The sequence below is a fragment of the Diadema antillarum genome, unplaced genomic scaffold (assembly GCF_040938485.1).
Source record: "Diadema antillarum isolate AM-2024a unplaced genomic scaffold, OU_Dant_1.0 seq00001580_RagTag, whole genome shotgun sequence".
In the NCBI taxonomy this organism is placed as follows: Eukaryota; Metazoa; Echinodermata; class Echinoidea; order Diadematoida; family Diadematidae; genus Diadema; species Diadema antillarum.
Window position 1 is genome coordinate 292,919 of NW_027272299.1, and position 232,217 is coordinate 525,135.

At 38.9% G+C, this 232,217-nt stretch overlaps 3 protein-coding genes across 3 annotated transcripts; 2 read left to right on the forward strand and 1 right to left on the reverse strand.

Annotated features, from left to right (window-relative positions):
- Window positions 1-53,991: 53,991 nt before the first annotated feature.
- Window positions 53,992-94,194, forward strand: LOC139710863 (thrombospondin type-1 domain-containing protein 7A-like). The gene is made up of 22 exons (XM_071622786.1): window positions 53,992-54,151; window positions 71,131-71,336; window positions 71,884-72,088; window positions 72,665-72,896; window positions 73,738-73,853; window positions 76,499-76,729; window positions 77,745-77,939; window positions 78,647-78,901; window positions 79,580-79,761; window positions 81,212-81,360; window positions 82,286-82,442; window positions 83,129-83,410; window positions 84,275-84,392; window positions 85,286-85,431; window positions 86,067-86,222; window positions 87,227-87,329; window positions 88,121-88,210; window positions 88,857-88,952; window positions 89,943-90,066; window positions 92,130-92,446; window positions 93,528-93,612; window positions 94,089-94,194. Exons 1-22 carry the CDS (start codon window positions 53,992-53,994, stop codon window positions 94,192-94,194), a joined length of 3,711 nt encoding a protein of 1,236 aa, XP_071478887.1.
- A 7,929-nt stretch (window positions 94,195-102,123) lies between these two features.
- LOC139710852 (unconventional myosin-Ia-like) lies at window positions 102,124-199,122 on the reverse strand. Its single transcript, XM_071622774.1, has 26 exons — window positions 198,908-199,122; window positions 178,720-178,984; window positions 166,981-167,096; window positions 162,320-162,414; window positions 160,449-160,553; window positions 147,764-147,810; window positions 143,511-143,574; window positions 142,241-142,339; window positions 136,013-136,119; window positions 132,225-132,372; window positions 129,171-129,379; window positions 128,289-128,354; window positions 127,404-127,571; window positions 120,617-120,811; window positions 119,772-119,942; window positions 118,623-118,688; window positions 117,758-117,825; window positions 116,890-117,106; window positions 116,182-116,331; window positions 114,896-115,051; window positions 114,099-114,173; window positions 113,239-113,477; window positions 111,034-111,169; window positions 110,154-110,306; window positions 108,002-108,129; window positions 102,124-107,600 (listed from the first exon to the last, which is right to left on the reverse strand). The coding sequence occupies exons 2-26, from the start codon at window positions 178,873-178,875 to the stop codon at window positions 107,480-107,482; spliced, it is 3,255 nt and encodes a 1,084-aa protein (XP_071478875.1). The 5' UTR covers window positions 178,876-178,984; window positions 198,908-199,122; the 3' UTR covers window positions 102,124-107,479.
- Window positions 199,123-208,297: 9,175 nt separating this feature from the next.
- LOC139710860 (lymphoid-specific helicase-like) lies at window positions 208,298-226,313 on the forward strand. Its single transcript, XM_071622783.1, has 19 exons — window positions 208,298-208,385; window positions 211,314-211,390; window positions 211,772-211,998; window positions 212,560-212,769; window positions 213,110-213,173; window positions 213,597-213,712; window positions 214,331-214,420; window positions 215,157-215,306; window positions 216,768-216,950; window positions 217,453-217,667; window positions 218,445-218,570; window positions 219,174-219,276; window positions 219,950-220,111; window positions 220,783-220,949; window positions 221,623-221,872; window positions 222,366-222,485; window positions 223,698-223,814; window positions 224,911-225,070; window positions 225,726-226,313. Exons 2-19 carry the CDS (start codon window positions 211,318-211,320, stop codon window positions 226,085-226,087), a joined length of 2,895 nt encoding a protein of 964 aa, XP_071478884.1. The 5' UTR covers window positions 208,298-208,385; window positions 211,314-211,317; the 3' UTR covers window positions 226,088-226,313.
- Window positions 226,314-232,217: the final 5,904 nt, after the last annotated feature.

Here is a 232,217-nt window from a genome sequence, read left to right on the forward strand (position 1 = left end):
GTTGCTGGAAGCAGAGTAAAGAAAAAAAAAACTTGAACCATGAGTCATGAGGTATTAAATTTAATTTGGTGTTGTTGTTGTTCCGCATAGATGCAATGGCTACATGAAACAAATATTGTGTTGGTTGTGCACATACATTGTTTATATGATTATACACATATCGTCGGCGTTTTCACGAACCGACGCTATTTCGTTTTTGAGCGAAAATGCAGTTCTGAGAAAATCGCGTTTAAAGATCTCACAAGTTTTAGACAACGTTTTCAATGACTTTTCCTGTCTTGTGTGTGAAAATTTTGACAGGGTGATGAGAGTGGAAGTTGTTCTTCCTATCCATAGTGTAATTTTAGTGTGAATTCAAAAAATTTACGATATTTCTGTCTTCAAACTCACTGCGTCGGTTCGTAAATCCATCGTTTCTTGCGCGCACCATAGGTTATGTACTTAAGCGCGGGTCTCACGAACCGACGTAAGTTGTATTACGCCGGTTCGTGAGACCCGCGCTGTAGGGCCTGTACAATAGGTAACGTGCAATACGCGTGTATTTACGAACCGTCGCTATTTCATTTTCGTATGTGTTTACATACAAATACTATTAGGGCTATACCTGCTTATCAACAATAACCTTATTAATTGAAATTAATTGTCATGTAGTGATTGTTGTGATGATTACAATACATTTAGTGATAATTAAGATGATAATACAAGCCAGTTTCTCTTAATTGTTCTAAAAAGAGCCTGTTGTCATTGTTTTCATCTTCATTTAGTACACGCATGTATTGTTATTATAGCTGTGGTTGATCGTTCCAAAGATTTCTTTGCCCCCCCTTTTTTTGTGGATATATTATTATTTAACACTTTTGCATTTGGACATCTATCATTTGGTAATACATGTATTCGGTATACTGTGTTTCATATTTTTTTTACTTTTTACTGTTTTTTTTTTTTTTACTTAATTAACTTACTTTTTCATTTTTTCACATTATTTTTAATTCAAATTCAGTTCACTTCTTTCATAATAATTATGAATATTTGTTCTAAGATGAAGGATACCGCTAAATCTTGGGAAAAAGACGTGCCAGTCAGTAATAATTACTTGTATTTACTCATCTTTCATACTCATGCATGCACTCTGTTATTTCTTTCTCTGAAATAATATATTAATTTCTTTATTTCTTATCATTCCACATATTTGTGACATTTACTTTGTCACAATTTTTATCAGTGTCATTATTGTCATTTGGCTCGCATGCGAATTCACTCATAATTCCTCATTTTCCATCTTTCTCTTTCCTGCTCAACAGATTCTATGATAGCTGCACCTGATCATATAAAAACATAAACTCATCCTGCATGCACTCTTCGAAACTGATAACTCCTAAAAATACATGAATATCAACACTATCAGAATTTCAAGCTTCATTTTAAATATATAATAATGGTCATGTTTTATTATGCCTTTTGCAGCAATATATTGAAGAGGAACATTATGTAATCGAAAAAACATAGGTCCTCAATAAAATATCAAATTTGAATTATTCAGAGATGAGTAATGACAATGGGAAGGATAACAATTGTGGAAGAGCTCCATAAATCAATACATATCTAATGGCAAATGGAGATGGAATCAAGATTCAAGAATATGTGTAATTCAAGTTCATTATTATATCAGTTCTTGTGTGTTCACAAAAAGAGGAACACAGTTCGAACATGCACACCAAATCTTACATCGTACATTTACATCTATAGAGTGCGGACGGAACATATACAAGAGAAAGAATAACATTCTCAAATTAATATATCAAGCATAACTACATGTATGTATATGACCACACAAAGATGTTGCTGCATATGCATGAAGCTTGAGAGTGCTGCAACACCCATATGCTCAGATAAAAACTTGATGTGTATCATACAAAAGAGAAGAGGTACTGCATGTACATGTAGTTACACTATTCACAGGACAGTAGAGAAAAAGCACGAGAGAGGGAAATGGGTGTCTAAAATAGGTCGATGTAAGGAGTGCCAAGCCAATTAAGTCTCTAATAGAAGTCATATATATATAAGGAAATAAATTAATCACAACATAAATGATCATGCTCATGTTAACCTTAATTAGCATCTAAAAATGTGTGTAGAAAGCCCATAATATCAGCCTTTCGCCCCGAAGGCTTGTTACATATGAGAAAAGAGAAATTTTGGCCGACCCCCCCCCCCTCCCTGTGAATCCTTAATCCACCAGTACTATAAACACATTCTGAGAATGTGTTTTAGTACATGTACTAGCAAATTCACAAGAGGGGTGGGAAAATTCAGCCAAAATTGTGTGTGGCTAAAATAATTAAAAAGAAAGGTCATCAGCAAAACTACGGGGTGGATGCAGACGAATTTTCATGTGATGACTAAAAAAAATGCAGCTAAAGGAAAAAAAAAAAGACGGCGGAGAGGGGCCAAGGCTAATTTGACTCCCCTCCCCCCCCCCCCACCAAAAAACAAACAAACAAACAAACACCACTGTTTTACAGTACCTTTAAAAGGACTCTTAATTTTTTGTTTGTTAAAAACAAACGTCTCGAAGTAAAGAATTCCATATTATAGGCGAAATGTAGACCGATACAGTGTATAAAGTGTACATCCCAAGCTATTAAAGAAAAAAAAAACAGATTATGAATATCATTTAAAGTAAGAATTTCAGTGTGTTTAATCATCTTTAGTTGAGTTGCAAATGACATGTACATATTTAATAAGAGCAATAAACTTCGAAGCGCCCCCAAGCCCTTCTATACTTAATTATTCATGTGTAAAGGTAGCGCCAGGGCACTCCGGTGGTCTAGTGGTTATGACGCTGGTCTAGTAATCCAGAGGTCGTGGGTTCGAATCCTGCTTGGGCTGCCTGTGATTTTTTTTTTTTTTCACAGCAGCCTACAAACTGCACACTGCAGTTGCGTGCGTTACTACGGATGGAGACAAATGAATAATCTATTATTTTAATATACGATGTTTGACATCCTTATTGCAATCACTTTCTTTAATTGTAAATTTAGAGACATAATGAATTATTATTAAAAGAAATCAAATTTCTGTATTTTGTTGTGAGTTTGCATGGGAACATACACGTATCATAATTTACAATTTTAGTTAGATAAAGAACATCTTACATTTAAACAGAACTGTCTAGTGATGGTTGAATAATTATGTCAATTTGTTATAAGTCCTATCATTTACATGGAGTGCATGTTCCCATGTTTATAAGAATCATACGTGACACATTCAAAGTGGGTTGAAGACAACAAAATAATAAATAAAAGAATAAAGGAGAATAGAACTTAATCTGATTACAGCATCATCTAAATATTGCCAATGTGCACTTAGAAATCTATCAAGATTTATCACAAGGTTATGATTACCACACAAAACCTTCAAGATTTATTATCATGAAATACATACCAATGAACACTTAAAAAAATCTAACATTCCATATCCACATGAAGCTTTCCTTGATATAAATGTCTATCTGTAGTGTTATTAAAGTGTAGCAAAATTGTAATTACGACATCACAGAATGGAATGCATTGTTTTCACCTTCAATCTTAGGATCTCCTTTCATGTTTCCACTTTACAATCACATTTCACTGTAGATATACCGTCCTTATGTTGTCGCCCTTCATCCCAATTTCTCCCTTCTATCCTATCTGTAGATTGTCTTCTTTCCTAAGCCATTGTATTCACATTCCTTGATGATCAGCACGATGCTGTACTTTTTTCTTCTTCTCTGAAACAGTCCAGCTCTTCGCTACTGCATGGCATCAGTCATCTGAAAGAAAAGACAGAAATTAAGAACTTTCGATTAAAATCAAACATCATGATACAAGATACAACTTTCATTTTGAGAAAAAGAAATCAGCCAACTAAACTGTAGTTGAAATTATTTTGCTCTATTTATATTAAACATAAAACAAAACGGTATACAGGATCAAAGAATGTCAAAAAAATACTGCTGTTTTTGATGCATATTCAAATTGTCTCGCCTTTTACATATTTTAATGATGCAAGATCTTATGTCTAGCACTTAGTAAGTCTCATGTAGAATTTAAATTATTATTCACATGAATAAATCTGCATGTCCTTGTAAACAAGGCATTGCTTTGAAAAAGCTGAATATTACTAATTGCATTTGGGAAAGAGTCTACGACAATCAAACTTGTTTATTATCAGAGACTTTAACATCTTAATTAGACCTAGACTCTACATTACCATTGTATTCACATCCGTTGGTGATGTACACGACCCTGTACTTTTCCTTTTCTTTTCTGAGACAGTCCAGTTCTTCGCTACTACATGGCACCAGTCATCTGAAAGAAAAGAAAGAAATTAAGAACTTTTGATTAAAATCAAACATCATGGCACAAGATACAACTTTAATTTTGAGAAGAAAAAAAAATCAGCCAACAAAACTGAAGATGAAATTATTTTGCTTTATTTATATTAAACATAAAACAAAATGGTAGGCCTATGCAGGATCAAAGAATGTCAAAAAATGCTGCTGTTCGTATTTGATGCATATTCAAATTGTCTCTTCATTTACACATTTTACTGATGCAAGATATTATGTTTAGCACTTGGTATGTCTCATATAGAAATTGAATTATCATTCACATGAATATAAATCTACATGTATTTGTAAACAAGGCATTGCATTGAAATAGCTGAATATTACTACATGTACCTGCATTTGGGAAACAGTCTATGACAATCAAACCTGTTTCTTATCAGAGACTGTAACATCTTAATTAGACCTAGACTCTACATTATCATTCAGCTTTTAAAGGTATTAACCATTCACCTATAAAACACTGGCATTGTCATGTGCATCATATTTCTTTGATACTGCACATATTTTCATGAAGTCTGCACAAGAATGCAAATGAAACACGTCTGCTGTTTGGTATTTATGAAAAAAAAAATCACTAACCCGGAAGTCCTTGGCCTTAGGAATAACACGTGGCGAGTTAGTAGGAATTGACGTTAAAATAGAATAAGAATAGATCTACTAAATAGGCCTTTGCCTCATGAATGTCTGGTCTAATTATAGACTAAGTGAAGTCTAGACCTTTCACTTTTAAGTTACCAGTGGTTCACAAAATTTATATTATAGATCTAGACTACATCTAGATCTAGACATCTAACAGGAACGGCGCAGTGTTTTCAAAAGTGTGGGGGCCCACTTCCGGGTTTCATGAGCTAACAAAGTGATGACACCTTATGTATTCCTTTGTATGGTGCACAAAAAGTGTGGGGGCCCGAGCCCCCACGGCCCCCACGGCTGCGCCGGCCCTGTCTAATACTATTAGATCTTGGCAACTTTTGTCTTTGTGACACGAAATTAACACGTCACGGATGATATTGCGGCGATATCCAACAGGATGACAGTACCACTATTACTAACTCAGTAAGTTGACATAGATAACTAACATCAACTTGTTAACGTACGTTAGAGATGTCACCATATACAATAACCGGTGACACTGACACTACTGACAGATCTAACGACAACGTTTAGACTAACGTTAAAGAGTTAGACTCGCCATCTCAGTAAGTCGGCCAAAGACAAAGTCAATACAGGGCTAAGTCAGTGTTACTGTTATGTTAGGCCTAACAAATGTTAACGGTTACTCGGTTAGGTTAGGTTTACCAGGACTCAAGAGTCCTGGTTAAATCAGTCGAGGGACATTTCTTAGAAGTCCTTCGATTCCAAGAATAAAAAGGGTGAAAGAACAAAGGGAAAAAAGGAAAGAAGAAAGGACAAAAGATTATGTACCGGGTATGGATGCTGTGGAAATCGACAGCGCTACTGTATCACTATCAATCACGCGTGAATATGTAAACGCCATTTGGTTGGGCCGCATTCACAAGTTTTAGGGGAAAAAAGCCCCACCGCTGTGCTTCAAAGGTACTCCACTCGAACTAACGTTAGACATAATGTCACATATCTACACACAGTACGGTACTAGGGCTGAATTCACAAGTATACTATAACACTGCACTGTACAGGAAAGCCACCTAACCTGTAGAGTACTACTCGTAGTGTTTATGTAGTATCACTAGACCACATACTGTCATAGATGACATCTACACCAACGCTGCACACTGGCACTGGTCCGACGGTCCCTGACCAGGAAAAATTACTGTTGGACACTGACCAGTAACTTTTTCAGGAATGGACCAGTAAAAATTGGGGGAAAAATGGGTGGACTCTACCTACTATTACCACTAGTCTAGATGTAGATCTAGAGCTAGACTATAGACTCTGTGTTAATTTGACTTGGTCTTAGACTTCAGCTGATCTTAGTAACTGGCATTACAAGTAAAGTCTTAACTTAGACTTAATAGACCTAGTTAAACTTGAAAGTTAAAGTCTAACATGTCTAACTTTATTCTTTACTCTTCCTTTGAGTTTTACTTTTAGACTTTTTACTTGTTTTTTTAGTTTAGTAGGCCTACTTTGTCAATCTCATGATTTCATTTTCAACTCAAGTCAAGGCATAGCCATGAGTGTCTTCGAGACTTTGACATCTTGCATGTCTTGCACACAGACGTTACGACTACGTCTACAGTACTCAGTAGTCTCAGAAGTAACGACATAAGTTGAAAAGAAACTATAAATAACATGATTTGGGATCTAATTTGAAATTGGATGGCGTTTACAGACTAGGCTTCATAAGCATCACGCGATTGAATACATGGGACTACACTCTACCGCAATTAATGGTTATGGTAGTCCAACTGAAACTGTTATTTTGAGCATGATTTTAATAGGATTATAGCTTACCATTCACTTCACTCGTGGAAAGTGGGCTGGCTTAGGTCGTCATTCATCTTTCAGATGGTTTGGTTCTCACTCTGAGATCTGGATTAGGGCCAAAACCTAATTCTAGGCCAGTAAGTTGAACAAAGCTCAAAATAATGCAACTGCGACGGTTCGTAAAACCCGCATTGCTCTTCACCCTAGCAATTCGGGTTTCACGAACCGGCGTATCTTTGCTGCGTCGGTTCGTGAAACCCCTTTTTCTCAATTTCTCGATATTTCGAGTACCGTCGTTTTTTTCTTTCTTTGATAAAATTAAGAATAATTAATTTTGTGATCTAAAATTTTGGGATTTGGTAGAGTTTTGAAAGCACTTTCATTTGGTACCAATATCTCGATTTTGAAAATTTTGACCAAAATCGAAATAGCGTCGGTTCGTGAAAACGCCGACGATATGTGTGTTATTGTAGAACTTCTGACATACTACATGTAGAAGCACTCATGTAGATAAGATCTTGCGGTATTGAAGAGTGCCATACACTTTTTCATTTTTTTACACAGCATGTTCTGTGCATTTAAGTAGGCTTTATTAAGAAAGATATAAGGGGCATGATTTTTTTTTATCCAAACTGCAAAATAAAGATATTCCACACGATTTGCCATTTTGCAGGATTTCACTGGTAAACTAGAGCACACCCATATCAAGCAAACAGTTTATCACAAATAGACTAAGATGATAAAATCCACATATAACTCTACTGGAGGCTTGTACAAAAAAAAAAAGAAAAAAAAAAGAGAAAGATGAGAGTCAATGTGCTGTGAATATAAAAACGTATATGAATAGCATCGATTGCAAAGAAGAAAATGATGTCTTGGTCCAATTAGATCCCCAAGAATAGAAGTAAAAACCCGTCAGTTGCAGAAAGAAGAAATTGCTGGCATTCCGAGTTATTGCATTTATACTTCCCCCCTTTTGTGGTAAATTGTTTAGAAAAAAATAAAATTACTTCTCCATGTCAGCGCTCTCAGCCGACCCCCAAAAAGCAGGATGGAAACTGTCTCATTTGCACTTTCTGCATGATCATGCCCCGATCTTCATGAAATTTACACCCCTCGGAATAATTAGGACATCTCCATATTTTACCTATCACCGTCACATCAATAATGGATTTTGCTTCTCCCTGGATGCCAAAAAAAAGAGGAGGACCGATAAGTGGTCCCTGAGGGGTGTGCTCATACCGATGAGCTCAAAATGACAGCTGAATGGAGGAGGGAAGAGAGAGAGAGAGAATGAATGACAGAGATAGACAGAATGAGAGAAGAAGAGTCATTCAAGAGAAAGGGAGATGGTTGAGTGGAATTTTTAGGACCAGTGGTTGAATTTTTGATTTTTGACTTGGGGAATCCCTTGGACGAGAGGATGTGATCATTTGACAAGTTTGGTGTCTTGGAGGGGATGGCTTGTGAGTGCCGTCAAAAGGCTTAGGCCACACTTTAGGGAGCGTACAGTGACTTCTCCTATTAGCGAGCTCAGTATCTCTCTCTCCCTCTCTCTCTCTCACAGACACACAGACACACACATATACATATACAGTTACTCGATCCCTCCCTCTCTTTCTCTTTCCTTTCTATCTTTCTTTCTATCTCTCTCTCTTTCCTTCTCTCTTTCTGTCTGTCCCATATCATAGCCAAGGAAAGATATATGATGACGATCACTATCTTTATTGAATCTTTGGAATATCATATCAGATCCATGGATGGAGACTGAGACACACTTACAAGGGGACAAAGTTTGCTCAGCTCTGCAGTTAGATCATTTTTGATTTGTAGGATGAACCGGTTGTCTGTGATCTGAGCGCAAGGTGACAAAATATTAATGTACTGACCCTTAGAGAACCTACACTCTTTGCATTGGTCAAGCAGGGAATGGAAGATGGAAGATCGGCTGGGGTTGCTGAGGGAGCTGGTGCATCATTAGTACTTCTGGTGCCTGCGGTCACTGCAGACTCATCAATCTTGCCGCTTGACCAGTCAACGGAGAAGTGAATCATTAGTTACGTTCAGACGGCAGGCCCTAACCTCGAGGTTAGGAAACCTCGAGGTTTCGCTCTTGCCCCCTAACTACGACGTGTGTCCACACGACGAATCTTAACCTCGAGGTTACGAAACTTCGAGGTTAAGCTTCTGCCCCCCGTAACTACGAGTGGGTCCTACTCGATGTTAAAACCACAAAACCGGAAGTTTCAGCACACACTGCTAACAAGGCGCCTATTTATTCTTTAGTCGAACCCTGTCGGACTCGCTTACGGGTACTCTTTTTCTCTGTCATGGTATGCAGAGATAGCACTGCACTGATGACTTTATGCCTTTATGAAGATATTCGTCGAAAACATTTTTTTAGCGTCGGAGAAGAATATAGAATACAGTTTGATAGCGAGTAAATGTTAATTCGACGTGTTCAGTTTCAGAGATCAAGCGCATGGGAAGAAAAGATGATGTTGTTGTGTCATGCGTCATAGGTTTTTCACGTGTGGTGTATTTGTGGTGTACGTTTGGGAGGTTGACCCGGAAGCAGAGGGAAATTGTGGGGGCCGGAGTTTACGGCGAGGTCACTCTTAACTTCGAGTTCGTTGTGTTTTGTGTCCACACGGTGCTTAACTACGAGTGGGGACCCCCCGCGGCTCGTGGTTAGAGCGCTAACCATAAGATTTCTCGTGGCTCGAAACTTCGAGCAAACCTCGAGGTTTGCTAACTACGAGTGCGTCTTCACGGTCCCTAACTACAAGCTCTAACCTCGAAGTTTCCTAACTTCGAGGTTAAGGGCTCCCGTCTGAACGTAACTATTGGTCACTCAAAATGCTCGTAAAATGAAGAAAAAAAAGAGAGGTTTCTCTGTTCATTGTTTAAGAAGAAGCAAGAACACAAACTGTAATATAATCCAAGTGTGCCAAGTTACTCATGCTAAATATTCTTTACTCTTTAATGGGTGGTTTGTCACAATATACATTTAAGTCGGTGGTTGGATTTGGGAAACATGGCTTTCTCAACAAGAAATGACTTCCGAGAGTAATACTGAGTCATCCAGCGATGTTGTAACATATGCATTTGTTGTGAGGAATACCGGTATTTTTACCAAAAGAAGAAGTTAATCCGTAATGTCATCAACATATATTTGCACACGCATTTCACACCCATGAACAACTTGCACAAATCTCTAACTCTGGGCTTGCAAGGGGTACGAGTGGAGTTAGATTGCCCTTTTTCAATTGCTTCATTTATGCAAACATTTCAGTGCTGTTTAGTAGCCGTAAAATGCAGAAAAATTAGAATTTTCATCACAATGCTGCATTGAAGCACGATGTTAACATCAACAGAAGTATCTTCCCTCAGGTTGAAATGCTATGCCCTTTATTCATTCCATCACCCTAAATGAAGTTGATTGGTGATGATTATTCTAACAAAATTAAATTTAAAAAAAAAGATGTACAGTGAAAATGCATTCAACATGTGTCCTGTATGCTTAGAAGAACATGGGTCATTCAATTAGAACATGGCTGCCATACTTCAGAATATAAAATAACCTGCTCTTATAGTCACATAGAAATGTGGTGTACTGGTATAGTCTCTGTCAAACCTGGATACATCAAAGTAAACCCCCTTGTGTTTTTTTTTTTTCAATTACCTACTGGCTATATTTAATCGTTGTAAAGAAGGATTTACAAGAGTTTCTGTCCATTCACAAGTTTAGTTTTGCTACTGGAAGAAAATATGCAAAATCCATGCCACAAAGATAGCTTTGTTGTCTGCAAGAGCAAGCTAATGAGGCAGAGATTTGTCTCTTCTTCTCAGGAGGGAATACCTGCAGCGTTAGAGATGTAATGCAGTAAGGGAACATGGCACAGGGTTTCCAATCGTGTATAGCTGCTCGCGCGAGTGACATCCACTCGAAAGACGACACCGTCGGATGTGATCATCACTCCGCAATTAGCTCTGCATCTCTCACACAGTGTTCGTTTATTGTAAAATCTGGAAAAACAGGCAGCTCCTGGCCCTCCGGTCTATATCAATCACGCGCTGGGTTCTGCCGCGACATCAATCTCGTGCGTGCCTCCCAGATACGGGACCCGGTCCTGGGGTAGCAGATCTCGCAGCCATATAAGAGCAACATGGAAGCCGCCTCAACTGGATGTTGCAGAGATGCCCTGGCTACATGTTTAGGAATAACTTTAAAATGAGTCTCGGAAATTTGCCTCGTATCTTTTCTCTTAAACTCTTCAGACTTGGCAGAGATCGCAGACATTTAAGACTCTGTTATGTTTAACAGCCACCTGCTGTATTAATGTCAGTGTGGAGTATGTGTACCACGTACCACCAGAGGGCGTTGTCACCAAAATGCCATTTTTGCTCTCGACAATCTGTCGCGGTCGAGCTGTTTTTGCGGGTCCCTCCGATGCTTGTTCAAACGCCGAGCCCGCCCCGTATTACCCCAGTTATCGGCGCTTAGTGGCAAAATAACACGGGTCACATGGCCACATTCCCCGGGACATGTTCCAGTGAGTCTGTCTCACCTTATTAGAGCTCGCTACACACGTCATGCTCTCACCTCGATCCGGGCTAAGTGGACCAGATTGGATAAATCAATTAGATTCCCGTCCATGACATTACACCCAGCGATACCCTCTGATATCCTAAGACCAGACGATAAGTGTGATTCTTCTTCTTCTTTTTTTCATGTTTTTAAAGTTAAGATGCAGGGCACTGCTCTATGATGAGACTAAAGAAGATGGGGAAGAGATGAAAGAGAGAAGAGGGAGAAAGACAGATAGTCAGACAGATGGAGAAAAAAGAGATGGACACTTTTGCCAAGTTAAGAGTGAGCTCTTGCAATTAAGTAATCATTTTGGGCATTGGTTAAGAGCTCACTTACACTACAAAATGAGGCTTCTTATGTGACATCATATGCCTGTCTCCAGTGCATTGTCTTCCATATGTTGATATGCTTCTATGCATGCTTGCCTGATAAAAACAAAATGGAGATTAAGACATACACTGCACTCATCCTCGCACAGACTCTCTCTCTCTAAACTATTAGACACCTGTTGAGGTACAGTATGTCCATTTGAAAGCAGATACACATACACAGAGACACAGAATCTTCTACCTGTCATTGTCTCATACTTTCATATACGTGTGGTTACTCCCTCCCCTCTTAAAATCTCGACTCTGAAAGTTAGACAACTTCCTCAGGTGTTACTGATGCTGAAGTCCCTTATGAAGGTCAAGGTTTGGTGATACAAGCACTTTTGATAGGGTTTTATCCCATGCCTCTTACCTTACACTAGGCCTGTCTTCATCAGATGGAAGTTAGCTCAATGTCAAATTGACCTGATATTTTGGCAGTGAAGCTGCAAATAGCATGCTATTGATTTGGAAAATTTCCTCAAAAGTTTTGGTCAATCAGTCTTTGGACACTTGTGATGTTCTGGTGTGAGAAAGGAGCCCAGCGGATGTGCCGATTGGGGAAATTAAGGACAATAAGGATTAATCTCACATTTTGGTTTAGAGATTTGCATCTTTTAAGCCCCATTGAATAATTCCATGCTAGATGTGACGTTTAAGTAGAGTAGAACATGTTTGACTTTTCCTTGATTCTTGTGGGCATTGGAGCTCTGTGGCCCACTAATTCACCCAAAACGCTCTGTCCTGTCCCGACCGAAATTGTGGAAAAAAAGACTTCTCCCTTCCCCCCCGTGTGCATTTTCCCTTTGTGGTCTCCCTGGATGTAATGTCGTGTGACCTATTTTGCGTGACTGAAACCTGATCCGAGCACGAGGTGACATCACCGAGCCGGTGGAGACTGGAACCACATCTCCACCTCGCAGCTCGGGAGTGTTTGCTGTGCGAAACACTCGATTTGGTGATTGCTTACCAGCTCAAATGTTCCATAATCTCATTGCTGGCACATTAAGTCTACATCTGCCAGTTCTTTGAATTTTGATGAGGAACATTACATGAAAAACACCTTCCCTCATTCTAAGATGCATTCTAGTGCAAAGAAAAAAAGGCAATTACATTATAATCGGTTAGCCACCTTATATTGTCAAGCTGAAGGTGACGATTGACATCGTTGAAGTCTGCAGTATCCAGCATCAGAATGGAGTAAGCGTAAGTCATTACATTTGAAATAAGATAATAATTCAATTGATCTCATCGTCACCTGAGGCAGTAAACACATAAATTGAATAATAATCATGATAGACTTGTTCCTCAAGATGTGGTGAAAGAGGAATATAAATGGAGAATATTGAATTGACACCTACTTCAAAATTTTCTGTTGCTGTTGCATCTTTTCAAGGGATTACTGCATCTCATGTGTGGCCTGACTAACAAAGTAACGATTAATGGATGCTCGTTGGAATCTGGGCTAATTCTGTTTTTGTCGAGAAGCAGATGATCGATATGCATATTGGCCCGTGTACAACTTCACCGCTTTTGTTTTTCCTCGCCATAGCCATCTGTGAAGAGCGCGACGTCTTCAAGGTAATGCGCAGCAATTGGCAGCTCAGCAAACATAGGCATCTCACCGCGGCATGCATGGGCACACGTCGAACCACGATGTGACCAGAATATGTTATAGAGAGAGAGAGGGTGTGGGGGGGGGGGGGGGGAAGGAAGAGGGAGGGGGAAAAGAGATGGAAAGTGATGGAAAGATATATATATAGAGCGAGAGATGGAAGAAGAAAGAGAAAGGCTAAAGGATAGGCAGACTGGCTTAAAGGAGATAGAGGAGAAAAGAAAAGAGACTGACAGAGGGGAAAGGAGTAAGAAAGATAACAAGAAAGGAATAAACAAACTGATTTGGAGGAGAGAGAGAGAGAAGGAAAAAGGAACGAGAAAGAGGAGAAAATGATAAAAAAGGACTGTTGCAGAAGAGACAGGGAGGTAGGATAGGATGGGGGGAGAGAGAGAGAGAAAAGGAACAAGTAAGAAAAAGGGATAAACAGACCAATTGGGAGGAGACAGGGGAGTGAGAAAAAAACAAAAAGAAGGAAGGAAGAGAAAGAGATAAACTGACTTGGAAGAGACAGGAGGAGAGAGAGAGAGAGGGGGGGGGGAGAGAATGTGATAAAGATTCAGACAGGTTCAGAGATGATCTCAACAATAGAAAGAGAGAGAGATGGAGAGAGAAAGAAAAAGGAATAAATAGACTGAGTCAGAGGAGAAGAAGGGGAGAGGAAGAGAAAGAATGCAATAAAGATTCAGACAGATGCAGAGTTGACCTCAATAATAGAGTGAAGGAAAAAAGGAGAGAGAGAATGAACAAAAATAACCAGAAGAGATGAGACAGAGAGTGAACTCTGTGGGAGGAAAGACAGATGGTGAGTAACAAGTCCTATCTTGTGTGATGGTATCTAGCAATGGAAGTTGATATGCCCAGCAATTCCATGTTAGACAGCAGGGTGTAAAACTAAGATGAAACTGATTCATGTAAGGGAAGGGGCGACTTCATAGAATTACATTGATAGTAAAAACACACCAGGGCTTCATTTTTCATAGGGGGCAAATTTAGAAGTGGCTTAATCATGAAAGATGCAGTTACCACGGCAGCAGCTTTACAACCACCAATCAGCCATAGGCATTTTTTTTTTGGTCATTGTCATAGTAACTAGAACCTTGCCTTTCCATTAAATTGCAAAGCCTGCCACTGACTATGCCCCAAATCCATGAGATACAGTTGTACAAATTATTTATAATAACAATTGATAATTGGTTTGATGATAACAAAAACAAAAACACCTTTATTTTGTTAATGATATATTTTTTCATATCAAATTCATGTAAAAAATTGCATTCATAAAGATGTAAGCCAAAAAAAAGTTCAGTTGAAATTATGAGGGCATTTAACATGAGGATAAGATCAAGACTGCATTCTCTCCAGTGCTGACACCAAGTATTGATTACAGTAATCATAGCTATACAGACAACAACAAATTTTTAAAAAACCCACCATTTTCCTTGTATTCTCCATTGTTAATGTTTTCTCACTGCATTCAGGGTCAATAAGATCTGCGGGAGCTAACAGTATGCAAATAAGATATCAGTGGTTAATTGAAAGATGGGGCTTATTAATCAAAACCTAGCAGTAACATTTAATCAGCATGAAGCTTTGTCTCCCAAACCGCGGCCTCACACTCGCTCAGGCTCAAGGCGGCAACGGTAGTGGCGGCAGCGCAGACCTCTCGACAAAAAATTGCGCAAGTGGCTCCCACTTGCACAGGCTCGATTTTCATTTGCGTTCATCCAGCCCGGCCTGTGTAAACACACCCGGTCCATGGTCGGTTAAGCCGAGCGTGTGCCGATTTTGTGTCGCGTGTGCCATGCCCCAGCGCGCTTTTGTGCGCCAGACTGTGATGTGACACAAAGGGAAACATTCCAAGTACAATTACGAGGAGCTCAGTATATCTCCCCCCCCCCCCCCCCCCCCGGCCGCAGCCCTTTCATCCTCTTCTCTTTGCCAGAGGCATTTTTCCTAATCATATTCCCTGCAGGACTTCTAGCTATGAAATGGAGTATTAAAGAAAGAAAAGGGGAAATAAAATGTGCTTTCCAATTCACTTCATTGAACTAATTCATTTTTTCCCTCAAGTTTAAACTAATTTGATATGATTAATTCAAGCAAATGGTAAAAAATTTACAGTGTGCAGATATTGATCTGTTGGATGAGATTACACATTTTGTATGGAAGTGAACACCCTTCTCTGAACCCCTGGATTCCAAGATATGATAGCTTCCCCCATCGACTTGATGCATGGCACATACACACTGCTAAAAGGAAAGTGGTGTCTGTTTTTTGATATCAGTCTATTGTGACATTTTAATATGGTAATACAATTTTTGTGATCGAAGTATATTGGGGAAATTATGGGGCATGACATCAATGACCTATACATCACTTTCTGCATAAATTATATTGCAAATTCTATAGAGTGATGAGGGTGTCCAATGAATAGCAGTTTCCCATCATTGGCATTTTTTTTTTCCAACCTCGGCCTGAAGGCTGTATCTGGAATCTGGATACCGTGTCGTCCCACTTTTGGGGGGCAAATTTGCCATCGTTTTAGCAGCCATTAATCAAGTGTTCTTTGAATTTCGCTGTGATTTCTCCCAATAGCTTCGAGCGCCTTTTATAAATTGGAATTTAGATGGAGGGATCCATTCATCAGGGCATTTTTTTTTTATCATCAAGAATAAGATGTTTTGATACAGTGCCTACACATGGGGCTCTGTTATGCGAAGACGTTTAAAGGGAAATTCCGCATCAGTTAACCCATTTCTTCCGGGAACCTGATGTGTGTGTATACCAGGTTCCTGTAGTGTCAACTCATATACGGGAACCTGGTATACCAGCAAAATAAACACCAGAGTATCTGCATTCTTGGCCTAAATTCATACTTATGGGTATTAGGATATACTGAGTTGAAAAATTAATTTACTTTAAAAAGAACAGAATTTCTTCTATCAATATATCTGTTCATTTTCTGACTCAGAATTGTGTGTGTTTTTTGTGTGTGCATAATTTACCTTTTCCCACATGATAGCAAGCTCATTTTGCTTCAAAATTTGTAGGAAGACATATATAGCAATCAAGGCTGAGCTCACTAGAGTTTGACTTTCGCTGACTCAATTTACATGCTCTTATAGTGTTTAACAAAAGATTTTGTAAGCCCTGCATATATTCTCTTCAAACCTCGTGTGTGATTGATATTTTGCATTGTTCAGTGGCACATGCAGATTACCAACCTGTCTGTTCTTTGTTGACGGGCAAAAAAGAATCTTCTTTGGGGGCATTGAAGGTTCTCAGAAAAATTGTGGAAGGAACAGGTTAAAAGTTAGTCCGAAAAGAAAGAGTAAAATCTTGCTTGCACATGAGTGAAAATTTGATCAAAATTGGGTGAAAATTAGGGAAGTTGTAAAACTATTTAATTATTACACAAAAAGTTAAAACCTGATTCCCCATCTCAAACAAAAACTATACCATCCCTTTAAAGATGTCATCTTAGAAAAGAAGTCAACTAGATTCTGAGGAGAATCATTTTTTTTTTCAAAACTTTATAAAACTTTAGACTGTGCTTTTATTTTTAAGGGGGTGCCACTTCTTCTCCCCCTAGATAATTCTTGCATGCAGTGTAGTGTGAAAATCCTTCATGTTTGAGGATTTTGGTGAGCAAAGACCCAAATCCCCTCATTGGGCAAACATCGGGTCTGGCAGAATCGATGGGGTCCAGCCGTGCTAATTCTTGTGGCGTTGTGTCCAGCATGCACCCTCAAAAATCTGGCGGTGGGACTTCTTAATCCAGCGTTTTATCCATCACCCCAGTGTAGAGGGCAGCTGAGCTGTTTGCTCTGGTGATGAAGATGGATTTGAAGTGCCATGATTGACACGTTTGTAACTGGTCGGCAAATTAACGCCTTGTCGGCAGGGATACTGAAGAGTGTGCATGAAGTGACTGAAGTTAGACGGCAGTGCACGTCAGCTGGGGATTATCTCTCGAGTTGCCAAATGGCAGAACATGCCTAGGGGGAAGAAATTAAACACAGTAACCGAAGTTCCAACACGAGTCTGAAATACGAGATACAGGGGAGAACATGAACTAATACAAGATCCGTTTCCGCGCAGTCGCGTTAACTTTTCTCCACGCTTCGCAGCGGGAGAAAATATTGCGGGGAAAGACGAAGGAAGGACTCGAATAAATTTCTTTCTGGAGAGAAAGTTGTGCTTGTGTCCTATGTATAAATCAGTTGAGCGAGGAACGAATGGTGGTGAAACACGCAGCAGAGGTGATTTGTTACTAGCAATCTAAGGGAAGGAGTGAAAAGCGATCGTAACACTTGAATTATGTGGGACTTTAGTAATCAACTAATTGCATTCTTTAATACGATGCCGGAGAAGGATACTGTCTTCTCATCGCAGACTGTAAATTTCAGTCCTTCTTTATTCCTTTCTCTTTTTCTTTGGTTTCTTTGTTGTTGTTATTGTCGGCAGTACAGTCACTGTCAGACCTCAAAGGGAGCTGTCAGGCGGAGTGTAATGTGACACCGAGGGCACCAAATAATCCTGGCTCCACGTGTTGCCTCTATTAATCCCGCAATCTTCTCACCAGTGGTCAACACTTGGAGATCTTCCTTTTCTTTTGGCATATCCAAAATCAGAGATGGCTCATAGGGTGAAAAAAAAAATAGAAGAAGAATGAAATCAACAGTTCCCTTTTCAATCATAGGTTTTAACCTACAGCCAAGTTGAGTATTTACACTATTCAACTCGGCGCTGAAAGAGTGTAACCATTTTTTTTTTTGGGGGGGGGGTAAAATGTGTCAATACAGACTGTAAGATGCAGAGGCAAAGAACAGAAAAAAAAGAGAAAAATGATTAATCAAAGTTATGAATGATCTGCTACAGAGCTTTAAACAATTCAGGAGGATATCATTGAGAAAAGCTTGTTTGATATGTTTGTTAACTAATCATGCGCACACTAAACCAGAAAATATTTCAGAACCTAGCAATAATTAGCCTACTGGTAGTCAATTCACTACCAGCTATATGTACAGCAACACCAATTTAGCACCATAATGCAATTGCTCATGTGATAGATCATCTCATGATAAAGATTTAGCTAAAAGAAGACATCTAGTCGTGAAAACAGCAATAATATTTTTAAGCTGTTCTAACAAATCCTGGAAAAAAAGTGCATTTTTTCTTACAAGACTCGAAAAAAGAGAAGAAATGCATTTCAAGATAAATGCTGTGTGCATTATTCACCAAAGCACAAAACATCTGCTTTTAAAAATAGGGAGCTTACAAGATTGTTACTATTTTCTTAATGGGTGTCCTGTTTGTTTCTGTATGAAAATTTCAAGTGCTGTGTCCAAATTGTGTCGCTAAATCCCACGAGGTTTTCAATTTTAACCTGTCAGGGACATCTTGAGTTTGGACACTGTCAGCAGGGGAGTTCAACGTCGATTCCCTGGAACGTCGTGCAGTTTTATGCCCTTCTTGAACTCAATAGCCGGGCTTTTGAGTGTGACGCGTTCGAATTTAAGCGGCCTGTTGACAAGACGAAGAGCGGTGTTTGAAATCACTCGACATGACATCCAGATTCTGAGAGAGAATCGCAGACGTTGTCAAGATGCATAGCAAGGTTCTGTGAAGCCCAAGCTGTAACTCCTTCCCCCCCCCCCCCACCCAAACCATTAGAACTTTCTAGGGTAGCAGAGTAGAAATGATTTGTGCATGCATGTGTGCGTGTGAGTGTGTGGTGCACTTAAACTAGATTTGTGGCCAGCTGGATTTGAGGAAACAACCTTTTCTGCATCATTACTGTTGTTTGTCAGATGTTGAAGGATGGCACTGATTCCTGACGACGTGACATTTTTGGGGGCAGATTTTGGGCAACTCACCCCGTCTCTTGCTAGTCATGCTAGGAAAGTTGAATTCAAATCCATCCCTGACATCTTTTTTTATTTTCTTGGCAGAAAAGTGTACCTGTAGAAGCAATTTCCCTGCTTCTTGGTACATCGCATCCTTTCATAAAATGGAATTACTTAGAGGGACACATGTCAACATCAACTTTGAGTTTCATCCGCAGTCATCAAAAATAAGACAAAAATAGCTTCATCCAGGATCTGTAACACATAATGGGAACAAACGAACTTAATAAGAGTTTTTCCTTGAAGATATCTCTCTTTAACTTTTTTTTTTTTTGCATTCTGACCTGGCCATGCTGTAAATATGGTTAAGATGAACACAAATATCTCCTGTTCCTTCTTTAACCTGTTGAAGACTAGATGCAAGTAAACTCAGGCAGGTGTCTCTGGGAAATGTGTATTATAGCAAAGTCAGCTCATCCTCAATGGGTTAAGAGCTCTTTTAATACTGAAATGCAAAGAGCTAAATGAGAGCAGAGACTCAGCAATCAACCTCTATTTCTGACACATATAATGCCTCAACATTTTCCAAAAGAGGGCTGCCATTTCTTATGTTATCTTTTTTCATATGCAGATTTGAAACCAGAATGAATCTTACATGCTATACTTCTGCAGTTTATTCTTTAACCTATTTTTTTGAGACAAATTGCATTGTGAAGCAATTTTCATCAATCCAAAGTTTCAGGTATGATTCATAGCTATGAGCAAATACATCTATTTTTTATGAAGGGGGGAAAGTGAGTCTTGAATAATTGTCCCAATTCCTTCTCAATGTAGATTTCTCAGCTTGTCACTTTAGGGACTTTTTCCACCCCCCCCCAAAAAAAAAGAATATATGAACTATTTTCTAATTTTTCTCACTCCTTCTCATATCATCGGATAATTAGGAAAATGAAACTCGTCAAAAAAATGCCAGAGCACAGGTTCTTGCCGATGAAGCATATGTGTGCCTGTTTTTTGGTAGATTGTTGGAAGAAAAAAGGGGAGAAGAGGGAAGGCGAAAATAAGAGAGTGATTTATAGCAAGTGTTTCATCAGCATCTGGAAACAATGGATGGAAGGAAAAGGAAATATGACCACAGACTCATCCTGGGGGACACACAGGACCTGTGATTGTCAGGGATTCCCTGCTCCCATCCCCACGGAATGGTTTGGCGCTCAGTAACAAGAGCCCTTTTAATCATGCCCAATGGCATCAAAGGCCGTGGGAGATATACCTGTGACCCCCTCTCCTTGGGCCATTTTCCCCTGATTTCGTAATGTACTGTACTTCTGCGAGTTCATCCACGGGATATCCTTTTCCTCCCCACACTCGCCTATCCATGCTCATTGTGTCAGTGGATGTTATAGATGATGCTCGCATGGTCTTATATACCTTGTGCTTCTTTGCTCCCCACTAGGGAATGTTCGGTTCGACGGAAAGGCTTCTCACACGACAAAACAAAAGAAGGGGATCTGCATATTGATCGGAAGTTGCATTTTTCGAGCCGCAAGAGGTTACTCTTAAGTGGGCCAGCAAACACATCTTAATTTGGGTGCAAGCCAAAGAAATTACACTGGGCGGAAGAAAAAAAAAAGAAGAAGGAGAAGAATGCTGTGTTCCAAATCCATGACATTAAGGTTTCTGCATAACGTCGTGAATGAATGTTGACGCACCCGGTCGTGGAGGTTATGAACTATTTACACGTATGAATCGTGTGCGCACATTCCTCCCTCTCGTCTCTTCCCCCACTCCCCGGCCGGTCGTATAGCTAGGTGGGCATCCACGACCGCACATTGGATCAGAGTGCAGAGGCACAAAGAGTCCGGTCCCTAATGACCAACAGGATTGGGTTTCTAACACATTGTGCTTCGTAAGTGGTTGCACTCGACATAGAATATGATCACTTCCTGCCGAGCTTGTATGTATGCAAGTTTTGCTGGATATGATTGGCCGTAGCCAGATAATGAAAGGAAGAAAGAGGAATAGAGGGAGAGATGGAGTGTGAGAGAGGGAGAGATAGATAGATTGATAGAGAGAGAGAGAGAGAGAGGGGGGGGGGAGGTCTGAAATCATATTGTTTTGGTTACACACATTGATCTCAAAGGACATATTCTTCACAGGAGGTGGAAGGCAGGCTTACCATATGTCACTGCCAAATGGCTGTAACTCCAACTTTTCAAAAAATGGACTTCTACTCCACAAGAACTCTTCCTACAGACTGCGAAAATATGATACCATCATCCCCTTTCCTATTGAAGATAATATGTATGTCATCATAAATTCTTCCTTTAACTACTCAAAGCAAATACAGCACATAAGAGTGAGTAAATAGATAAAAGAAAAGAGAAATGGAACTAAAGGATGGGTGTATAAAGGAGTGCACTTTTTTTTTTGGGGGGGGAAGATATTTCATGTTTGACAGACTAGTGCAGTCAGAAACAGTAGGAGAGACCAGGGACCAATTGTTTCAAAATTTTTACCTGAGAAAACTTGGGTTACAGAGTGTTTTCTGTGTTTTAAAGTCAATAGTATACTGACCAGAGTTTTCAGTTTTTACTATAGTTTTTCTCAGGTCAAAACTGTTATGCAACAGGCCACAGGCATCATCATCCACATTTCAAAAGAATTGGGATTTTTTTTTTTAAATGCAAAAAAAAAGTAATGATTCTGAACCCATCTCAATGACAGGACAGAAAAAAATCTTTGTTGTATTCATATGAAAGGATAATGAGCAAATGATCTCTTAATACAGTGAAGACTAATATCTGCCAGAATACATAATAGAATGAAGCCAAAGTTTGAAAATCAGGTCATTTCACTGATACTTTAAAGAAGTAGAGAGAGTTGAGAAAGTCATCTGGGATAGAAATTCAGAAAAAATGTTTGTTTGTTTGGTTTGGTTTTTTTTTTTGGGGGGGGGGAGGGAAGAGGTTGGGGTTGCATGTATTGCATGTATGAACAAGTATGATGGTAATATAGTTTAATGAGACACTCAGAAAGAGATACAGAAAGAAAGAGATAGACAGAGAGAGCATAGACAGACAGACAGACAGACAGATGGATAGATGAATAGATTGATAGATAGGTATATAGATAGGTATTGTAAAACACGATATATTCGCAGCATGAAATTTTCGCAAATTGGAGCTGACGACCTTTTCGCGGCATGAAATTTTCACAAATTGCCACTGGCATTCAATGCATATACACTGTAGTGTAGGTAAGAACTTTTGCGTGCATTTTAATTTTGCGAATCTGGGCTCTCGCGAAATTCGTGAAATTAGAATGCACGCAAACATTCCTCATTTTACAGTAGATAGATAGAGTGAGAGAGGGAGAGAATGAGAAATGAAAGGGATACTCAGAGACAGATATAGAAAAAAATAGATAGACAGAAGGATAGATAGATAGCTAGAATTAGAGAGTGAGAGAGAAAGAGAGAATGAGAAGTGAAAGGGATACTCAGAGACAGATATAGAAAAAAATAGATAGACAGAAGGATAGATAGATAGCTAGAATTAGAGAGTGAGAGAGAAAGAGAGAATGAGAAGTGAAAGGGATACTCAGAGACAGATATAGAAAAAAATAGATAGACAGAAGGATAGATAGATAGCTAGAATTAGAGAGTGAGAGAGAAAGAGGGAATGAGAAGTGAAAGGGATACTCAGAGACAGATATAGAAAAAAATAGATAGACAGAAGGATAGATAGATAGCTAGAATTAGAGGGTGAGAGAGAAAGAGAGAATGAGAAATGAAAGGGATACTCAGAGACAGATATAGAAAAAATAGATAGACAGAAGGATAGATAGATAGCTAGAATTAGAGAGTGAGAGAGAAAGAGAGAATGAGAAGTGAAAGGGATACTCAGAGACAGATATAGAAAAAAATAGATAGACAGAAGGATAGATAGATAGCTAGAATTAGAGAGTGAGAGAGAAAGAGGGAATGAGAAGTGAAAGGGATACTCAGAGACAGATATAGAAAAAAATAGACAGAAGGATAGATAGATAGCTAGAATTAGAGGGTGAGAGAGAAAAAGAGAATGAGAAATGAAAGGGATACTCAGAGACAGATATAGAGAAAAGGAGATGGACAGAGAAGACTAGATAAATAGAAAGATAGACGGATAGACAGAAAGATAGATAGATAGATAAAAAAGAAAGATGGATAGATAGAAAGGTAGATGGATAGACAGAAAGATGAATAGATTGATAGATAGAAAGAAAGATAGATAGATAGAATGATAGATAGATAGATAGATAGATAGATAGAGATTGAGAGAGAGAAAGAGAGAAGGAGAGAATGAGAAATGAGAGGAGGAATACAAATGTGTGGGTGAATTTGTGCACTTTAAGACTGCATCACTCTGCTGTGTTTGCATCACCTGTGTGCTCGAAACTGGGCTAATAACCTCCTCCTCATCCACTGTCTGGAAGATTCAGTTTCGTACCACCAGAGGGGTTGAAGGGGGGGGGGGGGGGGGAGGAGATGGAGAGGGGCGAGGGGGAGAGAGAGAGAGCGGGAGAAAGAAAGTGAGGGTTAAAGTGATGCGGCAAAGAGGGGGAGACAATGGGTGGAAAGAATGAGATGCTATAAAATCTCTTTTTTTTCAAGTTGAGTAGACACCTGCCCAGCTAGATCAATAAACTAGAAGAGACAACGGCGAATGGCCAGGTACGAGAGCTAACAATGCATATACCTTTCACCCTCAATTGTTTGATTTCAACATTGCCAAAAACTTTCTTTGATATCATAGATTCAATCACGCGACCGGTGAAACTGAGATTTATTTTCTACTGGCTGCCCTGATATATCCTGAACACTGTTACCTTCAATATTACCGTTCAAAAAAAAATTAAACCCACGTGAAAAAAAAAAAGCTTGTACAAGAAGGGAATTCTGCAAGAGAAAACTTGTCATTACCTGTAGACACAAAATGAATTCATGTCAAGATTTGAATATCAGATTCAGATTAATGTTTTTTTTTTTTTGGGGGGGGGGGGGGGAGAGCAGTGTAGTTGGCAATGATTCTATAAGAAAATGTGCTCAAGTAGACTGACTTTTCTCTTTGCTTTATCGACTGGAACATACCCCTCCATTGCAAGTTGAAGTTGGCCTTAATCTTAACTGTGGATTTTTTTTTTTCACTTTGTTTTTTGCAATGGTCCTGGCACATGATGATCATGGTTTTTTAGGAGGTGGTGCTGTATTTGTTTTAGTTTACCATTAAAGGAAAACTTGGCAAACTTCTGCTGTATTGTATTCCTTGCTGTGAGGAAACAAATCAGAGTATAACTCCTTCCCTTCTTCCCCCCCCCCTCCTCTTAAAAACACAAACCCTGGAAAACAAGACGGTAAAGAATATCCAACAGGTTTCCGCTATATATCTCATCTCGCTCGGATCGGTCCGCTTTCATCCCCCTTCTGAAACTGAATCCCGAGACAAGAGTTTTATGATGCTGTGTATGATTGATTTCAGCCGACACCCGGTATGATATCAGCCCATCAGGAATTTGTCCTACTTTAAATTGAGATGAGCAAGATATTCATTACTGACCCCCCATAAAGAAAGAAAGAGATAGAAATAGAGAGAAGAGGGAAAGAGAAAAAAAGAAAGATAGCAATTTATCCAGTTGGTGTTAATCTGCTGAAGGGCCACTCAAGATCTACACCTTTAAACGAGCCAGCAGATATCGAGATGTTCTCTCCCTCTTGCCCCCCCCCCCCCCCCAACTCTGCTGAAGCTATTTTTGTGTCCGATAAGGCTAATTTCTCAGGTAACCTGACTAATGCAGATGACATCCTATGTGGCTGTTCGTGATTAGTTCGTCGCTGGCTCAAATTGCAGAGGTGTCTCCGGGGAGCATGTACCAACTACAAATCGTGGTATGATAAACATGGCGCCGGCATCGTAAAAGTCAAACCCCCCTCTCTATCTCTCAATTTTTCTCTTCTATCTCTTTCTCTCTCGTGGTCCACCCATCTCCCTCTCCCTCACATAACCATTTGCTTTAGTCTGGGCAATCAAGACGCTTTGTTTGATGTGTAAGACGCTGGAGATTTAGTTTCACTGACCGCACGACATTGTCCTTCTGAAAGAGTAAAATGCATTCCGCTGAAAGATGCCATATGAAATGATGACACAAGGAGCCATGCGTGTCTTTCGCGTACGCCTTCCTCCGCCGCATCCAGGAAATGAAAATACCGTCATTGCCCAGACCTGTGATGAGTCGACTCATTGATGGCGAGTCGGAATCATGGGCTTGCCGCTCCCACCTCGCCTGACCCGAGACTACCGACTGTTAACAACTCAATGGTGATGGGACCTCTTAACGGCCGATAACGTCAACAGCGTGTAATTGACCGAAGATACACAATCTCATTTGATCATGCAGATGGACATAGTAGCCCCACTTTAGCATTCTCCATCAATTTCTGTATAAATCTTTTATGTGGACAGCTTGTGGTCCTTTTTAAAATGAAAACATGGGTCAAACGTCCTCATACTCTGGTAAGAGTATGATTGTATTCAACAGTTTTACATGAAAATCATCAGTCATGTTGTATACTGACTCAAAATTTGCATTGACATGATGTATAGACAACTCCTCTTCCCACATCTACCTAGTTTGTACCAATGTTCAAGGGAATGTTATCATCTGTCTCTCGCTCTTGCATTTCATTCAAATCTTATTGCAGAGTTTGTTTGTTTTTTTTTAATCATATTTTGCATCAAAAAATGAACAACTTGTAATAATTTCATTGTAGATTCTGTGAAATGTAGTGACTTACAGCATGCACATATAGCTTTTTTTAGTTATAATGGCAAAGCATGGGTCAAATTACAAACTGGGAAGTACTCATCCTACTTTGATGAACAGCTTTGTGTAATTTAGGACAGGTCAGGTTTCTACAGTGACTTTAGATGCATCCACTTCTTTCAATTTGCACCATTTGAAAATCATACTATCACCATCATTATGTCCATGGGCAAAATCCATGTGCCAGTATGCTGTTTCTCTGATTCGGAGTTTGAGAAGAAGAAAAAAAAAAACAACTTGATATGCTTTGGTCACATGACCTGTATCATATTGATCATGAATATAACCTAACCATGCTCCCAGCTTAGATACCACATTGATAAACACGAGAAATAGTTCATGTTGTAAATCCTGCTTTTTGCTGATTTGAATTATTTCAGTATCATTTTTATTAGCAAGTCTTTGTCAAAACTTCATTCATAACATCATTTCAGACCATGCATTTTTGTTTTTATTTGTGTTGGTTTTTTTTAAAGTAGGAAAAGTGGTTAAACAAGGCCTTTGAACAGGTGACAAGCTGAGTTCTCCAAGTTTTGCTTTGATAATAAACCATGCATCACATGATTTCTAACCTTGAAACACCAGTGGTATTTCTGCCTTGAGTACCACATGCCCCCTGGACGGAATTTCCTTAGTTTTGTTTGGGGTTTTTGTTTTATTTCAAGGTTATCTCTCCGCTGAACCATGTAATGTTGTCTTGGATCTATAAATGTCAGACAACATGAAGCCTTTTGTCCATTGCTTTGTGGGAGCCAGTGGCCAGTGGCTAATCCAGTTACTCCCGCCAGGGGAACGTGTGACCTTTTGTCGACACGAGGACTCCTGTCGGCTCATTAGCCCATGTTTGCCGAAGAAGTCGTCGTCTGTGTTCCTTCTCCTACCCTTCTTCCCCCCTTCTCTCACTCCGGGTGTGTTGCTTTGGTGATGGGATGGCGATGTTTTTCTGCGAGACAAGGGATTGCGACCAATCAACGGCCGGCCTTTTTTTCTTTCTTTCTTTCTTTTTTTGACTGAGGGGTATATGTTGAGGGCGGTGTTGATTAGGTCGGGATGAGAGGCTTGGTTTGGAAACCCCCAATTGCTTGCTGGGCCAGATTTGGATTTCTCTTAAGGGGGCTGCACCGTGCTGTCAAGCGACGCCACCCTGGTCAAACAGGCTCCAAGGAGTATACAAAAACAAAGAGGGGAATTAGCACGGTACGTTTTCACCAAGCGACGACAGCTTCGGTGCAAACGTTGGGAAAGCATATAGTGAGGGTGACGATCGGTGTCAAAGATTTGTTTTGGAGGGTATCTCCATAGACCATTCTCATCACTGAATGAATTATATGAGAAATTGCTGAAATTGATTACTCCGATGCAATTACTCACCTCCCGAAGAGGGACATCTCGTTTGATTGGTGGAAGTTGTCCCTGACGCGCGGTTTCTCAGCATGTCTTTACCGTTCTAATGTCAATTAGCCGGGTATTTCATCTTTAATACCTAGTGTCGTACGTTTTCAAAAGCTGAACATTTAAGAGATCAATGTTCATGTGGCCCTCCAAGTTGCTTTCGGTTGGAAGCCCTGATAGTTTGTCGGGCATGGTTCTTGACCCTGTTTCTCTGATTACACGGCCCAGGGATGTTTTAAGAACATTCTAATTCAAGCCTTCATTCGGCATCAAAACCCAACTCCCTCCCCCCCCCCTTTTCCTCGCGGTAGAAGACTCGATGGCAGCGTAAGATCACATGTTGATTGTGGCGGTGGTGAAACACATGACCCAAATAGAACAAGTCTCTTGAGAGTGATGGGAGATTTGTGCATTCCTTCACAAGCATTAAAAGGAGGAAGACAAGAAGGAAAATGAAGGTGAAGAAAAAAGAAAGGACAACAAAAAGATATATGCATGGGACCGTGTAGACTCTACAGCTGTGGTTGTTACACCTGCTGCAGTGATTAACCTCTGAACATTTGAGTCTGTTTGTGCTCATGGAGTATGCCTGCTTTTGGTTTGTTATTTGATTGGTTTTTGTGTTTGCTTTTTTGTGTGTGTGTGTGTGTGTTTGCTTGTTTGTTTGTTTTTACTGGGGGGCAATAGCAGACAGATGCTGATCTTATTTTTTTCTCCAAACCAGTATGAGAATTGCATTTTTTCCCATTTATATTTGTACCTACAATGTATACCAAGAGCCAAACTTGTGTGTTTTGGGGCCACATTCTTTCAAAGGATTTTTGCATGAGATACTTTTTTACAAATTGCCCTGTGGGCAAAGAAATCTGTTGATGCCACTGATCTTTTTTTTTTTCTAAGTGACATGCTTGAAGTGACAAATTCTATGAAATTTAATGAAAAGCTGAGTTGCCAATATTAATCACCTTCGTTGAAATTTGTTCCTCTTCTTGCCAGATGTATGTGTCTGGTTGAATTTGCGAATTGATTTCATGAGTGTCGCTGTTGGTAAATTGCCCCTGATTGAATAATACTTTGTGACCACTTCGACTCTTTGACTCTAAAATCAGCCATATATAGGGCTTAGGGGGCTTATATTCTGTGACAGTGCTATGAACATGGTTTTCTATAGACTTTACTTACATATCTGGGCACTAATTTCTGATCCACACACTGAAAAAAAACAACAAAGTCATGCGTGTCTTGACATACTCTTTTCCCCAGGCACTTAGCTGAATTTGCCAAGCTTTTTTATTCTTTCAACCAGCTTCCAATAATCCATCCAAACCTGTCTGAGTTGGAGATTAGCCATCCAACTCAGACATAGTAATGTGCCTCAGTCTAGCAGGAGGGCCATGCTAACAGAACAGGGATTATCGGGATTAGCTAATCTCTATATTCAGTGATAGTTGATTTTCAGACATCTGTGCTAGTCGGCGACCATAGCTTGGTGAGGGTTAGAGATGTCTTCAATCTGTTTTGCAATTTTTCCCCTGGAGAATGATCCAGGATGAATCACGACACGAGTGAATGTCTTTCATAGACATCCTTTCACAAGCCAAAAATGGCTTAATAGTTCCACATCTTAGGTAGATGTAGGTTTGTTTGTGTGTGTGTGTGTGTGTGTGTGTATTCCCTGCACCTGTTTGAAACTGTGTATAGTATTCTGTATATGAATTTGCAATTTTAAGAAGTAACTGTGTGACTGCAAAGATGCTGAGGACTTTTTGAATTCATAGCTGTCTTTATGTAAATATACATACATGGAGACGAGGGCATTGGAAATAGAATGAAACAGGATAGCACATACATTACTATCAATGTGAGAGTATCTAATGTGAACAATATCCAATATTAGGTCCTTATCTTGGAAAAAAAAAATCTGTACGTGGCTTAATGAAGTGGCTTCAATTTCTAAGATGGTTACCTTCCAGGTGAATGAAGTCACAATATGGAAACACACATTTCACAACATGCCATATACATGAGTATCACACTTCTTGAGTTTTTTGCTTTGACTGTTAAAGCTTGAGCACTATCTTTACAATTTGCCATGCATGGGTTGGTCCAAACCCATCAAAATTCCACAATTATGAGCTGTGCTCAAGACGAATCAGGCAGCACTGAGATCAACCCAAAGTGTTCTTAATCCAAGGCTGTCGCAGCTGCAAATTTTTTCTTTGAATAGTTGTTATGGATGCAATATCCTTTTTTGTGTTGGACAGGAAATTTCCTGTGGGGTGGAAATTGAAGCCTTGCGTAACCGTGGCTGACAGCTTAATCCAATTTACACGTTTGTCAGAGGGAATAGAAGCCTCATCTGTATCAGGCTCGGACTGGGAGTCCAGTGAGATTGGAAACAAGACCATATGAATTATAAGTAAGCATAAGGAGACAGACAGATAAACAGGCACAGTTATGAATTTTGAGAGATAGATGGATAGAAAAACAGATATATAAGATGGGTCATAGATAACAGAGAGCTGGAAGTAGGGAAGCATATAGACGTACAGACAGACAGCCTGACTAACGAAGCATCAATAAAGCAATAAAGATTATGTTAAGCCAATGATCTGTGCCCCCCAACTAGCAGACGGATTCCTCTAAGCCTCATTAGGCGGTGATCATTAAGTGTTTGACCTTTTCTTTCGATGGAGTCAAAATGAGCCACCGCTGATAATAAAGAGATGGAAAAACAAGAGCAGCGAGAGAGTAAAGAAACAGATCCGAGATGAATATTTCGTGTGAACAAGCTATCGCCGACCACTGATCAATAATAGGTGGGTAAGCATTCTTTAATGAATCCATGAAACCACACATTCCAATTATTACCTGTGACATCGCCGCCGAACATTGATCTAACATGCAGGAAACGTTACGTAACTTGTCTTAAGTAGTCAAGACTGACTATAGAAAACCACAATACAAAATAGAAGTGTGTGTGTGACAAAGTGGCTCTGTGCTTCATTTATTTGATAATTGTGATTGAATTCTTCTTTTGTTGGACTATTCGTATCATTCATTGCATTAGAACCAAATTAGTTGTTTTTTTTCTGTAATATAGTGAAATAATAAGATCATCAATTTTTTTTCAAACGTTAGTATTCACTTGATAAAGTAGAAATTCAATTTGAATGGCTTTGGTAAATTTACGTATTGCATATTTGCGAGAATGTAAGAATGGACATAATTATGATTACATACTCAGTCACGTTAAATGATTTTAAGCACTTCATTATCACCAAGTAACTGTGGAGGTGTTGGTTATGATAATGGTATTTCATCTAGAGAAAATAGCAAGAAAGTGACATATTTGCATGCCTTATTTTTCTCCCCAGGATCACATACAAAATAGTTTTAAAATGTTCACGCTGCCAAATACTATCCATTGCTTCTACAGGAGCACCATATATTGTTGATGTTGTAGTAGAGCAGCAGCCCATTTTGTTCCATTGCTATCATCCTGACACTCTCAAAGGCAGGATCCACTTTTTAATGAGCGAATAGAGAAAGGTTATAGCTATTTGCTTTCCCATGTTATGCTGTTCTGTTTGTGTGACTTTTTCTGTAATGAATTTCAATGTCTTACTTTTATTCTCCAAAGCTTGGTCAGTGTGGTATGTTCCATAAGTGGATTGTCTTCTATGGCTTTGCTGCTGGCCCAGCTTCAAGGAAGCTTCACCTGTTAGGATGACGATTTGATTCCCAACTGACCCATATGAAGTGTTTGTCACTTCAATACATACTGCTATTAAAGATGGCATGAATGCCTACTACTAATTGGTTTGTAGCTTGTTGTTTTTTTTAACTTGAATCCACTTTTTTATCAAATTGTGTATGCATATGTATGGCATCTTGGGACTTGTTAGATGATTTCATAATTGGTTGAGTTCACTATCAGGAGTCAGAGTGAAGGAAACTGACAGTTAAAAACAAAAAGAGAGTTAGTTTCTCTGCATGTAAGTAGGTCATATCAAGAGAGTATGAGGAGAGATGGGGAGAGATAGAGAATTTATTTCTGTGCATACATATAGTTAAAGTCAAGAGAATGAAAGAGAGAGATATGGATAGAGAGAGAGAATTGCTTTCAGTGCATGTAAATAGTTAGAAAACAAGAGAGAGAAAGAGAGAAAAAGAGGCGATGATGTTAAGGTTATTGTCCCTCCTCTTCACATGCACACAGTGTGGTCTTTCAGCTCAGTGCAATATGTGTGCTGGCAGAGAACTCCACCAGTACTACCAGTGATCTAGTTTGCACACAGTCCCAGTGACATTTCTGGTGTGGCGGTTCTATGAGGGTTAAGGGAGGGAAGGTGATGGGGGGGGGGGTGAAAGAAGGGTGATGGGGGAATAGAAGAAGGGTGGTGGGGAATGGAAGAAGGGTGATATGGGATGGAAGAAGGGTGATATGGGATGGAAGAAGGGTGATGGGGATGGAAGAAGGGTGATTGGAGGATGGAAGAAGGGTGGTGGGGAATGGAAGAAGGGTGATGGGGAATGGAAGAAGGGTGATGAGGGGATGGAAGAAGGGTGATATGGGATGGAAGAAGGGTGATGGGGATGGAAGAAGGGTGATGAGGGGATGGAAGAAGGGTGATGGGGAATAGAAGAAGGGTGATGGGGGAATAGAAGAAGGGTGATGGGGAATGGAAGAAGGGTGATATGGGATGGAAGAAGGGTGATATGGGATGGAAGAAGGGTGATGGGGATGGAAGAAGGGTAATGGGAGGATGGAAGAATGGTGGTGGGGAATGGAAGAAGGGTGATGGGGAATGGAAGAAGGGTGATGAGGGGATGGAAGAAGGGTGATATGGGATGGAAGAAGGGTGATGGGGATGGAAGAAGGGTGATGAGGGGATGGAAGAAGGGTGATGGGGATGGAAGAAGGGTGATGGGGAATGGAAGAAGGGTGATGGGGAATGGAAGAAGGGTGATGGGGAATGGAAGAAGGGTGATGGGGGATGGAAGAAGGTGATGGGGAATGGAAGAAGGGTGATGGGGAATGGAAGAAGGGTGATGGGGGATGGAAGAAGGGTGATGAGGGGATGGAAGAAGGGTGATGAGGGGATGGAAGAAGGGTGATGGGGGAATGGAAGATGGGTGGTGATGAATGGAAGAAGGATGATGGGGGATGAAAGAAGGGTGATGGGGGATGGAAGAAGGGTGATGAGGGATGGAAGAAGGGTGATGGGGAATGGAAGAAGGGTGATATGGGATGGAAGAAGGGTGATGGGGAATGAAAGAAGGATGATGGGGGATGGAAGAAGGGTGATGGGGAATGGAAGAAGGGTGATGAGGGGATGGAAGAAGGGTGATATGGGGATGGAAGAAGGGTGATGGGGATGGAAGAAGGGTGATGGGGGATGGAAGAAGGGTGATGGGGGGATGGAAGAACGGTGATGAGGGGATGGAAGAAGGGTGATATGGGATGGAAGAAGGGTGATGGGGATGGAAGAAGGGTAATGAGGGGATGGAAGAAGGGTGATGGGGGATGGAAGAAGGGTAATGGGGAATGGAAGAAGGGTGATGGGGAAATGGAAGAAGGGTAATGGGGGGATGGAAGAAGGGTGATATGGGATGGAAGAAGGGTGATGGGGAATGAAAGAAGGGTGATGAGGGGATGGAAGAAGGGTGATATGGGATGGAAGAAGGGTGATGGGGAATGAAAGATGGGTGATGGGAATGGAAGAAGGGTGATGGGGAATGGAAGAATGGTGATGAGGGGATGGAAGAAGGGTGATATGGGATGGAAGAAGGGTGATGGGAATGGAAGAAGGGTGATGGGGAATGGAAGAAGGGTGGTGGGGAATGGAAGAAGGGTGATATGGGATTGAAGGAGGGCAAAGAAAACCATTGTTTGCATGACTAATAGCTCCTGAGTGGTGGGGCCCAAAGTTCTGGCTAATCTAGCACTCATGTTGCATACTGTACTGCTTCATTCATCAACTAGCATTTCCATTACTTGGCCAGATACCTCAGGAAAAAAAAAAGAAAAATGGGAAGTCCCATTTATACAAGAAAGTGCAGTCAGAGGTTGCAGACATGTTTGCTCTGGTCATTCTTTTTCATTTTTTAACTGAAAAGTCACCAGATATCAAGATTCTTATCGAGGACGATATAAGTTGCCATAAGTTGTTTTTTATATGTCTCTACTTACAAGTGTTCTTGAAGAGTTCTTCGTCATCCTAGAACTGTGTAGATTTTTGAGGGGCAATGGATGTACAGTAATAGGTTTAAGAGATATCAAAGCTATCCTGTGTTTGAAAGGTCATAAATGTGTGTTCTTTTGAAACTTGCAGTTAACATATCTGCATGAACTAGAGAGAGTTTTGCATCAATGATTGCACACATATTGTGCCTTACCACCCCCAATTCACAAGTTCAATGTAAAACTTTGAAAGCTGCATCCCGAGCTTTTAATGTACAGCTTTGTCCTCCAAAGCTTTTGACAAGCAGTGCAAATTTTGCCCCTAAAACCATTGTTTATTTGTCAAATTGACCAGTTGGCATGGCAACTGTCCAGCTCTGAGACAGAGTGGTAATTAGTGCTGAGTACCCACCGGGTATTCTCAAACAGGTTTGAAATCCCCACTCCTTCTTTTTATTGTGCGTGTGTGTGTGTGTGTGTGTGTATGTGTGATCAGAAATTAATTTGCTAAATGCACTTTTGAGTGAGCCATTGATACTGGGAATTGTGGCTTTGAGTCTAATGGTAATGGGGTTGACTGTCGTTGTCGAGCAGGGCAGCCTAGGTACAATATAATGAATGATGTGAAATACAGTAGCTGGAGATGGAAGTTTAGGGATGGAAAATGAGGTGGGAGTGGGGGCGCTTGCTTAATTGACGGAACTTGATGGCAAAAAGGAGGATACTAGTAAAGAGAGACAGATAGACAAACAGACAGACACACTCACACACACACACACACCCACACACACTAACACAGACACGTGCATAAACTGTGTCAGTCAGAGGAAAATGATTGATTTGTATAAGTCATGATCGATGGTTAAATTTGATCAGTACAGATTGAAGTATTTTCGTGTAGTTGTTAGCTCTTCCACCCTTCTCTCCCCCTTCCCTCTGAGGTACCCACATATAGTACAAACATAGTCTATTGAGTGAGTATTTTTTTTTTTTTTTGCAGAATATATAAATATGTTTGTATATATTATGCCTCTTCTTGTATGGATCATGGGCATGAAAGCGTTATTACTCTTTGCTTCCTACGTGTATGTATCTTTCGACAAAATGCATGTCCAATTTCACACATTACTTGGTATATTCTGTTGAAAAAAAAAAGAAAATAAAATTGAGTTGAATTGAAATAAATATGTTGTTGATAATATATTTCCCCAAGGGATGATTGGAATGAAGTTCACCACCCACATTGCGGAGAATAGCAGATAGATTTACTCTTGAACTTAACTCACAGGACTAGTGACTTCTCAGTAAGGTGCTATAAAGGGATAGTGATTTAATCTTGGCTAAAAGTGTTGTAGGCCCTATACATTGTTTCACAACATCAGCCACAGAGACAATGCAGAAAAGGCTAAAGGAAGGTAGGAGCAATTTAGAACCACAGCACGACCAGCTGCAATCAGATATTCCGCGATTCCTCTCGGTGAAAACATTCAGTTTCTATTAACGGAGGAAGCGGAAATAACCGAGAAAGATACGCTGCATATGATGGTGGCATTTTGAATCACAATCAAGAATTCTCAGCATGGATTGGGTCTCCCCCTCTCCACATCCACAGCCAGAGAGAAGAAGCGATCAGTCTGTGAGAAACCAAAAAGAAGAGAAGAGTTTTTCACAAAATGCTCTGCCACTCGTGCTAACCACAAATCCTCAAGGCAAGGCCGTGTCTCTCAAAGCTCAAAGATTACCCCCCTCTCCCCCCACCCAACCCACCAGCTGACGACGACGAACACTGGTCGATGACGTCAACTCTGATGTCACAGCCGTGGCCCGGCATCCATTCAGCAAACCAATCAAAAAGATGAGCTAGCTGTGCTGCTACAGCCAGCTCACCAAGGAGCGGGGGAAGGGTGCATAAACACAGGGGTGCAAATTTTTTTCTTGCGCCACCTTCAACATTAATCTGTTGTCAAGAGTACTTTGGTATGCTTTGGTCTATGTCACAACAAGTGATGGTTGAATGTGTTCTACCTGTGTTTTTTTGTTTGTTTGTTTGTTGTTGTTGTTTTCGTTTTTAGGGTTCCAGCTACATGCACATAATAGCTTTTAGGAGTCCTGGCCTTTTGTGTTAGGTTTGCTTCTCTGTTATGACTTGTATATTGATTTTGCTAAATAGATAAATAAATAAATGAATAAATAAATAAATAAATAAATAAATAAATGAAGGAGTGAATGAATGAATGAGTAAATGAATGAATTAATGAATGAATAAAGAAAAGATGCATTGATCAGAGGAAGTATCAGCCACATACTGGTAGTCACCACAGCTTATCTGTAATCAGAGTGATTCTTGATTTCATTCATTTTTTTATTTTGAAGAAATGACAAGTGGAAGATGGAATTAGAGGAAAATTTTCTTCTTTGTATGAAACCAGTTTGTTGAGTAACTCCCAAAGCGTAACTGTGAATTTTCTTTATACATGCATTATCAAAGTGTGGAATCACATGCAAATATAATGGAGCTGTCAATGATAGTGTGACATACTAGTAAGTTAATAATATATAGAAGAACAGATAGATATATAGATAGATATAGATTGATAGATAGATACATGTAGATAGATACAGGTGTTGGGAGGTGGAGTGAGAGGGATCGAGTGAGTGAATAATATGTAGAAAAATAGATAGATAGATAGATAGACAGATAAATAGATAGATAGATAGATGGACGGATAGATGGATGGGGATAGAGCATTTCTTTCATCATACTTTACTCATCATTTTTAGTCAGTTGCCTTCATTATGACCCGATGACAGAATGAATAATCAATTGAACATAGAGACTAAAATGATGTCGATGAGGGAAGAGGAGTGGTGCTCATGTTCTTAGTAGCATGCTACATGAAGTTGACTGCATTTCTTCTCTTGAATGGAATTCTTTCTCTCTCTCTCCTGCACTTTTAATGGATTCTGTATTACACGTGTCACGTGCATGCTGCAACTCCCTTGTTGTGCGCAGAAGTGGCATACCGAGAGATGCAAGAAACCCACCAGCCATAGGATCAAGTCCCTTCTAATTACCGGCCACCCCACCGAAAAGAAAAGAGAAATTAAAATCCCCAGCCGGCAGGAAGTCTGAAAGATCCTTACGCTACTTTGGGCACAAGAGGGCCGGTTCTTCCGCTGCCATCCATAACTGATGATTCCTTTAGTCCCACCTATGCATTTCTGATGCTGGGGATCATGCATTATTGATTGCCCACTGCTCCTCCAGTCACAGGTAATGATTTGTAGGGTATCTCCATTTGGAGTCAAGGGAACTTCTCCCCCCAAGCAGGGATGAAGGCGTTGGATCTAGTACTGTGGCAGCTTTTCGAAAATCATTTTTGTTAATATATATTGAAGTCCTCCATGGCTGTACTTGCTTGTTCTTTAATTTCCACATGATGCAGATTACATTTTTTGAAAGAAGTCTTCATCACCTCTCTGAAATGTCAAGGGGCACATTTCTTGGGTAGCACTTGTTTGTCATTTGCCACTGCAACTGTTCCTCTAAAATGTAACCTTAAAAAAAAACTCTACTTAGAGCCATCATACTTTACAATGTTCTTGAATATCATATGTCTTTCACACTCAACTTTATAACACACATACACATGTACCGACATTGCACAACACACACACTCACACACACACAAACTAAAATGGAGGTTATACATCCCCTTTGGTTCCCATCTTTCAAAGTATGGGCCTGTGGCATCATCTTTATTTAATGTAATGGATGTCAGAAAATTGGCTGATCCAGAGCAAGCTCATCCGTGCATTTTGTAAACAGTGGTCTCCTTGTGCTATCTTACTTTTGTGCTGATGTGCTCTAGGGTTCCCGTATATCCTCTGTTTTTTGTTGGTAGGGTTGATGTATAAGAACACCCACGATATCCATACTTGTGAAATGGCATGTTGCCAGTGCTAAGAAGTATCATTATAAAATCATTTGAGCCATGGCGAGGGATCACTAGACCGTGCCCATCCAAGTAAGCTCTTGTCGTGGGGAATCTGTGGTCGTGTTCACGCTCCAGGGGGTTAAACATGACACCCATTATGTCTTGTTTGGAAGACTTGTGGGGGGGGGGTGCTATCTTTGTCTAGCTCTCCGATTGTCCTAGATATGCTGATAGTGTACCCCCCCCCCCCACACACACACACACACATATCATCCCAACTAGCAACCACACACCAACTATATGCTGGCTTTCAGATATATACAAGCATGTCATATCAAACGCTATGAAAACTAGAATTAGCTCTTAGAGGGGTGGTTTCGCATTACCTTCACAGAGAAAGAGAAACATTGAGAATGACCCAGTTAGCATGGAAGGCAGTCAACTTTTTTTGAAGATGATATTGTCAGATGAGAAGCATAACAGTGCTACATATGTTACCAAAGGCTTTGCACGTCAGTGTTGACACCTTCAACCACTTTGTGGCGACAATGTCTCGAGATAAGCCCAAGTGAATTATTGCAGTTTGGACAGATGAGAGCAGAAATATGGGAGATTAAAAAAAAATTTGAAGGGATCAAGAGATAAGATTATCTGTGGAAAGTACCCCTCCCCCTCCAATAAAGCATGACACTATAATGTCAGTCAAGCTGGAGAATTTACCTGTCACAAAGGATCTTTAGTGTTCTATTTCAGCTCTTCGTAGAAAATAAGAATTGAAGAAAGAAGGTAAGAATGTGCAAATCTGTGGAATCCAGCTCTAGATTCATTTGAAATTCCATAAAGAACAAGATACTCTTCCGAGAATGTTTGACCTACATGAACATAGCAAAAGTAACTTTATGAGAGTGGTATAGGTTTGGATTTCAGTTAAAGTTACATATCTGTCTGCTTTATGCAATTAGATATTTAATCTACATCATTTTCATGGGGAAAGTTAAAGGCTGCAGTACATATCCAGCCATTTTTAAGCTCGTAATAATCATAGATAAAGCCTTCTCATTATGTAACATGATTATCTTTGGATTTATCAATCATCTTAAGTAAATGTCAGAAGTGTATGTGACAAGAAACATAATAGAGGCAGAAACCAAAAGTTTCACAAGAAGAAAAAAAAAAGGTGCAGTACCTGAATCCTACACTAATGGTATGGAAATGATATTCATTTATCAGTGAAGAAGATCAATCATTTTGCTGAAATGGATAGCAAAGTTAACACATTATACAGAGATATTGGCTGTTAACACTCGTCAATCCTTATAGAGAGGGAGGAGAGGAAGACGTCGGGAAGTCTTTAGACAAGACTCGAAATCATTCCAGATTGAGCCAACAAAGAGGCGGATCCTCCAAACCTCGCTTGTCTCCCTGACGACAGAGCGGCGGGATGATGTGCACGGAGCAACCTGGAAAAAGTAGGTTATGTATGATCTGGGTTAAGAGAATGGCAAGGAGAGTCCCATTATATCTCCTATGAAAAGAGCGAGAGATAGCGAAAAAAAAAGAAGAAGAAAGAAAAAAATCATCCTCCGGCAATATGTACACCAGTGCGGATTGCCGTATGAGGGTTGATCAATAGAGGGAGTTGTATTTCTCCGGATTTTTTCAGAGGGGAAGGACACCGTGGGAGAAAGGTCAGCGTGGGGTATTATGAGCTCCCGGTCCTGCGAATGGTTCATCATTTTGTTTGGGTTCATTTGCCTCCATTAAAAAGGGGGAGGAGGGATGCAAGTTTTTGGTATGTATGGAGGGACAAAAACAAGGTGGAACTATATCTACAAGGAGAGGGGCAGAAAGCTCGGACAGAAATATAAAGACAGATATCACGGTTAAGACATAAATGAATGGAGGGATTGTAGACCTCAAACTGTGAAGGACAGTGCATTTGTCTTTTAAAAAGGACGAAATTACTCCTAAGGACATCACCAAATAAAAAACAAGTAAACAAACAACATCGCTGCCACGTTTGTCTCATATTTCACGATATTCCTGGAGAAGTCATAAGTAAGGTTCACAGGCTGTTCCTAAACTTAAAGTTTCGGCCAAAAACTTAACTCTCGATTATTAGCTTATAGTTAAGCACTGTGTGTACGCACTCGGAAATTAGCAATCTTAAAGTTTAGTCAATGATTAGAACCACAAGAGATCTTAGGGTTTATGCTCTCTCCACGAGCCACGGGGGTCCCCACTCATAGTTTCACTCTGTGTGGACACAACAATCAACGAGCTTGTGAGTTAGCATGAACCTTGCTTCTCGTTTGCGTCCAGGTCAATCTCCAGCTACGATATTTTGTATGGGCATAAGGTCATCTAGCAAAGACTCTGCACTTCCAGTGTAATCTTTGAGTGGGATTTGCTCAAGTTTAGGTGCGCATGTGAACCAGCGTCGTGAATTCATGAGTGGAGCTAATCCTCAACAGTTAAGTTTTTGACCTAAACTTCAAGTTTGGCAACTGCGTGTGAATGTAACTATTGTATTGTACATATTTGGTAAACTTGGATGTGTTTTAAAATCAGGTTTTGGCTGGATTCTTGGTGCATAGGCTTATTTGCAGTGTGACTGCATGGTCAAGCGCTAAAACAACATTGAGGAGATACAGGTCATCTTGACCTCCTGATGTTTACTTTAGCCTCGGTACATGCACATGTGTACATGTGCACATGTACATATTCTATAGCATGTAAGCATATCAGAAACATTGCCTGTTTGATTGGCAGTCGGGCCATGGAGATTGTGATACAACTGACGTGTGCCAAGGTCACTTGCGGTCAGGGGTCACTCCGGAGCTCAGCCCATTTCAGCTGATTGAACAATCTGTAGCTTATAAGCCCTGTCAGAAACTTGCCTCGAGACTCGATCTATGAACGGGCTATTTTGCAAGTCCGAAACCGCTCTGCTTCTCACGTATCAAGATGGACAGACAGTGTTTCTGTGGAAAAACCCAGAAGCAGCATGCGAGAAAGGCCCTATGTCGTGTCGTATAGCAGAGAGGGGAGAGCTAGCTTGTGCAAACATTTGAACAGGATGATAGACATCAAAGAAAGTATAGACCAGACAGATTTTTTTTTTTTTTTTTTTTTTTGCTGGTTTCCAATTTAATGTTTGAAGTCTGAGTCATCATTCAAAATTCTCTCACAAAGCCATGCTCGCTAACTGGTCACTTAAGTCTTTCATTTGTGTGTGTATGTGTGTGTGTGTGTGAGAATTTCTTGACATGTTTATATATGCATACATATATAATTATTTATATGTATGTATTTATATATACCATACATATACATAAATGTATATATTTATGTTTATGTAACATATATGTAAATAGATAAATAAATAAATACTACATTATGAGCACAGGTTCTCTTGCGGTTAAAAAAATAATTAAATGCTAATATTTCAATAGATTCAATAGAAGAGCAGAAAATTAGACCTCTCTCATAAGACATTTTCAACAATGGTTATGATGTAATGATTCACAACTACCATGGCAACAAATAGGGAAGGAGCAGTCAGCTGTTAGCATTATAAATATTGCTATGGTAATGGCCATATCTTTGTCCTAGTAATGTCTGGATATTTCTAAGACAAAGATGTTGAACTACTTTTGCCACTTTATCCACTGTTGATTTAATGGGTCATGCAACAAATGTCAAATCTCAGAATCTATCAATAAAATCACAGCATTTGCTTGTTCTGATGGACTTCAAAAATTTACATGAATGTGGAAATCATTTTACATTGTGATCTTCAAATTACACTTGAATATATCTAGTGGATGACAGAGTATTGTCAGAGGCCCAGTGACACTCAAGCTTAGATATAAACATAAATTGCTTTGTGGACAAGATACCAAAGTTTTTGTTTGTAGTCTTTAGAGTGCCAGATTTTTGACAGGCTTTTGTAGTGTTGCTGTGTAAAGCTTGTCTGTTTAGTTTAAGGCATTATTTACCATTTGGAGATTAAACAAAAACCCAGCGTTAGTGCTTCAAAATAGCTTTAAAATGTGAGTTAAGGATAGAAACAACCGATGTAATGTTAAGTATTGTTGAATATACAAAATGTGAACGATAGTTATATTGAAAATGTTTCTAGACTTAACCAACTACAGTTATGGTTTAGTGAGAAAAATAGGGATATCTCTTTATATTTTAGGCTTAATTGCAAAATTTTGACATGGTAGGATGTTTTTCATACAACTGACCTCCACATATGCATCAAATATGATATCTAGGACTTTTTTTAAATCACTGCTCCCAGTGGTAAACAGTACCTTTAATTATTACACAAAAATGGAGATTGTATTCACAGAGCATCATTGACCATTCTAAGCTAATCCATTACAGTTGCTCCCTGTTGAAACAAATGCATAATAAATTCCATTTGGGCCTAGCATAGTTCTTTGTCTGACACACAAAGCTAAATGATTAATTGGGTTTTTTTGTCATTTATTTCATTTCTTTCATATCATATTCATGATGATCCAGTGCCACCTCTTCCATGAGAAAAGCAATCTTTAGATATTGATGATAGAGTCATTAATTTTCATGCTCGTGTTTCTGAGTGAAACAGATAATCCAATCATGCGATAAGTGATACTTTCGTATGCACCCATAGTGATGTACTCACTTTCATATGCACCTTCATTGATGTACTCACCTGATAGCGTTAATGTTATTAATATTTATTTCTTCAATATGATTATGAGTAGAAAACTATGCCACATATAAGTAGGTGCATGAATAAGTAATGAGGATGTTCTTTCATTCATCGCCCTGTGTGTGATTCATCCACCGTGTTCTCATCAGGTTTTGGTATTAACCTCCTTACACATCTCTCATAAAATATTGCTCAGCATGAACAGGAGGAGAGAGAGAGAGAGAGATAGAAATCAAGGGAAAAAGAGACAAACAGAAGTAGCAGAAGAAGACAGAAAGGAAAGAGCAGCAAAAGATAGAAGGATGGACTGAGAAAATTAGGAAGAGAAAAAGGGAGAGAGAGAAGAATGGAAAGAAAGGGGAGTCTGTTAAACAGAGAGAGAATGAAGGGCAGGAGATAACAGTACAGAAAGAGAGGGAGATAGAGAAGGATAGATAGAGAGAAAACTATAGCTAGAGAGAGAGATAGGGAGGAAGATGGAGAAAGAGAAAAATACAGAAAGAGAGGGGGATAGGGAGGTAGATAGAGAAAGAGAAAAATACAGAAAGAGAGGGAGATAGGGAGGTAGATAGAGAAAGAGAAAAATACAGAAAGAGAGACAGGGAGAGATAGAGAAGGACAACAAACAGGGACAAGGAAAGAGAAACAGAAGGAATTCTGAGAGACATTAAAGCTATTGTGAGATTCAGGACTGATAAGAAACTGATTAGAATAGTATATATCCTATGCATTCAGGAAATTGGATGCACTTGCTTGAAATTACCGATTCATGGGCAAACCACCCCCAAATTGCTGAGTGTGATTGCGATTCAGAGATTATGAGCACCGGCGGTAGACAATTTACACTCATGCAAAGTGAACAATTAAACATTCATGCTCCTCCGCTGACCACCCCTTCCCCCCCCCCCCCCCCCCCCACCTTGCCAAATAAGCTAAAGTTTGGGGTACTGGTAAAAGTGCAATTGAAGTTGAAATGTATGTGGTGCAGGAAATTGCCAGTTTGTAGAGCGGGATCTTCTGTTGGGGTTGCCATCGTGTTTGCCCAAATGTGGATACACGAGGAAAATAGGGGGGAGGGGTGTCAAATATTGATAGCAGAACAGTTGTCTCTGATGACAGTAATAATGGCCTCGGTGGCAACACGTAACACAAAGGATGACTGGAACAAGAGGGGGCAGAGTATTATGATGAGGTAGTGAAAATCATGAATGAAAAAGAAGAAAAAAGATGGTGTTTTGGTTCCAACAATTGCTACTTTGTAGTACCACCTGAGCTCACTACGTCACCATCGAATCACATGACTATCTCATACTGTGAGCTCTAGTGTTACCATGGAATGTCACTTAGCACAACTGCAGTCCAATTTTCAGGGCTTTTGCAGATGATGTTTCAAACTTTTCCAGGACTCAGCTCTTCAGCAGGCTGAGAACAAATATGTAGTGAGTGCACTTGAATGCATCGACATGTATATCCTATGCATGTCAATCAATAACTCCTGGAGTGTGTAGAATTGTACATGGCCTTTGTTGCATTGAGAGCTGGCATACTAGTGGAACAAAAATATTCATTTGGGGGGAACATTTGCTTACATTGATGAAACATGAAATCAAACTGTTTTATACTGCCTTAGTCTCTGAAGAAAGCAAATTGAATGTTAAAATCCAGCATGTTGGGGTGCAGGGTGCGGGTGGGGGAGTAGATGTCGATAAAAATGTGTAGAAAGAACGAATTAAAAGGAAATACAAATTCAAATACAAAAACAAAGGGAAGGTTCAAGGGAATGAATACAAGAGGGAAGAGAGTGTAATGCGGCAGCCTCCCCTACCAAACAAAGCTAATGAGATGAAAATCTTCTGGAAGCTAGAAATTTGGAGAAGCAACCGTCAGAAAAAGATTCAATGGCACTTTGGACGGCAAAAAAGTGCTCTCAACATAACTGCTTAGTGACATAAAAAGAAAAAGATAGATATAGATAGAAAAGAAAGGAAGAGAAATTTGTATTCTCGGTTGATGGTTGCTGAGTGGTGTGCTTGTGGCTTATTGAATGCTCTCACATAGACCCATTACGGCGTCTTTTCATTCAGATATTCTGCACGTGGCAGGCTCAGAATGTTCCTTTCCCCCATTTTGGCTTGTGCCACCATCCCACCGCCGTCCCATTCACGGTTCCTCTTGAAGTGTGCTATCAAATATCCAACAGAGACCGTGGAGTGCGCAAACACACGGGGTACCAAACACATGGATCCTACCAGAATAGTAATTCCCGGCAATTCCCCTCACCAGGCACATACTAATGACCTACATCTTCTTTTTTTTTTTCTTCCTTTTTTTTTTTCAATTTGACTCATATGGTTTTCTTTATCTTTTTTTTTCTCCATTTTCTCCCTTTCTTTTTCTGTTTCTCTTCAGATGTCTGCTCTCAGACCCCTGCCAACCAAATTTCAATTTCCTCCTCTCATTATTTCATGCTCTTAGGATAGTCATGCATCTTGACAGCTAAGCTTGTTGATAAGAGGAATGTCCTTTTTTTATCAAAGCTGAATTTTAGGGGGAGAGAGGCAGAAGGGAATTGTACACTGTTAATATCTGGGCATACGTACTGCCCATTAAAAACCATATTCATGTTGAAAAAAAAGTATATATTGAAGCGTTCATATTGACTTTGTCCAGTCAGAATGTGGAATTAATCATGGGAAAAACATACAAATCAGGAATTAAAGTCGCTTACAAAAACCAAGATTTATGTGTATTATGTTTTGCAACAACTCCTGCTTTAAATTAAGGCAGTCTACAGGGATGATTACTGTATGGTATGATATAAAGCTGTGCATTGCAAAATGAGATACCCATAAATGTGTGTGTAGTTAACTGTCATTACGTCACTATATCGTTCATAGATGCTGGCAAATACATTATATTTGCACAAACACACACACACACGCATAGACACTGTTCTATCCTGTTGCTAGGTGCTTCCCTCCTCTAGTTCCCCAGATTTACTTTCGGATTGATGTGGGAGGATGTTACGTCATTCTTGTAGTGTCCTCAACAAATTTGTTGGGCAAATTTTGAGCAATGTGCCATGTACATGAAGCTCCACCTTGCATATCAGCACCACCACCACATACCTCCCCCCCCCCCCATTTCTTCCCTCACCCGGACCCACCCCAAACCTCTCTTTACCCCTGCTCCCATTCAGGACTCGGCTGTGCGACGCACAAATACCCCCTCCAAATCCCATGGTAATGAGACGCTGACAATTAGGTCTCTCACCCTTTGCAGGGCGTCATCCACGGGATGGAAGGGAATGAGGTCCGTGTTTCTCCCCGGGGCTTGTTAGTGATTTCCTGATTTTTGTTCCTTTTTGTGTGTGTTTCCATGTGGATGTTCAATCAACAAAGATTTGAGAAGTATGAGGACACACATCTACTCATCTTACAATAACTTTATACATTCCTGAATTGAGATGTGCTGAGAGATCAAAAGATTTTGTTTCTCATGGATTTTAGGCCTTGTCTTGAATGCATCTTTTAGACAACAGTTTTGCAGAAACATTTGCAAATTTCACAAGGAGCCAAGATTTGTGAAAGTAGAATGCACGTGAAAGTGTTTGTGTACACAATGCATTGAATGCCAGTGACAATTTGTGAAAATTTCATGCTGCAGAAAAGGTCATCAGCTCCAATTTGCGAATATTCCATGCTGCAAATGTTTCTGGTTTTACAGCAGCTTTTCATCAGTCACTGATTTTAAAACTTTGACAAGTTTATCAAACTAATTTCCCCATGAATCTTGATTGTATCAGACAACTTAAAAAACAGCAAGAATGAAAAGGAATTTCAAGAAACAAAAGTATCAAAGCATATCTTTTGTTATCTTTAGGAGCATAGAGTTTCTTATGGTATAAACTTTGAATCTATGTATGAATGTCCTCCACCTTGATTCCAAGATTATTTAATCTATTAATTTCATGATAAAGACATCAGTGCAAAGTAAGAACGACATTTAGAATTCCTTGAAAGTATAATTTGTAAGGATAGGTACTTCAGAGAGTGAAAAAAATGTGTGTGATCTGAGGTCATACCTTGACCCAAAGGAATCATGACCTCTTGACCTGAAAGAGTCATGACCTCACGACCTCATCATCCCTTTTTCAACACAAGGCATTCTTTCTTTGTCATTCATTGTACAGGCTAATCAAGTGAAAGTATGACCAAATAACTACAATGATGTGTTTACAGGATGAACCATTCAAAATGACAACATTGTCTTTGATGATGATGTGTTCTATGTTAACTCTAAACTTGTTGAATAGGTGAACAACCAACTTAACTCAATTTCACTGCAAGACTTGATAATATCAAAATGCTTTCTCCATTTTCTGTGTGTGTGTCTATCTCTCATCTCCAGGGGGCGCTACGTGTGGAGAACCTCCGCCTGGTCAGAGTGTGACATCCTCCCAGGTTCTTCTGGTGGAGATAATCTTGAGGATGGTGATGACAACAGGGAGAGACGATCCTGTGGAGGTGGTCTGGCCACCAGGGAGGTGTTCTGCACCCATGTGAATGACACAGGTAAGGCACAAAGTTCACTCTTTAAAGTTCGTCGTCCACTGTGTGTGCTCGTGACCCATTCTTGACCTGGTGGCTGGGGGAGGTCAGAGTACATCACCATACAAAGTCAGCTAACTTAGAGAGGTCATTCTTCTGAAAGACTGAGGCCATGACCTGAAGGAGTCGTGACCTCATGATCTGATGTCATATCTTGACTCAAAGGAGTCATGACCTCTTGACCTGAAAGAGTCAAGACCTCTGACCTGAGGTCATACCTTGGCCTGAAAGAATCCTGACCTTATGACCTGCAGTCACACCTTGACCTGAAGGAGTCATGACCTGAGGTCACACCTTGACCTGAAGGAGTCATGACCTGAGGTCACACCTTGACCTTAAAGAATCATGACCTCACCCACACATTTGTGCTCTTCCTACTCCCTTTTATCAAGGCAATGTCACCACCAATACTAATATCTTCATGTTATCACAGAAATATATTTACCCCAGCTCTCTGTCACTAACTCTCTGTATTATTTCCAGAATTTCATCTGCATGCGCAGGTTCCGTGACATTTGCTCTTGAGACAATTGTTCCCATGAAATTTCTGCACGCTAAGCCAAACAGAAATTCTACCTACAAACATAACCCTAACCCTAGTCCTAATCTTCACATCAAATCAAATGTACAACCATACCACAACCTTGACTCTAACCCTAAGTCCTTGGAGAAAATAAGACTGGAGCAGTTGTCACAGGAGCAAATGCCGTGTCTTGTATCTAGTCTAGTCTAGCATCTAGTAGAGAATGAAATGGTCTCCCCAAATAAATTGCATGTGTGTGAATGTGTTTGGAATTTCTCTTTGTTCTTTTCCTTTGAGGTTTTGGATGTAGAAAACCCCTTTGTCCTCTGTCAACCTTTACATTGGAAAATCAATGTCTCCTGCTCATACCACTAACTATGGTATAGAGTAAAACAATGCCTTTACTAGTAAGCCACATATTTAGCCAGTTACACACACACACACACATACGAATCTTCAAATCATGTACTGTAAAACACGATATATTCGCAGCAAGAAATTTTCACAAATTGCCACCGGCATCCAATGCATATTGTGTAGAAAAGAACTTTCGCGTGCATTTTAATTTCCCGAATGTTGGTGCTCGCGAAATTCTCAAAATCAAAATGCACGTGAACATTCCTCGTTTTACAGGATGTGACTTCTACGTGGAGGGCTCCTAACATACCACCTCTTGTTTCTTATCTTGTTTGTTCTGCCTGTCTGTCCATATATCTGTCTGTCTGTCTGTCTGTCTGTATCTCTCTCCTTTTCTCTCTTTACTCATCCAATCTTCTTCCTATTTCCCCAATATTTACTGTTTCCAATATTTACCCTTGTTCCCTCCTATATCTTTGCCAACATGCAGCTATCTTGAGTTTAAATGCTTAATTTCTTCCTCCCTAAACTCCAGCCTCCATCTTTGAATTCATGAAAATAGCTTTCCAACTTTTTTTTTATTTCATACCTTATTACCTATTCTATATATTTCTATCTTGATTCTGTTACTGCTCTCTCACACTATTGTCTGTCTGTCTGTTTGTCGGCCTGTCTTTATGTCTTGTTTCCCAACCATGTCATTTTTCACACAAAATTAATTTCTTTAACATGTGGAAATGATGTTTGTCAGGGTGGTGATGAAACCTTTTTTTTTTTTTTTGGAAGGGGGGGGGGGCGGCTCATCCATTGCAGGTTCCTGAATATTTGATGCCAGAGAAAATATCGCAAACGGCGAATCAATTTTTTTTCCCTTTAATGTCGACAGTCCATTTCCACTTGACATTCAATCATAGTGAAATGCCAGCACGACATGAAAAATATGAAGATTGACATGCAAACAGACCAGTCTGAGATGTGGGCTTTTTAATCAAGTGCCCGTCACTCTGCTGGAAATTGCATTACCACACAATCGGAATTATGCATAATTTTTCTCTCTCCCTCCTCCCCACCCCTCCCCCCAACATGTTTCTCTGTGGCATTTTTACAGAGAAGTCATTTTCTACTCCTCTTTTCTCTTATTGTATCATGGGGAATATAGGATGACCTTGGAAGTCGCCACCAATGTGCCATATGCTTAATTATCCAATCCACCTATTCCCCTTTCACTTCATGCACTGGTTACCAAGTTCGTGGAAATGCATGTCACCGCCACCACTTGTTCACGCCACTGTTTTGCATTTCCAAAATGATTGTGCCATAAATCTCACCCATCGATGACCAAACCCCCAAACTATTCATCATGTTTTGTCTAGCTGCCCAGAGGTTGTGGGAGGCAGTAATTTCCTCTTGTTGAGATGGTAATTCTTGTGGCTCTGCATTATTTTTGCGGAGAAATATTAAACACTGCTTGACCTATGTTGTTAAACATGCGCTCATGTACCAAATATGATTTTATGTCATTCGCCGACCCCCATTTCCATTGAAAATTCACGGCATGTATAGCTTTCGGCGCAACATTGGCAGGGACAAAGGCACTATTGTAATTATGTATTCTGACACTGTTATCAGCCCTCAAGCACAACCCTCGGATTACGAAGACAAAAGCTCCTATAAGGGCAAAAATCACAGACTGGCATAAGATATACAAGATATTGAGCACACTTTGCAATTCCACTGTTTGGCTAATTGGCACTGTGCTTGAAGTTCTGTTCACCCAAATTTGTCTAATTTGCATAGTATTGCTGTTGGGGTGACAAATCCTCATTTCTCAAAAATGTCAAATGTTCAGGAGAGTGAAAAAAAAAAAAAACATGGCAGCCAAAGCACTATTACAAATGGGATTACTTTTTTTTTTTTTTTTTGGACATGCTGTGGTGGCTTCATTTTGGGGTACGACAACTAGAATATGGACGGAACATCACTTCACTAATTACCTGACAATCAATCCAAAAAAAAGTTGTTATCACCAAAATTTGAGATACAAGGTCTCTTTACCCCAGCGTCAATATGTGGTAAATATTCATAAACAGCCATGCTGCATAGTTATGCTGGTGAAGATTTTTTTACTAAACTTCACCCCTCTTCACCCCCACTTCTTTTTTTATTCCTTCTGGACAGTACAAGTATATGACTTATAAATAAGAACTCCTAGATGTCAGTATTTAGTCAATTTCTGCAGGGTTAACAAAGGCTTGAAAATGAAAACCCTGTGTGTGAAAATTCTAGTGCTCCCCCCCCCCCCCCAGCTTCAATGAAAAATCACATTCTGGAGACGTCATAGGAATGTTTCTTTCTGTGCAATGTGTTCTTCAGGAGAAATATAGTACACAAAGCTCTTTGCTTTCATATGAACAAAATAAAAAAAAGAACAGGATGAATCTAGACTGCTGCATGCTACCAGCTCTAGGGCTCTGCAGTAAATTCCCCCAGTCTCCCTTGAGTAGTGGCCAAACCTAGTGAGAAAATCACAGGCAAAGAGCGGTGGCAGTTCAAACAGATCTCGGCATGTGATTCAATATTGGAATGGATTAGGTCTTTAACGTGCCCTCTGAGATTGACGTGAATTAGTTTCGTTCGGCACCAGTATTTGCCGACAAATTTCAACGTGTTTGTGCTGGATTCCCGCGTGATGCTGCCGCAGGAAGTATTTGCCGGTGTTATGTGTGTGTCGTCGTTTGACATTTTCGTGGGGGAAAAGGTGTCAGACCAACATTCTTTTACCCAATGAAACTAAGCTAGTCTCATCCAAGGAGTCTTATTTCTGTAGTCTCTTGTTTCCCCCCGGCAACATCATAACATTGTGGACGATTCAAAGATGTCGCTGTTGCAAGAACGAAAGGAGGTATTAACGTGTAAATTTTGCCGAGTTTGACATTCCCCCCAAAATCATACAGTTGTACGTCAATATCATAAACACATATTGTACTTCACTTTATTAAATAAAATGTGTACATTTATGAATCAGCCAGAAAGATCAGTGCAGCTGTTGTACTGCCTTGTCCACCTACATGTAGGATCTTTACTTGTTGGGCGTTGTTTTTGGTAATGTTTAATGAGCACCTGGCGAGAGTAGGCCCTCACTCATTCAGATGATGAATCAGTGGCATGGCATCATAAACTTGCGTATTCATGATGATGTGAAGCTGATTCAGAGATCATGACTACTTTTGGCGTTAAATTTTTTCAACCATCAGGTTAAATTTTGCAGGCTTACCCCCCCCCCCCAAATCCGCATCGTGGACTCGAATGATTCAATTTAATGACTTAAGTGATTGACAATGGATTTTGAAGGTTTTGAGACATGGAGGCTAGCTTGCGTTTGTCTTTTTTACGTCAGACGTACTCACTGAAGATGAACCATATGGATGAGACAGTTTAACATGTTCAGCTAATTGAAATTCAGTGCTTTACAATAACAGCGTAAACCACACTCTGGTGTACATTGACTTGTGTGATGCCATACCGCCCTCATGGGAACTTTGATCTGGGTTGCCCGGCTTACGGCAGATTCCTGTCTCACGCGGCGAGATCTTTGACATTTCATTTTAGCCGGGCCGCGGAACAGTGTCAGAGCTCTTCTCCGCACACTTCAATACTTATATAGCCATATTTGCAGAGCAGCGGGAATAAACCGCTGTCAGATTTGCAGAAAGTTTTAAGCTTTGACTTGTTTTTCTTCTCAAGCAATACACACGGGGAGCACTCCCTTCCAGCCTAGCTTCCTTTGCCAGATTGTGAATACAAAGTGTCACAGTCGTTCACCAACCCACACACAGCCTAAAATGTGTAGACTACAGCTTAGCAGCTTCCCAAAAAGTGCAGGGGCTGGTCTCCATGGCGATGCGACGAAAGTTGGGATTTCTGTTTGGCCTGTGTTCCTTTGCTTCTTCTCTCTATTTCATTTTCTCCTTTCTCTCTCTCTCTTGCTCTCTCTTGCTCTCTCTTGCTCTCTCTAACTGTTTCTGTCTTACTCTCTCCCTCTTTTTTTTTTCTTCAATTTACTTTTTTTTTCTGTTTCTCTTACTCTCAAGCTCCTCATCCCACATCATGTATATCTTGTCCTCTCCTTAAAAATAGAACCTCAATCCTTCTCTCGGGATGGTGGGAGGGATCGTGGGGGGGGGGGGGGATAAGGTGTTGGGGGTGGGGTGTTGGGGGTGGGGACTAGAGGGCCAAGAAGTGTGATGTGCCACTTACCTGTGCTAATCAAGCTATGACAGAATCCAGTCCGGGCATCTGTGATTTTGACAGCAGGGAAGTACGTGTAAAATTGAAGTGCTCTGGTGCTCAGGTGTTTGTATGAGTTTGAGTTATTTACAGTGGCGTTGTTAAGCATGACAGCAGGTCATGTGTGGTATAATGGTGCACATGCGATGAAGAATTGAAACATCAGGGCCCCATTTCATAAAAAGTTGATATGATAGCCGCTCTTGCTGGAATGGCAATTATCATGGTAACGACAAGAATCCAGCTTCCTGATTGACTGTTGGTGTGGGAAGTTGCCATTCCAGCAAGAGTTGCTATCCTAACATCTTTTATGAAATGGGGCCCAGTTGGTTTCCAGGAATGTGCGACATCAGAGAGCAAATAATACAGACAAACGTGATGTTGATATCATTAGAGAGATTTCCATGGCCTATTGGATTCTTATCATGACATTCTCTTCAGGAGAAAGAGGATATTACATGCAGATCCACACTTTGGCTTGCACCTCACTTGGTGTAACATGGGATGGGATGGCTAGCCATGCCAACAAGGATCAGCAGAGCACAGGCACCCCTAATGTGTGTATGACACTGATTTCCCTTGAACTTTACTGCCAATACCATCACAAACCTCCATCAATGTTTAAGAACATAGATTTACCGGAAGAATAATATATAATACTCATATCATGATATTGATATCATTAATCATAATATTGATGCACATATTCCCTTTGATAACCAACAATTCAGAATTTATTTAACCCATTGAGGATGGGCAGATTTTGCTACAACACGCATTTCCCATTAACACTTGCCCAAGTATACTCGGGACTCGTCCTCAACGGGTTAACCTACTGTGAGTGCTGATGGCATTAAGCTGGAATTCCCTCTTTCCGTGAACACATACAGATTATTATCTTCATTTCAAAATCTTTATGCAAACATTGACAGTAAGGGCACCCCGGCAGATTGTCATCTGAGGAGCAGTTAGGCTTTTTAGTCAAGTCCATGAACACCTGGGCTTCTTATCTTAAGTGTATCAGCTAACACCAGTACAGGGATTAGATCCCTACAGACAATCAATCTAACAGTGACATCGGATATTAATTCATTTCATTTGATAATGAGACAATGAGACAGACCTCTTATATGAGTGTAAGGGAAACAATCATTTTGACGCCTTCGGAGGTAAGCGCTTGGCAGCTACTGAGAAGCTATAACACAGATTGATTGAAGAATTGTTCTGACTAATGGGGATTTGACAGAAATCAGCCAGAAAAAGAAAAGATCAGAGCATACTCATTTAATTTATCTCATTTCATAATTACATCTGCAGCAAGGATTAGCATTATATTATCTTATTTACAGCACATTTGAATGATTAAGATAAGAAGACTTAGACAAAAGGGAAAGGGAAAATAATATTTTCTAGTCTTTATTTTATGTTCTTGTAAAGAGGATCGTTTTTCTTTCTGCTTTTACTATTATTACCAAAATTACAGTAAGTTCAGAATAGCAGTCAACATGAATTAGTGAAATATTGAGGTACTGTATAAGCTGTTATTTTCTTTAGGGTTTAATTTTCGTGAATTTCGCGAATCATGGTTGGATCACAAATTTAACAACACGCAAAAATGTCATGCGCTGGGGGAATAGTGCATTTACTATAGTGTCCGTGTCAATTCGTGAAAACAGCATCTCGCGAAAATATCTGTGACCTCCTCAATCGCAAAAATATCTGTGCGCGAAAATAATAGCTAGTACAGTATATTACTAGTGTCTGTTGCAAATGATCAAACCAAGTTCAATCATGAATACATATTTTTCTTTGCATGCAACTGACAAAACTGCTCAAATGTGACTTTTCTCTCAATTCTCATTCTCATTCTTGTTCTCTCTCTTCCATTCTCACAGCCTTCATGCCTCTGCCAGATGAGCTGTGCGATCCAAGCCTGTGGCCGGGCACCACAACACACTGCCACATACCATGCCCCAAGTCCTGCCAGGTCGGGCCCTGGACCGGATGGGGCCCGTGCATCTCCCGCGATTGTGAAGTCCCGGGGACGAAGAAAGCTAAAGGTGAGTGGGTTAAGGGCCAAAACTTATCCTGGGAGTACATGCAGTGATTGATACTTCTGTGCCCCACTCCATTTTCTTGTCATGGGGCGTGATCTGGTCTGGCAATTAATCGGTCCCTTCATCTGCCAAGGAATACAGCTTTGTTATAAATTCAGCAAATTGGATCAGATAATGTTCCAACATGTTGCTATCCCGATAAAACACAGTCACACAGCCAAAATGTCGATCCAGAGGGCTAATAATTTGCTCGGCTCTTCTGAATACTCAATCAAGAAAGAATGCAAACAGCTGGTGTTTATAGGACCACTGCACATTGTGCATTCACCTTTCCCTCCTTCACAAAAAAACAAACAAACAAATGAAATGTATTAATGATCAACAGTCTTATACAGTCCTATTATCCATCATTGATAAAAAGAGATTATGTAGGATGTTTTTATTCTCTGAAAGTTGGAAATACATGTTGTTAAAGTTGTGGCTGTCAGGTGCAATATCCACAATTGAAAAATCTTCTTTTATCAGAGACATGCAGGCACACACACACACACACACACACACACACACACACACACACGCACACAAATAATTTAACTCATCAGTTATCTAGAAGAATGCAATGTAGAGTACTGAGAGGACATTTGCATCTTTCAGCATTTCCAGGAAGGATGAGGCACTGGAATTTAGCTCCTTACCATACCTGTGGATGACTAGACCCTCCCAGTTACCCATTATTAGGGCAAAAGTCACATCAAGCTAACAACAGGTATCACAGCCAATGTGTCGGATCACTCGTAAATGGCCGGGTCTTCTTTGAGTATGTGCACGAAACATCGACAAAGCATCGATAGAGCCATTTATCGCCCACAACTAGTCTAGACTGCTCTCTTATGAAGATGTGGAAGAACTAAACATCTGAAGTACTTGATTCTCTCAGCCCCTCCTTCCTCCCCCACCCCCCCCCCCACTTCACCCCACCCCTGCCACCACCGCTACTACCATCAAATTGGCGAGATCCGTCTCAACTGGTGCAATTTACTCAGTGGGGTTTGTTAGTGGGTGTCACTTTCGCTGCATTGACCCCGGAAAGTGACTCACGCTTGAGACAACTCGCAGACACATACCGTCCCTCAGTGTGATGGATGGATCCGCCGCGACATCTGATACGGTCGGTAAAGACCGCTTTCTCAACAGACAAAATAACGGGGGGAGCAAAAGACACCCCAATCAAGTCAGCTTTTTTCTATAATTTTTTTTTTTGTTGCTATCCTCTCCCATTATAACACATACCTGTTGGTTTTCTTTATATCCCTCTCCTCTCGTGCACCTTCACATACCTCAGGCGCGACATCTTTTCCACTAAAAGGGATGATTAGTTTGTTTACCAAGATATACTCAGCCTTCAGGGGCCATGTACGACGACACCAACATTCGTGAGAGTGCAGAGTAAAACGAGCGACAGAAACTCGAGGCTGACTGCTCGGGTTTTAATAATGTAGTGACATCGTAATGTATATATACATCTTTCTCTTTTTTTTCTAAGAGTTCATTCTCCACTCATATCGAATGCTCAAAATGTTTAGAATGGTAATGATTGGCCCAGACTTTTGTCCCTTCAAGGAAACGGTAATCCCGAATAATGGCATTCTTGGTAGAGATGTTGGTAAGGGTGTATTTAGCAAAAGTGAATCACACAGCTTCAGGTTTCTTTCCCTATGGAGAGGGTCATTTCTGTACTCTACTGAGGGGGTGGATGAGCCTTCAATGATTGCTAGAGAGCTTTTTTTTTTTTTTTGAAAAGTGCAGGGTCAACTCATTTTTTTAACATTCTGAGAAAGGTTATTCATCATGAATTGTTTGGTTTCCTTCATCCTATGAACAGCCACATTTTTATCCTTGTCCAAAACAGAGGATTCATATAATTCAATGGGCTTTTAGAGGAAGAAAATCTCTATATGATTTTGTGAAGTAGATCTATAAATGTACTTTCTTTATATTATTTACTTTTTATTTCATAATGCATGAATATCAGTTTATCTGTTTTTTTTTTAATATAAAAAAGTGCATGTGTTAGGTTTGGCAAGATTAATTGTTTTACCCAAAGTGTGTGTGTGGGTGGTGTGTGTTGTTTGTGTATGTGTGTGCACATACCTATTGTACCTTATAGTGGTCAGTAAAGATAGCTTAATCAGGTCATGTGAATCTCTGTATACACAGATTTTGAAGAACAGATGACATTGTATGCTTTAATCTAGAGAAATATTTGGTATCCACTCTTGCATAGATACTTACAGTAAGATTACTACTGACTTGAATAGTGCAAAGTGCACTTTTGATGGCTTTTTTTTTTTTTTTGGGGGGGGGGGGGGGTATTCCTATCTCATTAAAGGAATACCAGTCTTCCAGACACAAGTACAAACCAAAACCTAAGATGAGGAAGGAATGAACAGAAAGATGCTGAAAATCATATCTAGGTAAATGATGGCTGGCGATAAGAAAGTTACTCTCTCGAAGTGTCAGTTTGATGGCTGCCGTGGCTTCCAGACGGCCAGTGATTCATGGCGCTGTCACTTTTCCTTCAGACGTCGCTGCGAGTGTGATGAATGGGGCGCAGCGCCATCTGTGATGCTATGTCCACAGTGGAGTGGTTTATGATTAACCCCCCTTTGCTTGGTAGACCTCCTCAAGAAATCAGGTTCACCTGAACACAAAGGAAAGGTGAGAGGAAGGAGATAAATGGAGGGGGAGAAAGAGATGTGGTAGTATTTTTTTTTTGGGGGGGGGGGTTGGGTAGGGAAGAACGGGACGGAAAGCAATAAAGGAAAAGAGAGTGTTGGACAGAGAAAAGAGGTCAGTTAAGAGGTCCTGGTTAGTGTTGGAGGAAATGATGAAAAGTAGTGGAGAAGAAATCATCAGAGAGGGCAAAAGAAATGAAGAAACTGGTAGAATGAAGATATGAAGAGATCTAGGTCTGAGATTTCCATCAAATGAATCTTGAAATGACGAGTAAGAAAGCGATAAATGGATAAAAGGCTCTCAGGAATGGCATATACAGTAGAAGGCGGCGGTACAGATCAAAAATTGTGGTGGGAGATGGAGGTGTGTGCGTGTGTGTTTGTCTGTTGAATGTGTATGTGTGTTTTCATTCCTTAGAGGGCATTGGGGAGATGGGAAAAAAGTTTATATATACCTCTATGTCTCTTTTATGTGCAATTATGCAGGAGAGAGAGAGAGAGCGAGTGTGTGTGTGTATGTGTTTGTGTGTGTGTGTGTGTGTGTGTGTGTGTGTACATTTGCATGTATACCAATCATTGGGAGCAGAGAGAAAAAGAGAGCAAACAAAATGACACACTCTTTGACCAACCAACAGAATGTCAGAACGAGACAAATTTGGTGTGACAGGAATAGACAATGGGCTGAAAGTGATGAATGGGGTCCTAGAAGGAGGAGGAGGGGATAAAGGGAGTAAGGGACAGAGATGGGGTGAGGAGGGGGGGGGGGGGGCAGGGAAAAGGCAAGAGCACAAAAAGCTTCAAGAAGTTTGGGAGAGCACAGCTGAGTAACCAAGTGAGTGTGTGAGTGGGACCAGGTGATATACGAGGTAAAAGAACTTCTTGTTGGGGGTGCATCAAGAACTCTGTAATGAAGTATTCAAGGGGGAGATGTTGTATGCATGTGATCTGCATGTGGCTGGTATGTTAGGTTGCTTACGTCCGTATCAGCATTATACCCATGAAATATTGAATGGTGGGTCACATACGTTGTTATGTGAAACCGATGAGTCACGCAATCGTACTATATGAACTATAGTACTATTTTGTCACCCAAAGTGAATGATTAATTCCTCATATGCAGATTAACAGGAGGAGAAACATTTAGGAAATGGTACTTTTACATCAGAAACTTGGAAATGATCTTAGAAATGTTATTACCGCCAGACACCATTTGGAGTTATTGTTATTATGTATTCATAGTGTTGCTGCCATATGTTTTCTGTCAGTATCAGGGGCCACAGAAAGTTTTTTAAGATGAGGGGGCTGTGAATCAGGGGGAGAAGGAGGTTACCGCAACCCCTGAGTGTGGCTGCGTCAAAAGAGGAGGCAATATCAAGTAAAAATCCCAAGGAATATAACATTGGGTCTGATGTCTGGTCTGGTGTATCTTAGTATATGCCAGGAATTGACATGAATTGACATGTTGATATCCGAGCACTGATTTACTCTGTATACGTCACTGAGCAATTCTGGAAGTGATTAACAAATTGTGATCATAAAGTCAGCGGATCATTCAACAATGCGCCATCTCCCATCCAAAAGCCAAAGTTCGTAGCACGTGTTCGAGTTCATTAAGCACATACGTACACGGAGATGCAGCCTGCATTAACTCTCATCAACAAACCCAATCTTGAGCAGAATAACATCAACTCTGGGTAGTCAAGCCCTGTGGCAATAACATCCTCTAATTCTCAATTACCACTGGATAAAGTGCCTGCTGAAGTCTGGTCTTCCGAAGCAAACAAACAGGTATGAAGACACAAAAAGGGTCGCCAGCTCATTGATCAGCTGCGTGGGTGTGAACGATGTGCGACATTGAAGCTATCAACTTCGACGCTATCAAGTCGGGATTGCAACCTGCGGTAACAACATGAAGAGGCTGAATGAGAGAGAGCGTCAAATGAAAATAACTTACTTCACCCTTCTTTGTTATACAATCATCGCACTTTCTGAAGAGATAGATTAAAGGTGCTGTATGAGGGCATTTCCTTTCTGAGAAATCTGAGCTGCATGGAGACCTATATAATTATGCTACCTAGTAGCAGTATCTCTGATATAGCATAGAAAAATAATGCTGTGAGCAAATTGCAGCTAAAAATTATTGCTAAAGCTTCAACAACTTAATTTGCCCTACTCAAGAGAGAGTAATTCAGAATTAATGTGGTGTATTTTTTTTTCATATATGTTGTATAGTGGTAACATCATTTTCGTGACTTTGTTTACATGAGTATTTTTTAATTGGGTTGAACATCTTTATACAGCACAGCCAGCAGCTGCATTTTGTCCATTTGAAATTGCAGCACCACAATATATGAAAGAATATGTTTAATTCATTAGGAACAAAGGAATTTCAGAATGGATTGAGTTATTAGAAAGACTACAATGGAACTTTGTCAAATCAGATGTATCTAAATTCAATATCTAGATATCTAGATATAGATTTAGATAGACAGATAGAGAAATAGATAAATATGATATATATGATATATATATGTATACATATATAATATAGGCATGTTATTGAAAAAAAGAAAGATAATACAATATAATATAATATAATATAATATAACATAATATAATATAATATATTATATTGTATTGTATTGTGTTATATTATGTTATATTGTATTATATTGTGTTATATCATATTATATCTTATTATATTATATTATATTATATTATATTATATTATATTATATTATATTGTATTATATTATATTATATTATATTATATTATATTATATTATATTATATTATATTATATTATATTATATTATATTATATTATATTATATTATATTATATTATATTATATCATATTATATTATATTGTATTATATTATATTATATTATATTATCTTTCTTTTTTTCAATAACATGCCTGTGTCAAGTGGTGGAATACAGAATTAAGAATGAAAAATTCACATGAATAGAATACCAGACTAGAGATGAATATGTTAAGGAAATGTTTGCTGGTTATCCATTAACTTTCCCCGTCTTTGTCAAAGCACCATACTATCAAACGTGCATCATCATGATCAATCAAAAGAAATATATAAAACAGCTCTTTGGCAATGTCGCATACCAACTTCATGCTGAGTGAAACTCTTGGTGTGCGTAGTACTCTACTCACTGTTCTGACAGCAGTCATGTTTTCTTTGTCTCAGTTTTTTTTTTTTGTCTTTCCAAAGTATCTGTCGAAATGAAACAGCTGTAGCCCCTCTGAGCTGTCACATTTTCAAGACAGAATTAATTAAGTCCTGTCAATGAATGATCAGCCATACCTATTGTGGACGCTCATGGGCATATCATTCTACCATTCACGAGGCTGATCCTGCCAAGAATAGGGCAATATAAACACGGTTCTTGGCACTTACAATGATATTGACAGGATTTGAGAAAGGAAAGGGGGAGAAAATGGATTAGAATGTTAAAAAAAAAGTCATCTGTCCTCAAGTTTCATTTGTTTCACACTGTAAGGCATGATATTTCTCGTGCCTAGATTGCCATAGTTTTGTAGATGTTTATCAAAGGCTTGGTAAAAATTTTGTGATACGGCGTCTCCCCACTTGTCTGTAGTGTTGAAAAAAAAAAAAAAACAGCACCTAGATGAATACATGAGGTACAAAAAGAGGGAATAGAGTAGCAACCAATACTTTTACTTCTTTACACCATCTGACTCTCACTCCAAGAACAAACTGTCATGGTGATTACTTTGATATCGAGGAGCAGCTCATCATTTTCTTCCCTGAAATATGGAAAAATGAAACCGGCGGGTAATTACTTCTTGATGCGGGGGCCCCGGATTTTGCACGCAAGCCTAGTGTTCCGGGGTGTGTATATGGAAAGGCCGGGCCTCGAGAGTTGTGCTGTTTTTCGATCTCCCGACAACGACGACGGTTCACTGTCATCTAAATGCGCTTTTCCGCCCCATCGTCCTTCCATCACGCTCTCCTTGTCTGCGTTTTTCCTGGCTGGAGATTATATAATGCGTGACATTTCGAGGTAATGATGCCTCGCCGTGGATGGCCCATCAAAGGGGTACCCCCTTGCACGGCAGGGGTTTCTTCTCTCCCCGTATCTTTTCTCTCTTTGGGTTTAGGGGGGTATAAAGATGAGAGTGGATCGAGGATGAGAATAATAATCGAGAGAATGGATGCAATGAGTAAAAAAAAAAATCATATCCAAAACCAAACTTCTGCACCTCATAATGGAAGAAAGTATCTGTGGAATTAGTCTGTGTCAGCCAGGCACGGGGTTGTCTCACAAACTGCAAAATGTCTCAGCTATGTTGGTTTCGTGAATGGGATACATGTCACTTAAAAACTAAAAGTCTGAAAATGTGAAGATGGGTAATAACCTGTATCAATGAAAGAAAAAATCAATTGCTATACTGTATCAGCAGGTTTGTTTTCTCTTAAACACATAGAGCTGAGTGCAAGAAATAACAGATATGTGCATGAACATCAGGTATATTGATAGTAGAGATTGATTGCACTTGGAAATCAATATTTTCTCTTCTTATTTGTTATTCTGTACGAGGAGAAGATGTGCATGAAAGTTTTCTTTTCTTTTTTTTTCTTTTTTTGGCCTTCAAAGAGACAGTCTGCATATTTGGGATTTTTTCTGTACATTTCATCGCCAGCTCTCACATTCTTGGGTGTAAAGTGCTACCCTTGTGAGTTTGCACAACAAAGTGTTTTGACCGACATTAAACAAGCGCGTTAGGCAGTTGGGAAGGCGGGGTGGCTGTGCCGTTGTTTATGTGCAGTGCATGGCTTTGGGAAGAGGAGACAAAGTCGACGATTTTTCAGAGCTGTCTGTCTTCGAGAAAACACCTCTGAGCACAGAGACGGGTAATGTTTGATATTTGTCCATTTTTAGGGTGACTTGCCCGTGTTTGTTTTGCAAAGCATTTTTTTTTCCAGTTTAGTTTAAATGATGATGCCGTGGGGAAGAGATTGGATGGTCCTGAGAACTTCCAAAAAAGTTAGGCCAGCTGAAAAGAAAACAAGACTTAAACCGATGAGACATCAAAAGGGAGATACAGGAGGAAGATACTCACAATTTTGACAGCACTCTAAATTATTCTAATCCAATGGTTACAAAACCAAACAGATATGTCTTGAAATAAGGATGATAAAGAAACCACACATTTATGAATGCTTACCTGACAAGCAGGATCAATAACAATGTATATTTGCATTTTGATGAGGTTAATTAGTTTGATGGTTGAAAATCTACCTTCTCCACACTAGCTGAAGCAAAAATGAATCAGATATTAAACAATTTCTGGCATATTGGTAACAAGAAATAGACATTTCACAAAATTTCACAAAATCGAATAAATTTGCCGTCATTTTTTAGTCAAGTAGCCACTACACATGCAAGAAAATGTCTTCAGTGGTGTAGTTCCTGCACTAGCACTGGTTGCATTAGTGTATTTTCCTTTCACTTTTAGATTGCTTTTCAATCCCAGGAATTATACAATTACCAGATGCCTATTCATCCTGTAAAGACTACAGTTTCCCCATGATCCTCTGTAACACAGCTTGACTGCGAGAGAAATAATGGTTTAGATTTGGACCATGCATGTCCAGCATGTAATGTTGTTGGAAAAGGCATAGAAATTAGAGCAAAAAAAAAAAGACAACTTTCACGGAAATGGGAATTTCAGGTCAGGAGCTAACACTGGGTACATATGGTGTGTGCATGGGCTGTCTGCCTTTGAATGGAATCAGTGATCTTAACTTTAAGGCAACCTGGTCTTATTCTCGTCACGTCTGTGAGCTTAATGGCTACCTCGTGCCGTCAGTCTCCGCACCGTCGTTAACATCAGGATTCCGCGCATGTGCGGATGAAGGCCTGAGAGGTTCTATCCAACGAGATAAAAAATAAAAATAACGTGAGGGGAGAAGAAAAAAAGAGAGAACATCCCCCACCTACACACTAGTGGTCCCATCTATAGAGAGATGTGTTTGCCATTGGCAGCCTCAAATGTCAACCTCTTTTCAGCACATTAATTACCCGTTATTTCTAAACTTTGAGGAGCCTGTGTCAGGTGTAGATACATGGTGCTGGCAAATTCCGCAGGGGGTTGTCGGTGTTTTAACAACACATGTACTAAATCACTACATAATCTTTGTGTGTAATTCTGGCATGCCACAGATTTATGAAGTCAAAAAAGAGAGTACTTCATTTCAAATAGCTCTGGCTCAAACCTCATACTTTGTTTGCACTTTAGAGAGGAAACCATTTCTGAGCATCATACAGTCTCTAGAATTAATGTGATGAAACAGGGTTCAATGTATTTTCTGCATCGAGGTTAAAAAGACTTCATATCATGCTAAAATTCATATGATAGGAAATCATGCGCAGTCGGCGAAGGCGGACAACTGTCTGCTGAGTATGGCAAGAAGTGTTGGCGCCCTCGATAGCGTATTTTTCATCCATATCGCTGGCGGGCATATGCAGCCACTTACGCTGACATCCTTTGGTAAACATTGGAGGGTTTCCTGCTCTGCCTTTAGGTCCCTGTCGCAGTCAAAAACCGACCGAAGAAGAAGAAGAAGAAAAAAACGGGCGGGTGACGACCAACACTTTGTCGCATGACGGCAACACCGATGTCCAGCTCACTCACCTTTGGAGACGTAGAGCGCAACCTACATACTCGGAAAATCATTCATGGTTGGTGTTTCTCAGACATGGACAGAAAGAGGAAAAGTACGAGTGAGACAGAGAGAAAAAAAATGAGAGCAAGAGAACGAGGAAGAGAAGGAGCAGAAAAAGAAGGAAGAGTAGCCTTTTTGATATGCTGTGTATGCTGTATATTTCACAGTGTTTGTATTTTCACAAATTTTACCAATCAACTGATATGTACAGAATTTATATAAGTACGTGGAGTGTACAGTATACAGTACACAGAAAGTATTCATAGTATTTTGGTGTTTCAGCTGAGTCAAGGATTGAGAGAGGGGAAGAGATAGATAGATAGATAGATAGATAGATAGATAGATAGATAGATAGATAGATAGATAGATAGATAGATAGATAGATAGATAGATAGATAGATAGATAGATAGATAGATAGATAGATAGACAGATAGATAAATAAATAAATAGGGATTGAGAATGAGAGAGAGAAAAGAAACACTCCATGCATAGAATGTAATTTATGGATCATAGAAAAAATACAGATGTGATGCATGCAGAGATATCTCACTGCACCACAAAACTCCCAAGAGTTTGAAGAGAGGACTGCCACACATGATGCCGAGATGCGACTCCCTCCCTCCACAACAAATCATGTGCCCCTCATCTGGGGTTGAGGGCGTGGGTTGTTTAGCTGGAAGGCGCTCATTTCAAGATGAATAATGAATTGACGGAGGCTTGTAGCAAATACTCGACCTATTGCCCACGAAAAATGATCATTCTTCCCAGAGTAGATACACAGGATATACAGTTCCAGTATAAGGCAGTTGTTTAATGTGCTTTGCCACAGACTTGCAAAACACATGAGGCATGACTGTTCTACTCTGCATCTACATGGAGGTAATGGGAAAGGGGGTAGTGGGGAGGGGAGAATAAATTGATTTTCATTTGCTTTCCCATGCTGTATGTACATCATATTAGAGATTATTTTGCATTGATCTAATATTTGGGAATTGTGCAAGTCAACTGTTACTTGCAATATCAAACAACATTTCAAAGTAGTTTTTTCCAAAGCACAAATGCAATGTTTTTGCGTAAAACAAATGCAATGAAAAGATTGAAAAGGCAACAAGTTTGCTTCTTGAAGGGGTATTATACATATTTCTCATTCCATCGCATGTGGTTCTTAAATGTCACCTCACCCAGATATTGTCTAATATATCAGGGTGCCCAAACTGTTCAGCATACAAGGTATATATGTCATCCTATTCCATCCTGCATGCTCTAAAGCTACGGTCACACTGGAAGAAGATTGCAAAGTTCAAGACCTCGATCTTTAAAATCTCAAAGTTTTGCCAGTGTGACTGCAAACTTCCCGCAAAATTTGCCACTCAAACCATGAATATCTGAACACTCGCAACTGAAACTTTGCAAAGTTTGTCATGTGACCTGTCCACCACTTGTTTGCAGAATCAATCGATGCTTTCTGGCGGTGCCTCAGTGGGATGCACCTGTGTGCATTGTTACACGTACATCACAATCATTAGCTGTCAGACAACATCTTTCTTCTTTCTTGTGCACGCACGCTGGTGACCCAACTTTGAGAAGTTTGCCTGCCAGTGTGGACAGACGACCAAAGATCTTTTGCCAGTGTGACCGTTTGCCAGTGTGATCTTTTGCCAGTGTGACCTTTTGCCAGTGTGACCTCGGCTTTTGTGTGTCAACCCATTGTCACAGATCTGAACACTCCAGGAAAAAAACTTTTTGTAACTACATGCTGAAGAGGACTACATAGTGGTCATCAGTATGAGTGTGGGTGTGTCATGATCTTCACTACCATCTACTGAGAATACTTACCGACGTGACCACATCACCAACATTACCACAAGTTTGGGTCAGTCCTTCATAGCAGTGGGGTGAGATCCTGCTTGTTATTATGTAATACAGGTACATGTCACTTCTTGTGTCCCCTTGTGCCACAGCACCCCTAGGACCACTGCACTGTGTGGAAGAATCAAACATGTCCCTGCATTTCAAAACCCATAAAAGGTCACATGGGTCAATTTCCTAATATCATGCCTTGCATCAACAATAGCAATTTCTGATTTGTAATATTTCTTTCAGTAGCAGTTGTCTTTTTTTTGCTTTATATCTGATATTGAAATGGCCACATTTCATACTGTTTCTTTTCACCTATGTTTTTTTTTGTCTGATGCTGCTGTGTCCCATTTTCTGAAGCATGTGAACAAGTACATCAAACATTTACAAAAACTTACAAAAGCAAAGCAAAAACAATAACAGAAATAGGTCAGAAAGGGCTAATTACAGTGAAATATTATCAAATTTGTACATAAACCGTTAAACGGAAGTGAAGCTAAAGGGGCACAAAAGCAAAACTCATCTGGTGGCGTTTTGCTTGTTTTGTGATGCAGGGTCACAAACAGGAACACCTGGTATATGGCAATGCAATGTCTAGAGGAAAGAGGGTTTTTTAGTATTTTTTTTTTGTCTGTGTGGTTGATGGCATGGGTGGGAGAAAACTGTAATTAATTACTGAGATAGGCAAAAGAGAAGAGAGTGAGATTTTTTGTTTCTTCACTTGTTGGTGTCAATCTAGAGGGATTGATTAAATCCAGCATGAGAGAAGAAGTCATTTGATGAAGCCGAGTGCCGTCTGCAGATGGAATCTGACAGAAATTTGATCCCTTTTTACACAGAAGGAAAAACGCTTGAGGGAAGGAAGTCATCGACAGTATAGATATCGTGGCGTCATCTCTTGATTTTCGTTAGCTCGTGGTATTACAGTGGTTGTACAAATAACATACACATTCATGGTATTAAAGTTATGAATGTATAGAAGTTGCAACAAAGCAGGGGCTTCATACAGTGTTCAATAAATTAAATTTGAGGCATACACTGTATATAGGGGTTCAGGCCTTCAAATGTCTATGATAGCATTACGTAAGATGTTAAATTCTAATTCTTTCTTTAAATTGGAAATTACTGATGAAATTTAAAGAGATCTACACGCAGACAATGCTGTTGCTCTGATAGTGCTGCATTTCTGCATACCATACCACATGATGAGCACAAATACATAGCAAATATGCCAGAGGTTAGATCTCTCTGTGGGTTTTTAATAAAACCCATCAAATGTCGGGGGGACCCCGGCGAGATGAAGATGAAATCCGCTCTCGCGGCATGTCAGAAATGCCACGGAGACGTGTAGATTCGCGGGGCTGACATATGTCGATGGCAGGTGTTTTGCAGGTGAGATTTGATTGCAAACCAATTTAGCGGGATTCCTTCTGCCGGGATGTTAATGCACTCCAGGGCTTTTTTGGCCAACAGATGTAGAGAAGATGTGGGACAGTAGACCCTTTAGATGGATTGGGGGGGGGGGGGGGGGGGGGGGGTGGAGGGGAGAAGAAGGCGAAATATGAAATATGTTGGTGGTTTTTTTATGTGAATATATGACTGCATCGTCCATCTGGAGTGATCTGTTTAGGAGATTAAAAGGTAAATTGATTTCTAATATGATCGAGGAAGTATCGATTTATGCTTATTTTTTATAAAAAACAAATGAGCAGAAAAGGTGTTTCAAATGTTTAAAGACTCGGCAGCATTGGGAAAGAAAGGTGGCCTAATTGAATGGATCTTCATTAGCTGCTCACCAGGGTACATTCCAAAAACCACAAATAGTGCAGACATGCTAGAGTAGAATTACCCATCAGCGAATATGTGCATAGAAGTGTATGTTCTTCAGTCACCCTTAACTCGAATGATCAGGAGGAAATAAAATGGTTGAAATCTTGCCTGGTAACCATTCCGATGTAAAAGTACGAATGACTGGTAATGTGTTGCCTGCCCAGCAAAAAGGCCCTAAAGCTTGCAAGATGTAAACTTGTTAGGGCCCTTCTGCCGGGCAAGCAACAAATTACCAGTCATTCGTACTTTTACATCGGAATGGTTACCAGGCAAGATTTCAACCATTTTATTTCCTCCTGATCGGTGTGATTTATCAAATCACAAGGATCTGCTTTATCATTTTGTAAGCAAGTAATGCACAGGATTTTGTTTGAGCGATAGTATAATTACCCACATTCGGTACCTTTAAAACAGTCCAAACACCCTCAGTTATCGCCGCAGGCATGTACCGTTACACTGTTCCGAAGGTACTTTGTGTGAATAATTCTCATTAATGCCCTCACCGCTGTGAATTATTTGTCTAACACAAATGACTTGACATGAATGTAAAAATGAAAGAAATTAGTCGTTGCTCAGTGGTATGACATGCAATGACATCGGCAAGAAACATTTCATTAAGTTTATCACGAAATAAACTCACGTGAGGGAATAATGAGGTTCATTTAATATGTCAGGATGTTAAAGTAAAAGCAAATGCACATCAGTGCAGCAGATACTGTGACTTTCAAACTGCGATGCTACATATAATATTCTTTTAGATCTCTGCTCTCCCCCCCCCCCCCCCCCCCGCCATGTTCCCCCAGCCCATCTTTGGCTCCAAGAAAATGCTGATAAAGACTCCCAGGGCAGAGCTAAATTAGTGATAATATGTTTTTGGGGACCAAAATATGGGCTGTTAGTGCTGCAAGGAGAATGATGATTGTTATGCTCCATGCGCAGAGACAGGTTTGGCAAAATCAAAATAGAGTCACCAAATGATGGATAGCATCAAAGAGCATAAAAAAATGGTGTATATCACAGGAGAGATGGAGACAGCCAAGTAGATAGAGAAAGAGAGAGAGAGAGTCAGAGTGAGAGATAGAGAAGAAGTGAGGAGGAGAAGAGAAGAGAAGAGAGAGGAATATTATAGATAGATAGATAGATAGATGGATAAGGAGAGAGAGACAGAAACAGAAATAGAGAAAATGGGAGGAGAAGAGAGAGGGATATAGATAGATATATTGAGAGAGAGAGAGAGAGAGAGAGAGAGAGAGAGAGAGAGAGAGAGAGAAACATAGCTACTAGGAAAAAGAGAGGGAAGAAAAGAGATAAATAGATTAGATGAGAGAGGGTAGTATCTAGACTTTATCCAGAAATCATGACGTTGCAGTCCATGAGAAGTGATGTGTAGAGATATTATTTCCAGTTGAGCAAGATAAAGTGATATGAGTACAAAGCAGGCAATTCTTACATTCTACAGCAGACTCCTAAAGTTCCCTGCCTAGCTGTAGCTGCATGAGTGTGTGTTGGTCTAGGTACTGTTTTAGTAACTGTGGTGTTGTGATCTTTTTCCAGTATGATAGGAAGAAAAAAGGTACTCTAGGTACTCTTCTGATATACTGATGACAGTGATGTCATAGTAATGATCATATTGATGATATATCACAATTTTCATATCATTTATTTCGTTTATTTCGTTTTCAACAAAAATGCAATTTGCAATAAAACGTTTGAATACATAATAATGTTGGAATTTGATGGAAATTAAATAAATGAGTAAACAGTAACAATAGTTATGATGTGAAGATGGTCTTAGTAAAAATAAAAGTATTGCATAATTTTCAGCAAAGTAAGTGCTGCTCAAAATGTTGGATGGCATAATGACAGTGTTGTACAATATATCTTGGGAACTCATAGTATACACGTACTTCACCCAAGTTATCTATTCCCCTTTTCATTGGAGAAGTATGTCACCATATGGTAAAGTTATCAAAACATCTTTTTTCTTTCTGCAATGCCCCTTTCTTTCTTTCTTTCTAGCTCTTTCTCTCTCTCTCTCTCTCTCTCTCTCTCTCTATCTCTTTCTCTCTCTCTGTCTCTCTCTTTATCTTGGTAGATCGAGTATCTTGGTAATCAATTATACCTGAACCCACGACACATCCCCTGAGATTTGACTGAGAGAGGATGTAGAAACCGTATCATACTCATATACGTGTGACATATTTTTCCCTCTTTTTTTTTGTTGGGTGGGGGGGGGGGGGAGGGGGAGGGAGGAGGAAAGATGAAGGTGGAATGGAAGTGGGTTTTAGTGGCTGATATCAGGACACAGGTTCACAGTCATCTGAATCCATGCAGGCTCGTGTTGGGGTTTCATTGAGGCTTGGTGAGAAGAGCTTTTTGTGGGACTGCTTGTGATCAGTGTTCTGATGTGCTAATTTCCAAAATAGTTTCATGCCAGAACACTCGCAGTATATGAGTTAAAGGGACTGTACAGTAGTGGTTGAGGTGGGGATTCATGTTTTGAACATTCCTAAGTGAGATAATGAGAAACCTCTTATGAAATATGAAAGAGCATGTAATTTTAAGAAGGATTCAACATTTATTTGATGAAAATTGGTTTTCAAATGGCTGAGACATCCAGAAAAGTGATGATAATAATAAAAGGTGACAGGCCATGCCTTTTATTAGGATCGATCTCTTTGTTTCACCTTGTTTTTGGATATCTCAACCATTTCAAAACTGATTTTCATCAAATAAACTTTTGATACCCCTTAGAATTGCATGCTCTTTGACATCTCATAGAGTGGTTTCTGAATATCTCGCAAAATGTTAAAAGCTAAATCCTCACCTCAACCAGAACTGGACACACCCTTTAAGACCAGATAGATACATTTACGTTGTATACATTTTTTAAATCTATATACTTTCTGTCCTTCTCCTTTATCTCATTCCAGTGGTGTCATTCTCCTCTTGGATCAAATCTAAGTCACATGCAAACAAACAAACAAACAAACAAACAAACAAACAAACAACCAAACAAACAAACAAACAAACAAACAAACAAACAAACAAACAAGGAAGCATAATGATGGAAACAATTTTTTTTCCTTGATTTAGAAAAATTTCTTTATCTGCCATTTAAAAAAAGTGCCAGGGTACCATACTAACAACCTTGTTTATTGAGTGAAGAGGTTTGACTACTTCTCTCATTTCCTAGAATGAGTCTTGTATCATTTGTATCACTCTATTTAGTGTTCTTGAATGACAATATCTCGCTGGATTATTTTGCTTGGATAATTTTGTGGTCTTTCATCAGCGTCAGAGAATTGCACACTAAATTGACAATTTCTAGTGGATTTCCCCAAAGTCCCACAAACACCACCCTTGGGGGAAAAAAAAACCTGCTCTTTTTTTAGTCAATAACCTTTAAATGTCGGCAAGTCTTTGAAGTGACTGTTCATCTTGTTTTCTCCTGGGGATCAAAATGGTATGCAACATTTAGTGCTGTGTTTCAGCCTTTTGGCTTGAACGCTTGGCAAGAGTCTTTTTTTTCCCTTCAAGTACGCATAAGCATTCATTCAAAGCTTAATTGAGACACACATTTTGAAACACAAGAAAGAAAAGGCAACAGAATTTTTGTGAATTGTGGGTGCATTTCTGAATTCTTATGTGTGATGTATACATGTCTGTGTATATATATATATATATATGCCCACAAAGATGTACATACGTTGCATACACATATGCAAACATATACATTTATGAGCAAGAAAATGATACATATTGAAAAACTTTCTGAAAGAAGAGCCTATATTCACTCCTTGTGCAATGATCGAAGTCATGCCGAGTTTTTAACATCCCCTTTTCCCAGGTCACATAAGTCGCACCCGTCGAATCGTCTCGGCCTCCGCCCATGGGGGCAGGGCATGTCCCCACCTTTCGGAGCATGCCCCCTGCAACGTCCACCGCTGCTACCGCTGGGTCACTGAGGAGACCACCTGCCAGCCCAACGATGCCCAGACGATGTGTGGAGACGGAATGATGACGCGGAGGGTATCCTGCATCAACTCCCAGGAGGTACAAATTTGTCTGTCATCCACGTCACCATGAAAATGGTGACGATTTGCTGCATCCTTTATGCCTGCCATTGAAGTTTAATGGTCATTACATCAATCGAAATGAAGATTATGCCACACTGTTTGAGTACAGCAAGTCCCGTAATGTAGAAATAGAAAAATATATAGGGAGTGTTGTGTTTGTGAGGGCTGTCATAATGCTGCTCTATTTTTTCATCATTCTCAAGTGTAAATGGAAGCTGGCAGGGAAGAACAATAATAAGGCTATATATGCTAGTGCATTCATACATTTATGTATATATATATATATATATATATATATATATATATATATATATATATATATATATTTGTATGTTTATCTATTTCAAGTGTCATAGCCATTCCTTAACCAATTGTTTCAGCTAACTATTCAAAAGATACCATTCTCCTTTTTTTACATATGCATATCATATACTCATATGCTTCAAATATTTTTGATATGTGAATATGGAGCTCTTCTATGGGTTTTTTTTTTGTGATATTTTTTTTTCTGCAATCCTCCATAGCTACAAGTGGAAGGGGATAAAGAAGAAATGTGCGAGAGTGTGTCCAGGAGACCTGAAGAGGAGGTGGCCTGCACCGCACCTTGCCCCAACGACTGTGTCCTGGGCGAGTGGAGCGCCTGGTCCGAGTGTTCCATGACCTGCGAGGGGGAGGGGAAGGGCGGGGTCCAGACCCGGCGGAGAGCCATCCTGGTTCAGCCGGGAGAAGGTGAGGTATTGTTAGAATGTTAGCAAAGAGTCAAGCCAGTTATCCTCTCACTTTCATTGAGACAGAATGAGAACTATGGCACTTCTAATTCTATCTATTCTGATTCTATATTTTATCACGCAATTCTCGGTCAAGAATATATGAGATCCCTTCGCGCATGCGCAGTCAATTTGTTCGTAGCCATTTTGTGTTTCGACACCACTAAAATTCGCACAGATTTCATTCAATTTCATTGTATATCATCTTGATTCTGGTCTGACTTTCATCAGAAAATTGCAGACAGCCGTTCTTAGTTTGGCAGTTGAGTTTCTGTGACCTCCAGTCATGAATGGAGAGCATGTGTATATGCTGCATATGCCATGTTTTTGTTTACAAATGTGCTCCATAATATATGATGACATTACATCTTTGCTATGCCAAAGACTTCAAATACAAAAATAAGAATCAAGTCACCTCAACTTATGTAGGAAGTTTGTAGAAGCAGCATATCATTAAATGTAAATGAAACTATATTATGCTAAGATTCTGAATGATCTCTCCTCTGAATTGGTGATGATGCTCTCTTGTTGTTGCTAGGCGGGGCTCAATGTCCCGACGATGCGGACCTGATAGAGTCAAGGAACTGCAATCACCACAGCTGCACCCTGTTTGCATGGATGACCACAGAGTGGGGGGAGTGCACCCTCGGTCTGGATGCCATCGACCCGCCGGACACCCCAGATGAGGATGGGAGCTGTGGGATGGGAACCCAGACACGCAACGTGAGCTGCAGCAGGATCAATCCAGCTAAGGTCGCTCCCGACAAAAGGTAAAGATTCTATTTTCAGCCATCGTCGCACAATTACTTATTCTGCAATATCTTTGTAAGATGGCAAGTTGGCTCAGTCGGTAGTATGTCAGCCTGGTAATCAAATTGCTTGGGTTCGAGTCCCAGTGGGTCTAGCTGAGCAATGTTGTGTTTTATCATGTCCTCCCCTCTAGTAAGAGGCAAAACTGTCATAAAATGGAGGTCCCGTGTATGAGAGTCACAACCCACATACGTAAAAGACCCTTATTCATTCATTCATTGCATAGATCACTAGCAGCAGGATGCAAAACTTGGTGAAGTGGTCCACCCCAAATACGCCCAAGAAAATACACCAGACCAGTCAATCAGTACATCAAGAACAATAATGTACCAGATGGTGAACTGTACTCCAACCAGAAGAAGGAGCTAGAAGAAGACTAGATGCATATGAATGATATGACATGATATGCCTGCTGGTCAGAGGATACTTCCATATTATAAAACTTTTCATTGGAGAGAGAAATTCAAAGTTTCATAACAGTAGTGTTTGTTACGAAATCATTCTTATGCACAACCAAATTTTTGTCACAGATACACCTATAGTATACAGAAATGGGTTGTACTTTGCAGGCTGTGAAATCAACTTTTAGTCATGCTGTGGTGTAATTGATTCTCACATTCACATGTAGGGGCGGATCTAGGAATTCCGTAAAGGGGAGGCACCTTTACAAAATTAAATGGGGCGCACGTGCCCCCCCCCCCATTTTTTCTTTTTATTTCTTTTGTTTTTTTACAAAAAATAAAGACTCCCAAACATTTGATGCTGACCATTCCTCCCTGTTCATTTCCTTCCTCCGGCCAGGTGCTATGAGCCCCTCCGTCCACCCAGTTCCCGGCCTTGCAAAGTGCCCTGCATCCTGGACTGTGTCCTGTCCGAGTTTGGTGACTGGACACCATGTCCAACCACTTGTCCACCAGGTACGCAGTAAAGGAACATTTGGACATTGCTTGTTTACATATTCATACATAAATATTATATGTGTTTATATTTAGATATAAGTAAGTGTGTGTGTGTGTGTGTGTGTGTGTATAATGACATATGTGTATGTCTGTAAATGTACAAGTACATGTTTCAGTAGATAGACAGAAAGTATAGATAGATAGACAGATAGAGAGATAGATAGGGAAATAGATATGTAGATAGATACAGACAGATAGATAAAAAGAAATGGTAATATATGTAGATAGTTTGGTGGATGAATAGTTGAAAGACAGATACAGTATTCATCGCATAATCGGGCATCTGATAATCGGGATCCTCGCTTAAATGATATACGCTTCCCAGAAACATTTCCAACGCATGTTATTTTCACTGGATAATCGGGCGGGGACTTCTGATAAACGGGACAATTTTTCTTCAAGCGATCTTTGATTTTGTTAATATTTTACAAAAAAAAATCTACCAAAATACCACAACAATATTTCAAAGATTCCGTATCAGTTGTCATTTACAACAAACTTACAAAGCAAGCTTCGGATTGGTGTGTTTTGACCTCCGTCCATCCAGTACACGTACATGCATAGCCACGAAAGCGCCGTGTATTAAAGTATCCATGCCATTGCAAAGCACATGCCTTCGCGAACATTCTTCTCCCCTACATAAGCAAAGCCATGTGCTCGCTTGCAATTCCTACTCGACTCTCATCCAATAAAAAACATGCCTCGCTCATACAGCCCAGGCTGTGTGCGTTGTTTAATCTCAGTCATACACTCTGAGGGCAAAGTCCATTGTTATCGCGCGCCTTCGTATCGCGCGCCTTCGTGTCTTGGTTTCAACTTTCAATACAGCTGTACACTGTGATCTGTGTGTACGTCACAATCTTCCTCAGTTGTGATGGGCAAAAGTTACGTGATTGAAATGAGGGCTATGAACAGTTACGTATTCAGTGAAATGGGGGAGAGAGTGGGAGGGAGAGCGTGAAAGATGAGAAGGGTTCAATGTATGTGCGAATACGTAACGTTTTATGAATCTAGACTATGAGCTGACATTGATTACGTGTACACGCGTGTTTGACAGAAGAAGAATCGAACCCGGTTGCGATTACTCTATATCATTGCGAGAATGCAGGGAGAGCTGGAGGGTCGCGCCGAGGGGTAGCGTGTTGTGTATTCATGTACATGCACAGTACGTCAGTATGCATGTGTGTGTGTGTGTGTGTGTGTGTGTGCACTACATGTAGTATGCCGTTAGTGTATGGTGAGTACTCATCGCGAAATCGGGCACCTCGCTTAAAGGGGCCGTGTTTGCTACTCCCAACCAGTCCCGATTATGCGATGAATACTGTATTACAAGAGAGGGTGAGGAAGGCAGATATATATATAGACATACTGAAAGATAGGTAAATATAGATGTTAGTCTTTCAGTTACCTCTGCAAATGGACCTGCTCAAAGCAATATTCTAACGAGGGAGGAAGTTCAAGATGCTACAGATCATATTCCCAACTTCAGTGCTTCAGAAAGGGGGGGGGGGAGGATGGGAGGGTCTACAGAATGGAGGGGGCTTGTACAAAGAATGAAAAAATCATGACTGAGGGCAACAGCTCCCTCACCGTGTGGAGTGGATGGAGAAGGGTGGACGTTGGGGGACGTTGGGGGATGGGGGCAGCAGGTGACGGGTGGGATGTGTTCGGATGTATTCTGGGCCACAGAAGTTGTTAATTGCCGCAGGGGATGCTGAAGAGTGTTCGTGCAACACACACATCACGGCCGGTTGGTAACAGTCAGGCGGTTAATAATTCAGGGGTGGGATGGGGTAATCAAAGAGTGATGCATGCCCTGGATTTTTGAGAGGTGAGGTAGTCATGTGTGCTCTGTGTGAATACACAGATATATCTGGAGGGATATATAGAATAGATGAGAGCCAATTTTCATCCTGCCCTTTGTAAGTGGTCTTCAACAATTTATAAGCACCCTGATAAGATTTTGCGGTCTTTCATTTCACTTCATATCACCTTCAGAAAATATTTCTGCTACAAGCACTTTCAAAATTGACTAGATAATTCAAAACATGGTAACAGGAGCTTAATTTCTGATGAAGTAACCCATTTTCCCTTAGTGCAGGGACTTTCTCCGCTAGCAGTGTAATATTCTATTTATCCTTTTGCATATTTGACTTCTCATTTCATATGATAATTTTGTATTTGTGTGTTTTGTGTGTGTGTGTCCAAGTGTCTGTCGCTGTGAGAAGCAACTTCATGCATCGTAAATTTAGATTATTGCAACATAGAGATCCACTACTGTATACGTCATGTATTTAGCAAGTCTAATTTTTGTGCATCGGGAATTCCCGACAATTTCGCAAGTGGTTAAATTTGCGATTGTGTAGCACTTTAATACTGAACGGAGAAATGTATGCTTGCAGGTCACATTCACGTCAGGATCAGACGTGATATTTTTGCCTGTCTTTAAATTCGCGAAAGCACCCGACTTGCACAATTTGTGAAAATGAAAACCATGCAAAATATTCATCGCTATGTTAATGCAGCTAACGTCAATACAAGTTTACTGAACATCAAGTTTTGTGATTGACTGATTGATCATTTCTGGTTTTTGTTTCTGCCAGATGGTTCCCTGGCAACGCAGGAGAGGCGTCGCTACGTCCTCCAGTACCCGTCAAACGAGGGCGCTGCTTGCCCCTCCCTGCTACGGGAGGAGCGGGCGTGCAGCCTCCCGGAGTCCTGCTCCACCTACACCTGGGTGACCGGTCCCTGGACCGAGGAGTGCCGCCTGACCGGGATCTCGCAGTACGTCAGCGGGATCCCCGAGCAGTGCGGAGATGGTCTACAAACCAGAGGTATGTATGAAGTATATATGGTGCTCTCCATTGACCATTTGCCTTGCTTCTCTCGCAGACCTTTTGTAATGTAGATGAAGTGTCATATTCAAGGATGAAAATTTATCAGTGCTGTGAAGAATGATGTTTGCAGAATTAGACTGGAGTGGGTCAAAGCATATCACCATTTTTGCACCAGGGAACAAAAATATTTCTTGGAGGATATTTCAGTGTTTAAGATCCAGTGCATCTTCCACTCTCCTTTAGTGTGATGTGCCCTAAGATATTAGATGTTGACAGAGATTATGATTGTTGTGTTAACTTGAACTGTCATTTTATTCCATCACTTTAACCTAACCTGAATGTAAAAAAAAAAAAATTTTTAGCTGTAATTGGCAAATGTTTCTATCAAGCTATAATTGAGTATTGATTAAGTCATCCTTAATGAAGACTTTCTAAAGCCCTTGCAAGTTTTTATCCCGGCAACATTCCTTAGTCACTTTTGTTGAATATTGTCATGTTATGGTCTGTTTACATGAGCTTGGCACAAGTGCACATCCCTTTCATATGAATTTTCAAAGAGTGAGCCTTAATTAAAAATTTTAGTGATTAGCTCTGAGAGGTGGTAAATGCTGTCATAGTATGTGTAATATTGTAAAATTATGCAATACATGTATCTGTTCAATAATTCAACTCATTGCAGTTCTATTTCTGCATTCCATTACCAATACATTGTGACAAAATGTAACAAAGAGTCATTTCAGTATGCAAGATTAATACGCATGATAGTTATTAATATGGTCATGTTAGCTAACAATTGTGATGCATTTTAATTTGAAATGATAGGCTGCTTTAGTGTACATTTTTGCAGTGAGAACACTGTGTTTGAAATGACTAGATGTAAGGTGTCACCTATCTGATGGATTGACCTTTGATCTTAATCAAGTGTCAGGATCAAAAGTAAGAAAGTCAAGTTTATTTGCTACACTGAGTGGCATCAGAGCGCTTGACAATCTAACTTCTGTCGTTCATGCAGTGCTGGAGTGTCAGCGCAGTGATGGGCAAACCGTAGACACCGACCTGTGCCTCCAGTACGGCGCCCCCATGCCGCCGGCGGTGAGAACGTGTCGCGAGCCGTGCAGCGACGACTGCAGACTGACGGAGTGGTCGCTGTGGAGCAACTGCCACATGCACTGCACAGGAACACAGACGAGGCGACGACGTCTGCACGGTAGAGTTTTCCTCCTAGATCAATCTGCAAAATTTGTCTCACTCCGATCCTTTAATTTCCCTCACAGTACTGAGTTTAATCTTTGCAAAACTCCAATGGGTCCGTATGATCACAGTTTGATGCTATTTTCTCTGAGTGATTTGGCCATTGAAAGTTGCAAACAGTCATAACCATTTTTGCATACAGGGTATGTAGAGTGATTTGATTTTCTGTATTTCATGCATTCTATTTCATCATCTTAGTAGCTTGTTTCAAATGTTTACATCAAAGAAAACTGCCCAACATTAGCATTTTTTTTTAGCCTGAACTTCCTGAGTAAAGCATACTAAACAATGCTATGTTCAATGGCCTCTAGCCCCTTCAACTCATGTTGGGCTTTTCCAAATTGCTGGCTAGAAGAAAATTTTTTCACGCAGCAAGCGGCAGGCATGTGAAATCACATTTTTGATGAAATGAAATGAAAGCTGTGGAATTTTCACTGGTCATGTGCACATAACTTCAATTTTTATGTACCATGCCATTTCCTTACAATGAAAGTTCAGACTATATTCTAACATGGTGAGCATTATTTCCTAGCTAAAAGGCATCAGTTCATGAACATAATCTCTACAAAATTTTCCGCACCATACCCACCATACTTTTATATAACATTTTGTAGCATTTCCCGTAATAAACAACATCTTTTGCTTATATACCACTCTCCTCAGGCCTCAGTCGTTCGCGGTCAAAATGCCGCACCGCCTCATACCCCGAGCAGGAGACGAGACCGTGCAAGTGCGCCTCCTACCGCCTCGTGCAAATCGGCAGCTGGTCCGACTGCCTGCTCGGCGTGCCGGAGTACGAGCAGTCCAACCCGCTGGACGCTGGCATGGAGTGTGGCCGGGGGATCAAGTACCGGGCGGTCGTCTGTCTGGATCAGGAGGATCGATACGTGGACGTTTCCAACTGTGGCGCAGAGAGCGGTGAGCCGGCGCGCCTACTAGTTCGGCCTCGCCGATCAATCCCTTCCCAGCCACGTGTCCGGAGTTAGGGATTGGGTTTCAGTCGGGCACTTTCATCTTATTTCATTATTCATCTAAGGGCACTATGCTTTTTTTTCAGGCTGAACAGGCATTTTGATGAAATTCTGTATTGATATTTGAGACAACTGTGAAAAGATCAATTCATCAATAAAATGAAATACTTGAAGTTTGAGGACATGTGCATGCATGTCCAAATTTTCATCTGCTGCTTCACTCTAATTGTGTAAAGGATTTAGGAGAGTCTTGTGAAGATGTTCTTTTGTACATCAAAACTAACAAGGCATTCCCTGAACTTTAGGGGAAATGGTTTGAAGGAGGATCATGTTCACCACCAAGTTCACCATAGATATCTCAGAATTTCCCGAGATGGAAAATTGGACAGATTCTGCCAATGAGGCCCATGCAACCCTATGCCAGGTCACAGAAGTGATGTGTATAGGATAAACGTTTCATTGTAGATTTCTTCAATTCCACAAGGTACGTCCAAGATGAATGAAAATGTGAATTTTTGAGCTCTCCTCCTGTTTATCAGGTTAGCTTATACTCTGCTGTATAAAGTAGCATGACATCATCATTACAATGGACAATTTCTCTTCAACAATGCCCCTCCCCTCCCAGACTTTGCTGCAGAATCTTGCTACGTCCCTTGCCCAATGGACTGCAAGCTGCGCGCCTGGGCACCATGGCGACCGTGTAGTGGGGATCTTCAGGGCGGGATGGGAGTGACCACTCGTTGGCAGGAAGTTCTTGAGCCAGCCAATGAGAAGGGGAGACCATGTCCGGAGAACAAGAACAACTGGGTAGGCATGGCAATACATCAGTGCCCCCTTCTTTATTCTATGAAAAAGGAAAGATTACTCTTTCTTATCTTTATTTATTTAATGTGTGTGTGTGTGTATCAGTGCGATAGTGATGATCTATCATTCTTGATCGATTAGGCCAAGTAAAAAAGAAAACAATTATTAGTTTCTCGTCCCCGCCCGCATCGATTTATGCCGCCGCATCAAACAATTTTTTTTTTTTAAAATAGGAAGACAAAATTTCAATTGATTTTCACTGTTTCCAGCAGTTGAACCTTGCACATGCACAGTCTACATATCGTACCATACTTTAAAACAACTGGAAATAAGACTACCTTTCATAGCATTGTGCAGTGGATTGGCCATTAAAAAAAAACAGACTGCCCTCATCCTCATATTTTTGTAAAAGAAAGGAAAAAGTTATAAACTAGTGATTCTTTTTACTTGGCCTGAGACTGATTGATTTATTCAATTCATTATTAGTTAGGAATACTCAAAGAAGAAGCTCAGACAGCATCTGGATAAATTGTCATGAATGGTATCTTGACTGTGTAATTGTTTATGATATTTACATAGTGCAGTAATATGCAATTCTTGAATTCATAAAGTAAGGCCAATATAAGAAAAAGATACAATGACATATAATCAATTGATAAATAATGATTATACTGCACCATCCATACGTCAACTACAGAATGGCATATGGTATATAACCATTTGGATTTATCTATTTGTGATTTGATTTATTTCTACATTGCCACTATAAGGGAAGTATTTTATTAATTATGAGAAAGTTATCATGTGACCCAAAGCTTGAAGTCCCCTCCAAAAGACTTATGTGACTGCCCAGTTCAAAACCCACAATAAGTAGACCAAAAATAATTTTCACTTTTGTCTATTGTTTGAAAGAGTATTCTCTAAGCTTGAAAATGATACATAACTTGTTCAAATTGGCAAATTGGACCATCTTTATCCATTCAAGGAGTTACAGAAATAAGAGAAAATTGAGAGGTGCTGTTTCATAGAAAAGAGAGAAAAGGGAACTTTAAGATTAGGGTCACTCAGGCGTTCTGTGCAGAAGTATCAGTGAAAATCACAGTGAAAGCAGTGACTGTCCAAAAAATATGGCCCAGAGAAACTGCTAATAGCCTAAGTTTGGTTTTGTCTTAAGCCGCCAAATAGTGACAGTAGGTAGAGAAGAAATTACCCTCTCAGGTAAGACAAACTTATCCATTGACCTTATCCACTACAAAATCTCTGCTCTTTTTCATTTGCTAAAATGATTATAATGAATAACAAGAACCTTCTCACACTTGCTTTGCAAGGCTATACGAGCGATGCCTTTTGGTTATGAATCTGTAGCGTTGCATACAGAAGTTTGACGTTGTATATTCATTGCGCTGTTGATTTATTGGTGGAATTTACCATCTTTTCTCGACATCACACATAGATCGATGAGACCAAGAAGTGTCAGTCAGGCGGGGATCGTGTGGATGCCTACTGGCAGGCGGACAACTGGCAGACCTGTGAAATCAGCACGGTTATCCGCAGCGGGGCCGGAGGGGACTGTGGGACCGGTGTGGAGCGCAGAGTGGTCAAGTTAGTGTCCTTTTCGTTTCTTTACTTTGACCGTTCAATGCCCGTGTTTTTTTGTTGGCTTGTTACTTTGTTTGTTTGTTTGTTTGTTTGTTTGTTTGTGTGCTTGCTTGCAGCGTGTGTGTCTATGTGCTGGGGAAAGATGTGTGTTAGAGTATGTCAGTGGGGCTGGGCCCTTAACCATCTGGGGATCGCTACCTCAAAATGTCATTGAAATCATACACAGACAAACTGCCTACAGCCATGAGAAGGTTAACTGATTTTAAAGAAAAGCGATTCTGTGAAGTTTCATGTGATGTTGGCTGAAGAAGCCACCATGGGTGATCAAGCTAGGTGTCATGTTGCCTGAATGGTAGGAGAAATGTTTGAAGTGCATTTGACAAAAAAGGAAAGCTTACATAATCCATAGAGCTGAAAGAAGATTAGCAAATATACAATGTTGTGTCCAATCATTCGAAAACATAGAGGCATAATACAATTGATTGGCATTATCTGGTAAATATGTCATTACCATCAGCAAGTACACTTCATAGGATTTCCAGTGGACTTGTAATAAAGAGGTGCTGATCAACTTAATCATTTTTATCAGGTACTTATATAGTTGTGTCATTCATTAAATGATATCATCTATCAAATGGCATCATTTATTGAATGACATCATGCACTGAATGGCATCATTTATTGAATGACATCACATATTGAATGACATACCGGTAATTTATTGAATGACATCATAAATTAAATGGCATCATTTATTGAATTACATCATATATTGAATAACATCATTTATTGACTGACATATCATTCATTGAATAGTAACATTTATTAATGGCATCATCCATTGAATGATATCATCCTTTTAATTACATTATCCATTGAATGGCATCATCCATTGAATGGCATAATTCCTCCTGCTTCTCACACACAGCTGCGTCATCCCGACGGAGCACGGCTTCAGAAAGATGAACACCAGTCAGACGGACTGCCACGTGGGCAGGAAGCCCCTCCAGGTCCAGGCCTGTACCCACTACTGCCCTGGTCAGTGTGTGGTCAGCAGCTGGTCCAAGTGGACCACATGCCCACAGGTGAGCAGTGCCTGGCCTTGGTGCCAAATAGGACGAATCCTGACAAAAGTTAGCACAGGTTTTGCTGGGGCCAGGTTATTCTTGGTACATGTTCTAAATGTACAAGCACACATCTGTTTTTTTTTTGTGTGTGTGCATTGAACAACGCTGAAGATGTAGTCTTTTTGCAATAGGTTATTTCTATGAATGTCTATTTGTTAGGTTGATTTCGTAACTGCTTTGGTCTAAGGCAAAATATGACAATTGACCAGCACAGATATCAATTGAAAAATAAATGCAATGTATGCTTCAGTCAACTTCCTTCTTTTGCATAACATGATGTGTAGATTCAGTGTACTCACTTTCCTCTTTTACCTCCTACCTATACATGACACACACACACACACACACACACACACACGCACATGCACGCACATGCACACACGCACATACGCTCACATGTTTTTTCAATAATCTTTATTTGAATTATTAACATTCAAATTAACACAAATAAAATATTATCAGCTAATGCCACTGTACCAACAGAAAAATCACACCTTTTTATTGACGCAAATAACAACAGTGTTCTAAACACACACACACACACACACCACACACACACTTGCCTCCGCCTAAAAAGCATATTCGATAACCATGCATTAATTCATCTTTCTCTCATTTTACCCACACCCCTATCCATCCACCAGGACTGCCCCGACAACAGCTTCCGCACCCGCAACCGGATGATCCTGCGCAACCCAACGACGACGGCGGACACGGGGGTGGACAGCCCCCTGGCCTGTCCCCAGCTGATGGAGCGGGAGCTGTGCATTGCGGGCATCAACTGCTTCACCTACACCTGGAACGCCACCGCCTGGAGCCCCTGCCAGCTCAGCCCAGACAAGATCTGTGGGGAGGGCATCCAGGACCGGCTCCTCCAGTGTCTCCGTAGCGACGGCCGCATCGTCGACGTCTCCAAATGTGAAGAGGTGAGGTTTTTTGTGACAGAGGGAGTCCCTCCTTTTTTTTTCAACCATGAATGTATAGTCTGCTCACTGTAGCTGACTGTTCTTGCTTCTCCACAAATCCCCCTCTGCCAGCATGTACACACGTTGCACACACCTTAACCCACTGAGTACGAGTCCCGAGTATACTCAGGCAGGTGTCTATGGGAAATGTGTGTTGTGGCAAAATCAAACTGTACTCAACGGGTTAATATTTGTCAAAGGTTGAGTAGGTCAATTTTTTTTTCTCCACCAACAGTTGTGTCTTTAATACGTTACTCTATGATTTATATTTTCATCATTTTTCTATTTACATTACAGTTTACGGCACCAGGAATTATAGTTTCTAGTCTTTACCTTATGTCAATTTCTACACATGACCATAGCAGTCATATGTGCATGTACAGGTTTTGTGTTTTTCTCATCCACCCCTTTTGTTTTTTTACTGGTTGATCTCACAGCGTGTACACCTTTTATCTTGCATGAAGTACAAGATTTGGAAGAATATTTTGAAAAACATTAAGGAATGGAAGCACATATGAATATGAGCATTATAATCAGTTCACTCAGCTATGTGCCTTTTACTTGAGCTACTTGCTGGGTGACGGAACAATACAAGTTCTTGCATAGAAAGACTGAAAATTATTTTTCTGATTAAAATGAGAATTGATAACATGCATTTTGTTTTCGACATGCACTGCACAAAAAAAAAAATGCTGCATCTTTGATTGACTAGATCCTCATACCATCACCGTGTGTTTACCATGTTTTGCAACATGTGCAGCTAATGGAGAATCCTATACATTCTTTTCTATGACCCTATTTTTCTTTCCTTCAATCAATCCCTAGTTCTGCACCACACCTCCCTTGGCAACCACCTCATCCTGTGAGGTTCCCTGCCCAGTGGACTGCCAGCTTACCCCCTGGAGTCAGTGGTCAGAGTGCTCCAAGACCTGCGGTGTTGACGGTAAGGCCTCCTAAGATGTAAACTGTCCCACCAGAAATGCATTCAAAACTCAGTCAGACTTACACCTTGTTTTGCTGTGCTGAAAACATCGTAGGACATTACAGGAAGAGTGCTTTCAAATTTTCTTTTTGCACAAATTTGATAGTGTAGAGTACACCATCACAAGAGGACAAGGACCTCTTGGCTACACTGATCTGTTATGATTGAAGATAAAGATCTCTCTCTATATATATATCTCTCTCTCTACCTATCTATATACCTCTCAATAGCTATTACACATTTATCTCTCTCTTTATATATCTGTATCTCTCCTTTTCTATCTATCTATCTATCTATCTATCTATCTATCTATCTATCTATCTATCTATCTATCTATCTATCTATCTATATCTATCTATCTATCTATATCTGTCTGTATATCTTTCTCTATCTATCTATTTATCCATCTATTCATCTCTTTCTCTCCATCTCTATCTGTCTATCTATTTCTATATCTTTTTCTGTATGACATCCTGTGCCACAAAATATGTCACAGAAAGAAAGGTATATGTAGAGATAGATAGGTAGGTAGACAGACAGATAGATAGATGGATAGATAGATAGATAAATAGATAGATAGATGCTACAAAACATAATTTTACTGAAGACCACAACAGGCATTGTTATGTTGGCATACACATGTAGGTTTGCCTCGGTGACATGTTAATCGATCTGCATTAGATGTTAAATCACTTCACAAATGTCATAACATAGCAGTGATCAGAAGTAAAGTAGATTACCCTCAGTGTTTTTTTTTTTGAATTAATCATCTCCTCATGATTTCCATCTCATGTCAGTCTCTCATAATATCCTCTCGCTAAACTTTCCTAAATCTAACCCTCCTGCATTACCAGCTGTGAGAACCAGGACGCGGCAAATTCTCCAGACGGCCAACAACAGAGGGCGTCCTTGCCCCCGATCCCTGACCCAGCAGCGCCCCTGCAAGGCAGTGGCCTGCTACGCTTGGGCCATCACCCAGTGGTCTGACTGCACACCACTGGTAAGGAAGCAATGTTGGTGTTCTTGTTCTCTGACACACCACCCTGAGTCACATTGGTTTGTTTGTTTGCTTTATGCATCTGGATGGGAGAAACAAGTATAATATGCATATATAATATTCCAGTCATGGCAAACTGAACATCATAACAATATTAGTGAATCACAAACAACTTGCATAAATGGCATATGAAGTTGTAAAATAACATGGCAAATACATCGAGATATGGACCTGATTAAACCAATTTACACTCTTGCCCTATGCTTTAGTCACTTTCGCAAACAAAATTGAACATTTTATCAAAAGTCATGCTGTTGTAAGTTCACTCTTGTTTTTGTTTTGTTTTACTTTTTATTGCTGATTCCCATATCATGGCCATAATACCTGTGTGCATCTTTACTAAACGCTTTCTGCACATGCCTAATATGAAATCCTGAATACTTAATGATGATAATAACTATGAAGGTGTGGTAGATCTACCCATAATGATTCAAGAAGTTGAATTATTAAGTGAATTGATTCTGTGCCGTATCCAGTCCTACCAGTATGTGTCACCCTGTAGCTTGCCATTGCTCTGTAACACACCTTCCGAGTGACACTTAATGATAAAAGAAATGTTCCATCCATATCTGATACAGATTGGAGACTGTGGGGCGGGTGTGAGGAAGCGCAACGTGACGTGCAGACAGCCCAACGGAGTGGGAGTCCCCGACAGCAACTGCATCGTCACCAGGAGCATGGAGCCTTATCACAACAACACCAATATCACAGTCCGGGGGACCGAGGCATTACAGGTGAGTTACTGCTGGCAATTAACTGCAAGAACTTGTTTGATCCAAAGTCTACAGAGGTCAGAGGTCAAATGTCTACAGAGATTTTTTGGAATCTCATGGTGAACTCTTTAAAAATCCACTAGAATTTCTCTGTTGCACTAAAAGTGCTTTCTATTGATAATTGTTCGGAAAAATGTTCTAAAATGCTTCATTTGCAGATATAAACCTCAAAACATCATTTTTGTGGCATCACCCTCAGTTAGTTTTGCTTCTCTTTCTCAACTTAGACTAGAGTGAGTGTATGTGTTGGTCTGTAATGTGTGCTTGTTTGTGATAGGGGTTTAAGAACCAGTAAACTGACTGATATCATAAATGAAAGAATATAACCATTCGAATAACGACTTACTGGCACTTTGCGATCCAAAGAACATGTTCGTGAACTTTGCGTCAAGATTCATGTATCTGTATAAGCTGTTATTTTCGCGTACAGATATTTTCGCGAATGCGGAGGTGACAGCCATTTTTGCGAGATGTTGTTTTCGTGAATTGACACCGACGCTATCATTAATGCATTATTAACCTAGCGCATAGCGACATTTTCGCGTGTTGCTAAATTCGCGATCAAACCGTGATTCGCGAAATTCAAGAAAATCAAACCCTCGCGAAAATAACAGCTTATACAGTATCTGATTTCTTACAGGTAAACGTTGATTGGCAGCAATGTTGGCAGAAGGCAACCCATAATTGTTATTTATATATTCTTTGATTTAATAATGATAATCAAATAAAGATCAACAGCTGATCATTTAACATACACACATGTATCTTAATATTGCTTGTTAAATATAAGTGTAATTTCCTGTAATGCATTTTACCAACAGGCAGCTTTCATGGCGAAGAGTCAGAAAAGCAGAATTGTATTAAAAGTATTGAGTTTTTTGTGAAGAAATGTGACATGCATAGTCAGAGCTCCTGCCACACCGTATATGAGATTGATTTACTTCTTGTTTCCTTTCTGCCTCTAGAGGGATCACTACTGCGAGGTGCCGTGCCCAGGAGAGTGTCACTACACCATGTGGAGCCGATGGAGCGTTTGCCATCGCACCTGTGTGCAAGGCAGGCCCATAGGTGAGATCTCCCCCCCCCCTACCGACAGACTTGTGGCCCCTTTCATACCAAAAATTCCCGTTCAATCACCCATTTTGTTAAAGCTACTGTATATGCCATACATTTAGTAAGTCTTCTTAACAACCAAAAGTATGAAAGTTAAATTTATGATCATGGAGTACAGAAATGTATGCGTGCACTTTGCATTTATGGTGGAATTGATATCTTCGTGCATTGTTAAATTGGCGAATAATGTTTGTTTGTTTGTTTGTTTTTTTAAAAATTCATAAAAATGAAAACCCACAAAATAAATGGCATACAGAGTAACTCCTGGCGGGTGTGACTTGTTTTCACACTGTAAAGGTGGATGAAGCCTACCTGGTAAATAAAATCACAAGCACAAAAATGTCTTTGACAATATTGATGTGCCATATGTTTGAATTTTTGCACGGCTTATTTCGAAGATTCTTTCACAGATGTGGGCCTGCTACTCCAATTGTAGTTCTTTCAATGGAATTGTCACATACTTTACCCTGAGTGATACTCAAGAAAACTGTTGGGTTGAATGCTTGAATTTCTCAAAATACACAAAAATGGTTACTTTTGTGCTCCAGTGACCAATGTTAATTATTGTGCTGGAGCAGATAGAGTGAAATGTAGAATTTGTCAGTTTGATGTTTTCATAGGCAGTATAGTCTCGTTAGGTAAAGTCATTTGGATTAAGAAGTCGGAACGTTGTGCACGATGTACACGTGTCCACCATTTTTTGTTCTGTCTCTTGATTGGATCTCTTTTGTATGTTTTTTTCCCAGGTTCTGAGGGAATAGAGGTGAAATCGCGGGCTAGTCTCACGACGGACCAAACATGTACAGGGGATGAGTGGGAAACAAGACCATGCTCAGGTATAGAAATATATCTCTCTCTCTCAAACTCATCACCTTAATCCCATTATCTTAATCCTACCTCATCTGTTTAACTACAATGGTTCATATTATATGTTCTTGTTTGAGATTCAACATCCAACAAAAGATGTAGTGTCTTGTTTTCTCAAATACATTTGACCTTTTTAATAAGGAATTCAGATGATAGTATCCTGTTATGTTGTCAAAATTCTCTGGTTAGATTTTCACATCGCATGATTGGCACATAAGCCTGTACAGTAGAATCTTACAATGCTAGAAGTACTAGTACAATGAAATAAAGCTCTCCAAGAGAGCTCTAGCTCTATCGGTACACATGAAAATATGCCATGATCTGTAGATGCATTGTCGACATATTCACTTGGGATATGTTTGTGGGCATCTTAGCCTACTTGAATAATGGCAAGGGCCCCCTTGGAAAGAAGTGTGCTTACGTACATTGAAGAGACTACCCGGGGAAAACATGACTGAGACATTTAATGTCAAAGGTCTTTATTATTGTAAAGTACGAATAAATGATGAATATTCATATATTTTTATGAAACAAGTAGTTGTATTTCATGTGTTAAACATTGTTTTGTTGATCCTTTTTTTATGGCAATAACTATTTTCATCGTGTCATCTGCAGGAGAGCTGTGCTATGATTTTGATTGGCTCATCAGTGACTGGGAGAGAGGAAGGAGGGAGGTTTGGTGTCAAAGGTCGGATGGGTTAAATGTCACAGGTAAGAAGAGATCGAGCAACAACACTATTCAATTAGAATATGTCTCTACGGGAGAAAAAGTTGGACTTTGACTCTTTCAACACCAACAACAAAAAAAGAAGAAGAAGATGTTTATATGATGGACTATGCGTTCTATGAAAGTTGCATGTTGCTTCTCACTTTGCGAGGGCTACAAATAGAGATGACTTAATACTGTAGAATTGCACAAGGGTGTCTCTTTTGCTACAGTGAATAAATCACAGCCTGACATGATGTGAATTTATATCTGTGAGAACTTAACAGCTTTTTTTTTTAAAGTCCAGACACTGCAACATTTCTTTTACATTCATGAGAAAAATATTCAGTGCTGTAGTATTTCTGTTTCTACATATAACAGCTTTGAATTTTTTTTTGAAAATTATTTCTGACATTAATTTCCTTCTTGGCAGAGAGCTAAAGGCAGTAGAAGATAATTACAAAGAAAGTAGAGGGAGATACTGAATGAAGTTCATTGCTTCAATCCCAATGAGTCCAGTAAAGGGACCATTCCTGTGGGGCAGAGATGTGCAAAGTCAAAACACACTGTTAAACCTTGACACCAACACTACGTTATTTATGTTAGATATGAAATGTAGTTCCTACCAAAAACAAAAATTTGAGTAGTAGAGGCCCATCCACAAGATGTTTGTTATCATTTTTCATACATCAGATAGTTATGTGAGTCTGCTTCACCTAATTGTCTTAAAATTATGATTTTTGCATCTCTAGATGTGGAAAGATTTATCGTATATAATTTGAAAAAAAAGTACATTGTTATCATGCTTAATATTTGCAACTTCCCTATTTGCAAAGTATCTGCTTTGTTATCTGGTATTTTTATATTAAATTCATTTTATTTTTTTGGCTGTGCAACATTGTGTGCAAGCATCCCTTGTGTCACTGTATCAAGTTTCATCCGTCAAAAGATAAATTTAAGAGGAAAAAAATGTTTGATACAAAATCTGTCCACAGGTGCCTGCATAGAGGAGAGACCAGTAAGCATAGCCATATGTAACCCACCGTGTCACATCAAATCTTCCTATTGTACTGAAGACAACCGTTGTGTCTGTGACGACGGCTACAAGGCTATCTACAGGTTTGTTACCAGCGGCTGTGTATGGCCATGATACCCTTAAAAGACCATTGTTAGGTTTCTGGAGGCAATAAGGATAGATATAAAAAAATGCTACAATTAATTGAAGAGTTCACAATCAAAACCAATATAGCAATGTGCTATTTTTCATAATGCTCAGTCCTGTCAAAAAATATATATATCATTTTTCTCAACCTAAATATCTCTAGGCCCTATTCCAATTATTGGAGTGCATACTTTTGATAAAAAGACACCCCCTCCCTTCCTCAACTCCCCTCCCATACTCAACATCTCCCACAGAAAAAGAAAAAAAAATCAAAAGTCTTGTCATTTTAGTAGTGCCCATGTTCAATGATATTTCGCACTCATTTAGAAAAGTATTTGTGCTTCCGGTTTGTATGGTCCATAGAATATGGTGTAGAAAGAGATTTTTATGCCTCCGCAACGAAGTGGCCGGAGGCATTATGTTTTCGGGTCGTCCGTCCGTCCGTCCGTCCGTCCGTCCGTACGTCCGTCCGTCCGTCCGTACGTCCGTCCGTCCCGTTTTGTTTTTGTCGATATCTCAAGAACCGTGTGGTGATTTTACATCAAACTTGGTATGAGGGTATATCCTTGGGGGATAATACTTTGTGTGGATTTTAGGGTCACAGGGTCAAAGGTCAAAGGTCACAGGTTATTTTGTGAAAAAAAATTTGAAATTTCATGTTTTTCTCCATATCTCGCAAATGGTTCAAGGTATCTTCATGGAACTTAGTATATATGCTTGTACCGATGGGCAGTGATTATCTAGGGAAGTTGGGGGTCATGGGTCAAAGGTCAGGGGTCAAAGGTCAAGGTCAACTCCTCAAAATATCACTACTTTCCTTATATTTATGCGATGAATGAAGGTTTTTTTTTTTTTAACTTGATGTATACATGTATTACCCAATATATATTCTGTGGGAAGTTTCTTGCCAAAAGGTCAAAGGTCAAAAGGTCAAAGGTCAAGTGAAAGTGCTGAATTGCACTTTTTCCTCCATATCTCAAAAGTAACTCAAGGTATCATCATGAAACTTACATATTTATGCATGTTCAACCTAACAGTGATTCTCTTTGGAACTGTGAGGTCAAAGGTCAAAGGCCAGGTTTCGATAATGCTATTTTCCCATTTGATACTGAAATAATACTTTTTCTCAATACCTTGAAAAATTACTCAATGCATAAACTTATAAAAGGGTCAAAAGTCAAGTAAAAATCATCAGTTCCCCAAATACCTGTGCTCTGACATTTTAATCATTCATCCAATTGAACCTAGTTCTAGGAAAGTGAACATTCAGCACATTTGTGTCAAACCTGTCATTTTAATATTTTGCCAATTGTTTGAAACTGTCATCACACATTGTCAAGACATTGTACTATAGACCTATTAGGAGAACCATTCATTGTGGCGGAGGCATATCAGTCGCCGTAGCGATATATCTAGTTGGTATTTAATCTACAATCATACATATCCAGCATGTTAAACAGAGTATATAATCAATTTGAAAGAGCAGATATAACATAACATTAACCTACAAATTTGACATTTGGTGACCAATGCTATCACCTATGTGTTTGGTTAAATTAATTTTCCACCCAATTTTATTGCTCTGCTGAGACTTTTGTGTTTAAATTAAAAGATACTGCTTGACAAAATATGGTAACAGCACGGCTTGTCAATTGACAGCATACAAAATTACAGTATATATCATAAATCATCGCGTCAACTGAGAGCCAAAATGCCCTTATCACGGTTTTGAGGGTATTGAATTATTGGTATCACATTGTAGTTCTACATTGTGGCGTCAATTTTGAATTATTTTCATTTTCAGTATTAAAATCAAAAACACAAGGGCACTATTTTACCAGATTTTTGGAGCAAATGCTTATAAATCTACCCAATTTTGATTACCGGTAAATAAACATTTTATTTCATGAAAATCGATTGTTTTGTTTTTATTTACGCTGAGATCGTAGGACCGGATATAGAACGCTTCTGATTCTCAGTCAATGATTTACACGTACCTTTCATTTTTTTTTTCTTTCAGCATGACCAGTGGTCAGTTGGAGGAATGCCTGGACAAAGCCTTGTTGCCCACGGCAACGGGCAGTTCCACTCTCAGGCCGGTCCCCAGACTGTCCGGCCACCCTGGTAGGGGCCTGGACGACAGGAATTCCGGGAGAGGAGGGGACGGGAGGATGGGGGACGGGCCAGGAGGCACCGACGACCCACTCAGCGGGGTTCTCGACAACCTCAACAACCTCAACGACGCGATCGAGTCACTGATCCCGAAGGAGAGCACGGGGAACGAGCCCAGACCTCCGCACACGACGGCGGGTTCTCCCAAGCAGCCGTCTTTTCTAGGTATATCGCCATTATATGGATCGCTGGCTGTTTAACGCTTGCTTCTCATGTGGATCAGTGTTGCTGTTACGTACTGTGTGCTGTCTAGTGTTTGTGTGTCTGTGTTTTGTGTGTTGGTGGGTGTTTGTGTATATCTGTATCTCTGTGTGCTGGTGTTGCCCATGAGTCAGTGCTTCTTGCTGTCTGTGTCTGTGTTTGTGTATCACTTCTTCTCTATGTCTGTATTTGTGTTTGTGTATCAGTGCTTCTCTGTCTGTTACTGTGTTTGTGTATTAGTGCTTCCCTATGTCTGTGCTTGTGTTTGTGTATCCAGTGCACATGCTTCTCTATGAGTGTGACTGTGTCTGTGTGTCAGTGCTTCTCCATGTCAATGTGCATGTCTATGTGACAGTGCTTCTCTAAGGCCCAAAATTCATGAAGGTGGTATACAATTGAAACCATGGTTTAAACCATGGACAAAGACCATAGTTTTGTATGGGGCGCCAAGTGTCACATGGCCTATTTTGTTATGAAAGCATTCATTTCGTCCACGAAATGTTGACATGTTGTCGACGAAATGATCATTTTTGTTAACGAACGAAATGGTCATTTCGTCAACGAAATGACTGATTTCGTAACAAAATAGGCCATGCGACACTTGGTGCCCCATACAAAACTGCGGTCTTTGTCCATGGTTTAAACCATGGTTTCAATAGTACCACCATTGTGAATTCGGGCCTATGTGTCTGCCAGTGCTTAATTTCCATGTTTTTTGGGGTTTTTTTTATTTCAGACACATGTGCCAAAGTGTCTCAGTGCTAATTCTTGTGTTCATGTATGTCTGTGTGTATATTTGAGAGTCAGTACTTTTTTTATATCACATCCACTTGTGTCTGCCTTTGTGAGCTAGTGTCAGTATGTTTGTTTTTTTGTCTGTGTGTGTCTGCATGTGTTTGTGGCTGTTTTTCTGTGCGTCATGAAGAGAATTGCCTAGACACCCTGTACCTCCAATATATATAGTTTAATATCACCATAGCAACAGGTGGTATGGCTCCATTATCATCCAATCTGTATCTTTTTTCCCCTCTTTGTGGCTGTGCAGCTTCTCTTCCTCCCTGGGTGTATGCGATAGCAGCGGTGGTCGTCCTCCTCATCGTCATCGTAGCCATCGTCCTCTGCTGCGCAAAGTAAGTACCTGAAACAGTGTCTCCTTATTGGCAGCATGTCAATGAGTAGTGCTGCTTTTTTGTCATTTCATTGTTGGTGATATTTCTATCTAAAAATCATTTTTTGTATGTATATATATCTCAATCTGTTCATCTACCTTTTCTATTTATCTATCTCTCCTTTTTTCCTCTGTCAACATACAGACAAATATATATATGTGTGTGTGTGTGTGTTTAAAATTCATGTAAATGCACTTAAACTTTTCAAACATAACCTCCAAATATACTCAAGTATTCCTGTGAGGGAAACATCACAGATTATGAAGAAATCACTATTTCTTGCCTTCTACAAAGTAAAAAAGCAGAATGAAATAGGATTATAATTTTATCTGGCAATGTATCATTGGTATGGCTCAGAAGAAAGAACAGCAAACAATCAATGAATGTCGCCCCCCTTTTCTTTCCCTCTCGCACCTTTCAACCCACTGCTGCTGCAGGTGTGCCCCCAAGAAGAAAGAGGAGGAGAAGAAACCGGAGCCGGACTACTCCATGTACTGGGACGAGACGGTACAGAAGAAATACACCGGCGAGATCGAATTATGACTAGATGTTAACAAACAGAACGCAGAGATCGAGAGCAGCAACCACCATCACGGTCACAGCGCCGCCGCGGGCGCGGTGAACCGCCGCAGTGTCGCGGCGTGCACAATGTCGGTGCCGGCCAGGGAGCGCAGGGACGTGGAGAAGGAGTTGGCGCGGCGTAGCGATGGATTCGCACTCGGGAATGACCGCACCTACGTCAGCTACAGGTTCTCGCGTGATGGGACCGAAGTTGGATCGCAGTGTTGAAGAGCGAATAAAAAATATGAAAAAAATCCAAAAAAAAGAGAGAGAGAGAGAGAGAGAGGAGAAAAGGAAGTAAGGCAGAAATATTTTAGGACCAAATGCAAGGAAGGCTCTTGGTGCTTGTATATTTTCACTTTCGGGGGAGTAGATGTAGGACACAATCTCTTGCCATCAAAAGTGGAAAGGAACGCAATGACGTTAACAAAAGTGAAACTGAATGAGTGATTTCGAGTTTGCTGTGCTTATATGCGGATCCACTGCACACCGAGAGATGAGATTTCAATGTGTTGAAGATGACCGGGCCACCGACGCGAAGAAGGAATACACCCAGAGGATCTGGAACACCTGCTGAGGCTAGCTGAAGTGTCTCCTTGACCAGCTTAAAAGACATTCTTCATCAGGACTTGCACAAAGTTGCACGGAATCTGCAAGAAGCACTTGTTGTGTGCGCCTACAAGCACTTTACCTGTGGTGATCGCGCTGTCTGGACTATCTCTGTGTTCTGTTTGTTTGCTTTTGTGTATGTGCTGTACATCAAGTTGTGAGGAGTTTCATGAGAAAGCCACTTTCTGTGATTGCGAGGAGTCGCGTCCAAAATTCGTGCACATTCTGCATGACCAGTGTGACATTTGAGAGATTACTGTACTTGTGATTGCATCCTGAGCATAATGTGCTGATCAACGATTTGCCTAGAGGAAGATCATTTGAACTAGCACAATGAGAATTTACAGATTTGAAAAAAAATATGAAGATCAAATAAAAAATGACTACTCAATGACTGCTGTGAAAGTACGGACATTTTGGTTGAGTGGAAATGTTTCTATCTTTACTTCAAATCATTCTTTACATAAATCCTATGTTATAGGCCCTACTCTTGCAATATTTTCAGTGCTTGCATACAATAGCCACATGTCTTCTCTTGTGTGTTGTAGTTGCTGTGTTGGCAGTTGCTCAATCTTGTTTTCGCTGCATAGTTCTATCCCCCATATCGACACAAAAGGCTGGTATACTTTTGCCGTAAATTTGATAGTTATTCTGCGTACGTGTACAAGGCTCTGAGAACAAAATTCTGAATGGTCACTTTTTAATAATGAAACAGTCGGTATGTTATCACACTGCTCCTCTAAATAGTTTCTTGAAATTTCATTTGAGTTTAGTGCTCTTACAGAATCACAAGACCATATACAATTGTAAGCCAGTACACTGCAGAAACTTGGAAGAAAGAAAAGAAGATCCTTACAGTTTCCTAGCTACGTGTTGGTCAGTTGACTACTGGTATTTCATTCTTAGCATTATGACTCACAATACGCATACGTAGATGCATAAATGATGTGTGTAGATATGATAGATCAATTCAGAGATGAAAGAGTCTGAAAAATGTCTTTGAAAGCATGCACTTGTGATGTAAAATTCAAGAGTAGATTTCTTTGTGCATCCAGGTCTGTCATAGCCCAGATTGAGATGACACCAATAAGTGTAGGCAGCATGCATTTTACCACTACATATAAAGCAGGACTTGATGCCTGCAAAATGAAATAAGAATATTACGTAGATATCTCTAAGAACGCTTTCCCAATAATTATCCATCACTTTTTTTCTTTTTGCCTACATGTGTTGTATGGTACCTACCAGTAATGCAAATGCCAGTCAGATATTTCAGCTACCGCATTGGCTATGCAATTGTGAGACACTAAAATGAGTTGGAAATGGTGGGTGGCATATTCCTGTGTATAATCAGAAAGGAAAAAGAAGAAGAAGAAAAAGAGTAATCCGAGAATAATACAGAAGATATATGCATGAATGTTTTGATTCTATGCAAGTGTCCATCAATCTTATCTCACTTCAATTGAAGTGAACACCAAGTATGTGCTTTCATTTGGACGGTGGCTGATATTCTTGTTGTTACACTTTGGTACTCCGTTCAGTGACTGTGCTCTAGCTGTCAGTATACTGGATTTTTTCACGACAAATTATGGAATAAGTTTTGTGAGTACAGTGCGTTTTTTTACGACTCCTTGATGTTCATGTCAAATCCAGCTTTTGTTTGTTGGTAAACGTTACCCATGCACCGATTAACATTGATAAAATCCCAGATGGGCATCCTTTTAAAACCAGCGTTCAAGCAGTTATGATTCTTCCGTCAGTTTATGATCGTTCCATATGTTGAAGTATCAATCATTCTTGGCAGAGTAACTTCTGGTATTACGTACAAAGAAGAAGAAAAACTTCATTGATGACACAGTACATAGTATATCTTGTCTAATGAACTTCTTTTTCAGCAGTCAGCAAATCAAAATAGTATGCAAAAGAGTAATTATCTTGTAATACACAAGTAGCTGTCAAGTCATCAAAAAAAAAAGAATGGATGCAACTTTGATATTTTCTCCTTTCTTTGTTTTTGCTCATGTGGTGGAGTTTGATCCATGTTTGTAGATTTGATGATTCTTGCAAAGGAATAGATTTCTCATCTCATAAATTCCTGCATGTACAAAGAATATTCCTGATTACTGAGTGAAGCTCGACAATTTTTTTTTTCAACTCTTATAGAGGGGACATTGATATACATGTATGTACATATATAAATATATCACAGTTATTTCTACGATTTGGTCAGAAATTTTTGTGTGTGTTGTTTTATTTTCCATCTTTCAACACAAAGGATGAAACATTTTCTTTTCAATTTGCATTGGAATGCTAGAAGTATATCTTTTCTTGAGGACTGCTTGTGATGTTGGATTTTATGTCTTTCCTTTTCTTTTGGTGTGTCTCTGTGACAGTACATGTTCTCGTGTATTTTACGCAAATTGCATTTTACACAAATTTCATCGTTTCCAGGTGACTTGATTTTCTGCTGTAGTGTGACGCATTGTAGATATGCAGGTTTGCTGGGTAAAAGAACAAAAATTTGAAAATGATGTATTTAATTGGGTGTCTATTTAAAGTAGGTTTCAGTAGATTTGACTGAAGGCATTGTACAAAACAAAAAATCAATTCTCATTAACAAGTGCACATGACTTGTGGGTACAGCATTCTTCTTTGACAACACTAGAGAAATATTGCAATTGACTTTTGTAACATGGATGTGATGACAAAAGAAACCAGCAGACACAAAAAATCGAAGGTAAAATAGTTTTGGATCACTGTAAAAAAAAACATGTACTATATGTTCTCAATCTTTGTGTGTCAGTTTCTGCGTGTTCATTACACATATACAGTTGTCGTAAAAGTAGCTCGATTATGAAATTGAATGTGGAACGGGGCAATAACGAAAGAAAAAAAAATTTTTTTTTTTCATGTACTTGCTCTTCACTTTCAGAATCAGTGCCATATAGTTGTGAATGACTGTTTTAGTAAAAAAGCAGACTGCTGTAGACATGTTTTTGCTGTAAATGTATAATGACTGGAAAAAAAAATAAGGTGCCACCAATTTTGGGTCAAAAGCTCACTCAAAATGAGACTTTCTTCTTGTGGAGAAAGTTTTATGCTGGAGAGAGGTGACTTGTACTATATCATAATGAGAGAGTGTGATCTACTTCTCTCGATGTTTAGATTTGAAAAGAGAGAGAGAGAAGGAAATAGCCAGACAGATGCTGATTCATTAGGCGTGGTCACTCTGTGCAAAAGCATGCATAGTTTGCTGACCTCCAACTTTGAAAAGTTTGAGCATGCAGCCACCCTACGGACAAAACTGTGTGTAGTTTCAGCGATAGGAAACTACCCATACTTTTGGTCTCTCACAGGAAAAAATGCAAAAGCGCAACAGCATACAAAAGAATACACAATGTGAGTAAACAACGTGAATGGTTCTGTTACGATGTCACAAACTTCTTGAAGTTTCAGTCGCACGCGGTCACATTAAACAAAACTATGTGTAGTTTTGCAAGAAGTGAGAAACTTCCCTAATATATGCAGGAAATTTTGCGGGAAGTTTCGCTGGTAAGCTTCTTGAGAAATTTGCTCTCACACCGCCCAAAACTACATGAAGTAAAACACAGGGTAGTGAAACTACAATGTATGCGTAGTTTTGCGTAGTGTGACCACGCCTATTCTTTGCTGTTGCGCTGTGTGGGCATACAATTTGTATTTGTACTTGTAGATGTTGACTCGAGGATAGCGAGAGAGATATTCTTCTGTAGGATGACAGAATTTGTAGAATACAGAGGGTATTGTATCTCCCTTGAGATTTTACATTTGCTGAATTGGGGCTGATGAATGTTTTGAGTGGTTAAAGTGTACATTGTGAAATTTCTTCAAAATGCAACTAGCTGGTGAACAAAACATTGATTACAAACAGGAATAAAATCTCATTCTTTCTGTAAATTTCTCTATTTTAACTTTCCACACTGTTCATGGCTGTTGATATGAGGAAAATGTAACAACTGATTATTCACGGTGGGTGGGAAATTTGTATTTCTTTTATAAGTGTTTGCACATCCACGGACGGGGAGTACATTGTATAAAAGTGAAATTTCGTCATTCTGATCTCTCTGACTTTGTAATTGCTCAATTTGTTTACATGCATGGTAGCTTGGTGAAAACAAACATAAAGAATATTATTGTGTAAGGTGTCAAAGATAACTACATAGCATATTTCTCCAGACATAGTATACACATAATTCTGGGAAGGAGTGTTGTAAAGCTGCATGGATTTTAGAGGAAAAGTGTTGATACTTTCACAAGTGAAATTGGCGAGTTTGTTCTGTCATTATGAAAGCTCTGTTTATGTTCCATTGTGTTATATCCCACCTCCCACCATTTTTTTTTTCCACACGTGCTTGTCTGTAAAATGTCCTGATTGGGTGCACACACTCACTTACGATGTCTTGCCTTCACTGTTGTAAGCAAAGGTCAATTTGAATACGAATATTTATCCAGACTCTTTCAGTGGCATAATGCACTAAACTTGTAAGTACTGTAAATACTGTTTTATTTTATTAAATTATTGACAATAAAAAAAGTTGTTGAATGTGAATTCCCTAATGTATTTTCTATGACTATATAAAAATCGTTCACTGTGATTTTTTCTTCCAATTTTATGTTTTCATTGATCAAGTATTGTCTGAGGTTATAGAGTTACATCATGATGTATGTAGTCCTTTCCAGAATGTTGTTTGGTTGAAATTTGTTTTTCTGAATAAAAAGCAATTGGATTATGATGGTAATTACACTCAGTGTGATGGTATTATCATTTTGTTTTTCCAGTGGACAGTGAGACCTGGGGGGGGGGGGGGGGGGGGGCGTTTCATCAACGAGTTCGTCTGAGGTTTTCACCGACAAATTTGCTATCAGCCAGTCAGACGCACGGATTTCAGTAGCTTTTAACGGTTGTCAGTGTAAATCACTGACAAAAAGTTTCATGAAACGGTCCCCTGTAGTTAAGTTTGATTTTTGTTTTTTCATGCTTTGTGTGCTGCAAATAACCACTTTAATCACATTTGATGGCAGAATTATGTCTGTAAAGGTGAAATAATGGAAAATTAACTGCATTACATGTACTTGCTTGTGATATGTATTCAATGCAAAAATGAGCACATTAGTTTAATACAGTCTGATGCCCACTAACAAGATTAAAATAATTCCAAGCTTGGCATGTCCTTTTGTCCGGTACTTCCCCTCTACCCACTCCTTTTCAACTTCCATAATTATTCATATCGGAACATACGCCACTCTGCAAGAAAAGAAAGTAAATCTAAAAAAGTAGACTGTCTTAGGCATAGGCGTTTACATAAATCTTCACATTTATTGTCGTCAAAATGTACAGTTATCCAAGTAAAAACCAAAAAACAGCGCAGTATTTGGGAGTGACCAATACATTTACAGATTAACAGCAAAACCACTTGGATACTGCATACAAACACTTATCACAAAATTAAATATATATGAGTCTGTTTATCACATACATAGGAGAATTAAAAAAAGAAATTATCTACACACAATTGAACGCATTGTGAGGTTCCAATGTGTACTGTTCGGAGTATAGCAAATGATACTATAATTTACAATCCATATTGCAATAATTACAATGTAGTTTCATCCGAGAATCATGTTTCTGCCATTATTTATGCGAGCAAGCAAAATAGGCCGACTCTCCGTGCAACTGACAGAAAATATCCTATGCAATTTTCGCTCTTCTACCATATAATTATTGCATAGGTTACCACGGTATTCTTCATAACTTGGAGAGCACACTTGATACTTCACAAAATCACAGTTAATCACGAATCATTGTACCTCATCAATCTCGCTCCAAGCCAATATAATAGTAGTACTGACATAATCATCACTATATCCGCCTTCAAATGAAACTGGAACACGTCGGACAGATTTTGCAAAATGAAGCAAAAGAGTAAAGAAACTATACTACTTCCAACACGATCATAGTGGTCTTGACTTTACATGAAGCACAATTTTGTTTTTTGTAATGCTGCTCTGAAAATCAGACAGTGGGAAACCACTTCTAATCTTTGCATCTTACCATACACTTTGCATGTTTTGTCAAGCTCATCACATACCTGTACTACTTTCATTTCATAAGTATCAACTGTAAATCTATATTATTCTAAGCAGGAGGGGCCAAACAGAGTAAAAATGTGTGTATCTGAACGTGTGTGCTCGTGTTGGATTGAACAATTTAGTCAGTCAATTCGGTCAATTTAGTACAACTAATCAGCATTACCATTTTCTGCACTTAATTTTTCAGCTTTCAAGAAACAACTGTGCACCAGTGACCACTAGCTTTAAATATAGTAGTCCTCACTTGCAAATGTTCTAGGGTTCCAAACAGATAAAACATCTGTAAATTCATAAAACACAATGCTCATGTGAACACATCAAATCACTACAATTCACGGTCACAATGCAGCACAAACACAATCGATTTGACAGTTATATCTTCAGGTTACAGCAAAATTCTTAATCATTTGCTAAACAAAGACTGCATACATATACTTTGGTTTGTCCTGAATTAATCTGTTGCTGGATTTGTGCAAACTTTTGATGCATACTAAGATCTGTTTACCAACACCATCTCTAAGCAATATTTTGTGGCAGTTAAGTGGATTGTTGACAGAGCCACCACTTTTTCACATACCTAGTATTCAAAGGACAGACAGAAAGATAGATAGACAAATACATACATACAGTAGATAGATGGACAGAAAGATAAATAGACAGACAGATAGAATGATAGATAAACTTGATTGATGCACAGAACGAGAAATAGACATACAGGAGACAGAGATGGACAGAGAGAGATAGATATGCATGTAGACAGAAATAGCACAAGAAAGGGAGAGATAGACAGATATATAGATAGACAAAGAGACAGATAGATATATAGATAGACAGAAAGAGAGATAGAGATATAGAATATAATAGATGCAGAAATAGATATAAAAGGAGAGATAGAGTAAGAGAAAGAGACAGAGAGTCAGAAAGATATATAGTCAGATAGACAGAGATTGAGGGGAAAGGGCTTTCTATGCTTCAACAGATGCAGCCTAGCAGCAAAGGCAGTACTTTCTTTTCCAGTATTGGAGTACATGTACATTCTTAGGTACACAGTTGTAGAAGCAAAAAAAAAAAAAAAAACTACTTGTATGGAAAACTAGAGAGCTAACTAAAGAGCACTTGTAAATATGAAAGAGGCAAATTTGAGAGGGAAAAGGTGACACCACCAACATCGTATTTGGACAATCCATTTCCCTTTCATTTATTTGTTGGGGGTGTTTTGTTTTTGTGATGCTTCATTTTACCTCATGTCTAACGACCACCAAACTGAACTCCTTTTCATACATATTATACTCTAGTGGCCTGATTACCCAAGATTAGTCCCAAGCAGACCACAGAAATCCTGAAAATCCTATGAAATCATGAGAAATTAAACATAGTGCAATTGTCTCCCTAATCTCCACCCTGGGACTTATTGTGTCCTGGACATACAACATGTCCAAAATTATGGAAGTACTTAAATTAAAGAACATCAAATTAGCAGTAAACTCCTTAATAAGAATGTCGGGTTAATTGCAATGCAATTAAACAACTGAAGAGCTCTTAAATGAAATTGGGTAGGGACTTTACTCGGTTTGAAAAAAAAAAATGTTTCTTTCAACACACATACATACACACACACACACATACAAGCACATACACACACATTTTCACTTGGTGGTCCCACTTACACAAGTTCATGTAAGATGCATGCTATACATAGCTGCTTTGTAGGTTTAGTACCAACCTGTATCACACACAAGCTACAGCACAGACTCACTCCTCAAAAAGCGGCCTTCCTCTGCCGAAATTTGACAAGCTTGCACCAAATGCTTCTCTTGAATCGCATGCTAGTTGTGCTAACATATGGTGAGGGAGTTCATTGCAAGTTGAATTTTTATGACAAACATATATTCCTGGCATCCCTTCGTGGTCAGATAGCACACCGCGGATGGACTTCGTAGAAAAGATGCAAGCAAATAACTCCGACACAACATTAATGTAGCGAGGTTACACACAGAATAACGTGTCTCCTTTCATTGGAATGTCTTGCCACTTCTTTACATAAACCTGATAACCTCATCATACAAAATTGTATCTTCTACATGCTGTACATATAAATAGAGGAAAATACCAGACTGAGCTGTCAAAAATCAAGCATTCGTGGTCACCTGATTTCATCTTCTATTTTGTCTTTTTTTTAAAGATAGCCATATTTCAAGTAAATTCAATTAAACTGTCTAGTATGACCAAAAGAAGAAATACATGGTAATGTTGACGTCACAACCCACAGTACAATGGACAACAAATACATGTAAGTTAGCTGCTTGCTCAGCATCTAGTTGTGGGAAACTTATCAATTACATGCAACAATGCACAATCTTCATACTTAAGGCAATATAATGAATTTCAAAAAGATTAGCTGGATACACACGAACAAATTTTTCATTCACCTGTGTTGTGGAAGACAATATCAAAAATGGTACCAATTTGTTATCATTGTACAGTGAATATGCAACAAAATGGATATACTCAACGATGGTTTGACGATGTACGCATGGCAAATTTAGGATTTAACATGTCGCCACAATACAATGCTCTTTGGTCATTTGACAGTCTGCAATTTGGACAGAATTATCGTTTGTTGTTTTAATTAACCTAATCCTCAATCTAGACATGATTTCACCATGGTGTAATAGAAAGCTAGAGGGAGAGTACATTTTGTGAACCAGTATCCACTGTTCTGTCTACATATATTACAAGGATGAAACGTAATGCTGCTTATGGTCTCAAAACCAGTTGAACATGAAGAAAACAATTTGATTCAGAAGTGCCATTTAAAGCATATGAAACTTACGCAACGCTTGATTGAGAACTGGTGGACTGAGAATTACCAGTCGCATTACTTGTATCATGATTTGAACATAAATTACAAGGAGGGCACATCATTAGTGTTATCAAAAACTTAACATTCAACAATGCATACAATGCATACAATGTGGAGTGATGATATTCCAATAATGTACAATCCAATAAAACAATTCATGGCATTCTGATTGACAATGGTATATTTTGTACATGAAAAACAAACAAACACCAATTCATTTAGTTTGTTGATACAGATAGGTTTGTAGTGAAGGCATTCACTAGATTAAATAAACATAGTACATAGCATGTTTCAAAACAGAAATAGACATTCAAAAGTAATCCTCGTACATGAGCATAAAAGCTTAATGATACCCAAGAGATGTCTTGACCAACTTCAATATACACTTTGGAATCATATTTCCGCTCAGGACCAAAATAATGCTTGTCCACACAATGTGACAAAGGTGGCCAACACACACAGTATGAGACAACGTTAAATGCTGAAAAGGGGGCACATGCACAGGCTAAACCAAAAGTAAAAACCAAAAATTTCCATTTATCAAAAGATGACCCTTGCATGACCTCAGGAGCACCATCCTGTCTCGACAGCAGATCATATAAAACCATGAAAAACAAAAGAAAATGCTGATTTTCTCCCCTAAAATATATAATGTATATACCAAATAAATAAGATAGACCATCAGTTAACATAAAAATGTAGACGTCACTACACAACATATATCACCTGTGCTTCTTTGTGTACAATTACCTTTATTACTACTTAAAACAAAGTGGTACACGCAACTTAACTGTAAGTTGTAATATTTGAAATACTGATTGGACAATATACATGTTGAGATGGACAGAACAAGATTCCCGGTACAAAATCAAACATCATCATCGTCATCATCATCATCATCATCATCTAGAATATCTTTTGGCAATTTACAGTAAACACAAAAACAAAACTTTTTTGGAGGAGGTATTCTCTATGGATATATACTAATATCTGCGGTAAATACAACACTTCAATACAACCCGATTATCAGGTACAACACTGCGGGGAATTAGAGCACAGGAAATGCATTATACATCAAATTAATCTTCTCTCCTGTTCCATTCAAAATTGGAAAATTAATACAATACTAATTGAGGAATCTGGAGTATTAAGGAAACATTTTTGTGAATATTCCTTCTCTGTAGAGTTACCCAACAATAGAAAGGATATCCAATCATACATTCAGAAACAAAACAAAAAACAATGTGATGTGGATCAGACATACTGTACACTTATTTGCACAGCACAAGACATGGACAGTAGTACAAGTTACTTCTGTATCACTTCTGTGTCAAAAGGATGTAACTCCACAAGATATCTTCAGAGTCCATCTAGCTCGTCTCGCATTAATAGATGCATCACGATGCAAAGGTGAACATCAAACACAAGTCCTAAATGCTCTTCTCTGATTAGTCAAAGATACACTTATGTTTTCTTCATCAATTCCAAGATAAAACAGTACTTTGTGAACTTGCAATCGAATCCAGAGCTTATAACATCTAATGAGATGTGTTATGAAAAGAGTAATGTAATAGATGATGACAATGAAAAATAAAAGACAAAACTTAAGGCTGGATTTACTCATATCTTTATGAGAAATAAATATTATTGATTTTTTTTAAATGATAAAAATTGAAGGCCATTCAACCTGGATAGACGGGAATTACAGCAAATATTTGGAATAAACGAAGGCACAAGTTAAAATGATTGCAAGAATGTGAACCAAACATAATATTTCAAATCTTTATGTACAACGTATTGTGCTAGGATTCACTGTCATGCTTTCGCATCTGCCTTTGGCTATTACATAAAGCAAGTCTTTATCAAAACAAAATAATATCACACAGCTCAACAACAAAATTACAGAGTTAAACATGGAATAATAGCCAGAGTTAGGAGTTGTGAATGTCTAATACTAGATTAGTATTGTTTCCTGGTCATGTGGTTTTTCTTTCCCTAGCCATTTTTCTATGAAACCACATCACAGTGCAATATTCTAGAATAATGAGTTTAAGGACCGAGCATTCACACAAGAAAAGTTTTCCTGTCGTTATCAGGACAGTATCAAATACAATTCAAGGCATATTTTTTTAAGGTATGCCTTGAGATTGCTTTAGTCTGCACCTTGCATTGCACTGACTGTGAAACTCTTCTATGTGTAGGTGCAGAGTCTACAGAGAGTTAGGTTGAATCCAGAAACACAGGCACCGACTCCAGGATTCACACAGCGTACCTCTGCTGCTCTGATGGGGCGACGCAACAATACACATCCATGGTTCTAGAAAATCATGTCCTCTGAGTTGATGTAGGTATTGAGAAGGATGGTACTATCGTTTTTCATAAATTGATCTTAAAATATTTTAACATATAAATATCTATGAAAACCTGGATTGTTGGTTCAATTTCATTAACACAACTTTCAACAACTTTTGAGATGATTGAGTTGCTCAACTGCAAATGCAGTGAAATAATACATCTTTAATAAAGAAAGCACTCGCTAGATAAAGAAATTCTCCTTTACAATGTACATTGTACACATACACATCAGTACTGGATCAGTAACAAATATCACAATAAATATTGGCTCCATTTTAGTGTAAAAAAAAGAAGAAAAAAAAATCAACTATGACTAAAGATCTGAAATTGGTCTACAGGAAAGGAATGGTGTATACCTGTGCCTTCTTTCGATCTCATTATTAAATGCACATAGTATCACCAGCTGATCACAGTCTACACAAACTCTCAAACCTTTCGCTGTCTGCCGACCAAGTTCTCAGTACCAAAGCATCCTTCTTCTTTTTTTAGCATGATGGGAAAACATCCCTGCTGACAGACATCCCATTTAGGTGCCAACTCCTCCGAAGGGAAACCTCAGCTCCACGTATATGGCACGATTTTACATCAAGTAAATGATAATTATACTCTGAGCTCAGATTTAAATTCCCTGAAATGCTGGACGCAGTGTTTCACAATCACATTCTGCCATCTAATATCTGTTTGGGGAAATTTGCATCAAAGGGTGACAAGCAATCGTCTGGAAGGAATCTCTTACAGCGGCAACTTCATCTTGCACGTCTTTCACGCAAGCAACATCATTATCGCTGATAGTATTAGAACCAGCGGACGAGGTGACGTTACAAGACGGAGAACTGGATGTATTCTCCAGAACGGTTTGGTCTGGCCGGGTCTGTTTGTCCTTTGGGATTGACAATTTTAGCAAGAAATTCAAACCTTTTCCTCAAATCTATTCAATTTCTCCTCCAATTTTCTTGAAGTGCCCTCTTGGATGTGATATTGCACAGCACAAGAGTATAGTGCCAGCAAGATGCATTGCATGGATGAATTATGCTGTATAATGTATGCACGTCATGTTGGTGGTCATGTCTCCCAGACCACAGTCATTAACCCTCCAGCGACCAGTGTCCCATAATTCCATTGCTATCACACCTGACGGCCTTGCCGTTGGGTGTGGCAGGGGTTAATAGAATTTCACCATTCATCTTCAACCCATGCTTGCATGAAAAGCCATTGCTGATGGTCGACCTCCACTCCTGTCTTTCCGAGGTTAGTTTCTTTAAAGTGCACTGGGTGGGGTCCAGTGTATAAAGCGGTACCTGTGACACAGTCCTAGGCGTGTATTTCCAGTTTGGCACCCTTCCGTTTGATGACGGGTGCGGGGTTATGGAGAGAGGCATCCTGGGTGGTGATGGTGGCTTGAACCCGCGTCCCATTAAAGTCCAAGGGGAACCTGTATACAGGGATAAAGCAGGTTGTGGTATAAGTATAACATGCATCAGAAAACACTGCGGAGTTTTCATGTCCTTGCACACTATGCACACACTGAACACCAAACATACAGTGTTTGCACAAAGGATACACTGAATAATGACCATGAGTGATTTACATCATAAGCATTGCACATACACTGAATACACATTTCATGTACACTCACACTGAACTCCACAAACACCATTTACCACAATATAGAACAGGCAAACCCTCACACAATTCTTCAAAACATATTTTGCCAGATTTTCTCTTGATTATGCATCTGAACAGACGTACATGATGCCATGTTTTGTGGAGAAGAAGAAATCCTCTGCAGATTTGAAACAACATGGGCATTCTGCTTTGTGCTTGAATATTTACCTATCGGCCACTGTGACAGTAACGTCCTTGTTTGTTGCCGTTCTGATCGTCCGATGGAACTTGGTCACCATCTCAATGAGTTTTTCGCTCATGAACACATAATCTCCTTTCTTGGTATTCTCCTCTCCCTGGATTATGGAAAGCCACAACAACCAGAAAAAGATTTCAATATCACAATCATTTATCTACCCAAGTTATTTTTCTCACATTACAACAAACTTTGGTGAGATTCAATTTATAGTTATCTGAATATCAAAAATTTCAATGCATGGCTAAGTAAAAAATTGGCAACAATTACTTGACAAACAAATTTGTGAAGAACATTTGATGTCAATATGATTTTTTTGACAAAACATATCTCAGTTGTTCATTCATTATTCATTATATGTTGTATAAATCTGTGAAATGGCAAAACTTTGTATTTCCTTCAAGTTGACACTATAAATAAAACATGCAATTATATTCTTGTTGAAAACGTGCAATAGCTGCTGCATGTCTTTGACTCTTTGTAAGTAATTGCTCTGATTCCCGATAGGCCCACTAAATTTTGACAAAATTGCACTCTGTAGTATAGTGGTTTGAGGGCAATCTCATCACAAAAAGGGGATAAAAACACAGCGGGTAAACTCTGAAAAGCTGTCTGCTACCATAAACTTGAAAATTGTACTGAAATGAATGATTAATTATTCTACAAGAAAAGGTAGACTTTTATCCACATCAATCTATTGCAGCACTGTTTTATGATGACTATATCTACATAGGCTCAAAAAGTTAAAGGGATGGTACAGTTTTAGGTGAGATGGGGCTTCAGGTTTCAACTTTTTTTTAAATGATAATTATTGAGATGATGAGATAATTATATATACATATACGCATTTACATATAATACATATTACATATAATTCTAAGAGGAATTCAAAGTTTATTTGATGAAAATTGGTTTTGAAATGGCTGAAGATATCCAAAACAAAGCAATCCTAATATAACAGTGGGACCCACCTTTTATTTGAATTGCTTTGTTTTACTTTGTTTTCGGATATCTCAGCCATTTCAAAGCTGATTTCCATTAAGTGAACTTTGAATTCCTCTTAGAATTGTATGCTCTTCATCATTTCATAAAGTAGTTTCTAAGTATCTTGCAAAAAGTTAAAAGCTGAATCCTCACCTCAACCAATACCATACCATCCCTTTAAAATGATCATTGAGCTTGAGTAACAGTCCTTGAAACACCACACTTGTAAAAATACAGTAGACTACAGGGGCCGCGGAAGCGGGGGGGCTGGGGGGCTGTAGCCCCCCCACACTTTTGGATCGTGAAAAAAAAATCAAAGAAAAAAAAAGAAAGAAAGGGGAAAAATCGGGGGAAAATCACATTACCCGAATTTCTCACAAAAAGTGTGCTTCAGATCGCTTTATCTTGATTTCAAAAACACAAAAGCTCCGTCGATTGGGAGGGGGCATCCCCCTCCCACACCCTCCCCCTCTACCTCACTAGACTTTGTACATACACACAGATGATGCACACGCGGAATAAGAGCTAAATGCCGTGATTTTGCTATTTAGTATTAACACTTTCCTGAAAAAAAAGTAAATTGTTTCCATAAATATTTTTTTAGGGGGGGGGAGCTGGGGGAGCTAGAAAAAAAAAATCCAAGTATTGCACCAAAAGTTTGCACCAGATCGCTGAATTTCAGGTCTGAAAATGTAAAATCACCTTCGTGTAGGAGGAGAAATATCCCTTTTGTCACTCTCGTGAGCATGCCTTTTCTGTCCAGACAACGTTCATGAAATTAATTGTCACAATAAATTTGTACAAGCAGTTTATTCATATGCTACCACTTTATAGGCAAATTGTTCAATAATAATCCACACCAAAATATCCTGCTATACCTTAAACAAGTGGGGCTGTTTCAAGTCGATAAAAGACGGAAAACATGCATCAAATTGCACCATTTACAACATAAAAATGCAAAAAGTTCTCACCGTGGGAGGGGGAAGACACCCCCCCCCCCCCCCCCAAACTGAAAAACGTTCCATGGCCCCTGGACTATTCATTGCTGGTGTCCACTGAAGAGCCTCAATGGATGACAAAGCCATAGATACAATGTAGACTCTTTCACATATTGGCTGATCCTACTAGTAGCAGGCTCACCTTTGTGACATGGATGACCATTATGTAGTCACTGTACGGAGTGACCGTCATGCCTGAGATGGCTGCCAAAGGCACTCTGTTCTTCTGGGACAGCGACTTTTGATCCATCACCATGAACGATGCTGTCGTCAGGACGACCAGTTGTTGGGTGACCTGATGGGGGGAACACAGGGAGGACAAGGAAATGGTATGAATACACAGACAGAAGATAAAACAGGTCCATAGGCAACTGGGCTAGAGTTATTATGCTGGTTTTTCCCAATACTTACATTGTAGGTAGCTCATCTTGGTGCATTAAAGAGTGAGACTCTATTCATGTATATATTGTACAGTACATATGACAGGTACAGTACATATGTCATGTACATGAGCCAGTGTAAATGTATGTCATCTTTTGTCTTTCTTGTGAGGCTGCAAAAATATGGGAAAAATTATCACAAAAAGATATGTGCAATTATGATGGATGTTCATGTAATGCTGCAGGGCTGCCATGCATGGCAGACTAATAAATGCACTGATGCAAGCATAAAGAAATAAAAACAGAACACACACAATACAAAAAAAAAAATGTGAAGGTAAGAAACATTTGGTGAAATATGAAGAAACTGCACATTTTAAGCATGATGGTTCATACTTTGGAAAAATACACTTTATGTTCTACAGTCATAAATTTCCTATTCAGGATAAAGGGAAAAAAAGTGTACCACATAATACAATAACAAACTAGTAGGCAGCTCTTGAATGGCATATTTTCACAAAGGGGTATGAAGTATGCATCTATATTTGTGTGCATGCACTAGAAAAAGGGGTATATGAAGGTTAAACAGGTTGAGGCTATTCTACCTGTTTACGGGATATGGTGTTACCATGGGAGACCCACCTTGCCGTTGTTCCTGTTCACTTTGCTCATGATGTCTGCGAAGACGATGAACTGGTCGCTGGATTCCCCGTAGTTCTTCTTGTACTTGGCATTATTTCGCAGCAGGACGTAGTCACCCTTGTATGGCACAGGAACGCTGTAAATGTCAAGTGTACATGACACAGTGGGGATGAGGTTTGGGGGAGGGGGGAGGGGTAACAAAGTGAGGGGTTGCCACATTGTATGAGTGTGGAAAATCTACAATCCCCCCCCCCCCCCCAGTACTAAATTTGATTTAGTCAACAGTTTATACACAGATTAGTTTAAACAGGACTGTATGAAAATATCACCATGCTTTGATTGTGCACACGTATACATGTTGTTCGTATATAGCCATGCAGTGTCTTTTAACCCTATTCTAATTGGGGGGGGGGTCAAATTGACCCCCTCGACGTTTCGCGCCACGATTTCACAACGCGCAAAGATTTTGTTGCGTCGTTTCACAACTTTTTTTGTTGAAGTCTCTCGCATATTTTGAGATCAAATTTGCGACATCTGGGTACACCGTTCTGAAGTTACGTAATGTTTTACATATGCATGTCAACCCGAAAACAGCTCAAATTCATGATATTGTGTGCATATCCAATGCAAATTGTGTTTTTTGGTTGAATTGATATAAATTAGATTATTTCAACTTTTAACTGTTGAAATTAATCAATTCTAGTGTAGATAAGCCTGAAAAAGTGCCTGCAACAGATTTTGGCAAAGAAGCAATAGAAAACAAAAGGTCGAAAAAACAATAAAATACATAAGAAATTAACAAAACAATACAAAACAAAAGAACTTGATTTTGATTGTGCTATTTTTGTACACGAAAATTGTTTGATGTGTCTTGAGGAATTCTGACACAATAATTTAGCTATCCTTCAGTCTTTTTAATGGAGTTATAGGTAAAAATATGATTTCTTGCACAAATTTACATAATTAATTTCTTAAAAATAAAAAGGCAATATTTTTCTATTGTATGACCATGTAATCTTGTACTTGACATCCAGCTCTATCTTTAGGCAAAATTTCGCGGCGATCGCGTGATCGGCGGCCGAGATCTGAAGGGGGGGGTCAAATTGACCTCCCCCCGCCCCCCAGTAAAAACTTGGTCTCAAATAGCCCAGTTAAAACAGGGTTCTTAATACTGTAAACGTCAATATTTTCGCGTGATTAATTTTTCGCGCTGAGCGGCTCGAAAACGTATTCGCGGGTTCTTAAATTCGCGCTCCGCAGCAGGTTACTTTACTGTAGTACACATTCACTGCTTTCATCCAAAGCCTCTGCTATATAGCTTGCTATGCCAGCGTACGACAAGCGACGTAGCGAGCGGCTCGACTGCGAGTACAAGCACTCAAATACGTAGTACAGCTGTGACTGTAGTACCGTAGTCACAGGGGAATGTAGCATCGGCGCGTGCGGTGCACACATGCATGCTACAGTACACAGCAATCTATCGTCTCTTCGCACAGTACTAGTAGCGTAAACATGCCTGTACATTGTACTACGTAGCAGTATCATCGATGAAGCGCACACAATTCATCCCGTTCAAAATGTGCATAGAAAATTGTGAAGATATATTCGCGCGTTTTTGAATTCGCGCTAGCCGAACGTAGCGCGAAATCCGCGAAAATTAATGTACCGCGAAAATTTCCACGTTTACAGTACACTCAGTATGGCAGTTTCTGTTCAAGACAGTACTCCAGGACTTCATTTCATCAAAGATTTTTAGGATTGCAGTTAAGGCTGGAATGGCAACTTCTTCTTGTAGCTGAACCATGATATAAAACAGTTTTATTTTTCTATCATCCATCCTCACAACTTCAATGAGCAATGACACTACACTAGATTTATGGAGAGGAAGGACTATAATGACACAGATTCTAACTTTGTAAACAACACTGCGGTATTCTGAGGGTTGCAAAGCCATGAATTTGGTGAAAAGACAGCATTACTGATTATCATTCAATAGACACTTGCAGTTATACAATTTTAGAAAAGACAGTATTTTCCATGAAACCTGCAGTCCTTTTGGCAAAAAAAAAACAACAACAGATAGTATAACATAAAAATAAAAAAATAGTTTGCATCTCAGCTATGACCTGACATCAAATATTCTGAACAAAAAACAACAACAAGAACAAACTGAAATGAATGGCTAGACTAGATCAAATGACACACCTCTTGGGGTAGAGGGCTTTCTTGTCCTTGAAGAGGATGCTAGCGGTCACCTTCTCCCCGAGCCGGACGCGGGTGGCCTCGTCAAACTTCTTGCGGTACTGCTGGGCCCGCCACATGACAAAGATCTCCTTCAAGTGCTTGTGGGCGGCGGTGTGGAGGGGTGAGCAGGGGGGCCAGGAAGGGTCCAGCGGGGACATGGATGGCAGGTGTTGCTTTAACCTCTCTAGGTATCGCGCGTGCTGGGGGGGGGGGGGGTTAAGAGGATGGGAGGAGGAGGGGGGAGGGGGTAATTTGGAGAGGAGAGAAGGATTAGGCATGAAAATAAATTGTCACAGTTTCTGAGTCAGGTCTTTGATGACACATGCACTTACTGCAAAAGCTGTTATTTTCGCAAATGAGGAGGTCACAGACATTTTCATGAGATGTTGTTTTCACAATTTTGACTTTGAGGCTATTGTAAGTGCACCAATGCCTGTCCATTCAACATATGTTCATGTGCTGTTAAATTTGCGGCCCAACCATGATTTGCAAAATTCGTTAAGATTAAACCCTAATGAAAATAGCAGCTTTTACAGTATTAACAATCTAGAGATCCGGAGATCTTTAGCACCACAGGTTACTACACTTGTAAAACTGGACGTATGCCTAAAGTCAGAGGGTATGCTTTTATGAGGGGCATGTTAGCATTGATTTTGAATTGCAAAATGATTTTAAAAGAGTGTGTTCATGCTAGCAATTATAGATAAATTATTGATGGAAGAAAACAGATTTGCTCTAAGTAGGCTTATGACAAGCTACCCATCAACTATAAGACTTTAATGTATAAACATTGACATAGTCATGAGGATTTGGGTACTTACGATACACTTTGTGAGGAATGCTACCATCTTTGGCCCAGCGTTGGCCCTGAAGTGCTTCCTGAACTCCTTGCGCACCTGTTACAAATATAAAAATACCAAAAGTGAAAAGAGACTACAATTTTGATGATTACCAATTCACAAAAAAACAACAACAGCAAACCAAAAAAAAAAAAAAAACCCTCAGACTGCATCTTGAGACTGACATTGTCCACTATAAATTCTGTGAAGTAGAAAATCTTGGGTAATGCTGGCAGGGATTTGAACTCACAACCTCACGGGTGAAGTCTCTTATACAACAAATGAGGACACATCAATCCTTACTACTCTGCATCCATCATCTCAAAGGAGAGAAAAAGAGAAATCTAACCATTTATCTGTCTCTCTAAATGTATGTAGGTATAGAAAGGCAGATAGCAGGCAGACAGAACAACACACACAAATAGATAGGCAGACAGATATATAATATAGATGAATACACAGATAAATACATATACAGAAAAAATATTAATAGATTAAAAAAATAGATAGATACATATAATTATAAAAATATATAGATATATAGATAGATAGATAGATAGATAGATAGATAGATAGATAGATAGATAGATAGATAGATAGATAGATAGATAGATAGATAGATGGATAGATAGATAGATAGTCTAGATAGATAGATAGATAGATAGATAGATAGATAGATAGATAGATAGATAGATAGATAGATAGATATATATATAGATAGGTAGATAGGTAGATAGGTGAGAGATAGACTATACATCCACCAACATTCTATTTCTTACCTTCCATCCTTGGAAGAATTTGTGGATGATGCCAGCAGCCCACACACACTGGGCGTGGTACTTTCTCCTCTTGAATTCCTGCCTGGCCTGGTGACCGTGGAAGTGAGCTGCGATGGTGGTACATGCCCTCCTCTTCTTCTTGTAGAGGGTCCTCTCCTACACAGATGAGATGAAAAGATAGAGAAGTCTGTTTATGATCTTAACCCATTGGAGACTAGTCCAGAGTATACTCGGGCAGGCGTCTATAGGAAATGCATGTTATAGCAAAATCAGTCCATCCTCAACGGGTTGAAGACCTTGCAGCATGGGAATACATGCTATGGGAAGAAGGCTGGCCAGACTTGGATATATGTTCAGGAATTCTCATAACAAACTGTGTACAGCTTCATCACTGATCTCTATGTAAGTACATAAGCAGCCAAACAGTCTAAACTGAAGTCGTACATTACCGGTGACCATAAGCTTTGATGCATATATTTGCTATCAGGTAATTCCATTCTAGCATGCCTGTGCTAGTTGTAGCAGCAAATGAAGATCAATTAAAGGGATGCAGTCCTCACGAAATTTAAAAAAATATGTTGTTGTTGGTACCTCCAATGAACTACTTTCATCAAAAACAAACTTTCAAATCACCAAATAAGCTCGTACATTTCGGTTAAAAAAGTGCGACTCTGCAAATGAGCAAGTCTTGGCGGAGAGTCATACGTCATCGATGCACATCTCTTTCCAGCGGTGTTCTGCTCGTCATCCCTAGTTATTCATAAATACATGTTTTCTATTTATTTTTATATTAATTGTATATATAAATAAGCTTGAAATATTTTGTTCGAAATAATAAAACCACATATTGTCACATTTTATGAAAAAACCAGATATGATCATTTTGAACACTTAAATTGGTTTTCTGAGGCACGGCTGTCAACTTGAGAGTAGGGCATCAATGACGTTGCACCTTTTGGCAGGCTCTTACACGATCATTTGCAGGAATTATTTTTTTAAAATCGCGTACGGAGACAATTTTTGATGTCCGCGCGTATAAATTGGTGAAAGGTTATATTTTTTACTCTTCTTAATTATCAGTACAGTGAAAATCTCAGGACTGCTTCCCTTTAAATCCAGTCAACCTTATCTCCCCATGCTACCAAGTCTTCAATATAGAAAAACAAAACAAAAAAAAAACCACTCCATGAATGACTACAAGTTGTGCTAACAACTGCAGTGCCCTTCACTGAATACGAACCCCTAGCTAGTATATGACAGTCAGATTGGAGAATAGACCGACTCACCCTGAAACCGCGGAACTGAGAAGCGATCAAGATGGCGCTCTTCTTCATGTTCTTGTAGACCGTCCTGGCGTGCCACGCCCGATACATCGTCTGCACCATTATGGCCAGTTGGTGCATGTGCTGTTTTCTCCGCTCCTCCATGTCAAAGAGCTAGGAAGGATATTTCAGAAAGCAGTCAGACTTATCACGTGGTGGGAAAAGAAATCACAGAACACAGTCACAAAGATTTTGTTTTTTCCTAAACTTTCGTCACTTCAACCATATTTAAGCTTTGCAAGCAACAGTGTTGAATGAATGAAATAACAGCTTTTACAGTAGTCTGTACAACTGTCCTATCTGAAGTGACTGAGTCATGAGAATGCAGAGTTGTTTGTTATCTAATTAAAAGTCATATCAATTTTACACATACAAGACAACTACCTCTTGCCTGAAGAGATCTCTCACGAAGACATTCAAGTTTTAAATACATCTTTAAACAGAAAGAATGCTCTTGACAACCTATAATCACCCCCCAGACATTTCAGGCTACAAAGGAATACATGTATGGTTATCAGTTGCATTCACATATAAAATCATATTCTGGCAGCACATAGTGACTTTTCATTTATTATCATCATTCTCTTTTCTATTTTCCTGTGTTCTAGTTCTGTGTTTCTAGTTTCCTGTGACCCATTCCCACTGCTTGAAACCAATTGATTATGGACTCACTGTTCGTGGGTTGCGTATGAAAATCTTGTTCCTGCCGAAGGCGATCTCGTCCTCCTTGATGTGGAGGTGCTTGATGATCTCCTGTGTGCCCTCCTGAGGGTCACCCTTCCAGTTTGGCCACGTCTTGGGGCACAGCATCTTGTAGCGGACCAGGAAGAGCTCGTACGGCTGCCGGAAGGCGAAGCCTGCCCTCCTCACCCGAACGTTCTCCAACAACCTGTCGGGACGATACACCCGTCGACAGACCAACGTGAAATCATGAACATGCTACAGCCAAGCGGTAAAGATCTCTGGGCTTAAGACTGTAATGGGGAGTTCAAAACCTGGCTAATATCTCAGAATCCATTTCATTTTATGTCTTTCTTTCTTTTTTTTGGGGGGGGGCATTTGAGAGATAGATAGGGAGCCTATCTACAGATATACATATGTTAAGGCACTGCTATGTAACAGCAAGAGAGGAATGATCCCAAAGACATGGTAACAATGTGAATGTCCTGACATAGCATATCTCAGAACTGGGCAACTACTGGAAGAGTATTTTCAGCAGTTTTAGCACTTACTGAAAAAGATTATATGACTTATATTTATATACATCAATATACCACAATCATATAACTTCTGTACAATGGTACAAATTTTTCCAATTCCAACATACAACTGTACTACACTTTATATCTAGGGATAAATGTATGTAATGACACAGTCAAATGTACTTGTTTCAGGGGGTCATATTTGCTGAACCAATATATTTAGATTTTGTGATTCAGTCAACACATGCTACACCAAAATTTTCTTACACCAAGTAAAGATGAAACACCTTCTCAGAATGTAGTGTATCTCCTTTACACTCAGAATGATTGACACTCACCCAAGATATCTCACTTGGTGTTGAACAATGGCATCATTGAACAGGCCCTTCTTCTTGAAGTCATTTGGCTGTGGGAGATAAGAGTAAACATATAAACAAATCAATCAAAACATATAACACTTCACAGTGTACTTCACATGGCACATGACCAAAGAAAATGAAACTATTTTCAAGTGAGCTGACAAGCCCTCAAACCTGTCGAGGCTTTCTCTGCAGTTTTAAAGAAGACTGACATCAACTGGGAGAACATTTCACAAAAAAACTAGAATGCAGAACTAGTTTCCATCCAATTTTGTATTTATCAATTATGCATTCATTTTTATGGTTTTCTCACTTCTTGGCAATGAAAAACAGTGATGTACATTATACCGGTAATCAAGATCCTAACTTGTATGAATATTACTACAGTCAGTAGAATCATTCATCAAGTAACTGTAGCAGCCTATTGTTCAAGTACAAGAATAACAGCTTTAATTGTTTACATTTTTCCTCCAGCTTTGAAAGATCCACAGGATACCAAATTTCAAATTAAAATCAGAAGTTTCTTTCTCTACAGCTGACCATCATTACAGGTCCCAGGTGGCTTCCTTAAAGCTTCAAATTGCTATAAATTACTACAATTTTAAGAAACCTTTTCGGCTTTCATGTAAGCAAATAGTATTTGTGGAATGGCCAAGTTTCAAATAATCTTCATATAAATCTACACATCTGTGAATGTCAATTCATGCACCTGAGAATAATTCCAATGGCTTGTATTTCTTGACAATTAAAGAAAACCTTCTTCATCATGCTTGTTGAAAATCTTTGAGGACGATTGATTCATGACAGAGATCTACGCAAAGTCTGATACTTCTGAAATTCTTACCTTAATGCACCTGATGTAGTTTGGATGTTTACATAGCAGATTCTTCATCAGCTCACTCACAGATGACTGAAATGAAGAAAAAAAATGGTGAATATCCAACAACAACAACAAAGTTTCAGTTTCATTTTGAGATCATAATCCCATGGCATCATGCTTCATTATGTAGACCACAAAAAAAAAAAATTATCTATGATAACAAAGACTTCTCATTTCCTTAATGACTACACATTTCCTTTTCCGGCTGGTGACTGTTCAATATTTTCCACCCAAACTCAAACAGACTAAAAAGCAATTATACAACAACACTCAAAAAGACTCTAAACAAATGATTTTTTATGTGTAATAGGAGTAGCTGCATTGTGATCCCCCTTTTTTTCCCGTCTTCACTCAGAGATTTTCATTCTGTATGATCTTCTAACCCATGAAAAAAAGGCCAACAAGTGACACATTCAAATTCAATACAACCTTCACAACTAATCATGCAATCCAACTGTCTAGTGCCTCATCAAATAACTATCAAAAAGCAAGTTTCCTTCCCATTACCATTTTATCATCATCATCATCTCCACCACCATCACCACCAGCAGAATCAGAATCATCATCAATGTCATCACTATCACCACCATAACTGGCAATATCATATCCATCATCATTATCACCATCATCACCATCAAAATCAACATCATCAGCATCAACATCATCTCTATCATCATTACCACCATCACCATCACCATCACCATCACCATCACCATCACCATCACCATCACCATCACCATTATCACTGCCATTATTATTTCCACCATCATTACCAGCCAGCATCAATACCATCACCATCATCATCAGCATCAACCTTATCATCTTTATCATCATCAATATCCTCATCATCATCATCATCTACACCATCCATCATTACCACGCCACCATTCCACATATTTTTTCATATCAACTGTGATGTCTGCAACGGATGACAACTACACAAAGAGAGACCCCAACCCCTTCGCGCACCCCATTCCCATGCCACCAGGTGATCAAATCATCTTGAGTCACTTCCATGAGATGGTTGAGCCAAAGGAGCATTCAACTTAGTGAAGAGACCTCTTAATAGACAAAGGCCACAAGTTTTGACAGTCCAAACAAACTTTCTCTCACCTTGAACTGGCTACCGGCGGTGGGTGGCCGCTTCTTGGACATGAACTTGGGGTCTCCCTCGGGAAACAATTCGGGGAGGAGAATGTGCTTGCATTTGAACATAAGCTGTGAGAGGTCGTGGAAGAGGAGGTCGTTGTTCCTGTCAATGAACCCCTCCACATCATATGTCACCTGTGGGCAAAGAAATGCACATCACATATAAAGTATACAGTTTTAACATTGATACAATTACTGACGCTGATGCTGTAGCATCCTATCAACCTGTTGAGGATGAGTCCCGTGTATACTCGGGCATGTGAATGTGTGTTGTAGCAAAATCAAAGCGTCCTCAATCTGTCAAGTACTTTAATTGACAGATTCCTCTTTTGAATGGCATTCTTTACATTTACTATGATAAAGGATGACTTTAGGTCTCCTTGTTGAGCTTTGAAGATGTTTTAATTCAGACACAGAAATTGAAACCTGATTTTAAAACTACTTTAAATCAATCACAAATCTGCCTACGAGAGACAACTCCAAGACAATGTACCGCAAGCAAAGGGAGCAAGAATTGGATGTAGCACTTGTTGGCTACTTTTAGTTTTAATAGCCATGATTGACACAGATTAACTTTTACTTTTCAGCTGAATAGAGACATCAATTGGACAGAATGATCATCTGCGACATTGGCTAAGCATGAAGTCATCTTCTTCAGCGATGTCGTAAGATGTTGACGGGGAAAAAAATCAGTCTGCATGGAGACAATGAATCACATGCTATGAAATGCTCCCTTTGGTTTAAAAAAACAGGAAATGATGACACATACACAATGACTCTCGAGTCGCGAATTTGAAAAGTTCACTCACGGCGCCAGCGTAGTGCTGTAACCTGAAGCTGTTGTGGTCGATACTCTTGTCCGACTTGAGCTTGCCGCGGCTCTCATAGTGCGGGTGGTCGACGATGTACTTGACCGTGTTCATCTTGTTGAGGAAGGTCTCATCGGAGACGGTGCCCGGCCTGAGGCACTCTTCGTCCAGCATGGCCAGAATTCCTGCATTGCTCTGGGAGGGACATAAAAAGAAGTAAGAAAAAAAGATAAAAGAACAACATCAAAGTCATGCCATCTTTCCTCTTGCAGTGCCTCCTTTCTGGACATGGAGGCTTCCCTCGCTTGGCACTAAGAAGTGAAGTATGCTACATCATAAACAGCAGAGATGAGGGGATGAAGATTGCTGTTTAGATTAATCTATTAAAAAAAAAAAACATACATTTCTTGACAACCATTCTTTTTTTTTTCTGAGTTGCTCCATTCATTACATTGAGGAGAAGAGCACAAGGATAACATTTGTGTGATTTTGCTATTGAGATACTTGAGTGTGTTTGGGTTGAAAACATTGACTTTCGATGTTTATCACGAAAATGGGAGTGAATTCACCTTGGGGGCTTGATATGAGTGATGGGATGGGCAAAAAATGTCCATGACAGAAGGCAGTGGAGGTCATTTATAAGCATACAGCAGCAATGACCTCACAATCATGAGTGAGATGCTCTTGAAGAATGGGAGGGGGAGGTTTATCATGAACTTTCACTCCTCCTACACATACATTGTGGGAGGTTAATTGAGTCATCTGTATTTAAAGTTAACTTAGCATCCTACAATAGAAATCAGATATCAGCTCCCTGGCAGATTCTATGAGAATATCGCTGATGTTCTTATAAAATTTTCTCTTTCCCTTTCTGTCTCGTTCTTTCTTTCTTTCTTTCTTTCTTTTTTCTCTTTCTCTCTCTCAGTTCCATTGTTATGAGATCTTACTTGTTGCCTGACAGAAGACTTTTAAAGGGATGGTATAGTTTTGGTTGAGATGTGGCTTCAGGTTTCCAACTTTTTTTGTAAGATAATGATAAACTTCTTATGAATTATGAAAAAGCATATAATTCTAGGAGGACTACAAAGTTAATTTGAGGGAAATTGGTTTAGAAATGGCTGAGATATCCAAAACAAAGAGGTCCTAATAAAAGGTGAGACCCACCTTTTATAAGGATCACTTTGTTTTACTTTGTTTATGGATATCACCGCCATTTCAATACTTCATCAAATAAACTTTGAAATCCTCTTGAAATTGTATGCTCTTTAATATTTCATAAGTGGTTTCTAATTATTTTGCAAAGACTTAAAATCTGAATTTCCCCATCTCAACCAAAACCATACCATCCCTTTAAAGTTTGTGTGTCCCTATTGCAACCCTGAAAATCAGATTCCCTTCATAACCTGGTATATTGTCAAGGTAGGTAAGTTAGATAGTTAGATCTTTCCTCAGAACAATTAAACTGGAAACTTCAATATGATAGAGGGGGAAACGATATCATAGATTTGCAGTGAACTTACTCCAGCCCTGAAAATATTCTGAGCATTCCTCCAAAAATAGAAAAGGGGAGTGTACTCCCAAATGGCATGGGGTTTGTTTTTAATCTAAAAAAAAAAAATGTCTTATGTGTATTACCGTAAATTTCATACACAATGTTGGGAGACATTATTCTTGGACCATGCAAAATTGTGTGATATTTACAAAAGGGATACATGACCTTTAACATACCTGTAAACTGCAAAACGTTTTTGTCCTATGATCATAAAAATACATTCATCATCTACTTCCTTCTGCATTTTCCAAATAGATCAAGTAGATTCCTCTTGCCAAAAACATAGAGCTGGTTGCCAAATCATATAATATTTTGTCCACACAACAGGAAAATGTCTCTCCTAACCCCCCCCCCCCCCCCATCCCAAGAACATAAATGTAGTGTTTACTATATAAACATGTGAGCCATATAGATCCGTAGCAACACAATTTTCTTTTAAATGTTACAAGTTAATCAATATTAAAAATGAGATTAGAAGAAACAATTTCATCCACGTTGCAATCAACCTGTTGAAGACTTAGTCCCGAGTATACTCGGGTAGGTGTCTATGGGAAATGCGAGTTATAGCAAAATCAGCTCGTCCTTAATGAGTTAAAGCACTTCAGCAGAGCACTGTCTGCGGCAACAGCAGGCTCTCCTGCTACTGTTTACCTTCAGTTCAATGTGCAATAGGGAAGGAAAACAAAGAGAGCGCCCAAATGGATTGCCAATAACGTGAACTTTGACACCGCTATTACTATTATCATTACTTATTGATATCACTCGACAGTCATCAGCCAAATTGACAGGCACTATTTTAGAAATATTTGATGATGCATACTTGATCATGAATGAGCATCGTTATATCAGATTGTAAATTGGCTCACTTTGGAATGGAAAAGAAACCAGATTCAGAAAGAACATAAACAAACAGGGAACTGATGTATTCTATTACAATGTTTTGTTGTTTTCAATTAAGCGACTTGCAGTTGGCAGAATGTCAAACCACCTTAAGGGAAGCATATGAGAAGACACTGTCGGATGAGGAATTGTTAAAGGGAAACACACTTCGTGTTCAAGTTCATCTTATCTAAGTCAAACCAATGTAACAGTAAATTGAAATTTCACTCGGACCCAAAATAAGACAAGAGAGCCTCAAACAAGAAAACATGCGAAAATTTCATGTGTCAAAAACTCTATTTTTTGTCCAATTGTAATGAAACATTTGCCGTAGTGTGTTTGATTTCATCATATCTGTCTAAAGCAGGAGGAACACAGTGGGGAGTTCCAATTTCACTGTCAGTGTGACGTTGCGTGAGGTGTTTTGATACTCTACAGATAACTGACATGGCATTTCATTTGGACAAATGTAATTAGCCTCTTAATTAATCTGATTAAGGGTGTGGATTGCCACAGATGACCTGGCAGATGGATCAAATGCAATTAATATATGTGATGCAATTACCTTTGCACGGAAAGAGATCTAGGTCATGAAACACAGGATACTTGGGTATTTAATGGGACATGATGGTCAGTGAGTTTGTTATTTCATTTTCACATTGCTACAAATGCCTTGGCTACAAAACTTACGATTTCAAACAACTGATAGTAACAAAACTTCCAGCAGTGAAAAATTAAGGGTTTCTGGGATGAACACAGAACTAGGACTTTCCATAGCTCAGTCAGTAGAGCACTGGGCTAACAATCCGGAGGTCTTGGGTTCAAATCCTGATGGAATCCCATTTTCTTTGCTCATTTTTCCACTATAAAACTTGAAAATGTAACAAATATATTGATTATTGTGTTAGTGCTTTAAAAATTACAAAACTGATAAAAAAATACAAGACTGTCAGAACTAAATACACATGGAACACAATATACAATGTATTCTAGCAACACTAGAGGAATGCAGTACATCCCACATTGTATACACACACATTTCATTTGGACAAACACTGAAAATATAATGACTGAGCACTACAAACTGAAAAAAAAAACTACTTACAAGAATCCTGTACAATAAATCAAGATAGCCTTTGTGCAGTGACAACCACTTTTTAAGAGAAAAATCCAGCAGAGAGGTTTAGGTACTTGTTATTTCCTCTTTTTAAAACCAGGCAAGTCAATAATTACAATGTAGATTCTATGTCTACATCATGCCAAGCATAGCTCAACGTACATATATTTATAATTATAGTTTGTATGAACACGGCTAAGTGTATATCAAATACATGAAGAATAGGCACTTGAACAGTAGAGTGAAGTGTGATGGATGAACTCCTTAAACATTATTACTTGAAACAAAACTATATTGCTCTGCATATTAGCGTAGAGTACATGTGAAAAGAGTAAACTGCACTTCAGTGTGTAAGAGGCCACTGTTGGGGAAAAGGCAGACTGTAAGCCATAAAACCATGGCTTGAAGGGCTAGTAACTACATGTACTGTACATACCACTCAATAGATGAAGATTGAACTATCTCCCCTCCCCCATCTATCTATCTCTATCTATCCATCTCTTCCTCTTCCTCCTCTTTCTCTAAATCTTTCTTTTGTTTGCTCTATCAATTTCTTGCTCTCTATCATTCTCTATCTCTCTCAAACTTTTTCTCACATCAAAAATTATGTAACTGTTCCCCCCCCCCCTTACAGTTGTGAGTTGGCAGATTATAGGAAAAATGACAGACTAGTCACTAACATCCAATTCTTGACTGGTTTGTGACATCACTTATAGATGTATCAAACAACTAATACACACCATATTCACAAACACAATGACTGTACACATATCAAACAAACAGATCAACATGAGACCCACAAACACTAAAATCATTCCCCTTGTAAATGAGAAAACCCCCCAAATTTATGGATATGAATGACTTAAAAATGTGAATAAAAAAATCCAGGACAAAATCCTATTTCCTATCAATAGTCAAATTAATGCAAAAAATGTACTGTGGCAGCTAATGCATTAAATTAGACACCTAATCAATTGTTATGTTAAAGACTAGCAAAACAATGACATTGATGAGAACATAATTTTACCAAGACTTGGTTACTCCACTTACTCACCTCATCAAAACATTCCTTTTAGATTGACACAATCAAGTCAAAATCAATGTCATAGAGGGAGAGCAAGCAAAAAAAAAATTGAATAAATGGAAAACAAAAACAAAAAAATGATAATAATAATAATAATAATGATAATAATAATAATAATAATAATAATGACAATAATGATGATAATAATAATAATAACAATAACAATAACAATAATGATAATAATGACAATAATGATAATAATGATAACAATAATATTAATAACAATAATAATAATAATACATCAGTGGAACAATACATGAAGGCAAAAAAATGATAAAATAAAACAAAACCTCTAATGACAAAGGAACATTTGGCAATGAAAAGCAAACCAAGAAATGTCTCACTGAAATGCTTGCAATTTTCACCCTATCCAGGACAACTCTGACCACATTAGGACCAATGGCGTTACAAAAGGACATTCATAACCTACTTTATGATTTCATTTTCCACTGGTTATGAAAAGGAATGCCACATGGATGGATTTGAATTCCTTTTAGAGAAAGAATTGTCCAGGGGAAAAACAATGATTTTATGCAGATGAGATGATGATTAGAAATTCAACTTTGACGTGGTTTAAATATGGTTCAAGTTCTCTCTAAAAATCTTTCAAATTCTAATGAATGTTATCGGAAGTGGATGTTGCCATGGTTTCCATAAAAGTTGTAAGAGATAAACTGTAGCTGCAGACACCAGATACTCAAGGTTCCCAGTTCTGTCAGAGCCAGATTAGTAAGAGGAAGAGTGGCATTAGAAAGATTATGACAGGGCGGAGAAAAATTCATGTTTTTATGCGCCAAGTAATGTTTGCTCCCGTCAAAACATCATCAGCTGACATAGACAATGTTTTTGAGATATTTCTGTGGCTCATCCTTTCCAAAAGGCAAATTCTAACACATCTAGGTATACTCCTGCTATACAAAAGTTGGAGTTAAGATTCTCATCTGTGTATTTAGCTTTGAGGGATCATCCCTTGTTCCACAAACAAGGGGTTGTGGAAGGGCTTTCACAAAAAGAGAAAAAAAAGTCTTCATAGAAGCCACATGTAATATTTTTCGTGGGACACATTCCAAACTTGCTAAAGTTTCCAAATATTGCAAAGTTTCATATACAGTCTGCAGTTCATCTGTGGGTTGCATTCTACACTTTGTATAGTTCTTTAGAGTTCTTAAAGGACAAGTCCACCTTCATATACATATGGATTGAGAGAATGCAGCAATATTAGTAGAACACATCAGTGAAAGTTTGAGGAAAATTGGACAATCCGTTAAAAAGTTACGAATATTTTAAGTATCTGCGCAGTCACTGCTGGAAGAGAAGACTACTACAGTGTATGATGTCACATGCGTACAACTATATAAGGAAAATAAAAAGAGAATTTCACAAAACTTTACTTTTTGAATAAAGTGCATATTTCTTCGACTTCCTACTGACGTATGTTAAGGGTAATATTATTCCCCCTGCCTTCTGAAAGAGAGAAGTTGAGTGTTCTTTTGTTATGCGAGAAAAACTGAAATATGTTGAATTTTCTTTATCCTTTCTTTATATTGTTGTACTCATGTGACATCACAAGCTATAGCAGTCTTTTCATCCAGCCATGACTGAGCAGAAACTTCAAAAATTCATAACTTTTTAACGGATTGTCCGATTTTGCTCAAACTCTCACTGATGTGTTCTACTAATATTGCTGCATTCACTCAACCCACATGTCTATGAAGGTGAACTTGTCCTGTAAGGTTAGAAAACTTATGAGTTGACATGAGAGAAAAATAAAGAGCTTCTCGTCTTCATCATGTTCTCAGATCATCTATTAACAATTTTTGTGAAGCATGTCCTATGCTTCTTTTATCATATCAAATTCGAAGCACTACCAAAGGAATAGTACAATTTACAAGAAGCTGATCGCTGTATTTTCTCAATATCTAACCACAACAGATGAGCAGTATGGTACCAAAGTGAGACATGGGTGAGCATACCCTCTCCATCTCTCTCTCTCGCTCTCTATCTATATCTACCCACCTATTTATCTATCTATCTATCTATCAATCTATCTATCCATCCATCCATCCATCTATCCATCCATCCATCTATCTATCTATCAATCTATCTATCCATCCATCCATCCATCCATCTATCTATCTATCTATCTCTCTCATACCTTCTCCACCAAGTCACAGATGGTCATGTTGTCAAAGAAGTCGATGTGGGTCCACTCGATACCCTCATGGATATATTCCTCCTGTTCCTCCTTCAGGGTCAGCTCGATGAAGATCTGTTGCAGCTTCTCATTGCAGTAGTTGATGATAAACTGCTCAAAGTAGTTTTTCTGCAGGCAGTAAATATACAATCATTGGATATATTAAGCACAGGTAATGGTGGTAATGGTAGAAACTCTTTTGGAAATGTGAAAACTACAGAGGCATCCACCAATCGTGAATACATCATAAAAATTATACATTACAAACCATGAAAACAATTATATATGAGTATAACCCCTATGGAATTTGATGACTGGCTTGTCTATAAGGTCTATATTGATATCAACTGAAATTGAAGAACTTTCATTCTTATTGTGTGCCCAAAAAAGTACAAAAGAGTCAAGACAGGATTTTCAATACCAAGCAAAATTTGGTGCATTGATATTGACATCCACAGACTTCAGGTTGGTAACATCAAACTTGACCTCCTGAAGTAGATCTTTGTCACATATTTCAATACCAAACTGCTCTTCTTAATGACTATCTTTTTGATGGGGCAATATTTAACAATGCTAATAAATGAGTAAGGTCATTTCAGATGAGCAGAGTCTTGGCTATATCTTTAGATAGTATCTCACAGCTGTCTTGGTCTGGCCTCGTCAGAACATGAATGGACAATCACTCAGAACGACATGATTTTTTTTGCTTCACAGCATACAGTTGTGGGGTGACACACAACAGAAAATACTGCTTTAGGCTGTAAAAATCCATAGCTTTGTACTTTTGAATAAAGGGGTTAGACACAGCCACTATAAAAGCTTTTTAAAGTATCTGACGTGAATCACCTTGAAGATCTCAAAGCCGTAGATATCCAGAACACCCATCACTTTCTTGGCAGCTCCTTTTCGCACCTGAAAAGAGAAAAAAAAAAAGAATTTTAAATTACTGACTTGACATTATTTCTATTCACAAAGTTTCTGATGATGAAAAGAGAGACAACAAAGCAATCTTTCTGGAAATGGGATAGATTTTGAAAATGGCAAAAGAGCATACATTTAATTCATTTTATAGGACAGTGTCTACACAAATGTTCTGTGGAAAGCTAGCTTGCATTGAAAGAAAGTAAAGATATATAATTGTTGAAAGAAAATATTTGACAATAATTACAATATTTCAATGCTTTGAAAGGTTTTCCTAATCAAAAGTCACAATACAACTGGTTAGAAATGTTAAAATCCAATACCTTTCTGGCGAAACTAAAAAATCGCACTGAGTGGCTAAGAGAAAAATTGTGCCTCGATTTACTGCTCGTAGTAAATCAGTTGGATGCATGACTTTTATGGTTAGTTAAAATGATCCAGCTACATTATCACATGATGGTAACTAGGAATCATGGAATCTATAAGTTACTCTCTAAAAAAAAATTGAGTGAAAATGTTCACTCTTAAAGGAGTGAATACAAAAAAGAGTGAATTTCGAGTGAAATTGGAGTGAATTTTGAGTGAAAATGTTCATTTTCACTCATTTTAGAGTGACATCAGGGATCACTCCAAAATCTACGAGTGATCCTTGAGGTCACTCCAAAATGAGTGAAAATGAACATTTTCACTCAAAATTCACTTCAATTTCACTCAAAATTCACTCTTTTTTGTATTCACTCCTTTAAGAGTGAATATTTTCACTCGATTTTTTTTTTAAGAGAGTAGAATGTTACCATGACAACCTACCCTGATGCTCTCATTGATGGTCCTGACAATCCACGAGAAGAGCCTGTCGTAGATGGCTTTGCACAGTGCATCCCTGGCGTAGAAGGCTTGCGAGGCGCTCAGCGATGTGGTGACCTTGTCCCCTTTGCCCCCGTACATGGTGCGCTTGGTGAGCGCCCCCATCACGCTGTGTCTCTCGCACTGGAAGAGGTCGCAGACACTGTCCATTTCTACAAATATGGAGGATTTAGGGGAAAACGTAAGCACAGATATATAAACATAACTTCAGACAAATTGTGTTGCTATGCACTTAGCTATAAGCCTAAACATGCAGCTGCTATGTTGGCATAAAGTTAACCCTTTGTGAGCCAGGGACTTTGAACAGTGTGTACCACGCCATGGAGATTTCTGTGAGAATCACCACCCTAGCACGCAAAGGGTTAGTTACCTATCCCCCCCCCCCCCCCCCCCCCCCCCCCCGGGGGAAAAAAAACCCAATACAAACCACAACAAAGGCAATTTTGTCATTTTGTCAGTGGGAAAACCCTACAGGGTGTAACACTGCAAAGTCTCACGGAAAAGCTTTTGTGATGCAATAAGGTGACTATCATAACATAATCTCTTTTCAATGACAGTTAGCTTTCGGAACATCTGCTTCAATTAGCAAACAGAGGACACAGGTAGAATGCCGATAAGTAGAGCAAAGCACAGAGTTTGTAATAATTCCTGAAATTGAGTCTCATCCATGATTATCTATGACTCATGAGTAACATACATCGCAACTCACATCATCTGTTTAGTTTAAACAGATAAAAACACAACTCCTTGCACTACAGTAGCACAGGTCAGATAAGAATCGCAGCACTCTAACAAAAGTTAAAGAAAAGGTCAAGATCAAAATTGAGTTCTCATTTCTGAAAAATTGAGGCATTCTTTAAAATAAGATTTTGATAAACAGAGTCAAGAACCATGTACTACAGACTGAAAATGCTTGTCTTTTCTTGTGTCTCTACAAGTATGATAATGCTTCACGCAGCACAATTGTGTCTAAAGTGTAGTGTATCGAGCAACCCTGGAGTGTACAGTTTGACCCTATTTTCCTTCAGATAATACCGTAAGCCTCTGAAAAAAAATATTTCCCCATTCCTGCCTGTTTTCCAATGCCTGTTAGTTCTTTACAGATGGAAATTGTGGAATGCTGGATGAGTCCAAAAGAATTAGTCAGGTGTAACCCCCCCCCCCCCCCGAAAAAAAAAAAATGCTTGCATTCAGTAGATATGCTGTGTCAATAGACAGATCCAAGTGCTGTGGATAGCTCCAAGGGGCTACAGGTCAGAGTGTAACCATGGTCAGCAGAGGAGTAGAACGGTTTGAAGTGCTCCAAGTAACCATCACTGAGCTCATGATTATTAGGCATACTTTGGCCATTTTACAGAGAGGATCCCAAATGCACTACAAATATTTGATTTCCCAACAAACAAACAAAAAAGGGGGGGGGGGGTGAAGATACTAACAGATTGTTGGACTTTGATAAAATTGACGACAGCAACGTTGGAATGTAAATTATGATCCAAATAAGTTTTCTTCTACAATTACAGCATTACTGGTATTGGTAATGTATGTACAAATATCTATATATCTGTCAGTGTGTCATGTCTGTTTGACATGTTTGTTTGTTTGTTTGTTTTGATAGTGTGCAACTACCTTGCATTAGTGGCCTAGAAAAAATTAACAAAAAGCTCAAGTGGTAACTGCTCAGTTAGAGCATCCTTGTCCATAAATGATTTTTTTTCCTTTATAAGTCAAGACTTTTAGATTGCTAAAAGTGCATGCTCGTGGCTGAAAAAAAAAGTGCTTCTAACTTTTCCTTGATCATCAAAATGCATTGGCAGACAAATTTTAATGAGAGGCTGTCAGTGAGATTAACACGGTAATAAGCTGAGGCACGATGGGACCTAATTAAGTTGATTTTTGGCAAATTGCTTAACTCAATTAAATTTTCATGCTTATTGATAAAAAGGGTATGAAGATCTACAAATGCAGCCAGAGCTGCATAAAAACAAATTTGATAAAATCGGACAATTTCACACATAATTGACATTTCGTGGATGAGCGCCTATCAAGGCAAATATGAAAAACTATCAAAAAAAGAAAAGAAAAGAGAAAAACAAAGCAAAAGTGGTGTCTGCACGCACACATCACAAATGTCACTGGCCGGGAGCCAGAAAGACCTAAACCTCCTTTCTGAGCTCATTCACCTATGTCCTACTTGTTCTATATCAGTAATCAGGTTACAAATGTATCTCACAACACCAAGACAACCTGTTAGTTTGTAGCAGCTTCCATCTCATGTAGTCTGTGCATTCAAATTCCTCTGAAAGTATGCTGTTGCAATTATATCTCAGTTACAGAGTTGGTTTAACAGAAAAAAATGAACATAGCAGTCTGTATCTTCGGTAATATGTTAAAACAATACAATTGCGTAATATCAGGCATATAAACCACCCCCTTCAAAATCAGTGAATCTGCATAGACTTGCATATGTTCCACCTGGTCTCCCTAACTATTGTGTTAATCAAATCAAATCAAATACTTACAGGATAATATTTTGTACATTCTCCAGAATGGTCCACATAGATCCAAGAGACATTTTTCTGTTGTATATAATCATGATCATAAATCCATCAAATGTACTGTCTACAGCACTGAAGGATGTGAATTTGTAAAATGGATGGGTACATGTATTGATCAGCAAGGCAACAATGTAATATATATCTGCTAAACACAAGAAGAAATTTCCTCATGCCTTGAGGGGTTTGACAGTCATTAAGCAAAACAAAATGAAGAACATTCAAGAATACTGTCAACTCTGCATTTAAAGTCGATCTTGACAGTACTGAGGAAAACACATAGACTTCGGCCACATTCAACTTCTGCGTACACAGAGTAATGACACACAAAAGGCAACAAACATAAATTGGGACCTTCATAATTTCACTGATTAGTCGACTTATGTGCTGTCGACCTATGCAGGGTTGAATGGACACATAAAAGAAAACAACAAAAGGAGCCCACCTTCTTGGTTCATGATCTTGACTCCTTCTGTACCATTGTGAGTTGTATACTTCTTGAATTTGATGTTACCCAGCTTCAAGACGCTGGCTAGTAGCTTGTAAACAGCCAGAATCTCCTCGTCTGCAAAGCCAATAATCTGCAAGGCTTTCTGTGGTTGGATAAAGCATAAAAATATTTCCACAATGTTGTCTTTAAAAGAGGAAGACATGACATGATTAGCTTACTGCTCTAAGCAGTGTTCCTATCATTACAATCACTTTACTAAAACAGAAGAGGCTTCGTACACACTTTCATCTCCATAACAATGTATTTGGGTTGAAGTAAAACAAAACAAAACAAGCAAACAAAACAAAACCAAAGAATGATGTTTAAGTACAAACAGAAAACAACTAAATTTTTCTGTAACGTGTGAAAATTTGTTCAAGACTTCAATCACTTTAAAAGAGAAAAGAAAATGATTGATGGAATTTCATGTTAATAAACACCATGACTATACTCTGCCTACCATATAATTATTTACTTTCATAAGTTAAAAGCACAAATTTTGAGACAAAGTTAAATTTTGCACATGGTTAAAACATAGCTTCAAATATGATGAACACTGTTACTATCTTCTCTCTTCTCGCAACTTCTCTCTTCTCACATACATGTATCCCCTTCTATGTCCTCTCCTATTTATCTCTCTCCAGTTATATCACCATTATATTATTCACCTAGGCTTGACTTTATACAAACAAGAGAATCACAAAGATGCCATATAGCCCTGGGGCCTTTATCCGAGCCACACAAACTGCTTACTGATGAGTCTCCTCCACCTGTACCTTACAATACAATACTATACTGTATAATATAAGAGTAAATTTTCACGCATTACGTGTGACAAGAAACTGGTGCAAAAATAGAGCATGCATATTTTTTTTTTTTTTTTCGCTTGTTGTATGTAACACTATTTTACGTTTTGATACCATGGAATTAAAAACACAAGCTATTAAACTTACCCAGTGGAGCAGAAACTACTCACTCAAAAATTTCTGCGTAAACAACACGGTATATGTTTATGTTTACACGTAATTACATTCATTCCCTGAAGTTCTTGTATCACATTTGAAGAGAAAATAATTAGTGATTTGTCATATGATTCATTTGTACAAGTGGAGAAATAAAACAAACTGAAACTGAAAGAGAAACACATGATAACATTGTTGGATCTCCATTTTGCCTTTAGAATCATACAGAAAATATCTCCACCTCAGCTATTCAAATACATCAGGAAATATGAACCAAATATGCTTTTTAATTGCATAATTCATTGCATTACATCCTTGTTTCTACTAAAAAATCACATCCACAGTCGTACCATCTATAGTATCAAACTGGGCATAGAGGTAAAATGATATTGTACTGCAGTTTGCAAAAGCATCTTTTTATACATATTATTACAATTGGGTCATTAACGTCAGTCGAGAGCCCACTTATGATCTGACGATTGTGGATAACGGCTTCCATCCAAACAAACACACCCAAGCAAAGCACATATTTCGTATCATTTTTTTCACAATCTTTGTATAAAGGGAAAGAAACGTGTACTTATCATATCTACTCGGCCTATGAGTGGGATGCTATGTTTACAAATGAATAGTGACCTGAGAGAACAAACTTTATACTTGTTGATGATTTAGAATTGAAAAAAAAAAAGAGAAAAAGAAAATGAATGGTGGAATTCCTGCATGTCTGCGGGTGCCTCATGTCTGAACAGTTGAATGCTTCCTTGGTTGTTTCTGAAATATTGCCTTTTCCCACGGGGGGCCACTGACCAAAACAAATTACGATCCTAACCTTTAAATACAGAAAAAAAAGCACCCAAGTGTAAGACACTGTGTGTAGGCATGCTCAAATATTTTGTACGGATGATGTGAAAATCCAAAAAAATATACGCACGACTGTGATGCTGCCTTCTTTTAAGGTTTGATATGATTTTGATTTGATATGATTTATTGGTTTCTGCAGCATCATCACCACACAAACATTGGAATGCAGATGTCTGCATGATTGTAGGGAATGTAATATTGTGTCATGAATATAAAGTGATATACATATTAAAGCATGCACACACCTCCACCCTGAGCAAGGGACTGTACCGATCTTATTGCAGCTGGCCCTTTTACTAAACAGACAGAATTACTTCACACATGCACAGTACGAGGTAGTGGCTTGTTCAAGAAAAGAGAATAAGGAATCAAAGAAGTAGGTGTAAATGAGGAATAGGATTAGGGAAAGAAATCTAACCCTTTTGGTGCCAGGGTCCCAGGAAAGTGTGTACAACATTACAGAGCTTTCCGTGCGAATCGGCACTTAAAGCACGCAAAGGGTTAATGCACTCAAATCATCATTCTGTGCTACCAGTTGTCGACTTTGATGCCAGGACACGGACGAGTGCACACTCTGCAGAACTCAAGGTACGCAAAAGGTTATTTACTATCTATTGTGCACTTTATGAACAACGACTTTACGGGGTATGCATGCCTTGAGGGGGAGACCCCGTCAAACATATTCGCTATCATGAATGAATGGAATGGCATTGAATTGTATTGTGCGTCTTTCTTGGCAACAACAACTCAAGTTTGCAGCCTTGTCAAAAAAAAAGAAAAAACAACTAAAAAAAAAGAAAACCCAAAGTCTAACAAATATTTTGTACATAGTTGATGCAATGGTTCTTAACTTTGTCTGGATGCCTGAATGTCTATGGTTAGCCCATCACATTTGTTCTTTGAAAAACTGGCTGCAGACAGAACTTATATACTGCTAGCAAATAGAGCTGACTCTCATGTTGTTTGACTGACTTCGTGCCATTGCCCTCGTTTCATACCCTTGTTTTATACTATTCCCCCATCTCTCTATCCATTTCTTTTTTCTCCGTCTCCATCTCTTCCTTCCAACATATCCTCACTATCAAATCTTCTCACTCATTCTCTCTTTCTATCTGTCTCCTTCTCCCCTCCCCCTCTCTTCTCTCACCATATATATCTCTCTCTGTATATATATATCTTTCTCTCTTTTTCATTTTCTTTCTCTTTTCATTCAGCCAAAGTCCAGAGTGGCTATTGTCAGCAGCAAAAGTAAAGAGTCTACACTTGGTATTCCTTGATTCGATTCAATGATTCTGAGTTAATGGCACCAATATGGGGCAATGACATCAGAAATGAATGAATCAAGAAATTATATCGGACCAGACAGTTATTTTGATTGTTCTAAAGGGGAAAATGGGAAGATGGTGAGGATGTAATCCCTTGTTGTCATTAGCTGCCTTGTATAGATAGTGACCTGTGAGTGGATGTTGCTAGGCAACTGAAACAAGAGTCACTAGAGATGCTGTGGTGACAGATTGTAAATAGAACAGAAATTTTCTTTAAATTCTGCAATTCTACAAATTGTCCCAAATTTGTCCTAGCTGTAATGGAAAAGAGAGAAAAATCTGACCGCATGGTACTACAGCCCCAAACATCGCATCTGTGTTGGTGAAGTTTGTATGGTGTTTATATGTGTGTGTGTGTATGTCGGGGGGGGGGGGGGGGGGAGGCATTATTTGGATTTGTTACTGTAAAACAAGGAATGTTCATGTGCATTTTAATTTTGTGAATTTGGCCAAGATTCGTGAAATTAACATGCATGTGAAAGTTCTCGTCTCCACTATATGAATTGAATGCCAGTGACTATTCGCAAAAATTTCATGATGCAAAAAAGGCTGTCAGCTCCAATTTGCGAAACTATCTTGCTTTAGAGTTACGTACCTGTGTGATAGCAAATCCATCTCGGTCGTTGACATTGTCTATGATGTGGGTTCCGCTCTGGCTGAGGTAGAAGTAATCCTTTGGATCTCTGCTCATCTCCAATTCCTCTGCAGTAACACAAAAAGAATATAAAGGTGCACAGTGTACAAAGGTATTTCAAAGGCATATCCCCTCTTTCAAATAAAGCTTCTAATACATCCAGATTCAAATACACAACCAACAAACAAAAGTAACACATTCAAACTTATGCCATACTCTAGAAATCAATGAAATATCCTAACTGTTGCTTGAGTTGTCATATGCTCACTGTTATCAGTCAGGGAGACTACCTATTTTGAGGGAAGATTGAAATCCCCCCAAAGAGGGAACATTGAACCGCGAGCAGATGTTACGTAACGGAGCGACGCGATATGATCAGAGCGAACCGTTACAGATGTTCTTTTTCCAGTCGCTATGAGAATAATTCACCGAGAGGGAGAGAGAGAAAAACACATGTACACACACGCGAGCGTACACACACGGAGGGTCATCCGCATCGAGTTTGAGGACGGATCGCTGTGTGTAGCTATTTTTAGCGCTCCTCTCTCTCCCCCTCTCTCCCCCTCTCTCCTCCATCGTTCTGTTGCTGCGTACCCGTGATCAGTGATGATGCTGATAAGTAAAATCCCCAATCACTTACCTTTCGCGACCCCCATGGCAGAAAAAACAAAACAGCAAGTGAATTGACCATGCACGTTGGAAGTCGGAGCATGGTCGTGCAGACCTATGTTTTGATCGAAGTTAGAGCACGAGGAAGAGACATGCAAGTTTGAAGAACAACAAAAACCTTCACAAGACAAGACTAATAGTGAGAGGTAACTATCATCTATTAACTCTATTTAAATTTCAACTATTTTAGTTAAAAGCATTTAAAAGCATATGTGATTGTGACGTGTTGATCAAACATTTCTAGAGACAAAGTGAGGGTGGATGTCGCAATATAGTTCCCTGGTTCATTACCGTGATAGTGTACGTGTGATGTTGCGATGATCTAGATGAGGTAACCTTGTGGTTGCATGAGGCTTGTAACTTTTAACCCAGTGAGCATGATCGCAAGAGAGCAAGAAAGTATGAGGACACTGATGGTCGTGTAGCAAAAGAAAGAACCCCGGAGCTCCGGCGGTCCGCAGTTGACGTTCGACGGCTGTGCGAGAGCTCCAGCGTCATGCAACCTATTAGAACACCTACGGTGGCGGTCCTCTCTTGCTCTTTTCATTCGGACATTCCACAGAAATACGGGCAAACCAGGAGTTTAGGGGACCGGACTATCTAAGTACAATACCAGTTCTCACCAACTCTTGATCATTTGACGAAAAAATAACTGAATTGTTGATAGAAATATCGGCAAAAGCATGACAGGCTACCACAATTCCCATAGACGTTGAAGCTCAGCGGTAACAGCGCTCACGTACGCACGGTACGTGCGTCACTGTGTTAACGCGATTCATGCATAGCGCATTGCAGACACACACACAGTCCGTCCCTGTGTTTCGTTGAATAAGAACGCCTTGAAAGAAACTCGATGACACGGAGATTCAAAAAATACATATTGGATTCGCGTTTTCATCCTTCAATTACAAATTTTCCTCATTATATGTGAATATCGATTTTTGGAGGAGATAAACTTTATTTATTCATCTTTCATTGGGTGAAATTTCAATATCAACATTAAATGAGGATTTTTTAAGGTGAATTTTTAAAGACATGCGTGTCAAAACGATGCAGTGATAGCCATTGACTTTGTACGCGTCGAGCTTCGGCCAGAGACTGCGGAAAGGTCATGAATAATTCATTAAGTCCAACTTTCCCGATTATTCGCGAATATCTCCATTCCCTAAAAATCGGCTGTCTCCCTGACTGGTTATCTTGTATGCATTAGGCAAAAAAAGTATGCACTAGGCAAAAAAAAGTATGCATTTCAGAAATGCATTGTTTAGTCATCATCTTAGCTGGTGAATGTTAACCATGTGTTACCACCTGTTCCTTTCCATTCAAATCCTCTTAGTATTGACATGTTTCATCTGTCTCTGTTTCACTTCCTCCCTATGGCAGGGCAGGTGTCTCAATAGCTTTGAGCTTTGGGATTAGTTCTCCAGTTTATTTGTTTTACCACTCAGAGAGGCAAAAATCCATGTCAGTTAACCTGCTACTTTCATGACATGGACATTCCTCATATAACTGATGCAAGTTACACCTACACATATTTTCAATGGGATAACTGGTTATTTTCAATTCAAAGCAGAATACATCTTCACTTCCAAGTTTGACTGAATTTCTGGGAATGATTCTCTCAAAAAAGGCTGCAAACAGTAGAGCGTAATTCTACGTGATCCAAGTTTGATCTTGAGCCTGAGCTTTGACCTCTGACCTCTGACCTTCAGTTTTCCTGGGGAATTATTCTTGATATGAGACTTGATTGCCCTGACATGGCATAGTTTCATAGTGCAGTCGACACTGTCTTGGATTGTACAACATCTTCTGGTTTACAAGCTATATGTACAAAATGTGTAGTTTCAGGTCTTGAATTTGACCTCTGAACTTTAACCCCCTTTTTTTCAGGACATAAAGCTGAAATCATCTCCTCTTTAATAAATTCCACATATAAAATGCCTCTCAAGCAATAGTGCTCAATACACACATTACAAGCTTCACCGCAGCAGACAACGTCTCGAGTCAGTTTTAACCTATCGTAACAACAAAATTTGATATCTAATGCAAATATGCACAGGCAGACAAGCCCCAAAATCCAATATCTCTCGTGCACCAACCCACAGTATGTGGCAGAGGAAATAAAAACTAAAAACAACTAATTATGCAAATATGGACAGACAGATAGACAACCCACCCCAAAAATCCAATATCTCTTGCTCCACTGCTCAGCATGTGGCACAGGACTCAAAACAGATAGAGATATCGATAATCCAATTACCCTAGCTTTCCTACAGGGCACTATTGATTTATAGAAAGCCTCAGTGATTGTATAATATCTAACAGTCTGCCTCACGCATACTATGTAGGAATTGCGTCTCCTGATGTTACATTGCAGGATACTGCTGCCCTCAATTCGTGCATTTCAAGTTTCAAATTTCATCCACCGTAATATAAGAACAACAAAGAGCGACTGGCTGGCACTACGGCTCATACCGCATTCAGTTTTCAGCCTCAAAGATACAACAGCTTGTCTGAAGAAAACTTGAAGGCCAGAACTCGAGCTAATTCCTCTTCAAACTGCTGGAAGAGGACATACACTCCAGTGAACATGACAATAAAAGAGTTTAAACCTCTTAGGGTAAGCCTTGGCGGCCGCAGCGGCAGCAGTCGTAAGAATCTAAGAGCTACTGACAATGCATCCTTGGCATTTTGCGATGACACGCTACGTCCACGTGTGGCGCTAATCGGACTTTTAAAAAAAAATGCTATAATTCTGTCACCGGTATCTAAGAGACGCCACAGGAAGCTAGCATTCACACAGAAGATGGCACTGTTGCCCTCCTGTTGATTCTACATTGGTCATGATAAAACTAATACTTTACAACTTTTTTTTCTTCAAAACACTGCATGCTACATACTAAAGAAACAGTGAACTACCATAATGTGAAGTGAATGCTACAAAATCATGCCCGTATTACATATGAAAGCAAAATAATAAACATAGGTCTATATATAAGAACAAAAAAACAACAGCAGTCAAGATGTCACCAAATTTTGATTGATGACATGAGAAGTTCTATGACCCACTTGACTGCCAGTGGGTCATTTGACAGAGGATTGGATTGCAGAGCTGCCATGAAATAACGGTACTTTTGGTTTTAGCACAGGCACTCCACACTTTCATGGAATATGAGATGTCTTCAATTTAATACTAATGTTACAATGACAATGGCTCTCTCAATGACTCAAGAAATTTCCACTACTTAAGGATATCAGATATGCCATGCCCTCCCCTCAAGAGGCAGCAACTAGTGTGAAACATTCACCAATCCTTTGCAGACACTTTTGTCTTGCAAACAAATGATAATTAATTCTCTTTCTAATTTTAATCTCTCAGAGAAACTGAAAGGGGTCTCGGGAGATATGAAACAAGAATTTCTGGAAAATGATTCTATAATGTATGTTCCGGATCCTCCATCGTGCAATGCAGTTTAGCTCAAAATTTGTCAATTGCACTTTCGCTGCAATTTGCCAATTGCACTTTAGCTCACAATTTGCCAACTGCACTTTAAGGTGAAATTAAATGGAAAAAAGCCAGCCATTGCAGGCATCTAAATGTTTGGATTTTTTTTTTTTTTTTTTTTTTGGGGGGGGGGGGGGGGGGGTGGATGGGGTAGGGGAAGAAATTGCTTAAAAAAACAAAACCCCTGCCAATACTTGTTGATTACACACTGGGGAGGTAAGGGGATGAAACCCATGCTTGCCAGGGGGGGGGGGGGGGGCAAAAATTCATGCCAGCAGCCACGCGTGATAATCTAAACACTACTCTGCTGACTGAAAGTAGAGCTTGGGTGAGTCATTTCTGTAAGACAAGGAAATGTGATTCTCCCCCAACCCCCACCCCCCCCCCCATCCCCAATCCCATCCAATCCCCTCACCTAATTCTCCATCTCAAAGCACCTAAAAGGGATGCCCATTCTAGAGCCCAGCGGGAACGCTTCCCCCCTAACCTCCTGCCAGAGGGTAACTAGTGGAACAAGCTGACCAGAAGAGAAGGAAAGGAGCATGTTTAACCTAATGACCACTGATAACAGGAATGATGTACCTCAGCTCTTCATTTTCACTTAACAAGTCTCTTCTCCCCTTCTCTTCCCCTCCCCTCCCCCCCAGCAATTTTTTTACAAATATTCCACTGGCTAGCATTGGTAATTAATACCTGATCTTGGCCTTTCCATTTATCACTTAAGATTGAATTCAATTTCACGCTTCATAAATCATTTTAATGTATTAAATTACCAGTGAAGTTCTAGCATTTGAATTTCTCACCTTCTGTCAAAGTGGAAACTGCGACATGATTAAGTTTGTTCACTGACCCATTTATGAGAAATCTTGTTTCTCTATCATTTATGAGAAATCTTGTTTCTCTATCATTTTACAGATGAGAGTATTGTGTACATGTTTCAATATCAATTTTACAAAATAATCGCTTGTAATTATTTTTGGGTGCAATTCCAGTGGAGTGAAAGAAATTGCAAAAGTATCAACTCCGTGAAAGACTTCCCATTTACAGTAATCATCTGACATCTGCCCAGTTCATCCTAGTATGTTCACTCATGCATGCTTCACTTTAATCCTGCAAGCTGTTCTCAAGATACAGTCGTAGGACAAAGTCATTGCACACTGACACATGGACAGACGGACAGATGGACAGACAGACATGAGAGATGGAAGTGTCCAATAGTTATGAGTCAAGCACCACTGTGTGGCATTCACATAATGCATTTAAAATGTGAAAAATAGGAATCATCATCACATTCATCATAAGAAATCATTACTTGCTAATTGGATGATATCCTGTTCTCATTTTTCATACAAGTTTTTCCCCACACCAATTCATGACAAAGGACCACTTTCACTGAGCAATAAATAAACATCATTCATTTTTTAAACAAAGGCAGTGAGTAATCACTGGCAAACTTGACTATGAAAGTGAAATAGTTTCACAATTCTTTGAATACAACCCAATGATTTTAAAATGAAAAGAAAAGAAAAAGAAAGGAGGTTCTGTACTAAACTTCCTGCAAAACAAATAAAAAGTAATAACATGACCTGACCCCTGCTTCAACTCAAAGACCATTGACCCATCATAATTCATCTCCAGATATTGACCTTGCTTTACTGAATACTGACTTCAGAGGTAGAAAGTTTCAAATCTGACATGGGGTGTGACCTCTACATTTTTTTTTTCATTTTGTGTCAGATCGGGGATGGACAGGAAACAAAAAATATTCTAAAGAGCTAAAGATATATTGCTATCTGGTAAGATTCAACATTATCCAAAGTCACTCGACTTAGTATTCTTCTTGTCTTAGCTGTTATGATCTTAGATCCCCCCCCCCCCCCCCCATCCTAGTGCTGCACATTGACAAGTTTTGTGAAGAATCATAACGTTTCTGGAGTCATAATGAATTATTACATATTTACAACTACCGCAGTTTAACCCACGGTGGTGATGGAACCAAATTCCACAATACTCACTCATGAGAAGCTCTGGCGCCCCCGCGAGGAGTTGGTAGAAAATATGGAAATTCCTCTCTCCTTCCGGTTGTGATATCACCCTCGACTTCTCCAATAAATCTTCGCGAGACGGGATTGAAACCAAGGGGAGGTGGAAAAATAATCACTCGGGTGACTTACGATGCATCTTTCAAATATTACAGGCCCAATTTTCAAAAGTTTCTAGCTGAGTGGGAGTTTGTTTCTGAAAAACTTTTCAACATGACAGGCTATATCTCTTAACATCTAACATCTTTCTTCCATTCTTTCTTTTGTACCATTTACAAGTTTTGGAACATCCCCACCCTTTCATATCAAATGTAAAGGTTTAGAATTTAGAGGATTATTTTTCTTGTGTGCATAAAAACTGAATGTAAAGCAACTTCTGTAAGTTCACTGAGAGACATAACATCATATTATGAACTTTTCATTATCATGTGAATGACAAATAGATAAGGGCTGCAACTCTAAGGAATTCTTGTCATCACACACTCAGCTGTAAGAAGAGAAGACATTCTTATTAGCCATTTGGTCAATTCCCATTCAAACTTGACTATACAATGCCAGGCAGACAAATGTATTTGGGTGAAACAATATGACAGTCTCCCTCCCCCATCCCGACCATTGTCATAGAATAGGGGGTTAACAAGATTACATAATCTGCACTCTAATGACAGTTTCAAAACATCTGTGTTGGTCAGTGATGAATGCATGACGAGGGATGGACCCATACACATGTACATGAGTTATCAGTTTTTAGATGGAAATCAGTTTCATTTGCCACCATTTTAGCATGGAAAACAAAAACAAAACTTGCTGAAAACTGACAGCAGGGTAATTTGGCCTAGAAATAATGAATTCTACCTCCAGCCCAAATTCTAAAATCTACAAATGTGTTGAAATTTAATACTTTTCAGTTCGATGAGGCATGCTGCTATGGTATATTATGATCTGACCTTTTGTGTTTTGAAGTGCTTCTGTTCACTTCTTGCTTGACTGCAGGCAAATTCTGAGCTCAAGTTTTCTGCAAATCTGTGCTAATCTGGCAGCCAACTTCCATCACTGATTCTGCTTTAGGTCAGTGGAAATGGAGTGGGACTAATCACATATCACTTGAAAGCTTGGAGTCTGAATTAGAAGTTTGGCAACTTAACCCTTTTCATGCCAGGTTAAAATATGCTAACATATGATTTCTATATTTTTTCCTGATGTATTCTCCGCCCTGAAGGCACTTTCCTTGCGATGCACTTACAATTTGTGATGACACCACCCACCGGGTCTCCCTTGAAGTCAAACTCGATATCCATGTATTTTCCCTGCCGGAGAAGAAAAGACAAACATTAAAGGGATGGTATACTAGTATCAGTTGAGGTGAGGATTCAACTTTCAACTTTTTGTGAGATACTTAGAAACCACTTTTATGGAATGTTAAGGAGCATACAACTCTAAGAGGAATTCAATGTTTACTTGATAAAAATAGGTTTTGAAATGGCTGAGATATCTAGAAATAAAGTAAAACAAAGCAATCTTAATAAAAAGTGGGGGGTCACAACTTTTGTTGGGATTGCTCTTGTTTGGATATAAAGCCAATTTTCATCAAATGAATTTTGAATTCCTCTTAGAATTATATGTTCTTTCACATTTCATGACAAGTTTCTCATTATCTGAAAAAAAATCGTCATAAAAAATGTTGGAAACATGAAGCCCCATCTCAACTGAAACTGTACCATCCCTTTAACCTGTTGAGGACGGACTGATTTTGCTACAACGCACATTTCCCACACACACCTGCCAGAGTATACCTGGGACTCGTTTCAAAGGGTTAAAGGAGCCATACCAAGACTGGCATATGTACCTTGCCTTGATATCAAGAAACTTTTCTCTACTCTTTGACAAAGACATCATATCACATGACAATGTCAATATAACATACATTGTACATGAACACACATACAAAAAAAATACAGAAAATCATATATATGCATATCATATACACTAATATCAAATTATGCAATCATACTGATATTTCATAAAATTCTACCCTTTTGATTTTGTTGTCTACATTAGAATACAAGGAAAAGAAAATAAGCAGATACTTTGCTGCTGTGAAAAAAGAAATGAAATAATCGTCTAAATATGTTATTGGGCAAGATAATATCATGATTTAGAAATGATATTTGTTGTTTTGAACTTCAAAGAACTTTTTCTCAAAATTCTACGATTGTTGCTTCCAATCTTATCACCTGATGTATCTGTACCAATGATATCTCTCTTCACTTTCACATCCACTGCAATACATAAAAGAATAAAAGTGACTTTAACTGCAGGGGCTCAGAAAAAAGGGCAAAAACTTTCTTTCTACGCACCCTACTGAACCTCTCATCTCATGAATTTCATCGAATGTAAATGAACAGAGGGAAAAATACATAGTGGAGGAGGAATCAACATTGCCGTGAACCCATATCCCGAGGCAAACACAACAGGCTCCATGAGAAAAGTGGCAACTTGGCCTCTGCATTTCCCCCTGGCTTTGATTCTTCTTTGTTTTTTTAATGAAGGGCATGATGTGGGACATTAGCTTTCATTTTGAAGGCCACAAACCATTCATTCTAAGCTTTTAGCACATCATACATAGTCATTAAAATCACACCATCTGTGTGGATTTGTTGTTGTTGTTGTTGTTGTAATATGAACTACTTTTCACTTTAAAAAACAGGGTTTTTTCTGAACTCTTTAAATTTAATATTTCTTTCAAAAGGGAAATCATGCAAACCGAACAAGAATACATATTTTACCTAGTATACAAGTGTACATAACCATAGTCTACTCATTGATACTATGTGATCTCTAATGGTGTTATAAATAATAGGCACACCCAAAGAAAGGATGGAAAATGGCACAACAGAAAATCATGGTAATTTTATTGCCAGTCGAATGGTTAGAACGATTTGTCATCAAATTGAAATGTGATCAGAAATTAAAGTGACGTAAGTTCAGATGGTAAATCATTACGCTACGCAAGGTTGACAATGTATCAAAATTTTAACTTGATCAAATTTAAACATAGTTGTTTCATGGGCCACTGTAACTGATTGGTATGATAATCACTTTATGAGGACTTGGTACATTTGCAGTCTTCAATCTTTCTTTCTTTTTTTTTGTGCAGTCAACTCTATGGTTTGGTACACAATTGCCAGTATGTTTCCAGCTCCCTGGTTGCATTATGTATGAATATGAGATTGCCTTATCACCACAACAGGGCTGTTCTTGGCATATCTGCAATATTGGCCACATTTCCCCTGCTGTGTTTCAAATGATGACACCATGATCTTTGTGCAAAGAATGTTCATCAAAATGACATCATAAACACTGTTTATTCCTTAGTTTACTTGAATTTTCTTATGACCGTACATTAAATGATACAGCTCTTATCATATTCCTTCTTTATAATTCAACTGAAAATCAAATATTCAAGCAAAGAAAGAGGCTGATTCGCATAACAGTGCACTGATGTCAGAATCAATGTTGATTAATCAACATCGGAGATGAGACCTTTCACCAGTCTTATCTTAAGAAATTAAATGAATACTGGGTTGCTGTAGTTTTTTTAACATGGAAGAGGTTACAGAGTATCTCCCTTGTATATCATATTCCTCTCTATTATCGTCCTTCTACATGAAATCTCTAGAGAGAACATTGAGATTCATATCGCTGACATCCGGACAGGACATCCTGTTATATCATATCTTTTTGAAACAAACAAGGCTCACACAGTCAAATCAAGGAAATGGAAAGGTCAGGTAAATTAGGGAAAGGGAAACCAGAAGTTTCCAGAACAGCACGACGCCAGATTATCAGAACGGTAGGGCCTGCAAAGACTACTACTTGTTTACTTGGCCTTAAAGGGGATGCTTTCCCCCAAAACATGCACATTGATTCAGTGGAGCAGAAAGATTAATGAAACAATTTGTAAAAGTTTTAGATAATTCAAACATTACAGGTTCTCAACATTTTTTATTCATTTCTGTCATCAATTTTGTGCTGTCATCTCTAGATAGAGTAGAATTCTACAACAATCTGAGATGTCAGCATACTTAGTATAATGATGTAGAGAAAATACAAAATGAATTTTTACAAAAATTTAGATTTCTGGAACAAGGCATGGATTTTTTTTATATTTTACCTGAACATGTCCCAGTATCAGGTCATGGGCATGTGTACTCTTTATTTGAAACAAAGATTTTTGAAGTTCTTATTACATCTTCTTGACATCATTTAATATTTGGGAAACTTCTCATTTAAAGGTTGCCTTACTCCTTGTCAAGGGATAGTTTTATTTCTTTGGTCCTCTCTTTGTACACACACCATGCAGTAGTTTGATAGCAAGTATAAGTAGATCAGGGTATCTAGGACCCCGTTTACAGTGCAAGGCTCGGCCGCGGCCGAGCCCGCCTTCATTTCAGTGTAAACGCACAAAAGGCCTAATGCGGGGCCAAAATTGGCCGTGCATTTGGCCACACTCTTTTTCTCAGTGTACACGCAAACTGGGCCAAATGCGCGGCTAATTTTAGTCTGGCTTCCAAACCCTCTGCCCGTACTATTTCATTATTCAGGATATTAACCCCCTCAACGTTGAAAACTAGTATAGTTTAAGGTGGTTTTGTCCTGCAAAGGATTTTTCCTTCAGCAAAGGCCTTTGCCCGAACGGCGACTTCTTTGCCATGGAATCCAGTTGGCAAAGGGTCTGAAAACCAGACTATACCAAATTGCGTTTGTTTACAAGCAGAGCGCCACTACGACAAAATATTGAAAGGTTTGAATTAAAAGCGCGGCCGAGCCCGGCAGTGTAAACGGACAAAATTGCGGGGCTCGGCCCCGCAATTGAGGCTGGGCTCGGCCGCGGCTCGGCCCAGCCCCGCACTGTAAACGGGGTCATAGTCTGCATGCCTGCTTGTCCGGGGCCACTACAAATCACTGTTGGACAAGTAGTCTGAAGGTGGACTTGCCTGTTCCAGAAGTATGGCATGGAGCATTTGATGAATGTCCATGGAGGAGGGGAGGCCGGAGTAATTTGTAATATCCTATAAATGTCTACCTCAGTTACCAGTTAAAATTTTTATATACAATTGAAATTGTTACGGATGTGGAGGGAAGGAATTTGCAATTTAAAGGGAACAGAAAATATCTTAACAGGATGTTGTGGCCAGGTGAGCGCAAGAAGGACTCAACTATTAAATGGACATTGCACCCTGATATCATCCTTTTGGTATCTATTCTCATGACAAAGTGATGGCATGGGTAAGAATGAGTAAAAATGCTGCAAATTACAACTATATATTTCCACGGAAGGTCACAGGTTTTATTTTGCTGACTACAGTGTTATTCAGCCATGATCAGCATAAGGACAAAGCAGGGTATTTTGTTTGTTTGTTTATTGCTGTAATGACTTTCAAGCCAACTGCATTGTCAAGAAGAATAGTTTGGAGAGATGAATCTTATACTTACAAATCTGGATGAGTTGTCATTCCTGTTGGTCTTGGCGTTTCCAAATGCTGCAATTACAAAACAAAAAGATGATAATCAATACAAAAACAGCTACAGATAGGCCTCCTGATGTTAATTTTCCTGCTACAATAAAATGGTTGTATCTCCTATACCCCTGGTGATATGTCCGTGACATAAACTGCTCATCAAAGTTAAGGATGATTTTCAATGATTACATAATACAGAGCCATTTCAATATGCAGGTGTACTCATGTACAGTCAAACCTCTGTTATATCTGGCCGTCATTTTCCTGATCCCTGTATTGCACAAACATGGACTGGTAAATGATCTGCCTTTGCATTTTCCGTGCAAAAGCAACAATTCTCGCGCAAATACTAGGAAATAAGAAAGTCGGAACATATATGTTGATCACTACAATATAATACCTTCATTTATACCCACAAACTTATTGTCACTAGAAGAAACATGGACCAAGAAGAAGGTGTATTTCCACTCAAATTTCTTTTCTTTTTCATATCATTTCAATTGTGAAACATACAAATATCTTTTAAATAATTTACATTGAATAGTAAGTTAGCAACTTACCTCATGTATACCCCAACACAACTTGCTTACAAGTGTCATGCATTGAGCACATTTAGTTTATCAGGCAATATCACCTATCAGGATGGGCTCTGGCCCTGATATGGCCGGGCAATTGAGGTTGGATTGTATTCAAGTTAATGGACACATTGCCAACCTGCTTAAGTAACAACTTGTTTTTGTTTACAGACCTGCCCATAAAGATCACTAACTTTGTTTCTCTCCAACTGCATTTTAATGAACCTGTCTACAATGTCCACCTGCCCATAATGATGTTCTTTCTGTTTCTGTGGGGTGGTCTTTATAAATATATACACTTCACCTGTCTCCTATAAAATACATTTCAACAGTTATGGATGTGGTTTGCAATCGTCGGTTTTATCTATATCGGGCAAGACTCAGCTGGCTATACAGCTCACAACAACAATCTGTGATATAATGGCACACACAGAATTTGTCACATAAATGTCTGAAGCCTGGTCTTTACAGGGACGGTGACAAAATGTCTATCTTTCAGAGTCAATTTATTCTGAAGTCAGCCATAACAAATTTCTTAATCATCAGCAAATAGAGTCTTTCCATCATTACTCTATTGCATCAAAATAGCAGGAAATATGCGCCAAACATCAGATTCATTCATGTGCACCAGGCACTCCACACGGCACGATGAGCATCAAAGACAATGGCATGAAACCTTGCAAGTGCTTTGTGAACAAAAATCCGGGTCAGTCTCAAGTACGAATAAAGTTGAACACACACACACACAAATTCACTGACATCATCATTTAAGGTCCAGTTTACCTTTGGGAGCAGTGATTTAAAAAATTTTCAAGATATCACATTTGATGCATATGTGTAGGTTTGTTGTATCACAAAACATCCTACCATATAGAATTTTCACAATGAAGCCTAAAATATAAGGAGATATCAGTATTTTTCTTAATAAACCATAACTTTAGACGGTTTAGTCTGGAAACATTTTTATTATAACTATTGTTCACATTTTGTGTATCTAACAAATTACTTATCATCGATAATATGGATTCAAATTTTTACAGTGGCTGTTTCTATCCCTAACTCACATGTTAGAACTATTTTAAAGCACTCATGCTGGGTTTTTGTTTCATCTGCAAATGGTAAATTATGCCTTTAACATAAAGAACAATATAAACCAAGAATCGATAAACCCCAAATATACAAATATATGTGACAGACATGTCCTGTCTGAGCACAGTGAACGAAACAAAGAATCATCAGGATATCACTGTATATATAAATGTAAAGGATTAAAGGTAAAACACAGTTTCCATACACCCACAGAAACTGTCAGTTTTTGCTCTCAAATGGTAACATATGCATTAAAAAATGCATAAAATAATGCTGTGATAATACAATTTTGATTAGGTAATGTTGAAAATGCAAAATATTGGCCAAAGTGGTACATTAACAGTATTGCAATCTGAGAGCATACTGTTTCATGCTTTTATGTAATGTTTTATAATTGATCACTTGAGTGTGTGAACACTGGAGTAAATTATCTTGAGATATTTGGTCCCAACATTCAACAACAGCACGCATGAGCACAAAGGTAAGGGTCACAATTTTTGGCACATTTCAAGCATACAGAGTTTGGTTGACAGATTATCGCCACTGGCAATAAGTGGGATATTTCTTACATGATTGTATGGATGGGCAAACATGAAATATATAAACAGGCCCTCTGACATCTATCTATTTCTGGTCCTGTGTCCATGATTACATCTCCTGATGTGATTATATTCTCGCATCACAAATTCAGGAATTAATTTGATTGAAATGTATCAAATGTTTTAAAATTATGCCATTTTTTATATTTCTGCACCCACGAAGTTCAACTCCCTTGAAAATGTTTATTGCCTTTCGTGATGTCATGAACAGTAAGGTCAACTGAAATGAGTAACAATATCTTTCCTTTGGTATGCACCTTGCCATAACCATCATACTTCCAGATCTCTCCTCATCATACTCACAGTCCCCTGGAATATCTTCCACGGAGAAATGACCATCATAATTGCAAGGTTCTGAGGAATTATTCTATGAGACCTGTCTCGCTATTGCAAGCTTGTGCATTAGTCATGGTAAGGTGAACAACACTTCGCCTTATGATGCTTCTTCCACCTGACTACTGCTGATGACACCAGATTTCGATCTCAAAACTTATAAAAATTGCCATTTGTAGACCTATTCACATCATTCAAAGTCACCAAGTAACTAGATGTCAGGGGACCTTTAATATACTAGCAGTCTTCCTTTAAGCTTCAGAGAAACATATTCCTTTCACTCCCAACATTAATTCACGACTGACCCCCCTTTTCAAACACATGTGTGCATTCACCGAGTCAGAAGGTAGGTGAATGAGAGGCAGGGGTGTCCACGTGTTGACGAAAACATCTCTCTCTCTCTCTACTGAGGAGACACCATTGTTTCCATGGCAACAGGGGGAAGCCATGGAAATTAGATTTCACCCAGGGGTGGATGCATACAGCGGCAAAATTACCGTTGTGGGTGATAAAGCATGTAATATACCACTGCTGCTAAAGACAAGTCAGGAATAATTCTTATGACTGGAGGGGGGGGGGACCTAGGAAGGGGTGAGGGGATGGGTTTGTTGATGCTGGAATGAATCATCGGTGCGCCCTTCTGTTTCACCGAGTTGGTGCTGCAGACACTACTAGGAGCCGCTCTATACCCCCCCCCCCCCCCCCCCCCCCGCCCCTTCTCTCTCTCTTTTCATTCCTCTTCAGTAGGGGATATGGTTTTACATTTTACACATGACTCACAGAAGCTTATGACATCATGTTCCCTGGCAACTGCATTCTGTCTCAATATGTGTGTAGTATACATGCCAGTGCGTGTATTAAAGTTGCTTGCATGTCTGCACGTGTGCAAATGTACACCTAGTCTAGACTATTGATGTGTGCGAGTCTACTTGTTTACGGAAATAGGCAAGCATAAAGTAGGTTTCTTTTTTTTTTCGCAGTCCCCCTCCCCATTACCATTTCCTTACCCTACTCTACCCCTCCCCATTCCACCCCTAAACAACAACACACAAACACACATACACACACACATACACACATACAAAAGGCCACAGATTCAGAACATGTGGAAATTTGTAGCAGGTTTTAAGACTTGCTTTTGCATAAGCCAAGGTTCCTGTGTTTGTTTGTTTGTTTGTTTGTTTGTTTGTTTCTTGTTTTTTTCTTATCTGACAATGGACGTGGAAACAGAAATTTAATATCATATACTGGTAATGGAAGAGGAAGCAATTAAGATTCAACTCTGCGAGTACATTTGGCATCTATAGGCCCTACTACCAAAACTGTTTACAGTCTTTTGAGGGTTGGGCAAGTCGGTGCAGAAAACAGCGTATTACATGGAGCCCTCATTCAAGACTGTCTACGAGGAACACTTATTATTGCAACGTTTTCCACTGTGAAGCGGCAGCATGCAATAACACTCATGAACACACAAGGCGGGAAAGGATTGCAAGAACAACAATAACAACAACAAGGGCAGAAATATCAAATATTAACAAGACTACTCGTGGCAGTTGCGTGCAAAGTACAATCCTTAAAGGCACAAGTCCTCCTCAACATGGAACCATGTGTCCGCCAAAACGTCTTGTGTGATCGGTTGCTGAAGTAAAATGTCTTCATCACCATTACAGAGCAGCTGTATCAATATTGTTACAAGAACATACAGAAAGAGAGAGAGGGGCATAGGAGATGAGGAGAAAGGATATATGCTACAGCAGGTGTGTGCATTATGGACTTTGGAATGAACGAGCCTCCTACAAGATGAGCGGTGGGTATCACGTATCCTCCGACGATCCGCGGCAATTAGCCGATTATTGATTTGAAAAATGACTAAAGTGAGAGATGAAATGCACAGCAGGGAGGAGCGTGCACAGAGTCAGGTAGGCACCAGAGGTAATTAATCTGTATTGCCATCTGCCCATGTTGTCATGGTAATTTGAGTTAATCTTTGGTCTGAAATCTTACCCCTGTATATACATTTGCATCCAAACTTGCTGTCATCAAGCTCTAAGTTTATTCCATCATTTTTTTTATTTTTTTTTTTGGTGGGGGGGGGGGAGGGGTTCCTGTACGTGATGCCAATTTCTGGCAAAGGGAAATCTGACTTACACTTGTTAATATTTAACTGCTGGGGCAGCACCTTGTATATTGAAGTAGCATTAATGTTTAAGTTCCTATTGAAATCCTGAGGAGGTCACAGATTATTCAATAATGGTTAGTTTAAAGCTACTGTATACATTTAAAATCCTATCTGTTTAGCAGTGCATTTTGAAGACCAGTGTCTTTTGAAGACAGACTTTCATGTCTTTTTTTTCTGCTTCTTCATCTTCTTCTATTACTGTGATGTACTTGTATTTTCAATCTGTTTGCTTTGATGTACAATTGTAAAGCGCCTTGAGCATTTAATCAAAGTGGAGAACGGCGCTATAGAAATTGTATGTATTATTATTATTATTATTACATTATACTGTAAAACGAGAAATTTTCGCGTGCATTTTAATTTCGCGAATTTCGCGAGCGCCAAAATTCGCGAAATTAAAATGCACGCGAAAGTTTTTATGTACACTACATGCATTGAACGCCAGAGGCAATTCGCGAAAATTTCATGCCGCGAATATATCATGTTTTACAGTAATATGTAGAATTAAAGCTTTATTTCATATTCTTGATCTAAGTTCAGGAAGTTTTTGTTATCCATGTTTTTATCTGATACAAGTTATCACACATTGACAGTTTTATGACAACCCTTGCACTTTGTCTTCCCCCATTGTGAGCCGCACCTATTTCCTGACCATAAGTTTGCATGCAAAATTTGTGCATATTTGACTCATAAGCATAGAAAGGATTAATAGAAAACATCGACCCTAATCTTGCCGTGGAAATCTTGGGTCTAAATGATTAGGATGTGTTGTTTGCCCCTCAAAATACTTCTTCCTCCCTCAAATATTCATCATGTTACCACTCACAGAGCAGAATAACGACCCATCCATATGTATGTGCATGTTATTGAAGTACTAGTGACTGTTCCTCACACCACCACCACCACCAGACTCAAGACATCAGTCCAATCTCCCACGTCATATACCGGTCGTAAAAGGAGAGGGCGCAAGTGAAAGCATGATTCATGCTCTTCTAATGTGGCTGGACATCCCAACTGTGACTCCTAAATACACGGAATGATCGGATGTTACCAGTCATAAACATGGGGAGAAAGAAAGAAGGCAACCATATCTGATGTCATCCTCGTGGTATTCTCGGAGGGCCGCGGGATGTCAAATAGACGCCAATATCTCGTCACATCTCCTCTAATCCTCCGTAAATCTCCAGCAGAGGCCCGGTGTTCATCTTACCGGTTTCATTTTCTTCTTTTTTTCCATCATCAATTGCCAGTAATGCATACATGTACATCAGAAAAAACAGAGGAAGAGTGAAAATCTTCCTTGCAACATCATCAAGTGCTAATCCTTGCACTGGAGTATACAATGCTATTTGCTCTTTTCTTTTTCTTCTGTTTGTTTTGTTTTTCTGGATTTCCTGTGAATCCATACAGCTTACATGGTGTGAGCCTTCAAACATTTCCATGCTAAAGGAAATGGCTAGTGAAAACTCACTCTCAAATGACATTTTTTTTTTGTAGTTGATTTCCTGGATATTTACACATTAAAGCTTGGAGCTTTATAGATTTCCCAGTTTCAAAGAGTAATCAGCAAGGAAGCACTATCAACTGAGTAGGCTCTACAATTTTATATGGTAGCATCATAATTATAATCAAGCATCTTCTCCCTGAAAAATTCATAGAACATAACACTGCTGCTAGGATCAGGTGACTGTCTGCACTTCTCTTTTTCTTGGCCATCTATAGAAAATAGCGCATTTGTTTGTACTCCGCTATGGTTTTAATGGAAGATATAACACCCTAATACTGACAGGACGACATCTTGGATACTGTAAAAGTGGAAATTTTCGCGGTGTTGAAATTTTCGCGCATTTCGCACAACCAGAAACGAGCGCGAAAATAAAAGCACGCAAATATTTTTGCCTGCCATACGTTCTGTGCATGATGTCTTGATTCGGCGGATTTAAAAACACGCGAAACTCTTCTGACCCGGCCAAGCGCAAAAAATTAGTCGCGCGAAAATATCCACTTTTACAGTACATAGTGCACAAGCATTTCAAGTAGTTTGTTACTTTGTCATTCACCTGATGATTCTCAGATTCTCACTAAACTGTTCTCTTGACATCTCTGCTTTAAAGGTAAAAAACATATTCCACATGATTGCAGAAACTGTCAATTTTTGCTCTAAAATTGCAGTAAATGCATACGAAATGTGTGAAATAACACTATGATAACACAATTTCAGTTTTGAAATATTACCCACAAAGGTATGCTAGAAATAATGCTATCTCAGAGCTTGAATGATCATGGTTGCTACATGATGTTTTATATTAAATTACATCAATTACAATATATCAGGCAACAGCAGTATCCATCACGTGGAAATGAATTGCATGCAGCAGCTTGCTTAGTTGCATACGATTTAATACTACGGCATAGCTGCTAAGGTACAATTCGATCATCATGTACTACTCGAGTTCTACATATCCCCTAATGAATGGGTATTAAGGCATTTCAAGTATAAAAGTTGGATAAACTGACTTTTATATCTTCACACTTTTGCTGTCAAAATACTATTAAAAAAAACTCATTATCCCGGCAAATTGTGTCACCCAGACAAGTTTCTTGGTAGCAGAGGCTTCCGACATATTGCAAGCAAATTCTAAATTCTTTTAGCTTTAAGCACTTGAAATAATTTCCTCTGCAGATACTCAGGAATAGAAAAACTTCCTCTACAAGCACTTAGAAATAGATTTCCTTTAAAATGACTATCAAAATAGATTCTCTGAAATGACATGTATTTGACTCATCCAGCTCATTTTGTTTAGCTTTTGAAATCTGTGTGTGATTTTTCCCACTTTTTTGCCAAAATTACTTTTCCCTAAAGATACATAGAGGAACTTTCTCCAAAAGAGGTAAACTAGTGCACAGATAGAATATTTGCAAAGTTATTAATGGACATCGCAAGTACCTTTTTACTGAAGGAAAATCTGGCAAAAGAATTCCCCACAATATTGAACCCATTCTTTGCAGTAGCATCAACTTCCATCACAAGCATCATGATATGAGCTACATATTAAATTACTTGTGAAACAATGTTTATCTCACATAACAATCAAAAGCCTACCAAAAACAAATAAATAGACAAATAAATAAATAAATAAATAAATACATATAAATGTATCTAGCAATGCAGTCAACACACTGCATCCAGTTTCCAATACATAAGGGTTATTAGGTAATTACAAGTCATCAAGTACTGTAAAACATAATATATTCGCGGCATGATTTTTTCGCGAATTGGAGCGGACGGCCTTTTTTTGCAGCATGAAATTTTCGCCAACTGCCACTAGCATTCAATGCATATAGTGTTGACACAAACTTTCGGGTGCATTTTGATTTCGCAAATCTTGGCGCCAATCACGAAATTTGCGAAATTAAAATTCCTCGTTTTACAGTAGTGTGATTCTTACAGTACGCTATATAAGTGCACTGGCCATAATTGAGACTATTTTAATAGAGAAGTATCAATTGGTATCAAAACCTGTTGACTGCAAACACACCACTTCCTGGATCTGTTTTGAAATATCAAGTGGCAAAATCTGAAGCTGTCTCCAATTACAGCTGACAGTAATTGCGGCAAATCATTTCTTAGTTGTTGCTGTTGTTTGTTTTTTTCAATTCAGGGAAAAGGCACACATTACAGGTATTCAATTTCTCAATGCACCAAAAAGCACAAAGTAAGTAAACAAGGAAGTCAGGAGGCTTACCTGGAAAATCATCATTTGCAACAAAGCCAGACAACTATTTTTAAAGGCATTCAAGACAGGGTCTGTTTTTTCTTTGGGGTTGTGGGGGATTGTATGGGATGTATATTTGTCCACAAATGTGGCATATACACACAACCACCCCATCCCCCCCCCCCAAAAAAAAAAAAAAAAAAAAAGGTAGGTGGCATTTGAAATAAGAATGTAACATCTCTGGGCATTATTTCTCAAATCAATAGATTGAATCATTCGTGGAATTCTGATCTTTCATGATTTAAAGACATGAAGTTTCATGATTTAAAGACACACAGTGTGGATAAATACACTTAGCATCTCAAGTGGGAGCCAGTTTACCACAGTGATGTCACATAATCAGTTAAATTTTGAACATCATATGTGTTTACTTTCAAACAATGTTGCCATATTTCTCCTGCTGACAAGTAATTTTGCTTGTTATTTCACAGTTTGTTGAAAATGCTGATCTTTCATTTATTCTTTAGTCATTCTTTATCTGTTCATTTATTTATTTATTTTTTTGGGGGGGGGGGGATTTTTTTGCCTTCTGAGGGGCATTTCATGAAGGGTTTTGTCAGATATTTCTTCTGTGACAAACTGTTATAAGCTACTGAAATCCTTGCATCTGTTTGGCTGAGAGCAAATTTGTCCAACAAATTTGTTGGACAAGACGCTTCATAAAATACTCCCCTGGTTGAATTTCCAAGCAATATTTACTGATGCAAAGAGATATAGTGTAACTGTAAGGACAATGCTGTATACACAATACCACTTAACTCATCATACACTGTCAAGGGTGTACAAGCACATTAGTATCTGGTTTAAGAGGCCCTTTCTCCCTATCTCTCTATCCCCTTTCGCTCTCTGTCCCTTGAATATCTTCATGATTTTGTAGAAAGTCCTGCAAAACAGCTTCTAAAATATATATATATTTTTAGGGGGTTTCTGGGATGAACACCACACTTCAGGGCATCCATTGCGCAGCTTTTGGTAAGACCACTGTTCTGGCAATCCGGAGGTCTCGGGTTCAAATCCCAATGGAATCTCATTTTCTTTGCTCATTGTTCTTTTATATCATACATCTTTCTGGCCACTTTCCCTTTTTTTGCATTAACAAAATATTCAAAAGATACATTGCTTTGGTGATACTTCACATTTATTCCTGGGTTGATTTCTGTCCTTTAGGTTTATGTCAGATTGACAAAAGCTTCTGACAACAAGAGAACTGAGAACTAGAGATTGTAATTTGTCATCACTGACAAATTAAGGTGATCCGATCTTTTTTTTAATCAATGATTCGAGTCCTGATACTGCAAAGTCTCAGCTACAACATATTAAAATCAGAGAGAAATTCACCGAAGCATAAGTAAGATAGTGCTCGATAAAGAGAGTCATGTCAATTTTCACATCTAAAAAATTCCCTCCCATAGAGATAACACGTCATAGCAAAGATAGAAAAAGAAGTACATATGACCTTTGACCCCACTTTGCACAGACAAGATGGCATCTGAGCAAAAAGTGGTTATTTTATGAAATGATCCCTGTAACATGGTCTTTACGTGTGCAAAATATGGGAAAGATAGGACATGTATTCACCAAGATACAGGATGAAACATCTATGACCTTTGACCCTAATTTACATACCCAAGATGGCGTCTGATCAAGTAGTTGTAATTTTATGAAATAATTTTCGTGACATGAACTAAACATGTGCAAAATATGAAGGTGATAGGGGCTGTTTTTCTTGAGTTATTGCAAAGAAAGTTGCAAAAAGAAAGAAATATTTCAATACATCGAAGATAACTTTAATTTCAACCAAGTTTTTTTCACGTGATCCCGACAACGTATGAAGAAACGAAGGGCACACTTACGATAGCCCTACATCTCAGCTACAACATATTAAGATCTTAGAGAAATTCACCAAAGCATAAGTGAGCTAGTGCTCGATAAAGATAGTCATGTCAATTTTCATTTCCATAAAAATTGCACTCCCATAGAGATTACACGTAAACTGGTCAAATTTGACAAGGTTACCTTCAATCCATTTTTTCGAGGTGATGTCGTCATCAAATTAAAATTGTTTAATTACATTTATGAAAGAGCATTTCATAAGCTACAACATATTGAAATTTGGGTGAAAATTGGCAAAGGATTAGTGAGATACGCTCGAGTAAACTTGAAATTTGATGACGTCATTTTGAAAATTTACTTTTTTTACTTTATTAAGAAATTTGATATCTTTTAATCATTTTATCAGCATAGCCAGCCCATGAAATGACATGTACAACTCATCACCTTTCAGAATATGTAAAGAAAATGGGGGGTCACCGTCCGTCCTGACGAGTAAAATCCGATTTAAAATTGGCGGTTTTTTGGCATAGTTGCACTGTGTATCCCCATTGACGCACGCGCGGAATTTTGAATTTCACGGGCCCGTATGACGTCATATTGAGTCGGATCGACTTGAAACTTGGTAGAAATATTCCTTAAAATTTCGGACATCCGATCCGTGTGAAAAAATTGAAAATTTCTATTTCATATTAGCTGTGCGTGCGTATATGTGTGCGCGCGTACGCGTCCGTCCAATTTTTTCAATTTTTCAAAAAATGCTCCATATGGTCTGAAACGTGTGCAAAAAAAATTTGAGCTGGATTTGAGCATACAAATTTTTCAACGCGCGCGTACGCGCGCGTTTTGAGATAAAAATGAATTTTGAGAATATGAGTAGAATGCGCTTGACTTAAAATATATGTGACGTAAATTTCATTGAAATATTTCATTCCATTAATGAGATATGCATGAAAATGTGTTTTCATATAATGACGTCATAGTGACGTCACGGTCGACTGATCACTATGATTTTACTTGCGCTGTCGTCTTTGCGACATGATACATATATGGTATAAGTCTGACATTGAGAGGCAATGCACTTTCTGAGCTAACCTCTGCACAACTTTTGAGGAGAAATAAAGAAGAAGAAGAAAAACAAAGAATCCGTACAGATACAGAAGGTGATCCGAGAGGATACTCGGATCACCTAATAATAAATTTCTGGGACAGACACCACATTACAGTCTTCCATAGGTCAGTGGGTACGAGCACTGGTCTAACAATCCTGAGGTCATGGGTTCGAATCCCAATAGAATCCCATTTTGCTAATTTTTCAAGAAAAATATCTTTATGCCAAACACCCTGAAACTAAGGCTGGCATCTAATTCCCCTTTTACACTTTAACAGCAAATTTTATCCGAGTGCACTCGGGTGAACCTGGGAGATATTGTAGTATGTTAGGTCTATTGGGTGAAATCCCAGGTAAAATGCCGGGTGACTTTTCAGACATTTTACCCTCAAACCATCCCCTGGTAAACTCCTGAGTGCCCCATAAAACTCCCAGGAGATGGTGTAGTGTGAAAGGTATTGCGGTTAAAACTCCCAAGTGGGAAAGCAAAGGGCAGTGTGCCAACAACGTCTTAAAGGGCCATTTCACACATACCCCATAACATGTTCTTCCACTGCAGAAGAGCAGACAAGCTCAATTTGACCGAGAGCTCATTCACTAGTTTGAAAGATATTCCCTACAGGTACTCCACTGTTTGATTCTCTGATGAATGTCCAAAGTGATCCCCCGAGTGACAAGCGTGAAAGGGGTATTAGGCTCTCAGGCACCAACAGGTGTCAGGAATACCTCAATTAATTAGCAGCAATTGTGAACAATTGTACATTGCATTCTCCCCATAGTGGATGCCTTCCTGTTCATTGCTGTCATTCATTTCATTGTTACATAAATTGATACATCTGTCAGTGTAAAAAAAAAAATAAAATACTTGCTGTACAAGGTTTTCACAAGTCAATTTTGGAGAGGCATTGTTGATGCACTTGTAGTGTACTTTTGTTGTGTTTCTTGTTTAACCACTCAAGGTGCACTCTGAACTAGTTTTGAATATACGGAGGTGAGCTTTGGTTAAATTGGAGGACATTGCTTGCAGGAATATAAAGTATGTGAGTTTGAGTGTGTACAATTTTCTGTTATACTCCCGAGGTCAAATTCAATAAATTCAAATTCTGGATTAATCGCTACAGAATTATATTTATTTGAATTGTGTATGGGATCAAAATTTGTTTTTACCTTCTAGAACCGGATTGCTCTGTAAAAGTTGCTCCTTTACTTCGTCCACATCTCTTCCTTTGCCACAGACTGCTGCCACGTACTGCATCACTATTTTGCTGGCCTCTAGCATAAAGAAAACAAAAGATATGAGGAGAAATTATGAGATTAAGATTATATGCAAACAAGTCCATGACATAATAATACTATCACCAGTTGTCATACTGGTCAATATGCTACATACTGATACAGCATTATCAAACATCAAAAGCTAAATGACGATATACAGTACTCTCTTCAATTCTCGATCAATATCATCTATTTAAAATGTCACACAAAATATGTACAACAGGTTGCAGATGGTAATCCACTGAGTTAAGATGAACTGAGAATTTAATTTTACAGTCATTACCAGGTATCAATTTCTTCTTTTATACATGAGGAAAATAATCATTAGGCATAAAAGGCTTTCAGAAACCATATCAACTTTGGGTGTTGATCACTCAACACAGTGACATGTAATAAGTCTGTTCCAGGCATACTCTCAGCTGAGAAGCCCAAAGAGGAATTACCTCTGTGGGCTTTGAAAAGTATCAATGTCCTGTTTTGGTCTTCAAACAGTCATATTCATGTATGTATGTAATGTGTGTGATACAGAACTTGGGGGTGGGGGGGGGGGGTGGGGTGGGGGAGGACCCTGCCTGCTCTTGCCAAACATGACTATCCTCAATATATTGGCAGATATAGGAGCTAAGCACTAAAGCTCAAAGTATTGGTGGTAATCAAGACATGCTAGCTCGAAGCCCTGGTGACGAGATTCGTGAGGAAGGATGATACAGAAATGTACTTTTGGCACACACCGACTGATGTATTGTAGAACAAACAACTGCTATAAAACTGACAAAATTGCACATCCTAAACATGACTGTGCATAATACACATGTATGCATATGCATACACACACACACACACACACACACACACACACATACATTCACACAGGAACATATAATGTACAAATTCACACACCTACATGTACATAATGTGCAAACATGTTCGATAATGTTGATATGACTGAGGTATCCTGGTACCATTTGTTATAGTGGGTCCAGCTGAAGTCATAATCCCTCATCAATTATCCTATTTCTGTATGTCATGCACTCAATTTAATGTGGTATAAATGCAGGCTAATGACCCTGCAGATATATCTCCTATTTGCATTGTGCCCCTCAGTGGATAGCAAGATGAGTTTCAGTTCCTGTTTTTCACATCCACACAAAGAACATATATTCTATTTTATTACATCTATATAATCTACATTTATATCCAGCTTTTTGTTGAACAGTATTCATTTCAATTCAATATAATTCATGTTAATCATCCATAAAAATATCACAGGACATTCAGTCAGGATTTGTATGTATACATGAATGATGGTGTTTAGATCAAAACTGTAATACATGTACCATGCATACATAAACATGTACCACAGTATCAGCAAATTATTATGTTGTAAGGAACCCATTTTTGAGTGAAGGATTACAGACTTCTTTCTACTTGTGCAGTAAATACAGGTCTTTGACACATTTTCAAACATTTTGAAGGAAAAGTGCATCATGACGAGAAAGGGAAAAAGACATGTAACATATGCATTAATGATTCCAGAAATGTCAACATCATTTTTTTTTCTCTCTCTCTCTTTCGAATTGAATTTCATCCCACCAGGAGGCCCAATTTCACCCCTAGACTCTATATAATTGGGTCAACTGTACTGGAAGATTAGCATCACACTTTTGCCCTTTTGGTTTGGCATCTGATGACTCCGAACAGTACTTCTCCCGGCTGCCCCACCCCCAAGGGTGTGAAGAAGTAAATAGAGCAGTTTCACTTACCCGTCTTCCCAGCACCACTCTCGCCCGAGATGATGACACACTGGTCCCGACTCTTGTCCCGCATGTCCCTGTAGGCGTCGTCCGTGATGGCATAGCTGTGAAAAGTAATGTGATGAGATGGATGACTTCCTATACCAAATGGAACAGCCAAATGCAATGCTGACAGGGAGAACTTGGCCAGTGGGCATGAACAACAGAGGCTTTGTGGGGCTTCCACTGTAAACATCTATTTCACAGTCACAATGTAAAAGTATCTAAAATAATTTAATATTTTAATTTGGAGAAAACTCTGAAAAACACAATTTTTATCATTAAAGGACAAGTTCACCTTCATAAACATAAGGATTGAGAGAATGTAGCAATATTAGTAGAACACATCATTGAAAGTTTGAGGAAAATTGGACAATCCGTTCAAAAGTTATAAATTTTTGAAGTTTTTGTGCAATAACCGCTGGATGAGAAGACTACTGCAGTGTGTGAATAACTTAGATGTCACATGCGTACAACAATATAAGGAAAATATAAAGAGAATTTCACAAAATTCCATCTTTTGCAAAAAGTACTCATTCCCCCGACTCGTTACCGACAAATGTTATGGGTAATATTATTCCCCCTGCCTTTAGAAAGAGTCAAGTCAAATGCTCTTTTATTATGCGAAAAAAGTGAAAATATGTTGAATTTTCTTTACATTTTCTTTATACTGTTGTACGCATATGACTCACAAGCTGTAGTAGTCTCCTCATCCAGCGGTTCCAACACAAAAATTTAAAAAATTCATAACTTTTGCATCGATTGTCCAATTTTCCTCAAACTTTCACTGATGTGTTCTACTAATATTGTTGCATTCTCTCAATCCTTATGTTTATGAAGGTGAACTTGTCCTTTAAAGGGATACAGAATGAAATAATACAAGATCTCCTTAAAAAAAACAATATCTCATAAAAAATTTGGGATTACTGACATGTTGATATCTTTTTTGATACTAAGTTCTGCATACCATAAATGGTGTACATAGAATATTGTAAGCGTCTGCAACCAAGATCCACTACTGTTATATAGGCAAATCTGAAAGATTAACTTGTCTTGATAATGTAGTATGCTCTTTCTCTAATAAACAATGTTTTATCTCCGCACCATCATGAACTTGTAGCATACAGCAAGAAGGGAATTATATCTTTTTTTTTGCTAATCATTCATACACAGAAATAATGACAAATTTTAGAGAAATTGACAAAGATAATAATGTACTTTAAGATATTTTGTATGTACAATGCTTTTGTGAGCTTGATGCAAAAATATTACAAAGTACATGTATATGGTTTACTTTCAGTTGTCTCAAAATGTCTATGGTGCTACATAACAACCACTGGACAAACATCTCTAAGAAAAATTTGAGGATGGGTTGCCATGGAGATATAAGAATTTGCTCTCATCTGTCAACTCAGAGAAGGGTTGGTATGTTTCTAACAAACCTAGACATGAAAAGGTCCACTAATCACCACAAAAACCACTCAGACACCCCATAAATATCCCCTCCCTCCCCCTTTGCCCCCTCCCATTAGGAGCCCAGCAGGGAGTAGGGCGGGGCGCTTTTAACCCCAAGTGACCCTCCTGGCTTGATGTTCCCCACAAACCATATCTCACTATCAAGTTCACACATTACTGTCAATACTGTCGGGTTTCCCTGAACACAAAGGTGCAGACAAAGGGATTTCTACCCGTATCTCTTCTAGCCATCCACAATGCTACACAAATGCAAATTGCATGTAAAACCTTCAAACTGCTTTTAAAGTGAAAACCTATACATTCCATGATCATGCAACTTTGAAGCATAGAAAAGGCTTAAATCATAACAGATGTAAGCTATTGACAACATCACATGGTCTCACTTGCATAGATGATTGCAACCAAAGCATTGTTTCACATAAATATGTAAAACCTACATATTTTACTTTTTTCTTTTCATTATCTTTGTCATCTGAAAATGAAAAGGTATTAATCGGGTTGCTTGCCTTAAATCTCTTCCTATCACCAACAACTGGGGGAGAGTTTCCTTTAATTTTCTTGAAGCAAACTAGTTGTTCCTGGTATTGAAGTGATGATACATTTCATTCATGACTGTCTACTGCTTTTCCAGCACCGTCAGTATCCTCTGTGTCTACTGAGAACTGTACTTAAATATTGATAATTTTCACTGGGTTTTCTTTTGCCAGTCACTAGCTTTAGCAAGGATGTTTCCAACATAATATCTACAAGGCCTAGACATGCATAAAATGTGTGTGTGTGTCTGTGAGTGTGTGTTTGTGTGTCTGTATGTCTGCGTGTATTGACATTGTGCATGTGTTTTTGTGTCTGTTTGTTGTCCACTTGCAGAAATATTGCAGTTGCCTACGTCATGCACAGAAGACTACATCCTGAAGGAGGCACATTCCAAAGGCATGCAATGAAACAAAAAGACAACAGATCAATAGGCTCTTCTGGGAAATCAGAGAGATCATCAATGATGCCACGGCCATTTGAATGCCATTGATTCATCTAACATCTCCATCTATAGATGTGGTCTACAAAAGAATCAGCTTGGTATGTAATGTACATTTATATGACTGAGATATCACTTGCATTGTATTGCTAATATGTTTACCTTTGAACATGTCATGTCAAGAATTTTACATTCTCTCTCAAGAAACAGTACAATAGTCCATTCCATCAATTGTACCTCAAAAATATGTAAAATGCAGTTGGCGCATTTGATGTCTCCCCCCCCCCCCCCCCCAAAAAAAAATGCCTGTGGGAAATGGTGGATTTGTTAAAGGGATACAAGGGAAATCCTTTGTTTATATCCTTGGATTAGCTCATATTTCAGCAGTTTGATTGTTATAATGTTCAACAGGTTTAGCGCATCTTTCCTGCACATGTGTGAAGAGAATCATGTGAATTAATGTCCTCATGCCCTAATGATAATCTTTAAGCACGTAATATCCACAGCTATGTGGATATATTAGGCACCACAATATACTGTAAACGCCATATATTTCACGAGTCTAAATTTTCGCGAATCGGGAATTCGCGAGTGGTTAAATTCACAATCGTGGAGTCCTGTACCGCACGGAGAAATGTACACACGTACGTAACATTCACGTCGGGATCAGAGTCAATATTTTCGTGTGTCTTTAATTTCGCGAATAGCACCCGACTCGCGAAATTCACGAAATATTTGGCGTATACAGTATACCACCTCACTCAGACATTTCATTGCTGGAGTTTGTTCTCAATACACCTTTTTAAAGCAAAATCTGGAGTCAGAATATATACACCATCAGCTATTCTAAACCAAGGAGGTACCTCCTTGTTCTAAACTGAGCTTTACTGAATGTAGGGCACCTCTTCATTCCAAGTGACAGACATATCAACTTAGTGTAGACACACAAGATAGAGCTATTAAAGGTATCAAGGTTACATCATAGGCAGAGCATTTGTAAATGAAACGTGTTACAGTTGAAATACCCAGGTCCATGGGTAGGGATGTAATCCCTTTAGCAAATTAGGGCCAGTTATTTAATTTCCCAACTTTACTACCTATCAAATTGTTGAAGAATTGGGTGTGTTACAGTACATGTACAACTAAGAGGTCAAGAGTTCTATTTAATATCTGACTAATCTCCAAAAAATAAGCAATTTTCTTAACACTATTAAGTCCCATTGTAGATAGATAAAAATGCATCTCATAAAAAGTGCAATAGTTAAACATTTGAACGAATGCAGACCATTGCAGTGCACAGCCTGTGTCATAAGGGGACATTAAATTGTTGCAATTTACCATAATTGCTATTGAACTAGACCAAACAGTTGTGCACATTTTAGCAGTTGACACGAGTTGGTAGCTGTAACCATCACTGATAACGTCTGTTATATATCTCTTTACATGGCCAAGGCCTAAATTCCCTGAGTACTGCACAACAAGTGCAACTTACAATGATTATATTTGCCATGGTAACTGACAGCGCAGCAATAAACTAATCAGCTGCTAGTGTTTTAGTCATTCCATAATAGTAGCTTCGATTGCTGTAAGTTATGACGATGGGAGATTTTATTTCTCTTGCGATACACGGACTGTTGGTTCTCTGCAAACGACCATCACTCCAGTTTTGACAGCCTGCAGTCAAAGCGATGGAGCACTTAAACTCCAACGCCATGGCGACACAATTTATCAAATGCTTGTTGATTGACTCTAATGGGCTTCATCAGCAAAATTTAGATTATTGCAATTTCCATAATGGCATTATGCGTATGCTGGATTACTAAAAAAAAGAGAAAAGAAATAGAATCCATATCAGTAGATGATAATGTGATGTGAAGTCTTTATGAACATGCATGCAAAAACACATGGAAACATATAAACATACATGCACACAGATAGTATAGAAGGAAAGATCATCATAGTTCACTAGTAAGTCAGCAGTACTGTAAAAGTGGAAATTTTTGCGCATTTCACAAGAGATGAAACTAGCACAAAAATAAAAGCAAGCAAATTTTCAGTTTGTTATATGTGATACTGTCTTATATTCTGATTCCATGGAATTAAAAACACACGAAAGTCATCCTATCTGGCAAAAAAAAAAATGTCCACTTTTACACAGTATTATAAAGTTAGTGGCACTCACATGTGTGGAGGCAGTTCATACAGGTTCATTCCTCTGTACTCCATGATCTTTTCCATTGTGTATAGGGGCAGCTTGCTGTATGGATTCACAGACACCACCACGTTCCCAATGTATGTCTGCAATTGAGATTTAATACAAAGTGAATATTAGATTAGAACAGCTACTTCCTCAGTAAGCCAATTTCTCAGTCAGCTCAAATGAAGTACTAATGTATGGGTTACTTCTTGGCAGCAACAATCTGAAGAATGACAGTGTCGACTGTAAAGTAATTCTGAACTCTGTAGTTTTAACAATGTCATCAAACTGCCTGGAATTAACTCTTTATGCCCGTAACTGGCACTGGTATGTTTGACTCATACAGCATTATACTGTAAAACATGATATATTCGTGGCATGAATTTTTCGCGAATTGGAGCCGACAGCCTTTTTTGCGGCATGAAATTTTCGCGAACTGCCACTGGCATTCAATGCATATAGTGTAGACAAGAACTTTCGCGAATCTTGGCGCTCGCGAAATTCGCGAAATTAAAATGCACGCGAAAATTCCTCGTTTTACAGTATACAACATTCAAACACTACCTTATTATCTATTGGTTTGAATTTGAAAAGACACGCACACAACATGAAAACATGACTTACTCAAATTACGAGGCATTCATCTGTTTTAAAGAATTTTCTAAATACTAAAATGTTTCATACTTGATATTTCATCCAGCTTCTTTGCTGAAAGCAGTCAATTCACATGACCCCCCCCCCCCCACACACACACACACACAATGTTGATGTATCAGTAGGATGCTATGTCACAAAAACTCTCAAGTGTCCAATTGGTGTCATACCTGTCACTACATTTGTTTGATTTTGTTCAGATTTCACTAGCCAATGACTATTTTTCCACTCTCTTGTTTCCTTGCTTTCACTGAAAGAAAACTTTCCTCTTTTCAGGGACTAGGGGGGGGGGGATTAAAACTATTTCAAGGCATGTCTTGGGATAAAATTCTCTTCAAGTTTTATCCACGTAAATCATAGATGTCAATTCCAGGGACCCAACCATGGGAAGAAGTGTGTGGGAAAGTATTATCTCTGCTGTTTATAAAAGTGCCTGACTTGTAAGGTTACTGATGTGACAGAAAACTTGGTTTGACTATGAAAGTACCACCCCAAGGCAAGATAGAAGGTATCATATTGATTGGCAGGAAAAGCAAAAGGTCACTGTCATCAGAATTCCTTTGAAGTATTCATATAATCAGCATCCATGATGATGCCCACACTTGAATGGTTTACAGTTTATGAAAATTGCTCCATGATGAAACATGTTCAGAGACATCATTAGTGCTGCATTGTGTAAAGTTCGTATTACCTACACATCCACGGCCATGGATATCATTTCATCATCTGGTGACTCATACTTCGCATATTTTTGGAGTATAATTTATGATTTCATAAAGATGGTTATGAATATCACACCATCTTGTTGTAACATGGATCATTCATTTACCTTCTTTTTTTGGGGGGGGGGGGGGGGAATTATATCTTTGCCCAGATTCCCCTCTATTGTGACTTATTAGTAGGTAGATAAAATGGAAACATTCTCAACACAATTCAAAGAGATTTCATTCTGACAGCGTATTACTTGCTTTCACCGTTTTACAAATCATATTTTTCCACTTGGGACAGAAACAGCCTAAGACTTCATGAATTCAATTTTCAAATGAATTTAAATTTATGGATGTTTTTTCACTTGAAACTACCAACATGTCATTCAGTCACTCTTTTTTCTCACTGCATCAAATATTCTGAAATACCTGTTTAGTTAACATGAAATATTTTTTGCTGAGTTGGGCATCCTTATCGAGGCATACATCTAATATAAAAAATTACGCCAAAAACAGCTCTTATCTATTGATTATACTAACTGTTTTGACTCTTGGGTGAACCAACTTTTGAGGCTGCATCATTGGGAATCGATGACTTTTTATTCACTCATGAGGACAACATCTGGCAGACTCTACATAATATGTGTGAGCAAGTGTGAACAGATGTACACTTCGCCTGAAAATACAGATGTGTACCACAGATGTTTCACTGAGGTATCAAATGTAATTTTTCTTTTTGGTCATACAACTGCATGCCAGCCTGATACTTTGCTTCTACACAAAATTTTACTTTAAAATATTGCATCTTCAAATTTGTGAATACATGTGTGGTTGTAACAACATTGCTGTTGTGTTAGACATGAAAAAATGTAAAATTCCATAACCATTTTTATGTTCAATCATAATAATAACTTCTTCTACTGTTCTTGGTTTGTTTGCTCTCACTGTTTTTACTATATATAGCCAAATTTAACGCTCTGGGTGCCACATCAGTTTATCGTCCATAAGTATGTGCATGAAATTTGCGCACATTTTACTCATTGGCACGGAGAAGGTTAATATGCAGCGAAATTGCACTTTACTCATGATTACATGCTCTACAGAATTTTTCACACCACCAAAGACTGCACAAATTTTTCCCACATGTCTCCTTTTTGTTTGGTTTGATGGCTAGCTGATGATAACAATGTCATTTGGTATCTCCCTAACCTTCCTAGACATCTGCCCTCCATCAAAAAAAATTATAAAAATAGAAAATCCTTGCATTCATGGGCAATTCTGAGAGGAAGATATTTCTGAAGGAAAATGAGCAGCAGAGCCATGTGTGCATTTACCAGTAAACCATACTGAAATCGAAGCTTCATCTAATGTGTGTACAACTTCGGTGGGTTCCTCGACGCCTTTCAGACGACACGCGGTTTCCGCTCATTTTCAGAGCACGATTGTTTCGCGACTGCCAGATATTAGAAGTGATAATCACGAAACCCCATCAACATGTAAAGGTCAGAACTATTCTAAGCACAGTAAAAGGCCACATGAATAAAGACTCCTCCATACATTGTATCTACAATGCAAATGAATTCGAACCATGCCTACATGTACTGTTGCCAAGCCAGAGAACCTTCCCACCTTCCATTTCCCTGAAATATTATGCAAATTATTTGATATCGCATCACAGAAATATGAATTTGAAATTTCCCACATGTGCAATCATATATTTTGAAGATGGTTCATAAAGCTCAATCTGGCAAGTTCATTTTTTTTTCTTCATAAAACCTACGAACCTACCATCTCTGCAAGCTTGCCTTTTGCATGAATTTGTCCTTTCCAATAATATGGTGATTTTGAACAAAAAGTTTCGTATATATACATATTTATTTATCACTTTTTTCCATAACTGTAGTGGTCAAAGTGTGATACTAGAAATTAAATTTGATTCGAATTAGTTTGATTTCATTTGATCTGATGATTATGAAGCTAAGAGTTCATAAAAGCCGCACATATCTATAGCACTCTACATACTCACCATCTAAACAAAGTGTTGTTCACAGTATGTCTTGTTTTTTCTGTTGCTAAAAACTGACATATCTCTATGTACAGTCTTCTGATACAATTGTGTTACACTTAGGACCCAATACTGAACCCATTTAACCAACTTTTGTATCGAAGTTACAAAAGTAAATATGATGACACGAGTTTCTCGCTGGAAAAATAAAGTGTCTTATCTTTTCAACAAGCTTGCTAGAGTAAATATTTAGTGAATATCTGTAAACATTTATAAACAATGAGGTTAAGCTGAAGTCATTAATGTATCCATGAATAAAACAATCGCCTGCCATGCAGTTACGGTCTCTTATGAATCATTCAGCTGTTTCTCCCAGCTTTTCCCACTGTCAACCATATTATGATACATTGTATAACAGACTGTATGGTAGACAAATTTATATCAAGTGGAAGGGGATGAAAAAAAAAACAGCAAAACAAATGAGTACTAACCAAATATGAACACACATTGCACTGTCAAGAGACAGAAAATTCTAATACGAAAGTTATCCCAGTGGAACCTACTTTGACACTGGTAAAATAACAACATTTCAGCATCAGTTTGGTCATGACCAGTTTGTAGGTCCAAATACAATTTGTCAGTGTATCATTCAATTGATTATTCTAAAGACCCTCTATTTTTTGACATACAATGTACATTTGTATGACTATGCTTTTCCTTGTATAGTACTCTTCAACAACTATAAAAAAAGTATTTTTAGACAATACTTAAGTTAATTAACTTCTCCATTTGAAACTATGTTGACAAAATAATGCCTTAGACAATCTTCAGCAGAAACAGAAAGTGAATGTATGTCTTTACAAAAGTAAAAGTAGTACTTAGGCCCCTACATTGTATTGATAATAAATATGATTCCAAAAGTTGAGTAAAAGGCATATGTCACACAAAAAATGAACACCCTATTGGGTGGCCATTAAAAAAAAATTATATATATATATATACATATATATATATATATATATATATATATATATATATATATATATATATGCACGTTCAAGGGTTCCTGTGTGTGCTTGTCTTAAATACAATATACTTCAGCTGACATTATACTTCTTACTTGAAATTTTCAGCTACTAAACAGCACACATTCCTTCATCACTATAAACAACATTCAGAAGTCACATATTTTCATATAGATCTCCCTTTTTTGGCTTCCATATTGAATTCAAAATGACCATACGATACATGGCCCCTCTTCTTCTGACAAGCCTGTCACTTACTGAATAAAACTTGCATTTGAGAGGTCCATTCATTGACTTGACAGCACCAGTGGTGGTCTAGCCACCTAATTAAATTTCCCCCCTAATGCCCAATCGATGTCAGGGGCACTACATGTACCTCTGTCAAGATCCTGGACCGTTTTCACACCGGTCAAGTACCATAACTGCAATGCTGAATTACAATTAAAATTACAACTAGAAAAGCACTCTGAGAGCGCAGACCTCAACCAAGCAGCTACTTTCCACCGATGATCTTGCTCTTCCCAAAGAGATTTTTCTCCTCTCCACCACTGGGGAAAAGTTCTTTGGGCTCTTCCATAGAGATCAGTGATTTCCACCCATAGGTATACATGCTGAAAACTCGCCCGATTTCCCAAATAGAAGCCTTTGTTACGTCATAAACCCTCAGCTGTGCGGCGCGCCTTGCCCTAGGAGAAACTAGAGCACGCACTTTAGTGAGTGTTTGAAAACCTCAAAAATGCGCAGCTTGAACTCCCAAGTTCATTGACCCTACCTGTCAAAATATCAAAAATCCTTCATAAATTCCCCAAAAATTATCGGATCACTACCAAAATTTAATCATTTGTTACTTGTGTCATTCTCAACCTTTCCTGTAAGTTTCATCAAAATCCGTTCCCTACTTTTTGAGTTATTTTGCACACGGACAAACAAACAAACAAACTAAAAAACAAACAAACCAATGGTAACGAAAACATAACCTCCTCCCTTGGCGGAGGTAATTATGATTGGAATTGTCATCCATACACAGGACGGGGGAAGGCTTCGCAGATTCTGAGGTTTTGAACTTCAGAGTAAGGAAAGGAGGTGTGGCTTCTTTCTAAGTTCCTATCAATCATTCTTGAGTGTTACGTGGCGCACGCTTTGACTGCAGTGTGAGCATTTGAGGAGTGCGGTTTCTCTGCAAAAGTGGTTGAAGGGTCACCATAAGCTCCGCCCACCAAAACATGATTTGGAGGTCAATCTGTACACACGACTGTTTCGTTCCATTATATTCTAGAGAATCTGGATTGAAAAGCCCTTCCACACCATTATTTGAATCATGATTGGGATTACGATTCAAATCACCCTCCGTGATTCCAGTGTGCATAGACACAGCCAAAATGTATCATTTGAATCATGAGTCTAGTGATGTGTCATTAGAATCGTGATTCAAATTACGCACTCTTGGTTCGTGTGAAAACAGCCCTGGATAAATCAAAATGGATGGATGACTTCCAACCTCTTTGCTTTTCACAGTGACAGATACAGTGTCTAGCATGTACTTGTCTGAGCTGGGTCTTCTACAAGTTAATCCCAGCAATTAGTTTGCCCTGAAAGCACTAGTTTGTGCCTTCTCTGTTACCCCCCCCCCCCCCCCCCCCCCCCCCCCCCCCCCCACCCACGGAAGTAGATCATGATTTAAACACCTTGACTTTACAGGTTTGAAAAGTTTAAGGAATCCAAGATAGATCCTTTCCTAGCTCCACCAATAATGATGTACGTATGAATTGAACTAGCATATTTGTTCCATTTTGAAAGACAGAGTAGATTGAATGATAAATTTAAGTTCAATAGGATTTTCAAGGTAATACAATATATGACAAGTACTGCAGGTCAAATGGTGATTATGCAACCTGACATAATCCTCCTGTAATTAGTTGCGTTCAGGCGACAGGCCCTAACCTCGAGGTTAGGAAACCTTGAGGTTAAGCTCTTGCCCCCTAACTACCGGCATGCATCCATATGACGAATCTTAACCTCGAGGTTACTGTAAGCTCCTGCCCCTTTGAGTACGTTGATTTCTGTGTCCACATGGTGCTTAACTATAAGTGGGACCCCCCACGGCTTGTGGTTAGAGCACTAACCATGAGATATCTCGTGGCTCTTAACATCAAGCTAACCTCGAGGTTAGCTATTTAAACTACGAGTGCATCTACACGGTCCCTAACTACAAGCTTAAAGGACAAGTTCACCTTCATAAACATAAGGATTGAGAGAATGTAGCAATATTAGTAGACCACATCATTGAAAGTTTGAGGAAAATCGGACAATCCGTTCAAAAGTTATGAATTTTTGAAGTTTTTGTGCAGTAACCGCTGGATGAGAAGACTACTGCAGTCTGTGAATAACTTAGATGTCACATGTGTACAACAATATAAGGAAAATAGAAAGAGAATTTCACATAATGTCATGTTTTGAAAAAAGTACACATTCCCCCGACTCGTTACCGACAAATGTTATGGGTAATATTATTCCCCCTGCCTTTAGAAAGAGGCAAGTCAAGTGCTCTTTTATTATGCGAAAAAAGTGAAAATATGTTGAATTTTCTTTACATTTTCTTTATAATGTTGTACGCATATGACTCACAAGCTGTAGTAGTCTCCTCATCCAGCGGTTCCAACACAAAAATTTTAAAAATTCATAACTTTTGCATCGATTGTCCAATTTTCCTCAAAACTTTCACTGATGTGTTCTACTAATATTGTTGCATTCGCTCAATCCTTATGTTTATGAAGGTGAACTTGTCCTTTAACCTCGAGGTTAAGGCTTGCCGTCTGAACGTAACTATTATGTGCCCAATAAGTCTATAATCACAATGATTGCACATAATGAATAATGACTCTCCTACATTAATCACATTTCCTAATCTAATCAACATATTATGAACTGCATGAGCAGGCAGTGTGGATCAAATTTCCTTTTGAAACCTCACCTGATTAGGTTTTTCAATGATTAGAAATTTGTGATACTTGATTAAAGTTCTGGGTACAAAATTTCTATATTAAATGTTAATGTGCACCTCGTGGGAAACCGTTTTGGTGAATGCTGTTTCTATTGACACAATTGGCATTTTCTTCAAAAGCTCCTTACCTTTCATCAAACTTTCTCTGCATTGATAGTACGCACTGTAACCCATTTCCCAGCTCAAATTGAATAAGTATCATTGGCAAAAAAGGGGGAAAAAATCCTTGATCTTCCCTGAATACCTAATCTTCTTCCCATCACATATCAGATAAAAGTTATGTATCTTTTCAAGAGTCAATGCATTAGTCTTAAAGATAATAAAAAGTTTTGGTACCTCAAAAGCTTCACTGAATTTCCTTGTCTTGGTTTGTGTTTCAGGTTAAAGTACGTTGTCTGTGAGAATTACTCGCCCCAAAGTGCTCTCATGTCTTAGTAATCATGCAATAATGGTTTCGTACCAGAGCCGACGCTGTACAGCGTCGATAAATATTGTACGAAACCTCTGACTGCGACCAGCAGCGTGCATCCCATTGTACGCATAGCTAACTGCGACCAGCAGCCCCATACGCATAGCGTAATGGGGCTTCGCATTGTAGCATTCAGGATCATGACAGAATTAGTATCGCGGGTAAATGTCAACTTAAAATCCAAAAATTTCTTCGATTTGAAGACTTACCAATTAAGTTGAAGTATTTAAAACAGGCTTCGAACAACGTTTGGTTCTGCCAATAGTCCCTTTCTGTTCGAATTGATGACTGAATGTGACTCGGTCGAGAGGACCTTGGGAGAGCTATACACTGGATACCATGGCCAGCGCATGCGCACACAAACATCTTATCCGTTCATGGATTTGAAATTTGTGTGCATGTGATGTGTTCGCATGCACTGGCTGTATACTAGTGAGTATTCATTGTACTGTATGTAGCTCTCCTAAGGTCCTGTCGACCGAGTCACATTCAGTCATCAATTCGAACAGAAAGGGACTATAGGCAGAACCAAACGTTGCCCGAAGCCTGTTTTCAATACTTCAAGTTAATTGGTAAGTCTTCAAATTGAAGAATTTATGGGATTTTAAGTTGACATTTACCCTGCGATACTAAATCTGTCATGATCATGAATGCTACAATGCGAAGCCCGATTACGCTATGCGTATGGGACTGCTGGTCGCTATGCGTATGGGGCTGCTGATCGCAGTTGATTGCATGATTACTAAGACATGAGAGCACTTTGGGGCGAGTAAGTCTCACAGTGTTAGTTATATGAAAGGTACTTTAACCTGAAACACAAACTAAGACAAGGAAATTCAAGGACACTTTTGAGGTACCAAAACTTTTTATTATCTTTAAAAGTCTTAATACTGCTTTAATATGTCATCTATGTGTGGCATCGTTTTGAGAGTTAATGAGTGCCTTCAATAACTTCATTTGAGATTCGTCCTTCCCTGAAGGGAGTTCAACTCTTCATCTCAATTTTCACTTGTTTCTTTCCTCATATGATTATATGACCATTCATCCATTCCTCAGTAAAGTTCATTGACACCATTTGAAGAGGGTACCTTCAAACAAGGGACCTGCTGTTACATTCAAAAATCTTTTCTGAATCTTGAGTTCCATGTATTTTTACATTCACACAAATGCATCATTTTTTTTTTCCAGTTGATATTAACTTGTACAACGACACTAAATAATCACATTCACAGAGTTGCCAATAGATGACGAATCACTCACACATGAAAGGTTCGGGTAATTGAAATATGACAGACTGTGTTCAAAGGTCATGAGTTAAAAAGCTCTTATTTTTTGACAGAATGGTTATTTCAATGTAAACTACATACAGCAAGTTTCATGCAGTCCCGACAGTCTTCCTGGAACAAATCTAGAAGAGATAGCTTTATCGTGCTTCAACAAAAGATCTGTCCAAATTAATCTCTTTTTCCGTGGTTTATCACACTTATTTGTATGTTTTGAAACATATGGATCAGTTAAAAAAAACAGAAAAAGTTATCAACCAAGGCTCAACATTAGCGGTGGCCAAAGGCCACCAGAAATAGATGTCAGACCATCGCTCTTTAAGAAAAGACATGTTTTGGTGACCCAATCAGGCCATCAAATTTCATTGTCGGGCCATCAAAAGAAAAGGTTACAGTGTCAAGCCTTGTCCACACTCGCCAACATTTGTTAGTACCATCATATACCACAGATGGGAAATGGATTTTAGTGTATATTTGTGGCACAGCAAATTCAAAATTGGGATCCTGATTGGTTATGAAAATCAGATTAATTTCTGTCAATCAAATTTTCATAGTGGTTTCAGTTCAATGTTCTTGTCTAAGCCTAACCTTTGTAAGAAGTACTGAACTCTGTAGATACCAACAGTAAAAATTTGAACTTAAGATTCTTGTAAGATATTTTTTAAATGCCTTGGTAACTAACAAAGTTACAAACATGAATCTAAAAGCACATACAAAGTTCTTTCACTGCATTTCATTACCCCCCCCCAAAAAAAAAACCAACCAAACAAACAAACAAACATACACACACATGTTTTACACACACGAATATGTTCAAATGATAAAGCAATGCCAAGATGCCCAACTATGTAAGTATTGCTGGTTTGTGTAAAAGATACGGAGACAAATTCATAAATGCATCATTGTTTACTGCATGATAACACAACCATATTTATGACCAAACAATTCTAGGTCTCTTTTTGATATATAAATTTGTGTTATATCACATGAAATTTACATCTAAAATTTTATGATGGTTTCACATATCAACAGGCCATGAAAAAAAGGTCAGTTGTATTTTTTTCCACAAAAAGTCAATACTTCCGAGAAAATTGAAATCTAGGGTTTCATGACTACTCCAAACATCATTGAATTGAGTACAGATCTCTTTCCTGTTACACCATTATGAATTTATCTATAAAATTCATAACTGCTTCAAACAACATCGGATCATTTCTAATGACAAGGTTAAATGGCCAGTCTCATGCATGTTTCCTTTATGCATGCTGAGAAGTTTCAATATTCATGCTGTACATTAAAGAGGTTTTCCCCCACAAAAACAAGACAAGGTTGTATTGAATATGAGCAGTGAGATAAATGCTACAGTTTAGATCACTCAAGAAATGAACAAAACCATAAAAGGTAATTTTTTAAAAACATTTTTACCCATTTCTACTTTTGCTAATAAAAACAAACATGATTTGTTGACTCTTTCACAATACTGTATGACTACAGTTTTCTTTTTTGCCTTACTTTCTATTCGTAGTTTTCATTTTCGTAACATCAACAGATCTTTGAAGACATACAAATTTAGGGGTTTTTTTTCTTTTCACTGGAAAGTGAAATTTTCAACTTCACTCTCCATTCAATGTATGTAAGGCAAAGTTCAACTATTGAGAAAATGACAAAGACAATTCACAGTAAAGAATATTCCACTTTCATTTCTTCGAGTATGAATCATACATCATGGCACATAAGCAATCATACATTTTTTTGAAATGTGCACATAGGGCATTGCATAGGATGATATTCCCCGACAGTCAAATGGTCAGGACATATAATTCAAAATTTGAAAATGCTTTATCAAATGAAATGGCATCTTCTTGGGGTTGCCTAACTTTGTATTTCTCCTTCCATTACCGGTCTTTAACTTTATGCACTATGCATGCATGCCATAAACCACAAATGCGTGTGTGCTTGCCAGCAACATTTTCTATGAAACATGTGCTCATCTTAAAGAGGTTTGAAGAAGGATACGTTTTCATAAAAGTAGTGGTGAATCAACCTCAATAAGGATTCAAATGGAGTATGGGGGGTGGGGGGGGGGGGGGTGTCGCAGCAGAATCTGCTGGTATGCTATTCCAGTACTTGTCAGCTCTGGATAAAACAAAGATGAAGTATTCCTTGAAGGCTCACTTGATAGGCATCAAATAAGATCTATGTTGGTTCACTCAAGATATATAAGGAAGCATTCACATGATCAGATCCAATGTGGTACCGGACAAGATAAAACAATACAATAGGAGAGGTATCCGTCAATAAGCATAGGCAATTTGGTCAATTCAGTAGAGTTTGATATACTTGGCAAATCTTACTTCGTAACCAGGAGTCTTAAATTCCAGGATGGATGCGTCATATGAGCCATCACCTCTAGCCACAAGGATGCAACATCCATTTGAAGGCAAGCTACCTCAAATCCTCTCCCCTCCGTCCTACTTTCCAACTGATGGTTACTGCCTTTCAACTTCTGTTTTATAGAATAGTATCATATATAGGCCTATATTCATAAATGAATTCAAGAAGATTAACTGTCATACTCACATAAACTTCGTTGGCCTTGAAACGCAGCTTCAGATTCTCAATGAAGTTCTCCTCTGTCAGCGGCTCCAGGAGGACACAGTCGCCCACTCCCACCATGTCGTCCAGGATGGTGCGGGTGGGGCCGCCGATGCCGTTCACTCCGTTGACCAGCGCCATTTCGCGTGCCGGTCTCCCAGCCTCCCACGCCGATGTCCGCTGACCGCTCTTCTCCAATACCGTCTGTTTTTCCTTTATGGAGATTCTCCTCCCTTTAATCTCCTATGACCTTCAAAGGAGATGAAGCAAAAATAATCGAGTCAATATCCTTTAATCATATCAATCGTGGATTAGTGATACTGAAGATGTGAAGATGAAAGGGTCAGAGTATTGGTATAATGGATTTGAAATCAAATGTGATAATTTCTGTCTCCCCTCCCCCCCCCCCCAAAAAAAAAAGGATTGCCATATAAATAGCCTACTAGAGGGCTTTTTACACTTGTAAAATTTTGCTTAGCCCCGGACCAACGGTGGGGCTAAGGGGGGGCCTTAGCCCCACCGTTGGTACGGGACTATCCTTAGCCCACTTTCTGTTTACACTCGTTTTTGCCAAAGTGGGCTAGCCCCACCGATAGTACGGTACTATCTGGCCCTGCAAAATAGCAGGGGTTAGCACCGCAATTGCGGTGCTAGCACCGCAATTGCGGTGCCAAGCAAGTGAGTGTAAACAGAACGAAAAAATAATCCTGGGCTAAGCGACGGAGACGAAGTCCGACCCTCACTGACCAATCAGAAACGAGGTAATCAAGTGCTGCCGGTGCGTGCGTGTACGTGTACAGTACACAGCGTAATTATGAATATTCATGTGGTTTGGAAAGTCCGGGGCTAAGAAATACGAGTATAAAAAGGTCAGTTTTCTCCTTAGCCCCGGACAAGAGATAGTACGGGACTAATTGGCGAGTGTAAAAAGCTGAAAAAATTGGTACGGGACTAACGATAGTCCTGGGTCAGAGAAAGTCCGGGGTTAAGAAACACAAGTGTAAAAAGCCCTTAGGAGTCTGTTATGGGGTTACCCATCCTTGGACTAACCAGACAAATCAGGCGGTCTAGTCAAGTGAAGGCAGAGCATTACTTCACTCAAGGTTTGCGACCTTGGCAAATTGGGACAATATGAATACTCCTGGATTTTTAATGTTTACAGGCCCACCTTAACCTGTTGAGGACGAGCTGATTTTGCTATAAGACACATTTTCCATAGACACCTGCCTGAATATACTCAGAATTAGTCTGTAATTTTGGATATGGACTGGGTTTGGAGGGTTGTACACAGTATGTGTTGAAGTATGCAGGCTCTCATGCGCCGAGAGTATCATTAATGATAGATACGGCGCATTATAAATGTACTTTATTATTATAATTATTATTAATGGGTTAAGAACAGCTTCATGATAGCTCTAAACTCTTTACCCTTGATATAACAGAGCTCTTATCACTTTATTTGTTTCCCAACAGACCCCATGATAACTTACACACAAACAGAAAAATTCTACAAAGAAGTTTTATGAACACAATTTGTTGCAGAACTGTCCATCAAGATTACACTGTGTGGTATATTGATAATAATAACAGTAGGAAAGCAAATATCTCAATTCAACTGAAGAAAAGTGAGGAAAAGCCAGCAGCCACTGTTGGTATGTTGTTCATTTCAATATAAACATATCTGACCAATGACATTGCCATGGTTACACAAAAGACACACTAACCACAAACATACATTGTACATAGTGACAGCAGGCTCAAACAGAACCAGCAGCACAATTTGTAGGCGTAGTACAAACCAGAGTATAGCAATGGCTTTGCAGTCATGGAAAAAAGAGGGATTAACAAAAATCATGCTAACTCTATGACTTCATATATTCATTACACTGTTAATATATATTTAAGGAAATTTAATCAATTTTCTTCAGTCTAGTTAAAATACTTAGGATATAGACTCTTTCATGATTCTTGTATAGGATTGGAAAAGACATTGGTACACTGTTCTTCAATGCCACACAATAATTGGACATTATTTTCACTTTTGTCTTTTTTTAACCTTCAGCAGCACCTCATCACCTTCCACAGGGTAAGGCTGTGAGTTCTGACAAAACACAGAAACAAACACACAAAAATGATGCAAATATATCTCCGAGGTTATGGATTATGTGACCTACTTTGTGCCATAATAATGTTTTTGTCACTTCTGTGCCAGTTTATCACTGATATACACCATGTAGTAGGGGGATGACGGGATGACAAGAAGTTAAAGGGAATTTCATCAGTGCTACACTGTGTAGCAACAAGGTATGTCGCTGGAAATATATTTGCTGAGATTATGGAACTACAATTGATAGTTTGCCTATAGGTGTTCGATCTATTTTTATGATGGCTATCACACGATTACTCAATTATGTCAAATAGTCGACAGCTGCACAAATTCTCAGAGAGGCCAACTCTCAAAACTGACAAAACAAGCAGCCTTTATTTGAGTTTCAGTCTCCAACACGAGGCACCTTATTTTCCTCATTACCAATGGCAGATCTGATATCCCCAAAATCTGAACTGTGTCCCCACTGGCTCGTGCGTCAGTTTCTAGTACAAGTGCACAAACAACGTAAGGTGTGCAAAACATATGGCAAGAGCAAAAATCTGACAGAAATGGTAGAGTTTTAGCTAACTTTTGGGTGGGGAGAAAAACTAAGCATTTTTAGTTTGGATACTTGCCTTACTTTTAGGGGTAATTCCCAGAGTATATACTTGTAGTAAATTTTTTGCTCTGGCTGTTTTCTTTCAACAGAAAAAAAAATAAATGAATGGCCCATTCAGATAAACTTTGAAACTTGGTCACAAGAAAAGAGGGCAACTTTACGAGAAACAGAGAACAAGAAGTCTGTACTGGCATAATCACCCTACATGAAGAGCACAGCTAATCCAACCATAAAAGCAATCATTAGGTGGGGCCCTGTACAGATGCACAAGATACTGATCAAATGTTTACATACTTTAATCAGGGTGGGACGAGTAGCATTACTCTACAGTGGTCTGGGAGTCAAAGTCTAACTGTAAAGTAGTGCACTGACCTGCATTACATACAGACTATAATATAGGCCTACACTGTATCTATGTAGAAAAGGAATGATCTTTAAAATCAACAGTGAGAGACTAAAGGTCACAAATGGAAAAATTCTTTCAAATATCCTTGTTTAGAATACATATTTCTTTTGTTTGTTTGTTTTTTATCTCATACTTAGCAGCTAAGCTTAGTTATCAAATTTCCTCTCCATCCAGAAGTAGCAAAATACCACTTGTGTTTTATGCAAAATACAATGTCCACAATTTAAAAAAAAATGTACAAATTTCATTGTAACTCATTGCAAAATGATCAGGTTAAACACCAAAGAAATATCTGAAAAAAAATTTGTTCTGAATCATAAATGATTAAGCTCTGCAAAATATTGATATACTTTATGAAATAGGCCTTTGTCAACGATGTTCCTACATCACTATAGGCCCATTTACACTTGCTTGGAAAAATCGTGATTTTTCTAAAATCGGGACATTTGGGTGCAAGTTGCTAAGCAACTACACCCAAACGCCCTCGAAACATCGCCAGAAAAATCGCCAGCCGGAGTGCGATTTTTTGAAACATCGCGAAGTTTGAGGCGAAGTTAGCGAGTGTAAACCCAAGTTGCAGAAATATCACGATTTTTCATCACGTGACTTTCGGTCTCGGATTGCACCGGGAGTTTACTCGTGTTCCCGATCCCTCTTTGGAACGTGTAGAGAGTACGTCGGTCACTGGCCAGAGTACTAGTACACGGTATAGACAGCTGTGTACAGGTCTAAATGGCCGATCCTCGATCGGCTCGTAGTCTCTCACCTCCCTCTCCCTGATGAAACTAGTACGTGAAAACTACTACTAGTAGCAAACCTGAAGTTCTCCAACCACGTATCATCACTCCAAGACGACTTAACAAAATAATGTTCTCCCAGAAATGCGTTGATTCAGATTGTGAGAGAGCCCGTACTGCTCTCGATATACGCCGTTTGTGGAATACTAGTACAGGAGTATGTAACAAGTGTGAGTTCTTGCTGTCGCCTGATAAAATACCAGTCCTAACTTCCAAGTCCTACTTCTCACTTTCGTCATATCGACGAAATTTCATGATCCTCCTGAATGCTGTGGTAGATGAAGTTTTACACACCTACTACGTATGTGATCTAATATAGCAAGCTATATAGTCTCGTGAAGCACAAATTTATGTGTGCATTGTACTGATAAAAAGCATTGGCTCAACGTTCCAACCAGCTATTGTGATCAAAATATACTGAACTGAAGTGAAAACGAACAGAATAGCGCGCGCTTCCACTCAGCTACCGTGTTGAAAAGAGGTAAATTACGCATGCGCACTACCGACCAAAAAATCGTGATGTTTCGTGAAGCTCAAACTTCGCATGCTTTTGCGCAAGTGTAAACGGTGGAACCAAAATATTGCGATTTTAAAAATCGCGATGTTAGTAAGTGTAAATGCGGCTTATGATACAGATTGGGGACCCTAAAGTCTGGCAGAAACCACACAGCACAGGTTGTACAAAGCCTCAGACATCACCTCATGCATGCACCAGTGGTTGACAATATGAAGTAGTTTAGTACCTGGGTGAGCTATAACTATTCCAAAAACAAGATATCCTTTTTTAGAAAAGGGGTGTTCTTTCACACATCATGTGGAAACACAAACAACAACTCTTTCATTGGTGTAGTTCATTCAGCATCCAATACTAGGGATGGGCCAGACACAATATCTGCTTGTTGTTATATCCTGTATAATGGATATATATGTGCCATATTTTCTTTCCCTTCTGAAAGATGTTGAAAGTTGGTGTTCCCATTACACATACAGGCAGACCGTTATAGAAATGAGGAACATGAAAATAATAAAAAAGTAGCAATGTGATTTACTGCAAAGATTGATACATCTCCCTAGGCATTAAGAAATATGAAAAGTAGCAATGCAATATATTAATGTATGTACCAAAAAGACTGATACATCTCCCCAAACATTAAGCAAAAATTAAAAGTAGCAATGCGATATTTACCAAAAAGATTGATACATCTCCCCAAACAACCTGTTACAGATATCAAGCACATCGTCAACGGCACTTGCTTTGTCAAAGAGCCAAAATACTCCTTAAATTGTCAGTTTTGGTCATATTTACAATGTAGGTTTCACCACGGGTTGCTTCCAATTTCTGAGTCCAGCATAAAGTCTGTCAGATATCAACAGGATATACTTGGTATAAACATATCATCCATGAAACTGCAAGAATTCATGCCATCTCACCATTAAAGATCCAGGGGCCCGTTGCATAAAAGTTACTATTATGGTAACTTTGCCATCCAATGGTAACTACCATGGCAACAATACTCAACAGCCAATCAAAATCAAGAATTCCATGGAAGTTACCATTGGATGGCAAAGTTACCATAGTAGTAACTTTTATGCAACAAACCCCTGTTTACCTTTGGGAGCAGTGATTCAAAAAGTGTTCAAGGTATCACATTTGATGCATATGTGTAGATCTCTTGTATCACAAAACATCCTATCATATAAATATTTTGCATTAAAGGGATAGTACAGTATTGGTGGAGATGAGAATTGGGCTTTTAACTTTTTGCGAGATACCAAGAAAACACTTATGATATAGTACAGAGTATACCATTTTAAGAGGAATTCAAAGTTCATTTGATGAAAATTGGGTTTGGAATGAATGAAACATCAAAAAACAAAGTAAAACAAAGCGATCGTTATAAAGTGTGGGTCCCACACTTTATCAGAATCGCTCTTTTTTGGATATCTCAGCCATTTCAAAACCAATTTTCATCAAATAAATGTTGAATTCCTCAAAGAATTACATGCTCTTTCATATTTCATAAGAGGTTTCTCATTATTTCAACAAAAAATGTTAGAAACCTAAAATTCGGTCTCAACCAAAACTGTACCATCCCTTTAAAGCCTAAACTACAAGGAGATATCCGTGTTTTTCTCAATAAACCATAACTGTAGACGGTTTAGTCAGGAAACATTTCTATTATAACTATTGTTCACATTTTGTGTATAATTTAACAATACTTAACATCGATTACACGGATTCAAATTTTTACAGTGCTTGTTTCTATCCGTAACTCACATTTCAAAACTATTTTGAAACACTAAAGCTGGGTTTTTGTTTCATCTGCAAATTGTGTAGGATCCAATATGGGCTGCTTCCAATTTCTGAGTCCAGCACAAAGTCTGTCAGATAGCAACAGGATATACTTGCTATCAACATATCAGCCATGAAACTGCAAGAATTCATGCCATCTCACAATTAAAAAGAAATTTTAAAAAAAAGACAGAAAAGAGAAGAATTCTCATCTGCTGACTGTAACACACAGGAAATATTTTGATGACATTACAATGTACACCTGGAAGAATGGAAAACACACGAAAAATAACCATGGCAAGCTGAAAAAACAAGGAAGAGACAGGGAAAATTCACCTGACCATGTATACAGAGGGGTATTGAGATATGCATCTTACATGGAATGATAATGCTTTTTTTTTTTCACTGAAGATGACGGATACATGTTTTTAGAAGTAGAACATAAATCCATGATATCTGCAGTATTTATGCTCTCTTTTAAGATTCAGCCCAGCTGACATGTGTGCAGTTCTCTCCATTTGAACTCTGCATGACTCCCCTCTTCTTAATCTAGTATAGGCCAACTAAGAAAAACAAAACAAGCTAACTGCTATCCCATTCAACATTAAAAACCCCACACTGTCCACCCCTTTGCACCCTATACAACAAATTGAACGCAAATTTTAACAGCATCTATCAGCGTCGTAATTGGAAGGAAATTTTTACAGCCGTCAAAAGTAAAGACTTGCACACATTTTCTATCAAAATCCTCATCACGGCAAGCTTCCTCGCAACATCGTCCTGACTGTTTTATGACATCTTGTATAAAGAGCTGCAAATGCGCTCCTTGCCTTCTTAATTTTTATTGCACACAGTGCATGCAGTCAGACGGTCGAACAGCCCAAGACACAGGCCAGAGAGCACAGGGCAAAGCACGTGTTGTGTTGTTTACAACTTGGCAAGTGTTTCCTTGTCTTCTTGCCATCACTCATGGCCAGCGACACTAATTGAGCTGGACAGGAACATGCCTCGGTTTACAGTTTACTTTCAGACCCAACGTGATTTTTTTTTTCACCTCACAGTGAGATAATGAACAGAGGTGATATCCTAGGTTCCACAAAAATCAGGGTGCACAGAAAATGTATTCCAAGTTGTCAGTTAACCCTTTTATTCTTTAATGAAAGCACAACAGATTTTACATGTAAAGTGAGCATCAACACATTGCTGATTCACACGAATGATTATTCAGAGCATAATCTTGGATAATCTCTCTCCCCCACTCCCCCCCCCCCCCCACTTTAACATTGTCATCAAAAGACAGCACACTTGTCTAGTATCAGAGTGGTACATATGTCCCATTTCATCTCAAATTGCAAACAGGTTTAAAAATCAGCTTAGCTGGTACATTGTATTTGTATTTCTTGAGGCATTAAACACTAGACGGCCAAGAATGTTCACTGAGAAAAGTATTCATTTACCAGACTTTGTTTCTGATAGAATCATCCTATTCCTCTGAATGGAAATGTATACATGCACTGAAGTAGTAATGTACTGCAGGTCTGTACAATATGATACTGTATTCACATCACACCGTAGTGTATTTCATGTTTCTAGTATGTTGTGAAAAAAAAGTGTAATGTTGACATTTTTCATGAACCTAAGAATTGTGATGAATTGTGACACTGACATGAAATAAACTGCATTTGATGTATAAGTACATGAGCAAATTGTTGGAATTTTCCACATTTCTGAAGAAAAAGAACTGAAATGAATATGAATGCAAACCTGAATCTGTTCACAAATCACAGAAGTTTTACTTCTCCACTTTTTGTTGTAGCACAGAATTACACAAGACAGTTTGCAAAATACTCCACAGTAGGAACTTAATACACACTATAAAGAACCTGTAGGAAAAAAAAAACAGTACCACTGTATGAAGTAGTACACAGCATTCATCTATAATCTATCCAATAAATACCAATGTAACCACAAAATGCAAAATACGCAAAATATGCAAAAATGTGCAAAATATTCCACAGTAGGAACTTTTACAAATATACACACTATAAAGAACCTGTAGAAAAAAAAAATGGTACCCCTGTATGAAGTAGTACACAGCATTCATCTATAATTTATCCAATAAATACCAATGTAACCACAAATATTTGGCAACTGCACACCTGCATAGTTCAAGGACACACAGGAATGCGAGAGCTTACAAGTCATTCTGCAAGAATGGTTCGTTTCATTTCCTGAACACCTGAATTAGAGAACTGGAAACAACAGCACAGTGGCAGCCACTGGGAAGTCAATCTAAGCGTGTCAGCACGAAATCACAACAACCACAAAGCAGCAAAAAAAAAAAAAAAAAGCCCACTCGTTTCACCGTAAAACTTCCATAGATGGTAATAAAAACACACAGTGTCAGGTAGGGCAACCTCTATTACTTCCAATAAAACGTCAGTGAACTACTCATTTACCAACTACCTACGCAGTTGTCAATCTTCTGAGACCTTAATTTGCCAGTTCGATTCATTTTCCCCAGCCTGCATTTTCATGCACAACACACACTTATTAGAGAACAACATTTTCTTTACTGACTACCAGTACAGAAACCTCATTTTCTTCACACAAACAGAGGAAATCTATACCAAACCAACAATACGGTACTGCCTTTGACTCCTGGTCTTTTGCAGATATATGCCTATTATATATGCGCATTGCAAAATGATACACTGTATTGAGAGTTCAAACTAGCTAAACCCCTTTCATTTGTAATCTTGGCAGGCCATATACAAAAACAGACTGCACTGGTACTTTCCATAAAAATTTTGATGACGATTTGAGTTAAGAGTACTGGTAGCAATTAAAGACATTAAAGGCCATCTAAAATCATTCAAAAAGACTACCTCACTCCACAGACCACGTGCGAGTGACGCATCATATTCCCATATATAGTGTTGTTGCCCTTTCTTCAGTCGAAGTGGACTTTTGAGACATACAACTCCTGAAGAAGAATGTTGTGCTCTTATATCGAATTTGGCACCTCAAATGAAAGTGGCGGCAAAGTTGTAACAACAAATAGGTCAAATATCATGGGGAGGCACACTCCACGCACAATGAATAGAGGCTTGTCCAATAAATTCAAGTTGCGAGAGAAGAGGCAATAGAGAGAGAGAGAGAGAGAGGGGGGATACAACAGACACACATAGCTCAGAGCACGCACGCGAGAAGAATGAGTTGACAACGACGACCGACGACCGTGTGTTGTCTCAAACAGCTATCATTCCCCAGAGCCAACGATTTGGGTTAACCTTTCTGGAAGTTGATTTGGGGGGGGGGGGGGGAAGGGGTTGCTGATTATTAACAATAGGCTGCCACATACCTTTCCATTCACCGCCTGGCTGGGTAGGGATTACTCCATAGCCATGAATCCACAAGCCCGGGCGGAAAAAAAAAAAGAAGAAGAAAGCAACGGACTCAGTCGGTGACTAACTCAAGCATGGAACTCCCCCGTTGTGGCTGATCTGACTAGCCCCGCATTCAGCAGGAGGGGCACAGATGAATGGCACAGTCATTGTTTACTAGCCTGCCCCTCCCCCTTCCTCTTACCCCATCCCCCCTCCTCCTTTGTCCAAACCTATCTTTCTCTCCTTGAATCATATCTGTCCAGCAAATCTTGTTATTTGCACCCCATGCCAGAGAAGATTAATCTCACATCTATTCCACTGCTATTTTGATTGATGAATATCACAAGAAGAAAAAAAAATCTGTGTGTTTCTCTATGTACTGCCTGAAATGAATAAATAAATAAATAAAAAGGCATCAAAACACATGTACCAGGTATGAGGACAGTTGTAGATAACAACCTCCTTCAATCATCAGCATCATTATCGCAATCAATCTACACAACACAGATTTACACTTCACGTCTTGTGTATCCGGGGTATGGTAGGTAGCATGCGACACACCTCTTTGACATAAATCCACAAGACAGAAAGGGAGGGGAAATGCGTAAACAATTGTGATAAAACCCACCCCCGTAGAGGATATTGGCTTGACAAATTGGATTGCCACAAATGTACACATCCTGTCCTTTTAACACATTCTATCCCATACATTGAAAGGTCTGTTGTTTATACACATTATTAGTGTGCAAATTTGCTTAATTGTTCTTAGCAATGAAGACATGTGTAACATTATTGCCAGCACGCATTTGTGTGTGTCAGTGAAAAAGGCAAAGCTTGATTGTCCAAAATAAGCAGACATTTTGCTATAAGACTTGATAGAAACATAAACAATCTTGGAATCAATGGAATTTGTAGTTATTCTTTGGTATTACATTACAAAAACTAGACATTACATTGCAAAAAATAGACTACGGAACAATGCAGACCACTTTATCTGTGACAAAGATCCTAAAATTAATGTGGAATAGATGTGCCGTTTTACAACTTTCTGACATTTTTAATAGAGAGAGATAGGTGAAAAATGAAGTTGAATATATATTGGTGACCTCATCACACTGATACCATTCCCCTTTTGAAGACAATAGACTGATATATGTACAACCATCGGTTTTCTTTTTCATGAAGTGTAGCACTTACACTGCCCATGTGACCATCAACCAAGAGTAACTTCTCCTTGGAAGCACTCATCTTGGCATCGTGCATTGTGTCCTGCGGTGCGTTGAACAGCATTACAGTATGAAATTTTGTGTGCAAACTGCATACCAGCAGTACCAGTGTACCAGCAACATTTCACATATGTGGATTTCTTCCCAGACCACACGTTTGTGCTTTTCACTAACACAGCCTTGGCTTCTCCTAGACATATTCTATGCACAAAGAACATACATTTTACAAAATGACTGTCAAATTGCACTAAAATCAGGAAGAATATGAAATGACAGCATAACATGAGATATGTTAAATCAGAGAGGTGGGAATATTAATGGGGAAGCTTCATATATGAAGGAAAATAATTAATTACTTTTGTAATATGAATATGTGACACTTAACATGACACAAATATGTCTTCATTATGAAACCTGATATATTGATATAACACATAGGGTCCTACAGGGAAAACAAGGTCTCACATGACTTTCCCAACTGTACCTTGATAACTTAGAACACAAAGACCTACATCCACTATGACTTTTTCCCCCAATACTATTCATTCACTTCCATTCAAACAAACAATATAAAAAAAACCAATCAATTTGGTATTACTGTACATCGTAACAAAGAAGAGTTCCTTTAGTGTGTACTGTTTCCACATTGGAAATAGAAAATTAACAAGATACTGACTTGAAAACACACATTTTACTTTTTTTTCACCGAAACAAATGAAATTAAAATAGTAGCCCTACAGCAAACTCAATGACATAAAAAATGAAAGTACATTATATACAAAACTAACAACCCATCTCCCGAACTACCTTTCCTGACAATTTCTACCTTTACAACAATCCTACAGCATAAATCTTTCATACTTTACATCTCCCCTCCCTTTTTCAATCCGCCCAATGCCACACACACACAAACATTGCATGTTCATCCCAACTCCTTTTGCTTTCTTCCATGGAGAATAGATAACAAAAGATAGCAACAAAATATATATATTTTATCGTGTCAACTATTTGAGATACTAAGATGTCAAAGCACATGAAATTCTACTGCATTCACCAAAACGCCGTCTACTCACAAATAGGCTAAATACACGCAGTCCAGGGAGGTGAAAGAGAGACCACCTCCCTACACAGTCTATCACAACAGTAACCTTACACACCTCTTTATCCTCCATTAGCCTGTTTTCTTTGATGGGTCTGCACGTCCACAAATATTATCATATCACCTCACAAGGAGGGTCACTGGGACAATGTCCAAACAAATGGCGTGTGTAATGAGGTCACCTGGGAGGATAATACTTTCAGTGGCTGTTTGGATAGCCCTGCAGCGGACTCAAGGTAGAAAAAAAAAATTAGCTTTGAACATAGGCCCTATATCATTATGTTTGTCCTAGCTCCGTAATGAATAGAATTAATAGGATCAATACTATACCAACATTTGCACAAAACAAAGAAAAAAGATGTATTTGATTTCAGTTTTGTTTCCAGGCATTTGCCATATATGTATTATATTTCAGTTTCGCAAACTGCGTGTGTGTAAATGGAAATTCACAGAGTACTGTTAATTCATGACACTTTGAGTGTTTATTTTGAGCTATGTGCTACAAACTTGTGCACACCTACAAATATCAAAATATTTAGCATTAATGAATTTTATCTTTTCTACTTCAGTAAAATGCTGACAATAAGCAAAGATAAAATGTGCAAACTCTATCCTACTTGACTGAGCACACAAATTAATCACATATTTATGTTAATTTCAACTTCTGCAGTAGCCACTTCTGACATCTCAGTGCTTACTTTATCACTGGCATTATTCAGAGTATCATGAAATCAAGAGAAAATATTCTTAGTTGGGCATAAACTCTGATGATCAAAAAGTCAATGCTGCCCATTAAAGTCTCTTCTGGGACAACATCAAAATTTCTGATACTCCTTCCCATTTTGTATTTATATGTGAGCCCAAAATTTCAGACATGTACCCGTACCTAGAAAAGCAAGAAACAAATTAAGAGACAAAGGAATCACAGCTCTCCCACCCCCACCCCAGTTCAAAATGGAGCCATGTGGATCAATAACATGGATAATCCAGTCTACCTTTTTTCTCTAGACCTATTCAAAACTCTTCTTCGCCATGTTCTCATTGAAGCGTACTGCATTACACTTGACTGTAGCAGATTTACAAGTGCCACTACACCAAAGGCATTCCAGATGAGTAACTCACAATGCATCCTATTCATTGTTGGGAGGGGTGGGGGACATTTTACGTCCCCCAACTTTACAAAACGATGCTGGAATTGACCTGTGATACCTTTACTCAAATCAATGATGGCTATTGTCTGGGTACCCACATAGAGACATGCATGGCGGCATTGCCCTAAACCATGGGGAGACTTGAGGAATTTAAAAAATGCTGAAAATGCCTGATTCAACTCATTTAATATTGAGAACTACTGTGTTTTGTACACATTATGCACACAGGCAAATGAACATCAAACAAGCATGAAGTTTGCATACACCAGAATCTCAATGGTAATACTGCAAATCAAAAAACAGGTAAAAGAAACAACACAAACAAAACAAAACAATTAACTCTTACAGCACAAATGTGACCCACTACAACAAAAGGATTCTTAAGTCCCTGACGGCTGAAACAAGAGAAAATAAAGTTTAACATCAGATCATCAAAAATCGGTCAAAACAATCGCATTTCTGTTTTTGGCACAATATTCTAGTCTAGTGTATTGCCTATCATCTGCCATCATTTTGAAGCTTAAAGACCAATGGAAAGGCAAGAAATTAACATTTTTTTCTGGGCCATGATTTTCAGACTTTCAACGGAACAGAAACATGTCCGAAGATTTGGATTTACCGCCGGAAAAACTTTGAAGGCAGTTTTCTCAAACCTGATATACTAAATCACTTGACATGCACTAAATAAAATTGATATCTCCTACTGAGTACTTTTATAAGTTGTGTTATATATGGGGAAAAACAAGGGAACAATTTCATGTCATTTTAAGAAAATTGCCCCCCCCCCCACCCCGCCCAACTTTCGGATCCTTTTGTCATAGTGGGTAAAAAATATTCTCATGTCTAGATGGGATAAGTTGCAGATCTGCTTCTGACAAACCCACATTTTAGTAGACCCCAATGGCACATTCTACACATACATCACACACACAAAGCACATCATACATCTATCCATCCAGGATTTCATTTCAGACAGGAGAAAAATAAAAAATGGGGCAGAAAAGAACAAGTGAAAATAACCAAAAATGGAACACCAGTATGACGGAAAAAAGATGACAACACCCTCCTGTGATGACGTTCATCTACAAATGCCAAATTTTTAACCCCATCTCCCTGGGGTAAAATTCCCACAAGATGCGGTGGGGAAAAAAAGAAAAGAAATGTTAGTACATCAAACAAAGAGCCCCATGCACATGTTTGGCATAATTTACAGATAAATATGTTGAGGTTTTATGAGTATCACAGAAAGAATGTTAATGTGTCTGCCTACTCACTGCACATAGCAACACAAGAGTCTCTTTCTGAGACAAAGATCATTGAAGAGATGAAACTCATCTTTGAGAGATTGTGCTCTCTGAGCAGAAAAAAAAGCAAGAACAAGAAAGTAAAAAAATCAGTAATCTCTCTAGATCCAGCATTCATGACTGGATCGCAGATGGCTGACTGTCATTCTTCATGTAACATCCTCAGTGCATTTTATACAAAACCGTTATTAAAGGGGAACACTGGACCAGTGAGTCAAAAGTAAGTCTGAAAATAAAGTGTAAAACATTACAATCACAAAAGGGAAAATTTGATTAACATGGGATAAGGATTCGAGGAAGTTAGGAAATTGAGAAATTTTGCTTGTTTTACAAAAAAAAAGTTCTTGAAGAGTAAGTATGAATATGCCCATACTGCCATAGTGAATTGATGATGTCATCTTTCACAACTTGCCATATAGTTTGTATATGAGATCTTGAAATTTTCAGTTTTTTGTTCAAATGCCAGTACCAGTCTCATATCCCAATATAGCTGACTGATTACTATTGAAATTATTTAGCTAGCAAAAACAAGATATCTCAGATGTTTATTGCAAAATAAAACAAATTTTCATCATTTTTTTACACGATCAGTGAAAAATTGTGAAATGATAAAATCATCAGCTTACTCATTTGCAAATTCAACCATTTTGCAAAAAAATAGTGAATCTTTCAAATTTCATGCTTCCTTACTTAAAATCTGATTCTGAACAAATTTTCACTGCTGTACTCCTATAACATAACTCTCCAATAACATTTTACTCTTTCTTCTCAGACCAACTTGGAACTGGCCTTTAACACTGGCAGCCCTACAAGAGCTGGTACAATGTACTACATATTATGTCACATAACCTATCGCCTTATATAAATGAGGAGTATTGTATGATGTCAAAATGTATGCCTACCTATTTTGCGCTTTGTGATTCCAGGTGGGAAAAACAAAAACAAGCAAATATTTTTCACTTTGTTTCAACTTGTCCTACCATAGGTAAAGTGCCCAAAGTCAGTAAATTAATGACAACACAAATTATATTCACAAGACAAATAAATTGTGGAAAAATGTCTGTGCAACAATTTCCACTTTTTAAAAATCGACAGTCAGCTGCACATAACCATGACTATGACGTACGCCATGGTGTATGTGGCCGCGCCGAGCGTGGCTGCGAGGTGTATAGGAGTAGCATGTGACAAAAATCACAGTCTTCCTGCAGTGAGCATTAACGTTGCAAATCATCACGGCAAATTTCACACTGAGGTCAGAAAACTCACGCCCCGGTGTACAATTTTTTTTTTTTCCGGTGATGTTTAAGGTGCCTTATGGCAGTTACCTAGCAAGTTTAATTTTCAAAAAGAGCAAATTTTCTTGTGTCCGAGGTTTTCTCTGTTGGATTACAAGGTCCTATGATGTGATTTTTTTTCTTTTATAATTATATTTATTTAACAGGGGTGAATCCAGGAATTCTGTAAAGAGGGGTGCAAAGCATTTTAAATTTCTGGTGCCACTTACAACAAAAAGGGGGGCCTTAACAGGTATTTTCTTGCACCACTTATGTGGTTAATGGGCTGACAAGCAAAAAGAAAAAAAAAAGAAATTTAGGCTTAGGCACAATTTTGTGGTGCTACTACAATCGATTGTCAAGGATCATCATGCGATTTCATGCATACTTTTCTGTAAAAAAAAAAAATTTAAATTGAAAATTAACCCGTTGAGGACGGACTGATTTTGCTACAACACACATTTCCCATAGACACCTGCCCGAGTATACTCGGGACTCGTCCTCAACGGGTTAAAGGGGACAGGGTGTGTGCACCCAGTGTGCCCCCTTTCATTTTTACTTTTTATTTCTTTATTTCAAAAAAGAGAAAGCAAAATTAAAGGGGGGTGCGTGTCCAGTGCACCCCCCCCCCCGATCCACCAGTGTTTAATGTAATCATTACAAAATATATATTAATACATTTTAATAGTATTTAACCTGCCTGAAAAGAGATTACATGATGTTCTGCAGATACTTCTAGATAGTTCACAACTTAGACATTAAAAAAAAAATCTTATTCTATAATTATCATTTATCATTTTTTGGTACTGTGAGTGAGCTGTCATCAGCTCTGTCTCTGGGCTTGACATTATGATACCGACATGCAGAACTTGAATATTGCTGTGACTTGGCATGTATGACACAGACTCCCAATTATTACTGATAAAATTTTCAACTATGCTAATTTCAAATATGATGGGAGAGGAAAAAAAAAGTACACAGTCCTCCTTAGTGTAATCTGTGCTCCACTCAAGGTCTTTCCCTATTCAAAGCCAAACCACTCCTCCTGATGACATTTTATTGAGCCGAGTGGAAGCCCGTTAGCGTGGGTTTATGGCCTGGTATTGATTGACTGCATCTATCGATTCCGGCCATGGCTGAATGGCTTCTATATTACAGGGGACACACCGCAATCCAGCTGTTACATTGGGGACCACGTCCGTCCGGAGGTGTGGCCACTCACTCAGCTTCTGAAGCTGGGCTCTCTGGAACGGGGCTTCTATTAATTATGCAGGCATACATATATATGTAGATAAAAATCAATGCTAAAACACACCAAGCTTTGCTCTGTCGGGTTATATACATTCGGCATGTCTGTTAAAACTGCTTGACAAAATGTGCTGCTTATATAATTTGTCTACAAGCATCAAAGTTTATTATGGAAAATGCAGCTTCTCTAGTACCATTTAGTCCGGAACCATACAGGTATGTTTCACAAGAGATGGAAAACAGAGGTTAACCACTTCTATGTCTTGTTTGCTTGTCTCCCTTCTGTCAATATCATAAAAGCGAGGACCATGCAAACACTGCGGTTTGTCATTACTGTCAGAGAGACTGTTTCAGCATTTTAAGCAAAGAGAAAGAGAGAGATAGAGAGGGGGGAAACATCACAACAACAGAAGTAGCAAATTGTGATGGTGAAATATGCCCACACATTTTTCCACATTTATATACAAACAGAAAGTGAAGGGTCGTACAGAGTTCAAAAGGTAATAACTGCATCAACTTCTTGTTTTTGTTTTTTGTGCAAGTATGTATGGGTGTGGGTGTGGGTGGGTGGGTGTGTGTGTGTGCAATTGCACAATAAATAAGAAGTGAAATACACAGAAATCCAAATTTTATATACGTATGTAGCCTACGATATATGTGCAACCAAAAAAGTGAATGGGAGCATTATTATACATCATCAAATGCTGCAGCGCACGATTCAACAGGCATACATTAACACACATTATGTACACACACAAAATATTGTGTGTTTCAGCACATAGGGCGCTTTATACTAGTAGAATTCTTGTCACCTACCTCCCCCCTCCCCCCATGTGTTACAGCTACTCACTTCAGATATAACACCAAGGCAGATAATTGATGACAATCAGCCCTAGTGTTTAATCTTGGCATAGAATTGACAATGGTGCAGCATGCTGTTCTTTTGATGATCTTTACATATGAATGGCAACAAGGGATAGTTTCACTGCAGAGAATATCACATCTTCAAAATTATGGGGACATGCTTCAGCTATGTATTGTTTTATAGCCGTATCGGCAGGAGGTAAGATGAATACTACTCTACTGGTAAAGCCTCATTCTCACAATATTGAGTTTCACTGCAGAAATCTATAGCCTTCCACAGGTCGAGTTAGTTAGTCACAGAGTACCTGTGTACAATTGTACAAAGTCTTCTCCTCTTCTGCACTTCCACATCTTTATCTTGCTGTCTTTGTCCACATCATCTGCTGTTTTCAAAGTTTGTTTGTTGTTGTTTTAAACAGATGCATAGTCAGAAAACACATGCTATTAAATCACCTCATGAGATTTCTTCTCTAAGCACATGGCATAAACCCAGTATAATCGGCACACCCATTGACTCACAAAGAGCAATCAATGGTGGTCTGTGTGCCGTGGTATTCATGAACGATTTGGCACTTAATGAACTCTGAAAATCAATGCCACAGCACAGGCGCCATCTGGCAAAGAAAACTTTAAGGTGACAATGTATCATATACCTTGCTTGGTTCTTGCCAAGACCAATTCTTTTCTCTCTTTTTTTTTCATGATACGACAAAGAGATAGAAATGACTAGTGGCAGTCAATCTGTACTCAACATGCATGTAAATCTCTAATAACATCCAAGTGAGCAAAAACAAAACAACAACAACAACAAAAACAATCATGATATCATATCATGTCCACAGCTTTTCGAGTTGAAGTAAGCCTACAGTGCTGGACAATCTACAACTTTAGACTTTAGTACAGAATCTCCTCATCCTCAAACTCACTGTTTCACTACCATCTTGACACAACCAGCTACTACAGGTTCATTGAACTTTAGAGCAAATCTTCTACTTTTTTATATTATCATTTTGTGTGTGTGTGTGTGTGTGTGTGTGTGTGTGTGTGTGCTTGTGTGTGTGTCTACCACTGCATTCACTGGCTCGAGTGTCGGGCTAAAAAAAAACCCCAATACCTATGTAACATGTCCAATGTTTAAGAAGGATTGCCTCTACTAACTATACACAGCCCTGTCGGTCACTGTACAGAAGTTGTGATTTAATTGATACACTTCTTTCATTTCTTGTTACATATAAGGCTCAGCTGCCCTCCTAAAAATCTGGATCAGTCAAGGGTAAAGTCTATCTGCTGAATCACTCAGAGTAAAAAACACCAACACAAGGCACAGGCAGTAATCAGCACACTTGAGTAGCATTCACCACACAAGTCTATATCAGCAAGGCCAATATTGCAACCAACCAGTTGTCATGGCAACAGAGAGCTTTTCATTTCTACCATGCACAGATTTTTTTCTCTGGGTGCTCGCAATGACAATAATTGATCAAAATTATATGTATGTGCCAAAATACCAGTTTTCAATGATGTACACATAGTATAAACAGATTAATAGTATGCAATAAAAATATGATTCCTTCAATCAAGAATAATGGAACGTTGAAACTGCAATGAAATGATGATAAATTATTATTATGAGTGTCTGCAGGAATGCTTATGTCATTTAAACTACATAAAGGATTTTATTGACTACTTCTCAGAGAGTTCTATGAGTCTCTCTCTCTCTCTCTCGATCTTTTAGGGTAGGAGGCAAAAGTAGTTATGTTCAAATACCAGTGGTATACTGTATGATCCTTGCTGATAGTATCAGCACAGACCATAACCTGACGGTGGTGTTTCACGAAGAATTCAAGTTGAACTGAATTACAATTTAAGACTGACAAAAATTATGGTATGCTGTGCTGTGTGTGTTTATAATGTTGCTCAACTTTCTTTTGAAAATGAAGATTTTGGAGGACTTTTTTCATATAGCCATTCATTGATAATACAAGATAAAATAAATAACAACGGAATTATTCTATAGACATTTATAATGATAATTATTTGAAGTGATTTAATAGGCTAAACAGAGAAACCAGTGGCATACCATAATTTTTAGTCAATCCTTTAAAATCCAAGTTTGACTTCGTGAAACATATCCCCCCCCCCCCCCCCCCGGCCCGTTACCTGTGGCTGTACCCGCAGGCCCTCCAAGCAACAACCCCACCTCCCACCAGCTGCCTACCCTATAGATGGCCTGCGCTATCAACTACACCATAGAGCCACTCTACCGGTAACCAGCGGCACCTCCCTTCCACCCCTACGGGCATTCGGGAGCGCACGACACCGTAAACTTCTGCAGGTGTCATGGAACCGAGAACTGATTTGGGCTCAAAATAACACCCAAGGGTGAATATTCTCACTTTCTTTGATGTACTCACCTGGTTTGTTTCTTGAGAGCTGTGGCCGAGAGCTATAATCGTATGCTGAATGAAAGGAAATCCAACAGAGAGGTTTGATTCCAGTGCCTGCCGTTCACGTACCGGTACCCCTGATAGAAAGTAGCCGATAGCCATACCACCAATCCAATCCCTATCGCCCGATCAACTGTGGTCTGTACGCTTTCTATGCACAGACACGTACACATGCGCGAAGAGTGAAGGGGCGGGGAATAGAGCGTGCACTCAGACCCACTGTACCTGACTGGAAACTTGCCAACAAAGCGACAGAAACTCGTCCTCTTCCAGCTTGTCATTCTGCTACTGTGTAGACCCAATCAGTCAGTCTGCTGCCATCTACCGCCAAAGCGCATACTAACTCTTCTAGGGAATACTGAGTACAGTTGTATTGGATGTAATTATTTCTCCAATCAGGGAGGTGCCACCTCCCTGCTCCATTCCATCACTTTATTTCTTGCATGAACCACACACAAAACAGAAAAATGTGAATATGACACACTGATTTTCACCAAACTTGCAGACTGTCTTCGTAATGAAAAAAAGAAATAAAGAAACAATTCAGCTTGGGGGTCATAAGTTCAAAGGTCAAATGTCATAGGGGTCATTAATAAAATAAAATGATAATTTCGAGAATGGATGATGGGGTTTTCACAAAACTTGCAGGGTGTGTTCAGAAAATAAGAAAGAAACTACCAGTACATATTAATTTGGGGGTCATAGAGGTCAGGGGCAAAGTTCATATAGGGGTCATAAAAGAAAGAGAATACTAACCAGTAAACAAATCTCCCACTAACTAGATTTTCACCAAGAATGTAGGCCTATTGTATAGAAATCCCTGTGCCTCATTTATGTTCATAATTATTTAATAAAGTGCCTACGGAATGGCAATACTTTAATCATGGCTGCTTACTTTTGTTAGCGGAGGTTTGCTCTCTCGGTGTGCTCTCTAGTTTTTGTTTGTTTGTTTGTTTGTTTATTTGTTTGTTGTTGTTTGTTTGTTTGTTTTGTTTTTGCTTTTTTGATGGAGTACGGTGGCCAGCATTCAAATGTCTTCATGCCAAAGAACCTGAAAGCAAGACTGGCATAATAATGAGTCATCGAAAGGTGTAAAAGTTTCTCCTTTTTCTTCTCCTATTTCTTTCCTGCATCAGTTGCGGCGATTTCATAAAGCGACTGTGTACGGGACGGGGGCAGAAACATCGAAGGCAAAGTAATAATGAATTGTAAGTGTATTCTTAACCATACAGGAAAAATGATACGTTCTACTTTAGTCCGGCACTGATTACAAGTAGCCCTAACGCAACAGCATTGAACTTTGTGTTTCTTTTCGTTCAAAATGCCTGTGATAGTATTACTATGATATGATTTGTTCTTGTTTCTACCCGTAGCCCTCTTTTGTCTTTGTTTGAAGAGTTTGATGGCAAAACGGGTCAGGCGACATATTTGAACATTGTAAAGTAAGTCCATCATCAGATAGAGCAAAATAGAATCCTTCCACTAATACCCCGTTCCCACTGCCGATCAGATCAACTCGATCAAGCGAGATCAATCTGACTGGACTGAAATTAAATTGGTCTAAAATGTAACATAGGCCTATATGCCCATAAATGCATCATTATAGAGTTGAAAGAAATTGACTGTTCTACAACCCTAATGAGTCGTTTTCTTTGACATTATTGTTCTCATTGTTAAAGAATGAAAAAGTGAATGAAAAATATGTATGTATTCATTGATAAGGTATAGGCCCAAGAGTGTGTAAAGGAAAATACATGTATCATATTAATTTCTAAATTCATGAAGTGTGCTGATATGTGGAAGAGGGTATATTATTATTAAAATAAACCATATATAACATATCATACAGTTAGCAAAAAATGATGAAAATCTTGGTTGTTCATTTTTTGTCAACTCATCCCATCTCAAGCCAATCGATATCAAGGTGGCCTTCAAGCAATGTACATACAATTCTCAATAAGCCAAACCTTATCAAGCGAAGCAAAAGTGTAACATCTATGTAAATAGAAGTAAAGTAAAAGCCACTGAGCATTTATGAATCTACGTTACAACTCCTGTTTTAACAGGTCAGCGTAAGAAATAGATTTTATATCAACGTATCCAACTTCAACTCGAAACACACAAGCAAGCAAAGGAATTCAAGAAACATTTTTTAGTTTATAAGTAAAGTAACTAATGTAGACAATAATATCCTTTCACGTTACAGTCATATTGCCAGTATGCCGATTTTATTTATTTATTTATTTATTTATTTTAAGTTTCAGTCGTGTTTCCTTTCTTTCTTCTGGTATTTTTGTCTGGAGAGTCTAATTCTGCCATGTCTACTCTTTGTTGTCTTTTCTCTCTATTCTTTTCTTCAGTGGGCCAGGAGTGGCTGAAAATACTGACGATATTTAACTTTCTAACGTGGCCAAGGACTGCATGTAACTTCTCTTAAAGGGATAGTACAGTTTTGGTTGAGATGAGAATTTGGGCTTTTAAAGTTTTGCAAGATACCAGAAAACACTTATGATATAGCACAGAGCATACCATTTTAAGAGCATTTCAAAGTTTATTTGATGAAAATCGGGTTTGGAATTACTGAAACATCCAAAAACAAAATAAAACAAAGCGATCGTTCCAAAGTGTGGGTCCCACACTTTATTAGAATCGCTCTTTTTGGATATCTCAGCCATTTCAAAACCAATTTTTATCAAATAAACGTTGAATTCCTCATAGAATTGCATGCTCTTTCATATTTCATAAGAGGTTTCTCATTATCTCACCAAAAAAAAAATGTTAGAAACCTGAAATTAGGTCTCAACCAAAACTATACGATCCCTTTAATACCTGAACAATAAATGAGTGCTAAGAAAGTACGTCTGCACATGCTGCAACCACTGTCAAAAAGTGTTCCGTATTTGATCGAGTGCCGGTCGAAGCGTAATCGAGTTTAGTCGAGTATCAATTAATAGCAGTCCTGTATCGGTCGTATAGCGGTCGAGTTATTCGTGAAACTGATGAATCCTGGATCGAGATGATCTGAAATCAATCGTGTAGCATTCGAGTATAACTCGAGATGATCGGGAACTGAGCTCGGGGGAAAATCCGTCCCGACCACACTAGATTTCTATACGATCGATTCCCGATCAGCTCGATCTCTTCACGATCACTACCCGAGCTGTTGATGTTCGGGCTTCCTACTCGAATATTTTGGACATGTCCAAAATTATCGGGAAGGAAGCAGGAACGATGCCGATCAAGGTAGATCGGCCCCGAATACCAATGCCGAGCGAGCCCGACCAGGCCAAAAAAGCTTGATCGGGATTGATCGAGTTGATCTAATCGGCAGTGGGAACGTACCATATAAGACTTCACTTTTACTTGTTGCATATAACAAAGAATATTCTTGAAGTTTGATTAAAAATGTCCCATACGTTGGTATTATTATCTCTCCTTTTTTCGGGTTTAATCACAAATAGGCCTATCTAAAATTGGCAAGAATGGAGTTAAGTCATTTTGCAATTGAACTCTTCATTTATTTTGCTGATTTCTGTCTTTACTTGATTCTGATTAAAGGATGAGTCTGTCGGTCGAGACCATTACAGAGCTGATAACTTTGGGAGTGGCAGAAATAAGAATTCATAAAGCTACTTGCTAACATTTTACAGATTTACAAAAAAAAAAACAACTGTAGTGCGTATACAAAGTGTGAACTGTCTATAGTGTTAAAGCTGTTTCTATAATAAAGCACCACAGTGATGGCTTATTGAGAAAATACTTATTATTAGTGATATCTCCTTGGTTGACATTTGGGACTTTATTGCTAAATTTGTGAACGGTACTAGGGTGTTTTGGGATTTAATTGAACTATGCAATTATGCATCAAATGTGATTTTTTTTTCAGTCCCTGCCCACAATGTGAAATAGCTGCTTCAATGTGCATGCAATGTAATTTCACAACATGTTAAAGTTAAATTGGCTTTTCTCAAAATGGTAAAAATATGGACAACAGAAATTGTGGCAGTGTACAATAATCAAAATGAAATACTATAATGAAAATGTAAAAGTTTTGGCATGCCATCGATTTCTTTTTTCAATGGCCTCGTTCTTGATGAAATTCATTGCACTCTGTATACATTAAATTTAATCCAATTTGACTTTGTGTGGAATGGCATATTACGTATTTGCATAAGTTATGCTACTGCTCTATGGCTGTAGGCCTATCCATCAACTGATTATTCTTGGCTATGGGACCAAAGAAATCGAAACATTTTAAAACATCATGCAAAATCATGATAATGGAATGTAAAGCGATGGAGAGCCTTAAAGGGATGGTTCAGTATTGGTGGAGATGAGAATTGGGCTTTTAACTTTTTGTGAGATACGAAGAAAACACTTAAATGATATAATATAGAGCATACCATTTCAAGAGGAATTTAAAGTTTATTTGATAAAAATCGGGTTTGGAATAGCTGAAACATCCAAAAACAAAGTAAAACAAAACGATCGTAATAAAGTGTGGATCACACACTTTATTAGGATCGCTCTATTTTGGATATCTCGGCCATTTCAAAACTAATTTTCATCAAATAAACGTTGAATTCCTCATGGAATTACATGCATTTTCATATTTCAGAAGAGGTTTCTCATTATCTCACCAAAAAATGTTAGAAACCCGAAATTAGGTCTCAACCAAAACTGTACGATCCTTTTAATCAATCAAGCTGACTGAATTTTTTAGAAGAGCGCCATCATTGTTGAAAGAACGCACAACTTAGGGGTGTTATGCAATCTCTTTGGTGTGACGTAACTGACGGCGCATCCTGGGAGAGACGTGTACATAACAGCAGTAGAGTCTCTATGCCCACGCACACACGAATACACACGCATGTATAAGCACACACAAGCATAATATGATATTGTAAACACAAGTTGACATCATGTTACATGATGTACTCCAGTAAGGAAAAACAAAACAAACACAGAAACAGAAAGAAGAACATACGTGTATTAAAAACACACACACACACACACACACACACACACACACACACACACACACACACACACATTCGTAGGCCATATACGTACCTATACAAGAGGCAAACAATATCAATGTTTTAACTGCGACTTCATCAGCAAAGCCGAAATTCGAGAACGATATTCATAGCCAATTCGGAGTTAATACACTCACTGACAATAGCATTACGTTTTTTTCCTCTCTCCCTCTCCCTCAGTAGGTTAAGTTTTAGTTTTAGTTTCCAAAGCAACGTAATGCATAATTAATGCATAATAAGCTGCCTGACTTAACTACTAGAATTTATCTATCTTATTCAAAACAAATAAGTTTGTGTATCATAGAGATGACACTGTCTTTTAAAGACTTACAAATAAATCGCAGTTCTTTATCTATAAGACGGGGCCCAGCCATCACTCCAGTAAAGTGCCAGTAGGTATACATAAAAGTAGCACAGACTGATGCTATGTTTGGGTCAACAATAACTGAGCAGTGGGTTGCACCCCTCACGCATCTCTTGAGATTTTATAACTAGGATTGGGTGTACTATATTCTTTTTCTATATAGCTAATGGGAAAATTAATGCCGATTCGCAGATCCTCGAAAGCATCATCACCATTCATTGCATGTGTGATTGGAAGTGAGTGACAAAGTCAGTAGTTTATGAAGGATTATAGGCCTTATTGAATTTCGTTTGTTTTCTATCATGAACACACACACAAATCATTTTATTCTCTTTGTTAGAATTTATCATACTTTGGATCGAAAAGTTATCCTCTTATACACGCAGTGAAAGAGCTGCTACACAATGATTACATGCAATTCCATCTATTTCAGAATGTTGACATGTTTGATATACTCCATAGTATTTGACATTTTCCACAAATAGTAACCCCCCGCCCCATAATAGTTACGTTTTTAGATTAATAGATACTTTATTTTCTGCAAATCAATAACTCAATCAACAATTCAATATACATAAGGCACATAATCATCAGCATGTGGGAAATATACAAAGTATACTAAACAGACTCGTTTGACTTGCATAAACAAAGACATGAAAGGAAAATAATGATATAATATACAGTATGCAAATCTATGCAGCGGGGATTACAACAATTACAATTATGGAGCGATTGTGCAGAGGGCCGCCATTGTAAGCATATAGCTTGAAAAGATGGCCGGCCCGAGGAAAGGTAGGGACGTATGCTAGATTCGTAACAATACGATACAATACAGTACAAATTCTGCTGCGAAGATAGCAGGGGAAAATAAACTCTGATGTGTGATGGTGGTGAATGTGCGTGCAAGTGCTAAAAAGTGCTCAAGGGCAGATACGCTGGAATATAGAATAACAGAATTGGTTTGTTGGAAGAGGGAACAATATACGATATTGCTATTGGGAGACCAACATTAATCATATAAATTATTAGTTTTTAATTCGTATTGAATGTATACTGTATAATAAAATGTGCTTCTTTAAGTTTGCTTTGAATGAAAACAAGGAGGCACACTGTTTCAACTCCTCAGGAAGACTGTTCCATGTATCCGGACCGTGATGTCTGATCGACTTTTGAGCGAGCAAAAGCTTTGGATTACAATGGGAACGACGGGTTGGGTATGAGTGAATATGGTCATTGGTTACTATAAGGCATTATGAAAAAATGGTAATAAATTTCGAGTGTGTTTATACATAAATATGGCAGTTAGGTATAAATGTATATCATGGGCCTTTAGAGTTTTTAGAGTTTTAGACGTTTTTAGAGTTTTAGAGTTTTTAGCGTTTTAGACGTTCAGACGACGTCACAAAGCAATGACATCGTCCAGGGGTGTTTTTTCCTCACCTCCCTGCGTCATCGCGCTTTGTACGGTCACTATACTGTATAATGGTCCCTCCACCGTAACTTGCATCGCGTCCACAACATGGCTTGAATAATTCTTACATCATCCCCCCCCCCCCCCCACCCCAATCCCCCCTTCCCAAATTTTGACATAAACTATGAAACAAAATATATACACTGCGTCTAAAATTTCGAGTTTCTGGTTAGAGGTATATGGGCCTCGGCGCTTCCAATAGACACATCGAGGCTGCGTTCCTCAGTGAATAATTAAATTTGAGTCACTTCTGTCCGCTTTAACCCCCCCCCCCCAAAAAAAAATAAAGTAATTACAAAAGTATATTAGCTATATTCTCTATCATCAGAGCCAACTTGAACATGCATGAAGTTAAGTTTTCTCTATCTGACATTCGTTCGTATTTTATTATGTTTGTGTGTGTGTGTGTGTGTCTGTGTGTGTCTGTGTGTGTACGTGTGTGTGCGTGCGTGTGTGTGTGTGTGTGTGTGTGTGTGTGTGTGTGTGTGTGTGTGTGTGTGTGTGTGTGTGTGTGTGTGTGTGTGTGTGTGTGTGTGTGTGTGTGTGTGTTTTATGTGCAGGCCATGTTCAGATATGACCGGCTAGATTTAGGCCCATATATGCCTTGGGAATATTGATTCGTCGCAACCATAGACATTGTGTTCTTTATCATAGAGATGTGAGTATATATCTCTATGTTCTTTATATACTATATAATTCACGGTCACTATCGGGACATTAAAAAGATATAATTTTATGAATTCATCGCACACCAGTGATGTCAAAGTGTTGTCACACAGTTTCCAAGAACCGAACATAAAATGCCAAAGGAAGTCGGGCGTTGACAAACACGATAAGGGAATTCTTACAAAGAAGAAGAAGAGAAGAAGAAGAAGAAGAAGAAGAAGAAGAAGAAGAAGGAGAAGAAGAAGAAGGAGAAGAAGAAGAAGAAGAAGAAGAAGAAGAAGAGGAAGAAGAAGAAAAAGAAGAAGAAGAAGAAGAAGGAGAAGAAGAAGAAGGAGAAGAAGAAGAAGAAGAAGAGGAAGAAGAAGAAAAAGAAGAAGAAGAAGAAGAAACAACTCACAAACCATCTATCAGGACCTTTAAGTTTTTGTCCTAGTTTAGAAGGATGGACATTATTTTGTAGCAAGATGCTCACGAAAGAAGTCGTTGACTGCCGAAAAAAAAAAAAGATTTACGAGACACGTACAACCAAAGAAGACCCAATCATTAGTGAAAAGAGGCAATCGAACGCTTTAAGGAAAACCTCATAAAATAGCCCTGTGCTGTCGATCTGCTCCCGCTATTATACCCTCAGCGAGTTCGCCATTATACATTTTGAATATCCAATTACGCTAAGCTCGAAAATTCATTAGTATTTTAAGCCCCCTTTTCAAAGTAATAATGATTGGTCATTGTGTGATCCCAAAACTGGTGATGTAAACGGTGTTATAGGTAACAAAAGAGAACCCGGTCCATTGTCCCACTTTCTTTTCTTTTCTGTTCTTTTTCTTTTTACAAGTGCAGGCGAATGAAAGCACACTGTTGGCTCTATAGTCTTTACTGTAGTTTTCGAGAAGCCACATTATTTCGTGTTGCTCATGTACTCAGACCAGGGGGGTGGTCAAACCTTTTGCTAGTTAGATTGAATTCTGACTGTGAAGTGCCGGTGATGTAGGAGATAGGTGCGCCCAGGCCAGGTGAAAGAGAAGAACATATGAAATATACATGACACAAAAAATAACAACAAAGAAAACGTAGTACACCAATTACAAGCAACAATGTGAATGTATCTTGATAGGCAATACATGCGCGCTTCCAATAGACACTTACAGAGGGCTGCGCTCCTAGTAGATATGAGTCACTTCTGTCCGTTGAACCAAAAATTGTTAAAATGTACATGCAATACGTATGCAATTAGAATCTGTGGGCTCCGAATTTGTGTTATGACTTTATTTCGGGCTCATATTTACAAATCGTTTGGCCTCGGACTATTGAAAACGTAAAAGTTATCTACAGTTTATGATGCGAAAAGTATTGAAATCTGATATTTCATGAACTAAATTAAGTTTGATGGCTTTGGAGCTTGAAACAAAAATACTATAACCAACTCATTGAGAAATATCGTCATCATTTATGTGAAGAAAGGGAAAGAATATACGTCGAATCTACAGCACTAGAATTCCTTTCGCCAGCAATTCTGTAATCTGCTTTCAATTTGACACTTCTTTGATAAGGTGTTTCTCAAGTAGGGTCTCGCCATAGAGCTGTATAGACAATCCGCCCACCTCGGAACCGCGTTGCAGTCAACACGAAGCACGTGGCGTGGCAGGCACTTAAAGACTGGTATCAAACTTTGTAGTCAAGACGCTGCGGCTTACTGCTTAGTGTAAGCAATAAGATTGGTTCGTCGTCTGGCTTGGCGCGCTATTATGAAAGATCAAAGGTTACGAAAGCCCTTTAATTTTCGCGCGAAGCTATGGTTACTGTTCGCATTCGTTTGACAGACGTGAAGTTCCGCTCTCCTACACCGAACAAGTAAACCAATTTCTCTCAGCACAACAGCTGTCATCCTTTGGATCTGAGATAAAGGTAAATATGGATGTTCTTGTATCATATTAACAGATTTTAAAGCATTTTAGGAGTGTTTTTTACGAGCAGTGCCTTGGGCCTAGACGGCCTGGCACAAGTGTTGAAACCAAGTATTTTTACTCGTGGGTAGTAGAATCTAGTCGTACACTGCACAACATGCTTACGCTCATCCTATGTGCGGTCGGCTGAGCTGTGGTACGTTTTGTGTGTGAGAGAACTGCTTTCCCCTGCTTTCCCCTATCCTCAATCTGCAATGGGGCATGGCCATGGGGTCTGTACGGTCGTGCTATTTTGGCGTTGCTCACTCGCCTAAACAGTCGCGAAGAGTTAGCGAGCTGGTACAGTGGTAGTAGTAATGGTAGAGATGTACAGGTTGCAAACCCAAAGAGAAATTTCCACTTTTACAGTAACTGTATGTTCTCATGTAAAGTTAAAGGCCAATAGGTAGGCCTACTTCTGGTAGTGTTCATGAACTGTCTGTGATGAATGAATGACCACCTGGAGCTGGGAACTTGTCCTTTCTTGGGTAGGTTAGCTTTATAGGAGTGCTGAGAAACAACACAGGCTACCCTGATTGATACCATATTGACCATAATGTAGACTCTTCCTATCGACTAACATAAACAAGTTGTTGATAAATTTACATTATTTTTTTTTTAAATTTTTTGGGTGCATTTATCTATTCAGTTATGGCATAGAATTTAGGTTTCCATACAACTTTTCAGGGAGACTATGAGCAGCTATGATAAACACAAATGACTATTTTGATTATAAGATTAGAAATGCGTTTCTGAAATGCTCCAAAAAAGTATGATCTCCAATGAATTTGAACCAGAAGCATGTTTCTCTAGAGATGATAAATGCAAAGTCATTAACATTATGAAATGAGTTTGTAGCCCAGACCTGCCCATGCCATCCACTGCTAACTAGATCTCTATATACATGTTTTAACCGTTACATCTTCACTCCTCGGCTGGGTCAAAACCGCGCAATGGAGCTGTGCAGTGACAATACCTCCCTCTTGACTGACGATAGAGATGATAAATGCAACAACTGGATAAATTTTTATGCATGCCAAAAGGCCTTTGCAAACATTTTAATAGCAGGTATTGAAACGTTTCAAATGTGAGAACGATGATACATGTAAATGCAGCCCTCCATTCAGTTCAGGTGAATGGGGGACTGGATCAGCATGGTGCAGTAGTGCTCATTCTACACTGTAACGTTAGAGATTTCAATATTGTGCTACTGTATAAGCTGTTATTTTCGGGAAACTTGTGAATCCCTGGTGGACCTCGAATTTAACAACACACAAAAATATCTTGAAATGACAGGCATTAGTGCACTAATATGATAGCATGGGTGTCAAAATCACGAAAACGACAACTCACAAAAATGTCTGTGAACTCCTCATTTGCAAAAATATCTGTACGTGAAATAACAGCTTATACAGACATATTCTGACTTCATTTTGACACAGGTGGGCTATCTATCTACTAGGTCTGTCTACATACAGAAGCCTCAGAGGATCTTTGTTTATAAGGCTTGAAGACATGCGAGAGCTTGAAATTAGAAATTTAGAATTACATGTACTTGTTAATTGATTTAAAACTGTTTTAATATCGTGAGTGCTTAGTCATTCTTCTGTTATGGAAATGTTATTTACAGCAATGCAGTTTGTCACCATCCAGTTCAGCAGTGAATTTAGTGCAAGGCAAGATTGCATTTGATACTCTCTCTTTGGACCCTTATTTAGTAATTACAACTTTCTGCCCAATCAAACTGCACCATGTATGACACTGCAATAGTACTGTAGGACATTCAATATCCTTTTCATTCATTTTCCTGGTTAGGAAGTGTCTCCTTTCCATCAAGAAGAACATGGGGTAATCAAGGTGTATTTGTCTATTTAATCAATTTTTTTTTTCAGGACTAATGGTTATGTTTTGAGTTTAGTTTGGTTTATGTTGAGTTTGGCTCTTTCTTTACAATAGATGGTACATGTAAATTCCGTTTAAAGAAAAATGTTATTAGACCCCTGTGAATGGACATGTACAATTGACGTTTAATTGCAAAACAAGTTATCTCCATTGTCGATTTGAGCTATTTGTGATTAAATAAACCTGCAAAAACAATTGGATAGTAAGAAAATATAGAATAGTTTTCATCATAACTGCAAAAATATTCCTTGTATAACAAAGAAAGTATCATTGCAAGGTCTAATTTTGCTGAATCTTGAGATGGACATACCTTAAATTAAATCAGACTCTTCATTTGATGTCAATGAACAATGTGTATCTGCTGCTTCTGTATGCAGTACCAGATTAGTGTCAGATGCTCCAGAAAGACCCCACCCCCCTTTTTTTAAAATCATTCCAGCATATGTGACTATTATTGAGATGCAGTACTGGTATTGAATGTAATCCTTTAACACCCCCCACCCCTCCACCAGGATGATTATTCATTTTGTATAAAATGAATTGTTGAATGTAATGCTATGATAATTTTGTAATTATTAACCAAATTTCTCTTAGCAAAGCTTGTCTAATGTGTTACATTTTGACTGTATCTTTACTTTTAAATTGTACCTTTTGTTTTTAGTTGGCCATTACAAGAATAATTGCATGGACAAATATCAAGCCATCTGGAGCCACCATATTTTTCTTGGTTCTTTGCCAACTATTTTACCGTTCTGAGTTCCCTATATTTTTGTTCTGGTGCCTGTGTGTTCTATATAAAGTGTTCTAATAACTTTTTAGTGTAAATCCTAAAGCAGTGACACCATTTGTCTACCTGCTTCAACATAATGATCATGCAAGCATCCTGTATTATTCTCCCCTCTTTTGTTTTTAAACATGTGCTGCCAAATTTGTGAGGTATTACTAAGCATTATATTGTTTCTCTTCTTTCTCTCGCAAACCTGAACAGAATAATGTCAAGCAAGGCTCAGAGTTCTGACCAGACAGAGAATGTTGTGGGAAAGCAACCTATGGATCTAACACCAGGTAATAAGAAAAAATTGCTTCATTATACGCCTAACCCATACAAAGCCAGTACTTCATTATCTACAGTGTGGGGCATGCATGTTTGTTTGTTTGTTTGTTTGTGATGTATCTGATAAAAGCTGAAAAAATAAGGAGTAAATACCTGTCAAACTGTAGTTTTTATGATGATCTGATGATCGTGTTTGTGATGAGGTGGTCAATTATATTAACTTTATAGCAATTTAAGCTGCTAGTATGTACTGAAATATTTTTGCTGTGTTCATGCTTTTTGATATACCTAACAATTTTGCAAGTCTTGAGGATTCTGTTTGCTTTCCTGATGATCGGATGATGTGTTACGATTTATGACTGAACCTGAATTTATCATGTGACCCCGAGCAGAGAAGCCCCTGGAAGCGGAGATGGCGTCGACTGGAGAAGACACGTGCGACAGCCAGATGCCCGGCGGCACCTCGGGACGCACGTCCCCGGCCAGCAGCACCGGTCAGAGCAGCGATGTCAGCCTCCCCGCGGAGGATGATGCGGCGGTCATCACGGAGTCCATGCTGGCCGAGGAGGAGAAGCTGAAGAAGACTACTCAGGAGGAGGATGACTCACAGAAGACGGAGGTACTGTATGTACGTGCATGGTGCCCAAGAGGTGCCAAGCGTGGCTTGTCCACTTACGCTAAGTGGATAGGGGCAGAAAAAAAAGACAAGCATCACTACATACTGTGTTTATTGCCAAGAGCCATTTTGTTACCCAATAGAGTTGGGAAAGGGTAAATTTCTCTTGTTCCCACACTGTTGTATTTGTCATGCAAATCCACATCTTTCCAGATCAAAGCTGATAAACAAAAGTACTAGATTTTAATGTAATCTAACATTACATGTGAACTTCATTCTGATGTAAACAGCATCATGTACTCGCACTTCATCATTGTAAAATTGTTCTCTGCTGAATTTTCAATTACCACCCAGGAAAGTCAGTTCTGAAGCATGGAAAGAATCACACACTTTACAATTTTTAAAGTGTTTGAATGTTCTGATTTATTTATGCCTTTCATAAAAGCTGACATTGTGGGGTTTTTGACCCTTCAATGAGATCAGAAAAGGGGGTATGGTTTCACTGGATTTGTATCATGGGCTGTTATCACAGTGCGACCCTTGACCCTTGACCTTTTGTGGCAGGTCGGAGACAGCTGGAAGACAGAGCTGGAGGAGCAGCGCTACAAGCGGCTGCAGCATCTCCTGCAGAAGAGCAGCATCTACACCAACTTCCTCCTGGCCAAGATGGAGGACCAGCAGCAGAAGGAGCGCAAGCGGCAGGAGAGGCAGATGGCGAAGAAGAGAGAGGAGGAGAAGAAGCAGAAGGAGGCGGAGGCCAACAAGTCCTCCAAGGTACGATGAGATCGCCGAGATGGGGAGACGATGGTTTTGAGTATTCAAGCCTCACTTGAGATTTATGTACAAAGAATTTTGTGTTATGTCATCAAGGTGTGTTGAGAGAAAGTTGTGGTGAAATTATTCGAAAAGAGAAGTTATAAGTGCGGAAGTTGCGTGATAAAACTTTCTCGAATTTGCATGATTGAACTTTCCTAAGTTTATCCGTGGCTATGGTACTCTGAAAATGTGAAAATAAGTTGAGAGAATGCTATCATATCATGCTGCAACAACTTTCAGTGAATTCCAGGACGCAAGCAGTGTGTTAGTTGATGACAATTTCTCCTGAATTTTTCAGGAGACGAGCACCCCAAAGCGATCTAGGAGGGGCAAGAAAGGACAGGATGAACAAGACAGCCAAGGTATTCCTTTCCTTCCTTTTGAAGAAAGTTTGTGATTTATCCTGTAACAGATGAACATGCGTATGTTGCGGTTTAAATGTACTGGCCATGTATCAAGATATTGCCACTTGATTGATATATTAATCTATTTACTCTCACCTATCAAGAAGAGAAGATTAAACTCATGTGTAAATACTTAGAAATTCCGTACTGGAAAATTAATTAACATTGATTTTGGTCAGTGTAAAGTGGTTAGTGGTAGCCAGAAAAAAATACAAAATGCACAAAAATTAGAAAAAATAGCACCAGCCCATTATCCCTTAATGTGCTTTAAATGCTGATCAGCATAGAAAACCCCAAAGCATTTTACACACTGTGCACAATTCCTGGCATAGAGAGGGTTAAATCATCATCTGTAAACTTCATCCTCTTTGTGTGGAGCAGAGAGCAAGAGCAGCCAAGAAGAAACAAAGAAGAAGTCCAGCAAAGCAGACAAGTCTCAGAGAGGCCAGAAGAGGAAGGCAGAGACCTACTCCATTGCAGATTATCTCGACAAAGACGTGAGTGTCAGCCATGAATTTTCTTTTCTAGACCTAATGCAAGAAGATAACGAGGAAGATGTCTCTGTTGCTATCTTGGCCTAACTGTTAAATGCTGTATCACAATTAATGAACTGAAATCCATGGATGAAAATTGTCTAGCCAGATTTGTAGGATTGAGGACACGTTTGAGTCATTTGCATTATATCTCGTTTACTGCATGTTGTCAGTTATCGGCATGACACTTATGATCCCGCACATCTTTTCTGATGTTGCATACAATTTTTTAATAGCGTATTGTTGCAATAGCTAGACCCCTCATGGACTGCCCAATATTCATATATGTATACAGTTTTCTTCTCAGTCGTAATTATTAATTGTGATGTTAATTGAGCATTTTTACAATTTACTGAAACAGCAGGCGCCTTAGTACATTATCAAGTGAGAAGTCAGATTTTTGTAGAAAACCAAGTTAACTTTATTTCCACTTGTGAGAAATGAATCTGCTAGCCTCTTTTCCAACAAAAAGAAATAAGATTACTTTAAATATCAACTCTTACTCCTTTTGTGTCACACTCAGATTTGTTTACAAAAAAAAGAGTATAGATAGAAATGATCATTGTTTCTGCCTCATTTCAGACTTTATCCCATCAGACAAAGAAACAGAAGGATGAGACTGGAAAGGACAAAGAGACAACTCAACCAGTGGACACAGAGTCATCAGAACAGGTGAGATAATGCTTCTTTTATTCCTTGTTTTTCCCTCAGAAGGAAAAGAAAAAGTGTGAACAGAGAAGATGCCATCTGTACAGTGTGTATTAAGCATCTTAGCAAGTTCTTTCTATTACTGTAAAACACGATATATTCGCGGCATGAATTTTTCGCGAATTGGAGCCGACGGCCTTTTTTGCAGCATGAAATTTTCGCGAACTGCCACTGGCATTCAGCGCTTAAAGTGTAGACAAGAACTTTTGCGTGCATTTCTCAATTTACAGTAGAGTGTTCAACTAGATTTATAGATGAGAATTCACTCCATTTACCTTTCTGCTAGTATGGTAGCGACCATTTTTGTTTCTTTTTTTAAATCCATTACAGTAACCTTAAATCTATGTGACTGCTATTTGTATTTGCCTGTTTGTTTTTTGTTTATTTTTGGTAGTATTTGGTTCTTGCTCATGCATAGTCCTTATGCCTTGTTACATCTTACAAATTGTTGATGTCTGTGTCTGTTTGGGTATGATGTGCTTCTTGATGTAGAATCAAGTGGACTGAAAAGTAACTCCATGTGGTATGCAAAAATGTTCAGAATGGCAAAAACCTCAACTGATGGTTAAATCAGTTCCATTTAGTGTGGAAACACTAGAACACTGTATTCAGTTATAACTTCAATGTCCTTTGAATGTCATACAATGTATAGAAAGAATGTAGAGTAAAACAAATGTGTGATTTCTTTTTTGCATGGCAGGTGCAGAAGAGTAGTGATGCGTCCAAGGAAGACTTTGTGGACACATACAGCAGAGTCATCAATGGAGAGAAGGTGTCTGACAGACAGCCCACACTGTTCACTGGAGGGGTGCTCCGCAGCTACCAGCTAGAGGGCATGGAGTGGCTGAAGGTGAGATTGTGTCGATAGTGAGCCAGTCAATGAACTATCCTGCATTTTATTGCGTCTGCTGAATGGTTGTGTCTCCCCCCCCCCCCCCATTGGAAATTAAGAATAAGAAACAATATCCTTTTATGTCTCAAGTTTCTTTATAAATGTATTTGTGCAGCATTGATATTTGATATTATTCAAAGATCAAACACCAGGATATAAGACTGCAAAATACCTTGTCTGTATAGTATCTACCATCAATGCAGCCAAAGGTTTCATTTTATGGGGTGAGCTTCAATAGGGGCAAACTTTCTTTGACAGTGCAGCGGCAAACAACCTTTGCAAGGCCAGACACCTCCCAGAAATGCTTTGAATATAAACTTTGCATTTTCCTCCACTGACATAAAGGGCCCATTCACACAGTGTCGTGTTGAATACGAAGCCAAAGATGAAAATATGAATTTTTAAGCTAGATAAACATGTAAATATCAAAGCCAGATTGATACCTGTTTGGACTGTAAATAAAGGCACACTGTGCTGGGATGAACTTTGGCCACGGGAAGAGAAGCCCTCATATATCCCTGCAACTGTATGTTTGTCCCAAGAGACTTTACGAGCTGTTCCTTGTGCTTTTGTAACAAAACAAAAAAAGGGCGGGAAAAGACCGACAAAGCGAGATGTGAACAAATGGAAGTTTTTTTGCGCAGTGTGGAGGGAGGTGGAAAGAGCGACTGGTAGCTGTCACCACTGGTTTCTCATTGTCTAATAGAAGCCTTATACAATGGAAGGGATTACTTGTAGGATTAAAGGTTGCTTTGTGCTTGTAATTTGGCTCGGCTATTAGGATCCTTTCATGGTTGGGGCAAGGCGAAAAGCTACTGAGTGAAATGAGAGTTTCAGGCAATTTATGAATCTTTACCTATTGAGGACAAAGCATTTCCAATGGGCAAACTGATTTAGATTGCTACTGAGGTGGCAGTACATGTTAAATTCTGAATAATATAATGGATTTAATTGTGGTTACACCACAAAGAAAATGATGAAGACTGCTAACCCTCTTTGTGGCTTCTACTTTTGTAAGAATTCAAGGTAATGAAAGGCAAACCGTTCATTACGTAGGAATTTTGTTCCTGCTTGTGTTACATTTATGCTACAAAAATTGCCTCATTTGTTTGGATTTCTTCCACATTTGAACCATGAAAGAGGTGAAAATTGTCATGACCACTGAGAGCTCTGACAGGTCATTAAAAATGGTTGTGTTAATGACAGATCGATTTCCCACCATTTTCATTCTTAACCCGTTGAGGACAAGTCCCAAGTATGCTCGGGCAGGTGTCGTGGGAAATGCGTGTTGTAGTAAAATCCTTCCGTCCTCAATGGGTTAAGCTGTCTGCTCTAAGAAACGGTGATGTAACTGCTGTATATTCAGCTTATGCAAGGGAACCATAATCATTTACGAGGCATCTCACATGTTCTTTGCAGGTGCTGTACGAGAATGGTGTGAATGGTATCTTGGGGGACGAGATGGGACTGGGTAAGACCATACAATGCATCGCCCTCTTTGCCTACATCATCGAGATGGGGGTACCAGGTCCCTTTCTGGTCTGCGCTCCCCTCTCCACCCTCCCCAACTGGGTCTCCGAGTTCCAGAGGTTCACTCCAAAGGTGAGAATTATGAAGAGAAATAGAGAGAAGCAAGCAGAAATGTGTACAATTTTGTTTTCTTTGCAAACAGTCATATCCTCTCAGAATAGAGTCAGAATAGCAAACAGAAGATTGAATCGAAAGTACAAGGTGTTATGCAGGCTCAGGAATCAAAAGAGAAAGACCTATGATGAAAAGGGATTCTGTTTGACACTCAATGGACCCCATCAAAAGTTAATAATGCCTTCTTTACAAATGTATGTAGATCTTGAAAAGAGGATTTGTAGCATACATACTGGATATTTGTCGCTTGAAAGAAATACTCAGCAAAGTTGTGTATATAACTGAGCTTCAAAGTTGCTTTCTGTGCAAGAGCTTACATATTTTAATCGCTGTTGTTGTCCTGAAGGTATTTTATGAAATATATTAGGTTTGATGTGTCATTTTCCACGTCAATGACCCGACGGAGAGCCAGCATAAATTCGTCCTTTGTGACCTTTGCTTTCTTGACACCGCTCCATAGATTCCAGTCATTCTCTACCACGGCTCCAAGGAGGAGCGCACGAAGAAGCGCCGGCTGATCCGCCGCAAGGTCGGGGAGTACAACTCCCACCCCATCGTCATCACGTCGTACGAGATCGTCATGAACGACAGGGTCCACCTCCAGACCATGCTGTGGAAGTATGTCATCGTGGACGAAGGCCACCGCATCAAGAACCTCAACTGTCGCCTGATCAGGTTTGTATCCTGGCATCAACGTCTTTCTATTTTTGTAAATTTGTATACTGTCTTGTTTTTTTGTGGTTTTTTTTTTTTTTGTGTGTGTGTGTTGGTTTAGTTTTTGCAAATTTTGTGATTTTTTTCTTTTTTTAACTATGCATGAATAAAACATGTGTGAACACTACAACATGTGAAAATATGTTTAGAAAAGAATTCAATTCAATTCAGTAACTACTGAAGGTCTAGCAAGCTATGTAGAGCATGACGTTGCAATATCTGGGTTATAACAACATGTTGCCGTAACCGAAATTTCATTATAACCGTGTTCGTTGTAACGGGAGTGCACTGTAGTACAGTACTTTCAATACAGAACACACTTCTTGTTTATGTACTGGGAATCACCGAGGTCAAACATTAAGTAGGGGTACTGTTAGTTGCTTTAGTATTTTTATGTATTTTGTAGAAGGCAAAGTAACGATTACCAGACCCTTGCAACTCCCGAAATTAACAGCACATGATATTGTCAGACAAGTAGCAATTTTCAAAACTGTCAGCTTGTACAGTATTCCATTTAGAGCATCATGTGCTCTTTTGGGGACACTTCAGGAATTTTTCCTTGTATTTCTTTCTCTTTTCATGTGATTTAAGCTTACACTTTGTGTAACCTCTTTCTGGTTGTGCGCAGTGTGAAAAGGAGGATTTTGAGCCATGAATGATTTGGAATGTCAATGTAGATGATTGAGACATATATTTGGTTGACTCGGCATCTTGTTAAAATAAAACGACATTTTTCAGAGAGCTGAAGATGTACCAGACTGCAAATCGCCTCCTACTAACTGGCACGCCGCTGCAGAACAACCTTGCCGAGCTATGGTCCATGCTCAACTTTCTCTTGCCAGAAGTTTTTGATGACCTGAACACGTGAGTGAAGACTCTCTGTTGTTTTGGGTGCCACTTCTATAAACTTTGTAAAGTCGCTTGAATGGAGATTAATTGTAGCGTGTAATTGAAGGCGAGGCCTCTGTAAAGACAAAAAGACATCATATATTTTAAAAATGTGTACATAAACTTTAATACGGGGCTATAAGGTGCAATTGAAAAAGCATTTCTCCCCACCACCACAGCATTCATTCCTGTTCCAGTGAATTCTCTGCCATTTAGCAACAAGTTCAGACAAACATTCTTTTAATACATTTCATCCAGACAGAATCAAACTATCAGACAGATTCCTTTTCTGATTCTTTAGTTTCTCGGTGTGTTTGTTGCATATTCAAAGGATATTCATTCATGCAGAAACACCTTTCATTGTTGTTGTTGTTTCTTTTTAATCTGCCAAGAGTGAAAAAGAAAGGGTTACATTTTTTCCTCTTCAGATAAGATTGAGGAGAGAGAGAGGGAAGCATATTATATTTGTATGTACATTGTACATGTATAACAAGTTTATTTCATCATGAGGTTGAGCTGTTTTTATGTCAGAGATATCCCTCCTAATAGTTGCCACTAAAAATCTTTCCTCCTTCACAGATTTCAGTCCTGGTTTGACTTCTCCACACTCTCCAAGGAAGGCGGCGATGAGGCAATCATTGCCCAAGAGAGAGAACAGCATGTTGTATCCATGCTGCATCAGGTGAGACTTCCGAGGTGTTGCTTTGATCTAGCATTTTTGAGAGAAAAAAATAATAATAGCAATTGTAATTGCACATCTGCAACTCCAAAAGCTTGTTCTTGGTTTGTTGAAGTGAAACATGTAACTTTCTGTGAGGGACAACTCTTTGAAATTGATTTCTGTTAATATTAAAGACAGGAAACATTAGCCACCTAGGAATGGAAAACAAGTCTTGTGCAGGAACCATTACTAAATTTCAGACCTGTTGTCCATGAACTGTGTGCTGAAAATATGATATGAATTCAAGCTCTCGTATTTACTGTGTGATGGCTGTCACCCTTGTATAACTGCAATTTCTCTGCAAAACCCAGCTTACAGCAATGAGTGGAGAACAGTGTAGAAGTCTCTCACATGTTTGTGCTGAATCATGTGTCATTGCAGAAGGCATAAATCAAATTTGGATTGGTGAGCCTCTATGCAAGGGGTGACAAGGGCTCATTGAAATCTGGTGTCTATCCCCTCCCCCTCCCCTCAAACTCCCTTTCTCCTCCTCCCCCAACACACATGCATACACACACACATACACACACACATACACACATCCCCAGCCTGGTAGCTTCACACTATGAGATATCTGAGGTATTCCAATGCCAGCAAGACAATAGAAAAATTCTTTTCCCATCCTTGTACACAGATCCTCACACCATTCCTCCTGCGCCGCCTGAAGGCTGACGTAGACCTCCTCATCCCTCCCAAGAAGGAGCTCCTGGTCCATGCCCCTCTCACCAAGAAACAGGAACACTTCTACAAGCACACCCTGGACAAGACCATCCTGGAGAGAATACAAGCCAAGCAGGTGAGTGGCACTGACAACTGTGGCGGTCTCTTGTTGATCTGCTCGCTTAACTCTTTGTGTGCCAAGTTCGTACGCCTGAATCAGTCGACGGCGTGCCAACTTCGCATGTTCTACCCAAACCCCAAAACCCACCCAAACCCACCCAAACCCACTGATAAATCGCCAAATGCCACAGTATAATGAAAACATTTCTCGCAGTTCCTTCCAGTCACATGTAGTTTGAATTTTATGTGGTGATTGAATATCAAGTTGTGTTCCTGACTGGATTTGCGATTAAGTTCTAAGTTTCTGTTCCTGTTTCATGTGCATAAGTCAAGCCTCTACAATAATGTATAGTTACTGGCCATTTGATAGAAAAACAATCATGGGTTTGTCTTGCAATTTACGTCAAAGCAAAGCTTTTTGTTTTTGTCTACAACATTACTTATTACATGCCCAGGGTAACATAAGTCTCTAAGAGTTACATAGATTTGTAGAATAGAATGTTTTCCCAAAGCATGACTACGTTGCTGTCTCAGAATAACGTGGCACGCAGGGGTCTTTTACCATGGCACATGAAGAGTTAAGAACAGCAAGGAGCTGTTCTTGTGTAGGTGACACAACTTTTGACTCGCTAGACATCTGTAGCTTGTCCAATCTTCACACTTGATTTGATTTTTTGATTGGTGCAGGAGAAGGAAGTGGTCCAGCCAGTGGAGCTGACCCCGTCTGGACGCCCCAAGAGGTCATCCAGGACCAAGGCTGTCAACTACGCCATGATGATGGACTCCAAGAAGGACAAGGACAGCGAGGAAGACATCATCAAGTGGGCTGAGGAGATGGAGAGACAGCTCGAGAGGTGAGGACCATCATTTTTATCTTGTTTGTTTGTCTGTTATTTTGCTTGTGGGCTTGTTACTTTGATTGCTTTTTTTGTGTGGATATGTGTTGTTTGTGTGCTCATTTGTGTAGTGTTGCATGCATGCCTCCAAATTGAAGCCGACAAGAGGCATAATTTTCCACTCTGCTCTGCTCTGCCTCGGATGTTGTTAACAGAGCATTTTTCACCATGCCAATCTTGATCGTGAACATATTCTTATTGTCCTGTATGTTGGGAGGCAAGCTCACAAATATTGTGGCTGATATGATACCAACAAGAATACATAAATACGTATCTATTTCTGTCAGTGAAAACTTGAGATTGAAGAAAGGTTAGAAGCTGACTTCTCCTTGTTGAATAAAGTCTCTTCAAGTTAGTTGCTTATATACCAACAGCCTTCTGCATTCCAGTTCTACCAATACATTATACCGTAATTTAGTCAGATCACTGTTTATTCCTCTATCAGGAATGGCTCAAAATCAAATCTCTCCATTCAGTTATCATACCATTGTACATCTTATTGTTTTTGAAAATGGAAAAAATAAGACTGTATTTAATTTGTGATGTAGTGAATGCAGAAAACTCTGAATGAATTTGATTTTGTATTTTTTATTTGAATGAGCACTTTTCAAATCTTTTCCTACTCTCCTAGAGAGGAAGAGGCTGCCAAGATGAAGAAGAATAAGAAGAAGACGGGCGTGTCCGCCGAGTCCGAAGTGAATATCAAGCTGCAGAACGTGATGATGCAACTACGCAAGTGCTGCAGCCATCCTTACCTGCTGGAGTACCCGCTGGACCCGGCCACGGGCGACTACCGGATGGACGAGGAGCTGGTCACCAGCAGCGGCAAGATGCTGGTGGTGGACCGACTCCTGCCCGCACTGCGCAAGAGGGGACACAAGGTAGGGTAGAAGCTACCTCGGGTAACTTTATTTCTGTAAAAAGCCAACAGAAAGGTTTTCGTTTGAGTCTGTTGCATAATTTTGTATTGTGTAAATGTTTCAGTGGGTCTTAAAAGTGCTAGTAATCTGCTTGAAGATACCCAAATTTGGCATGGAGCAAAAAAACAAACAAACAAAAATGTAACCAATCCATTGAAATCAGTTGTATGAAAATCAGTAGTTTTTGTTGTTGTAAGCATTGCAATTATCAGTCTTAATGTCTTATGCCTAGCAATGAACCACCATTATCTACAGATTGTTGCAAGAACTACAAACAAACAAACAAAAATACCAGTAAGCATTACCATTTTGGCCTCAAATTGCATTGAAGCTGTGAATACTCAGAAACATCTGAATGTCTTGGCTGTACAAAATGATTCATAGCAAATGCATGATTTGGATGCCTGTCCAGTGAGAGATTGAAACATTTTGTGACCCGCTCCATTCTGTCCAGGTACTAATATTCTCCCAGATGACCAAGATGCTGGACATCATTGAGGACTATTGCCATCTCAGGAAGTTTAAGTACTGCAGACTGGACGGCAGCACAGCCATTGAGGACAGACAGGAAAGAGTGAGTTGGTCTACATGAGTTTTGTTGCTGTACAGACAGTTACAAGTATCTGTAGAGATAATAAGCAAATATTCAACGTTGGTGAAGGTGATGGGACAAACTATCACTTCTGAGGCAATCTGGATGTAGCTATCTTTCCAAAGTGCAGCTGAGGAAAGGTAGCATATGCATTCAGATCGCCAAGGAAGTGATAGTTTGTCTCATTGCGTGAAACTAAAAGTTGATTATTTGCTTTATACTCCACATCTAGGGTCCTGGATATTCCTATTTTATTCCACATCTGAAACCGTTTTAGCTGTCTTTGGGTATCCTTAGGGCTTGGGCTACGTAGTTTACTTTAGACGTATGCGCATAGATGACAAAACAATGAATTTGCTCCATGCGCCGCGGCACCGAAATAAAAGTATGTTGCACTGTGGACTATCATTTGACCTAGTTAAGTGATAGTCCATAGTGCAATGCACTTTTATTTTGTGCGTACTCATCTCACGTTAGGACTGCATGGACTGAAGAGTTCAGTGAAACAAAAGGGACTATCAACATAGAGTGTAACAAACTTTTCTTTTCAGGTGATGTGATGGGCAAAACTACGCTTATTCACATGATCAGCTCTTGACCAATCCTATAGCAAGATTCTAAGTATGTGGAATATAATAGCAACTATCCAGTACAAAAGAAAGAAAGAAAGGCTCTGGATAGATGTAGAGACAGTTTTCCCCTCAACTTCTGTCTCATTCCAGGCATCCCAGATCTTTTCAAATGAGCTTCACGTTCATTTGTTTGTGTTTTCATGATAGTTAACATCAAAGTACTGTTGTTGACACTTCATGGTCCATCCCGGTACTTGATTACTCATTTGTGTAGCTTATGTAAAGAAATTTGTGGCATGATTCACAATACTGTGCTGAATTCAGTGATGAAATGATGTTGTTATTTGTATAGTGTTGCATCTTTCAATGTTTTCTTTTGTTGTTAGTTTGATTAACTTCAATCTAGAGTGATGATGATCATCTGTGGAATGAAGCGCATGATTTTATCGCTATGACCTCTTTCTTGTTTCAATCCACCGCATGAGAAATTGGATTCTGTGTTACCCCAGCTTTCATTATGAATCAGGCATGAAGTGTGCATTCATGAGTAAAAATCTTGTCCCATGCAAATCATGAAAATGTAATTCACTTATTGACAGTACACCACAATCTCTCATCCTAGATGAAGGAGTTCAACTCCAACCCAGAGATGTTCCTCTTCCTCCTGAGCACCCGAGCTGGTGGTCTTGGGATCAATCTCACTGCTGCAGACACCGTCATCATCTATGACAGTGACTGGGTAAGTCGTGGAGAGAGATTGAGAGGGGATAGGAGGGAGCATTCCACCACAATTCTTGATGCTTATTTTGAATGCATTTTGGTGGGTTCATTTCTAGGCATATTGACAAGAGCGTAACTGAAGTTATTGTCCCCGCCGAACGAGTTCGAGCAGGGGACTATGAAACGGGCTCCGTACGTGTGTGTGTCTGTGTGTCCGTCTGTCCATGTGTCCGTCTGTCCATGTGTCCGTCTGTCCATGTGTCCGTGTGTGCGTCCGTGTGTGATCAAAATGTTCAATTTGCTACTTCTCTGTCATTTATGAGCCAATTTTGATTGTTTACTTTATATGAGAGCACTACATGGGAGCTTTGAAACTTCTCCATAGAATTTCAGTTGTGACCTTTGACCTTGACCTTTGACCTATATTGTACATTTTGCTACAAAATGCTACTCCTTCGCCATTTCTAACCCAATTTCGATTCCGTTTGCTTTATGTGATGGCACTAGGTGAGGGCTTCAAAACTTCTACACAGAATTTGGACCTTTGACCTTGATTTTTTGACCTGTATTGTACATTTTGCTACAAAATGCTACTCCTTCGCCATTTCTAACCCGATTTTGATTCCGTTTGCTTTATGTGATGGCACTAGGTGAGGACTTCAATACTTGTACACAGAATTTTGACCTTTGACTTCTTTGACCTTTGACCTTGATTTTTGACCTATATTGTACATTTTGCTACAAAATGCTACTTCTGGCGGGGACATATATTACGCAGCGCGTAATTTCTACTTTTCCTTGTTTTTTCCTGATAAAAGAACAATCTGTATTGGCTTGGACAATTCAAGATTCACTTTATTTTATAAAACTGACATAATGTCTACAAAGTTTTGCATGAATTGGAATATAGTATACTGCATATGCCGTATATTGTGTGAGATTCTTATTATATGGCGTGTACAGTACATGAAGGTTGTAATTTGGCATAACAATTAGGTAGCAATTGAGGGAAAAGAGAAAATTCTCCAAAATAAGGTCTTGAAAGAGGGATTTCTGAATTCTTGTTCTAATGATAATTTTAACATTAATGCCATGTTATATTTCTTCCATCACAGAACCCTCAAAGTGATCTACAGGCCCAGGACAGGTGTCATCGCATCGGTCAGAGCAAGCCGGTGGTCATCTATCGGCTGGTCACCTCCAACACCATTGACCAGAAGGTGGTGGAGCGAGCAGCAGCCAAGCGCAAGCTGGAGAAGATGGTTATACACCAAGGTGATTGAGAACTTCTTGATGTCTTCCCCAAATAGTTCCAGCTGTACTCTGCATAAAAGGCTTTTAGCTGTTTGTTTCTCTTAGATTAGTAATGCCCACAACAAAATTATTGCAATACATCCCATTGTATAGCTCGTGAGGTGAGTGTTATACCTCTTGCTTCGTTAAAGATCTTGAAGGAATTGATAGCAACATTTAGGGTGTGTAGCCCGTTTCCCATTGAGATTCGAATCCAGTAAATTAGTGTTTGTCTGTTTAATTGTTGCTTGTAGCCAAATTTTGTTGTAGGCTTGCACCATTGAAAGATGATGAATGTTTGACAAATTGTTAGGATAGGGATTCACTTTCATTCCCTTTCCTATCTTTATTTTGATTTAGTATATAGCTGGTACTGTTCTGTTGAAGTAATTCTTATGTTTCCAAAGCTGCAAATAATGAGGTGTCCAGTGCATTGTAGGACAGTGATTTTAGACATGACTACTCGAGCTCTTCCAACATCAGTGAAATTAGGCATAACTGCTGGAAATTAGGCATAACTGCTGGATAGTTTGAACAATTGTGTATAGATCCAGAGGGAATTCAGTGAAGTTTTTATGTTGTGTGATTGAAGTGTTGATGGTTTATTCATTTATTTTTGTAACATTTCGGCTTGTAGGAAAATTCAAAGGAGGCAAGACCAACTTGGAAAAGGACACCAAGGCCCTCATCAACCCCAAGGAACTCCTCGCCCTGCTCCGCTCCGCTGACCACAGTGGGGAGGTGAAGAACTGCCGGGAGAAGGGGATCAGCAACAAGGACTTGGAACTCCTCCTGGACCGGTCTGATCTCCTGGAGGAGCAAGAGGGGCAGAGGAGGAAGCGGGCCTCCGCGGTGAAGGAGGTACCGGGATTGTTCAAGGTCACTGGAGAGGAGGCGGAGGAAGATGAGCAGGAGGAATGCCCACAGACTAAGATTGGAATGGAGAGGGTGGAGTCGTCTGTTGCCAAGGGGGCGCAGGAGCTGACCATCTCTGCATGAGTGCAGTCCGCACTCTTGATATAAGAACTGTGAGAAAAGAGGAGGGGGAAATGGAGGGATGCCTGACTGTGGCAGAGTGATGAAAATTGACCAGATGCAAGGAGTGAAGAAGCAATGATTGAGATAAACAGCTGGAAGCTGGTTATTACCATGGGGGCCTATTAACTCATCATTTCAGCAGGAATGCATTCCAAATGTTAGCAATACATTTTGTAGTACTATGGTAGAGGAGGAGGAGGAGGGATGTCTTCCCAAAGGCTTCAATGTGAAACTATATAGTTATTATGTCCAGGAAGAAGGGGTAGCAAATGTAGGAGATGAAACAGAGATTCTCTTGTCATTTGGAGACGGGAGGTGAGAGTACAATTCCTGCAAGAAATTTCCATTCAAACTTAAGTAATTTATGTGCATTCTCCCCATGAATTCATGGCAATATTCTCCCTTGACAACACCCTGGCAATATGTCCCTCAGATGACGGTGACACCTACTGATGAAAATTGCTCATTTCTGTGGGGATGGAAAAAGGAGTGGAAGAGCTATCTGATTATGCCATCATGCGAAAGATATTTAGTGTTTTTGTTTCAAAGGGATCTGGGATTTCAACAAATTTGGCAATTTTCCTTTTAATGCACAGTTCTTAAAATGTTTGAATGTGTGGAAGACTACCCCAGGTATTGCTGCAGACACGTCTCATCATATTCACTCAGTGCCCAAGGAACTAATTCACACATTCCATTGAAAGATGTTCATATGTTTTACCCCCCTCAAAGTTAAAACATGACAAGTATGCTGCTTATATTGTATGATAGGTGGTATTTATCCTTTATGCTGGACTGTGTGAACTGAATGAGTGCGAAATGCGTTGTATATGACTTGAATGTAAACACTGCCACAAAAACAAACTAGATAACAAGCAAACGAACAACAGCAGTTACTCAGCAAGTATTACTTTAATACAGTACTATGTGTGGCCCCGAACCATTGTATTGATGTGTTTTGCGTAGAGAAATTATGAGTAAGCTTAGTGTTTCTTTGTATTGCTGTATATAGCTTTATGCCGCCCACTATGATGTGTGTAAGGTTACTATCATTATTTAGTGTAGTGTTTTTATGTGTATCTACTACAATTTGTGAGCATTGCTTGAGCAATATGTGTGTGTATTCGTGAACAAATAGGAACTATACTAAGAGAAAAGATTCCATGGCAAAAAACCTTGACAGCTTAAATGAGCAAGGGTACAGTGCTTTTTTATCTAACCCGTTGAGGATGAGTCTCAAGTATACTCGGGGGAAAGTGTCTATCAGAAATGCATGTTGTAGCAAAATTAGTCCATCCTCAACGGGCTGATGTTAGGTTAACGGTAATTAACAATTTTTCACATTCATGAAATTCTTCCTTCAAGATGTTTTTATACAACTGATTGACAAATTGCCCTACATCAACGTAAGTAGGCACTGAATTGATCAGTGTTTCGTGAATGAATTTCATGAATATGAATAATTATGCAGTACCCGCTGCATGCCATAAGGATTATATAGAACCAACACTTGCCGTTGGGCGGGAGCTCAGTGGTCAAGTGAAGATAACGCCTGTCTGGAGATCAATAGGTCGTAAATCACAAATTCACATGATGGACTCATGACAGGATTTAGCAGAGAAAGTGAAACTTGAAGTGCCGACCATTTTGTATTGTCTTTGTAAAGGTGGGTGTGACACAACAGTTGTTAAATGTAAAGCTCAGCATACATGGTTGAATGATTGCTTGAGTCAACTTGCATACCCAGAGTATAAACTGCTTAAAAGAAAAGCAAAAGCTCATTGTACAGCATATCACATTATACAGGGGAAACTCGGTATAACGAACACTGCTATAACGAGATATCGGTTATTACGAGGAAATTTTCCCAGTCCCAAATTTCCTTCCACACAAGTCTATGTAAAATGCTACTCTTATAGCGAGATCGGCTATAACGAAATAACTGCTATAACGAGATAAATTTTGTGACTTTCAAACAAAGAAAAACATAGCCAATCAAACCTGTTATAGCGAGGTAAAGCAAAATGTCCTCGAATAAAGTTTTACTTCGCCTGTGCTATCACCTTCCGAGATTGTAAAGCTCGATGCGCCAAAAACTGTCTTGTAAACACATTCTTCAGTGCACTCCAGCTAGCACCAATGTACGTGTATGTGTGTGTGTGCGCGCACACTGATACAAGCAGAAAATGTGGTGGGACGGCCATAGATCATCATGACGTTTAGCAGGTGTGAGGCAATCTGATGCTGTAATTGGCTTTCTACGTAGGGAATTCCCCATCTTCACACACACATACACACAGTCATAATGTACACAGAATGTGTCACATACACACACAGCACTGTGCAGACCATATTCCACACACCCATACCATAACCACGTACTAATCCACAGACGATCTTGACACAATCGCAAGCTATATGATTTACAGATTCAAACATCCACAATTAATAAGAAACACATTCTTGATATTGGATTTCATTGGCGAAAAACGTCTTCTTACCCATAAAGGTGAGTAATTCCCTCACACACATTATCAAGTTCTCAGTATTGATTGAAATATAATGGGTAGTCCCACATGTGCAAATTAATGTCTTTATGTTATGCTTTCTTTTATGCCTACTGATATAACGAGATATCGGCTATAACGAGGAAAATGACTCGGTCCCGACCATCTCGTTATATCGAGTTTCCACTGTATTAAGTCCATAGATCTATGTAGGACCAAGTAGATTTTACTGGTCTTCCACACCCCCATAGTATGTGAGGAGTCGACTTTCAGATTCAGATTATTTAATATGTGTTTAGGTAACAGTTTCCATGGGGATTTTTTTTTTTTTTTTTTTTGAACACATTTCCTCTGTTCACAGAGAGGGAAGATATTGAAAAACCAGGGCGATTATGGTGAGATTTTTTTTCTTTTTGTTTTTTGAACCAGTGTGCCATCTTATTGTAAGTTGTAAGATGCTATTCTGATTTGGGTTTGTGTTATTGACATGAATGCAAAACATTGCATTACAGTCAATTTGCTAGGCAACACATGTAATATATGCAAACAGCACTTATAACAGAAGCATCACTATTCTATGCATGTTGACTTGTAGTTTTGTACTGTAAATATATGTACATAATTTTTTAAGCCTTTTTGTATTGTATTTAACACCTAGTTCTTACTCATATCTAGTCTTTATTCGCTATTTATAACTGATTTTATTGTAAAGAAGAAAGGATGTGATCAAATTGTAAATAGATTTATCCACAAAGTTGCCTTCATGTGAAGAGTGAGCCAAAAAACTGCGCACATGCAAACATGCGACTGATAGAGCGAAGCGGTGTTGACTCTGCGGTGTTGACTCCGAAGCGCTGTTGACTTGGTGTATGAACATTATTTGCAACACCAGAGGCTGTTCAGTCTGTACGTGGCTTAAGACACAGCTTGAGTATTGCCTTGATCGCTTTGTGCCTGATGAAAAGTAATTGTTGTAAAATGGTGCCAGTATGGCAAGATGGTGCTTCCATGTACCTCGTTCTTTCATTTCTCTCGTCACGAATCTTCAATAACCAAGTGCCATGTGAAACCAGTCTATCTAGATTGATTACCCCCTGGGCCTGAAAGAAAGGAGGGGGAAAAATGTAAAGAAAAAAAGAAAGAAAGAAAATATAATGGAATTATTGGCTGTTCTGTGAAAATGTGTAGTACAGTATTTCAAGATGTGGTTATATGCATTTGTATCATTAATTTGTTTGTTCATTCTTTGTGCCAAAGTTTCTGTTCTGCTCTCATTATTCATGTGGACATGTTGATAGATAGTGATAGATTCGAGAAACATTCTGTTCGTTGAGCTTGTGCTCAGGACTGTCAGTTGTATGTACTATGTGTAACGAAAGCTGAATCTAGTCATACCAGAGAGACAGTTGCTATCTTTGTCAGATAATTGTGTTTTTTGTGTGATGTCATAGTAATTAACTGTTGACAAGACAGGTTCTACCTGTGGTGAAATCTGGAATTCTTGGAATTCTTTCTCACACTGTCACTTATCTAAAAACTCTTTTGTGTTTGTTCATTCATTTCTGTTCTCTTTCTTTATTGTTTTGTTACAGTATGTAGTTGATTTCAGAGCCTTATAAGGTACTTGTATACTTGTTATGTTTTGTTATATTAAAGAGGTGAAGTATTTTACACTACAGCACTACATATTGTTAATATTGTGTCATTTGTCGTATTTAATAATTTCTCATGAATTTATGTAGAAGTTAGTGAAAGTTAACACTATACACACACACACACGCATACACACACACACACACACACACACACAAACAGACTTAAGGGATCGTACAGTTTTGGTTGAGACCTAATTTCAGGTTTCTAACATTTTTTGTGAAATAATGAGAAATCTCTTATGAAATATGAAAGAGCATGTATTTCTTTTAGGAATATAATGTTAATTTGATGAAAATTGGTTTTGAAATGGCTGAGATATCCAAAAAGAGCGATTCTAATAAAGTGTGGGACCCACACTTTCTTACGATCACTTTGTTTTACTTTGTTTTTGGATGTTTCAGTCATTCCAAACCCTATTTTCATCAAATAAACTTAGAATTCCTCTTAAAATGATATGCTCTGTACTATATCATAAGTTTTTTCTTGGTATCTCGCAAAAAGTTAAAAGCCCAATTCTCATCTCCACCAATACTGTACCATCCCTTTAAATCAATAAAATCAGGTTCCCGAGCTGGAGCAACTGCACCACCCACTTTTTTTTATTGTAAGTGATCCACAATCTCCTTTTCAGGTGATGGTCACAACTTAATAGTCACTTGCATCATAGGTAAAAACTAGTAGTGTGCATGTCACCAGCAACACATTTTTTTTTTAATGCTAACTGTTCTTTTTTTTCCCCCCTAGTGATGCATTCAACAAAGGAACAAACCTGTCAGTTAGTGCTTTGTGCTCCATAAAACAATTGTTCGCATGCATTATAATTTTGCCAATTACCACAAGAGCCAAGATTCACGAAATTAAAATGTGCACAATAGCTGTCTACACCATATCGTCTGTTGAGAATGAGAAGGGCTTTAAGTCTTCTCGAACACTATGGGTTTTGTGGTCACTTAACGCCCTTGTCATTCTCAACCGACGATATGCGTTGTATGCCAGTGACAATTTGCAAAAAATTTCACGATGCGAAAATATCTAACTTAACAGTTTTTGTCACTTTTTTTCATTAGTATTATTACTTTTTTTTTTTCAAGAAAGTTAAAGGGAAATTAACACTTAACAGGGTGTTAGAGAGGACCTTATAAATACTGTAGCTTGTTCAGCCCATAACTACAATTCAATGTTGCTCGAGACATCTCTCTTCCAAGAAACCGATTCGTGTACACTTGTACACGTACTGACATACTGGCAATTTCAATGAAACGGAACTATTGTACATGTAACCCCATTATCTGACTATCCCACATGATGTAGTGGAAATTATTCAATACCTATAGGGGAACCCCATTGTAACAACTCATGTAACATCTGTAACAATACAAGGATTTTGCATGTAAAATGGGCATCATCCCACTGCCTTGCTTTGTTCATTACAACCAAAAAAGAAAACAAGGGTGAAAATGGTCTACTTCCCATTAAATAGCGCCCATTTTCAAGGATTCATGACCAGGTACTCTTTTTGACGTACCTCATTACACACAGAGCCCATAGGTACTGGCTCGAAACGCTCACTAGAAAGCTGCACGTGTTCAAGGAGTGTACAGTGTGCCATCTATCAGCTCGCGCATGTGCATGTGTGCTGAATTCTTTGGCTAGGTTTACAAGCTTCCACTCCCATACGGAGGGCAGGCTCGTATAGAAAGCTTGCTATTGAAAAAGAGTGGAACATTGCCCCCTCCCCCATCTTTTTTTTTTCTCTCTCACTCACTTCACAGTGTGCTTATACTCACAGGCTCACAGGGCAATATCAATGTGAGTTTTCAAACACGTTTGTTCATAAATTTACTTTTCAAACAGTCTTTACAGCTGTACAAAAACAAAGATACACACACACACACACACACAAAACTTATCTCACATGCAGGTGGGGC

Coding starts and splice junctions, on each gene's coding strand:
- LOC139710863 (XM_071622786.1), top strand. CDS start 53,992: ATGCCTCTGCCAGATGAGCTGTGCGATCCAAGCCTGTGGCCGGGCACC. Junction 79,762..81,211: donor CGGAGAACAAGAACAACTGG/GTAGGCATGGCA, acceptor CATCACACATAG/ATCGATGAGACCAAGAAGTG. Junction 87,330..88,120: donor TGTGCAAGGCAGGCCCATAG/GTGAGATCTCCC, acceptor TTTTTTTCCCAG/GTTCTGAGGGAATAGAGGTG.
- LOC139710852 (XM_071622774.1), bottom strand. CDS start 178,875: ATGGCGCTGGTCAACGGAGTGAACGGCATCGGCGGCCCCACCCGCACC. Junction 167,097..178,719: donor TCAAGGCCAACGAAGTTTAT/GTGAGTATGACA, acceptor TCTCAATTGCAG/ACATACATTGGGAACGTGGT. Junction 160,554..162,319: donor GAGTGGTGCTGGGAAGACGG/GTAAGTGAAACT, acceptor TCTTTATGCTAG/AGGCCAGCAAAATAGTGATG.
- LOC139710860 (XM_071622783.1), top strand. CDS start 211,318: ATGTCAAGCAAGGCTCAGAGTTCTGACCAGACAGAGAATGTTGTGGGA. Junction 216,951..217,452: donor TCCAGAGGTTCACTCCAAAG/GTGAGAATTATG, acceptor ACCGCTCCATAG/ATTCCAGTCATTCTCTACCA. Junction 220,112..220,782: donor AGAGAATACAAGCCAAGCAG/GTGAGTGGCACT, acceptor TGATTGGTGCAG/GAGAAGGAAGTGGTCCAGCC.